Below are 288,358 nucleotides of genomic sequence, written 5' to 3'. Positions count from 1 at the left end.
CATACTTTTCCTTTTTCCTAAACAGCACACAGTGGGGGCATCTTGCCATACCAGTACACACGGATTTTATTTAGACTTTAATGGTTAAATGACATTAATTGACAGACTAGTACATCCCAACAGCTCTCCATCAATAGATGTGTACCACTGCACATGTTAGAAGACTACAGTCAGATCATTTCCAGATAAAGTACTGCAGAATAAAATATATTTTTATTTTAGCTACCATACAATTGGCCTCCAAAGAAGGCCCATTGTTTATACTGCAACTATAGTCTAGGCTCACTTAGGGTGCTCCATTTTAAATAAGAATTATTTGTAGAGGTGAATTCATGTGTAGTGAAGTTTGTAGTACAATACATTCTACAATAAGCAAAACAGGGCTCCACTCAGAATTAAGTTCAAGGTTACTCAGAAGATATGACTCCTCCTAAAGTAGTGGTTCTCAACCTTGCTAATGCTGTGAACTTTCAATACAGTTCTTCATGTTGTGGTGACCTGAACCATAAAATTAGTTTTGTTATTACTTCATAATTATAACTTTGCTACTGTTATAAATTATAATGTGAATATTTGTATTTTCTGGTGGTCTTTCACGATCCTTGTCAAAGAGTGGTTAGATCCCCAGAGGTTGAGAACCACCGTCCTACAGACTCAATGATGGCTGCAAATTAATAATTTCTAAATGAGATATAAATCAGCTTTCTTCTAGTAATACCCACTTAACAATGATAGCTTTAGTACATATGCAATGTACCAAAAAGAGCAGGCTCAAATCTAGCAATCAGGCAATGATAGAAAGGCATCTTCTAAGGAAACTTAAAAGACCTAGATGTCTAAGGAATTATAACTCATTTAGAGATTATGCTTTGGCATAGCTGGACTGGTTGGTCAACATACAAAGGAGGAGGGTAAGTCAGTAAAATTCCTATTATTCAAGGCCTTTGGTCAGGGGCAGAAGTTATTACAGCAAGAGGCTGTTGTTCTGCTTCATTAATATGAATTCTGCTATTAAGTGTGAAGAATGAAGCAAAGAATGAATGGATCCATAGAAATGAAAAGGTACAGAGACTTTTCCCATGAAATAAAGCTGTCTGGCTAAGACAAGAGAGTAAGCAGAAGAACAAATCAAAGGCACACAAAACTTAGGACTTACAGGAAAAGGTATGAGGCCTCAGAATGCAGATGGGACAAATCTTGGGAGGAATGAGCAGAACATTCACATTATATAAAAGAAAAGGCTCTGTCATTTATTCTTTAAACAACTATGGTCTGGCATTAGAAGAAAATGAGCAAAAGCCTCAAAACTATCCAGATATGTTACTTGAAGGATCTAGGTTTTCCTGAAGGAAAGACTGTCTGAGGCACAGCAGCAAAGGTGAGCCTCAATCTGCTGCTTCCTCACCCTCTCTGAGTCCATCTTATGGTTGTTTAAGAACATACCCTCATAGAATGAATTCATCTCACACTGTTATCAGAGATTGAAAACAAATTCAACATATTAGCACAGTTAGCTCTGTGCACAAAACATTAGCTCTCTCTCTCTCTTTTTTTTTAATAGTAGGATGTGAACCAGGTAGACAGGGCTTGTCATTATCCAAAGGGTTATTCATTTCTTACTCTCTTCACCCCCAAGACAGGATTTCTCTGTGTAGTCCTGCCTGGCTGCCCTGGAATTCACTGTGTAGATAGGCTGATTTCAAACTCAGAGATCCACCTGCCTCTGCCTTGGCCTCCTGAGTCAGGATTAAGTTTGTGCTATCACTGTCCAACATTTTTCTTACTGTAGATTTCTTTTAAATAGTCTGTCTTCTGAAGCACTACTGTGGTCCTCCCAAAGACTACTATATGATATTATATGATAAACTATCATATAATCTGTGAAGAAAGTTTTATTTTTAAACTTCTCCCCAAATAAAATAATTTAAAAAGCTTACCTGTATTTGGTTTTTAGTTAGTCTTTACACTTGTGGCTAACTGATGTTATGCTTTTATTTCTTAGATTTGTATTTGAATTTGTAAGAATGGGGCTGCAGAGGGCTCACTGATTAAGAGCACTTGCTGCTCTTGCAGATGACCTGGGTTCAGTTCTCAACACCCACATGGTGGCTTATAACTGTGATTAACTCCAGCTCCTGAGAATTAACCCTCTTCTTGCTTCTGCAGGCACCATGCCCATGTGGGGCACATACATAAACACAGTCAAAATACTGATACAGATAAAATAAAAATACTTTTTTAAATGTTCCAGGCAATGTATGACTCAGTTTACTTACTTTAGTATTCCAATCTTAAGCTGTAATCCATGCAGTACTTCAGTTACACCATAGACATCAGCAAGAAGATGATGTGTGGAAACTATTTTTTTGGCATTGAGATGAGAATAATTTTCTTTCAAGAAAGATAACCCATACATTTTTCCATTATTCAACCATTCCTTATCATAACGATATTTTGCACTCCATCTCTGACCTGCAGATGAAGTTGACATTGAAGTCATAAAGGATTCTACTTATCCAGATCCTTGTTCCTACTAATGCTCCTCAGTAAGTAAGACAAGTACTACCACTAAAAGTCGACTCCATACTCAGAGAGTGTGCTGAGGGATGGGAGGGATGACAAGTCCCTCAGCATTTCTGCTTTGCTTGCACATGAGAAGGAATGACACTGAGGGGTCAGTGGCAGGTGACACCTGTCAAGGGAACCCTGATATACTATTTTCAATTATTATTTACCAGCCACCTTTCCTTTAAGACGGCTGGCAGAAACCATAGTCTTTCTTTCACTTCCTGCTCCTATCCAGACAAAGTAAAACTATAGATGAACAACTAGGAGGGGATCCTGACTTCATAACAATGATCTCACAAAATTCTACAATATTCTAGAGCTTCATGCTGATACATACTGGATCCTCTCACAATCAGATGCTCCTGTGTCTGTTTAACTATGAAGAGGATCAATAATTTGAATCAGTCATTATTCCAGTGTTTACATATAGAATATACCCAATAAATGCAACTGAATGAAAAGTGAAAGTTTACATTTGTTACTAAAGCATACAATAAACAGCAAATGTCTACAATATAAGCAGAAACAATAAAGCATTTATATTCACATAGCTCTGAATAGTTCTTTCTTGTATATGTATGAAGCCAGAGGTTATGGTTGTTTACCACTTTTTCCTTAAGCTTTTGAAGAAGGATCTTTCATGGAATCTAGAACTCACTGATTTGGCTAGACCGGTGGCCCAGTAAAGCCAGGGATACCTTACATCTCTATTTCTACACTGGCGGGATTATAGGCATGCCCAGCTCTTTACATGGATACTAGAGATCAAAACACTAGTCCCCCTTCTTATGGAAAGCACGTTATGGACTAAACCATCTCCCTATTCCTCTCTTGCTTTAATTAATTAACTAATTAATTAATCAATTATATTTCATTACCTTTAAATGTCTGAGTGCTCTGTTTGCATGCACACCTAGATGCCAGAAGATGGCATCAGAACTACCATGTGGTTACTGGGAATTGAACTCAGGACCTCTGGAAGAGTAGCCAGTATTAACTGCTAATCAATCTCACCAGCCCTCTCTCTTGCTTCTTAAAGGTTTTTCCTTTATCCTTTCAGTAAGCATGAGACCAGTTCATCTGCCTAGTTAGTCTCTGCTTTGATAGCTGAAAATATATTCTGCTTTGATAGCTGAAAATATATTCTACATGCAGAATGTGTTATTTAACATAGAAGTAGGCATGACAAAGCAAGTACAATGGCTTGGGAGTCACAAAAGCTCACTTTTTCTTCTCAGTATACCAGTCAGTGGTACCTCAGTATACTGCTCAGTGGTACCTCTTCAGACACAAATACATGACTTCCCACAGCTAGCTGCTTCATCAGGGAAATAAAAGATATAAGTAAGGCTGTGGAATCCCATTTACTCTGCAATAAATTGGGTAAACTTTTCAAAACTAATCAGATGGTTAGCAGGCAATGACTATTGGTCCAGCATAAATAATCCTATCTAGAAGTCAATATCCAGAATAGGCAAAAGCTAGCATCAGGAGAAAGCCATGATCTCCCTTTTGGTAAGGTAGTCAGTAAGTAAATATATCTACATAAATGTGCTTGTGCAGGTGATTACTATGGAAGTCATGCTGTAACAAGCAAAAAGCATCTTCAACCCACGTTATGGCAGAGGAGTCTAGCTAACCAAGAAGTGCAGGTGCTCTACACAGTGGCCATACTCTGGAGTCCGCGTCACACAACCCACACGGGGCGGAGGGCCTCACCCGGAGGGTCCCGACAGATGTAGCAGATGTACTGCTCCGGAATGCTGTCCTCCAGGAGCCCCATGCACACACTGTGCTGCCAGCATAGGCACTCTTCACACTGCAGAGAACAGAAGAGACCCATAGTGCTGGCAGAAATGGCACCCACACACCAAACCAGGACAGGCAAGGCAAGGACTCACATTGTCACCTTTTAACTAGCTGGCCTGCCATCCTATCCTGCCAATTCAAATCCTATGTGCCACAAGAAAAAGCCATGTTTAAGATGAATTTCATCATTGAAATGTTCAACTATTTAAGAACTTCTTTATATCACATCTATTAAAATATGCTTTAATAAATCATAAAAACACTTACTGAAGCAAATCTGTAAAATGTCTGTGCAAAGACACTTAAAGAGTCATGTGGTAAAGCTCTAAATTCACAGCGCCTTTATTTGAGAACACCACTGACATAGAAAATAGGTGGCTACTTTTTAAATCTTGTAACCAATGTCTCCTAATTTTTCTACATATTGACACAACTGTGGACTATGCTTCCTTGAGATTTCTAAGAGACACCCTTCTTATAAGCAGAGGTTGCTAAGCCTTGAAACAAAGTTCTCTTTCTTCTTTTGGGAATTCTGGACATTTGGATTCAATTTCCACTCCCAAAAGGGTAAATATATATTGCTGATTATTAAGTGTCTGAGCTAACTCTACACTGTGGAGGAAGAACCACCTTTGGGGCCTTTAAACCTTTCAGCATGAAGGCCTCAATCTGTTAACAGACAACCGAAACTGAACAGTGATATTTGCAAGCCAAGTGTCTACTTGATCCAGTGTATAGCTCTCCTAAGCAGTACTGTTAGAACTGAAAGCTCTCTCGTCCACCTGCTTGGCACCACAGCGATCCTGAAGTACAGGGCAGAGGCTAGTCAAGTACCTGGATCATGAAGCCATTCTCCTCATCCAGTTCACAGATACACCGTACAATCTCATTAAGAGCATCGTCTTCATCCTGAGACTCCTCAAAATTAGTTGAATCAAAGTCTTGGTTGTACTCATCCCCACTCAGAAGCAGGCTCTCTGTGGAAGAGTCATCCAGGAATTCCACATCTGACAAGTCTGGAACACATAAAAGCACACACCATTTTGACTACGTAATTTTCAGAAAGCGTAGGGAGTATAAGCATTTAAGCAGAGCAAACACATGCAAACTGAATGCCTGCCTCTAGAACAAAACAAAACAAAACAAAAACAAACAAACAAAAACATTTAAATATTTTGTAGTTCACATACACTGCTGAAAGTACTACTGAGTAGCCACTGTTTTTCCTGCTAACAGGTTATGGCTAAGGCTAATACCAACAATGAAACTTATTAGTTTCTATACAGTTTGCAAATGTTTAATTGAATGTTCCCAAATTATTAGTCCTTTTTTATTGTGAAAGAATGAGTTTATGCTTTGTACTATATAGTAATACCCTATTAGTCAGTCACCATTGTAGTACATATAACAAGCATTATGCTAGGCATCTACACACAACATAGGACATGGTTGATTTGTGCAACCAGATAGTAATAACAGCAATTAAGCATCAACTGCTTAGCTGGTCATGGTAGTTCACACCTCTAAACCCAGCATTTGGGGGTTAACGCTGGATGATCAATTATTTGAGGTCACCGTTGGCTACACAGCAAGACAATAAATGAATGGCAATAATAATGTAAGAACAGATTTTAAACTAAAAGGAAGTAGCATACAATTAACATAAACATCCATGGTCTAAACAACTATCAGGTTTCATGGTATTGGCATACATATTTTAGTAAATCAACCGGAAATTGTTGTTTAAATAACTGACTCACAAGTATAAAACTTAAGTTTGGTTCAATTTGTCAGACAAACAGTTGGGTAACTGGGGTGGGAATTGTGTAAGATATACAAATCAGTCCCTCTTACACTAATACAGGGAAACCATAGCCTAATGACTCTGAGCAGCTTTATAATCTCTGCCCTCTTTACCGGCTACCCTCAGCTGTCACTGCTATTTCCTAGAACAGTGTTCCTAAAAGAGAGCTTCCAGATCACCAGTGTTGGCATCACCTGGAAATCTGTCAGTAGAAACTCTGAAGGCAAGGTTCTAAGAATGTTTGACAAGTTCTCCAGGTGTCAATGTTGTATGTTTAGGTTAGAGAACCTCTGCCTCTTTCATTTTCCAAGCATGGGATGGTAGACAAACACCAATAGGTTGCAAGCCTGTGAGATCTACTCTCTCAGGTATTATCACTCTAGCTCCATTCCTTGCTTATAGTAGCTTAAAAAAAAGTCACCTGCAGGCCCTGATGGCTCTGGAGATAGCCAAAATATAAGTTTCCCAGAGCCACCAAGCTGCTGCTCTTTCTCGAGAGTATACACCCATAAATGTTATATATCTCTTTGCTCTGTGGTTGGATTTAAGACTAATATTTTAAAGGCTTTGACCAAAGCAAGAATTATAAATCACTGGACCAAATGGGAAAACCAAAACAAACAAACCAAAACCCAAAACTGTACCTGCTGGTAAAGAGAATAAACAGATGGAAGAGAGGGACTTGTTCTTAATCCTCTCCCCTACCTCAAACTTTTGAAAATTAAGATATCAAAATCACATGTTGCCTATTTTTAACAGTAAGTGAAGAAAAATTTCTTTGCCCTTAGCAGACAAAGTAGGCCTAGAAAAAATTAGGTAGTAACAGGACAAAGAAATTATAACCTGGTACCTATAGCATCTATTGTACTCAGGCAGGCAGAAAGTTTCATACTGAGGAATCTGAAGTTTTATTTTAACTATTTACAGTCACACATACTTTCACCACTAAGATCAACAGACAGAATTGCCCTTGGGTACTGATATGTTGTAGTTTTCTCTGTAAATGTGCTTCTTGGAGCCAGAGAACTTCCAGAAGATCTAGTTAGTGGAGAAGAACACCTTTCCAAAAAGTCTAGGGAACTGTCTTCGTAGTCTGAATAGTCTGAAACATAAGAAACAGAAAGATACATTACTAAATTCTCAAGAAACCAAGAGTTATCACAACTCATGAAGACACACAAAACCATTACAGAACCACTTCATCTGTCTTCTATGACCAGTCAGCTGATAAATGTGTTGATGAGAACAAGCAAAATCAATAACCTCATATAGTGTAGACACATGGGATTTCCAGGAGCTAACTGGTACCAGTATACTCTTATGAAGAAATGGTAAAGGGTCATTTCTACATTCTCCTCCATCATATTCAGGGTTAAGGTCTTCAAGACAGAGAAGAGGAATTAATCTGTTTTTTTTTTTCAATTAAGATAAGAGGTTCTCCTACTTTTTATCTACTTATCTCTAGAATAACTATAGTGAAAATTTAATCAGTTAATCTTACACATGTACACATTAAGACAAACTTCTGAAGGATATAAACTGATGTGTCAAAGGCCTGCTGTTCTCAGCCAGGGGTAAGTCATACAGGCACATGCAAGGAAGGCCTGTACAGCTTCCCGAGGGAGAGACCTGGAAAGAGAGGAAAAAGAACATTGGTGGGAGGGAGGCTCCAAAGCCAAAAGCACAGAGCACACATGGCATGTTCATGCCTGCTGGGGCATAGTATGAGAAATAAGTAGACCAAGGAGGCCCTGAGAGTAGTGGCAAGAGGGTACAAGGGAATTTTCACATTCATTTTTAGGCTTTATTCTAATATAACCAATAGCCATTCACAAGTTTTAAAGGAAATCAAGTTGAGGCACAGGTCCACTTCATTTTTGCAAGTTCATTCCAGTAGTAGGACAGAACAGCATGTAGAAGATAGATGAGGAGAAGAGAGGCCATTGCTGTGGGATGCACACTTATACTGGTTACTTTAACTAGGAAGGCAACAGCTGAGAAGAAGCTGAGGAGAAACATGCAGTAACAGACTGGAAGCTGAGAGTAGTGGTAGAAGGATAGTTTTTCTATTTGATGGATCAAGTGCTGAAAAGTGATAGGGCTAGGAGAAGACATAAGAGAAGAAACAGATAGGAAAGGGATTTTATTTTAGATGGAGAAAACTACCTATACATCATCTATCTGCTTCTAGTGCTGAGAAAGTTCAGGATTTTAATAGGAAAGGACATTTCTTTGAATTTAGGAGGGACAGAGGAGAAGATGGACATGTTCAGCGAAGTACATACATGTGGACAGAAAGCAAGTACTCCCCTCCTATGTCTATTGTCTCCACTGAGCATGAGGTAAAGTACCCACCAAGGTAGGTCAGAGAGGGATACAACAGGTGAGAAAGGAAGTTTACAGGAGCAGAACCAGTATGACTGGTTTATTAAGTTCAGTCCTTCCTGTATGTTCATAACCTAGTCCCTGGTTCCTGGTTCCTGTAAATGCTTACCATGATACTTATGGTGAAGGATTATTCACACTATAGGTTAAATTAAACCAATAGGCTGGCTGTAAAGCAGGGAATGTGTGATAGGCTATCTCTGTGGGCTCAGTGGAATTCTAGGGGCCTACTTCAAATGAAAAAGGCAAAGGAATCAATCCAGGCAAGAATTGGCTGGCTCAGCCAAAACTACTATATCCAGCAAAACTCTCAATCACCGTAGATGGAGAAACTAAGATATTCCATGACAAAACCAAGTTTACCCAATATTTATCCACAAACCCAGCCCTACAAAGGATAATTGGAGGAAAACACCAATACAAGGAGGGAAACTTCACCCTGGTAAAAGCAAGATAGTAACCTTTCATCAAACCCAAAAGAAGTTAACCAATCAAATTTAAAAAATAAGGTCAAAAATGACAGGAAGTAACAATCACTATTCCTTAATATCTCTTAACATCAATGGACTCAATGCCCCAATGAAAAGACATAGACTAACTGACTGGATACGTAAACAAGACCCTACATTTTGCTGCTTACAGGAAACACACCTAAGGGTCAAAGACAAACACTACCATAGAGTAAAAGGCTGGAAGACAATTTTACAAGCAAATGGTCTCAGGAAACAAGCTGGAGTAGCCATTTTAATATCAGATAAAATTGACTTTCAACCCAAAGTCATCAAAAGAGACTCTGAGGGACACTTCTTGCTGGTCAAAGGAAAAATACAACAAGAAGAACTCTCAATCCTGAACATCTACGCTCCAAATGCAAGGGCACCCTCTTTCATAAAAGAAACTTTATTAAAGCTCAAAGCACACATTGCACCTAACACAATAATTGTGGGTGACTTCAACACTGCACTTTCCTCAATGGACCGATCAGGAAAACAGAAACTAAACAGGGACACAATGAAACTAATTGAAGCTTTGGACCAATTAGATTTAACAGATATATATAGAACATTCTATCCTAAAGCAAAAGAATATACCTTTTTCTCAGCACCTCATGGTACCTTCTCCAAAATCGACCATATAATTGGTCACAAGACAGACCTCAACAAATATAAGAAGATAGAACTAATCCCATGCCTCCTATCAGATCACCATGGAGTAAAAGTGGTCTTCAATAGCAACAAAAACAACAGAAAACCCACATACACGTGGAAACTGAACAATATTTTACTCAATGATACCTTGGTCAAGGAAGAAATAAAGAAAGAAATTAAAGACTTTTTAGAACACAATGAAAATGAAGACACAACATACCCAAATCTATGGGACACAATGAAAGCAGTGCTAAAAGGAAAACTCATAGCCCTGAGTGCCTCCAAAAAGAAAATGGAGAGAGCATACATTACCAGCTTAATGACACACCTGAAAGCCCTGGAACAAAAAGAAGCTATTTCACCCAGGAGGAGTAGAAGGCAGGAAATCATCAAACTCAGGGCCGAAATCAATCAAGTAGAAACAAAGAGAACCATACAAAGAATCAACAAAACCAGGAGCTGGTTCTTTGAGAAAATCAACAAGATAGATAAACCCTTAGCCAGACTGACCAAAGGGCACAGAGAAAGTACCCAAATTAACAAACTTAGAAATGAAAAGGGAGATATAACAACGGAAACTGAGGAAATCCAAAAAATCATCAGATCCTACTACAAGAGCCTGTACTCAACACAACTGGAGAATCTGGAGGAAATGGACAATTTCCTTGACAGATACCAAATACCAAAATTAAATCAGGACCAACTAGACCATCTAAACAGTCCCATAATGCCTAAAGAAATAGAAGGAGTCATAGAAAGTCTTCCAACCAAAAAAAAGCACAGGACCAGATGGTTTCAGTGCAGAATTCTATCAGACCTTCAAAGAAGAGTTAACACCAATACTCTTCAAACTATTCCACAAAATAGAAACAGAAGGAACACTACCCAATTCCTTCTACGAAGCCACAATTACGCTGATACCAAAACCACACAAAGATCCAACAAAGAAAGAGAACTCCAGACCAATTTCCCTTATGAACATCGATGCAAAAATACTCAATAAAATTCTTGCCAACCGAATCCAAGAACACATCAAAACCATCATCCACCATGATCAAATAGACTTTATTCCAGGGATTCAGGGTTGGTTCAATATATGGAAATCCATCAATGCAATCCACTACATAAACAAACTCAAAGGAAAAAACCACATGGTCATTTCATTGGATGCTGAAAAAGCATTTGACAAAATTCAGCATCCTTTCATGCTTAAAGTCTTGGAAAGAACAGGAATTCAAGGCCCATACCTAAACATAGTAAAAGCAATATACAGCAAACCGGTAGCCAGCATCAAACTAAATGGAGAGAAACTTGAAGCAATCCTACTAAAATCAGGGACTAGACAGGGCTGCCACCTTTCTCCTTATCTTTTCAATATTGTACTTGAGGTACTAGCTCGGGCAATTCGACAACATAAGGAGGTCAAAGGGATACAAACTGGAAAGGAAGAAGTCAAACTATCATTATTTGCAGATGACATGATAGTCTACCTAAGTGACCCAAAAAACTCCACTAGAGAGCTCCTACAGCTGATAAACAACTTCAGCAAAGTGGCAGGTTATAAAATCAACTCAAGCAAATCAGTGGCCTTCCTATACTCAAAGGATAAGCAGGCTGAGAAAGAAATTAGGGAAATGACCCCCTTCACAATAGCCACAAACAGTATAAAGTATCTTGGGGTGACTCTTACCAAACATGTGAAAGATCTGTATGACAAGAACTTCAAGACTCTGAAGAAGGAAATGGAAGAAGACCTCAAAAAATGAGAAAACCTCCCATGCTCATGGATCGGTAGAATCAATATAGTTAAAATGGCCATTTTGCCAAAAGCAATATACAGATTCAATGCAATACCCATCAAAATCCCAACTCAATTCTTCACAGAGTTAGAAAGAGCAATTATCAAATTCATCTGGAATAACAAAAAACCCAGGATAGCTAAAACTCTTCTCAGCAACAAAAGAAATTCTGGGGGAATCAGTATCCCTGACCTCAAGCAATACTACAGAGCAATAGTGTTAAAAACTGCATGGTATTGGTACAGTGACAGGCAGGAAGATCAATGGAACAGGACTGAAGATCCAGAAATGAACCCACACACCTATGGCCACTTGATCCTCGACAAAGAGGCTAAAAACATCCAATGGAAAAAAGATAGCCTTTTCAACAAATGGTGCTGGTTCAACTGGAGGTCAGCATGCAGAAGAATGCGAATTGATCCATCCTTGTCTCCTTGTACTAAGCTCAAATCCAAATGGATCAAGGACCTCCACATAAAGCCAGACACTCTGAAGCTAATAGAAAAGAAACTGGGGAAGACCCTTGAGGACATCGGTACAGGGAGAAAGTTTCTGAACAGAACACCAATTGCATATGCTCTAAGAGCAAGAATTGACAAATGGGACCTCATAAAATTACAAAGTTTCTGTAAGGCAAAGGCAAGAGGACAAATCGGCAACCAACAAATTGGGAAAAGATCTTCACCAATCCTACATCAGATAGAGGGCTAATATCCAATATATATAAAGAACTCAAGAAGTTAGACTCCAGAAAACCAAACAACCCTATTAAAAAATGGGGTACAGAGTTAAACAAAGAATTCTCACCTGAAGAACTTCAGATGGTGGAGAAGCATCTTAAAAAATGCTCAACTTCATTAGTCATTAGGGAAATGCAAATCAAAACAACCCTGAGATTTCACCTTACACAAGTCAGAATGGCTAAGATTAAAAATTCAGGAGACAGCAGGTGTTGGAGAGGGTGTGGAGAAAGAGGAACACTCCTCCACTGCTGGTGGGGTTGCAAATTGGTACAACCACTCTGGAAATCAGTCTGGCAGTTCCTCCGAAAACTGGGCACCTCACTTCCAGAAGATCCTGCTATACCACTCCTGAGCATATACCCAGAGGATTCCCCACCATGTAATAAGGATACATGCTCTACTATGTTCATAGCAGCCCTATTTATAATTGCCAGATGCTGGAAAGAACCCAGGTATCCCTCAACAGAAGAGTGGATGCAAAAAATGTGGTATATCTACACAATGGAGTACTATTCAGCCATTAGAAACAATGAATTCATGAAATTCTTAGGCAAATGGATGGAGCTAGAGAACATCATACTAAGTGAGGTAACCCTGACTCAAAAGATGAATCATGGTATGCACTCACTAATAAGTGGATATTAACCTAGAAAACTGGAATGCCCAAAACATAATCCACACATCAAATGAGGTACAAGAAGAAAGGAAGAGTGACCCCCTGTTCTGGAAAGACTCAGTGAAGCAGTATTTGGCAAAACCAGAACGGGGAAGTGGGAAGGGGTGGGTGGGAGGACAGGGGGAGAGAAGGGGGCTTGCGGGACTTTCGGGGAGTAGGGGGCTAGAAAAGGGGAAATCATTTGAAATGTAAATAAAAAATATATCGAATAAAAAGAAATGTAAAACAATAAAAAAAAGAAAAAAAGAACTAAAATAGAGTAATAATTAAATGCAAATCTACAAAAAAAAAAAAAAATTGGCTGGCTCAGGCTCCTCTGAAATGAGAAAACTGGAAACAAGACTCATGGCAGCCTCTGAAGTCAGCAAGAAAGAACCATAGACTATGGACTATTTGTTGAAGGCTCCAGAAAGAAATCATAGCTTTAGATTAGAGAACTATTTTGAACTCCTGACCACCAGAATTTGAAGTTGTTTTGTAAACAACTGGTATTTAGTAGGTGTCTGTGACAGCTTTCATAATGATCACCATATAAATTAGATTACAACTAACTTGAAATCAATTAAAGGCTGCCAAGAAGATAGTTTAATTAGGTTCTGTGTGCTAACTCTTAATATTCTCAGGACTACAGTGAACAGGGTTTGGCTGCTAATGACATTTTATGAACCAAGGACTCAGAGCAGAACACATTAAGTTCATAGTTCAAAAACAGCTCAATGTTACTGGCAAAAAAATATTCATACCCAGACATCCTGATAAGCTGAATCTAGGAACCTCACTCTTAACCAACAACCTGTCAAAGGACTAGAATTTGAAGTTTGTAGAAACTGGAATGTCTGGTAAAGCTCAGGTTTCTGTCCACCATTCCAGTATATAGGAAGTGGGTACGCTTGCTGCCAAGCCATCCTGCTGCTGCCACAGGATGGAGCAATCTCTATATAACACAGATTCACATCTGCATTACACTACATTATTGCGAAGGCAAGCATGGAAATGGTAATTATTACACTAGATACCTTGTTTAGCACTGAATAATGATAACCTTAGTTAATCTTGATGCTGCCTAGGAGCAACAGAAACTGCTGTAACCATTCTAGAGGAGAAGAGATTGAGACATAAAATATAAATGATCTGCCAAAGATTATTCAGCTGTAAATGTTATGCTGAGGAAATGAAACCTATAATCTATACTGACTTCTCTTTGAGAAAAAGGAAATGAAATAGATCAATTATATAGTAGTGAAAGAAATCACAGCTATGTTCAGAAAGTGAACATAGCTGACACTTAATTGGTCTATTCTATATTAGCAAATACATACAATGACCTGGCACTCTATATCTCACCTGCATTCCCACTTTAATCCCCTCTGGCTATTAGGAAGAAAGTCTGTTATATTGCAAGGGTCAAGTGAGGGTACCATTACTACCTTTCCTTGATCTGTCCAGCTTTGGGACAGATTTCCTAATACACCTACATAAATACCAGGCCTTCCAGGTAGACATTGATGTGTGTGCCCTATAACTTATATTAGATACACCAATGTTTGCATGCAAATGCACTGAAGAAAACTGTGTCCATTATAGTCTTGGGTTTTCTGCATCTGCAGCTCTATTTCTCTGGGGCCTTTGGTCTCACAGTAATAGGCACATGGAAGAGACCTCCATAAAGGAACAAAGCTAAAACCAGATAGAATGTCACCCATAAATTCCAAAATGGCAATTACCATCCACAAGATGAAGACAATGTCAGTTTTCTATCTGGAAAAGAAGCTCTGATAAACCAAGCCTATTTTTACCCATTACTGCATGGGGATTATAAAGAACTACTTAAACAAGTGACTACTTTCCTAATGGCATTTATACAAACAGGTAAACTAGACATTTCAGTATACCAACAGAGACAAAGGAAAATTACTCAAGGCAAGAATACAGTCTGAAGCAATCTTTAGGGTAAAGGAAGAAAAACACAAAACTGAATCCAAAGCCAACTGTGTAGGCTTGAATCTGATTTCCACTACCTGGTAGCTATGAGTTAAATAAATTTCCTTCTGCTATATTAGCTATAAAACACAGCTATCAGACTGTACTTTAAAGGATTAACAAAATAAATTCATATACATGAAATCCTCAGATTCTGTTTGGTATTCAAAAAATATAAGCAGGATATTCAAAACATCATTGAGTGATAAATAAAAATTAATTTCTTCTACTGTGTTAACACTAGGTACAAACAGTTTAGAACAAGAATTACACAGCAATAATGTGAACTGTTGAGCACTGTCTTTAAAATGTCAGCCATTTGAAATCTCTTATTACCTGTTTGAAGATCATTCTAATTAATTATCTGTGAGATCGTGTTTTCTAAGATGAGTTCAAACAACCCAGAATAGCTTTCCTCTAGTGTAATAATATTGAAGCTGCTGGAGATGGCCAGACTTAAGAACTCTTATTTATAAATAGCAAGGCTTCCATGCATCCTCAGTATTTGCCATAGCTATTTGGACAAAGGCCACTTATAGGCCGACTTTAAAATGTAAACAAAAGTAGACCTTTTTGTTAAAATATATAAATACATGAACCATAGAGATAGTTCAGTGAATAAATAAATATGCTCACAGCCAAACCTGATGACCTGAGTTTGATTACTGGAACCCAAAAGATGGATAGAGAACTGAATCCTGCAACTTGTCCTCTGACCTCCACACATATATTAACGTACATATAAATTAATTATCAAAAGAGTGAGAGATAGGGGCATATTTTTATTTCAGGAGATAGATTAATATATTAAGATAATATTTTAAATATGGCTCTTAATAAAACATTACTAAACTGACCTCCAATCTAGGAGATTTTCCTCTGCTAACCCTGAATATCCTTCCTCCTTCCAGGTGTCCCTTGCTCCTGCTCCCTCATCCTACCTGCTCCTGGCTTTGCTATAGTTGTCTCCTTTCTCTATGCTCTTGCATATTGTGTCTAGTACTGAATGGTGGAACGCATCAGTGCCCTGACAAGGCATCTGAGGCATACATAAGCAGCTGTTGTCATTGCCCGGAGTACTGAGGCAATTCGCCCATCTAGCAGCTGTGTTAGTAGGTTGATACTCATTTCTCACTCAGAGAACAGTGTTCAGCATTCATCAGCCATGGTTAAAGGCATTTATTTACATGGCTCTATTTTCTCCTAAGCTGAGGTTATCTCAGTTTTGTAGCCTACAGTGTTGTACATGAAAGAACCAGAACAGTATGGGATGGGGGTAAGGAACAAGGTATACACTGAAAGCTTAAGATGTTCAAGATTCCCCAGGAAGTGGTTTTAAGCTTGTCAACCCCACTTTGATTCTTAGTCATCAAATTTACTCTGGCAACTTTAGGGTTAGAGAATATAAAAATATTATAGTCTCTAGAAAAATAAGATTTGCAGAGAGAGCTGGAATCTAAAGAATTCTACTCTGACTATCCACTATGCCTACTAAATTTATATGTTATAATCAGCTTTATTAAACATTTAGTGAATATCAAAATAGATATGACAGAAAGTATATTGCTAATACAAAATACTCAGGTACTGTTGCATTTTAAGAAAATAATAGTCAAGGCTTTTGTCACTTTCTAACTTGAACTAGTAACAGTTCTGTCCCTTTCCCTATGAATTTTGTCTCATTTTTCTTTATGGTTTGGGGTTTGGCTAAATCACTAAAACATATACTGTTTAGCAATATAACTTTGTGGCTTCACATAAATAAAGTTATTCTCTTTGGTGACCTCATGTACTGCTAATCATTCTATAGATGTGACTCACTTTTATCCTGTGATGTGGACCCCACTGGAGGAACATGTGTCTTCTCTGGGAGATTTGGGCTCCTTGCAGAGGTCTGTGTCTTTTGGTAGATTTGCTTTGGGTCAACAGGTAAGATTCCTCAGCAGTGTCTAAGTTATATAGCACCCTCCCAGCTTCATGTGCTGACACTCTAACCACTTCCCATAGCCATGGCACAGCTGTTTCCATTTGCTTAGCAACTTCTGATACTATCTAGCTTGTCTTTTTTTCCCCCAACATCCCAGTGAGGAAAGGGAATGCTATACAGTCCATCCCACTATGAAGTAGAGGGATGGGATTGCCATCCCACAGTCAAATATTGTGACAAAATTGGAGAAGAGACTGAGGGAAAGGCAGTCCAATGACCAGTCCAACTTGGGATCCATCTCAGGGGAGGCTCCAAGGCCTGACACTATTACTGATGCTATGGTGTGCTTACAGACAGGAGCTAAGCATGGTTGTCCTCTAAGAGGCCTAACAAGCAGCTGACTAAAACAGATGCAGATACTTACATCCAAGCATTGGTGTGTGTTGTTCCCTGGGAGGTTCTGCCAGCACCTGCTCAATGCAGATACAAATGCTTGGAACTAACCATCAGATTGAGCTCAGAGACCCCAAGGGGGAACTTGCAGAAGGACTGGAAGAGTAGAGGGAGACTGCAACCCAATAGGAAGAACAATGTCGGCTGGATGAACCACCTAGGGCTCCTAAGAGCTAGACCACGAACCAAGGAGTGCACAGGAAGTAAGCCATGGCTCCAGATTCATATATAGCAGAGGATGGCCTTGCCTGACACCAATAGACGGGGAGGCTTTGGTCCTATGAAAGCTTGATGCCCCAGTGTAGCGAATGCTGGAGCAGTGGAGCAGGAATGAGTGGGTGGGTGGGGACCACCCTCATAGAGGCATAGTGGAGGGGGAGAGGGCAGATGTGGGAATGGGGGGTTGTGAAAGGATAACGGGGAAGGGGAATACCATTTAAGATGTAACCAAGTGGAATGATTAGTAAAAAACAAACAAATAAAACAACAAACAACAAACCCTATTTATCAGCCATTCATAAGCCTGAGCATCTTACTGTATATCTCAGTTAATGTTAATGCTGATATCTCTCTATATCTCCCTTTTCTCCCTTGCCCTCTGCCATCTCTTTCTTTGATGCAGTTTTACTATACAGCTAGAGGTAGACCAGGACTATGGTCCAGGCTGTCATTTAACAACAATCCCGTTTCACAGTTTGAGTGTTGAGATTACAGGAGTATATCACCTTGACTTGCTACACTTAACACTTTCTTTCATTTGTAGACATTAGATACTTTATAAATTTATTTTACATTATGTATATGGGTACCTGGTCCTTTAGAAGAGCAGTGCATGCTATCTGCTGAGTCATCCCTCTACCCTAGTTTGATATTTTAAATGCTAATTTTTCATAAGTTGTTCCTTGTACTTTGAAGGTTGTCTTTTCACCTCTTCCTGATTTTTTTAAGAACTAAAGTTTGAAATTTTAATATAAAGTTTGAAATTTTAATATAGCCTTTTAAAACAGTTCCTTCTAGGGTACACACTTCAAAAACCCTTTTCTATTATATAAACATACTTTCCTATACTATCTTTCATATATTTATTTTTTAATAAACCTGAATTTAATTTTTATGGATGGCATATCAATTCAATTACTGGACATGGAGAAGAAATTCCTCCAATACCACTTACTAAAAGCTTTCTCTTTTGCTTCTGTCCTTCAGCTCTATACAGAAGCATGTAGATCTGCTCTGGACTACTCATTTCATCCCTAGCACCATGCTTTAGTAACAACAGCAGACTAGTAATTCAGTCTTTTTCTTCCTGAATAACTAGTATTATTGGCTTTTTGCTCTTCCTTTTTTCAGTACTAAAATAAGCACTAGCTCTATAGATCTACTTAGCATCAACTAATATCTTTTTTATACTGAAAGATCCAACCCACGAATATAAGTTTTCTCCACTTACTTATTTAATATTTCCAAACAAGCTTACAATCAGCTCTTTATAGTTTTACAGAATCAGGGCATAAGGGTCACCAAAAGGTTTCTGTTGACTTATGGACATAGTTATGCTTTTCCTTTACCTTTACTGTGTTGAATTTTATGAACAGATTTTTCTGATACTGAACATTTGCCTTCCACCTATGTTCATATCCTTCCCATGAATTGCTAGAATAATTCTGTAATATTTATGACGCTTTGCAATTATGTGAGAAATGAGAACCTGTGATCATCCTTCTTCTTTTATTCACACAGTTATTTAAATCACATAAGGCACAGATGGAATTATATTAGTTTCCTATGGGTGCCACAAAAAGTACCATAAATCTGATGGCTTGAAACAAAGTAAGTTCATTCTATCAAAGTTCTTTAAGTCAAAAGTCCCAAGCCAGGTATTGACTGGCAGAGCCAGGCTCCCTCTGAGATTGCAGCAAAACTTCCTGGCCTCATGAGCATCTGACCTCATTCCTTGCATCCATCTCACATGGCCTCTCATATCTGAGTCTCAAAATCCTACATTTAGGGATCTACCCTAAATCCTGATGTCTCTTTCTGGGATATTTTTAAAATCATATCAGGGAATATCTTATTGCCAAATATAGTGGTATTCATGACTACAAGAAGTTAGTACTGAATATATATATTTGGGGAGGGTACTACTCACATCTACTATATAAAAGTACCTATCTTTTCAACAAATTTTGAAATTATTTACTTATTTTTTTAGAATAGTTTCAGTATGTTGTGGAGGCTGGTTTTGATCTTCTGCACTACAGTCATGTTCCTGTATCAACTTCCTAATACACTGGAACTATAGGAAAGGAAGAAGAAAACAATGAAAAAACCTAAAACAAAACAAAACACCAAGCCACCAACCAACCAAACAAACAAACACTTCTTCCTTCAATGTTTTGAAGAAATGAAAAGCAAAACTTTTTTTTTTTTTTTTTTTTTTTTTTGCAAAACTTCTTTTAGGGAGGTTTTAACATATTAGTCATAGGTCTTTTAAGCTTTGGGTACTATTTACCTTGAACTTAATTTCTAGTAACTACCTGTCTTTCTGTCTAACTTTTGGGGTTCAATTAAAATTCTAGCACAATTTAACTTATTAATTTTCATCATCTTTATTATTTCTTATTCATTAATGCTTATTCAATCTTAGATATGGGCATGTACATGCTTGAATGTGGGTAGCACATGTATGTTCAAATCCATGTGGAAAACAGAGTACCACATTGCATGCTGTTCTTCAGGCAGTGTCCACGTTTCCATTCTAACTTTCTGTAATAGGACTGCTCACTGGCTCATTGTCAAGCAGGCTAGGCTAACTAGGCTCACTAGAAGTGAGCCCCAAAGATCTACCTGTCTCTACCTTGCTAATACTTAAGATTCTAAGCTTGTACCACCAATCTGGATTTTTACATGGCTTCGAGGGATTAAACTCAGGCCCTCTACCAAGTGAGCCACTTCCCCAGCTCCTTTTCTAATTTCTTAAGCTGTAAGCCTGTGCTAATAAAAATATATTTTGCTCTTTTAAGTATCATTTTAAAGGTCTGGGTGTGGTAGTATATACTTGTAACCTTATGTATTCAGGAGGCTGAGGTACAGGAGAGTTTGAGACAGCCTAGGCTACAGAGTAAGACCCTATCACCCCAAAATAAAGCAAACAACAAAACTCCACTAGTGAGTTTATACGTTTAGTATTTCCATCATCTTTCACATGCTAAACATCTTTTTATTTTTGCTTTATGTTATGGAGTACTGTGAGTTATAATTTCTACACAATGGGGTAATTCTATTTATCTTCATGGAATTGCTTATAGTAGACAACTGTGATCAAATTATATCCATGTTTAATTTTTTGTTGATTTGTTTAAAGTTGTATCATATAGTTTCAGAACTGCTTGGGACAGTTCTGAAACAGTTACTTCATTCAGTAACTGCTGAGTTTGGTGCTCTTCAGGTCTATTATATCAGCTGCAATATAGTAAAAGGTTGTTTCTTATTCTTATAGGATATGGTTTTCTTCTGTCTTGCTTTCTTTCAGTGGGGCAGAGGCAGTGGTGATAGTGATAAGGTCTTGCTATATAGCTGTGGTTGGCCTGGAACTTTCCATGTAGATAAGGCTGGTCGGTATCTTGCAGAGAGTGATCCCACTGTTACTATCTCCAAAATGCTACAGATGTATGCCACAATAACTGACAGAATATACTTGCTTTTCTTAATTTATTATCAAAAAATATAGTAACATTATTCAGTAACAACATTCTGAAACTTATGTCTAAAGTCTATAACTCTAAAGAGGACCATACTGTTATCAATACATCAATATCAATATATCTCTAGCCTTATGAATATTTTGTTATTCATTTTTCTGGTATTTGTCTGTCAGCATTTTCTATGTTTTTATTTTCAACATTTCTCTATCCTACCTATCCTTATGTTTGTATATATAATTATACATACTAGATAACTCATTTTAAAAAATAAATTAGTTATAGTTGCATCTGAGATGTCCTTTACAAATGCACACACTAAAGGCTTGCTTTCCAATGTACCAGCACTCAGAATCTCAGAGGTGGGTCTTTGAGAGGTAATTGGATCATGAAGGCGCTAACTATACCAATGGATGAAGCCAGGGAGAACTTCATCACTTTAAATGCACTACCAGTGGCAGGTCTTTGAAGTATATTCTTGAAGGATCTATATTATCATCACCATCTTCTCTTCTTTTCTTCTTGGCTGCCTGACACAAGCTGAGCAATTGGCACTACATTCTCTTTGCCATAGGGTTCTATCTCAACACTAACTCAAAGCAATGTAGCTGTGCAACAAAACCTGTGAAACTGTGAGCTAAAACAAACCTCCTCCCCTTTAAGATGAAAGCACTTCCAGGTACTTTTAATAAAGGAAAGTTGGCCAACACACAGATGCTACCCGCTCATTTATAAATTAATGTGTGTAGCTATGTATCTGGGTGCAGACATGTGTACATGCATGGAGAGGCCAGTGGACTACCCTGGTTGGCATTTTCAGGAAGACTATTTACTTCCTTTGAGACAGGACTTTCCTGGAGCTCACCAATTTAGCTAGAATGGCTGACTAGTGAGAAAGCCCCAGAGATCCTCCTGTGTATTCCTCAGTGCTGGGATTACAAGCCTGTGCTACCATACCTGGACATTTTTGTGTGCTCTAGACTTTGCACTTACAAGAAGTACACAGACTGAGCTGTCACCTCAGTCCTGTCCTTCATTCTTTGAAGTATAAAGTATAACTAATGACATATTTATTTCTAAGACCTTATTTATACTTTATTATTTTCAAATTTTCAGTTCAATTGGATGTAGATGGTTCATTACATTTATATTCTTTCCACTCCTACTTAGGACATTATACACTATTCTACTATTCTTTGGTGTTTATATAACAAATATTTTTATTTCATTTTTTCACAGATAGGGCCTTACACCATATCCCTCATTGTTCTAGAACTTACTATTAACCCAGACTGACTTCAAACTTGTGTAAATCTTCCTCCCTCAGCTTCCTGAGTTCTGGGACTACAGGTGTAAGCCACCATTCCTGGCTTAGAAATCTAAACATGCAAACTAAATTTCTTAGGACCTACAAGTGATCATACAAGGAAGAAAAGTAATGAACTGTGTTTACCTCCCAATATAAAAGCTAGTATCATATATTGTAGTTTCTATTACTTTGCTTTCCCTACAGTACTTATCCCTACAGGCTGTTTTGTAAGATCAGTGTTTAGATTGATCACACATTTACAGTGTATTTATGCTGACTTCTGCATCTTACGCTTCCTTCTGTCACCATTTTTCTTATGCTTTTAAGTGCATGTAGGGTTTCCTTTATTCATCGGTGCCAAATTCTGCTGGTTTTTCTAAAAAACGTATTTTCTCTTATCCTGCAAAGTGAATTTAATGGACATTACAATTATGTGTTTAGAATTACTCCTTTATTTTGGCTTTGTAGAATTCTCAGTTGATATAGTGCTTGCACATCAAGCAAATAAAATCTAAACATTATAGAGTATATCCAGCAATGGGGAGGAGTGACAAGAAGATCCCAGAAGATACTTGGACAACTAGTTTAGGTAAAATAATAAGCTGTCTCAAAAAAATAACAGAACTATAGATGAAAACACCATGTTGACATCTGGGCTCTACACATGCATGGACAGGCCAGTGCATATATGTGTACATGACTATATATATGTACATACACACACATACCACAGAAAGAAAAGAAAAAAAGACCATGTGCATATATACGCATACACAGTAGCAGGGGAAAATCTCCTTCATCATGTTATATGGTTTGTTGTCATAGTTCTTACTTCACCATATGTTAGAGATAAAAGTCTCTAGTTGTTGCAACTTATTTTACAGCGCAGTATTTTTGAAATGACAAGACAAAGAAAAGCTACAAGAATGTCTCAGTTCTCAACAGCATGCTAATCTTATCATTTGGTGGGAAAAACAAGAGTTAAACAATTTCAAAATACTAGAAAACATATCTTAGCAAACTTACCATGCTGTTTAGATTTCTTTTTCTTCTTCTTCTTTTTCTTCTGCTTTGGTTTGTAGTGATCTTTGTCTCGCTTCTCTTTTCTCTCCTTATCCTTTTCTTTCCTTTTACCTAAAATAAATAAAAACACATCACTCAATAATTGTGAGTGATTCTTAGTTGCTCCTTTGTGGTTACCCTCAAAGCAGCATTTATGTTTTCATCAGTGATTCCAGTCACCTGCCCAGAGTGGACGGATTCAATTAAATTGTTCGTGTCATGAGTCTGGAACTCTTGCTTAGCTTATTGGACTATAAGAGGGGATCTTCATTAGCAGTGTTGAAAAATCCCAATTCCTGACACCTTAAAGTTAACACAGACAGTAGTTAAAATCTTTAAATGCGTAAGAGACTAAAATTCCTACTATGTGCCAAGAAGTTAAATTCTATAATTTAAAAAGACCTCACTATGGAGAATCAGCATTTCTATATATAATTTATTAATGTTTTAGAAAATTTAAATAAGATGGATGGCATTTTGTCTTCAGAAAAGAAAAACAAAATTAATCAAATTAATCTCTATATAACTCCTTCCATATTTAAATACCTCCCCTGTGCATACATGAACGAAAACAACACGAAAAAGATTTCATTCTATTCTTTCCAAATAGCATTCTTTTCTTTAATCATAAATATATGTTTGAACAGTATGTAAGAACAATGTACTATAAATTAAAACTGAACAGATATTCTACAAGCTATTTTTCTACCTTGGAATGAGTTAGCCCATAATTTTCCAATTATATATGTAGCCAATTTTCAGTGACTTCAATTAGCGAACCTAAATAATACTTATCATCCATTATTTCATTACTTTTAGTCTTTACTCAACATTAGGTAGAATGTTTATCCTTTTAATAAGGCATACTGAAGAATGTTATGAAAAGAATGACCATTTTAATATATAGTCCATTAGTCTAAGTCTCAAAAATATTAGAGGCTTATTAAAGAGCTTTCCATAGTTTTAACCAGAGATGTTCAGAAGCAAAGAACTCAGAGAAATCCAGAGAATCCCCATAGAATACACATAAGTACAAGCTATGCACCGGAGAACAGGTGTGTATGAAGCTAACTAACTGCTAAGCACAGAAGCATATGACCTCAGGCACCTTAAGGAGCCCTAGCAGGGAAGGGAAGACACAGATGCTGTCCTCTCTGTCAAGCTTTCTAGTCTTTTGCTTAAATATTACTTTCTGTCCATACCAAATGCAGTGGAGGTTTTTTCTTCCAATTTCATTTTTTTTTCTGTTCTCGATATTCCTGTGGGTTGGGGGATAAGAAGTAAGTTTAGGCAGAACAATAAAAATATGGCACAGTTTTTATTTTATTAGGTATATTCTTTATTTACACTTCAAATGCTGTCCCCTTTCCTGGTTCCTCCCTCACCCAAAAATTCAGTAAGCCATCTCCCCTTCCCCAATCAGCCCACCCCTGCTTCCCTGTCCTGGTATTCCTCTAAACTATGGTATCAAGTCTATCCAGGACCAAGAGCCTCTTCTCCATTTGGTGTCAAACAAGATCATCCTCTGCTGCTGATGTGTCTGGGGCCATCATCTTTGGTTGATGGTTTTGTCCCTGGGAGCTCTGGGAGTAGTTGGTGACTCATATTGTTGTCCCTCCTATGGCGATGCAAACCCCTTCAGCTCCTTTGGTCCTTTCTCTATCTCATCTATTGGGGACCCTGTGCTCAGTCCAATGGCTGGCTGAGAGATTCTAGCAGAGACTCCCAGGTGACAGCTATATCTGGCTCCTGTCAGCAAGCACTTGTGGGCATCTATTCAATATAGTACTGGAAGTTCTAGCTAGAGCAATTAGACAAAAAAAGGAGGTCAAACGGATACAAATAGGAAATAAGGAAGTCAAGTTATCACTATTTGCAGATGATATGATAGTATACTTAAGTGAACCAAAAACCTTCACTAGAGAACTCCTACAGCTGATAAACAACTTCAGCAAAGTAGCCAGATATAAAATTAACTCAAGCAAATCAGTAGCCTTCCTATACTCAAAGAATAAACAGGCCAAGGAAGAAATTGGGGAAATGACTCCCTTCAAAATATTCACAAACAATATAAAATATCTGGGGGTGACTCTAACCAAACAAGTGAAAGATCTGTATGACAAGAATTTCAAGTCTCTGAAGAAAGAAATCGAAGAAGACCTTAGAAAATGGAAAGATCTTACATGCTCGTGGATTGGCATGATTAATATAGCAAAAATGGCCATCTTGCCAAAAGATGCAAATTCAATGCAATCCCTATCAAAATACCAACTCAATTCTTCATAGAGCTAGAAAGAGTGATTCGTCAAGCAGAACAATAGTGTTAAAAACTGCATGGTATTGGTACAGTGACAGACAGGTAGATCAATGGAATAGAATTGAAGACCCAGAAATGAATCCATACACCTATGGTCACTTGATCTTTGACAAAGGAGCTAATTTCTTCCAGTGGAAAAAAGATAGCCTCTTCAACAAATGGTGCTGGCTCAACTGGACGTCAGCATGCAGATGAATGCAAATCGATCCATTCTTATCTCCTGGTACTAAGCTCAAGTCCAAGTGGATCAAGGACCTCCACATAAAACCAGACACACTGAAACTAATAGAAAAGAAAGTGGGGAAGAGCATTGAGCACATGGGCACAAGGGAAATTTTCCTGAACATAACACTAATAGCCTATGCCCTAAGATCAAGAACTGATAAATGGGACTTCATAAAATTACAAAGTTTTTGTAAAGCAAAGGATACTGTCAATAGGACAAAACAGCAACCATGAAATTGGAAAAAGATCTTTACCAATCCTACATCCGACAGAGGGCTAATATCCAGTATATACAAATAAATCAAGAAGTTAGACTCCAAAGAACCAAATAACCCTTTAAAAATGGGGTATAGAGGTAAACAAAGAATTTTCACCTGAGGAATATCGAATGGCTGAGAAGCACGTAAAGAAAAGTTCAACATCCTTATCAGGGAAATGCAAATCAAAACAACCCTGAGATTTCACCTCACACCAGTCAGAATGGCTAAGATAAAGAACTCAGGAGACAGCAGGTGCTGGAAAGGTTATGGAGAAAGAAGAACACTCCTCCACTGGTGGGATTGCAAGCTGATAAAACTACTCTGGAAATCAGTCCAGCGGTTCCTGAGAAAACTGGGCATAATACTGCTGGAGGACCTGGTACAGTTTTTAAATTAAATTTCCAAAACTCTAAATAGGAATCCTCCCCTAGTACAATTTTATTACATGAACTACAAATAAACACTTATTCAAGGAATATTGTTGCTTCTTCATACCACCTGGGTGGAATTCTTGACCTCCATGATTTGTTAGTTGTATGACTTGAATATGTAATTTAATGCCTCCATACTTTTACTTCTTTATTGTCAATGAGAATAAGAATACCTACCACTGTTCTATTAAAATTGTCTGAGACGGAGTATGTAAATGCTTTGGTCAATGCTTGGTTAGTGTGCTGTTTTACTTTGTATTTTGGGGTAGGTATTTTGAAGCTACATTATTTTATCATAAATGGGGCTCTAACCAGAAAAAGAAGTTATGTAAAGGTCCCTGGCCATCAATGAAGGCTAATGCAGCACCACAACCTTAAGCAACTCAAAAGGCATTGGCAGTCTTTTGAATGGCTGGCCTACACACCACTGCTGCTTCTGTGACAACCTGGTCACAACTATTCTTCAGAGCATCCAAGTGAAATATTCAAATTCATGGTAAGGTATATTAGTTTTCAATAACATATAACTGTTATTTTAATTACGTATATAAGCTGATATTTGACCTCTTATTTCCTAAAAGTTATACATGTGAATTCTAGGACATGTATATCATTGTATAAATCCCTTATTGCTAGGTAACAAAAAGAACCCAAACAATGATTTTGCTAATCATTTTTGGACTAAACAAATGTGAAATGCAAAGGTATACATACACATAAAATGCACCATATTAGTGACATGTATTACCTAGTAGTCCAAATTACATTTGTAAATATCATACTTCACTAACTATAACTAAAACAGATTCCCTTAACAAAGCTTTCAATTCTGCTCAACATTTCTCAATGTCTTGTTTGTAGCTCAGACTAATCTAGTAAAAGAATCAATTTATACCATGTTAAATATTTTATATTTTATTCAAATACTTTATATAGTTTAAACATAAAACTATAAAGAATATTCATCAACTAAGGAGCAACACAGCTCTAAGAAGTTTCAGCTTAATAAGAATGTTCGTATCACACTGTGACAGAAAGAACAAAAGAGACCTTACAGCAAAGATAAACACAGTAATATTTCAAACTTATTAAGACAATTGAATACATTTATTCCTTCCTTCTGCTGACTATTAGACCATGGAAATTGCAAATGTAATGTGGTTTTCTTAAAACTAAGAAATCAAACAAAGGGAAAGTGCTGCTTAGGCCTTACTGGCAGTACAGCATGCAAGAGAGAAGTTAATGATGTCTGTCTCTTATGTTCCTAATCTGCAGGGCTGGATCGCCAGATGAAAGCTATCCAGGACTAAGGACTGCTTACGGTAAAGGAGGGGTATCAAAAATCCCCATCAAATTGCCCATGTTCAGGGGGTTCTGGAAGGTGTCACACAGATAATAATGGCTGCAGGCCAGCACTACAGAGCAGATATTGCACAGCAGAACAAACATCCATTCTATGTGGTTCTAGGAAGGCAAGCTCTAGAGTGCACTGGCTTCCTGCCCAAGACTTCACAGATGGTCAACTTTCAAAGCAAAACTTTCAAAACCTGACAAGGGGTTGCCAACATTTTATACAATAAAGCACATTAAAATGAATATATAGATCTCTTAACACTGGTGAACTTTTTAGAAGTACATACAAATTAAAAAACAAAACAGACCTTTTATTAGAGTTCAACAAAAAATACAACTGGGTTGAAAAGGTATGATTGTTAATATTTCACCATGTGCTTCAATTTCCTAAAAATTAGGATATTAGTATAAAGGATAGTGATTTTTAAATTTTCTCAAGAGAACATTTTCTTCAGCTAAACTTTAAGAGCCACTGTAATAAAGAACAAAAGCGACTGGCTACCTGGACTTCTATAGGAAAAGGAGAATCCTGATTACTCTCCTACCCACAACTTTAGACTTAAGAGAATTGAGTAAGTTCTCCAGAGTACTACAAGACCCAATCCCTAAGACTATATAAAGCCCAGCTTCTCTCTCTCTCTCTCTCTCTCTCTCTCTCTCTCTCTCTCTCTCTCTCTCTGTGTGTGTGTGTGTATGTGTGTGTGTGTGTGTGTGTGTGTGTGAGAGAGAGAGAGAGAGAGAGAGAGAGAATGAATGAATGAATGAATGTATGTGTGTTAGTGGGGGGTTAAAGTGGATTATAGAAAACACAGTTACAGCTTGTTTTGAATAGCTATGTAAAGTGAATTCAGAAATAGCAGTGAATGTAGAGTCAACATCAAATACTGGGATTAAAAAGGAATGCCATCTAAAAGGTGGCCACAGTCAGAGTATAGGCCTACGGTTGTCTTCATTTAGAGTGGCCAAGGAATCTCTGGATTCCATGGTGATAATGCCATATTAAGCAGACAAAGTAACCCCTGGACTCATTACAGAGGATCCTCTGGAGTCCTAAGTCCTACGCACTTGCACGTTTACTATTTTTACATTTCATTAAAAATCGTCTTAAAAATCTAAGAAATCACATGTAATTTCATTAAAACATAAGCTAAATATAACAAAAAACTGAATGCCCTGCTAATGTATATTCTGGTATTATAAAGATAACTATTATCTTATATCATATATGATAATCTTATCAATCTAATACTTGCATCCACATTAACTAAAATAGTATACAGTAAAGCAAATATTACTTGATATTTTCATACTGATTTGCTTAAAAAATAGAAATATATTATGATGAGCTTTCCAACACTGGATTAACTAAAAATGTTGAGAATTATATTCATATGATATACTAATTCCAACTCATTCCAATCTTGTCTTAATGGAGGCTACTAAGAATAGTTACCATTTTAAAACCATTTGAAAATTGTAAAAACTAATGTGACCATATCACAATTTTGACTTCATAAAATACATGGTGAATAATACAATAAATAAATCAATAATTAACTCTTTAGAGCTAGAAATAGCTGGACATTACCTACTATAAAATTCCCATTATAAATGTGTAAAGGAAGTAGTTCATTTAAACTTTGCTGAAAAAAAATGAGAAGAGAGGGCAAGTGAAAGTTCCTGCTATCTTAGCTAAGAACACATCTCCTCCTCTGCCTGAGGCATCCATCCATCCATCCATCCATCCATCCATCCATCCATCCGTCCATCCGTCCATCTGTCTGTCTGCCGGTCCTTCCATCTATCTAGTGTGTGTGGCTGTTTGTGTTCTATAGTGCACTTGTGGAAGTCAAAGGACAACTCACTGGATGGAATCAGTTTTCTCCTTCCACCATATAGGACAGAAGCCTAGATCTTAGTATCCCAGGTGAAGGAAGCACCTCTATACACTAGGCCATCTCTCCTTTTCCTACTTTATACCGCCTAAGGATTTTATACCTTACAGTAAGTAAGTAACTTTCATTTATATGTCTAGTTCAGCTACTAGCCTGATTTCCTTTAGATGCTAAGCTTCCTGGGTATAGATTCTGTATCTCAGCACTCTAAGCACTTCACCTTAACAGCAGAATGTAAGACAGGGAAGACATCCTCAGGCTCAGGTCAGGAAAGGATTCTTTTTAAAAGGATTCTTTTTAAGAAACCCCATCTACTGAACTATCAACCAAGGGGCACACATGGTTCCAGCCAAAAATGTGGCAGAGGAAGGCCTTGTTGGGTATCAGTGGGAGGAATGGTCCTTGGTCAGGTAACGGCTCAACAGAGGCCCAAACAAAGGGAAACTGAGGGTGGGGGGAATGTGTTGGGTGGAGAGGCATATATGTGGAGGCAAGGGGAAGGAGGAAGGGGAAGGATTGAAGGGTCTTAGGGGAGGGGGGATATCGGGAAATGTTTTACCATTGGCAATGTAAATGAAGATGATATTCAATAAAATAAATAAATAAATAAATAAATAAATAAATAAATAAATAAATAAATAAGGAAGAAAGAAAGAAATGCCATCTACTTTGCCTCCCAGGGAGTAAGAGAAGACTTCTTAAGCTCTGTCTCTTCCTTTGATTCACTGGCTGTTAGAAAAAGCATTCTGACAATAACTCAAAAAACAAAAGATGTCTTTTAACTTTTAGAAATATATAATTTTTTTCTTTATTATTTTTACTTTTGGCTAAACTGGGCAGCCACAGTACACCTTAGAGTCAATCATGTTTGCAATCATTGTAGTGGAAGAATGTAGACCAATTAGTGTAAGCTCATAATCTCTGTTAGAAACACAATTAAAAGCAAAGTTTAATCTGGTAAGAGTCCTCAGTTTTGCTAAACTATTTCTCAGTTAACATTCTCACCAGTTTAAACTGCTGAGGAGTTCCAAGGTTAAAATGCTGCTAATACAGTCCTTGTAAATAATGCTTTGTAAAGAAATATTAAAATAGAAATGGAATTTACTTGGTAATCAGAATAAACACCAGCCATTTATACTCCTTTTTACTCATTTACATGGGTATAAAAAGAACACAAACAAAAAGTACACATCAACATAGGAAATAGGGAACACAAAATAACTTCAAAACAGGGAAGGACGGTTAGGAAAAATAGTAAGAAAGCCAGATATGATGGCACATGCCAGCAATCTCAGCACACAACACCAAGAAAACCAAGACTTCCAATCTGCCTGCGGTACATGATTTTGTTCCATACTCCCGGGGCTATGCACATAGTGAGATTCCATTTCAAAGAAACAAAACAGAACACCACAAAAGAAATATACTAAGAGAAAAAAGCATGCAGAGCACATAGAAGTTCAATGAAAGTGAAACAAATGGATACAGTTTTAAATAAAAGAATAGAACATGAATTCCACCACTTTCTTCAAAGAGAAAAATTCAAAAGTTATAGAAATGAATTAAAATCTTACTTCATCCCATTCAAATACCATGTGTGCACTATACATTATCACATACATACCAGCTTTCAGTAGCTAACTAAAAGGCATGTATTTTTTTGTTTGAAACAATTATCTAGACTGCACTAACTGAGGTAGGAAGTCACAGCCTAACTGTGGGTAGCACTGTTTCATGTAAAATCGAGTATAAATGGCTGGTGAGGATGTAGAGACTAGGTACTGGATTGAAGAAAAAGGAAAAGTGAGCAGAACAGAACATTAGGACTCATCTATCTCTGTTTTCTGACTTGCTCCTGCCATTTTGACTTTCCTGTGATGGTAGACTGCATCCCCAAAACTCTAAGCCAAAATGTATCTTTTCTCCTTAAAAGCAAAACCAAAAATATACAAAAATTGCTGAGCACTGTTCTTAATGCTAAGTTGACAATGGTTGTGCCATCTCTTTACCCTTGTATAATTCAACATCATGAAAAAAAAAAAAAAAACCAAGAACTACCTCCCCAAGGAAACTAGCTATATAGCTATAAAACTGCCAGGAATTTAGAGGGAAAATAAAGAGCCAAAACAAAACAAAACAATGCAACTTCATAAAACTACAAAGCTTCTGTAATTCAAAGGACACTGTCAATAGGACAAAACTGCAATCAACAAATTGGGAACAGATCTTTGCCAAACCTACATCTTATAGAGAGCTAATATTAAATATATACAAAGAACTCAAGAAGTTAAGACTCTAGAGAACCAAATAATCCTATTAAAAATGGGGTACAGAGCTAAACAAAGAATTCCCAACTGAGGAATACCAAATGGCTGAGAAGCACCTGAAGAAATGTTCAACATTCTTAGTCATCAGGGAAATACAAATCAAAACACACCTTGAGATTCCACATCACTTCAGTCAGAATGGCTAAAATCAAAAACTCAGGTGACAGCAGGTACTGGTGAGGATGTGGAGAAAGAGGAACACTCCTCCACTGCTGGTGGGGTTGCAAGCTAGTACAACCACTCTGGAAATCAGTTTGGATCCTCAGAAAATTGGACATAATACTACCAGAGGACCCTGCTATACCACTCCTGGGCATATACTCAGAAGATTCTCCAACATGTAATAAGGACACATATTCCACTATGTTCATAGTAGCCTTATTTATAATAGCCAGAAGCAAGAAAGAACCCAGATGTACCTCAACAGAGAAAGATACAGAAAATATGGTACATTTACACAATGGAATACTACTCAGCTATTAAAAACAGTGAATTTATGAAATTCTTAGGCAAATGGATGGAACTAGAAAATACCATCCTGAGTGAGGCAACCGAATCACAAAAGAACAAACATGGCATGCACTCACTGATAAGTGGATATTAGCCCAGAATACTCTGGTCCTTCTTTTTTTTTTTTTTTTTTTTTTTCAAGACAGGGTTTCTCTGTATAGCCCTGGCTGTCCTGGAACTCACTCTATAGACCAGGCGGGCCTCGATCTCAGAAATTTGCCTGCCTCTGCCTCCCAAGAGCTGGGATTAAAGGCGTGCGCCATCACTGCCCTGGCACTCTGGTCCTTCTTAAGGGGGAACATAATACCCACAGGAGAGATACAGAGACAAAGTGTGGAGCAGAGACTGAGGGAAAGACCATCCAGGGACTGCCCCACCTGGGGTTCCATCCCATATACAGTCACCAAACCCAGACACTATTGTGGATGCCAACGAGTGCTTGCTGACAGGAGTCTGATATACTTGTTTCCTGAGAGGCGGCACTGCCAGTACCTGACAAATACAGAGGTGGATGATCTCAGCCAACCATTGGACTGAGCACAAGGTCTCCAATGGAGATAGAGAATGGACCGAAGGAGCTGAAGGGGTTTGCAGCTCCATAGGAGGAACAACAATATAAACAAACACAGTATTCCCAGAGCTGCCAGGGACTAAACCACCAACCAAAGAGTACACATGGAGGGACCCATGGCTCCAGCTGCACATGTAGCAGAGGATAGCCTTGTCAGACATCAAAGGGAGGAGAGGCCCTTGGTCCTGAGAAACCTTGATGCCCTAGTGTAGGGGAATGCCAGGACATGGAAGAGGGAGGGGTGGGTTTGTGAGGAGGGGGAGAGGAGATAGGATAGGGTGTTTTTGGAGGGAAAAGCAGGAAAGGAGATAACATTTGAAATGTAAATACAGAAAATATCTAATAAAAACAAAACAAAGCAGAACCATGTTAATCCCTGGTGAGAAGAAAAAACAAAGGAGTTTAGTGTAGAGATACTGCTTTGATGTTTAGAATACACAATATGGCTGACATTACATTTTTTTAAAAAATGATTTTGTATGTGTGTGTTGCCTGCATATATGTATTACACCCATAAGAAGTTAGAAGTGGACACTGCATCTCCTTGGAGTAGGATTACAGATGGTTATGAGCTGCCATGTGGTTGCTGGGGATCAAATAAGCTTTCTCTCCAGCCCTACATAACAACACTATTTATGTCATGTACTTATACTGATCTGTATTTCAGTTTTATTACAAGCAATCCAAACATGTATTTTAAAGAAACATATAAATATCTTCACATACACACTGAAAAATCATTTTCCCAATATATACATTAATATGACTTCAAGATTATTCTCATATACTCAGTGCAGTAAGGATTTCCAAACTGCTAAAAAGTGAGACCTTTACTCAGAAAACTTTCTCAAAAGGTCAATGATAATTCAGGAATCTTGTGCAAAGAAGATAAAATAAACTGAATGACTCTAAAATCAGGTTTAGATGAATAACCAAATATAGTGGATCAGATCTAGGAAATCACTCTCTCAAAACCCACACATTATCAGTTGTTGGCATTTTTTTAACCCAATCACAAAAGAACACACATGGTATGCACTCACTAATAAGCTCAAAATAAACAAGTTACAATTCACCAAGCTCAAGAAGAAGGAGGACTTAAGTAAGGGTTTTTCGGTTCCTCTAAGAAAGGGAACAAAATAGTCACAGGAGCAATAAGGGAGACAATGTGTGGAGCAGAGATTGAAGTAAAGGCCACCCAAAGACTGCCCTACCTGGGGATTCATCCTATAAACAGTCAACAAACCCCGACACTACTATGGACAACAACAAGTTTACACCAAAAGGAGCATGTCATGGTTGTCTCCAGAGGAGCCCTGCCAGAGCCTTACAATTACAGAGGCAGAAAGTAGCAACCAACTATTGGACTGGGCATGGGGTCCCCAATGGAGGATCTGGAGGGTGGTCCAGAGGAGCTGAAGGGATTTATAGCCCCATGGGAAGAACAATGATTTCGGCCACTCAGATGCCCCAAGACTCCCAGGGACTGAACCATCAACCAAGGGGCACACATGGTTCCAGCCAAAAATGTGGCAGAGGAAGGCCTTGTTGGGCATCAGTGGGAGGAATGGTCCTTGGTCAGGTAAACCCTCAACAGAGACCAGAACATGGGGAAACCGAGGAAGGGGGGAGGAGGGAGTGTGTTGGGTGAAGAGGCATATATGTGGAGGCATGGGGAAGGAGGAAGGGGAGGGGTTGGGAGTTTTAGGGGAAGGGGGATATCGAAAAGGTTTTACCATCGGCAATGTAAATGAAGACGATAGTCAGTAAAAAAAAAAAATAATTAAAAAAAAGAAAGCACCATTTTATATATATATATATATATATATATATATATATATATATATATATATAAACTAAATCTTTACAGGTAAAATAGAATTACAGATAATTATATGTGAAATTACTGACACTGCTACTTTGAAAGAATGAACACATTAAAGACACAAATTAAGTTAAACTACTGCTGTCATTGTTTCAGTGGGTAGCATGGACAGAATACAGTAAGCTGCATTTTGCTTTCATCCAAGAAGCCAATGCCACATTCTTTGGGGAAGGTGTTCTTAAAGATGATTACCACCAAGACATCTGGCTACTTTACATTTGTCTCCTTATCTAACTTGACTTAAATCTCTCACTAGCCAATTCCAAATTAGTAATTTACTAGAAAGAAGATAATTGAAACATATTATTTGACTTCTAAAAAAATCATGTATTTTTTTGAAATTGTAATATTATAAAAGTATCATCTTGCTTCAAGAATATGATGTTCTAGAATTATATTCAACTGTAATAATTTACAGTAGAATAATTGGCATATATTTCCTATAATTTATTTCTTGTTTTAAAACAGGGTCTTGCTATTTAGCTCTAGTTGACCTAAAACTTGCTAGGTTAACCCAGCTAGGTAGCTAAGATTTACTAGCTCCAGGTACAGCAATACCATATTTTATACACACATTAAAAAAGCAAAAGAAGCCAGGCACTGGTAGCACACGTCTTTAATCCCAGCACTTGGAAGGCAGAGGCAGATGGATTTCTGAGTTCGAGGCCTGACTATAGAGTGAGTTCCAGGACAGCCAGGGCTATAAAGAGAAAGCCTGTCTCAAACAAACAAACAAAACAAAACAAAACAAAAAGTGAAAGAAGCCAGGCATGATAGTATGTGTCTTTAATCACATGACTTGATGAGTCATCCAGGAGTAAAGGGGGAACTTATATTGTCATATAAAATGAACAAATTAATAATTGTTTTTAGAAAGCAAAAGAAAGAGGGAGAAAAAAGAATGAAGGAAGGAAAAAAATGACAAGAACTGTGTGCAGGGAATGCTGCCAATGGTCACAGAAAAGAATTTTAAAACAGAGAAAGTACATCCAAACACAGTAACTATGTATGAGTTCTTAGAAGAGGGGATTTATATGAATTTAAGTAAAGTTGAATATGTTTATGCTAGACTTAACCAAGAGCTCCCTTACCTGTGGCTGCTGTAGTTCCTTTTATGTCACTCACTACTTTGGAGGCAGGATTTGCAAACAATGGTGTCTCCTCCTTTTCTTCCCTGGGACATTCGCCACCAGGATAGGAGGAATCTGGGTCTTGATTTCCTGTGACTTCTGAACCACAACTTAAATCAAGAGGGAGGCAGGGTCCCAGCTTCTGGAGTGGCACATATGCAATAGCAGGCACTACATAAAATTAAAAAGAAAAGAAAACCATAAATTAACAGAGAAACTGCATCAGTTCATATCAATGCAGATCACTGATATTTTTACTGTGCCTGGCAAAAAGAAGGCACCAGATAGGTTATCTGTAGCATATGCAAAATGCTTATAAGTCAAGAGACATAAAAAAACAATATTTGAATAATTGTTGTTATTTAGTTCTATAGGAAATCGATATACATTACCCTCTGGTACTGAAGACTGTTGCTGATTCTGAGAACTGATGGAGAATACTTTCCCATCAGTTGCTGAAGAGGAAGAAGAAAGCTTTTCTAGAGAATCATCAGGCATAGGTAAGGTGGCTAACCGCTGAGATCTTCTTCTTCTTTCACTATGTTTGCAAGGTCTAGGGGGATTCACAGGCTGTGGAGAACCTAGAAAAAGATCTTCAATGTTCACGAAGCAGATACATACCAGGATCATCTTATAATTTTTAAGGAGATAAGCAAGGAAAAAAATGAGCCATATTGTGCTCTCTGTTGCTGCTATTAGTTAACCACAAGAAATGGCATGTTCCAGAGGCATTCAAAGGCAAAAAAAAAAAAAAATCCCTCCTCACAAAAAGAGTTAAGCAAAATTTCTAAAATCTAAAAGCACTAGAACTCAAATAACATGGGACGTTAATTTCAAGTAGCTCTCCCCAAATGTAAGACTGGAATTAGCTCTCTAATAGTGGATTTTTGTGTCAACTGCCATTTGCCTCCAAGAAAGTCTTTCTATAAGCAAAAAATAGGGGAGAAAGGTGGAGGGAGAAGGGAAAAGAGGAAGCCAGGAGACAAACTTACTCCACAGCAAACATTGGCACTCTAAAGTGAAACAGCAGGGTCATGGGGCTCTTATATACATTATATAGCTGGTGCTTTGCTTTCCTTCCCCAGGGGAGCTATTATAAATAACTTATCCCATTCCATACTACCACATGGATTTTTTACAAATATAAATCTGGGGCCTGATTCATTCAAAAAATTGAACACAAACAAACCAATATGCTTATTATGGCAAAATTAGTTATTATTTAGTATGACACACTATTTTTGCCCTTAAATATTTTCATGTTTGTACAACTAATTGTAACATTTATTTGTCTTTTAGTGATGTTAACATGAATGTTTCGATAAGTCTTTACTGCTTGAGAGTTCCTGTTGGACTATGAACCTGCTGAATCTTATATTAGGTAGGAATGTACAAAATAAGATATTACTAATTTACAAAGAAGTAGTTTAAAAAAGTGGATGTTTTAAGTATTTAAGGATAATTGACAATGAAAAATAATGAAAAACAAAAAGACATAAGATAATGGGGAAAACCAAAGGATAACTGTAACTTTTATGATAATGTGATTATATCAATATATAAAAGAACTTCAAAATAAAATATTTATTGTGTCATATAATGACTACTATTGACATTCTTTCATAATAAAGTTTCAGAGAAAAAATTTTGATTCCCTTTGTCTCTACTTAATTATTCAAAACAATAAAGATTGATCAAAATTTGAGGTAAGTTCTTTAGAGATAAATGTGAGAACTGAATGAAAACTAGGAATGCTTGGTGAAGCCTTCCAAATGCCAATATGATTATTCTGAAAGACATAATACAGAATGCTTCACAAGGGAACCCGTCATCCTTAGATCCTGATTTACTTGCTGAATAAAGGAGGAAAATGCAAGTATCATCTAACTAGTGACTCTTCTGATAACTGCTTCAGTTATGTGAAACTTGGTTATGTAAACATAAACCTTATCTTTTAGCTAGCCAAATCCAGGTAGAAAAAAATATTTTTCAAAAGATTATCACTTGAAAAAGAAGTAATATAGCAGTCAAATGTTCTAACAAGGAGGCATTCTCCTTTCAATAATGGTGAGACTGGATTCAAGGCTGCCTTGTTAATAAGAATAAAAGTGCACTCAGAGGGCTACTAATTAAAGGAGATACCTCCTACATGGTCACAGGAGTGAGGAGTTATATGAAAACACGGACAAAGGGTATTTTTACAGTTCTTTTTGTTTCCAGGGGTATTTTGTTTGTTTGTTTTTTTGTAATGAATCAGGCCTTATCCTATTAGTTGAGAGTGAAACTACAGTGGGATTTGTGTCACTAGATGGCAGAACTGCTTAAGGAGCAGTACAGAACTGGAGCAGTAAAACAAAAGAATTGTCCATGATCTACTCTTGAAATAGTTTTAAGCTTTCTCTGTCATATCCACTTAACTTTTGAGTTTTTAAAAAGAAACTTCATAAAAAACAAGATAACTACAACAAAACTGTTTTGACTCTATCTTACAGGATAAGTAACTATTTGTAAAGTCTGTGCTCACTAGTTTTATTTATCACTGAAGAAAGCTGAGATACAAGCGTCAAATCCTTGGCTTGTATTAATTCTGGGGCAAGTGGTGACTTAGGGGTTTTTATACACCCAGAAGACTCTCCAGATTCATGTTTGCATTTCTTGCTGCGAGCCTTCCCTGAAGACAAAGTTGAGGATAACAGTGCAGGTTTCTGAGTGTTGGCAGAACTGCTAATGACAGCTTCATTTTTTTTCTGACTTTGAGGTTTAGGTGAAATCGCCTGAATAAATAATAAAAAATTGATATTTTTATTTTGGTTTCTTCATTTTTCTTCTTGTATTCTATTTTTGATTGTTAAGCAACTTTAGTATCCAAAAACATTGTTAACCAACACATAACATTTCTATTACAAATGAAAAACCAAAAAGAACCCCACAAATTATTAACTAAAAGTTGAATAGGCTGTCTTTAAAGGGATACTGTCAACTCTGAGTCCATGTTTTTAATGCCCATAACATTTGTCCAATATTAAATATCCTATTGGACAAACATTTCAGTATTAATTTGAAACATCTCTCTTCTGAAACTGTAATTGTCAATTGTATTAAAACATCTAGATAAATAAACAAAAGTATTTTATGTTTTAGAGTGCTGAAGAACACATTTAAACTCCTGCCTTTTAGAAGGGATTTTATAATCTGTAATCAAGTGTGTGGCTGTCTCAGCAGACAGTTTCCCTTTAAAGAACAATCTCAACAGGAAAACAATGACCAAATTAACAAAACATTATCTTTAACTCATTTTAGTGCTGAAAGCTAGAGTTTCATAAGCAAAATGCATCATGAAATCAGAGCCACCAGCAGTAGAGAGTTAAAAGACTAAAAAACAATACAGAACAAGCAACAACTACAACAACAGAAAATAGATAAAATGTAAGTTAAAACATTGGATTTAAAAACAAAATACGTCGCGGTCTTAGATAGGACTTTTTACCTTATTCCTGCCAACTGATACTTTTGAAAAAAAATTAGAACTTTGTCAGTTCTTTCATAAAGAACATTTAATCATGTGGCAGTAAAATTCCCTGTACATATAAAAATATGTATGAATGTATCTATTGTTAAAGACAACAGAAATTAGCCACATTGGATCCATGTTCTATGATACTGGCATACCTATTCTGGTTTTCTTGCTAGTATCTAACAGCAAAACAGGAATGAAATAGAGACTTTGAAAATTCTGGTTTTCTTGCTAGCATCTAACAGTGAAACATAAATGAAATACAGACTTTGAAAAAACTGTTATTATGGCAAGCCTCTATAGAAAGTTGCTAGTCCTCTGAATAGCATGCCTGTCCCCAAGAAATCATTTAGCTTCCACATATTTGGGGAAGGAGAATGTTCATCATATTTATAATCTTCAGTTTTCTAGAATATGACAGATCACTGTCTGGGGACCAAATAGATAATTCTATTCCCATTAAAATAAAACAGACTTTGGTTGTGGGATTTATATATTTAATATTAAATATGGCTTCACTGGTATTCTATAAATAGCATGCTAGGCATCTAATATAAAAGGCTGTGTGACAAGTGCCCCCTTCATTCAACTTTCATTTTCTACTCCTGAATTTTTTCACTATGTGTGCAAGTAGAACTACCATTTGAAAATGAACTCCAAGACTAGAAAGTATTCCTAAGCTTATCGTAAAAGGTATTGCCAGGAAAGTAATTAGAGCCATTACTTGTAAATAAACAATTTTATTGTTCATCTTCACATATGTGAGAGACATCACTACAGCATCCATTACTCTTGAGTTACAAAGTTATAAAACAAGATTTTAAAACTTAAATTAATAACTTGATAAGGTGCTTAACTTCTAAACAAGGACAAATTAACATATTTTAACCTTAGTGATTATTATGCATCAAATGCAAGTTTTATCCAAAAGTAAATATAACATGACATTTCCCTAATACAATTAAGTAGTCTATAACTAATAATCTGATAATGGGGTTCAAGACCTCAGTTTGAATCTTTCAGAAGTATAAATTCATTAGTACATCAAATTGTGGCTATAGGCCTGTTATCAGTCTGTCATAACTGGCATTGTAACTCCTTAGAACAACAGAAGTTAGAAACAATCAAAATTTCTCATTTAGGTCTCTTGCTGATACCAACTGAGATAGTTAAGAGCTTTATAACTCAGTTTTTTAGCTTAGAATCAAGGCTAACAATTACCATAAAAATTAAGAGTTTGGTTACAAAACATTTTCACATTGAAGTCAACCTGAATGACAAAATAAAAGAGGGAATAGCATGATGTTCCTTAAACTCTAGAACATTTACAAAGGTTCAATTAATGATTATTGGTCTCTGTTACAAAACTGGCAAGGACTTTGAAAAGTTTTGAATTATGTAAGTACAAACAGCCGAGTTGCTCGATTTTCCTTTCTTTTTAAAACTGTTTCTCTAAACTGGTTACTGAATTCTAAACTAACTTCCCACATATAAGTACTTTTCACAATCACATGTATCTCACAGATTATATGTAATAAAAGATTGACATTGTAATGAATTTTCCAGAAATATTTTATTACCCAAGCCCCTGATATATTGCATTCTGAGTATATTGTAACAGTTGTAGGAGTACAAAATATTGTTATATCTGGGACATTGAATATAGTTATACACAGTAAAAAAGTTATTTAAAATTTGGTTGATATACTGAAATAACGGTAAAGAGTTAACCGTTTGTTGCTCACAGAAAACCAAAAGGTATGAGTCACTGACATACTGATCTCAATTTAAAAGACCATTCATTTAATACAACATTAATGAAGGTACCAAAACAATGTACTGCTTTCAAATCAGGCCTGAATAAACACTGAAAAACTCAATACAATATCAATTAAATTTGGGCTATCCTTTAAAACACATATAGAGAAGAGCAAAGGTACTCGTTATAAAGTCTTATTAGTATACTAATAAAGAAAATTAAGATAATACAAAAAGGATATATTGAAACTACATTAAGGCTCAGATTTTAAAACAGAACCAAAGAAATCCAGTTATGGCTATTACTGTGCTCATACAGTGCCTAAGCAGTGTAAGCCCTTAGAGGGTGGAAAAGCATGCACGGCTCATTATGTACAGGTAGTGTGGGAACTTGGACATAGCCAAGGCCAGTTCTAGCAACTGCAACCTGCGGTTTAAATTTCTCTATTAGGTGGTTTAAGACAGACCCTTAAAAGTTTTTTTTTAAATTCTCTTTTTTTATTGTAGTTATTAAAATATACATCCTAGCAAAAATGTATGGCTCATTAATCAATTCATAAAACACAGTCTAAGAACACCAACTGTTACAATATAAAAGAAACTTCTTATAAAAGAAGTTTAATTGGATGTCAAAAACCCTGTTTAAACCCACAAATGAAAAGTATTTGTGTAAGGGTCTTTTTGAAAGCTAAAGGTGTCCATCTGGAAGCTCATACCCTGGGATGCCAGTCTCCAGGCCTTCTTAACTGTGGAGACAATGGCTTTCATGTCAGTCTATGGAGAACATAAGCTAATACAGTCCATAGCTTATGTGCATACTTGGGAGAAGGCAGAGTTAAAGTGTCTCATCAATGAGTCAGTGCTCTATCCCCATATCTGATCAGAGGGCAACTGCAATCCCGTAGTACTACAGCTCCGTGAGTGACCTTCCAGTGGTACCTTGAAACAATCAAATGCTACCATTTCATACCTGCTCCAGGACTGGAGCTGTTGCACTGCAGTCTTCTTTTTTTTCAGCACCATCCACCCCAACAGCTTTGGATGCCAACAAACCTTGAGAAAAATTGTACAAGAATGGCTTGTTAGGGAAAAAAATACTGATTTCATCATAATAAACTTCTATGAGGAGTATTTTCAAATGCTAACTTTTAATAAATGCAAATGTCCTTAAATTTAAGAGTTGTTCACATAGCTAAGATTTTTTTCTTTGTAATGATACTTTTTGAGATCCCTAAACACAAAATATTCTGGCTTCAAAGTCTAGATGTTTTATATTGCTAATACTTATAAAATAAAGCAGCAATCATTCTGCCGCATTAGTTTTCAAAAAGCATTTCTTAATTTTATTTCACTTATACTCTTTAACCTCAGCTTTGTGCATCTATGCTCACATATGTTGTATCTTCTTCCAAAAGTTTCAAAACTATTTCTTGGACTTATTTTATATGAAAGGAGAGGAATGTGTGGATCTTTAAAACATCTGGCCTGACTACATTCTACACATCATGAAAAAATGGAGAGGTCTAGCTGTTTTGTAATGTATATCCCTAACACTGGATTTTAAAAGACAATTCTTGATTTATAATACAGCCCCTGTCACAAAACATCAAAATTCTGCCCTAATTCATAAAAGCATTTACTTAGATACAATTCTTTACTCATTCTGTCAGTACTTTTTATGAGACTGGGTATATCAGACCTTCCAATGAACAACTATTCAATTTTATGGCTACTTTGTTCATAAGAGGAAACATGTATAAGAAGTGATAACAACTGTAAACTTGCTATAGGAATTTTTATCACCTTTATTAATAAAACTGTTAACATCATTTCACAGGTGAGAAAAGGTTCCCTGAAACACTAAAGGACAGAGTTATTCACAAGGCAACAAGACAAGGCAACATGGCGTAGTTCTTTACAACTACCCCACAGATGTTAAGTAACCAAGATGGGAACACATATTCACATGACCTCTTTAAAGTAGTAACTGGCTGTATTGAAAAACTGAATGTCTACACCTAGTATGAACAAAGAGGTGCAGTGGAAAGCAATGATTTTGATATATCAGTGACTGGTACTCTGCTTAGTTTGAGACCACAATATGTATAGTTCCTTCACATGCCACATCACAGAAAGAATATATCTAAAGTACCTAGCCCTCAAGAGACTGGAGACCCCAGGGAGTTTAGGGGTCAGGTGGTGTAGGGGGTGGGGACATCCAAGTGGAGACAGGGGAGGGGGAGGAGGTATGGGATGTGGAACAGTCGGAGGTTAGATGGAGTGGGGTGTGGGATAAAATACTGAGTGTAAAAAATTAATTTTTAAAAAGGCATGTATATTGTTTTATAAAATTTTGACAAATTCAATCCTAATTACACTGTAAACATATTTTATATAAACACAAAAGATGTAGCAAAGAATATTTCCTTAATAATTAAAACAACATAATACTGTTTTTGTTTCTTTTCCAGCTAACATTCTTGAGAATCAATGAGCTACCTACATTTTTGTTAATGATACAGAATCAAGTCTTTTTATGTCAAGGAAATGAGCAGAAGTTCTATTTCTTAAAGCTATTCAAGCCTAACAAATATGTGCCATTTAATATATTAATAATTATGTTATCTTTCCTAGGAGTGAATGTTTTTACATTTATCAACAGATGAGATGAATTATAACCTCAAATTTTAGCATATGGTACAAGTTATAAAAGAAAAAAACAACAACCCATCCATAACCTATTACAATAGTATAAACCAAACTGATTAAAAGCCATTTCTATATAATTGTTGTAAAGCAAAAGGAAACCCTTTAATTTGGCTAGACAGTAATGAGGAACTTATGACATACTAATTTCAAAATACACTTGGTATCTAAAGCATTCAAAAGCTCCGAATATACACAGAAAATTTTGTGTGCTTGACCACAAGAATATCAAGTTTTAAAAAAATGACTGGGCATAAACAAAAGTAGACACAGATAAAACAGGTGCTTGGAGAGCAGGTTCTCCCTCTGCCTGGTGGGGCAGTCCTTTATCTTTCCCTGAAAACATCTTAAGAAAAATTTAATATCCAGAGTAAATGAAAATTCAAAAGAAACTGACACAAATTAAGTTAACTTTAATCATTTTGAATACTTATTATGAGTACATTAGAAACAGGTTCTGCTCCAGGAGACTATTAAAGAATGCAATATACAGCAACAGGACATTAAACAGTGAGAAGAAGGCGAACATCAAATCATCATGAATCCTACCACCAAACAAAATCATTTCATAATGATCTACTTCACTGAGAAACACGAGGCCCATGCTCCCCGGAATACAAAAGGGAGTGTTCAAAGAACAAAGAAGTTGAAATCTTGGTCAAAGTTATGTTCATGATTAAATTTAAATCTTAGGATTTTTTTTCAAATTGTTCAAAAGTCCCTGACATAGCACAAACATTTCTAACTTCCAGCAATGTTCATAACAATTAGAGTATATCACATATTAAGTACTATTCTTTATTCTTTTATAGTGTGTACAGTTGCTATTTTTAAGTCCACTAACACTCAATTTGTTTGCAACTTGTTTCTAAAGTTATGGATTCTGGCTTTCAGTGCACAACTGTCTACTTTAAAATGAACGTTATGTATACCACATGATAGAACTATCACTAAAGCATATTACATGTTCAAAAACAATAACCAAAGAGAATATAATTTCATTTCTATCTAGTTGCAAACTTTGAAAACACCATCCCTTTAACATTCTTTCTACAGAAAATAGGTTAGAATCACCATAGGATACATACGAAGGGGAGAAGAAACAGTGTATCATCACAGAGTTAAACTTACCCAATGATTGATTCACTAATCTTTGGATACACTCTATATAAAAATAGAGTGGAAAAAGAAAAATAAACAAAAACAAACTGCTACAAATCTTGCCCATTCCTCTCTAGTAAAGGACAAAAAGGCACAGGTAGAGCTTGGTAAATTTGAAACAAAGCAGGATTCCAACATGAATCTGCCATTTTACACTATTTCTTATTTTTCTTCACAGACCTCAAATGAAATACACTGCATACAAGCACACCAGGGGTAGGATTGAAGACAATCCTGTATCTACTGTTCTTTGGCATGGCATACTTGCGATATAAAATCAAAAATACAAGCAGAGATTAAACTGCTAAAAGGAGTGCGATAAATTTAAATCTTCTGAGTAAATAAAGATGGGGAAGACCTTAATGGCTTCATATGGGTAAGATTTTGTGTTATTCTGTTACTAACCATTACATTTGACATTCCTAAGGAAAACTGAAGAGAAAGTCCCTTTACAGAGGACCCAAAGTGTTACTAAGCAACCTGGATTATAATCTGAGGAACAAGGTAAATGGTTCCTTAACCTTACAACTGCCTCTCCAAGGCCATGCAGAGATAAGGCATCATGTGGACTCAGTGGGCTTCTCTTTCAGTTTTGTTATTTCTTTAAATGTTGAGCTTAGCCCTCCCATCCTCCCATTAAGGAATTTAGAAGCAGACATATGTGAAAGCATTGGCTGAAACTAAAAGCAAGTTATGTGGCTGAAGGAGGAAACCCATCATTCTGGGAAGCTGGCAATTAGCCAGATCTTTTCAGTGGCATCTCCATCTTGCTTGGCCTTGAATCCTCCACCAGTGCAGTTTCAATCTTTTTATCACAGGGGTGAGAAGCAGCTTTCCATTCTGCCCTGCAAGCAGCACACTGAGTTCTGTATTTTAAACCACATCCAAAGACTCAAGCTGACAGCAGAACAATCAATTTAGAGAAGAGTCTGGCTTTTTCCAAGGCTAACAATTTCTAAAGAAAAGTTACTACAAACAAATGAATGAGCCCAATCCCTTGAGTGCAGAAAGAAATCATCACTCTGTCACTGAGAAGATCACAAGAGCCCTCTGCTCCAGACATCCTTCAGTAAGTCCCCTCTTAAAAGGGGACACAAGTATAATTAATATTTTTTGCTGGACCTAACTGGAAGTTCATCTTCTTCAAAGTACTTAAATGAATGGCAACAAAGTTCTATTCAGTTTTATTAGATCAAAGTCGCTTGAAAATATGTTGTTCTGAAAAATCAGGTGACCAAATTATTAAAATAGTTAAGTTTCCCTTTAAAGTATACTTTGAAATGAATCACAATCATTATTTCAGTTAAATACTAGAAACATATTAGGCTGATACCCTACACGTGTCAGGTGTAGCATGACTGGCACTAGATATATTTCAATTCCCTCTTCTTTGAGCACTAGCCTGGCTAGGACTATCTGTAATTTCATCATCCCTATACCAGTACACACTACCTTAGCAGAACATACTCTAGAGACCAGCCTCAAGAAAAAATCTGAATCTAACAAGTGAGTCAGAAATTTAATTTAGTCAGATATTCATATTTTTACCACAAAAGGTTCCATTCTTAAGTAAACTTTGACATCTGTGAAATTGTCTATATGTAAAAATATTTAAAGCCATGGAAATGAAGCCACCACAAGTTGGTAACTGCAGATAACCCATTTCTGACATTAACTATTCCCACAATGGAAGTGATTTTAAGACTATATTCTTGTAATATTTCAGCTTATTGATCCTCACAACATCCCTGTGAGGTAGGTGGGAAAATATGTGCTATTTTTCACATTTTATAATAGAAAGAACTGACAGTGTTGACAGATGTTTACTTTGAAGAACCAGAAAGTAATCAACTTATTACACTGAGCCGAAAGATCCATTTTCCTTTATTAAAAAGAAACTACCCTAACATGAAGCCCCTAGCACCCCTACTCCCCACCGCCAAAAGAATCATTGTAGTTTACCAGTAATCTTGTTAAGCCGGGCTCTCTTTGCCTGAAATGAGTTGCCTTGATTATTTTTCCTCTTGTTTGTTAATGTGCTCTCTGGCTGTGGAAAGACGATCTTTGGAACGCTGTCTATGTGAAGTCCTACTTTTAACAGAACACATATATGAGAGTTTGTCTGGAATCCAAAACTAAGACATATAATTAATAGATAGCAAGTTTGTAAAAGCATATGTATATATTTTTTTTAAATCTAGTGCTTGATTATGACTTAAACAAACACAAATCCCTCAGGACTGATACAACAGAAATAAAAGCATACTAAGTAGTTATTCTTGAAGTGAAGCTTGAAGAGATTAACTTCCTGCTTCTTCTATAGCACACTGAAATAGCCCAATTCCTTAAACACTAAAACAAAAAATTTCAAACAAAAACCTACTAATATCAAATGGATATACTCAAGAATACTAAAAGGAGATAATGCTAAGTACTGACATTAGACCTTCAATCTTCAGAATTACATATATTCAGATAATAAAGTCAGTCACCCTATTATACTAGTAGCAAATAATTTAATTCTAAGTTCAAAATTGTAGCTAAGCAAAGGATTTTGGCTGATTTGCTACCTCAGTTTACCTGTGTCATGAGAAAGGAAAATAAGAATGTATTTTGTACCAAATGGTTCGCTAGATGTGGGTAGCTCTTCCTTCTTCTCAGTCTCTGCTGTGACTATGCACGCTGACGTCTCTGCCTTCTTTGAAGGTACTTTAAACCATTTTCCCCCATCTCTCTCTTTCTCTTTATTGCTGTTAGCACTTGTTCGAGGTTTAGTCCCTGTTTTATTCTTCGCTGCAGCTGCAGCAGCTGCTTTGACTAAAGCAATCCAGTCCTCCAAAGGAAAAACAAAACATGAAGTATTAAAAATCCAACTTTAGCTTCACTAATAAATTAAAAATATATTGCATCTTAACAACTACTCATATATACATGTAAAAATTAGGCTAACTATATTTATATGACAGATTATCAGCATGGGTGAGATTTTATTTTAATAAACTAATTAACTGAACTGACAATGAAAAAATATTGAATGGGAAATAGGCCTTGGATAGGTTTTTATATATTTAATCAAAATCTTTAAAACCCTGTAGAAAATTTGGAATGCTATGTGACATGCTTCAGCATTTCAGAGTTAAAGTGGTATTACTTTTTATTCTCATAATACTGTGGATCACACAGAAGAGAATTACACTATACTTTTTAAGTATTTATTAAGAAGTATGTTTTACTACTGGACGAGCTACTATTTCTTTTTAAGATGTACATATCATTTGATTCATGGTTAATTTCTGAGAAATCAAACTATGATTTTACTTTTAAACATGTAAACTTTAAGATTAATTTATCCCAGCCTTTATACTACTAGTAAAGAAATTCTGTTAGTGGCTAAAATACTCTTTGTTAACGTTTGTTTGCTGTGGAGTACGATGGGGTGAGGGCAAATGCAATGGCATGCTTGTGGGAAACATTTGTAGAAGTCCTTCCACCATGTGGGTTCCTGGGATCAAACTCAGCTCACATTAGGTCATTAGACTTGGCAACAAGTGCCTTTATTTGCTGAGGCATCTTCCCCACCCTAAATAAATCTTGTTACTTTAAACTAAAAATTCATTATTGTGAAAGTATAAAACACTGTAAAGAAGCATCAAATGGTTCTATATAGTTTTAGTAAAAAAATGTGTTTTAAGTAAACATTTATGTTTCTACAGAGTTAATCTTTCACTCATGCCCCTAAAGCACTGTCTAAATGGACAAAAAAATCCATCCAGCTTGCACAGTTCTTATTCTACTTAATATCATTTTACAACATAAAATGAATTTTATTAGTAGACTGCACAAATGAACATAAACACTACTGTTAACAAATTTAAACAAAAATATAGGTGCTATTTATTCTTGAAAATACACCATCAGGATAAACAGGCCATTGCAAATAACAAATGTATCTATAGTTATCTCTCCTCTCTACCATTGAAATGATCTACAAATACCATGTGATTCACCTAACTTTTTTTTTGTCCTTTTTTCTATTGAATGTCTCACAAGACTAGCCAGGTATTAGCCTAACATTAAAACACAAAAGCTGATAAAAAAAAAAAAAGAGGCTAGTCAAGGAATTTACAAAGATATAAAATTAACCATAAGACGGTGTGATGGGAAGGTATAAGCAAGGAAGATTAGAAGTTCAAGGTTATTCTCAACTACATAAAAAGTTCAAAAAGAACCTGGGCTACATGATACCATCTTTAAAAGAAGATAAAAGACACTAGATGAAAGACATTAAAGAAGGCAAAGAAACCAGTGTGTATAGGAACAGGAGATATGTTGAGGATTTAGGTGAAGAGGAATTAGCTAGGGATTGCTACAGCTAAAGATTGATCTTAAAAGCTCACAATGAAGTAGCAAGGAGAGGAACTCCAACAAAGGCAAACCAAGAATAGGCCAACAAAGCAGATGAAGAGAAGTAAACATAACCACAGAAGTGCCTCAGGCAGCATGAGAATCACTGTGCCTTTCAAAACTTAAAAAAGCTTTTTAATCATAAACTGGTTAATCATGGCAAACATTACAGCCATGTGATTAAATAATTACCTCCAGTGTTCTTCCCCTGAACTGTTACATAGAAAAGCTTCACTGTCAAAAAGAACTGAGGATGCTTTTCCAAGAATCGGAATCAATGACATACTCAAAATGTTCTGTAGCCAATAGAACAGTGCATAACAATGAATAGTTTCAAAATCAGAAGGTCTGAGTCAGAAGTAGCTTGTAGTTAATAGCTGAATGAAACATCAGTCATTCAACTCACTATGCTCTGACCTCAACTGTAAGGAAAAACATATCAACCATGCATATATGAAAAGATCTGCAAATACTAATAAGCCAAAAGATGCAAAATATCAGGAATGTAAATCGTAAGGGATTTATAACCATTTATAAAACCATCTGCAGCGCACTGAAGCTGGGTTACATTAGCACACTTTCAGAAAGAATGGAGAAGGTTTAAGGCTGTGTTTACAGACTTCAAATTTAATATGCCTCAGTCTCTGACCCTGCAGTTACTGCTGCTATGCTTAAGGGTGGGGCACCAGGAAGAACAAGTGGCATCTTACTAAGTGTGAGAATGGTTTCTATCCTGGGAAATGTCAGCTTTATAACTAAACATCAACACTATCATTCCATTCAAAATTATATACAAGACAGGGATAAGAACAGGGCATCTTAGTTTGGAGAGTCACTATGTCTACCATAGCGTACTCCCCCGTGAAGAGCAATGTCTGCAAACATTGTTCAAGAAGGCCTACAGCTAACACTTCAACAGAAGCATTTCCAAAATCTCTTGAAAGGGTCAAGCTATCTTCAAAATTCAGAGGTGGGATAGCATCAACCAACTGCCCCAAAGTCAGGAACAATAACATGAGGACTTTTATTTGAGCTTAAGAAAACAAATCTGGAAGTTCATGTATATAAAACTACTATTAATGTTTCATCTTACATAGTTGGTAAAGAGAGCTTAGAGAAGAACATTTCCACTGTAAATTCATTCAGTGTATTATTCTTTGCTAAGTTAGTGTAAGATGCCTTTCTTTATATTTTCATAAAGGCTTCTCAAAGTATTCCAACTCTAAAAACAAAAAATCTTATTAGCCTTGTCTAATGTATAGTTGTGGGAAAAAACACATAAAATGACTTATAAAATACTTAGCAAATATTTAAAATCTGTATATAATTAAGAATTATAAAGGACAATAAAAATTAAAAGGAAATATGTCACCAATCAAATACTCTTTAAGGAGTTTTATATTTTGGCATTGATCATAATGTTAATGTACATCGCAACTGGACTAAACACTTCCAAGTATGACATCCAAATCTAATTTCTATAGCCTGTTATTCAACCACAAAGCACATTGCCTCAATTTGAAAGTTCAATGACAAATAAGAGTGTCATTTCATGGCCTCTGAATAACTACAGTTACAGAGTCACAGTACTAAAGCAAAAGAAGAAACGGATTTAAAGTTATGTAGCAAACTATGGTAAAAGGAACATAACTGGATGCTTAAAAATGTTTCATTATAGGATACAAAGTGATTTATTGATTGAAAGCATTTTTACTTTAAATTGCATTTACATTTATATAACTGATCATCTTAGAAGCAATCACACTTTCTAGAATACTCAAAAATAATTATTTAAAATATGGAATTAGACATTTGCAGACCATAAAATGCTCATGCCTACCAGAAATTTACCATGTGATTTTTAACATACTTCAGGATAAAGTTTTTAGTGACATGGTATGGAACAAATAGGGAATATATTTTTACATTAGACATTTTCATTGATTACTTTCAAGTTCTTAAATTAATTGTAGGTCCAGGTGCTGAAAATCCCAAATAACAGCAGAACATAAAAGAAAATACTTTTCATTTCTAATGGCACCTTTCTTTCCAATGTTTGAGGAACTATATTCAGCAAATGAAACATGGCTCCAACCCAGACTCTCCTTCAAATGCCTGCCATCTATTCCTGCTTTGACAGTAGCCAAGCATAGAATGCACTGCTTCCATTATGCTACTCAGAGAGCCCTACCTGAAACAGCCTACAGAGTGTCAGGTAAGCGCCTTTTAAGGAAGGTGAATAATATGATTTGTAGAAGGAAAGAAGAAGATAAGAAACTTATATAAAATTTCATATTAAAAATTAGCTTTCTAAGTAAGACTCTATACCAGATAAAACAAACAAATTTAAAAGCAAAAAGGCACTTACCTCACTTCCCATAGACTGGTTACACGATCCAGCTGGGTCGATAGGACAACACCAGCTTAGTGGATGCTGGGATTTCACCTGGAACAGAAACTAGTGACCTATAACTTTAGCAGGTCTAAAACCAAAGAAGCAAAAATCAAGTATATAATTTATTTTACATTCTATGCTTCTCTTTCTTGCTGCTATTTGGGGCTCTCAGCACATAACCCTACAATTAGTTCATTTAAAAAATGCATAAATATGTATGTTGATCAAATACCATTCAGGAAGACATCCCTTCAGTAGCCAGGAATACTGAACACTCTTACCTGCCCCTTAGCATCCTCAGGCATGGCTTTAATGTGCATTCTTTTCAAACATCGGATTACGCCATCATAAAACTGAACTGTGAATGTTCCTGAAATAGGAGCAATCAGATTAAAACGTATCATACAACCTTATAGCAGCATTTGAAATCTAACAATAGTGGTATAATGTAAAAAGATGCTCTGTGATTGCACTAACACAGGAACAGTCTCCTGAATGTACTCCACTGTATTATTAAAGATATTTTCTCTCTCTATGCTAAAACAGTTTTGAACTAGTTTTTCCCCTTAAAATATGCACAAAGTATGTAACTCTGATTTTTACTTAAGAATTTTGAAAGTTATTGTGAAAAACATAAATATTATGAGAATTATCTCATAAAAATAAAACCATTATTTACAGAAACAGTATTTCTACTGGAAGAATCATTGGCTCTCTTGAAAAGTTGCTTTTAAAGTAGGTAACAGCGAGAAAGATCTGATATGTGATAGAGATCATTATCTCAGTGGGAATTATATTATTACTAAAGTGGCAAAAATACTCTCACATGTCAAGTATAAGCTAGAAAGTAACTTAGAAAGAATCATATCATGTTTGCATATCAGTTGTTTGCATATCAACTGTGTGACACTCAGCTCAGCAGCAGCACAGCCATCTCTACCATGCTGTGTGTCGGGCTTTGTCTTTCCCTTCCTGCATCTGTCTGCTTATAGATACCGACTGAAGCACATCACTATCTGTGTCAGATCTCGTGCTAGCAAGTTTATATTAAACAGTGTTACTAGAAAAAGTCATGGCAATCTTATACTTATAGAAAAAGTATAAGTAGATACCAGGCTTTTACAACAGAAGTATAAGCAAGAAACATATTATCACATGCATGACTCCAAAGCCAATAATTTTATATATTTCTTTTTTGTAACCTGAAAAATCACATTTTTTTTACATTTTCGTATGATTAGAATAATTCAATAAATACTACAAAGTTCTAAACCCAAGCTAGAACTTAAGAAACAAGTGATCAAGTGAATACGCAGGGATGTAAGGACAATGGAAGAAATGGAAGAATCCCAAGTTATATACATACCTCACACTACCATCCTCCCTGCACCTGCCTCTTCCATTCCTTCCTCCGCACGGCACTTCGGGGCGGCCCATGCTGTTTCTAAGCCACTGGCAGGACCTTTGCTCCTCCAGCCCTTACTCAGGCTACTCCCTGTCTGGATGCTTCGCTGTGCCTCTTGACTGTACCCAACTCTAATCACTGTTTCAATGACCATCCTCAAGCTGAAAACTTCTCTGGCTACTCTAGTCCACATTTCCTGCCCTTCTTTTTTCATTTTATTCTTTGAAAAATTTATACATGGATATAATGTATCTTAGTCACATCCATCTCCCCACTAGTTTTTCCTTCAAACTCTACCCATAACCTTTCTCCTAACATTTTTTAATAACCCAAGTCTAATTACTGCTGTTTATGTGTGTGTGTGGCAGGGGGGTGTAGGATGCTGGGGGAGAAAAGTAATCAACCAACTTACCCTACAAGCTACAATACTAACCTAGCAAATGAAATATGTTCATTAGTACAATAGTGGCAAGATAACATGCCCCTATGTTGATCTCTTGATTAGACTTGAGGCCCTTCCACAGATTCAGGCCTGGTATGGTTATCGTGGTCGAGATTCACATCTAGGAAAATCAAGGGGGAACCTATTATTCTGGTAAACGTTCATGATGCTAAACTGCCTTCTAAATATTTATTTTTATAGTCATAGATTTGTACTTTTTTTTTCTTCACTTGTATAAGCTGTAAAACAAATATCTAAATGTCCACATTAGTTAGTTCCATTCTGCTTTTACAATGAACTGCAGGTTTCCCCAATTCCCATTTTTTCCCTTTGAAGGAAAGAGGCAGGCTTACCTACCATGTGGGACAGATAGAAACCCAAATTAATACTTCTCAAGGAGAGTTAAAAAAAAAAAGTATCAATATTCCCTAACGACTCTCTAGAACCACTCTAGAAATGGCAGTAACCACAGTAGCAGTAGCATCCCATTTCTACTAATATAAACTTAATTTTGTTTTGAAACCTGTGGATAAACAGAATAGAACAAACAGTGACAGTGGTTTGAGTATAGTGCATATGTGTGTATATACACAACTACATAAGCACATGCCTAGGAATAAGGCAAGTCTAACATACTCCATACTCAACACAGTTATCTTAGTTACAGAGCACTGTGTATGTTTACTTTGCCAGGTTTGGGATGGATCTTAGTACCCAAGAGAACAGATTCATTAGTTTGTTCTGCCCGTACCAGTAAAGACTAACCTACTCTGTGATAAAGACTGGACTGGACACTGAGGATGCTTAGGTATAAGACTTAAGAAATTCGACATGAAATCTACTCCACATAAGTTTAAGCACCCAAAGAAAAAGAGGAAACAGCTTGCATGCCCAGTGATAGTGTGGTCCCCCACCTCTTCCTGCAGTGAGTGGGGAACCACTAGAAATGGCACCACAGTCTCATCTGCAGCTCCAAATCACTGCAACCATAAATGGGACTGAAATTCTTGTAAAATGGTTCTTGGTTAGACTATTATAATTTATTTTTCATATTGAATTCCTTATACATCCTTTTAAATGTTTGTTTCTTCTATCTTACCTTCTATTTCTGTCAAGCTTATTTTTAACTTAAACCTAGTTTAACTTTAAACTTTCTCCATTGCTTTCATCACTTCCAAAAAAAATTCAAATCCTTTAGCAAGATTCTAAAGTTTCTCATGTACTGATCTTTGCTTCTGTCCAACCATGTCCCTACTATTCCATCTCAAACAAAGCCCTTCTGGCTCTTCTTCCACTAGCTATGTGTCTTTCACAACTTTACTAAAGTGTCTCCTCAGTAGATCAGATGTTCTTACAAAGAACTTGTCACTAAGTGTGTGCAGCATTTGTTTCTTTAAAAAAAGAAATTAAGTGGTGGTCAAGTTTATCACATAAACATGGTATTGGAAGATTAATATTCTGTCTGAAAGATTTCCTAGGTTCATGGGAAATCTTCCTAACACACCTGATATTTTGATTCAGGCTGGAAAGTCATGAGCCATGTCATTCTGCAATATTTAACAAATTCCTAAAGAGTACCAGCAGGAAATCCACATACAACAGTATAAAACAAGAAAAAAGTTATACAAGATAATTAGATACCTTATCTGAAATATAAATCTCAGTCCTTTTTAAGTCTCAGGTCATGTCAAATGCATACCTTCTTTGTTAATTGCTTCAATCTTGGCAGGGTAATAGCGACAGTCTGTCCAACGAGCCAGAACTTCTTCTCCAGCTTTAAAATCCTATTCAAACAACTTTTAAGATCAATTCCATATATAATAAGTATTTCATTAACACAAAAAGTTGTTAAATTTGATAGGATCCTTTTAAAATGCCATTATCTATCTATAAAAGGAACAAGGCTTCCTACTTACAAAGAGATCTTCCTCATCCTTTAGCCCTTCTTTTCTTAGTGCAGGTCTTTCAAGGGGTCGCAACCTGTTGCTGTCCCAGTAAATCCACTCATCATAACGATGACTCCAACGCTCAAAATGGACTAGCATCTTCCCTTCTTCATAATCAATTTTTTCAATTCGTGATGGATACCTCAAAAAAAATTAAAAAGCTTCATATCAAGAAAAGTCCTTATACTGTCAAGTATAAAGTATTAAGCAGGAAGATTTTAATGGGTGCAACTTACTATCAAAACTATGAGAAAAGTCAGTATACTCACAAACTGTTGAACACACAAAATACACATTACTATTTTTGTCATTTTAAGTGATTTCTCTCAGAAAGTGAGAAAATAAATCCTCTAATATACTCTGAATATAAAATATAAAGTGCTGTACTTATTAAGAAGCTACTGGCATGTTTCAAACAGTAAAGATATACCTACTTTCTTATTTATTAATACTCCTAGTTCTTAAGATATGTAAACAATGAATAATTTGTATTAAAATAGAAACTCTGTAAAAAATATGATTGGAAAAGCTGAAGACTTTCTATAGTTATATGAATAATGGTATATCTAACAGAACATTATATTAGTCTTCAAATACCATGTTTATATTATACAAAGTTAAATGAAGATTATATTTAAAAATATATAGATATTATGCTTTAAAATACTTCAACATATTCCCTTTTGTGTACATGTTCATTTCTGTGTGTGCATGCCTGTGTGTACCCATTAACACAGAGGCCAGAAGACAACCTCAGCTATCATTCCTCAAATACCATTCAGGTAGAACTTGCCAGATAAGGTAGGCTAGCTAGACAGTCAGTACTGAACATCTGCCTATAGCCACCTCTACAGCACTGGATACCACCTCCAGTTTTTGTTGCACAGGTTTTGAGAGTAGAACTCAAGACTTTATCATTTCAACCAAGCTATTTTCCCAGACTATAAGTTCATTTCTATATGGTGTAAGCACATTTTATTTTTCCATAGTAAGCATATGCTAAGAAATAAAGGGGGGAACCAGGAAAGGGGAAATCATTTGAAATGTAATAAAGAATATATCTAATAAAAAATAAAAATAAGTCCAAATTGTAAATTTTAAATTATTTGATTGCTTTTTCTTCACAAGTAAATTAATTATTCTTTGATTAATTTCAAAGTAAAAGTTAATTCACTTAAACTTTTAATTAGGAATGTACTATTCCATTATTCATACATTAAAATGTTCACAAGGGATAGAACTATTCATGAATAATATATGAACTCAATAGCCACATATGGGAGATAATTCAGCTGTAATTGTTTATCTCACATTTTTCTATTTTACAAATAAATTCAAAGTTTTGTCTTGTATTTTTAAAAGTTTTAAGCATAAAGCTATTATGCAACTTTAATGTTACCATCTATTTTATAGGTCAGTCACATTACTCAAAGTCATTTACACATCTAAATACACTGAATTTTCCTGAGATGATTTCTTAATTTAATAGCATGATACTGAGCTATTATATAGTTCTTCACATACATCGTGTTGTTCTCCCCATCCATGCTTCTGTCCTTCCTACCTTGCTTATCTGTCCTTCCTGTCCTGTTCATTCTCATTTCTTCATGCTTTGTCCAACCTGTAATGATCTCAGATGACTTCCTGGACTCACTGACCTTATGGATCTCTGATTGTTGAAATTCTCTCCAAATAGACTCCAAAACTAAGTGCTGATGAGTGATCACCAGAGGCATTTATGTGTCTCAAATGGTTTCCAACATCAAATAAGCTAGGGAAAATACTAGATCAAAATTAGGCTACCTACTTGAAGACTTCTTGCTGTTGTCAGCAAATGGAGATAAAGCACTTGACTTTATCAAACAGGAAATATATATCCTGTTTTATCTCAAACTGTTTAACATGTCTAGAGACAATGCATAGCTAAGGATCATGATACTAGAATACTGTTCAGGCCTATGAGCTCTGGGTGCACCTAAGCTGTGTTCCTTCCTTATCATAGCCCTCAGCATCTGGCGCAGCTCTAATACACAGAAGCTACTGGAGCAGTGTTCAGCAAAAAGTAAAGTGATGCTAAAGGTCTCCATGTTTCTTAAGAACTATGAAAGCTTTTGGCTTATTCTAATTTATCTCCCTAGTCTTAGGGGAGAAGTGGATTAGGAAATATTTTGTTACTGAAAAGCATCAAGTCAATAAAATATAGATTAATACACTTCTGTGCAGACATGCCTATCCAGCCACATAAAATCAAAACTGCTATGTTCATTATTTGTATTCTCCCCTTTGATTCATTTTGTTGCTCTAATTTTTAAAATAGAAAATTATCGTAGCATACAGGGAAACCTTCAACAAGGCTGCTCTATAGTTTCAATATTACTAGCCACTGAAGCACTATGAAGAGATATATCTATTAAGTTAAAAAAACTGACAAACCTCTTTCAAAACATAAGAGCTTTTAGTTTCCCTTATCACATCACTCAAATTTTAAGCAAAATCCAAAGCCTCTGGCTTTGCTCTCTAGGCTCTTTCGAATTCTAAATGTATGGAACTCTATATGTTTAAAACAATCTTCAAAGTAAAACAGGTCCACAGTAACAGATTCAAATATATATCTATTTTCATAATACAATTCAATTCAGTAAAAACTGTCAGAATCTGAATGAATTTAAATAATGTAAATCTAGATTGTTATTTTTAAGCAACTTATGGTTTTCCTAAAATACTTTAAATTCTGTTGGCTGAAAGTGTGCTTGAAGCAACAGCCAGAACAAATTACATCTTGAGGAACCTCTACATAAATGCCTAGAGAATGATATTCATACCTAGGCTACTGCCAAGAATAAATGCAAATGCACAAGATTATAATCTATTTTATTTTTTTACAAGTTTCACTAGTCAAATTGATAGTGAAAGGTGTCAGAAATATTATCAAGAATTCCCAACATATATATATATATATATATATATATATATACTTGAACATCTAATAAGTCAAAGGTAGGAATGGAGGGTAGCTTAGTGGCAGAGGGCTTGCCTAGCAAGAATGAAGGCTCAAGTTTGGTCCATGACACTTCAAAATGAAGGTGGGGGGGGGGGGGGGAAGAGGAAAGGAGAGAGAGGAGAGAACAAAGGAAGCACGCAGGCACTGTCGGTAGGTTTAAAAAGAAATAGAACCAAATTCTATCATTTCATCATTGAGCTCAGTTTGGAGATCTGAATGAGAAATACTGTTACGTATCAGCCTCTGTTTTGTTTGCTTACTAAACGCTGATTTTTCTTTACATACACTGTATCTTGTTCTCTGTTCATGCTATGGGTAACATAATCTGCTCTAACAGATGGAGATTAAAGAATTCACATGAAAGCAGAAACTGATACAAGTTTCCACTCCATGTCAATAAAAGTGGGGCTAAGGGCATATATATTTATATGAGAATGATTAAGATACACAGAAAAACTTCTAAGTGAATAGAAAACCTTATTTCACATTCTTACGTGATTCTGAGAACACCAGGAAGTTCTGAAGGTCCCTGGAGACACAGTCCATATTGGATTTGGTGGGATATTTCAAGAATTCAGAGTCTGAGTACAAATACAATGTACATACAAGGTACAGTTCATTAAATATTCAGTATTAAAAAATATTATGACTCTGGATAAAACCATAGTGAGGGAGGTGGTGAAGGAAAGAAAGATGTGCCATCTGTACCCAAGATGGACTTCTGAGACTTGAAGGCAAAAGCAATATTTCATTTGTCCTGACAACATGCTAAACTGTACAGCAGATAAAGGAGAACAGAGAGACATTAAGCTGGATGTGTTAGTTTGCTTCAAACTTAGAGCTCTGAAATAGCAAGCTAATGAAATGAACTTTTGTACTATGGAGCACAGGACTTGTATTTAATTGGGCCAGAGGTTACTACACCTTGGGAAGGAAAAGGCTTGCTAAGATCTTCTTAACACATGTATGATGCACATTACAATATGGCAATTCACATATAACTCTACACGGTAAAACAATTCCTCTGTTCCAGCAGATGGTTCAAACTAATGGTATATGTTTTGATACACAGTATAAAAAAATTGTTGAGCAAATATATTCACAAATGACTATCTTAAAGCATGTATTATTTTCATATGCTACTTATGCTTTACTATAATTGACTGCGCATTGAACATAAGATTTTTTTCTTCCTGAATTTGGAAGATGTGGTGTTAATGTTTTTGTTTTAAAGGCTGAATCACAGAAAGCTGTTAGAATAAAGAATAGTGATTAGGCTCAGCCTCAGACATTTATGAATGGTCCAGGAAAATATTTAAGTGGGAGATTAGGATTTCAGAGTTCATAGTGTCAGGTAAGATGCCAGAATGACTAGAAAGAATCACCATAGCTGCTCTATCTCAAGATTTAACTGGGGACCCCTACAGCTGAATGAGGGAAAAGCTGGAAGAAGCTGAGGAGGGCAACCACACTGGAAGACCAGCAGTCTCAACTAACCTGGACCTCTGAGATTTCTCAGATATTGAGCCACCAACTAGGCAGCATACAGGAGTGGGTCTGAGGCTCCCAGCACATACAGCAGAGGACTGTCTGGTCTGGCCTCAGTGAGAAAACATGCCTAACCCTTGAGAGACTGGAAAGTAGAGTAGGGAGGCCTGGCAGGGTGGGGACATGGGGACATCCTCTTGGAGACTGGGGGCGTGGGGGAGGAATGGGATGAGGAACTGTTGAAGGGCGGACCAGGACAGGGATAACAACACCACTGTAAAAAGATAATTTAAAAATAAAAAAGATTTAACTGAAAGAAATGAAGGGAACGTCAGATCACCAAGAAAATTGCTCCTCAAATCCAACATACTAAGGAAAGCTCTCTGTCCCCTTACCAACTGCTGCTGAAAAGTAACAAAGGTTGCTCTGTCTACCCTCCCTGTGATAATCCCACAGCAAAAGGCACACAATGTAAGTAGTATTCAGATTCTAATCTGGTGGGATTTACTGACTTAGAAAAATCATGAACTGCCTGCATTGCTCTAAGTTAACTTGTTTTTCCTAAGTCTTTTATTCTTAAGCCTGGAAATAGAGTCTACTTCCAAAAATGGAGGAATAACTGTTCACTCTAAAATAAATTATAGGCATTTAGACTAATAGGAAAGAAAAATATAAAAATATACCAATGATCTAACTTGAACATATTTTTGGCTAATCTAATTTTTTTTTTTTTTTTTTGCTAATACCACTTGGCCTTTAGGATTAGTACTTAAGCCTCTCCATGCCTAAGTACTCTAACATTTGAGTTAAATTACAAACACAGAAACACCATTGGCAAAAGTAAAAATTATCTTATCATCCCAAAACTCTTGAAATTTCACTGCCTTGAATAAATACTATAATTTTATAACTGAGGTTTTCCAACTTGTATATAACTGTTCAGAGAGTAACAGTACCTGTGGATTCTAGACTAAATGTGCAATTCAGTAAGGACCAGATACTGGCTAAAGACACTGGTCAAAGAAGTTAGCTACCCCTGTACAGTATCAATTCCCAACTGCATCAACTCCCAAATGCTAGTAAAACACAAGAACACAAGCAGTCTAAAAAAGAAATCACTGCTGGCAAATTCTTATCCTAGCTCACCTGGATCTTATTTTTGTCTTATACTTGCTATATAAGATATATATTTACTATGTGTTTATGTATGTGTATATATATATATATATATGTATACACATACATAGCAAATACATATCGCTGTATTTGCCACTTTATTATTGTCTTATTTAAGTCAAGAGAGTGGAGAATTTCTTTGATGAAAACTAATGTCTCTGGTGTAGATGATGATGACTTTTCTTCAGACGGGCACTCCTAAATTGAATTAGATTTTAAAGCGATGCCCATGGACAAATACCATCTGGAAGATGGTAGAGAATCTACTACCATCAGTGTTCTACTAACTGTTCCTGGGGAGCAGTGGTGTGAGAAAATAGGCATGCCAGAAATACTGTCTGATGAATTAATTTTTTAAATATCATTTTAGAATAGCAGTAAAACAAGCATTATCTGTATGTAAGGAATTCACTCTGATTTGTCATCTAGTTTGCTACGACTTGTGAATCTTTTGCACATCTTCCAAAGGACATAGTTCACAACCATTATTAAAGTTACAACTCACTAAATACAACTAGAATATGCTATCATTTTTTTTAAATAAATGTCATGTAAACAAAATGGCAAAGGTACTTTCAATGTACATACTAACACGTTTTCAAGTTATATATTTTAATGACATTATTTATGTTGGTAAAATAATTTATAATTTTGATAATTTAGGAATGGACAAGTTTTTATTCATTTGAGAAAATGAGAGAGAGAGAGAGGGAGAGAGAGAGGGAGGGAGGGAGGGAGGAAAGGAGGAAGGAAGGGAGGGAAATCAAAACCATGGCAAGAAGAGTAATGACAGTATTATACTAATACACACAGAGAGTATTTAAAGAGAAAAAATAGGGAAGTTTTAAAAGACAGCAGTAAAGAAACTTGAAACAAACATTAAGAATAATCTAAGTGTTTGGAAACTGTAGGAGGTACTGACTGGCAATCTAAAACAATTCTGTGAACAGAAATTTTCATTTGCAACGTATGTTCACTAAAAATATCTAAAACCTACTAGGACAGCCAGGAACAAAGGTAAGAACTGCCTTAGCTATGACAGTTAGGATACATGATTACTTGCCAAAAAACTAGGGGAAATAAAGCAAATGCTTGTAACTTAGTATGTTTTTTTTATATTGTTAGCTTCCTGGAAGTACTTTAAGTTTATATTATGTTTTGTAATTTTCAAAATTCCCTCACCTATTCACCCCAACTACACTGGCATGCTAATTTTTCACACTTTAAATGTAATGATAACAAAAATCTCAATTCAAAGTTCGTATTATAAAATGGAATAAAAACATGAAATAATAGTCTTGATTCTCAAGGTAATAGATTTTAGGTCAAAAGTACATCCTAACACTGAATCGTAAAAATTCTCACCAGTGATTTTTTTCAGATTTTTGCCTATCTACTTACCCCTATGATATTTGCAGTAGAAATTTTTCTTTCAACCTGCTTCATAGTTTTATCCCCACTACCTTCCCACATTATAAGTATTAAAGGAACCCCTTCCCACCTTCTCCAACCATGCTCTTTGATACTGGATTCAAAGTTCATGCACCTTGGACAATTTGATTGGATTTCTAGAACCAGAGTTTTTAAACTTGTGACACTAAAGTCAGGAATTCCAGGCGGCAGCTCTCTAATTCTCTTTAATATTCAATATTTAGAATGTGTTCCAATGTGAGGTTTATACACCTACTAATTAATTCTACAGACTTACACTGACTTATTTCACTTGGCTCTACCTTATTTAATGCTAATGCTTGTCACCTACCTATACCATGTAGAAGTAGCCATGCTCAGCTCCTAACCTCTTTCAGTATGCTCTGTGCGTTAATCCTACTTTCCCACAATTTGCTTTTGAGATTGGGTCTTACTATACAGACTAAGCCGGCCATATCTCAAGGGAATATCTTAGTCTCCTGGGTATTATGGTTATATATTCCATACCAAACTCTTCCTACTTTCTTAAAAAAGTGAAGTCACCAGTGCTTCCAAAGGTTCAATAACTTGTTCAAGTTAAAGATGTTATGAATGATGGATCTTTGAACTTGGATGTTTTAGTCCATAAAAATGATTTATCTAATCATTATAGATTCTGCATTATGGACTAGTTAACTCATCACTATGGTGGTTCAAACCCATCACTATAGTGGTTCAAACTCACAAATATTACCTGTGAAGACAATATAGAAATTAAAATAATTTATGTTTATTTTTCCTTGCAAATAGTCTGCTTCTTATTCAAACATGTCTGAAACTGCTGTTATCTCACACAAAGCAAATAGCCACTACACATAAAATATGTCAACAAGGACAACATTAATAAGAATGCTGAGAAGAATATGTAGGATGACTGCCATTAAACCACATATAAAATACATAACACACACATACACACACAAAATAAAGCACAGCAGCCTGATGATATTCACCTTCACACTTTTATAAATTTATGATAGAAGCTGTGAAACAAAATTGCCAATTTGAAAATTGGCTTCTACACCAAAATCAGGAGGAAGGTCGTCAGAGAGGAAGACCTCAAATTAACTTGTCTTAACCTAAATTATAATTCTGAGAACAAAGGCACCTGAGAGCTCTAAAATACCACACATATACACTACTAGGTAAATTAGGAACAGTGCTGGCCTAGGCACATTTAGCCAATAGGCTAAAATCTTGGAATTCTATATGAGGAAATGGATTGTACTGGTGATCAAACTATACCTGTAATGAAAACCTTCTATTATGGAAATGTTTTGGACCTTTATATTTTGGTTCCAAATTATACTGGCTTTCCTCTATAGTTCTGAACATCATTTTTTTTTTCCTTCTAAGTGACTAGCAATTTTGAAAAACTTCCCATAAATTATTCATACCTATTTTATTTCTCTCTCAGGTATGTGGAAGATACATTTATAAGTGAGGTAAAATTATCTGTCAACTTAGAATAGGTGAAAATAGATTAAAAAGAAACTGGGCTTTTAATTGCAAAAAACCTACCATGGAAGACTCCCACTAGAAGAACACCAAAGCAGAGACACAAAGCTCATAAGTAAAAAGCATTTACAACACCTATTTTCTTGCTTCTAATTAAACTTACTTTTTCCCAATAACTTCTCTTTTCAAAGAAAATAGGTTAAAAAAAAAACTTTGTAGATCAGAAAAAAATGAATTAAGAGCTGCATCAATACACTGAACACATGTGGTTAAGAACATGAACAGAAGGACCGGTGTGCTCTGAACTAATGAGCCCTCTATTTCTAAGTTTGCTTTTCCAACTCTTTTGTAGAGAAGGTCTATAAACTTCATCGTTAGCATTTTAAACACAATAGGCAGAGCTCTGATTTATGGAAAGTTTAAAGTGTTTGTATGCTGGCACAGGCCCACTTAATGATTAAACTAGATTAAATATCAAAATTTAAAACAAAGTTCTTATCATTTCAGTCTAGGGTTTAAACTGTAGTCCAGAGATATTTTTTTGGACTTAAGAACCTAATACATAATTCATTTATGTTGGTATTATATGTGCAATGATACTATTTTTCTTTTCCTTCTGCGTCTACAGCAGAAATCAGGCTTTCAATGGCAGTAAATGATTCAAAGTAATTATATTTCAAGTACTAAAAAGAAAATCTTTGGAAATTCCAAATTCAAAAGGACAAAAACTTTGATCATATCAGCTAACAAATCTCTATTTTGAAAGTATTCATCTAATGTTACTCATTACAATGACTAATTTTCAGGGGCACTCTCCGGCCTTCAACATAGAGACTTTACACACACATCTGTATATTCTTCTGAAGAGCCACCAATTTAAAGTTTTTATTTAAAAAAAAAACCACACATTTATTTTCAATTAGAAGGTATCTGTCACTACTATCACTGTCACTAAATTCAAGAATCTTAACTTCTTGAATTTTTTTCACACTTTTAAAATTCTGTTTAACAACTCAAGTACATTTGCAAATGTTTCATACAGTTCAAACCCTACAAATGTGTGCCAACTCAAATTTAAATTGTTCTAGCAAACTCTCATAAATGGAGACATTGCCACACTTTTTAATCTCTCAGTTTCCTCTTCTTTAGGTCTAGAACAGAATTAATAGGAATATTCCAAGTCAGAAAAGCAGAACTCTTCTGAATACTTTACTGTATTTCAAATACTGTCAGATTAACAGCATACCACTCCATCCGGTGTGTTCTCATAAATAAACCACTGACTGCAGAGTAACAACTTAATCAAAGCACCAGTTAAATTGTTCAAACCAGATTTTACTACTTATCAGCTATACTACACATGATTAAATGTCAATGTATATACCAGAGCTCTGCAATCTAGAAAAGTCTACAGGAGTAGATGGATATGATGAGTATCTCAGAGACTTTACACTCACAGCCAGCCACAATGACATGTCTGTCCTGTGAGTCTAGCTTACAGACTCTCAGACTCTCATGCCAACACTACAGTCTACTAAAAGCCAGGACACTGAAGTCCTCTGATTCCCAGAGGTTTATTTTTCAGCTCTCTTCTTGTATTTATGTCAGTGTTTTAAATTGGAAACTGTAGAATTCAAAATAAGTTCAGATATGTGTTTATTTGATCCTAAATGCCATATAAATAATAGCCAATTTTACTTCAAAACAAGCGAGGATTTGCCCATACTTACCAGATCCATAAATAATGCATAAATTAAAAACCATCCACGTAGTGTCTCCAATATAACTTTATTATGAACATTATTTCTCTAAATATATTCCTATACCAAAATACTTGTTTTGGAATTCTTATGTACTCTTATGATATTGTGTTCCAGAGATAAAACTCAATGTCAACGTGTGAATAGAAATAGGTAACAGTGGAAAATATAATAGAAAAATATGATTAAAAAACAGCTGATTACATTAGCTAATCTAGCATAGTACTCACTTAGATTGTTTAGAAAATAAAGTAAAAGAAAATGTTTAAAATAAAATGACAAAATAGTTAAAAATTAACTGTCCATGTTCAGCAGAGGCTTAATCTGTATAGAAGAGATCTACCTAGGTAATAAAAGCAAATACAAAGTAAAAATGGCAGACTGCAGAATGACTTCTCAGGGCCTGCATTCGCTAGTGCAGACAGATCAATCAAGCCATCAATGACTTCTATAGCTAGCTACATGCTTCCTTTGAAAACAGGAAACAGCTATCTCTATGTTGAATATGTGCATTCTCAAAGAGAAGCTATCTAATATGCAGTATTGCCTGTTCTGTGCTGATGGTACTCTTCCTAAGAAACAGATTTAAGTCTCCAAGCAAACTATATCTTCCTAAACCTAAAAGGAGGAACTTTAGTTTATTTCTTCCCACTAAATTAGCATGTCTTTTTATTACTAGGACAGTAATATAGTTTCCATTTTTATACATAAAATATCTGTTGTATACACAGACCAAATTAACTGGCATTTTGAGTGTTCCACTGTTACCTACTTTTGAGCTTTTGATTCTGTTTTCTGTTTGAGTGGGCAGTTTAGAAGACTGAACTCAAGGTTTTGCACATGCCAGGCAAGTGTTCCACCACAAAGCTAAATTCCCCAAACCTGGATACGTTATTCTGAAGTAGTCACACTAAGTTGCCATACTGACACTAAGTGCTGTATGCCTACTTCAGTCTCCCACTATGCTTGGCTTGTTCTGCCCCACCCCGAGCTCCCCTCTTTAATTCATGTGCATTAAGTGGGGGAATGGGCTAGAGAAATGCCTCAACAGTTAAGAGTGCTTGCTGGTCTAAGGACCTGATCATTTCCCAGCACCTACCACATGAATGGTTCACAGCCATCCCTAACTCCCTCTTATGACCTTCTCAGGCACCAAGCAGGTAAGACTCACATGTAATAAAAATAAAAATATTTTAAAAATATCTTTTAAATTGTGTATGTATATGTGTATGTGCATGTAAGAGATAGAGTACTCTCAAAAGCCAAAGGAAAGCATCATATACCCTGGAGCTGGAATTATAGGCAGTATAGGCAGTTGTGAGCCTTTCTACATGGGTACTGGAAACTAAACTTAGATCCTATGGGAAACCAGCAAGCTCCCTTAACTGCTTAACTTTACATTTAACTGGTTAACTGGTTAACTGAAGCTCCCTTAAGTGGTTAAACTGATTCATCTCTGCAGTCTCCCTAATACTTCTTTTTAAAAGGAAAGGTACCCGTATGTGATACCTTAATTCCACAGTATATGTTCAGTATATATGTCTTGAGACGAAAAAGTAAACACGGTCTACTGGCCAATGTATCTCAGTAGGGCCATGCATCATCACTGGAATTACTAGAAACACAGTAGACATTAAAACCTAGTTACCGTGACTCTTTTGTTGAGAAGCTACAACTCTGACTTGCTTTTAGCAATTATACTCTGAAGCATAAGACACTAAAGTATACTCAAATAAGGTCTAAACAAGCATTTCTATAAAAATATTTTTTAAATTCAGTTACTGAATCAAAATATAAGAGCCACTGAATTAGAGGACACTTCACCACCAAAAGTAAACCCCTTATACATTAAGGTCAAAATTACATTAGTATGAAATGGGAACTTAAGGGTTCTTTGGAAAGTCAGTTGGAACAGGAGTTGTTCCAAAGAACCTTTCTAAACAGGTCTACTTCCCTCTTATCTTTTTGTTGTTGTTGTTGTTATTGTTGTTGTTTTACTACCTAGTGGGTGATGAGCAATAAGGGAGGCTAAAGTATTTAAGATCATTAAAAGTAGGTTTTGAATAATTAAAAGTAGGTTTTGAATAAATCATTAAAAGTAGGTTTTGAATAAAATTAAAGCAACATTAGTGTCCCTAAAAGCTATATTATGAATAAACTTTTTACTTCTTCAAAGCTTGATGCTAGCTCAGTAGCACTTTGTTGGCTGAGAAGCCTACAAGAATATATGAATATGAAATAACTTGTTATTCACAAAAGCAGTAACTTTTAAAAAACAGTAAAGATTCACATTAAAACAAGGTTCTTTATATTCATATCTCACAAATCTTAATAGTATGCCTTCATAGTAAAACAATCTTGGCTAAATCAAAACCAAGAAAGCCAAGACCTGTACAAACTAGCATCTTTTGCTGCACAGTGTAAATACATTATTTTGTAGTTGGGAGTGTTTCACCACTGTCACCAACACATCCTTGCTGACATTTGGTAAAATCTAGACACTGTTTTTTCATCTCCCTTGATGAAACCTATTTTTCAGGTGCTTCCCAACTTCAAGAAAACACTATATATACTTTCCACCTGGCTTCTTAAAAGAACCACCCACTGAGTAGCTGGGGAAAAGAAGCTAAATACCTGTGGTACTCAACCTCTTATCAGTTTCAAAAATCCTACAGAAGAGCCCCAAAGTGAGGCCATTAGCTAGTGATATAGACGTTCTGAGGTCTAAGGCTAGATGCTAATAAAAGCCCAGAACTAGTCTCAAGTCAATAATATCATTAACAAGGTTTTTGCCTGCCTATTCAGTAAGTAGACTGAATACAAACAGATTAGAAGCAAATCTATTAGTTCTAATTACAGCTTTAATAAAGCTATGGTGAGAGAAACAGTCAGTGTGTGGAGAATAAAGTCCAGGAGTAGCTATGCGAGGCCCTTCTCCAAAACAAATGAGTGTCAGAAGGGAGCAAAGGGAGCACTGGTCCCAGGCAAAAACTACCAAATGCTCCTCTCAGTGGCCCAAGGATGGCAAGGAGAGGACATCAGCCCAGAAAGCAGAGTGATGAGCCACTAATCAGAAGAAGCAGCTCATCCCCTTATCCTTAGTGCTGTGAGCCAGTGACCCCTGAATGCTGTTCCTCCTCTCTTAGCCCCATGGAGAGGACACCAGCATATCACCCTTTCTTTCCTACACCACTATGTCAGTGATATACATGGGTGTTTATACTGACCACCTGCCACAGATGGCCAGAACAAGAGGAGAAAGTGCCCTTCTGAGAGGGCTGCCTTTCTAGTACAATAGTCAGCTACAATATGACTTGAGTTCTCCTCTTTAAGGAACGAGGTTAGGTTGTGATTTTGGTTTTCAGTAGAATAGTAAAGGATGGACATGTAACTAATCACTGATATTTATCTGGTAAACATCAAGAAAACAAACACATCACAGTTTTTATATAAATTGTTAGGAAGCTGAAGGTGTAAATTAGCCTTCCTTGACCTCTACCAACATAACTGTTAGTTATTCAATGGTAACATCTTCTCTATTTGCCTTTTTACTCTAGACAAAGACTTTCAAATCTCAATCAGCTAAAGCACTGTACAATGTCTGAAGTATTTAAATGCTAAACCTAAACTCAATGTGTATGTGCATTCAAAGGATGACTATACTCATGGGACTGACAAGTGATTAGAATAGCTACTGACTTATTAAAGCTACAAATGTTATGCTTTGGGTCAATTTTCTATTATTTTCCATACCATTTCTGTAAGTAGTCCAGTGCCTCCAAACGAGCACCAATCTCAAAAGTGATTCCAGGACGATTTGGGGGCTTTTTACTCATCTTGAGATCCTATTCTTCAGTATTTTCTTTCCACTACCTCAAGAGGAAAAAAGAAAGTTAGATACTAATGCATAAGATGCACATGGAATATGATTTAATGGAACAGACAGAATTTAACTAATGTTCAAAATAATACACGGGATATTACAATATTTGCCAGACTTTTAATTGAACAATCACCAGTACTTATAGGTAGGATGCAACATGAAGGCAATCTTCGTAGGTCATTTATAAAAGGCATACAGAAAGGAAAAACAGCGAAAGATAAGAGACAAGCTCTTAGGACTCAATAATAGCTAAGATGCCTCAAACCTTAACTGAAAAAAAAAAAATGCTCAGGAAAGATCCACCCAGGGAAGGCTGAAAATGCTGTGAGTTTTAAAAATTGAAACAATTCTGTTTACTGAAATCCTTGAAGGGAACAACTTAATCATCTTCTGCTTAATTTTCAGAAATCACTTAGTATGTCAAAATGTACAACCCTATGGAAACCATCAAAACCATGAAGAAAGCATCGGACAAGCACTGTGTCAGGGAGGAGTCTAACCAATATTCCTAGAAGATCAGGAAAGTTAGTTCATACTAACTCAGCAGCACACCACAGGACAATTTTAACATAAAGAGTTGCAAAGGATTTTTCTTAAATTTCACATTTAATAATCAAAGCATGCCAGATTCTGGGTACAGTTTCTACATAGTTTCCACAATGACAATTAAAAAATAAAATAGTTACTCATAAAAAAAAAAAAAGGTGCAAAGGAGTCATTACTTCTCTATAGCCCATTCCCATGTGAAGCACTTAATGTTCTTTTGGCCACACTGGTTGCCTAGCATACTGAGGCCTTTTTTTACCACTGAGCATTTGGAGAAATGCATACATTCTTAAGGAATCAATAGTGGAATGAAAATAATAATTGGTAAGCATAATCTCATGAAAATACAACTGGTTGATTACCAAGAATCTAAAGCTACTCTTGTTGGAGGGAGATGCTTAAAACACGTTTTACATTACTATTCACTAGGATCTCTCCAGCTTCAAAAATAAAATAAAATAAACCACACACAAATGAAAATTTTTATAATGTTTTAGCCACTGTTTAAAATACATAAAACATAACAGCAAACAGAATTCCAAATGTCCCTTCCTGGGTTTTGGGAGGGGGTTTGTTTTGGGGGGGGGATTGTTGTTGTTTTTTAATCTGAAAAGGGAATAAAGAAATACCATCAATGCTTGTTACAAAAATATGGGGGATCAAGTTTACAAGGTCGTGGCTAAAGGGCTATAGAATATCCTGGCATGGTTATCAGTGAGGTTAAGATTCATAGATTAAACACTAGGTGTAATGGGAACAAACATAAATATTTCAAATAGAAATCTTGTAAGTGTGCAACATACAAGGCTGTTAATGCAGTGTACAGAAAAAGAATCAGAAAAGGCAGTTTGCCAGTTATGCGAACATTTCCTAAGATCATACTTCCAGCCTGTAAATCTAATCCCCCAATGACTCTCAGGAATGAGGCACCTCAAAAGGCAGGAATGATTTCCATTCTCTTGTGAGATGGCAGAATGAGGGAGGCAGACGAATTTGGAACTTTTACGAAAGACAATCTACTGGACAGACCCTTAAAGTGAAACTGTAACAGGGAAAGAGACAGGGGAGAAGGAAACAAAAAGGAATGAAAAGAGAAGGGAAAACAGTAAAAAAAAAAAAAAAAAAAAAAAAAAAAAAAGAACTGTGATGTAAGGATGGTGGAAGTTAGCAGAGATGACAGTGAGCGGAAAGAGACAGACTCGGAGCTAGTGAGCGGTGAGGGAAAGACCGCAAAGCTAAGCAGAGGTGGGGGGACGAGGCGGGGCCGCAGGGGTGTCAAGGGGAGCCAGGAAAGGCCGCGGCTGCCGCTGCGGCTGGCCTGGAGCCCGGGAGCTGCAGGTTGACAGCCGCCGGCCCGGCAAGGGAAGGAAGGCGGGGGTAGCTCGGCGGCGCGCAGACAATAGGGTCAGCGGATGGCAGGCAGCGGGACGCCGGCCGAGAGCAACGCGGGCGCGGGCGCGGCCCGGGAACCCGGCAGCCTCCAGGCGCCTCAGCCGCCTCTTACCGACTCGGCCTCGTCTCCGCACAGCAGCCGGGCCGTCCGGGGCCGAGCCGGGGAGCGTCAGGGCGGCCAGCGCGGGCCTCGTCCGAGTCTGCCCGGGCAGCAGCAAGGGAGGGAGCGAGAGCCGAGCGAGCCGGGCCCGCGGCGCCGCGTCGGCCCGAGGAAGCGCGGGAGGAAGCGAGGTCCGAGCCCTCAAGCCCACTCCGGGGCCGCTACCATCGCAGCCGCCGTCGCCGCCACCGCCGCCGCCACCGCAGCTGCCCGCCGCCGCCGGCCAGCCCTGACGCGACGCCGGCCGGGGACGTCAGCTGCCCGCGACGCGCCGGAAGCGGGCTGGGTTGCATCACGTGATGCGAGAGGGCCGGGCTGGTGCGGCGCAGCCGATTGGAGGATTATTCTGGGGGTGGGGCTTCGGCTCCGCTGGGCTCCTTGCCCTTAGAAGGGACCTAGGCTCTAGATTTCCCTTGGTGGGGTCAAGAGGATGGTGGCCTTTTGCGATTGTTGTTGGTTTCTAACAAATCCTTGTTAAGTCAAAAACTTGACACATTGGGCAAACGTATCAATGCACCACACACTTTTCACGGTGTCTGTTTTAGCCCACATTAAGGGCAGACACATGATCTGTATTACAAAATTAGAATTGTCTCTTTTGAATGCACACTTTCTCTCCGACACTCTGATATAAATATATCACATGGCAATCACAACTGCACACTTATACTACTATCCAAAATCAGAAATCTTTATAAAACAATTAAGGATTCTTAAGAATCTTTTAAAATTCTTAAGAAGTTTAGGGTAGTAATAGAAGAAGTCTTCACAATGAATGGTATATCTCTATTGAACACCTACCATGCACAGAAGTCTATCTATATTAAGCATGAGAATCCCTGCCCCAGCTTTGAGAAAATCTACAAGTTATCATTCAAAGTAGTACTGAGAGGAAACATCTATTTTTTTTCTTTACAATCCATCACTCTGCCTACCACGTTTTAAAAGTGCATCATTGCATACAAATGACACTTATATTTATCTAGCTTTATCGTATAGAGTGAAAATAGAAATGTTTTCTCTAAATTTCAAGAGATTTGTTAATCTAGAAAATGTTCATAATCATCCTTTTATTCAAAAGACATATATATATATATATATATATATATATATATATATATATATATATATATATAAAATAGTTGAAGAGTTATACTGAGCTTAGTGATGCTACAAACAATGTGAATAAGGCAGTTCTTAGATGATGTTTGTCTTCATGTTCTTTTTTTCAATATCTGAGAAATGTCTTCTGTGGTTTTCATTAGTCCAATACAATTAATATTTCTAGAACCTTTCTTTTGTCACAGGCATAATTGTACTTTCTACATTTTTAATATTATGTGTGGTTATTTAGTCTGCTGTAAAATTAAAATACAAGTACGATTTATCACAAAAAAAAATGCCAATGCGAGAAACCATTTCTACAGATTTTCTTGCCACTGTGCTTTGCAATGTTCCCAATAATTACTGTTTTAGCAGTACATGTCCTTGAAACATTAGGATGACTGCTGGAATTACATGTCACTTAAAACAAACATGCAATTAAAACAACACTTAATTTAAACAATAAAATGTATAATGTTGACAAATAAAAGATATGTATTTATAAATCAGGATCATTTGTTTCAGAGTCTAAGATAAATGTAAGGAATCTTAGAGGAAGTGTCAACTCTTCACTAAATGGGATGAAAATAATAGAATTTAATTAATTTAGTCTCCCTTGTGGCTATAGGTCTCATTTTACGTGCTATTTAAGCCATATTGTTTCTAAAATTTATATTTAAAGATGTTAGCAATGTGCAAAATAAGGAAAAAAAGTTTATAAATATGCTACAAACAATGTGATAATACCACTATGTAATGGTATGATAATACCACTAAGTCCGATTTCTGACATTCAATATATATATAATTTATATATAATTTTGCATATATAATTTGTGTGCATTCATAAAAATATATGCATATGTTTAAATATAAGTACATGAATGTTTATGTATATATACATATATACTTTTCCTGAATATATATATATGCGCCCACATGTGTGTGTGTGTGTGTGTGTGTGTATTCTTTACTATGTTGAGTGGCTACCAACATGATGATTCTTCTGTTTCAAATAAAAATAAACAGTCCCTTAAAGGAACACTATAGAATAAAAGTGAGAGGGACCACCCATGTACACTCAGGCAAGTGACCCTTAGCAAATTCTGTGAGCAACATTCAAAATGGAGACATGAAAGCAAAGCTGAGTCTAAAAAATAAAAAATTCACCTAAGTCTAGACATATAGCTCAGTGGTTAAAGCGCTTTCTATGCAAGTATAAGAACTAGGATTCAGATACCTTGAACCCATGAAATTCTGAGTGGGCATGAAGATATGGTGGCACTCAAAAGGCAGAGACACGGTATCCCTCGAACAAGCTAGGTTAGCTATATTGTCAAACTCTGAGTCTACTTGAGAGAATGAGCCTCACTGAATAAGATGGAAAGTTACTAAGGAAAACTCTTAGCATCAACATTAAGGCTCTATAAGCACACACATACATATTCACCCACACATTAGCAAACATTACAACCCATGCACACACACACACTACATACATTCAAGAAAAAGGGAAAATTACACACAATTTGCATTGCCTCAGTGGCATATAGAGTCTGGATTTCAGATCAGAACACTAATACAGGACTCTAGGGTAGAGAAGACTCTAAGGGTGTCTCCCCAGCCACAGATCCCTGTCTCTTCCGTCCCACTCAGTACTTCTCTCTTCCAGATGGTGGATATAACCCATCAGTCACTCTGACTCCAAATATAGAAAGAAAGACCTTACAGCTGTGTTTGGACAGATTCAAACAAGCAGTTGGAAAATTATCTTGAAGCAACACTTGTTAGGCAGAAATCATTGATCTAAACTCCTCCAACACTACAAATGTAAGTTTGGAACCATTATACTTGCTGGAATATTTACCAACTGTGCATGTAACTTGAAGCAGGGAAATACAAATCATCCATAGAAACACAAGACAGGTATTTTTTTCCTCTTTACTTAATTGTAATTAGCTTCAGCAAAGTCAAAATAATCAAAACAATCCAAGAATTTTTGTTAATGGACTAGTTAAATGGAGCACTGTGGCTGCAATAGTCAGCACTGGTAAATCTCCCTAGTCTGAGATATTTGAAAATGGCTTTAATGTAACTTACTTGAGCTCAATAGTTATCAATTGATCAGAATGTATCACTTACAGCAGACCTCCAAGGTAGCAGCAAACTGACAGACCTCATCTTTTCAGATGTTACTACAGATTTCTGTTCACATAGCTAATAATAATGGATTCCTTATTAACAATAACACTATAAAAGTGGTGTGTCAGATGATATCATTTTAAGCACATATATGTGCGTGTTGTTGTAAGTATGCAATTACTGAATGTTCTTGTGATATTCAGAAGCCACTTGCATTTCTGCAATTCTAAAAACTTTCTGAGTTGGCAGCAATAGCTTCCTGCTACTAAATGCCATGTATATATATGTGTGAATGAGCATGTATGTGCATGTATGCCACAAGAGAGACAAAGTGTCTTTGTATGCCAATAGCTCTGAAGCAAAGAATGGCCATAGCATTTATCATCCAATCCTGGACAGCTTTTAGAGTGGAAAGACGTGCTATTTATTAATGAACAACAGGTGGAGCCCTGGGCAGTCTCAAATAAAGATAGATACAAGATCATGTCATACACAATGAGAAAGTGCTATAAAAATGCCCAGGTTCCTTATTCAGAACAGCTTTGACTTGAGAATCCCTCCTGATGCTTCAAAACATATTCCCATTTGCCATGCCAAGAAGATGGGCTCTTCTCTTTTGGCTCCTATGGTGATAGATGTTGTCTTCTCAGATTTTTCTTAATTGCTGATATCACTTTTACTCACCAGATCAATGTCTCTCAAGTTTTACTACCCTACTCATCTCTATTAGTCTTTCCTGGATTGTTTGCTGACATGCAAATTCTCAGGTTCTAATTTTTCTTTTGGGTTTGGAGGCAACACCTTAATAAGCCACACTAAATGGGCCTTATCTACACAAAAAGCATTAGTCCTGAAGCGTGTGATATTTGTTGCTTCCTTGTGATTGTTGGAGACATTGGAGAGCTAGTTCATGATGAAGTGCTGAGCAAACATTCGGATCAAATTCAAATCTCAATCACCTCTGTACAAAACAACAAAAAAACCACTCTGTATGGGCCTATAAAACTTTTCTGGTGTGTGGCAGAGACTGGAGGGTAGCTGCAAGTCTGGCTGTCAGCTTCACTCTATATTTGGTGAAAGATTCTACACCAATGGAATAAGGTAGAAACTGATAAAAACAGAACATTCAACATCTTCCTATGGCCTCCAAAGATAACAAACAAGCGCACAAACACACAAGCACACAAACACACACATATGTATGTATATACCATACATATAACACATATGAACATATATACGTGTGTACACACACGTACATGTGAGAGAATTTTAAGAAAGAGTCTTAAGCATAAAGAGAAAGTATTAAACTCAATAATTAATATGAGATAAGAATATTTCTTCCCTTTAGGTCAGTTTGATTTAAGGATCAAATCACAATATCTTTCATTCTGCTTCTTTGAGGCTGACTTCAGTCATCTATATTTTGGTCCTTAACAGCTTCAGCCTTATCATTAAAATACTGTGGCACAAAAAAATCTTTTGAGTCTTTCTTTCACTGACCTAAATTAAGTTCAACTCTGAATTAGGAGTGTTAGCCAGGAGCCTGATCTGAAAGAAACTAAAATCTCTATCATGAAGGTAAAGTAGAAACTGCAAAACCCTCTGAACTGAGGGTGGAAGGCAGTGGGTTCTTTAAAGCAAAACTAAGATGTTTCCTCTGAAAGGAAAATGAAAGCTGGTGACAAAAGTAACTAATATTCAGCTCAAATGGTGCAGACTGAATGTTACTCCAAATTACAGTTTGCCACCATCCTCCGCAGCTGAACATATGCTTCTGGTCAGCGAAATTAGAAAAGCAAGCCCAGTGAAGTACAACTCCACTAAGAGGCAGAGTCCTGGTCTGTTTGCTTTTCCAGCCAATCTCTGCAACTTAGAGATACATTGTTGTGGATTGTTGCCATTTTGGGGAGGAGACCTGAACACAGCAGCCACACAAATTAACAGCCATCAATACAGTCCCTTTCAACAAATGTATTCCTTGATCCAAAGTTACTGAATTTTTAACTGGGATTTAAAAAAAAAATCAACCAGACTATTGTTTGGATCAGAAGTAGGTGTAAGAGTCCCTCCAATCATCTGAGGCACAAATGATTGGTTTTAGACATTTGATTAAGATAATTTAAATATCATCCTAAGTGAGGTAATCCAATCACAAAAGAACACACATGGAATACAGTCACTGATAAGTGGATATTAGCTCAGAAACTCTGAATACCCAAGACACAATTCACATATCAAATGACTCCCAAGAAGAAGGAAAGAGAGGTCCCTGGTCCTAAAAAGGCTTGTTCCAGCATTGTAGGGGAGCACCAGGACAGAGAAGTAGGAGGGGGTTGATAGGTGAATGGGTGGAGGGAACTTATGGGGTGGGGGGAACTGGGAAAGGGAAAATCAGTTTGAATGTAAACAAAGAATATTGAAAATAAAAAATTATAAAAAAGATAATTTTTAATATCCAAAAAAATACAAAGTATCAGGTGGCAGAAGTATGGAAATGGTAAAAGAGCACTTGCTTAATCAGAGTTCTATACCTCAGTACCAAATGAATAAATAAATAAATAAATAAATAAATAAATAAATAAATAAATAAAGGCAGGAAAGTGATAAGGCAAGTTCTGTTTGGTGACCACTGCTGTCCTTGAAAGAAAAAGGAGCTCAATCTGGTGGCATCTTCAAATGCAATAGACAGCCTGGATACGTGCATTTCTGCCTTCATTATTCATTTATTAATTATTGAAATGTTTCCACTCATTTAGGTTGTTGTTGCAAAAGTACCTAAAGGAGGAGGATTAAACACCCAAAGTGTGTGTTTTCTAGAGATCCAGAAGTTTCAGATAAAGATGCTGACCAATTTGGTTCTCAGATCTGTCTTCTGCCTGCACTTGGCCATCTCCTCCTTGTTTCAGGCTGAAAAGAGATCATCATCTCTGCTGCCTCTTCTAAAAGCATCAATCTTATCGTAGAGGCCCCAATTTCAGGACCCAAGAAATTACCAATGGTCCCACCTCTAGACGCCATCACACTGAGGATTGACACTTCAATGTGGGAATTTATGGAGTAAACATTTAGCCCATAGCTATCTACAGTGTTTCTGGTTTGGTTGGTTGGTTGGTTGTTGCTGTTGTTGTGTTTATTTGCTTGTTTATTTATTTGCTTGTTTGTTTTATAAAATTTCCCCCTACCCACTGCTAAACTGTGAGTGACAGAAAGTAAAGCCAAAGGAGATTCCTATACTAAAGTGACTTTATGTAATGGAAGCTGGCTACAGAAACATACACAGTGTGAAGCTATATACCAAACAGCAGGCAGCTGCTGGAGAGATGGCTCAGGGGTTAAGACCATTGGCTGCTCTTCTGACATTCTGAGTTCAATCCCCAGTAACCCTGTGTGGTGACTCAACCATCTATAATGAGATCTGATGCCTTCTTCTGTCATGCAAACATGCATGTAAATAGAGCACTCATATGCATAAATAAATCAATCTTAAAAAAATAGCATGAAATAGAGGTGTTAGAGAAATCTATGCATTCTTCCTATGTAGACCAGGAAAAACTGCATGGAGAGAAGGAACCAGATTTCTAGTATTTGAAGGATAAGTAAATTTCACATAATGACACTATGTAAACTGCAACTCTGTTTAAAATTATTTTAAATTAATTTTTTTGTGTATGAGTGTTTTGCCTGTATGCATGTCTGTTTACCCTCAGAAGAAGACAAAGGATACCTTGGAACTGTTGTTACAGACGGTTGTGAGCTGCTGTGTGGGCGCTGGGACTAAAAGCCAGGTCTAAAAGAGCAGCAAATGCTCTTAACTGCTGGGCCATCTCTCACTTCCCATAAACTGCAACTACTAATACTATATAGCTCCTTATAGGTCTGAGCCAGTAGCAACAAAAATTGACTATGCTGCCATTTTCTTTCTCCCATGCATTTATTGAATATCTGAAATGTTCCAAGAACAGTGCTAGGCATAAGTGTGTGTAGAGGTGAGTTCACACAAGTTTGTCAGTACATGGACCTAAGCACCCTAGTGTAGAGGCCAAAGTCAGAAATATTTCTCACTACCTTTAAAAGCCTTGAGAAAGGGCATTACACTGCCCTGGAGGCTCACTGGTTTGCTAGGCAAGCGGGGCAGTGAGCTTTGGGGATTCACTTGTACTCATCCTCCAACTGTAGCACTCACGCCAAAAGCCAGGTTTTTGATGAAGGTCCTGGACTGGAATGCACTGAGTCATATTTCCATCCATCAGTTCCTGGTCTTCAGGCTCTCAGGAGTATATTTAAGTGGACCAGCAAACAGGTCATCGCATTGAATACAAGTATTAGCGTGGAAGAATATATGGGGTCACATAGACCTGGCCACTTGCAGTTTGCCTCACTGTTTGTCCTTCTTCAGTATAAGATAACAGTATCTACACCCAAGGTAACTGATGGACTTCGAGATAGATGAGCTTCCTCTCTGTGGGAAGTGGTTGGGGGAGGTGAACCCTTGGAGTCTATCAGCATTGCTACCCTCCTGGTCTGTTAGCTTCCCCTTGTAAGACCCTGAGGGATTCTGAGGCAATATCCCCTGTGGTCAGCTATTGGAACTTCCTCTCTGGTGACTCTGCAAAACAATCTACAGAAACAACTTTACTCTAATAAGGACAAGCATCTTTTGTTTTTCTTTTCTTTCTTTCTGTTGTTGTTTTAGGACTAGCCACATCTTAAGATCTTAGAAAACCGTAAAGTTACGGGAAATAAGCCTGTTCACTTGCTTCTTGATATTGCTTGACTCAGTAGTAACCTCGACTGATACATTGTATAAGAAGCGGGCATTTGGAATAAAAATCAGAAATTATATTAGACTTGACATGCTGCCAGTACTTTGGGAAATAGATATTTCTCTGGTTGACTTTTCTTCATTGAAACAGTGATTGCAAACCTACTCCATGGAGCTGTAATGAGGATTTAATTGGAGAGAACAAGACTTCCATGTTTCATAAACTATAAGCAGTATTCATATGCCAGATGCTTCCCATTGGTCCTCTCAACTTTTGAAGGCCCATTTTCCTGAGGGTAGCCTTACCTGCACTAATTATGTGTCTATGAAAACACACATTTTTCTGAGAATATTTAGATATTTTATGTACACTCTAGTGCTTTCTGCTGGGGATTAAAAAGAAAAATAAAAAACTATTCCTGCCTCCTGGATCTAATTGTTTTCAAGGACTTACACAAGGACTACAAGGAGTTTTACAGCTAGCTGGTATTTCTCTTAGATATTTCTCATCTATTCTCTTCTATTTATCTATCATCAATCTACCTATCATCTATCTATCCTATCTATTTATTTAACTATCTACCTACCCACCTACCTACCTACCATCAATCCACCATTGATCATCTATCATCTGTTTATCTATCTACCCATCTATCTATCTATCTATCTATTAATCAATCTATCATCTATCCATCTCTCTATCTGCCCCTCTATCCATCTTTCTTTTTTCAAAACAAGGATGCTATCCAAATACATCTGGAAAAACGTTCAAGTTACAGGAAATAGGTAAATTCTGAGATTCATTAGGGGCAAAGGATATTTGAGAATATCAAATACAGACAAAATCTAGTTCAAAAGCAAATCCTAAAGATACTAAAATGAGTTTAACCACATAGAAATAGTTGGCCAAACTAAAAAGATTCCATTAGAAATTCATATTGTGTCACTATTTGGATGAGATTGGATGAGAAAGTTTGTTACTTTTATACAGATGTTAAAGTTTAAATACAGTTTAAACCTAGCAACATAGTAATCTACCCAGGTTCAATATTCCCTAATTTGCTTTTTCTTTCTATGTAACTCACAACTGTATTGCTATCACATCTTCCCTATACCAATGTGAATGTGGATAATCCCCATCCCAACAAGGCTAGATGACCCTAGATGGTATTTAGGTCCTACAATATGGTCACAGTTTAGTTATTATAATCTAGCTCTCATAAAACTGCAAACTTTGAAAGAAACAGTGTGATGGTTTAAATAAGAATGCCCCTCTACCCATGACTCACATATCTGAATGCTTAGTTACCAAGAAGAAGCACTATTTGAAGGGATTTAAAGGATTGGGGATTGTGCTTTTGTTGAAGGAAGTCTGTCACTGAACGTAGGCTTTGCAATTTCAAAGCCCAAGCCAGGGCCAGTGTAATTTTCTCAGCCTGAAGATGAGGATGTAGCTCTCAACTACTGCTCTAGCACCCCAAGACAATAAAGGACTAAGCCTCTGAAACTGTAACCATGCTCCCAATTAAATGCTCCTTTCATGAAAGTTGCCTTGGTCATGCCTTGGTCACTTTACAGCAAATAAAATAAAATAAAATAAAATAAAATAAAATAAAATAAAATAAAAGGCGGAGACAGGAGGTATGTATGAATAAGTCCTGTGACCGTGTGACACTTGGACATCTAAGAAGCAGTGATCCAGTGAGCTCAATGTACCAGCAATTAAAACCAAAGACAGAAGCATGTCTAAAATGATGTGTAGGTAGTGACACAAGTTTAGGGAACTTGATGGAGTAAAACAGAAGAAAAATACCAACTGTATTTTTTGATGTAATGCATAACCAAAGCAGTAATAAGGTACAAGAGGAGTTTGAGAAGCCAAGGACTCGGAAGCTCTTTTATTTTCCAACTTCTGCAAGTAGCAAGTTTGTTGGGGAACTTTCCAGCCCCCACGGGCTGGAAAAAGTTAAACTCATTCTCTTAACTTTTGGGTGTAGGTAGTGAGTACAATGGAAAATGAAAGGTTTTAATTTTCAGAGCCTGAAGTCAAAACCAGCTCCCTGAGTTACTGATTGCAGGGGGGAAACCAGTAGTGTATTGGACACATCGTGCAGGTGCGGATTTGAAGTTTTGCAACATCTGAGCATTGGACCTCCAATCTCAGAGTTCCCATGGTCTCACCCAGGTCATCCTATAACTTCCCTACCTAGACTTTTGGAGAAATAACTCTGTCTGTTTCTTCTTGGGCAGAGAAGACAAGATGGTTCCAAAGCCTCCGTACCAAGACAATTCACATCAGGGAAGATGTTACTATGAGATTCTGGACTTGAATTCTTCTCCCATGACTGACATAAGTCTTGAGTATCCTCTGGGGAGAAGTGAATGCACAATATTTGAAAATCATAGGTGGGTGTATCTCTGACCCAAATAAAGAACTGTAATAAATTAGATGTTATTGCGTTATGTCCTCCTCCTCCAGATACCTATTACTTGTCTATTTCTCTGATCTGTGATGCTTTTCACTGGTAAAAAGAATTTCTATACTGTGGATACATTGGGCTTGGATACTTAGACTGCTTCAACTTATGTATGACAATGAGTGGAAATTTCAAGTGCCAATTAGACAAAGGAGCATTATAAGCCATTATGAGTTTCTGTAATCTCTGTCCCCCTCCCTCTCCCTCTCACTCTCCCTCTCCCCTTTTCTCTCCCTCCCACCTCCTTTTCCCTCTCTTTCTCCTTCTTCTCCTCTCTCTCCCTCTCCCCTCACCTCTCCCTCTCCCTCTCCTCCCTTTCCTTCTCCTTCTCCTACTCACTCTCCCCTTCCCCTCCCCTCCCCTTCCTCTCCTGCTCCTCCTCTCCCTCTGTCTCCCATTCCCTCTCCCTCTTCTCCCTCTCCTTCTCCCCTTCCCTCTCCCTCTCCCCCTCCCTCTCCCTCTCCCTCTCTTTCTCTGATCAGCATTAAAATGTAGGTGTCTGAGCTAGAGAGATGGATCATCTTTTAAGAATTCTTGCTGCTCTTTTAGAGTTCCCCTGTTAGGTTCCCAGAACCTACATCATAGCTCATAACCATCAATAACTCCAATTCCAGGAGATCCATCATTCTCTTTTGCCATACTCAGTTACTGTATGCACATAAAATGCATAAAATAAAAATTTTAAAATGCCTAGATTTTTTTTAAATCAAAGGGATATGCCCATCATGAGACTGATTCTCTAGCCTCGATACTAAAGCAATGGCAGCCTAGGGCTTATACTTTAGCTATAGGTAGGGTGCTTGCCTAGTGTGGATACATTCTTAAGTTCAATACCCAGTAGCATAAAAATAAAATACAATGATGATCCAAAGCACACTGGACTATGGCCAGTGTGCAGCCAACACAGGACACGGAATTTTAGTCCACTTGAAGCAGAGAAGGAGAATAACTAGGAATGAGGTAGGACAAGAAATTGTAAAGGAGAGCTTAAACCTCACACAAATATACACACTGGTTAGAGTCAGGTTTGGTGTTCTTATCAGTGGCACAGAATGGGAGCTAAAAGGACAGTTGGTTAGGTTCAGAAGACAGCCACAAAAGAGAGAAGAGCAGCAAAGGCTGGAATGCGTAAGAACAACTCCCATCAGATTAGTCAGTGACTGCCATGTTTGACCAGTTCCCAGCTGAGAGTCTCAATCCTTATTACCTATGATGCTTTGAAGAGAATCTGATGGTTTTCTTCACAGCCATACTCCTGGACTAGGTTTTGTGAAGCTAGTGAAGAAGACTCAGTAGGGAAAGGAGCCATTGAGTTCAGTCCACAGAGAGATCCAAATGTCCCATGCAGGTATGCATGAATGAGATACGAACCGAGTCTGACCAGCACAGATTGTCGTGATTGTTGCGATGCATACCCCGACAAAAAAGCAACATGGAGAGGGAAGAGTTAGCATGGATCATGATTCCAGGCTTCAGTGCATCACTCTGGGGAAGTCAAGGCAGAAACAGAAGCAGCTATGTAAAGCAGTCTCATCACATTGACAGTTAAAGAATATACACAACCGTGTTTGCTTGCTCTCAGTTAGCTCTTTCTACTTTTATATAGCCCACGAAATGATGCTGCTATCAATAGTAGGTATCTCCCTACATGAACTAACCATTAAGATATACCCGGACCCCCAGATGTGTCCCCAGGCCAACCAGATCTAGGCAATTTCTCACTTAAGACTCCCGGTCTCAGTTGACTCTGGGCTGTGCCAAACTGAGAGTCCAACTAGGCCTCTAACATGGATCTAATAGCAGCCAAGGCTCGGCTCCATTTCCACATTCTGCACAGGTTGCTGGTGAGAAAATGAAGTGGAAAGAGTTCTGGGGAAAAAGCTCAGCTTAGCCGTGGTAACCAATTACAAAGTCACCACTTGAGAAAATAAAAGCATATCACTACAAACAACTAAGGTTTGGATACTTGGTTTTACTGTGGAGTAATATCTGCGATAAAATGGCAGCCGTGCAACTCTTTCCAGATTATTAGCTTTCTGAGACTCTGGCTAGAAGAACAATGTCACGACCTGATAAAAGTCTGTACTATGTGTGGCAAAAAGCCCAGTGTGAGGTAGATGGTAGCCATGCAATTCATTTATTTTTAAGTTCCTAATGTATACTAGACCTCAGGCTAAACCTATGATAGACAAGAAGAAAAGCATAGGCCTTAAACTCCAACACTAACCCTAAAGCAGGAGATGGAACATAAAGAGACTCTTGGTTCATAACTGTAGTTATGATGCACACTCCAAATGAAAAGTGTAGAGAGTTGTGGACTTCATAAGTTGATCTAGGAGGGTCAGAGAGTTATAGAACAAATCACTTAGGAACAAGATGTAGAAGCAATGGTGGTATGCTCAAAGGCTCCAAGGTGAAAGCAAAACTGAACAAGATGAAAGACTAAAGATCAGCATGGTCGAATTTTAGAAGACAGAATGCGTGCAGTATAAGGCTAAAACTAAGGCAACAGTGGACCTCATGTGGCCTCTTAGACTGCAGGGATGATTTTGAACTTATTATGAGAGAGTAGCAAAGATGCCTCATTGCAGGTTTTAATTTAAGGAATGACATGATCAGATTTCCATATTGAGATATGTGTGTGTATAATGTGTTGGATAGAGGCCAAGTAGACAGTTGGAATGTTAGCATAAAATACAGGCAGAATGAGGTAGTAAGTGGAGTCCCAGGGAGAGATAACGGAGGTGGAGAGAATGTGGGATTCTGTGTAGGAAATAATACTGATGTCTCCCGACATCAACAAAATCTCGGTGCTGCAACAATTCCCAAGAATTGATAACACCAACTTTTCCACCAGCCTGACCAATCAAACTCTCCGAAGAGAAATCAATTAACAAAATCCAATAAGGAATACATCTTGCACATTTTCTCAGGTTCCCAGCTATTTCTTTCTTCTCTCTTCTCATTTGATTTTCTAGCCCAACCTTGGGGCTGTAGATTATTACATTTAAATTTGAGAAAATTGCAACTCAAAGATGCTAAGCCACAAGTCTGAGGTCCCAAAGCTATTGAGAAAGATCATTTTAGTCTTAGCCTGTGAGCCTGTGAAACCCATCTTCCTTCTACTTCCTGGTGTTACCTCAGTGTTTCTGGAGTGAGGACTTCTTTTGCTGCTTCGAGAGCATAGATGTGTACAGAAGCACAAAGAGATTTGAGCTGTATTAAAATATAAATGCAGAATGCCACCCACTGAGCATCTTGAAAATTCAAATTTTTTTGATTCAACATATCCATACTGTGAAAATTCTCATTAAAATCACATTATTATGCTCTTTTATAGCATCCTGAACTTGATAGCACTGATACTCTATCTTTGATATATTTAGGTTAATTGGACCAAGAGCATAATAACTGTATGCTACTCATAATCGAATATAATCAGAAAATGGCAAACAGGAAGCATCGCTTAATTTTTCTGATGTTCGTACAGATTGGGGTGTCACAGAGGCTCTGAGAAGCATCCCTCATTGATCACAGTGTATCGAGCTGACCTGACTCTGAGTTGCCTGTTCCCTTCAGATGGTCAAGGAGATCTGCTCTATTCACTATGTGAACACCACTGATACGATCGTAACAGGAAGTATGACCTCATCCTGCTACCCTGACTCTAGTTCAGAAAGGCCGATATTGAAAGTAAACAAGTGCAGTGAGACTAGCTCCCAAGAATGACAAGCTATTCTATTCTGGGAAACAGCTGAAAGATCCAGAGGCCCCTGAAGACCAAACGGCCCCGTGGATGCCCTCACGGCAGAGTCATGGTCAGCTTCCACCAGAAGGGAAGACAGGATTCCCTTTAGGAAGTAACGTCTGCACCTGTTGACATTCTGATGGGATTTTTCAGCTGAAGAACGGCTTGGTCCAGCTTTCTGCACTACCACCCACAGGGAAGCTTCGTGTTTCAGTAATCCTCCTGTCATTTATCAGTTGGAAGAAGAGCCTGGGGACTCCCTGTGGAGGAATATGTATGAGCAAGTTATATTTCAGAACAGATGCATTGCTTTGATGAGCTGGTAGACAGAGTCTGTTTCTTGAAAAGTTCTCGAGTTGTTAATGCAAGTTGTTTTCACAGTTACTAATTCTTGACTAACTGGCGTTATGCTCCCTGTACACAGCTACTCACTTTTGTAAGATCAAACAGGGAAACCTTGATTTCTGCTGCAGAATGTTTTGCCTTAAAACTAAGCTTACTGCCTGAGGAAAACTAACATACAGTCATTTGGATTGGACAAGTTCTTATTGTATTGGTCAATGCTGAAGTCACAAGGGACATGCTAGTATGTTTGCTTGTATACAATATCATCTTTTTCAAACCAGTAATTTTCTTTTTTAAAAAAAACTGTGTGTTTTTATTGAGAAATCTTCCAAAAAATGCTAGAAACTTTTCTTGTATTCTTTAAAGGGATCTTACAAGCTGGAGTATATGGTTCCTTGAAAAGTTCATAATACATTATTAAAATAATCTAGTTTGAGTCTTAGAGTTGATGTGATTGATTTAATGAATTATGCTACAACAATTATTAGTTGATATGTTTATAAAATGTAGGGACAGAACTACTGTATCATAAAAGGCTCTCATGTCACCTTATGAAACTACTAGGGTAGTGTTATACATATATACTTATATACATACAAACACACACACATATATATATATATATATATATATATATATATATATATATACACACATACATAATTTATGTAATTCAGTAGCCATATGAGAGATAGGACCATGTGATAAGAGGTACCTGATCAATATTTAAACAAATTGCACACTTTGAAGCATGCTTACTTTGAAACTGAAAAGTAAATTCTAAGCTTTCAGGAATGTGGCTTTGTAATCTGGGCTGTGGTGGGCTATTTGTAGCTCAGTTTAGCTTATGCTGTTTAGGAATGTTCAGACTGATAGCCACCACAGAAAGCACTGGCCTTCTCCATAGCCACTCGTCAATGGTTCATGTTGTTGAGGAAAAAAAAATCTAGGCAACAGTCTCCAGGCACTTTCTGCAACTCAATAATGAAACTACATTCTGCTGGCTGCTTTAAATACCCATTTGTTTCCAGGACTCTAGACCCAGTCTCTTTTTCAGATTTCTTAATTAAGTAACAAAAACTATTTAATCTGGATGACAAATAAACCTTTGCAAGTATTGCTTTGTCTCTCAAAATGGTGTTGTTATTTACAGAATATTCAGACTTAAGGAATGAGACAATGAAAAATAGAATTTAAAAGTCTTTAAAGTAGGCAGCACCTCACTGAAGTCCCACAATCTGGTCTGCTTCTCCAATCCTACATCTCCATATTATTTCAGCAAACAAATCTGACTAGTGCAATTAGTAGGCGCCATCTGTTTTGGCATCATTTGTCTATTTTTAATATATAGTCCATCTTTTTTTTTAAACGTCTTTTGCAGAAAAAAAAAATCTGTGAAGTTTGAACATCGGCCTTCTCAAGATGTACCGAATCTCTCAAATGATGTCGACACCAATAGCAAGTAAATGTGAAACTGCTCTGTGCAATTATCTTTGAACGATTAGAGTCCTCTTAGCAATTTCCTTGCTTTGATTTTGCTGATACTCAGACCATTAGCCATCTGTCAGTAGCTTGTGTTTTTTAAATGCCAGTGTGCGCTTTGGCAATGATTTCGACTTCATTTCTTTCCTTGAGAGAAATGTGGCATATTTTTTTCCTTTTAGGATAAAAAAAAATTACTATTTTTTTAGATGCCTATGCATAAATGTGAAAGGAGACCATTTATTGGCTACTATTAAGATGCAAAACTGTCTACAAAAAATGCTCAAAGCTTGATCACAACTTGCAGAAAATAAGGGCGTTGTTCAAAACGGTAGTGGTTTTGAGTTTCTTCCTTCCTCTTATTTTTCTCTCCCAACCCTCTTTGTAATCCTCTCACACCCACTTTTTTTTAACTAATAAAATAGGAGCCCAAGCTGACAGTTTAAATTACCTTATTTGTTTTCAGTAGTGATTGTCAGCAAGGAAATCAAGTTTCTCTGAGCCAAGCTGTTAGATGTCTTGATACTATCACTGCCTTTTATGACATTCTATGATTCTATGAGTTTAGACTACTAATCACCTGCAGCTCTCCTCCAAGTGAAGCCCATTGTCATGCCTATGACTTAAATCTTCTTTAGTGAAGACTTTACAGACTTCGTAGTTCTAAGAGTCGGGTCTATTTTAAAACAATAAAATCAATCCTAGGCCTGGGGAGGGGCACTGCCATGTAAAATGTAAGCTTGAGAATCTGAATTGACATTCACACAGCCCACATACAGGACGGGGTATGATGGCATGAACCCGTAATCCCAGACAAGCCAAAGAACCATAGAGGAACACACACACACACACACACACACACACACACACACACTCACAATCTGAAAACTTCATACTCCGGCCCCCACAATGCCTTCTGTTTGCTATCATATAAACACCTTAAAAAGCAGTAACTAATAACAAAACTCTTTGCCAGTGACTAGATTCCCTCACCTTATGGAGTTAGCTACAATAGCCAACACACTGAGTGACTGATTTTGATTGGTTTTTTGTTTTTGTTTTTTTTAAACTTCACACAAAACGCTTTCTCCCATTCGTAAGCTCTGTGTGGTGGTCATGATTTATCACCCTGCACTAAAGAAAGCCATCAAGGACTGAGGAGTGTGAGAATGAGAGAAGATGGACACTTCTAGATTACTTTATGCTTCCCACAGGGGACAGGAGACAAGTTGGTAGATTCTCTAAAACTAGCTGTTCACACCCGTCTTCCACGTTGCTGTCTTCCTTCTAAGGTTGGAACTTAAGTGAGGCATGACTGCCTGTGTGTCACCCTTGCAGCTAATCATGGACATACATGTTGGTGAGATTTTGACAATTCTCTCATTCCCTTACACAGATTCCTCCAAATCAGACAGAGGACCTTCTGGAAAGCTGTCCCCCACAAATCTTTTCCCAAGGTATGTTGGGGACTTTCTCTGTCAAACTCCCTTCCTGCCCATCTTACTATGTCTTTCTTTAAAAGAACTATCATACATATATCATCCAGGCTTGCCATGGCTATATATTTTCAGTCCCCTACATTAACTACTGAAAACTTGTCTACTTAAAGAATGGGGTATTCTTTTTTTTTCTTTTAATGTGAGTACGTAACAAATATATATTGGGATGGCATAATAGATATGGTTGGGATGATCTATTTTCTTAACTTGGTATCTTTGTTGCTTTCTATTGCTGTGACAAAACACAGTTACCAAGACAACTTATAAAAAACATTATGGAAGCTTACAATTCTAGGGTATTGCTATAGTAGAAGCATCTTTCACATGACCATCATGGAGGGAAACATGTCAACAAGCAAGCAGGCATAGTACTGGAAAGCTTATATATAACACAGAGCACAAGGCAGATAAAGAACTAACTGGGACAGGGGCAAATTTTTAAATCACAAAGCCCATTGACACTCTTCCTCCAATTAGGCTACACCTTCCAATCCTTCCCAAACTGTTTCATCAACTGTGGACCATCCTTCAATGGGATCTTTGTTTTCCTTCCTGTGATTTTTCCTATTGAGCTTCGGTCTACCCCTTATTCCTTCTAGAGTTATTAGCTGAGGTTTCCCCCAACCATTTTCTGAAATGCACTTGCAAGATGCACTACTACATGCGTCAGACAAGGACATGCAAGCAGAAATATGAATTTGTGTTGCATCCATTTAACTAGGGTTGCAGCCTAGCTCCCCTGGATACTGGATGTGTAAAATAGCTGAGTAATTTGTCCTTCTGAATATTCAGTTTCTTCTACATAAACAGAATCATAACAGAAGTATCCTTAACTTTTAGAGAGATTTGCAAAGGGCAGAAAAAAACCTTTGGTGCTAGAACCATGGTGTAAATTTAATAAGTGGCATCTATTAGTATTTTATTAACAAGTACATATTTCAATTGTTAATAGGTTTTGAAATTATAAAAAGCAGTAATACCTGCAGGAAATACAGAGAGAGAATGAGACATGGTTTATAACCTAGCAGCATATGAGTAGCTACACAAATTTTTGAAAGGATGTAAGGTTGTACTGGGGTTTGTCTCATCACCAATACTGGAAGCAACACACTTCCAGGACTTGGTTAATCATCACTCAAGACAAGAAAAAACTGGTATTTGGACAGTTGAGCAAGTTGCTGGTTATATGTGTGGTTAGGTTTCTGAAATCCATTGAAAAGGGCCTTTTGAAAGATAGCCAGCCACTGGAATTCCTCCAGTATAACTCAAGTGAGAGTCAAGTGCCAGAAGTAGTTTTGTTAATGACTAAAAACATTTGATAGCACTGTAAACTCTCTCTGTTTTACTAGCCTATTGATATTGCAAGAATATTTCCATTTTATGTTCAGTCAAGAAATGAAAAAGAAAATATTAAGGACATTTGAGATGAGAGATGCCCAGGGATAGAGAAACTGGGGTTGATAATAATTGTTAAAAACGGAACCTTAGAGAGCAGCTAGAAATACAGGTCTAGTGCTCTATAGTTTCCAAGTGCCTAGTACATTATGGATGATTCTTGAGAAGGCAAATAGTATGAGAGAAAAGCATAGGGTAGGAGGCCCACCCCACCCAAAAAATAGAAATGTGTAACTCACTCATTTGAGGCATCAAGATCATGGGCAATTATTATCTTAGTGGTGTTTTCCTTTACTTATCTATAAAGAGAGGAAATGATGAGCAATGCAGTGCTGAAATGCAGCAGTCCAGGTCACTCTGGAGAGAATTCATTCGTGGATTTTTAAAGTCTCTAGTCTCTGTACCTGTACTATTCAGTATGGTACCATTTCATCAATGATTTAAAGTAAGCCTGATATAACTGACTCCTGATAGGCCCTGCCAGAGCCTTACAAATACAGAAGTGGATGCTTGCAGCCAATCATTGCACTGAGTACAGGGTCCGCAATGGAGGAATTAAAGAAAGGATTGAAGGAACTAAAGGGGTTTGTAACCCCATAGGAAGAACAATATTATCAACCAACCAGACCCCCATCCCCACCCCACAGAGCTTCCAGGGACTAAACCACCAAACATGGCTCTGCCTACATATGTAGCAGAAGATGGCCTTGTCAGGCATCAATGGAAGGAGAGGTCATTGGTCCTATGAAGGTTCGATAGATGCCCCAGTATAGGGCAATCGAGGGTGGGGAGGTGGGATTGGGTGTGTGGGTATGTGGGTGGAGGAACACCCTCATAGAATGGGGGGCTGAGGGGATAGGAGAGAGGGTTTCTGGGAGAGGGAGAAATTAGGTAAGATGATAACACTTGAAATGTAAATAAATTAAAATAAAAAAGAAGAGTCTATAAATATTTTAAATTAGCATAAAAGTATTAGAAGCGATTGTTCCATTTTTTGAACTAAGTATATTTTAGTCACTCTCTTCCCTCTCCTCTCCCCCACCCTCTTATTTCTTTAGACTTTCCTCCCCTTCCTTAACATCTTTCACCATTCCCTATCCTTCTGTCTTCTACCTTTTTATCCTTCTATCTTTCCTCATCACTCATTCATTGCCTTGATTTCATTAGCCTATGGGCATTCATGAGAGCTATTTTCTTAATCATTACTTGATGCAAGAGGGTCCCAACATCTGTGAATTGTGCCATCTCTAGTTGGGTGGACCTGAGCTGTGTAAGAAAATTAGCTTAGCAAGCTAAAGTAAATGAGCCAGTAAGCAATATTCCTTCAAATTTCTGCTTCAAGCTCTTGCCTTGAGTCACTGTCTTGTCTGTATGGATATATCGGATGGAAGATAACTTCTAAGGTGAAACAAATCATTCCCTCCTCAAGTTGGCTTTAGTCAGAAGGTTTTATTACAGCAACAAGAAAGCAAACCAGGATAGTTAGAATCCCCCCCCCCCAAAGTTCAAAACATGAGTATATATAAATAGTAGTCAATGGGTTCAGTTTAGAGTCTTTAGAATATGAGAGACATCAGTGTTAAGAGTTGTCCATAATTGGGTGGTGGTGATGCATGCCTTTAATCCCAGCACTTGGGAGGCAGAAGAAGGTGGATTTCTGAGTTCGAGGCCAGCCTGGTCTACAGAATGAGTTCCAGGACAGCCAGAACCACACAGAGAAACCCTGTCTTGAACAAAATTATGACATCTTTATGGAAATTCTATAAGGCTTAAATAACCTTCAGTGTGTAGAATTTTGATTATAGGACACTAGTTTTGGGGAAGAATAACAGTTTTTTCAAAATTATGATTAAAACTGAAAGTTAAAAACCTAGCTTTTGTTAGATGCAAACCCTCCTCTTCTTGATCTACTTCATACTGATAGTCTCATGTGAACTTAAGATAGACATTTGCACAGATGACATGATTAACACTAGAGGGGAAATACAAGAAATTGAGAATTGGTTTAGTGCTAAGATAATATGTTGGTGATGGAGGTAGATGACCAAAAAGGCTTTGAAACCCAGAAAAGGAATTTTGTAATGGTGGAGGTGATTATTACAGTCTCCTCTGGATGGATACACCTAAGTACCCCTTTCCTGTCACAAGAAAGAAAAGGTTGCATTCACTAGAAAACAGAGAAAAAGCAGTCAGAGTAAAACAGAGAATGGTTCAAAGTCACCTTCTGCCATAGAGAGATGAGTTATATGAACAGGGAAAGTACAGGAAAAGACATTTGGGTTAGATATGGAAGCTGCCAGCAGGCAGGTGAATGCTTCCCGAAGGTGAGATTGAAAAAAAGGGAAATGATAATTTCTCTATTACAATGGCAAAGGCAGTGATGTAACACACTGTATTGAATGAAGGGTATAATGAATATCAACATCCCAGAAAAGAAGTTTAGTGATATTTCCATTTTTTTTTTAGCATGGACTAATATCACATAGGTCTATCCTAAGGTGAAGAGGTTTATTGTCTAGAATGTTGTCACCAAAGTTCAAAATAGAATACACCTAAATGCTGTGTGGTTCAGTGCCTAAGCCCTGACAATTAAGAGCACCATTGATAAGGACTGTGGAAGTAGCTGGCATCATGAATGTGAAGAATGGAATTTCTTTCACAATGACTACATGGTCATATGGGTCCTGTCTGATAGTCCATACATGGTAGAGACTTAAAGGACTTTCCTTCTTTTTTCTTTAGCTTTACTTGTGACTTCCTGGATGGAGACAGTTCTTTTGAATGCTGCTCCATAGACCCCCTGACAGGCTCCCACTATATCTGTCGCAGAAGCCCCCGACTCCTCACCAATGGCTACTACATTTGGACAGAGGACAGTTTCCTCTGTGATCCAGATGGCCACATCACACTGAACCCCTCCCATACCAGTGTGATGTACAAGGAGAACTTAGTTAGGTAAGTAGAGGATGCTGCATAAGGCATCTCAAGACCATTCTGCCCACCACTCATTCATCTGCGCATTCACAAGGAGCTCACTGCTGCTCAAGAGTATGGTAATAAAAGAGGAACTGAAATCAAGTAAAATTAATGTAAAAATAAATAAAAGTAAAACAAAGTGATACACATACTGGGGTGGAAATTGGTGTCAAGGACTGTGCTAACAGTTTCATAAAGTTTATATAGTAATAGAAAAGGAGAAAATAATAAATGGCCTAGTTACTATTGCTGTGAACAAACACCATGACTAAAAGCAACTAGAGGAGGAAAGGGTTTATTTCACTCACATTTCTATATACCAAGTCATCATTAAACATAGTAAGTGCAGGAATGCGGAAGCAGGACTTAATGGAGAAGCCATGGAGGGGTGCTGACAATTAGCTTGATCCTCCTGGCTTTCTCGGCTTGCTTTCTTATAGAACCCAGTACCACAAGCCCAGTTATGGCATCACCCACAATGGCTTGGCCCTTCCATATCAATCACTAAGAAAATGCCCTACCCGTTTGCTTATAATCCAGTCTTTTTTTTTATTAGATCTTTTCCTTATTTACATTTCAAATGTTATCCCCAAAAAACTCCATCCCATACCATCCCCTTCCCCTGCTCACTAGCCCACCCACTCCTACTTCCCTGTCCTGGCATTCCCCTTCAATGGGGCATCGAGCCTTCACAGGACCAAGGGCCTCTCCTCTCACTGATGTCTGAGAAGGCTGTCCTCTGCTACATCTGCAGCTGGAGCCATGGGTGCCTCCATGTGTACTCTTTGGTTGGTGGTTTAGACACTGGGAGCTCTGGGTGTATTGGTTGGTTCATATTGTTGTTCCTCCTATCGAGCTGCAAACCCCTTCAGATCCTTGGGTCCTTTGTCTGGCTCCTCCATTGGAGACCCTGAGCTCAGTCCATTGGTTGGCTTTCAGCCCAGTCTTACGGCCATTTTCTCAATTGACTTTCCTTCCTCTTTGTTGACTCTAGTTTATGTCAAGTTGACACAAAACTATTCAGCACAATAAATAAACTTAGTTTTCAAATGCATTGGCAGGAAAATCACAATTATTTGAATATACAAATTTGGGCGGTACATACTGTGTGTGTGACGTCACTACCACTAGATTGCTTCTAACCCAGAGTGACTGCTGCTTGCTGTTCATCATGCTGCTTTCACTTATTCCCAGAATATTTAGAAAGAAAAAGAGAGCCCACCGTTCTCTTTCTTCTCTCTTGGACCCCCGAGCCTCTAAGTCTTGGCTGCATGGAAGTATCTTTGAAGATGTTGACTCACTCCCAAGTGAGGATCTCTGGCTGGATGGAATCAGGAGCCTTGGTAAGTACCACTATGATGAAAATCATGATCTTTGCTTTTTCATTCCATGATGAGATGGCATTTCTGAATGGCAGTCATAGAATCCTGGCCCAAGACACAGTTCAGAGATGACTAATATTGTAATAAAGAGTATGAATTTGGAAATTAAAATTTCATTGATATGTTTCTATCATGTTTTTTATCACTTGCTATGACTAAAATACAAATGTCTACATGTTGTGAAAAATGAGAGTTTGAATATGTATCAGACTGTTAATAATACACAGATAACACTTGGCCCATTTCCAATATGGTTTTGATGTATGAAATAGAAGTGGGGAAGTAATAATGGAGGCAAACTTACGAAACATGTATCAGAAACTGTGTTTTGGAATCAGGATTCAAATCTCAGTTTGAGCATACTGGATAGTAACTTCATTAAGTTTCAATTGCCTTAGTTTAACAACAAGGTATATGCATACATATGCATATGCATATGTGTGTACTGTTGAAATAGATGATACATACATATAGAAATGACATAGCTAATATAGATATGGGCTTATGCATTCCTCCATTAAAATGTATGTATATAAATGCAGTGATAGAAACTCCAAGCCCAGTCTCTTGTTACTCATTCATCAAATCCTTGACTACATGCTGTATGGAAACAACTTGACTAAGCACTTGTTCTAAACTGAAGAACACACATCCCTAATAGGAAACTCCTTTCACAGTTAGGGAGGGAAATGTGTTTCCAGTAGCTACAGTATCATGCCTTAAGTGCAATAGCAGGGTTAGGAACATGGAGAGAAGGGAGGAGAGAAAGCTAATACTTAAGCCAGAAAGGTGGTATGAGTTTATCCTAGATAAGGCCAGAAAGGTTTCAGGTATAATAACATCCAAGAGGGCCTTAAGAAATGAGTAGTTTATTAGGCAGAACTTAAATGACATTTTTGCATTTTCAATTACTAGGATTCTCAACTTTCATATATAGTAGCTAGTTGTTCCTAGTCATTCCTTCCTATTACATATACATTTGTTTGACTTTCTTATGCTACTTAGTCAGAACTGACTTAAATTTTTAGCATCCAGTACAAAATGAGATTGGAGAATCCAGAATGTTAAATGTGACAGCAGAAAGCTAAACTCAAAATGAGCCCCATCTGAGCATGGCTCCCTGTGTAATTGTTCTTGTCTCTATCCCATGTCTCTGGTCCTGCCTTTAATTTTACCTTCTTTCCTTTTCCTTATATGCTTTTGACTCTGACAATTCAGATGTATCTTTGATCTTTGTTTGTGAAAATGGACCATTCCAATGAGTGGTCTCTGGTTGAGAACTCTACAAGGACTCACTCCATTAATTTTATATATGTCTGTGTGTGTGTGTGTGTGTGTGTGTGTGTGTATGTATGTATGTGTGTGTATGTATGTATGTATGTATCCATAATGCAATATGTAAGTATGTATAGTAAGTATATTTACCTACTAAGGCTAAAACTTTATATTCTGAATATAGTGTTGAACAAAGCCAATAAACCAGCTTATTCCTATAGAAATTGTATTTTGTGGGGGAAATAGGCAAAACATATTCTTTTTTTTTTATTCGATATAATTTATTTACATTTCAAATGATTTCCCCTTTTCTAGCCCCCCCCACTCCCCGAAAGTCCCGTAAGCCCCCTTCTCTTCCCCTGTCCTCCCTCCCACCCCTTCCCAGTTCCCCGTTCTGGTTTTGCCAAATACTGTTTCACTGAGTCTTTCCAGAACCAGGGACCACTCCTGCTTTCTTCTTGTATCTCATTTGATGTGTGGATTATGTTTTGGGTATTCCAGTTTTCTAGGTTAATAACCACTTATTAGTGAGTGCATACCATGATTCACCTTTTGAGTCTGGGTTACCTCACTTAGTATGATGTTCTCTAGCTCCATCCATTTGCCTAAGAATTTCATGAATTCATTGTTTCTAATGGCTGAATAGTACTCCATTGTGTAGATATACCACATTTTTTTGCATCCACTCTTCTGTTGAGGGATACTTGGGTTCTTTCCAGCATCTGGCAATTATAAATAGGGCTGCTATGAACATAGTAGAGCATGTATCCTTATTACATGGTGGGGAATCCTCTGGGTATATGCCCAGGAGTGGTATAGCAGGATCTTCTGGAAGTGAGGTGCCCAGTTTTCGGAGGAACCGCCAGACTGCTTTCCAGAGTGGTTGTACCAATTTGCAACCCCACCAGCAGTGGAGGAGTGTTCCTCTTTCTCCGCACCCTCTCCAACACCTGCTGTCTCCTGAATTTTTAATCTTAGCCATTCTGACTGGTGTAAGATGAAATCTTAGGGTTGTTTTGATTTGCATTTCCCTAATGACTAATGAAGTTGAGCATTTTTTAAGATGCTTCTCCGCCATCCGAAGTTCTTCAGGTGAGAATTCTTTAACTCTGTACCCCATTTTTTAATAGGGTTGTTCGGTTTTCTGGAGTCTAACTTCTTGAGTTCTTTATATATATTGGATATTAGCCCGCTATCTGATGTAGGATTGGTGAAGATCTTTTCCCAATTTGTTGGTTGCCGATCTGTCCTCTTGATGGTGTCCTTTGCCTTACAGAAACTCTGTAACCTTATGAGGTCCCATTTGTCAATTCTTGCTCTTAGAGCATACGCTATTGGTGTTCTGTTCAGAAACTTTCTCCCTGTACCGATGTCCTCAAGGGTCTTCCCCAGTTTCTTTTCTATTAGCTTCAGAGTGTCTGGCTTTATGTGGAGGTCCTTGATCCATTTGGATTTGAGCTTAGTACAAGGAGACAAGGATGGATCAATTCGCATTCTTCTGCATGCTGACCTCCAGTTGAACCAGCACCATTTGTTGAAAAGGCTATCTTTTTTCCATTGGATGTTTTCAGCCTCTTTGTCGAGGATCAAGTGGCCATAGGTGTGTGGGTTCATTTCTGGATCTTCAATCCTGTTCCATTGATCCTCCTGCCTGTCACTGTACCAATACCATGCAGTTTTTAACACTATTGCTCTGTAGTATTGCTTGAGGTCAGGGATACTGATTCCCCCAGATTTTCTTTTGTTGCTGAGAATAGTTTTAGCTATCCTGGGTTTTTTGTTGTTCCAGATGAATTTGATAATTGCTCTTTCTAACTCTGTGAAGAATTGAGTTGGGATTTTGATGGGTATTGCATTGAATCTGTATAGTGCTTTAGGCAAAATGGCCATTTTAACTATATTGATTCTACCGATCCATGAGCATGGGAGGTTTTCCCATTTTTTGAGGTCTTCTTCCATTTCCTTCTTCAGAGTCTTGAAGTTCTTGTCATACAGATCTTTCGCATGTTTGGTAAGAGTCACCCCAAGATACTTTATACTGTTTGTGGCTATTGTGAAAGGGGTCATTTCCCTAATTTCTTTCTCAGCCTGCTTATCCTTTGAGTATAGGAAGGGCACTGATTTGCTTGAGTTGATTTTATAACCTGCCACTTTGCTGAAGTTGTTTATCAGCTGTAGGAGCTCTCTAGTGGAGTTTTTTGGGTCACTTAGGTAGACTATCATGTCGTCTGCAAATAATGATAGTTTGACTTCCTCCTTTCTAATTTGTATCCCTTTGACCTCCTTATGTTGTCGAATTGCCCGAGCTAGTACTTCAAGTACAATATTGAAAAGATAAGGAGAAAGGGGGCAGCCTTGTCTGGTCCCTGATTTCAGTGGGATTGCTTCAAGTTTCTCTCCATTTAGTTTGATGCTGGCTACCGGTTTGCTGTATATTGCTTTTACTATGTTTAGGTATGGGCCTTGAATTCCTGTTCTCTCCAAGACTTTAAGCATGAAAGGATGCTGAATTTTGTCAAATGCTGGCAAAACATATTCTTGATCATGTTAAAAACTGTGGCTTGCACAGAGAAAATTAAGGGGAAAGTGGTGAGATTAAAAATTTGTACCATCCATTCAGTTTTTCCATTGATAGCAATTTACTGTGTTTCAAAATATTAACAAAACCAGGAGTCAACATTGGCATGATATAAAGATTGTGTGTGTGTGTGTGTGCATGTGTGTGTGTATGTGTGTGTGTGTGTGTGTGTGTGTGAAAGGTGTATATAACACTAGACTCATTTTAAAAGAACATATCAAATGAAGCATCCTTTTCATAAGATGAACAAATGATTAATGAAACCAAGTACATTCTAGTTCCTGCCAAAAACAAGGAAATCTAAGCAGGACGTAGACAGGAGGCTGACATAGGGGTTCAACCAGAAACGACAGATGGTAGAGGGCTGAAGAACCTTCTGTGCCTTATTGAGGAGATAGAGTTTATCTAATGATTCATGGGCATTTTGAAGCATCTTAAGCAAGATAAGGACACATCAGATTTGGGTTTTCAATGTTAGCTTTCCAGTAGTATACAAGGGAAGATTACACAGAGAGTAGCTGCTGTGAGCTCAGAAGCAAAGAAAACCATCAAACATACCAAGAAAGTATAGAGCAAATAGAAGGAAGATAATTTTTTATAAGATGTATAATTAATAGGTTTGTGATAGATTGAGTGAGGTTGTAAGGAGGTGGGAGAAGTTTATCAAATGTGTTTTGTTTGGTAGAGTGTGTGAAAAATTTTGCCCAGGCCAGATCTGGAAGATAGGAAATCAGAGTGCTTAGAAGACCTGTATTTTGAGTTAAGTGCCCCTGAATTCATGTTCAGAGGAGCTGCCTCTTTGTACTTGAGTGTTCTTGATCACATCAATTGACTTTTCTAATCTTCTACTTCTTTATTAATATAAGGACAAAGAAAAATAGCATGTAGGATTGCTGCGAAGATGAAATGTAGTAGTTCATTAAATGTATCAATGTTGAATCAATGGGTTGATGGTCTACCCATTGATGTCATTATTTTGAATTATGTGTAGATGTACTCTCCAAGGCTTGAAGGCTATGGTACTGTGGAGCTGGTATTAAAACATGGTTGTGAGATGCCCTGTGGGTGCTGGGAACCAAACTGGAGTCAAATGCTTTTACCTGCTGAGCCTCCAGCCTCTAGTTTGCCAATGAACATGCTCAGTATTTAGCAATCTTACATTTTTTACTTTTTGCAGTTATGTTCGCATTGTGACTAAAAATAATTGAGGCTAAGTTTTCTTTGCAATAAAGGTCTTAAAAGGGGCAGTTTGAAAAAAAAATTGTAAGTGACAAGAGGAAGCCGATTTCCATAAGATGGGAATAACATGAAAATGGTTTCTGGTAACTACAACTAGTGTCTTACTTTTCTTGTTCTGTGGCAAAATTCTAGACAAAAAGCAACTTAGAGGAGGAAGGGCTTATTTGGCTCACAGTTTTAAGGTATACAGTCCAGCACTTCAGGGAAGATCTGATGGCAAGAGGGTGGAGCAGCTGGTCACATTATGTTTGAGTCTGGAAGCAGAGAGAAAATGGGAGGTTGAGCTGTGATATAAACCCCCAAGACCTACTTGAATGAATGCTATTTCCTCCAGCAAAGGTCCACCTCCTAAGGACTCCAATGGCCTTTTCAAACCAACTGGACACCAACACGTGAGCTCATAGAAGACATTTCACACTTAAACTACATCACTAAGGAATGGCATTTACAAAGACCATTTTCCCACAGTTGAAAATTGGCATCTGCCTTCCAAAGTTGTTTCTTCCAAATATGCCCAAACAACTTGAAAGCAGTTGGACCACAGTTATGCTGCACATTCATGAGGTGTCTTATTAAAATTCTCATGGTTGTCAAATATCTTCTAAATATAACAAATTAAACCACCCCTTCCAAAAAAATCAGTAATTAGTCAACCTGGGTGCATCCAAGAGTTGGGAAGCTTTCATTTCTGCTGTCAGCTGTAATCACATTTTCTCAGACATCTAGTTTTCCGGTTTTACCCAAGGCCTCTTCATTTATCAGCAATTTGTTTTTCTCTGGAAATATGGCCTAGTTAGAAGACTCCAGAAGAATTCAGAATTAAATTGTTTTGCTATTTTCTCTCTGTGCAGTGGCTGTAATCAACCACTATTTCCCCCGATTTTCTCGCGCTTCATTTTTCAGACTAAAGGATATTTTGCCGACTTGGTTTGTCCTCATCTAACCCCTTCTCCAGCTGCAGGAGACACCTTTCCTCATTAGCTGCAATTCATTCTTCAGTTGTTGGCATTTTTTGCAGTTCCTGCGGACTACCTCCTCCCCCACTGCCAAAAACTGCAATTTGGCAATGTGTTTCTGGAGCTGTGAGTCACCCTGAAAGAGAATAGAGAATTCTCACAAGGATAATTAAATGGAACAGGATCTTCCCTTAGCCCTTAATGCGTTCAAGTATAATACAACTAATGATATTTGCTGAAATGTTTGGCACAGTAAGAGTCATTCATTTAATATTAAACTCATCCAAAGATGAACATCAGTCATAGAAAAGTATGAGTTGAACAAAACTTGTATTTTTAGAAAGATGTGTCACCTTTGTCATTTGGAGTATTAAGCATTTTTATGGTTTCTCTGTGGTTTAACACCATCATTTAAAAGTTTTGTGTAGGATTTCCAGGATACCAGACAAGAGCCCTTTGTTTTGTTTCATTCAATCTTTAAGTTAGATCAGGTAGTCCTGGGAAACTGCACATGGTTATTTTTTCTGTTGCCACAGAGCCTGCCTCATGTCCTGGTATCATAGAATAGCCTTTTAGGAATGTGTGATTAGACTGGAATATCCTGGAACCTTTCTTACTTCTATATTAATATGGCCATCAGGCTTTCTCTGTGTTTTTAACAGCTTTACTGAGGCATAATTGATATACAAAAAATATACACATTTAATGTGCATAACTAAATGAGTTAGATATTTGTAAACACCTGTTACTTATCACATAATTAGCATAAAGGACATAACACACAGCTCTCCAAGGCATCTTATATCCTTCTGTGTGTTTGTGTGTAGGTGTGTTTTAAGAACATGTAACATAATCTATCTTTTAAGAAACAAATATCATAATGTTAACTATATGCACCAGACTACTACACATTCTCTTAAAACATATCCATTCACTGTAATGGAAAGGCTATACTCTCAATCTTGTCTACCTACTAACTGTTGAAGTCCTGGAAATCACTACTGCATTTTCTGCTTCTGTAAATTTATCTATTTAGATCTTTATAGAAGTGGACAAACATATTTATATTAGAAAACGGTCGTGCAGGTCCTTCCATGTTGTTGCAAAAGGCAGGATCATCTTCCTTATCTAAGGCTGAATGCATCCCATTGCGTACACTTGCCACATTTTATTTATGCATTCACCCATGCACTCATCTTGAATCTGTATTCTAACTATTGTGAGCAGTGTTACAGTGAGTTCAGGATAAGTTCCACTGCATGGTCCTTACTGGTCACCTGTGACTTTTGATGCTTCCTTAGACTTCTTTGGAAGGTGTTCATAAGCTACAGGGGAATGAAAAAAAGAAATATGTGTGTATGGCAGGGAGTCCCCATTGGCTTAGTATCTAAGCTATGTCACAGACAGAGTGATGTTACCCAATTTAAATACCACCTAATTTAAAACACTTGTTATAAGAGGACTCCCAAAGATCTATTGGCATTCCTGAATCACTTTTCCTCCTTCAGTAAGGACTTAAGAGCTTCCAGGGCTAATTTCTTAGAGTGCTTTAGACACAAGGATCATCTTACATTCATCCTGGATATTCATTAATGACTCCAAACTCCTCACAGAATAATCTTAGATCCTGAGTGTGATAGGAAGCTCTGAATCAGGACTCAGTCCCATCAGAATCATCTTGTGGTATTTCTCCGGGCTCATTCTTCCATCCAGCTGTGTAGAACGTGCTCCCTGGGAACCTACCATATCATCTCTATCATCTCTCAGATGGATGTCTGGCCTTTGCCCTCCTTTTCTTCTTATCTTGCATCTCTGCACCCTTTCCATTATCTTCCCACTGTCTCCTGGTAGAGTTTGTATTCAGCCTCCAGGTTTCTGGTCCAGCCTTGCCTCATCTGTGAAGTCTTCCTGTGTTCTTCAAGGCATAATCAAAAGTCCTTTTCTAGACTGTAATATGACCTGGCTCCTCTAATTCCTTGAACAGAACAATTCATGCAGAATATATAAGGGCACTAAACAGAAAAACAGACCTCCTTGTTCTGTGTCCGTGAAGCACCTGTCTTTTCTACTTTTGCTGCAGTTTCTGAGATCCTTTGGCTTGAGGGGCTGCCCTGGGGTGTCACTGTAGCCTGCCTTGCTTCAGTCCTTCTGCCCACCTGGAATCTTTCTTCAGACATCTTATGTGTTGGGCATCCCCTGACACCACTGGAAACAGAGAAAGTAGCCTTTCTTAATGTTAACTAGGACAGACCAGCTTCAGATTGACGTACCCGCTAGGTGGAAACAATGGCCTTCCCGACTGCTTTCTCTTCTCTGCTTCTTTAGTTCTTGTTTCTCTAAAACAGTTTTAGGGTCATAGCTATTCAACACCACACTTCAGTTGTGCCCATTCTGGAGATCCTGCACTATACTTGTTCAGTTTTATAAGAAACAAGTGCCAGAAGTTATACATTTTCCCACAGTGAATTCAGAGGATTTAGAGTATGTGATAACTATTGAGCCTAGAAAAATCTAGGAAATATTTAAAAAGTTCTTTCATTGAACAGTAATTCCCTAGATGCCCAATCCAAAGGGGGAAACTGTCCTAGCTTACTTTGTGTGAAATGATGGAAAGAGATAAATAATTTTTTTCTCATTCTCAATATCACCTTTAAATTTTTTTTTCTAATTAGATAATAATTTTCCCAAATGTCAGGCCAGCTTGTCAAAACTAAAATCCAAGCATCAATCATTCAGAGCATCTTTTATCTAGGGTTCTCCATCTTTCATAGCCATATTTATTTTCCTTTCCCATGTGAGATGATATCTCTGTGCACTTTGTGATGAAGTGTTGTGAACATCTCTCTTGGGCATGCTCTGAAGGAAACCATGTACTTTGCATTGAATGATGTTGCACATAGCCTTTATACCAGCTCCTGGCAGCATCAAGGGTCAGTACTAATGGAATAAATATTAATTCTTTGGATTAGTAAAACTTACAACTTGAAATCCACCTTTAAAACATGAAGGAGATAGTTTCCTCCCATTCACTGACTGGACATGGGCTACTGAATGTTCTCTCTCTCTCTCTCTCTCTGTCTCTCTCTCTCTCTCTCTCTCTCTCTCTCTCTCTCTCTCTCTCTCTCTCTCTCTCTCTCTCTCTCCCCTCTCCTCTCTCCATCCTATTGCATCCCTGCAAGGAACTGCTTCTAATTTTCTGTTCCCTTTAATAAAGGGGCATTCTCCATGCCCTATAGAACCCTCTAAACTGCAGCCCTTTAATTATGACTTTTAAGTCCCACCTTTCCACTCCCCCATCCCTGTCAGTCAGTCACAGCTATTGTTCAGGGTTATAAGTGGCCTCAGCTTGCCTAGTGGGAATGACCTTTTCTTTTGAACTTAAGCATGCAGCTTTAAAAGAATATGTGTTGGCTATGTGCCATCTTTTAAGTCAGCCCAGGAAACACCTGCATTCCATGCAGGACTTCCACCTGATCTCTGTGAAAGTCTTTGTTTCCAAGCCAGTGTGTTCTACATTGTTTCAAATTCTCACCTAAGGACAAGGTAGGGAAATGCAGGTGAATGCAGCTGAAGGTGAATGCAGATTATCAAAGGCAGAGACTTGAGAATTCCTCAGACATTCAAGCCAGATGAACTAAATCAGTGGGCCTGTTTAGTCAGGGTATAGCACTTCCTATGTAATTGAAAGTCACACTTATTTATTGCATTCATCCTTTTCAGCAAAATTCTAGCTTAGGATGTTTAGGGTCCTTTAAACTTATATTCAGCTCAAAAGTCAACAACCTAGAATCATCCCATGGTGACTTCATGTTGAAGACTCCTGAAGATTCATAGAAGTTGTCATAGCATGTTTCAAACTTTGTGTTGCATGGATTTGAGATTTAACTGGATGTTATTTTAGAAGCATTGGTAGGCTAATTTCTGGGTAAGTAAGATGTATTTGTGAATGAACCATTCTAAGAGAATGCATTAGAAACTGTTTGCACCAAGTATTCTGCTTGACTGTTAAAACAAAGCATGTATTTGCTATTCAAGATTTCATTCAGTGTTTCAATGTGGTTTATAGAGAGCAAGTTTCTATAGTGACACCTATCATAATATATTCTGCTACTCTGCTCTTGCCTGAATAAAAACTTCAGAAAACAAATGGTGACACCTGTCTAATCTGTGATTGCTTCTCAACAGCGTGGTCTGATATACAGTAACATTCAATAGATGCCAAATGAATGAATGGGCAAATTAGAAGTAGGAGTTACCTCTGCTATCAAGTTTAATGGTTTTAAAATGTGAGGCTCATATGCTCACACATAATCTTCAAATAAACTAGTTCATCACCTAACATCGCTTGGAGATTGAAGATGAGATAACCCATGTCCTTGCCTACATGGTGTTAGGGCACCATTTCATGATTTTTTGAGGGGCCATCTGGATTTTACTACATATCAAACTGCACATTGTTTTATCCAGATGAAATACCACAGGAATGTGTACACTGTGACATTCTTACTAAGGAAAAGTCTATTGACTATAAATGGGGCCCTTATTCTTCCAATGGAAAGTCATTGTTTTCTGTGGTCTGTTCTAGCTCTTGTTGTGAAATATATTTTCCCTGAATTCTGTTTGGTCACTTTATTGTAATTACTATAGTTGAATTCCTTTACCAAACTCCCATTCCTCTCATCTTTGCTTACTTTTGTTCTGAAGATATGTCTTTTATAGCTCAAAGGATGGGGACAGATTAAAATATCACCAGGCAGGCTCCTTCTACCCACATCCACTAGGGCAGTAGACAATGTCTCTATTTTTCTGATTATTGGGAACTGTACACAGGGCCTCTCTGATGGTTAGGTTCTATTGTCAACTTGACACAACCGAGAGTCATTCAGTAGAGAGGATCTCAGTGAGGCGTTGCTTAGATCAGGTGGGGCATGTCTATGTGCAATTGTCTTGCTTGCCAATTGATCCAGCCCACTGTGCAATGCATCAATGCTTCGGGGCCCCTGAACAGCGTCCTAATGAAAGAAGCTGACTAAGCAGAAGCAAGCCATCACAACTGGTGCACTTGTTTCTCTCTAGTCTTGACTGGGAGTGTACTAAGATTAGCTGCTTGAGTTAGTGTCTTGGCTTACCCAAAATGATAGACTGTAACCTGGAATTTTAAGCCAAATAAACATTTCTTCTGTCAAGTTGCCTTTGGTCAGGGTGTTTCAGCATAGAAACAGAAATAAAAAGTAAAACAGCATCATCGGATATATGTATATACACACACAGATATAGATGATAGATAGATAGATAGATAGATAGATAGATAGATAGATAGATAGACTGATAAGGACAGAACCCCACATACAGACCCCCATACATACATGCACACACAGAGAGAGAGAGAGGAGGGAGAGAGAGAGAGAGAGAGAGAGAGAGAGGGAGGAGGGAGGGAGGGAGAGGGAGAGGGAGGGAGAGAGAGAGAATTAAATTCTTTTGGTTTTCTAGGAAGTGATCTAGACCGTTCTTCTCTGAGTGATGGCTGGAAGTCTCAGAAGCCAGTCACAGACACAGAATGCTCCTCTTCTGGCCACATCCTTCCTCAGCCTCTCAGAGAAAGCTCCCAGAGTTCCTCTCTTCAGCTTCAGATGAAAGCATCAGGATATTTGGAAGAAGAGAACACTCCGGTGCAGTCCAGTGAGTCCTTTTAAATCTTTGCCATGCCCAAACAATTATTCCTTCTTGCCACCTAAGAATGATGTAGCAATGACTAATGTACACTTAGGAACTGTTATGATCATGAGTGAGGAAGGGAGGATCTGGGCTCCTGCTAGTGTCCAGGTGATACAGAGGGAGTGACTGCCTTTGAGTATAGTCTGAAATCTTCAGCAGCCCTCAGAGTTTATATAGTGTTCTATTTTTCAAGAACCTTGATGCCTGATAACCATTAAGCTTTGATAAAGCTGAGGGGAAGGATGACAGGTCTCTATTATTTACTTATTGATCATTAGCATGTGTTTGACATACTCTAAAAGGAGAAAAAAAAACTAATAAAAAACAAGACAAAAACAAGAACAAGACCAAAAATGAACAAACAAAACAACAACAACAAAACAACAACAACAACAACAACAACAAAAAGCCCACATCTTTTAGTGCTATGACTCAGGAAGGCAGCTCTTGGTATTTCCTAGCATGAGTAATAAAAGAAGCTTACCAGTGTGCTCATGACTCTAGTTTGTCAGCAGCAGCTTAATGACATTTTCATGATGCCTCACGCCCAGGGGAGGAGAGCTAAGCTTGCTCTGCTAAGCCTGCAGAGATTTCCTGTTTCAGAGCCTCTCAAGGAAGCCACCACAGGGAAAAAATGTCCTAGACTCTACAAGCAGGTGCCAAACTCTAAAACTTAACCTTGAATCTGTGCAGAGAGATGATCCTACATTTTGCTTTGCAATGAAAACAGCCTACAGTATTGTACACTGTGTCCTGTCCACATGAATACTCAAGAGATTTGAGTTATCACTGGAGGAGGTGGAGACTGCGTGAAATGATCCTGTTTTTACTTGATTCTATAAACCATGAATGGGTAGTGTTCCACTGAGCATTTCTCTAAAGACTTACTCATATGTCTTGCACAATATATTCCTACTGCAGCTATTCAGCAAGTGCTAAAGGGTATTTAAGTTCCCTGTACAAAAGTGTTTCACTAGCGGAAAAGCTAGCTTTGACTGAGTTGATAACCACCAGGCTACCAATATCTACTGACTCTCAGCATCCACCTCCTCTAGGGAACCTAGCCTTCAATGTTCTGTTTCCCAGAACTCTCTCATGCTCATGAGCTGCTCCACTATTGCATGCTTGCCTGCATTTCTCATCATTCTCTGAACCCAAGGTCATGGTTATCCTTGGATCCCAAATTGACCATACAGTGACTAGGCAGACAAATTCACCTTGACTGTGGTGAATGAATTCATAAGTTTGTGAGTTTATTTTACATATAAGAACACTAACATTCTACAGATGAAGTAAGCCTTGAACACTCATTGTAGAGAATGTGACCACGACAAGTGTGTGCTCTAGTTGCAACTGGGCTGTCTGTCCTATCTGCTGTACCTGAATGACTTCTGCTTTTCTTCAAGGCCCACTTGAAATGAGATTACTTCTGATGGGCCTTCTTTGTTCCCTCCTGCTTGGTGGATGAAGTAAATTGTTCTCCCATTATTCCAGGGTACTCTGCATATACAGCTTCACTGAGAGTATTTGTTTTCCTTATTGCTGAGATCTGACATCTCCATCATTTATTTTTCTCCCTGCATAGAACCTGAGTGAGAAATTTGTTCCCAGTGACACAGCAGATTCGTATAACACTGGCCTGCATGCCATTATTTGTATGAATTAGGGTTTTTGAGTTCCAGGCCTGAGTAACAGTGATAGAATTCACTGACTTATGTAAATGATAATTCCAAACAGAGAGTTTAGCATTTTTCCAGTCTTTGCTTTCTTGCCATCTCTTCTGTGTTGGTGCTGTTCCTCGGTGTCTTTCTTCCCATGGTGGCTCCTGGAGACTCTTTCAACACACACCCTTCAGAACTCCAGTCCATTAGAAGAGATTTTGTTCATTTAAAGTTATGATATGAGACCTAGAATTGTTACATCCGTTCTGGGAGGATTCCATTTTCATGGGAAAAAAACAATCATTTTGTTGATAAATATGTGAGTTTCCAAAAGGCTTTGAAAAGGTTAAGTGCTGGGAAAAAATAGAAGAAGCCTGCTGCTTCACCCTCTAGCAGGAAAAGAGATTCCCCACCATAAATACAGCATCACCTTCAAAACCAGCAAAGAGATGCCCACTGTACTCAGTGGTGTGGAGGTGCAGATTTTTCTTGGAAGTGTGGATGGATGGGGAAGAGAGAAAGAAAAAGAAAACTTAAATGTTAAAAATGTTAAAGAAAATAGAGTCAGCTAAAAGGGGAGGGAGGGAGGGAGAGAGAGAGAGAGAGAGAGAGAGAGAGAGAGAGAGAGAGAGAGAGAGAGAGAGAGAGAGAGCATATAAAGGAGGGAGGAGTTGGAGGAATCAAAACCTGATTGGAATTAAGTTCCTGATGAGCTAAGTCAAAATAAGTGCCAAGACAATGGCCACTGAAGAAGCAATGAACAACAGGTTCAAAGTCACAGAACTCATCTCTTGGTTGTATCCAAAGGTGCAAACACTCGCCCTTCAGTGTGCATAGCCAGTGATCTCTGTTGTGCCTCCACCTAGGGCTATTTTCCTTAATTGCACATGAAATCAGAAGAGATGGAGAATGGAAATACACTTTAGATGAATGGCTAACATTCCACTGAACCCACAATCATTTGTTTAATTCACAGCATATATAAATTCTCCACACTCTGAGTGACATAATTTCCTATTGCTCCAGTTTGTCTCGCCAGACTTCAGGATTCCACCCACACTAGGGGCTCAGTGAGAATTATAGCTAACTCTGTGTTCATTTCCAGCATAAATCACAAAAACAAAAACATTCTCAGTATAAAGTCTTCATGAGTTTTAAACTACTGTTGCAAAATTAAGCTTCTGTAGTGTTTGGGAGTGAAATTAAGTTAAGATCTATTCATAAGTATATTTTTAAGTCCTCATGTGTTCATCTTTAAGTCAGCTCTGATCTCTTAGGGGTGATTAGTCTGAGACTCAAGGTCATGATTCTCTAGAGTCTCCTAATTATAACTGCTGGGAGTTTCGTACTTCTTTCTTTCATGATTTGACACCATTGGAATAGTTCACTGATTACAGAATTTTGAAAGGATAAATACTTCATAATACATATATTTTTTTTCTTCTTGATCTTTAAAGATTTCCAGTATGCAAAGTTGCCATTGTATTTCTATGCCTCATTTCAGACAAAACATTATGTCCTGTCTAGATGTGGTTTTAAAATCTTGGCTCTGGCACCTCATAGCTGTTTGATCTTGCACTATTTCATCACGTCTCTTAGTCTTGGTCTACTCATTTGCACAACTGAGATTATGCTCCCTACCTTGCGTGGTTTTGGGCTAATTAAATAAGCTAATGTATCAACAGTATTTGTGATTTATAAAGCATTCTGCAAATGATAGGCATTCTTATTATTGTGGTTGACATAATCCTAATTGTCATTATATTTTTAGTGTTCTGACTTTAGCATAAAGTCTACAAGGGCTTCTTCCAAATATCAAAGCAAACAGCAAGTCAGAGCATTTTGAGTTGCATAATCTCTTGTTTTGCTGTGATAGGGGAAATTTAATTCATTGACTGTAGAGTTTTCTAATCATTAGACCCATATAATGTAACATGATTTTTTAAAAAAATATATATATAATTAAAATTTATGCATAGGTGGATATGTCTGCATGGGTTTATAAGTAGCATGTGTGTGCAGAAACCCATGGAGGCCAGAAGAGGTCGTCAGATCCCCCTGAAACTAAAGGTGGAACTACCATGTAGGAACTGGGCATGCACTTAGCCATTGAGCCATTGTTCCAGCCACACTTGACATTATTTCTATCTTGTTATTGATGACTGATTGTTTAAAATGGCATACATCTAAAAACTACAAAACAGGTTTAGCAGAAATTTGTTTCCCGGAGTGATTTAATTAGCAATGATCTATGATTGATTTTTTTCTTCCTTCAGGAGCTGGTTTGATGCATAAGGTCTCCTTGCAGGCAATCCTCCTAGCAGTATGCTTAATCATTTCTACATGTGCAAGGTAATCCTAGTTTTGCTTTCTTACAATAATGTTTCATAATAAATGGAGAGCTGTGATTGATGGATCATGTTCTTGCCTCCTTTCCCAAAACACTTTAGATAGCTCTATAGCTCAGATTTGTTCACTTATATGGTATGATTCTGCCTTTTATTCTTCATGTACCTTCTCTCTCCTCTCCAGTACATACAGAAGTTAGCATCTGTTGCTTAGAGATTGACTTGACCTTGTGCTATATTCTGTTTAAACTGTGATGGCAAGGAGAGCTACAATCCAAGTTTCCATTTCAGTTCATTCCAAAACAATTAAAGTCCCCATTGAGTCTCCATGTCTCCTATTGTAGCTTGTACCCTAAAATGCAGAAGAATCAAAAGGATATTAACTAAACTTTAGAGTCTAAAGGATATCAATATTTATCTGGAACTAACAGAGTGATGTATGGGAACGCATGAATTACTTCAGCCATGAGTAGATTAACAGGTTGAGAGAAGGTAAGATTATAAAGTGAAAAAATGGATTATAGCAAGCATTTTGAAACAGCAATCTTTGGTCACAGTAATTGACACCAAGAATGATGTTATATTGAGGATGAAAGGCAGTTGTGGGAAAATGTCCATGAAGAAGTGTTTTGTATACAAGCTTGTAGTAAGCTTGTGGAACTTTGTGTTCCTGGGCAAGGTCTTTCTGAATAGTTACTAGCAGGTAATCATATATAAAGATCCTTTGTTCATACCATTCTGATTTTATTTATTGCCTTACTCTATCAACTTTCACATAATAACTGGCATTCCAGAGGAGCCAGCTTAGCATGGATACATAGTATTCATCCCTGACTATAGGTGTATTAACATCTATCCTATACCTCTCCTTTACTTCCTGTTCTATACCTATCCTATACCTCCTATCTTACATGTTCTTGGCATGTCTTCTTGGTCCATCTTTTCTCAAAATTATAGAAAAATGTTCAAGTCCTATCAGTACTAACACTGTTCATGTCTCAGAGTCTTTGTTCCCTCTTCCTTGCACAATAATATTTCCCTAAACGAATAACATGTGACCTTATTTCTTTCTGGAATCTTTTCAAATTCTATGCTAGAGAAAACTTTCCTGGCAAGTATGCACAGACACTACAGTACCATTCATCACACACATGCCTGCTTTTCTTTACTTCACAACACTTTCTACTACGGACCCTTCATAACTGTATGTTCAGTTATCCAAATATTAATCATCTAGCTCTGGTTATCAGAATGTGAGTAATCTTCTAATGGCATGCCTTAGCAAGTAAAAGTGTTTTCAGTGCAAGCTTGATGTCTTGAGTTCAATACCTAGAACCCACATTGTGAAGAGAGAACCTACTCCTGAAAGTTGTCCTGTCACATTCATGAGTTTATACAAACATCTGTACACACACACACACAGACATAGATACACACACACACACACACACACAGAGAAAGAAAGAGAGAGAGAGAGACAGACAGACAGACAGACAGACAGAATTTAATGTAATTCTTAAAGAACATGAGCAACCCAAAGCTGACATCAATGCATTGCCCTCACTTCTGCATCCTCAATGTCGAGTTCATTGATATTTATGAATAAATGGGTGAAATGAAAATGAACAGTGAAGTCCTATAAGCTTCACAGTCTTTGACTCTGGTGGCAAAATGCTATTTACTCTCAATCCCCGCATGCTGGGGGTTGAACACGCCTCCACATTGCTTGGGAAGGTTGATTTTTCTAGATTCTTCTAGAATTCTCACTTAAGTATGAATTTAGGTCTAGTGAGAGTTGGTATTTTAAAACAAGCCTCCCACTTAATTATGAGGTTTGGGGAACACTTTAGATCACAATAGAAAGAAAAGAACAAAAGGGGGGGGGAGGCTCTATGGCTAGAAATAGATTGTAACATTCTTCATTTATACACCAAATTGGAAACTGATAATGTGCATTAGTACAATAATGGCTGGAAGAAATTATGCAGAGCAATCATAGTCAGCACTCTTTTTTCTTAGTGTGTTCCAAACTTCCAAGTTGGTCAGGAAACCCTGTCTCATATTTGATAGGGCTTTCAGTGAAGCATTCCTCTTGGGCTAACATATGCAGATACATTCAACCTTGAGAAGCAGAGCTAAACTCCATATCATTTTTAGGGCAGTGTGTTTAAAAACTAGTTTCCAAATAGCAGATTGAAGCAGTGGAAAGAAATGCTCTCTGTACAATAGAGTGGCAAGAACTGGTTGGCGCCCCCTCTGGTGAGCATGCTCACTGTCAAAGATATGAGAGTGATTACTGCCTGTGCCCTTGACAAGATACAGCAAAAATGGCACTTTACCTGTACACTCTTGAAAACCCTAGTCTAGCCATGAGAAAAATAAAGAGAAAACCCAAATGAAGGACATTCAGTACGTTAGAATCCATTCACAAAAGCAATAAGGCCATTGAGGATCTTGTCATATTCCAGAGGAGTTTAAGGTGATATGATGAATAACTAAGTAGAAGGTGTTTTCTAGAGGGGATCCTGAAACAGAAAAGAGCATTTTTAAATTGTCTCCTGATTTGAAAGAATGCACGTGTCCCATTGAATAGAAAAATAAAGTCTGTTTGCAGGGTAAACGTTCTCTTGGCCAGCTCAACCATAAACCTTTAAGTCTTTTTAGTTTCTGTTCTTCCCATGCTATTATCGTATTTCCCTGATCAGCAAATCTTATTTCTTCAAAATATATTCTAAATCATCATTTCTTACTATTTCCAGTGTCCCTTATTAGACAGTTAAAGAGCAAATAACTCAGACTCATCTTGTGTTTTTCCTGCCCTAGGTTTAGTCATTACTCTGAAGTTTCAAAAGTTCTCTTATTGTAGAACATTATGAGATCTGGGTGCCAAGTGTACCCATTAGTATTGGGATGCCATTCCTTCTAGTCTGTCTGTAGAGAGAAATGAGGAATGTTTGTGCATATGTAATAACATTGGCACAAACATGTGGAAATTATGTTTCTATACACACATAAAGTAACCCAAATGTGTTAACATTGGTATTAACCCAATGCCACATGATTCATTCCCAGTTTCCCTGTCACCTTGATTATCCACAGGCTTCTGCTCTGGCAGCTGTGGGATTCATTTTCACTAATTTCCCCTGAATTGATTTCTGTCCTGATATATATGTGTAGAAGTTCTAGAATTCAACTCAATGCTTTCTCCTGATTCTATTGTTGATAATTTGTATTAATCTGTGGTGATCAGATAAAATTCTGGGTGTTTTATTTCCATTTTTAAAATAAGTTTTAGATTTTTAAAAATATTATTTTAAATTTTTAAAAATATCTTTTTTAAAGATTGATTTTTAAAAAAAATACCTTTTGAGACTTGCTTTGTGTACTAATATGTTGTCGCTTTCAGAGAAAGTCCCATGAGCTGATGAGAAGACATGTTCTTTAGGGTTTGGGTGGAATGTTCTGTAAATGTTAGTTCAGTAGGAGGTCTGTCTTGGGGAAAAGAATGCTAGGGAAGTTTCTTCTGTGTCTCCTCATGAATGAAAATAACATAACTAAGGAAAGATTTATCTGTCAGAGAGAGATTGGGGAAAAATAAAGAGAGAGAGAGAGACAGAGACAGAGACAGACAGAGACAGAGACAGACAGGGACAGAGAAATCGAGAGAATTAGTTAGGATTCATGAAAGCCAATAGGAGATCTTAGCAGCACTGAGTTAAATAACACCATAAATTATCATCCTAACGCCCACAGAACATTCCACCCAAGCCCTAAAGAAGATATCTTCTTTTCAGCAGCTCATTAGACTTTCTCTAAAACTGACAATATATTAGTACACAACACAAGTCTCAAATGATATTTTAAAAAATTAAAATAGCATCCTGTATTCTATCTGACCAACACCAAGTAAAGCTAGTTATCAACAACCACAGAATTTGAACAAATCGGTTTTTGAATGAAAACTGGGTCAAGACAGACATTTAGAGTGAAATTAAAAACCTTGCTGGCCAAAAAACATTTTGTTGGCTTCAATTTTTGACAGTTTTTAATAAACTTTATACAAAGACAAAAGGCTTGTAGTGAGTAGTCCATCCACCAATGAAAGGAACTGGAGAATGAGGTAATAAGCCTGCCTTTAATTGGGAAGAAAGTGCCACACTATGTTCCAGAACATTTTCACTGTCTCCCTTCCCATTAGCAATGATGGCCCTGTATCTTCTCTGTTGTTTGTTATGACCATTCAGAGGCTCAACATTTCTGATAATTATACAGCCATTGCCAGCAGAGTACATGGATAGCCAGTGCTCACCATGTTAGCTTGCACTATTGAATGACGAATGATGTTCTACATTGATTTAATTACCTATCTTCACAGCATCCTTTATTGGCTGAGATGTGGCATGTGTTCACATTTTTCACCCATTTTGAAGGTTACTTCTTTTATGGTTGTTGGGTTTTATTTTTAAATTATTAATACGAAGTAACAGGTTTCATTGTGGCATTTGCATACATATATGCCGTCATACTTTGTTCTTTTTCAGTAGATTTGTGATTTGCAGATATTTTCTTCTGACTTTGCATTGTCTTTCATCCTCCTAACAGTATCCTCCCCAGAGAAAACTTCTTTTCTTTAACCTTCAGAAAGTTCGATTATTGATCTTTTTTCTCTCAGAGACTCTACACTTTATACTGCACTTAGCAGTTCATGGCCAAACACGAGGTCATACAGTTTACATGTAGGATTTCTTCTGGAAGTTTTATACTTCATGGTTTATAATGTAGCCGCTGACTCATTTTAACTTCAATGTTGTATAAGATACAATGTGAGAATTCATTCTTCTGCTTTCAAATAGTCAGTTGTTTCAGGACCATTTGTCAAAAGGACTATCTTTCCATTTAGTGGCTTTTACATTCCTGTTAGTTCCTCCGAAAACTGGGCACCTCACTTCCAGAAGATCCTGCTATACCGCTCCTGGGCATATACCCAGAGGATTCCCCACCATGTAATAAGGATACATGCTCTACTATGTTCATAGCAGCCCTATTTATAATTGCCAGATGCTGGAAAGAACCCAGGTATACCTCAACAGAAGAGTGGATGCAAAAAATGTGGTATATCTACACAATGGAATACTATTCAGCCATTAGAAACAATGAATTCATGAAATTCTTAGGCAAATGGATGGAGCTAGAGAACATCATACTAAGTGAGGTAACCCAGACTCAAAAGGTGAATCATGGTATGCACTCACTAATAAGTGGTTATTAACCTAGAAAACTGGAATACCCAAAACATAATCCATACATCAAATGAGGTACAAGAAGAAAGGAGGAGTGGCCTCTTGTTCTGGAAAGACTCAGTGAAGCAGAATTCAGCAAAACCAGAACGGGGAAGTGGGAAGGGGTGGGTGGGAGGACAGGGGAAGAGAAGGGGGCTTACGAGACTTTCGGGGAGTGGGGGGCTAGAAAAGGGGAAATCATGTGAAATGTAAGTAAAAAATTATATCGAATAAAAAAAAAGAAATCAGTTTACAGAGCTGGAGAGATGGCTCAGCAGTTAAGAATGAATGTTCTTACAGACATCCCAAGTTCAAATCCTAGAACCCACCTCAGGTGGCTAATAACAGCCTTTAAGTTCAGTTACAGAGTCATCTAATACCTCTGGCCTCCATCTCTATGAGCACTGCAGTCACATTAATATACTGTCTTTCCTACACAAGACATATACATAATTTAAAGTAAAAATAAATCATTTAAAAAAATCTGTTTAGCATATACATGTGTTTCTGGTTCAAGGTTCTCTAGTCTCTTTTGTTGCCCTATCTGCCTAGCCTTTTGCTCATAGAAGCTATTTTTATTTTGGAGCTATATAGTAAATCTTGACACCCAGAGTCTATTCTTAGTCTAAAAGAATGCTGTATGCATTGGAAATGCAGGGTTAATATGCTCAAACGATATGATCTTGTTTCAGATGGTTTGTGGGAGGAGAATTAGCCAGCATCTTTACATGTGCATTGCTGTTCACAATAGCTTGTGAGTAACTTTTTCCATATTTCTGCTCTAATTCTTGGAATTTACTCAAATTATGGTACTTAAAATAAAATATATGTATATATTTCTCTTTTCTACACAAGATGTTGTGAAATCACTGTTTCTCAACCTTGCCAGCTATTTCAAAGCCACCACCTGTGCTAGGTAAGTGCTACCTCTGGTGTTATGACTGTCTGATCAATGACAGAATGTGGTATTTTGTAGGTTTCTGCTAAGTAAGAGAAGTTACTTCTGCTAAGTATGGAGCAACAGTTCCCGTCAGCATATGAAGACTATTTTCCGTTAATGCTAAAACCTAGTAGTAGTCACAGAATTAGGCTTTATTCTCAAAATATGTGGAATTATATTTTAGGGTCCCAAGACATTTGAAACAACAGGAGAATTAGTGTCTTTCTCAATTCTTTTTAGAAGTGTCATTATTGGTTTTAGATTCATAGTATTACGCTTTTAAAATATATTATATTATGATTCCTTTGTAGTACAGCTTCCCAAATGCCTGGCAAATGATCTCTTGCAAACCACAATTTCTCTTCCCTCCCTAATGAGGATTCCAGAGGGCTCTCGGGGTCTGGGAGACGCTCACAGAATTTAAAGCAGGCCTCTCAATGCCATCTCACTGCAAGACAGTCTGGGTTGATGACCTTAACTTCACCGTGGTTGTTGAAACCAGCTCCAGTGGGCTTGGAGATAGAGCATGGTCTGCGAGTCGGTTCAGTTGTCTGGCCTTTGCTCTTGACTTTCTGTATCCTTGTTTATCGGACCTGATTCTGAAATCACAGTAGAATGAGTGAAGATTTGTTTTGTTTACAACTCTAGGAAATATGAATTTACTGACATTTTGGGTGACATTTTCCATAATTTCTAGCCATTCGGGTTTCCAGGGACAGCCCTTGATACAACTGAGATTTGTAGAATTGAATAGATAATTTTGTGTCGGGATCACCACCCAAATCCTTGTTCTTAAACCCTTGTTGGCTACATTTGTTTACAACTCTTCTAAAATAACTAATGACCTCTTTGCCACATTCTAAATCATTTTAGAACTAAGTGGAGGCTCACAGGCTTGCCTTTTATAGCCCTATCTACAGTTTTTCGGAAATGATTAAGTATTTTGAATTAATCTTTATTTTAAGTTTCACATATTTGATTTTTTGGGTCACTTTTACCCCATGTCACCTCCTTTTCTTCTCCTGCTAAGCCTCCCTTCTTACCAAATTGTTTTTGTTTGTTGGTTTATTGTAGAGATCAAATGCAGGCTTTGTGAATGTGTAAGCAAGCTTTACACAACTGGGATACACTCCAAGCCACCTTCGCACTCCCTTGTATTTTGGTGGCTCTGATATTCAAACCTAGGCTCTTGACCATGTTAGAATACTGGGATCATGTCTGTTAGCCTAGAACTGCCTGATGTCGTGTGTGTGTGTGTGTGTGTGTGTACATATATACATGTATGTATGTCTATATATCTGTATGAATATATGTTTGTATCTGAGACCAACTGAGTTTAAATGAGCATAGGTGGGAGATTATTTACTGAAGCACGAGTAACTTATCATGTCTACACTACTGAAGAAAGTGACACCTTCCCCTAACCAACATTCATTGTCAATAATCCCCTCAGGGAAGAGTGTGGCCTTAGGAGTCCTTCTCCCTCTCCTGATGGAATGTTGATGAACCCAGTCTCATACAGATCTTGTGCAGGCAACCATATCTGCAATGAGCTCACAAACACACCAACTGGGGTGTGTTATGTCTATAAGGCCTTGATTCTCAGTGCTGTTCCTTACCTCTAACTCTTACATTCTATCCACACTGTCATCCTGTGATGTTTCCTGGTGCCTCAACTTTGTATGCCAAGGTGACACCAAAATACAGACAGAAACAAACAAAAACAATTTTTACCCAAAAGCTTCCATTTTAAAACCCAAATTTGAGAAGTAATAATACTGTTAAGGCTTGTCAGAGAGTGACACATATATAACTCACCTCTGTTTAAAAATTAAATGCACAATTAAGTGGAAAAATAAGTTGTCATTATGTGTAAAACTTCTGTGTTGAAGGCAAATGTTTTTAAAGTGGAGTTAAGGATAGGTCCTCTAGGCACAAAAGTCAAGGAGGAGCAATCTTCTATCTTCAGCTCTAGGCCTTCTGAATTCTATTTCCTGGGGTCTTGAGTTGTTATGAACACTCTCTGTAGTACTTTGCACATTTACTATGATAATCTTGGAAAGATAATCCCTGTAACTATTACTTCTTGATTTGTAACATCAGTTAACCTACCAAAACTTGACTGCTAACTATACTCTGTACCAGTACAGTTTATCTGAAAAGTTATTAAATTAAGTTTCTTCCATAGCTCCCAAGGTCACAAAACCAAGGCATATGGCCAGTCTTAATATTTCAGAGTATAATGATACCTATATGCATGCAATAGGCAGATAAAAAATTATATGGTAAATACAAGTATGAATCTAGGAATTTGGCCAAAGGAACATCGGAAAGGAAGATTTCCCAAATTGGAAGAGTATGGGGTGTGGTCAGCCAGGTCTTCCTGAAGGAAGCACGATGAGGTTTGTTCTGTCATGGTTACTTTCCTAAGTTAGTTTTCAGGTATCTCCCCACTCCTCTTCCTTTGTTCTTTCATAAAAGCAAATATATCAAGACTTTATATACATCCTCCATTGACTTCTCATTAATTGGAAAAGAGCTCTCCTTTGATGGTGTATGTACATCATCATTTAACCTCTCTCCTTCCTTCCCCTCTTCTTCTCGCATTGCCTCTCCATTTTTCCTGTTTCCTGCTTACCAATTTTCATGTACACATTCTCATATATGAAGATCTGTGAAAACAAGAATCATAACCACCTCAATGCCTTCAAAAGAGCAGATGATGCATACATATTCATCAGCCCACAAATGTTTTGATCATCATTGCTTGAAGGACTTTTCAAAGCAGAGTTCTGTACCTGTGTATTAGAGACATTGTAACTCTCTCCTTTTTATATAAGTATATCTAAAACATAATGAGACTTGTATGCAGTTATTAAGATCAAGAGTCAAGAGTCACTCATGTTCATTTACTTTCCCTTGACACACTATCTCTGTGAACTTTGAGAACGTCAATAATAAATAGAATTTTAATTGGCAAAAAAAGGAATGACTCATTAGTTTCCTCTCACAATCAATAATGAAGGTCTAAGGAACTGGGGCGAAAACACTGAGTTCAGTTCAACAGACATCCACACTGAGCACTCCCACATGCAACTTGTACTATGCAAGGATAGATTTGATTAGGTGCCCCTCCCCCTTGGCACATTTCAATCTCCTCAAGTCGTACCACTTTTTTACACCATAAATCAATTTCTTTTCACCTGCCTTCCTCCTTGAATTTAAAGTGTGTGGTTGTGGGGGCTGTTCATCTACTAGACATTGCCGGAGAAGCCCTTGTTCATGAAGATCACCACAGGTATCCTGTGCCTCTAGTGATTCGTTTGTAGCCCCAGTGTGAATGTTCTGCATACCTATGACATCCTAGTGCCAAAGCAGGTAGCAAGTTGTTATAGTTTGATTTATGTTGCTATAGTAAAATCTCCCAGGAAAACTGGAACTGAAAGCAATATGGGAGAGAAAGAGCTTATTTAGCCTAAAGTTCTATGTTACAGTCTATTACTGAGAGGAAATCAAGACAGAAACTCAAGCAACTAGTTACACTGCATCCACAGTGTAGTGCAGAAAGAACAAATGCATATTTTTCCCTTTTAGCTGGCTTTTCTTGCCCTTTGCTTAGCCAGGGCTCCCCTGCCTAGGGAATGTTCTTGCCCACAGTGGACTGGTCCTCTCACCTCAATTAACATGACAATTTTCTATTGTCATACTCAGTTCCTCAACTGAGGCTCTTTTCTCAACTCAAGTAGTTGTGTTAAGTTAATATGTGTGTGTGTTCTCTACTGCTAGATGGAAACTTTTCATTCATGCTAATGATACATGAATTAATTGACTTTAGAGAGTTAAGACATGAAAACTACAACCATGTTTCCCACTAGGCCATCGGTTTCCAACCTATGGGTCACGACCCATTTAGGGGCCCAAAAGACCATTTCACAAGGTTTGCATACCAGATATTTACATTACTATTCATAACAGTAGCAAAATTATAGTTATGAAGTAGCAACAGAAATAATTTTATGTATGTCTGGAGTCACCACAACAGAAAAGAGCTGTATTAAAGGGTTGCAGCATTAGGAAGTTTGAGAACCACTACTCTAGTCTATATTCCTGCCATGACGTTGATTAAAAGAATTATGAAATGGTAATTTGCCAATTTCCATGATAAACTTTTAAGGTTAAAACCTGCCTGTGAGGGGAGGGGAAGTAGGGGGTGTTGATGTAGAATAAACCTGACTTGAATCTCTACTCTTGCTACTGAGATTGTTCAGTCTAGTTTGTATATGATTAGATAATGCAATCGTGTGTGTGTGTGTGTGTGTGTGTTTGTGTGTGTGTGAATTATTCATTTATTTTCTCCTTTCTCTAATCTAGATTTGACAGCACTTGAGGAATACATGTGATGAATGTCTTTGCTCTGAATACCTGGGAACAGTAATTTGGAGTCTTCTTGGAATCAACCACTTTTTTGGAAGAGAATGAGCAAATGGATAACAGAAAAATTAATTTGACAATGTTTTTTTTCTAAAATCTTTATTTCCACATTTAATAGTAATTGGTTCATGACAATAATATTAATTTTCCTTTCTTTCAAAAACAGTGTCAATTGAAAGAGAAGGGACAGGAGAAAGTGACAAAGGACAGACCATCTGGAGTAATGTTCCCTTGTTGTCCCTAATACAGTGAACCTCAAACATTTATTTTGATTAGAGAATTCTGTGAGAGGCTTGGATCATGAATATCACATGTCTGCAACCATGTAACTAGCTATGACTTGCTAACCTACTTTAACTGAACAATGCAAACAAGTTTATGTTATTCATTAAAGCTGCATAGGAATAGACACAGTTTGTACATACAATATAATAAATGAGTACTTTTCAAAATATGCATTGATTTTAGAAGGTGAAAATTGGTGCTATGGTTTGTCTCCAGATGCCCATGTGTTGAAACTTTGACTGACAGTGTGGCAATGTAAACAGGGCCAGTGTAGTGGGATATCCTACATCAGAGGGATCTTCACTCATGATGTATAAATGGTCAGTCCCTCAGTCAGTCTCTGGCTTTCTATCTTGGTACATGATAATTTCCTCCCATGTCCACCATGTGACGTGATGCTATCCACCTTGAAACTATCACTAGAACGAAGCATAAGTTAGCACTATGTATCTGAACCTGCAGAACTGTGAGCCAATGGAATCCCTTTTTTTAACACTCAGTATTCTGCCTTGAGTATTTCATTATAGTAATGAGAAATAGAGTAAGAGAGGTAGATCATTGAGCAAGGGAGAGCTATTCCTTGGATTATGAATTCTTCCCTTGAATGATTTTCCTCTCTAGGTTTTTGTTTTTAATTTCTTGGGAATAGTGATCATCTTTCCTCATGTTGTGACGAAAATATGATATATAAAAACTCTTTAAGTACAAAACAAAGGAAAAATTAGTGTTTTAAAGCACATGAAAATGGTAAAGCTGTATAATCGCTGAAAGGTTGAAGAAGACATTCAGTATTCTTACCTCTCACTAGGAACGTTCAGGTATAGCCTGCTGAGGGCGCTCCACAGTGAGAAACATCTGTGTATAGAAACGACACACTTTTAAAATTAACACCAAATTAATCCCTTTTATATCTATGTTGGTTAATATTCACTGTCATCTTGACTGGATTTAGCATCACTCATGAGACTCACCTTTAGGTATGTCTAACACAGTTGTTCCTACAGAGGTTGAAGAGAGAAGACATACCCTGAACTTGGATACCAATGTTCCATGGGTAGAATAAAAAACAAATAAAAATGTTCTGGACAGAATAAAAAAGAGGGAGAAAAAAGAGAGCTGAGCCCAGAATTCATCTCTCAATTCATCTCTCTCTCTCTCTCTCTCTCTCTCTCTCTCTCTCTCTCTCTCTCTCTCTCTCTCTCTATCTCTGTCTCTCTCCTGTGCACACACTGTGATGGTTTACTCAGGTTCCTGCTCCTTGTCTTCCTATCACGGGCTGTATCCCCTTAAACTTTGAGTCAAATAAACCTTACTTTCTCCTTAAGTTAGTTTTTGTCAGGTGTTTTGTCAGAGCAGTAAGAAAAGTAACTAATATAATGCCATTTGCCCTGTACCTTTTTGATTGAATAAACTTATACTAATGCATCAGCAGACTTACCATCAAATTGGCATGTGTATCATATATTGTATGTATATTATATTTATATTTACCTATATCCATATACCTTCTCACACATCTATTAACCACGATTACTTAAGTTTCTTATTCATTTCTTTTTATGAATAAAAAGTTTGCCTTCAAGTTTATGTGCACTTTGCCTATTTGTTTGTTTGTTTGTTTGTTTGTTTATTATTTGATTTCACAAATAGGATCTCTCATTCTACAGCCCAAAGATAGCTTAGAATTCACTGTGTAACTCTGGCTGACTTTGAGCTCATGACAACCCTCTTGATCCTGGCTTCTGAGTTTAGTGAGGATAATCCCAAGTCTCCAAGACAGGCTGTGTATTTTCACTTTAAATTATATGAGTATCCTATGTATTTTATGAGATACATGGCATGCAGATATTTTTCTAAGCCCCTGCTTGTATTTTTCACTTTGTTGATTATTATTATTGCTGTGCATACACTTTTATTTTAATATGCTCCCACGTTTTTATTTCTATTCTTGTTGCCTGAGATTTGGTGTGGTAGTAAAATAAACAAAAACATTAATAACAATAACGAAACAAAAAACAACCACCACCAATCCCCAAATCATTGCTGAAGTCAGTATCAACACACTCTCTTCTCTTGCTTTCCATGACCTCAGAGCTGTCATTTAGGACTTTAACAGATCTCAGTTATTGCATGTGGTATGTTGTAGTTTGATGTGGAATGCCGCCACAGACTCACATGTTGAAGGCTCGGTCCACAGGTGGTGACATATTTGAGAAGTGGTAGGAACTTTAGAAAGTGGCCCTAGGTATGGGATTGAAAACATACCCTTAAAAGACATGGTGGGACTTGGCCCTTTCCTCTCCACGCCGCCATAAGGAAAGCTCCCTTGTTTCAGCATTTCCTCTCTGTCATGATGTTTGCCTTCAAAGAGCCACAGGCCAAAACCTTTAAAAGCTCAAGTAATCCTTTCAACCTGCAATTACTTATGAAAGGTATTTTATCACATGGTATCAGATAAAAACTTGATTTCATTCTCTCGAATGTGGATATCCAACTTCCTCAATAGTGTTTCTTTACAGGACTATTCTGTCCTCAGACGGCTCCCAAAGCAGTTATGAATGAGATTTTTTTATTATTAATTTGTTTATTTGTTGTATGTCTCAATCACAGCTTCTCCCTTCTCTCCTCCTAATCTTTCCTTCTCACCTATCCTCCCTCTAATACCCTCTCCGTTTCTCCTCAGAAAAGAGGAGGCTTCCCATAGTTATCAACTTACCTTGGCATATCAGATTGCAGTATGACTAGGCACATCTCCAATTCAGACTAGACAAAGCAGCCCCATTAGGGGAAAGAGATCCAAAGGCAAGCAGCAGCAGCAGAGACAGCCCCTGCTCCTTCTGTTAGGAGTCTTGAGTCGTACATGAAGACAAAGACGCGTATGTGCAGAAAGCCTAGGTCTGTCCCATGTGTGTTCTTTGGTTGGCTAGTCAGTCTCTGTTGGGCCCCTATGGGCCCAGATTAGTTGATTTTATAGAGCTTTTTGTGATGCTCTTGACCTCTTTTGCTCCTTGAATCCTTTCTCTGCCTCTTACACAAGAGCCCTCAAGGTCCACTTATTGTTTGCCTGGATGTCACTGCATTTGCTTCAGTCATTTTCTGGGTGAAGCTTTTCTGGTGACATTTATGTTAGGCAGCTGCTTGTAAGTATATCAGAACACCATAAATAGTGTCAGAGGTGGGCTCTGACTTATTACGTGGGTCTCAAGCTGGGTCAGACACTGGTTAGCCATTCTCTTAATTTCTATTCCATTTATACCACTGCACATCTTGTAGGTAGGATAAATTGTGGGTTGGTGGTGTTGTGGCTGGGTTGGTGTTTCTATTCCTCTATTAGAAATCTTTTCTGAGTACAGGAGATGGCTATATTAATGAGGTTTTAAGATAATGTAATCATTGATGCTTTAGGCAGTTCTGTCTCCATGGTTTCTTTTCTTCCAATATTATCAAGGACCTAGAACCTCCCTAAGCACATGCTCTCTAGAAAACAGGCACTGAACTTTAGAGTAAGGTTTCACATCACTTACCAATGACTTCTGCTTCACAATCTAACTCTTTTTTCTCTGTTGAAGGTGTTGGAGTATGATCTTGTGTTGAGTTTTCCAACTTTCTCAATGAAATCATTGTCTCAAATTTTACTGGGGAAGAGCCACAAGATAACTTGTGCTTTGGAGTTTCCACAAGACATTCATAATTGCTAAATAAACTAAAAAAACATCTGTTGCTTGTCAAGATTTCCTGGGCTTCCTAAAATTGATATATTTGTCCCCAAAGCAATAATTAAAATTTATCAGGGAAAAAAAGTTGGGCACATGCAACCAGGGAAGCTTCCTTGGAGCAAGATTGAGACATGTCCAAACCCCAATCTCATCCTGAGACCGCCAATGATAGGACAGCTCTTTACCCATTCTTAACCTTCTTGTCCAGTCATGAACTGTACTGCTCCACACACACACACACACACACACACACACACACACACACACACACACACCTCATGTAGTCTTTAGCCAAGTAACAGGTTCAACCCCACCCAAATGAACCTACCCAGCAGGAGTTCCTCTTAAGAGAAGATAAAATAGTCAACCATTTCCAACCCTGTTATTTAAAGTTTTTTATAAAATTTGAAACTGTAACACAGCATTTATAGTTTTGTAACAGAATAGGAAATATGCACCTGGTCCTTGGTCCTGCCCCACAACACAGAGTAACTAAGATCCTGGTAATATCCTGGGTGGGTAATAGTGTTGATGGGAGAATCTTTTACAGAACTGCTGAACCCACCGGGAATTTTCAGGAAGACAAGTATATCTTCTAATCTAAGGAAGCACTCACGATGAATTCCTAGACAGCTTCAGGAAGAAACTGGCCACTAGAAAGAGCAGAATATGATTAGAAGACCTGGAATTTTATATCCCTTCATGTACTGGGGAAGAAAATAAAGACAGAAACTGAGCTAACTGCTGACCACAACCATATGGAGCCTCCAAAAATCTGTCCAATGAGGCATTTGGATACCTTCTTGGCTATTATCTACATGCAGGGAATGTGGAAGATGCACCCAAACTCCACAGCAAGAGTCCATCCAGCTCTTCATTTGACTCTGGGTGTTGATTCATCTGTCCATGTATTATATTCTTATGATATGTTATATGGTAAACTACTAAGTGCAAGCACAGTGAATCTCTGAGTTCTGCCTTCAGTTACTAAAAATTTTAAGATGACCAGGTAGCAATGGCAAATCCCTATGTAGTCATCTAGAAACATGAAAATCTACAAATCACTTCCTGTGATTGACACCTTAAGTGGAGGAGTAGAAACAATGATTTTTCCTTAATAGTTGATCCACATATAACTCTTTATAAACAGGAATAATCTTTTTATTGTAATTTTATTCGATATATTCTTTATTTACATTTCAAGTGAGTTTCCCTTTCCTGGGTCCTCCCTCCCTGAAAGTCCCATAAGCCCTCTTCCCTCCCCCTGTTCCCCAATCCACCCCTTCCCACTTCCCTGTCCTGATATTCCCTGATACTGCTGCACTGAGCTTTTCCAGTACCTGGGGCCACTCCTTCCTTCTTCTTGGGCATCATTTGATATGTGCATTGTGCCTTGGGTATTCCAAGCTTCTAGGTTAATATCCATTTATCAGTGAGTGTTATTTTGAGACTGGGTTACCTCACTTAGTATGATACTCTCCAGTTCCATCCATTTGTCTCAGAATTTCATGAATTCATTGTTTCTAATGGTTGAATAGTATTCCATTGTGTATATATACCACATTTTCTGTATCCATTCCTCCATTGAGGGACATCTGGATTCTTTCCACCTTCTGGTTATTATAAATAGGACTGCTATGAACATAGTGAAGCATGTACCCTTATTACATGCTGGGGAATCCTCTGGCTATATGCCCAGGAGTGGTATAGTGGGGTCCTCTGGAAGTATCATTCCCAGTTTTCTGAGGAACCGCCAGACTGACTTCCAGAGTGGTAGCACAGGCTTACAACCCCACCAGCAGGAGGAGTGTTCCTCTTTCCCCACATCCTCGTCAGCACCTGTTTTCTCCCGAGTTTTTGATCTTAGCCATTCTGATTGGTGTGAAGTGAAATCTCAGGATAGTTTTGATTTGCATTTCTTTGATGACTAAGGATGTTGAACATTTCTTTATATGCTTCTCAGCCATTCTATATAAGAAAAAAATGATATGGGTTCTGGAGAGACTTGGAGGTAGCACTGAGCTATCCTCCTCTGCTGTTTATTTGGTGATATTAATCTTAGTAGCGCCAATGTGGTACTGAAGTCATGAAAGGTTCTTAGTAATATACTGGGATTTAGCCCATGTAGGATCCAGAAGATGCTAGAGTATAGTGGCAGCAAAAATGGCAGCAGCCTCTACAACAATGAGATAGATACAATTGCTAGGAAGAAATAAAAACTGGCAGGTAACTATGCTTTTTCCTCCAACCAGACCTCAATATCTGGGCTACCACCAGAAGTGCTATCCCCTCTGGAGGAGGTTTTATGCTATCAGTTACTTCTCCCTGGTATTCGTCTCACAGATATGACCAGAGGCAAGCCTCTTAGTTGATTATCAATCAGAACAATTTGACAATCAAGATTATCTAGCAGATGCCCAATAATATGGGGTCTGTTTGCTGAGCATTTATAACTTTGGGTGAGTATTTACATGTTTGTCTCAAAGGATGACTTTTGTGGGTACTGATTCTAGAGACTCACTTATTTAGTGAGTATCTGCATAACCCAACCATAGGTCAAGAGCCAAGCTCCTGGCAGTGTACACCAAAGCAGACAGCTTCATCTCAATAACTGAAATCATAGTCAGAATGCCATTATTTAAAAAAATATCTTGTTCTTAAAGTACTAAAAATATGGAAAATGAGCTATAACACATTTATACTTTTTCACTATTATAACTAGATCACATTCTTTATTGATAAAAAATATTTTTGCAAACAACTTGGCACAGTCTTCTCCTGCTGGGGCACATGTGAAATCCAGAGTCCTGTGATTCTGAACTATCATCATGAGGCAGGACAGTGCATAGGCGAAGGGGCAAAGATTGTAATCATTTAGTGAAGCAGAGAGGAGGGAGGCCAAATGAGGAATTCAGGGATGTTCATCACAGGGGCCTTTCTACACATCCATACATTGTCAGACTTTATCCTGGGACAGCAGGGAGCCACTAAGAGTTATGGAGAGTCATATCTCCATAGTGGCAGTGTAAGAAAATAGACTACTGGTCAACCTTTAAGTACTAGTCATTTCTGTTGCTGAGGCTTGAGCTATCACTCTTCTTTAAACTGTCCATCATAGGGAAATAGGGAATGTCTGTCTAAAGATGGGTCTCACAGAAAGAAGTAGTCCCTGCTTCCTATTGTCTCCACCTCACCAGCCCCAGGCTCAACATAATTGTCCTCAATGAAGCTGTCGTCATCCCCATTTTCACCCACCAGGTCTGACTCCCATCCCCTGTAGGGTGGGATGACACCCACCCCATGGGATACCACAGTGGATGATGCCAATAACTGGCATGGTATTGGTGGTAGACGTGATATTTGGCAGCAAGCATGGCAAGTATGGAGAGAACCATTACTTCTCTTGTGCCTGGCTTCAGAATATGAATTTGTATATTATCAAGACAATCAGATATAATGCTCACTGTGATTAGCTTTAATTGTCAACACAACCTAAAATTACCAGAGAAAAGAGTCTTAGGGAAGAGTTGTTGTTTTTTCTTTTCATTGTGTTGGCCCATGGGCATATCTGTATGAGATGATCATAATTAAATTATTGGATGTGGAAAGACCCAGACCACTGTGGATGATACCATTTCCTCAAAAGTGGTTCCTGAACTGTTTTAGAGAAATCAGTGTGGGCTTAAGCAAGTGAGCATGTGAACATGCTTGCATTCATTCCTTTTTGCTCTTGACCAGACACCTGTGACCAGTTTGTGTCAAGCCTTGATTCCCAAACACTGATGAAGTATAACCTAGGATTTTAAGTTGAAATACACTCATTTCTCTCCTAAGTTTCTTTTAGACAGGGCATTTCATCAGAGTAATACAAATAAAACTAGAACACCCTCTTTCAGAAAATGTATGCCAGCCATAATAGATATTCAAATTTTGCTATAAAAAATAGAATACATTTGGCTTATATGTGTCTTCTAAAGAACGTTACTATCGACATTATTTTGTTGCTCTGGAAGCTACATATAATTTATAGCCACTTATCTCATTACTCTATAAACAAATTTTATCAATCATTGCAATGTTTGGTCACCAGATAATCACCCTATGCTTTCCAGAAACCCTGAAGTTCCTTAATGAGGGAGAAATTGTCTCTCAAGGAACATGTGTCTGAAAACTAATCAAATGTGCAATCTCAAGTGTCAAAAATGCTTCAGAGACAAGACAATGCAAACATAAATAAAAGTATTGTTTTTAAGTATTTATAAATCCAAAAATTTCAGTGTTTTATGTTAATACTTTCTCGAGGATATTGAGAAAAGGAAGAAACATTGGGGAACGTATTTTTAGCCTGAACCTGCCCTTGGCAAGGGATGCATTACCTAATCTATCAAATACCCCGACAACCCCTCTGGCAGGTTAATGCTGTGTGTCAACTTGATTAATCTATGATGCTCCATAGTTTGATCAATACGGGTCTCAACATTGCTGAGAAAATATTTTTTAAAATGTAAATAATGTAACCAAATCACTAAAGAACATATGTGGTAAACACTCATTGATAAGTGGATATTAGCCCAGAAGCTCAGAATACCCAAGATAAAATTCACAGACCACATGAAGCTCAAGAAGAAGAAAGACCAAAGTGTGGATACTTTAGTCCTTCTTAAAAGGGGGAACAAAATTCCCCTGGGAGGAGATCCAGAGACAAAGTATGGAGCAGAGATTGAAGGAAAGGTCATCCAGAGACTTCCCCACCTGGGGGTTCATCCCATATGCAGTTACCAAACCCAGACACTATTGCAGATGCCAAGAGCTTTCTGATAGGAGCCTGATATAGCTGTCTCCTGAGAGGCTCTGCCAGTGCCTGACAAATACAGAGGGGGATACTCTCAGCCAACCATTGGACTGAGCACAGGGCCCCCAAAGGAGGAGCTAAAGAAAGGACCCAAGGAGCTGAAAGGGTTTGCAGACCTATAGGAGGAACAATATGAAACAACCAAGGTTCCTGATCCCATCCAGCCAGAGATGCTCACTTGGGAGTGAGTCAACATCTTCAAAGACACTTCCATGCAACCAAGACTTAGAGGCTCGGGGGTCCAAGAGAGAAGAAAGAGAACGGTGGGTTCTCTTTTTCTTTCTAAATATTCTGGGAATAAGTGAAAGCAGCATGATGAACAGCAAGCAGCAGTCACTCTGGGTTAGAAGCAATCTAGTGGTAGTGACGTCACACACACAGTATGTACCGCCCAAATTTGTATATTCAAATAATTGTGATTTTCCTGCCAATGCATTTGAAAACTAAGTTGACTTATTGTGCTGAATAGTTTTGTGTCAACTTGACATAAGCTAGAGTCAACAAAGAGGAAGGAAAGTCAATTGAGAAAATGGCCACAAGACTGGGCTGAAAGCCAACCAATGGACTGAACTCAGGGTCTCCAGTGGAGGAGCTAGACAAAGGACCAAAGGAGCTGAACGAGCTTGCAGCCCCACAGGAGGAACAACAATATGAACCAACCAATACCCTAGAGGTCCCAGGGACTAAACCACCAACCAAAGAGTACACATGGAGGGGCCTATGGCTCCAGCTACATATGTAGCAGAGGATGTCCTTGTCGGATATCAGTGAGAGTAGAGGCCCTTGGTCCTGTGAAGGCTTGATGCCCAGGGTAGGGGAATGCCAGGATAGGGAAGCAGGCATGGGTGGGATGGTGATCAGGGGTAGGGGGGATGAGATAGTATAGGGAATTTTTGGAGGGGAAACAAGGAATGGGGATAACATTTGAAATATAAAGAAAATATCTAATAAAAAAGAAAGAAAAAATGTAAATAATGTTTACAATGGTGGCCACTGTACAAAGCACAGTGTTGAGAGTGTCCACAGTGTGAGAGTGCCATACCCACTTATTTAAATGTCTTTGTGAGTGAAGAGTGAGGCTTTTCCAAAAGGAAGGGATTCAGTCTGCAATGTGTAATGCCAGCATTCTGCCTGATTCTCTAGCTTGTAGACCAAAGTCAGCTACATAGTGTCTCACTTGAATCACTAAGCTGTACTACTCTAAATGATTTTGTACTAGCCAACGGTAACAATCCTATAAATATTATAATCATTGCTTTTGGTAGAGCTGAAGATATAGCTCATTAGTTAAGAGAACTTGATGCTCTTCCAGAGACATGAGTATGTATGTATGTATGTATGTATGTATGTATGTGTATATGTATGTATGTATGTATAAAGGTACACATTGACTACATTGTCAAAGTCCTCCAGAGACTAGAACCAAAACATTTATTAATGAATGCTTATAATATAGCTATATATGACATGTATGATACAGAGAATGCAATTTTGTAGTCTAGTACATTAATATAGTATATAATATAGTATATGATATAGTATTCAATCATATATATACATATATATATGTATATATGTATATATGTATATATATATATATATATAAGCATAGTTAATATACATCACATACCTGGTTGATTATATTTCTATGGGATAATTGTTAATGCAGCAGGCATGACAATTTTCATTCTATACATCAAATAGCTAACATAAAGGTGCCTTGTCTTTCCCAAGAAAGTAAAGTAAGAGCTCTAAATTTCAAGTGGGTCAGACTTGTCCAACCTACTGTATCCGACCTACTGTAGTGCTCTCCCTCTATAGATTGCTACTGAGAAAGGGGTCTAAGAAGAACTGTTGCTCAAAGATCAAATAGTTCAAGAGCCATCCCCATCAAAAATGCAAACTCAGGGAAATTTTGCCTTGAGCTGAAAGACTAAACAAAAGCATCCAAAAGAACGATGACCCATTTCCATTTCTATGTCATAGGTATCAAGAGTAGTATCCCAGAGTTTCCATGAATGATCTGCCGAGCAGGGAGAAATCCCTTGTTTGGTCCATTTCAGGATGTCTGCTACAGGCAGAGGCCCTTGTGGCTTTAATGACTCATAAGCCAGTGTGTCCTTAATGGAGAGCATCTGTAGGAGCCTAAATGCTTCCCCCACTTCACCTGCAGACTTCACTACAGTCTTGTGTTGCTGCCATGAAATGCAAATCCAGGCACCACCCTAGGCAGTTCCCCTTCATCCTACAAGTATGCTACCCACACGGAGCCTGCCAGCTTGTCTGGTGTGTCCTCTCTTATTCCCTCAGACTGAGAAGTGCTTGCCTGGTAGTGGGGGAAGATCATGGAAACATCTGGGTCCGGTATAGCTCTACTGCACTAAAGGAGAAGAGGTCACCTTGTTGGGGTTTTGTCTGAGCTCCACCCCACACCTACCTGGCAATAGCCAGGTATGCCCCACCCCAGAGATCTGGCCCACTATAAGAGGGGCTACTTGCTCCTCCTCTCCCTCTTTGCTCTCCGCTCTCCCATACTCTCTCACCTCTCTGCCCCTGGGGCTCTCCACCCCCTCCAAGTGGTCATGGCCGGCCTCCACTCTCTCTTTCTTTCTCTTTCCCCTTTCCTTCCCGCCCACTACCTCTTCCCCTTCTTAAATAAAGCCCACGTGGAGCTATCTGGTCTACCGTGTCTTATTGAGGTTCACGGTTCCACCGCGTCCCGTGGCGTGGTGCCTGGGGTGCGCACATGTGGGCACGGTGAGCAGAGGCAGCTGCAATGCAGGGAGCAGACAGGACATTCGAGGGAGCACAGAAATCAACGCAGGAACCAACACACCTGTCAGAGTAGATGCTTGGCTTGATCTAAGCCACATGACTCAATGAAGGCAGAACCTGTCTCCACTGCCCCAAGTCTCTAAGGCTCATTGGCCATCATCCCCATCCTATCCCGAGAGCAAATCTGCTCCAAGACCTACTTACGATGGTTACAGCAAGCAACTGAGATGCAGAATGATCTGCCTGCACTGCCAAGGATGCCAGCCTCCATCCCAACAGGAATCCCACTACTACTCGCACGACGACAGCAGACGCGGGCACCTGCCAACTTGGCACACATTCCCTCGCTGCCACATTTCCCTAGCAGGCCTTGATGAAGGCCTGATTATATTCTCCCCCCCCCCTTCAAAATCTATCCCTCAGTGTGAGCTGCGCCCCATCCATCTGCCCATGCTGGGTGAAGTCTGCTACAGTTGCTAGCTACACCTGCTAGAGAACCAGACAGGGTACCTTGGGATGAGAGCAAAAAAGCAGGTGGATGGGAAAGACTGGCAACTGCTTTGCAAAAAAAAAAAAAAAAAAACCGCTCAAGCTTTTGTAGCTTTGCAGGAAATCAAAACAAAGAAAATGAGCTGCTGGTGTGGGGGTGGAAACAAAGAAGGTGTACTAAGACTCCAGTCAAATGCAAAATCATTTTACATTTGAGTTTGCATTTAGAAAAAAGAGGGCAGCCCTGTTTCTCTAGCCCATCCCAACCAAAGTAGCTACTTTTATATAGATGCAGTTCAAATTCAGGTTGTATTGATGGGCTTGTGGGAGTGCACTGAAACCCAGTGGTAGCTGGTCTGTTGATCTCTTTTACTATTGTTCCATTGTCTGTAGAAAGTGAAATAAAATCAAACACAGCATTCCAGAGTCTTCCCTGTTTCTTTTATCTCCTCTTCCTTCTCTTTTTCTATTTTTTCCTCGTCATCCCTCCCTTTTCCCCTCTGTATGATCCATTGATGTATGTGTGATGTGGGTGTGCATTCATGAGTATGTGTGCGCAGGTAGATGCAGGCCAAGCTGGACACCTTAATGTTTATCAAAGGAAACTGGTTTGCAAGGCTGATGGCCTATGGAAACAGGCCTCCTAGAGCGACTTTGGATTGTAAAGCAGTTACCATCTGTGGTTAGTCATATGCCATTGCCCTGTTGGAAGCAAAGGAATCTACCAGATGACAGGCCCAGACCCTGCTGTGATGATTCTGGAGACAGTGTCATCAATTGCTACATGGCACTGCTGGTCAACCCAGTCCCCTCTTCAACCTGGGGCAAGGTGGACCCATGGAAAATTAGCTTTAGGCACTTCATCAGAAGGATAAAGGGTCATAATAAAACCTAGTTCACGCAATGTTATCAGTGGTGTTTGGAGCAGATAGATTTTGTCTTGTGCTGATCCTGGTGCTGTGGTTGGAATATTTGTCTCTTACAAAACTCATGTGTCATGGGTATAGCACCGAGGAGTGGGATTACTTAAGAGGAGATGAGGCCATGTGGGCGGCAGTGGTGCTGTTATAAAAGGGCACACTCCACCCACTCTCACTCTCTCTTGCCTTGCGTTTCCACTTTCCTCCCTGGGATTATGCAGTAAGAAACTTCTGGCCCGAAGTCAACACCTACATCTTAAACTTCTCAGCTTCTGGAACCAGAACCAACAATCTGCTCCTCACCCAATGGGAAGCAGGCTGTTAAAGTACAGCACAGAATAAGACACCCAGTGTCTCTTCCTTCTCTATTCTAGTTACTTATACAAGCACACATACATACATACATACACGCACACATGTGCATACATGCATATTAAACAATTTTACTTGTCATTTGAGAGCTTCTTTCATTTTTTTTTCATATACATCCCCACTCCAATGTTGACTCTGACAGATTCCCTAATTGTAATATGGCTTTGGAAATCCTCTCATGTGGCCTTACATATAACTAAAGGAGCTCAAATATGAATATTGACTCAAGTCTAGTTTGTGGCCAGTGTCAGCATGGAAAACCCACAATAGAGTTGTCCCTGAGAGGAGGCGTTGCAAGAGGGATGCAACACAGGAAGTGGTAGATGTCAGATCTGTGTTTTCTTTAAGAGCTTTGCAACTTCAGGGAAATTACTCAAACTCTCTGAAGTTCAAATGTCTCATTAACAAAACCAGGGAAGTTGGGGAGATGGATCAGTCAAGAAACAACTTCCAGAGCAAGCATCAAGATCTAAGTTCAGACCTCCTAGTTCCCATATGAAACAAACAAACAAACCAACCAGCAAACTGCCTGGTGTAGAGGTACATGCCAGCAATCCTGGCACTATGGCTACAGAGACAAGGGCCTCACTAACCAGCTAGTCTGTAGGAATCAATGAATTCCTATGACAATGAATGTTCAATGACAGAGCCTGTCTCAAAAATAAGATGGAAGACAAGTGAGAAAGACATCTGAGGTTGATCCCTGGACTGCACACTTGTACACATGTGTATTCAAAATGAGGATGGACTAGAGTTGGCTCAGTGGATAGGTACACTTGCTGTTTTTTCAAAGGACTGGCGGGTTCCCAGCACCTGTATTGCTGTATTGGAGTTAACAACTCCATCTTCAATGTAATGGCACAGGGAGATTCTGAAGGCAAAGCTACAATGTGTGCACCTAGGAATCCAGCTGTATTTTACTATAGACTATGGGAAGCTTTCATCTTCTTGATGAATTTATTCCCTGTAGGGCAGGGTGTGCTTTTGTCATTAAGCTGCTGATGTGTATCTTTTATATCTAGCTTCAAACACTCAGGGGAGAGGAGATAACCAGGTAGTCCCTGGAGGGCCACCTCCCAATTAGTGTTTTATGGCTTTGATGGTAACCTAGCATACAGTTAATGAAGATATGCACGGGAAGCAAAATTCGTATGATTTGGTGATAGAAAACCTTTTAAGTTTGGAGTCAGGCACATGTAAGCTGAGGTCATGAACTCTTTACCCATGGAAAATCACTTATTGCCTGTGGTGGTTTGAATAAGAATAGCTCCATAAGCCCATAGATTCAAATGCTTATTCATCAGGGAGTGACACTATTTAGGAAGAGGAGGTGTGGCCTTGTTTGGGGTAGCTGTGGCCTTGTAGGAGGAATTGTGTCACTGAAGGTGGGCTTTGAGGTTTTCAGAAACCCGAGGCAGAGTCAGTGACTCTGTTTCTTCCTGTTTCTGGCAGATCCAGATGTAGAACTTTCAGCTCCTCCAGCACCATGCCTGCCTGCATTCTGCCATGCTTCCTGCCATGCTGATAACACTCTGCTATTGTAAGCAAGTTCCTGTTAAATACTTTCCTTTATGAGAGTTGTCATGGCTATGGTGTCTCTTCACAGCACCAGAACAGTGACTAACACATCCCCTGCGTTCCTAGTTCATCATCATCTGCAAGTCAGCAAAGTCAACTTCGTTATACAGGTGAAGCTTCCAGATTATAAATCAATGCAGGTGGGACCTACCTACTGATGGCAAGACTGGTGACAACTGCTTAATTTCAACAGTGAAATGAATTTGCTTTGGGAAATCACAGTTACCCTGCACCTCATTGTTATACCTTGGGGCTAAGCAGGGTGACAGTGGCACCACCATTGTGTTGAACACAAGCTTCTGTAGGGAGTTCTTTTCCTCAGCATTGCTTGTGACAGCATCTAAGTGCTGAGAATGATGGCTTGTATGTAAGAGCTGCTCCCCGGATGCTCATTGGGTAATAAGTTAAATCATTTCTATTATACTATCTGGTCACCAATATGGCACAAGAACTCACCTAGCTGTAAGAATATAAAGCCAATGTCTAGACAATATTCCCTATTTGATTTCTGCTTTGCATTTGTATTGAGCATGGACTCCCAAACATTCTTTTATTGCATAATTCATTCAGCAAACATTTCTTGGTTAGTGAGTGTCTTTGATGAATAACAATTTATGGTAGGTCCTATGGAAACAAAAATAGAAAATGAATGCTTTCTGTCCACATGAATTTCACAGCTCGGGAGATATACAGGCTGGAAACATTTAAATCAAATTTGACTAGTACTGAGTCCAGAAATAGGCAGGGGGGGGGGTTGATAGGAGGACAGAAATGGATATCGCAATCTTAATGGATCCAAGATCTTGAATTCACACTTAAGTCCATTCTTTCTCTATTTTCCCTCCATTCATTGTTCTTTATCTCAGCCAACAAGGCACACAGAAAAGTTTAAAGCTCACAGATTCCACTCTTTTCCTCCTCAGTAGGTCCCAGGGTCTCTTCTTCCAAACCATCTTAGCCACACTTGCTTTTCTCCACAACTACTCTTCTTCCTCCAGATCAGCTGACACACCACTTGCCTTGTCATCCTGTCCCTTTTATCTGTCTCGCACCTGCTGTTCCTGCCTCCCTCCTTAGACCTCCCAGTATTCACTGCTACACTGCAGCCACAACTGTCCTAAAACTGTGATAAAGCACACTCCCTTCACTGTACTTGGAGTCATATCCTGTGTCCTCCCCTCTGATTGTCTGCCTCCTCCTAGCATCTTATACTCACTTACCAGTCAGTCCAGATCAGCCTCCCACTCCTTTCAGTCTAGAAGGCTAAGTCCTTTCTATATCGAGAGCTTTCTATCTTGCTCTTTTCAGAGTTCTCCATACTGCTGGTTCCTTCTTACTTCCTTGTCTTGCCCATGGATTATGGTGACCTACCCTAACTACTCAAAGAATCCCTTCTCTATTCTTCTTCCTTACTTTTCTTTCTTACCCTATTCATAGTCTTCAATCTTCTATAGCATCCATTTGTCTGTGATTTTAAAATCCTACCCAGGAGAATAGAGGTTCTCAGGTGGATGAAATGCTTTCAGTATTGCTATCTCTCTTTGATCCCAGGGCCTTAATACTGACTTCTAAAATTAGTTAATGAAGTCATGGGTCCCTCTTATCAATCCAAATTAGAGAAATTTACTTCAAAGACATGTTAATCTAAGACTGATTTTTAAAAATTGTTCGTATGCAAGTGTGTGCATGTGTGTATGAGTGTATCTGATTGCAGGCAAACATGTGCTATGGTGTGCATGAGATAATTAAAAGACAATTTTCATGACTCAAATGTTCTCTTCTACCTTGTTTAAGCAGGGTCTCTTTTGTTTCTGCTATGCCTCATATTCCAGGCTAGCTTGCCTGTGAGACTCTCAGTGACTCTCTGGTCTCTCCAACTCCCACTCACCATAGAGGAGTGCTAGGATTATGAACGTATACCATGTTTTATGTTGGTTTGGAAGAACAACTCGGGTAGTCAGGCTTATACCATAAACACATCTACCTGATAATTTCTTCATAGTCCAAAATATGATATTTTTCAAACAACAATTTATATGCATTCATGTACACATGACATAAGAAGGATGTACCTATGTATAGTCTGTGTACATAGGAAGTAGGTAAAATGCAGAATATGTTTAAAATTGGAGTATAAGCCCAGGCCATTATTGGATATCATTGGTTATTATTCAATATCGTGTATTAAATAATCGTTTTCTCTTGCCTAAATAAGTGCAAATATCATATGATAGCTTGCAAAATGCAGATGCTGGATCAGTGTTTTAGAAACACAGAAATATCAAAACAGTTTCCAGTGTTTCTTGCTGTAACTGAAGCTTTGAAAAACAATTTTTTCCCTCTCCAAGTTGGAATGGAGGCTGTGAATTCTGCAAGTATCTATGGTCCATACCTCCCTTTAGATAAATGATGCCCAGCAGGGCTGTGTGACAGAGAAGGCAAGATCAGGTTTGGCTGCTGCCACCAAACTTGAAAAGGGTTGATTGATATGATGAAGGCTTTTTTTTACAAAGAATATAAATCAATGGCAATGACTGACAGAAAAATAAACATTCCAGAACCAAAGTAATTAGGAATATATTAGCAAGTAAAATAAACTTATTATCATTAGCAAAATTGGCAGCTACTTGCAATTTCCCCAGGGGCTGCATTTCATTTTTTTTTCCTGTGGATTAAATTAGGAAGGATTAATAGTTTTGGAGACAGTGTTTTAATTTAGACTCTAGTAACTTCTGTCCCTATCTGCAGTTAGCTAAGTTCTGTGGTCCACTGTAGCTATCATGTCTTTTTTTTGTTTTTGTTTTTGTTTTTGTTTTCTGTTTTTGTGAACTGGCCCTGGGTGTTGTAACACTGGGTCTGAACAAAACTGTTGTTTACTCAATTCTTAGAGGAAATTAAATTAGTAGATAAGGGTTTTTTTTTTTAATTTTTTTATTCGATATAATTTATTTACATTTCAAATGATTTCCCCTTTTCTAGCCCCCCCCACTCCCCGAAAGTCCCGTAAGCCCCCTTCTCTTCCCCTGTCCTCCCATCCACCCCTTCCCACTTCCCCGTTCTGGTTTTGCTGAATACTGTTTCACTGAGTCTTTCCAGAACCAGGGGCCACTCCTCCTTTCTTCTTGTACCTCATTTGATGTGTGGATTATGTTTTGGGTATTCCAGATTTCTAGGTTAATATCCACTTATTAGTGAGTGCATACCATGATTCACCTTTTGAGTCTGGGTTACCTCACTGAGTATGATATTCTCTAGCTCCATCCATTTGCCTAAGAATTTCATGAATTCGTTGTTTCTAATGGCTGAATAGTACTCCATTGTGTAGATATACCACATTTTTTGCATCCACTCTTCTGTTGAGGGATACCTGGGTTCTTTCCAGCATCTGGCAATTATAAATAGGGCTGCTATGAACATAGTAGAACATGTATCCTTATTACATGGTGGGGAGTCTTCTGGGTATATGCCCAGGAGTGGTATAGCAGGATCTTCTGGAAGTGAGGTGCCCAGTTTTCGGAGGAACCGCCAGACTGATTTCCAGAGTGGTTGTACCAATTTGCAACCCCACCAGCAGTGGAGGAGTGTTCCTCTTTCTCCACACCCTCTCCAACACCTGCTGTCTCCTGAATTTTTAATCTTAGCCATTCTGACTGGTGTAAGATGAAATCTTAGGGTTGTTTTGATTTGCATTTCCCTAATGACTAATGAAGTTGAGCATTTTTTTAAGATGCTTCTCCGCCATCCGAAGTTCTTCAGGTGAGAATTCTTTGTTTAACTCTGTACCCCATTTTTTAATAGGGATGTTTGGTTTTCTGGAGTCTAACTTCTTGAGTTCTTTATATATATTGGATATTAGCCCTCTATCTGATGTAGGATTGGTGAAGATCTTTTCCCAATGTGTTGGTTGCCGATTTGTCCTCTTGATGGTGTCCTTTGCCTAGCAGAAACTTTGTAATTTTATGAGGTCCCATTTGTCAATTCTTGCTCTTAGAGCATACACTATTGATGTTCTGTTCAGAAACTTTCTCCCTGTACCGATGTCCTCAAGGGTCTTCCCCAGTTTCTTTTCTATTAGCTTCAGAGTGTCTGGCTTTATGTGGAGGTCCTTGATCCATTTGGATTTGAGCTTAGTACAAGGAGACAAGGATGGATCAATTCGCATTTTTCTGCATGCTGACCTCCAGTTGAACCAGCACCATTTGTTGAAAAGGCTATCTTTTTTCCATTGGATGTTTTCAGCCTCTTTGTCGAGGATCAAGTGGCCATAGGTGTGTGGGTTCATTTCTGGATCTTCAATCCTGTTCCATTGATCCTCCTGCCTGTCACTGTACCAATACCATGCAGTTTTTAACACTATTGCTCTGTAGTATTGCTTGAGGTCAGGGATACTGATTCCCCCAGATTTTCTTTTGTTGCTGAGAACAGTTTTAGCTATCCTGGGTTTTTTGTTGTTCCAGATGAATTTGATAATTGCTCTTTCTAACTCAGTGAAGAATTGAGTTGGGATTTTGATGGGTATTGCATTGAATCTGTATAGTGCTTTAGGCAAAATGGCCATTTTAACTATATTGATTCTACCGATCCATGAGCATGGGAGGTTTTCCCATTTTTTGAGGTCTTCTTCCATTTCCTTCTTCAGAGTCTTGAAGTTCTTGTCATACAGATCTTTCACATGTTTAGTAAGAGTCACCCCAAGATACTTTATACTGTTTGAGGCTATTTTGAAGGGGGTCATTTCCCTAATTTCTTTCTCAGCCTGCTTATCCTTTGAGTATAGGAAGGCCACTGATTTGCTTGAGTTGATTTTATAACCTGCCACTTTGCTGAAGTTGTTTATCAGCTGTAGGAGCTCTCTAGTGGAGTTCTTTGGGTCACTTAGGTAGACGATCATGTCGTCTGCAAATAATGATAGTTTGACTTCTTCCTTTCCAATTTGTATCCCTTTGACCTCCTTATGTTGTCGAATTGCCCGAGCTAGTACCTCAAGTACAATATTGAAAAGATAAGGAGAAAGGGGGCAGCCTTGTCTGGTCCCTGATTTCAGTGGGATTGCTTCAAGTTTCTCTCCATTTAGTTTGATGCTGGCTACCGGTTTGCTGTATATTGCTTTTACTATGTTTAGGTATGGGCCTTGAATTCCTGTTCTCTCCAAGACTTTAAGCATGAAGGGATGCTGAATTTTGTCAAATGCTTTTTCAGCATCCAATGAAATGACCATGTGGTTTTGTTCTTTGAGTTTGTTTATGTAGTGGATTGTATTGATGGATTTCCGTATATTGAACCAACCCTGCATTCCCGGGATAAAGCCTACTTGATCATGGTGGATGATCGTTTTGATGTGTTCTTGGATTCAGTTGGCAAGAATTTTATTGAGTATTTTTGCATCGATGTTCATAAGGGAAATTGGTCTGAAGTTCTCTTTCTTTGTTGGATCTTTGTGTGGCTTTGGTATCAGCGTAATTGTGGCTTCGTAGAAGGAATTGGGTAGTGTTCCTTCTGTTTCTATTTTGTGGAATAGTTTGAAGAGTATTGGTGTTAACTCTTCTTTGAAGGTCTGGTAGAATTCTGCACTGAAGCCATCTGGTCCTGTGCTTTTTTTGGTTGGAAGACTTTCTATGACTCCTTCTATTTCTTTAGGCATTATGGGACTGTTTAGATGGTCTAGTTGGTCCTGATTTAATTTTGGTATTTGGTATCTGTCAAGGAAATTGTCCATTTCCTCCAGATTCTCCAGTTTTGTTGAGTACAGGCTCTTGTAGTAGGATCTGATGATTTTTTGGATTTCCTCAGTTTCCGTTGTTATATCTCCCTTTTCATTTCTAAGTTTGTTAATTTGGATACTTTCTCTGTGCCCTTTGGTCAGTCTGGCTAAGGGTTTATCTATCTTGTTGATTTTCTCAAAGAACCAGCTCCTGGTTTTGTTGATTTTTTGTATGGTTCTCTTTGTTTCTATTTGTTTGATTTCGGCCCTGAGTTTGATGATTTCCTGCCTTCTACTCCTCCTGGGCGAAATAGCTTCTTTTTGTTCTAGGGCTTTCAGGTGTGTCATTAAGCTGGTAATGTATGCTCTCTCCATTTTCTTTTTGGAGGCACTCAGGGCTATGAGTTTTCCTCTTAGCACTGCTTTCATTGTGTCCCATAGATTTGGGTATGTTGTGTTTTCATTTTCATTGTGTTCTAAAAAGTCTTTAATTTCTTTCTTTATTTCTTCCTTGACCAAGGTATCATTGAGTAGAATATTGTTCAGTTTCCACGTGTATGTGGATTTTCTGTTGTTTCTGTTGCTATTGAAGACCACTTTTACTCCATAGTGATCAGATAGGAGGCATGGGATTAGTTTTAGCTTCTTATATTCGTTGAGGTCTGTCTTGTGACCAATTATATGGTCGATTTTGGAGAAGGTACCATGAGGTGCTGAGAAAAAGGTATATTCTTTTGTTTTAGGATAGAATGTTCTATATATATCTGTTAAATCTAATTGGTCCAAAGCTTCAATTAGTTTCATTGTGTCCCTGTTTAGTTTCTGTTTTCCTGATCGGTCCATTGAGGAAAGTGCAGTGTTGAAGTCACCCACAATTATTGTGTTAGGTGCAATGTGTGCTTTTAGTTTTAATAAAGTTTCTTTTACGAAAGAGGGTGCCCTTGCATTTGGGGCATAGATGTTCAGGATTGACAGTTCTTCTTGTTGTATTTTTCCTTTGACCAGCAAGAAGTGTCCCTCAGGGTCTCTTTTGATGACTTTGGGTTGAAAGTCAATTTTATCTGATATTAAAATGGCTACTCCAGCTTGTTTCCTGAGACCATTTGCTTGTAAAATTGTCTTCCAGCCTTTTACTCTAAGGTAGTGTTTGTCTTTGACCCTGAGGTGTGTTTCCTGTAAGCAGCAAAATGTAGGGTCCTGTTTACGTATCCATTCAGTTAGTCTGTGTCTTTTTATTGGGGCATTAAGTCCATTGATGTTAAGAGATATTAAGGAATAGTGATTGTTACTTCCTGTCATTTTTGACGTTATTTTTTAAATTTGAATGCTTAACTTCTTTTGGGTTTGATGAAAGGTTACTATCTTGCTTTTTCCAGGGTGATGTTTCCCTCCTTGTATTGGTTTTGCCCTCCTATTATCCTTTTTAGGGCCGGGTTTGTGGATAGATATTGGGTAAACTTGGTTTTGTCATGAAATATCTTAGTTTCTCCATCTATGGTGATTGAGAGTTTTGCTGGATATAGTAGTTTTGGTTGGCATTTGTGTTCTCTTAGAGTCTGCATGAGATCTGCCCAGGACCTTCTAGCCTTCATAGTCTCAGGTGAAAAGTCTGCTGTGATTCTGATAGGTCTTCCTTTATATGTTACTTGGCCTTTTTCTCTTACTGCCTTTAGTATTCTTTCTTTGTTTAGAACATTTGGTGTTTTGATTATTATGTGACGGGAAGTATTTCTGTTCTGGTCCAGTCTGTTTGGAGTTCTGTAGGCTTCTTGTATATTCATGGGCATCTCTCTCTTTAGGTTAGGGAAGTTTTCTTCCATAATTTTATTGAAGATATTTGCTGGCCCTTTAAGTTGTAAATCTTCACTCTCATCTATGCCTATAATCCTTAGGTTTGGTCTTCTCATTGTGTCCTGGATTTCCTGGATATTTTGGGTTACAAGCTTTTTGCATTTTGCATTTTCTTTAACTGTTGAGTCCATGGTTTCTATGGAATCTTCAGCATCTGAGATTCTTTCTTCTATCTCTTGTATTCTGTTGTTGATATTTGCATCTCTGTCCCCTGATTTCTTCCCAAGGCTTTCTATCTCCAAAGTTGTCTCCCTTTGAGTTTTCTTAGTTGTTTCTACTTCTGATTTTAGATCCTGGATGGTTTTGCTTAGCTCCTTCACTTGCATGTTTGTGTTTTCCTGTAATTCTTTAAGAGATTTTTGTGTTTCCTCTTTCATGACCTCAGCCTGTTGACCAAAGTTCTCCTGTATTTCTTTAAGAGATTTTTGTGTTTCGTCTTTCATGACCTCAGCCTGTTGACCAAAGTTCTCCTGTATTTCTTTAAGTGTTTTTTGCATTTCCTCCTTGTTGACTTTTGTATTCTCCTGGATTTCTTTCAATGATTTTTGTGTTTCCCTTGCAAGGGCTTCTAACTTTTGATCCATTTTCTCCTGAATTTCTTTAAGTATGTCCTTCATGTGTTCTTGTACCAGCATCATGACCAGTGATTTTAAATCCAAATCTTGTTTTACTGGTGTGATGGGGTATCCAGGACATGTTGGTAGAGGAGAATTGGGTTCAGATGTTGCCATATTGCCTTGATTTCTGTTATTGACGTTCCTGCGTTTGCCTTTTGCCATCTAGTTCTCACTGGTGTTAGTTTTTCTTGTCAGTGCTGGACTCACCAGTGCAAGCTGCCCCTTCCCCGTTGGCCTCTGGTGCACAGCTTACCTCCTGCGCTGCTTGTAGACAGGGTGCTGCTGCCCAGGCTATTCAGATCCCAAAGCAGGCACCCGAAGGCTCCCACTGGGGCCCGCTGGATTCACTGGAGCACACTGACTTCTCCCAGCTGGCCGCCCGGAAACCCAGCTAGCCACTTGCAGGACTTGGAGATGTGGTGCTGCCACCCAGGCTGATCTGGGCAGCAGAACTCCCAACCGGGTTGGTGCACACAAGGCTAGCCTAGCTGCTCAGGCCCTGAGTGTAGGCAAAAGCCTGGCAGGCCAATGTCGGTGCAAAGTTCCCCTCAGCTGTGGGTGTTAATTGGGTGTGTCAGGTGGCTAGGATGGTGGTGTGCGCAAGTTCCCGAGAGTGCTGGGAGAGTCTGCTGAGCTAACAACCTCCTGGCTGGGTCAGCACACAGATGGCCCAACGAGCAGCCCAGGGCCTGGGGGCAGTCCAGGGCCTGACCGTCTGAGACCCCTGCTATGTCCTCCTTGGGCTATGCCTGTTAGCTGGTTTGGTTTTGCCTGCTAGGTCTCTCTGGCTTCCCGTAGGCAAAATGGCGGTGGTGCGCAAACGGCCCAGATAAACAACCTCCTGGCCGGGTTGGCACACAGATGGCCCACCGAGCAGCCCAGGGCCTGGGGGCAGTCCAGGGCCTGACCATCTGAGACCCCTGCTATGTCCGCCTCGGGCTATGCCTGTTAGCTGGTTTGGTTTTGTCTGCTAGTCTCTCTGGCTTCCCGTAGGCAAAATGGCAGCGGTGCGCGCTGGCCCGGGCAAACAAGCTCCTGGCTGGGTCGGCACACAGATGGCCCACCGAGTGGCCCAGGACCTGGGGGCAGTCCAGGGCCTGACCGTCTGAGACCCCTGCTATGTCCGCTTCGGGCTATGCCTGTTAGCTGGTTTGGTTTTTCCTGCTAGGTCTCTCTGGCTTCCTGTAGGCAAAATGGCGGTGGTAAGCAAACGGCCTGATAAACAACCTCCTGGCCGGGTCGGCACACAGATGGCCCACCGAGCAGTCCTGGGCCTGGGGGCAGTCCAGGGCCTGACCGTCTGAGACCCCTGCTATGTCCGCCTTGGGCTATGCCTGTTAGCTGGTTTGGTTTTGCCTGCTAGGTCTCTCTGGCTTCCCGTAGGCAAAATGGCGGCGGTGCGCGCCAGCCCAGGCAAACAAGCTCCTGGCTGGGTCGGCACACAGATGGCCCGCCAAGCAGCCCAGGACCTGGGGGCAGTACAGGGCCTGACCGTCTGAGACCCCTGCTATGTCCGCCTCGGGCTATGCCTGTTAGCCGGTTTGGTTTTGCCTGCTAGGTCTCCCTGGCTTCCAATAAGGGTTTTTTTTAAATAAAAGAGTCTTTTTATAATTTTTCCCTTTTATATATTTTTTTCAAGTTTTTGGCACCTGCTGCCACTTGTCTCTAGGAAATGCCAAGAAGTGACAAGACTACTTAATTTGAAGCACTGCCTTGCTTCAGATCAGTGGTGTCTGTATTCTGGGTGACTGTATGCTGTGAGTAGACTTTTGCTGGCACTCAGAGAAGAGCTCAACATGTTATTTCTCATATCCTCTGATATTAGTATTCCTCTCCAAAAGGAAGAGCATCTTTGAGTTTCATAAGACATGGATTTGGAATCAGTGAGAGGGGCTTCTTTGTTACCATCAGTGAAAGTTACCCTGACAACAGAATTGAGAGAACTGGAAAACTATTGGCAAGATCCTGTATCAAGGGAGAGATGCACTAAAGTATTTGGCTTTGATCAAAGAGAGGTCTGACATTTGTCCTCAATGTTAGAAGTAATTTCTTCCTGTCTTCATTTAGGGACCTTGAATCAAATGATTACTCTAACGAAATGATTTATGGAGGGAGCTGATTGCACCCACATAGTTTGGAGTGAAGAATTTCCACATCAAATATACTAACCTTATACTTCGGGTTAGAGGCAACCTCTGAGTCACATGATATCAGTTGATCTGAAGGCTGAGATTAACCACATGGTCAATGAATCACCCCCATGTGGTGGAACACAGATAAAAATATCCTGACACCAAATCTCTGATCAACCTTCTACCCTGGAATGCATTACTCTAAATACAGATACAGGAGAGTGGCATGTCCCTTACCACAAGGAAGAAAAACAGAAAATCCCACCCTCTGTCCCAAGAACTCCTTCTTCAGTAAATCTCTATCTACACTCTTCCTATGTGAAACAGTATCTGAGAATCTAACAGCTTTCCGTAAAAATCTATGAGTCCTTCCAGAAAAGTTCTGAATTTGAGGGTGGTTTTGGAAACCCCCACCCCAGCCCAAACTTGCTTAAAGTGTCATAATTAAAGTTATGGGGAATTTTGTACTTGATCTTGTATGATGTACAATAGAGGCAAGGGATTTGCAGTTTCAGGAACCAGATATTCAGTGGATATTGCAAAGCTAGAGATAGGATAGACAGCTTGACATGACAGCAGCCATTTTCTATGAAGAAACAGTCTGCCCAAGACATCAAGTCCACAGGTTTCTCCAGTGTCTCCATCTGTGAGTGCTCCTTTCAGTAAAGGCTCACATGACTCTCCTACATTGGCTGCCTTTCCAGGATTGAAAGAAAAACAAGGATTATTTTAGCTTTTACAGCAAAATTCTATGGCATAAGATTGTCTTGTTATAGGACTTGGGGGAAATGACTCAGATATCAAAACATGACAAATGTGTACTACAACTATGAAGACATGATTATTTACATGGTATAAATGATTATTTGCTCAGAAGAATATGAAGAATCTACCCACTGAGGATGGGAGGAGCCAGACACACCAAGTATCTATCTTTACCCAGAGGCACTGGAAGGATGGAACTGAGAGGAGAGAAGCCAGCACAGGAGTACATGCCATCAAAGACAAGAGACCTTGAAGGTAACATGACATGCTAGGTGCCTGAGCAAGGAATAATGATGGGCTGGTAATGTAGGTCTAGAGGTGTAACTCATCTTGTGGAGTGCTTGCCTAGTATGCTTGAGTTCAGGGTTCAATCCTCTTGCGCTGTACCATTAGGGCGTGGTGGTACATAATGTATTCTTAGCCCTCAGCTGGTAGAATCAGGGAAATTAGAAGTTTAAGCTCATCCTCAACTACACAAAGCATTTAAGGCCAGTCTAGATTTCATGATACTCTTTCAAAAAGGAAAAGAAGTGGAATTATAAACATTTTCTGATACAGTTAAAGATCTACATGGAAAATATTTCTGATAAAATTGAAGAAATATATAGAAAAACATACTAAAATTGAAGATTATCATGGAAAATTATACAGATAAAATGGTAGGCATAAAAGTAATTCTAAGTTGATTGAAAGTGGAATTATAAACATTTTCAGGTAAAATTGAAGAATTACATGGAAATATTTCTGATAAAATTTAATAAGTATATAGAAAAACACATTAAAAGTGACTATTTCATGGAAAGTTATACAGATAAAATGGTAGACATAAAAAACCTTTCTAAATTAATTGAAGGTTGAATTAAAAACATTTTGTTATAAAATCAGAGATTTACACGGAAAACATTTCTGATAAAATAGAAGAAATATGAAGAAAAACATGTTAAAAATTGAGGATTATCATGAAAAATAATGCAGATAAAATGGTAGACATACAAAAACCTTACTAAATTAATTGAAAGAGGAATTACGAACATTTTCTGATAAAATTGAACATTTACATGAAAAAATATTTTTGTTAGTCTATGTATTTTTATTGGAGAATTGAATCCATTGATGTTAAAAAATATTAAGGAATAGTGATTGTTGCTTTCTGCTATTTTTATGTTTGTGTGATTATCTTCTTTTGGGTTTGTTGGAAGAAGATTAATTTCTTGCTTTTTCTAGGGTATCATTTCCCCTCTTGTGTTGGTGTTTTCCATCTATTATCCTTTGTAGGACTGGGTTTGTGGGGAGATAGTGTGTAAATTTGGTTTCATCATGGATTGTCTTGGTTTTTCCATCTGTGGTGACTGAGAGTTTTGCTGGGTATAGTTGCAATCAACTCAGCAATATTTTTATGCCAGCCATTATTATATCTGCATAAAATTTTCCTTGATAATCTTCAAATTTAACTGATTTTTCTACATCTTTCTACAATTTTATCAGAAATATTTTCCATGTAAATCTTTAATTCTATCATAACATGTTTCTACTTCCTTTTTCAATTTAGTGATGTTTTTTATGTCTACCACTTTACTCTTTAATTTTCCATGAAAATTGTCAATTTTAACATGTTTTTCTGTATACCTCTTCTATTCTATTTTATCAGAAATATTTTCCATGTAAATCTTCAATTTTTTACTTCCTTTTTTCAATAAAAGAACATGCTTTTCAAAAAAAGGAAAAGGGGGCAAATAAAGGAAAGAAAGAAAATGAGAACAATGAGGAGGAGGAGGAGAGGAAGAAGTAATTCGAGTGTATCAGGTCTTATCTATCAGATTAGGATAAAGTAGACCAAATTTCCTTATCAAAAAAGTAGGGAAATATTAATATCCATGTTATAGGGTTACCAAATATGGTGGCAATTACTTTGTGAACAAGGGACATAATGCATTTCAATAATTCAGTCACTCAGCAAATATTTATTGGACATTTTACTCTCTACCCTTATACAGAGATCTAAAAGCCAGAGATGGAAACTCACTGGTAAAGAATAATTTAAAAACAAAACAAAACAAAACAAAACAAAACAAAACAAAAAGCTCTCTTCTTGTCCTTCAGTAGATTCAGTCTAGAGTATGATGCAGCACAGATTTCAGGTTATAAGAGTTTTTCATGAATCACGTCCATCACCTCTCATAAAGACTCATATATGGAAGAATGAGGGGAATAAAGAAGGGAATTAGAGACGAAGGGAAGAAAGGGGAAGAGATGAAGGGAGGAGGGGAGACGGAGAGGAAGAAATGTGTGTAACCTCAGGAACTCACAGTGAAGAAATTGATGTTGCAATAAAGAAATCCTCTTGAAGGACAATTCATACCAAATACAATGGCCACCGTACTGACTACACACTATGAAAACACTAAATTATGTGTAACAATGGAAAATAAGAGCCACATATCTTTTTAGGCCAGGGTCCTTGAAATTGACTCAGTCCTAAAAGGAAAAGTGAAGAAGTAGGAGGTCTATTTTGCTGTTCCTGGAATCTTCAAACAAACCACTCCTCAAGAGTTATTTCATTTACTTTATAGGCACAAAATGTTGCAGTGGTTTGCATGGAAAGTGTGGCTCATCTGGCTATGTTTACAGGAGTCAGGGAAAGGAGGCTATATAAATCAGGATTTGCATAAGCAGACGCTCATCCCGACTGCTAAAACTACTTCATTCACTCTGAGGAAAATGACTTCAGGCAGAGTTGCCACACCATTTCCCAATTCCCCCATTGTCAGTGAATTTTGTAACAACCACAGTACATTGTACAATGTCCTCACACCTCTAGGGTCCTCTGTTTCTGAAAAATGCAGTTCTGGGATGTCAGTTAAGGCAAGGCAAGGCAAATGTAGCCTAGCCTAACCTATAACAAAGAACAAAAATATCCCTGGTTTCATAGCTGTGCTACAAGGGGCAGGGGGCATCCGGTCAGGACCCTGCCCATGGACTAGCTCTCATTATAAATTTGATTTTGCATGTCCCAAGATGAGAAATCTGATGATCTTCCTGGTCTGTCTGCTCTACCCCTCTGACAAGGACACCTTAGTGGTGATTCTACCAAATCCACACACATGGTCATTACACAGGATACAACAGAAATTTTGGATAGATTTCCCCATGAATTCATTTACTCACTTAGAAAATATTTATTAGGCACCCAAGTATCAGAGCCTAGGCAGAGAGTTAGGACTCAAAGGTAGAAACAAAGCATCAGTAAAAGAACTCTCTCAAGTAGGCTTCGGTTTAGAATGTGATGAGATATGGGATTCAGGTTTGCACGCAAAATTCTGGTTCACTATGTTCTAGTAGTATGATTTCACTGGGGCTTTTCATCCTTGCCTGTTATGTGCTATTAATAGCATGACCTGCATCTGGAGCCCTCTGTGAGAATGAATAAGTTAGCAATCTCAAAGCACGTAGGCAAGGTTGAGCACACTTAAACATCTTAGGTGTGCTTAAAACATCTAAAGGATTTTTAACGAGGGTAGACACTCAAGCTGTTGATTGCTTATGAGTGAAGGAATGAAAAAATTCAGTCCCATAGACATCAGAGTTCACAGGATAATTCCAAGGACCTATTGTCACTGTGTCCTCTTGCAGGGGACACCATGTGTTCTTGGGCAGTAGAATAATAGATGGAAGGGATGGGAGGGGTAACTGCTTCTGTCAAATTGTCAAATCGCACCTTGTCCACTTTCATGATGCAGTCACCTAAAGGACACACCTCTTAATATTGTTTATATTGGAGATTAAGTTCCGACATAGCTCCCAAGAGAATCAAAATATATCACCCTCTGTGGAAGGTAGAGAACTTCAGAGTAAGGTGGAACGATCACAGTCAGTGGGTGTAAGTAAGGGTGGGAATAGGAGCTCAGAGCTAACATATCAGGCACCTAAATTACAGAAGCTCTTGAGAAACTTCTAGCGCAGCAGTTCATGACCTGTGGGTCTCGACCCCTACAGGGGTGGCATATGAGATACCCTGCATATCAGAGATATTTGCATTTTGATTCATAACAGCAGCAAAATGACAGTTGTTAAGTAGCAGTAAAATATGTTTATAGTTGGGGGTCACCACAACAAAAGGAGCTGGACTAAGGTGCAGTAGCATTGGGATGGTTGAGAACTGTTGCTCTAGAGTTCTGAAATCCTTTATCCTTAGCCTGGTCTCATGCTTTCATTATCTTAGAAACTCACCATGCTTCCTGAAATTACGTGGGTACCAGCTTCTTCTGAAAAAACTGGATCCCTTTAGCTTCTAAAAACCCCTGCTGTCAAAACTCCCAAGTTCAAGCAAGGGGTAAATTTTCAGGCTCTTGCTGCTCTTGGCATTTGATTTCCAAGAGCAATCTGATTTCAGTACTCACAGGCACAGCCTGAGATATTGCCAGTGATGTCGTCAGGTAGAAATGGGGAAGGTGTAACTCTCAGAGACAGAGTCAGCTGACTGGTGCCAAGCAGAGATAAGCATGTAGGTTTGAGCCAGATGTCTAATGACAGCTGTGCTACATTGTTCTGCTTAAAACAAACAAAAGTAAAACAAAAACAAAACAACAACAACAAAAACCCAACAACAAGAAACCCCAGGGAATGGAGAATGGGGCATATTTGTAGAGAGAGTAGATGTCACCTAAGTTTATTCTGAGCACCACTGGGCATCTCCTGGAATTCCAAAGAACTTCTCCCACTATGGGAACATGGTGCTTAAAATCCTACCATTCCAGTTCAGTTCTTTAGGCTTGGCCAGTGACGTGCACTATTTCTTACCTACTCTCTCAGGATTACTGTTCAAAACTTCTCTGTGCAATTTGACCCAGCCAGACAATCATCACCTGCTCTCCTCCATGCCACACCTGTTGAGTTTCTTGTCTCTGTCACATCCATGCTCTTATCTATACCTGGCATAGCCTGATGATGGCCAACAGCCAATGCCGAACAGGCACTTCTTGAAATCATAAATTTCTTTGCACTTAGCAAGGCTTAATAAATCTTTTAAAATGCATACAGAATACACAAATCAACAATACACAAACCAACACACTGCATTGGGTTACTGTGATTAGAATTGTTTTCCAAACCTTTTTACGAATTGCATTTTTGTAAAGCAAATGGAGAGTTATAGTTATGTTTGCAACTATGGCATACCTACATTCCTTTACTAAATTGTGACTCATTAAATATTATCTGAACATTTGAGGAGAAATGATTAATCTTATTCAATTTGGGACCGTCTAACACTTGTGAAAAAGGTCCAGGAGAAATACCAGGCATGCATTGTGAGCTTAGAAAGAACACTCCTATATCTTAGAATTAAAAGGATGGTGTGTAGGGGGACTGGAACAGAATAGTGGATAGTGTGTTTAAAAAATATAATTATTGGAAGTGAGTGAATGTAGAGCTATGATTTAGAAGGTTTAATGGTAACAACTAATCTTTAGTGAGCCTGCTTTTTTAAAAGTGCTGTAAAATCTTAAGCAATAGTTAAAAATGAAAAAAACAAAATTAAAAATTCTTTCAGTTCAGACATTATTTAAGCTCCACAAAATTTTGTTTGTGTATTTGTGTTCTGCTTATTTGTCTTATAGACACGGGGACGGATGCTAAAGATATTTAAGGTCACAACTCTAAATAGAATGAGAGCCAAGTCAAATCTTCTGGCTTTTCACAAGTCAAATAAAATTGAGAGTAAATACAAACCAGGCAGAAAACTCGCCCGGGGAAAGATTCCATTAGTAAATAAGAACTCCCTGAGATTCTTTGATCTGGGTGGGCAAATGACTTAGTGACCGAAAAGCTCTCTAAGGAAAGCCACAGGTGGGGAGGGGGGGACTGGGAACAGGATTAAGTCGGGGACAGTGCAGCTGCTATTCTTATTGCTTCCCTTCCGGAAGTCAGGAAACCCAGCACCACCTGACCTCCTGCGGCTGCCATAGAATCCCCGTTGCCATGACTCCCGGATTGCGTCCCACACTCTCAGAGGCACAGCTGTGAGGGCTGAAGGAAATCCTGCCGGTCTCCTCCTTTCCCTGACCAGAGATTCAGAAAAGCTCCATGGGCCGAAGTAAGCGACCCTCACCCTCACCCTTGGTGGGCTCAGCACCGGCTCCCCACTGCCAGCCAGTTGCCCTTCCTCCCACATCAGGGCCAGCCCTCAGGTGCCTCAGCTGCACAGGGCTCTCTGATGAGTCTGCCCAGAACTCCTCAGATCCCCTCGAGATCCCTTAGGTCCTTTTGGGTCTTCTCAAGACCCCTGAAATCTCACCACGACTTCTCATTATCCTGTAGGTCCTCCTAATTCCTTTCAGGAGTTCTTGGGTCTCTTCAGGTCCCCTCTGGTTCCTTATGCCCTCTCCAGTGCCTGCCATGTTCTCCACTAGCCAGCAGCTAGCCAGTCTATGAAGTGGGCTCCAGGGAGAAAGGGGGTTCAGGAAGACCTGGTAACTCAGCCTTAGCACATGACTGGTTAGGCTGTGAAGTCTGGGGTCACGCCTTCTGTGTGCCATCGTCTCACGGAATAAGATAGTGCTGCCTAATGGAGGAGGGTACTAATTTCAGAGCCATGGTTTAATACACACCTTTCTCTATGGCCATCCTAAGAGCTCTGGAACTCTTTGAACCTCAGCTTCCTCATTTCCACAGCAAGGTTTTATTCTAAAGACTTAGTAAATGTAAATGTGTTTATCTAAAACTATTATAAGTGTCTTCAAAGTAATGGGGTGAGCAGGTCTTTTTAGATTAGATTATTCCTGCTATCAAGAAATTGTTAATGCCAACAAATTGCATTTGCATATAGTTATCATTGTTAAAGTGTTGTATGTATGTATGTATGTATGTGTGTGCAGATTCACATTTGTGTGCATATGGAGTCTGGAGTTTAGCATCTGATGTCTCCATTGTTTTCTACCGTACTTTCTTTAAAGCAGGATCTCTCCTTTGAAATAGAGCTCATCTATTCAGGAAATCCAGTAAATTGGCTGATCCATGAGGTAGAGGGTCCTCACTGTCTATGCCTCTCCGGTGCTAGGATTGCAGACACACCACCTCCATGGGTGCTGGTGATCTGGACTCTTGCCCTTAGGCATTACCATTTGAGTCATCTCCTCATCCTCCATAATTAATAGTTTGAGTCAAGGGACAGTGCTTGGGGCTGGGGCACAGTTCAGCAGTAGAGCATTTGGAAGTCTCACAGACAGAAGAGGAGGAGGAAAGAGGATGGGAGGGAGAGAGGGAAAGAGGGAGGAAGGGAGGGGTGATGGAGAGTTGACTGAATAGGTGTAAGATAATGAGTGAGAGTAAGGTGGTGGGCTTTCTTTCTGCCCTGGAAATCCGCAAGGAATCACCTTTCCAAACATTCCGTTGAGAAGCTAGAGAGCCAGGCAGGACTGGCAGAAGAGAATGGCCTGAAATGAAGTCCAGACAGTGGGAGAAATGGTGCTTTCCCAAGTGCTTGCATGTTCCATGCCAGGTTCAGATGTTTCACATGCATTTTTTTTCTATCTCAACAATGTTTCAAGTCAGGGAACAATGATCAACCGATCCATTTTTATGGGAGGTGACATAGAGCCACCAGACAAAATGGAGAGATTTAAGAGTCCTTCTTCGAGATATTCGCTTCTCTGTGATGATTAGTTTTTGTCAATTTAATGCAACCTAAAGTCGTCTGAGAAGACAGAGTCTCAGTTGAGGAATTATGTTTATCTGTTGGTCTATAGGCGAGTCTGTGAGGGCATTTCCTTGATTAATGTTTGATGTGGGAAGGCCTAGTCCACTGTGGACGATACCGCCTGTAGTCAGGGAGTCTTGAGTTGTACAAGAACACAAACTGAGCAGGCAGGCCATGGAGAGCAAGACGTAAGCATCATTCCTCCATGGCCTCTGTTTCAGTTCCTTCCTCCAGACGCCTGTGCCAAGCTCCTGATCTGACTTCTCCCAGTGACAGATCATGATCTGGGAGTTATAAGATGAAATAAACCCTTTCCTCTTCAGGTAAGTTTTGGGCATGGTGCTTGGTCACAGCAACAAAACCAAATTTGGACACCCCTGCTCCTCCTTGAATAGCTTTCTGCTTGCTAACATGTTTTCAGCTTTCTAGAAGAGTTTATGGGGAGTCTATTTTTCCTTAAATAGTTGGTATGGTTTATATGTGGAAACATGTATGCTTAAATTCTCTTTGCTAGAAAGCTTGTTACTTCAGATCTAGCTACTTGAGATGACTGACAGCTCCTTAATCTACCCTTGTATTTTTAATAGGCTTGGTAGTGTTCATCTTATCAAACAATTTAACATATGTTTATTAATTTTAAGCAGAGGTGAATAATATTTATAATATTCTCTGTATCCTTTAATATCCACATACATTATATATATATATATATATATATATATATATATATATATATATATATATATATATATATATATATATAAAGTATGTGTGTGTGTGTGTGTATCCTTTAATGTGTTTACAGTAATAATGTCTCCCATTACAAAAACTGGCAATTTATTCCATCCATTTTTCTGCTAAGTCAGAATAAAGTTTACAAATTTCATTTTCTTAACTCACCAGCTTTGATTTTTTTCTGATTTTCCTCTGGTTTCATTGTCATTTGATTTCTGTTAGAATCTTTATTACTTACTTTATTTTATTTTGAATTTGATTTGTCCTTTCCACATACCTTAAAGTGGAAGCTGATGTCATGTCTTTGTTCTATATCTGTCTGACTATGGACACTAAATGCTATAAACTGTCCTTCCAGACATGTCTTAGCAGTGTCTCCAATGAGGCCATTCTGCTCAAAATCCAAATTTGCTTCTTTTTGTTTCTGATGTTTTATAAATAACATATATAATGCAAATTATATATGTATACATATAAAATAAATCACATATCTATAGTCTTGAGTTCAGTTGGTATAGTTTGGCAATGTGAACCCTAACCAGGACCCCATCATTTCTGAAATCTAGGCTTTGTTGCTTTTATGTTTTAGCCTGGTTCTGGCACTTGGCTTTCCCTGACCTATTGTTTCAATATAAAAAAAAAAAAAAACCTCTTTAATATACTTCCAATTCCTTCTCCTGGTCTTCACATTTAGCTTTTTTATTGCCCATTAGGGTCTCTTATCCTTTCTATGGCAGCTGTGTTTAGTCAGAACCTCTACATAGAACTGTCCTTTAAATGACATGCCTGAGAGGTCACACTCACTATTGCATTCCTTTCCACTGACATTCCCCTTTGCTCAACACCACACAGAGCTTCACAGATGCACAGCATCTGTGGGCCCAACACAGCCTATGTCCCACTGAACACCAGTACCAGCGTCCATGCTGCCATTCTGATACCAGACTTGGACTCAAACCCACATCGTAGCTAGCATATGGTTTCATGGGCCTCTATAGCTATCACTACCTCCAGGTTGGGCTTCCCAAGAAACAAACTTCTCATGCTTAGCATGCTAGAGGTTTACTCTGGGGGATTCTTGGTGTAAATTGGTCAGAAAGCAAGACTGGGTAAGGCAGACAAAAGACATCTCAGATAGTCAACCTCAGGGGACCTTCTGAATTTCTCACACTGAGATAAAAGAGGATGCCTCAACATCCCATTACCCACCAGCCATCCACTTACAGAATTGTGTGAACAGATATTAGATGGGTTAAGGGGTGAGGCAACTCAAAGGAGAGTGAATATGAGGACCAGCAGAGCTCCCTGAAGCTGATAGAATCAATCTTTTAATTTTGAAGAGGATGAAGGGGGAATCAGGCAACACATTATATTATCCAAGATGGCCTGGGTTCCCTCTACTAATTTGCTTGTCTGGCAAACATCTACACACACACTTCAAGGTTCAGGTCTCTCCTCCACGGATCCTCTTCTGACATCCCTTCTTTGACTCAGCAGCCCGAACCACATTTTTCTGAGTTCTTCTGCCATGGTTTTTCATGCTTTTTAAATACGACAGTTACATCAACAGCCGTTAAAGGTATCACTGGATTAGGGGTCAGCATGCATCCTGATGCCCATTAAGTTTGTAAGAAAAAAACACATGTGTTGTCTTGAAAATTCTAATATGAGAATATGTCGATACTATGAGAGGTAAACTACTTACTTGTAATTCCATGTTTCTGTTAAATGTCTTTTATTTCATGTATATATGTGTATATACATATATGCACATGTGTGTATTTGCAACGTTTTTCAAGATGTTTGAAAAATCTGTGAAGTGTGTTGTGACCATATTGGTTGATTTTCTTCTAGCCCAAGCAAGAAAGACAGAGCTGTTTTCAAAACATGATAGAAAACAGAAAGAAATGGCCAGGATGTGATGGTTCATGCTAAGAATCCTGGACTTGGGAAGTTGAGGCTTGTGGTAGGATTGCCTTGAGAGCTAGGCTAGCCAGTACTATGTAATGAATGTCAGGCAGCCTCAGCTGCACTGTGAGGCCCTAAGTCAGGCAAGCAAACAAATCCTAAAAGAACAAGTACCAAATTGATTTGGCTTTGGAATTTTGTCAAACTTTACTGAGTATCTTGAAAATACTTTCATATCTCAGAAACTTTATTCTGCTTCACACTGTACCCCAACTCAGGTTGTGTGTGTGTGTGTGTGTGTATCTGTGTGATGTGTTCATATGTAAATGTTTGCATACGTGTATCCCCTAGCATGTGCACGAGGTCAGAGGCAAGCCTCAGAGTTTGCTCCTCATTTTCCACTTTGTTGAAGACAAGGGTGTCTTTGTTGTTTGTCAAGTCAGCTGACCTGAGAGTTTCAAGTTCTCCTCTTGTCTATGTGCCCCATCTTGCTATAGGAACACTGATTACAGACATGTGGTATTTCATTTGAGTTCTAGGGATTCCTGTTCACATCCTCATGTTTCCATATCATGTGCTGCACAAGGGTCAGTTTTGCAGAATTCCAGTCTGGCTAATCAGTATTAGTTCAAGAGATGTCAATATCCTTCACTGCCCTTCTTTTCTGGGGACAAGATAAGTAATGGCTCATCAAGCTATACACCAAACTGATAAAGTGAAAGTTCCTCCCCTAAAAAGTATACTTAAATATAACGCAAAGGGTACATTTAATATAACTTTTCAGTCTCCTTGGGCGTCTTTGCTCGAGTGTAGATGCTCAGGGAAAACTGGTCCTCAGGTTTACTTCTCACTTCTCTTTCATCCCTGTTTACATCCCTGATTATTATTCTGTGCTATGCTCACTCCAGCCTATGCATCCAAGTTGTTGTCCATGTTTCTAGCAAGCAGGCGTTCCTTGAAAACTGTGGGTATCAGGGCCCGCAAACCCTATGGCATAGTCTGTTTTGTAAATGATCCCAGGAAGTGGCTAGTGAGGAGCAGATATGGGACTACTTGGGTAACAAATATTATTGTTCCCTCTCTAGGCATGAGCTAACGAAATGGCATAACTTCTGGATGTGGACAGTTTCTTGGTTCATGAACTCCAATAACCCATCCCCTCCAGTTTGTTTCTAGGTCACAAATACACCATTAGGCACTTGATAATCTAGTCATGGTGAATCATTCCCATATCTCCTTAAAAAAGCTCTGGTAATATTGGTTATGCTTCCCAAACTGGAATATAAGTGGCACTGCATATTTTCTAAGAGAAGTTTTGTAGATTTCAGATAGAGGTGACAGTTTTAGTTTATACAGCTGATTTGTCACGTTCTAAGGTTGCTCATCACCACTTATGCATTGGCAGTTGATTTCAGCTATTGAATACACATGGTGAACTAAGTGTGGAGTTCCATAGGTCACATAACTAGCTGTAGATGCCCCAGGTTTAATCATACCAGGAAAGACAAAAGATAAAAAACAAAATACACAGAAACAAACAAAATAACCCAACTTGGTGTGTGTGTGTGTGTGTGTGTGTATGTGGGTGGGTGGGTGTGGGTGTGGCTGGCAGGAGGGTAATTTTAATATCCTTTTTTAATGTTTGCTTACTGAGGGAGGTTTTTTTAATTGCTGTTGTTTGTTTTCTGGTTCGATTTCCTTAAATAGTTTGTGGAAGCTGGCTTATAAAGAGTGGAGGCGTTCCAGGCACAGCGAAGGGATCCCAGCAAGCCGGAGCTGGTCAGGATGCCACTTTAGGCTCCTTCGCAATCCCTTTGACCTGGATTTCCCAGGACTGGATTTGCAGCTGCCTCTGTGGTCCTTAGAGCAGCAGGGACATTCATCATGCATAGTGCTGTAACCTCTCTACCTGCATTCCCCATGGTCTGCTAAGGAAGTGTAATCCCCGGCCACCCTGCTTCTGCCCACTGGAAGGCAAAGAGAGTTCGGCACACTGCAAACAAGAAGTTGAGTCCATACATGCTCTTATCTTTTAAAAAAGACAAAAAAAAATCCGTCTTTTAGAATATACCCTAGAGAAGTGCCAACTGTGCGTGCCATGGGGAACTTCTCTTAGCTGGTCAAGACCGCATATTTAGGAGCCTGTTGAATGCCCAGGGACTCCTACTTGTTCATGTAGGAGGTAGTGTCACAGTCATTAATGATAAGTGCTCTGATAAATCCAATTTCTTCTTTTCGATAACTTGGTAAAATTTCTTTCAGATTCCAGTAGTACATACAAAACCTCAGTATACTATGGAATATCACACAAAGAATGACATTTTAATGTCATGTATATAACCAAGTTACTCTCAGTCCAAACATTTTTTTCCCCCACAAATGCAAAGGTATCTAGGAACTTGGGAAGAATGGACTTCATTGTCCCATTCCAGAAACAAGGACAAGCCAACAGGTGTTTCAGTGTTGTAAGAGATCCTGTTTGCCTGGGTCTGTTGAAGTTACATCCAGGTTCTGCCTCCCAGCCCCATGCTCCCAGCAATAAGACTCAGACTCAAATTATGCTTACAAATTCCTTGGTCATATAGCTAGGCTCTATGCTGACTAGATCATAGCTAAAGATACTCATTTATGTTAACTTACATTTTGCCACGTTGTCTAGTTACTTTTGCTCAGGTACCCTGTTTTCATGCATCTGTCTCCTCACCTCCTTCTTGGATCACTTCCCTGCCTCCTCTCCCAGAATTCTTTCTCCTATCAGCCCAGATGATGCATAGTAAGTAATCACTCAGTTATCAATAGAAAAATAGATTTTAATAGCATAGATGGTAGATATCTGCCAGGCTCTTATGCTGTGTAAGGCTTATTGCAAATAATAAAAAAAAAAAAGCTGTGTCTTTTATCCAGGACAGGGTATCTCCTATTATCAAAAAGTTCCATACACTTCACAAACTTCAACTTGGTTTCTTGGGCAGCAAAGCTAGTACTTGTTGAAGCTGTAGATCTTAGCATGTGGCAGAAGTATTAATCCCTGAAGCAGACCCCTACTGAATGCTTGCAAGGATACACATTATGTCCCTGTGACATAATGAAGGTGTTATCTTTTCTAGTTCTCTCAGATGCTATCATGGGATGGCTAGAGTGAGGAACTTATCTTTTGCTATGTTTTACTATGTTTGACATGGCAGTCACTTCTCCTAAAGCATTCCCATCATTTCAGAGAAATTTAATCTCAGCTGGTTTTGCTCATTTGTGCCTCTGTAGTTCATAGCTGCACTTACATCTTTACCACAGAAAGTCCTGCATGAGCTATACTCTACCCAGATGCAACAACCCTTCCTGTCTGAGTGTGTAAATGAGAAACTGCTGGTATTTCTCTATGATAAGACTAAAACGTTGGTGGATGGATACAACCATATTACAATTGAAGAATTTGTAATTTTCCATGTGTACCTGGCAGATCACACTTCCAAGACAACATTAGGCTTCTTTTAGCTTATTCACTTGTCACTTCAAAGCAAATCAACTTAATTAGGTCACTATATGCTTTATTATAAGCAACGATCTTGTAAGATTTTAAGAAGTACATTTTAGCATGGTCTGCCATTGGGCAGTTGGTTTCAAAACTGGCTTTAGCTTTCACAGCCAAGACCTGAACTCGTTAGATAAACTCTGGGCCTCAGTTCCTTTCCAGATGAGGGTAAACAATACTTCTACTTATCACTACTCTAAACCATTTAAACTAGTGGCTGGCACCTGATAGATGACAACATGCAAGTATTCATTATATACCGGGATTGACAGGAATCATTGAACACACTGAAAATGAGAGGTAGGTTCAAATCAAAGGCATTTTTAGTAACACTGGCAAATGCAGGATGTCTCCATGATTGTTGCCTTTTTGCTTCCAGTCCACCTTGTAAAGATGATTCGTGATATCATTCCTGGCTCCTGGCTCCAACAGTGGACCACAGCATTGTTTTCTGTCCCTTGGTGCCATCGCTATTATAGTCCCCTGACCTGGGTCCTGGCAGTTGCTAAGCATTGTTGTTAGAGAGTGAGAGCTCTCCCTCTCATAGTTGCTTTACTTATGAGTGGTTATTCTGGATCTTGGTTATTCTTTCCTTTCTCTGAAGTTCTAAATGAGCAATTATTGGTTAAGTGATGGATGACCTTCCTTACTAGATGGTGGAAGAAGTTTTTATGTCCTGTCCTTTATCAGTGAGATTGTGATCCAGTTGCTCTCTGTATTTTAACATCCATTAGTGGATCTTATGTAGTTTGGTCTGGTGCTACCAGGAATGCCTATATTCATGTTTTTACAGTTGTCAACTCTTTTTTTTTATTCGATATATTCTTTATTTACATTTCAAGTGATGTTTTCCCTTTCGTGGATCCCCCTTCCCAGAAAGTCCCATAAGCCCTCTTCCCTCCCCCTGTTCCCCAATCCACCCCTTCCTGCTTCCCTGTCCTGGTATTTCCTCTACACTGCTGCACTGAGCCTTTCCAGGACCAGGGGCCACTCCTTCCTTCTTCTTGGGCATCATTTGCTATGTGAATTTTGTCTTGGGTATTCCAAGCTTCTAGGCTAATATCCATTTATCAGTGAGTGCAAATGAGTATTCTTTTGAGACTGGGTTACCTCACTTAGGATGATGTTCTCCATTCCCATTCTATATTCCTCAGGTGAAAATTCTTTGTTAAGAATTTCATGAATTCATTGTTTCTAATGGCTGAATAGTACTCCGTTGTGTATATTTACCATAATTTCTGTATCCATTCCTCCACTGAGAGACATCTGGGTTCTTTCTAGCTTCTGGCAATTATAAATAGGGCTGCTATAAACATAGTGGAGCATGTATCCTTAGTACATGCTGGGGAATCCTCTGGGTATATGCTCAGGAGTGGTATAGCGGGGTCCTCCAGAAGTATCATTCCCAGTTTTCTGAGGAACAGCCAGACTGATTTCCAGAGTGGTTTTACCAACTTGCATTCCCACCAGCAGTGGAGGAGTGTTCCTCTTTCTCCACATCCTCGCCAGCACCTGTTTTCTCCTGAGTTTTTGATCTTAGACATTCTGACTGATGTGAGGTGAAATCTCAGGATTGTTTTGATTTGCATTTCCTTGATGACTAAGGATGTTGAACATTTCTTTAGGTGTTTTTCAGCCATTCGATATTCCTTGGGTGAAAATTCTTTGTTTAGCTCTGTACTCCATTTTTTAAGGGGGATATTTGGCTCTCTGGAGTCTACCTTCTTGAGTGCATTGTATATCTTGGATATTAGCCCTCTGTTAGATGTAGTATTGGTAAAGATATTTTCCCAATTTGTTGGTTACTGTTTTGTCCTTTTGACAATGCCCTTTGCCTTACAGAAACTTTGTAATTTTATGAGGTCCCATTTCTCAATTCTTGATCTTAGAGCATAGGCTATTGGTGTTATGTTGAGGAAATTTTCTCCTGTGCCAATGACCTCAAGGGTCTTCCTCAGTTTCTTTTCTATTAGTTTCAGTGTGTCTGGTTTTATGTGGAGGTTCTTGATCCACTTGGACTTGAGCTTAGTACAAGGAGATAAGAATGGATCATTTTGCATTCCTTTGCATCCTGACCTCCAGTTGAACCAGCACCATTTGTTGAAAAGGCTATCTTTCTTGTCATACAGATCTTTCACTTGTTTGGTTAGAGTCACACCAAGATACTTTATATTGTTTATGGCTATTGGGAAGTGTGCCATTTCCCTAATTTCTTTCTCAGCCTGTTTATCCTTTGAGTATAGGAAGGCTACTGATTTGCTTGAATTAATTTTATATCCAGCCACTTTGCTGAAGTTGTTTATCAGCTGTAGGAGTTCTCTGGTAGTTTTTTGGTCCCTTAAGTATACTATCTTATCATCTGCAAATAGTGATAGTTTGAGTTCTTCCTTTCCAGTTTCAATCCCTTTGACCTCCTTTTGTTGTCTAATTGCTCTGGCTAGAACTTCAAGTACTATATTGAATAAATATGGAGAGAGAGGGCAGCCTTGTCTAGTCTCTGACTTTAGTGGGATTGCTTCAAATTTCTTTCCATTTAGTTTGATGTTGACTACTGGTTTGCTGTATATTGCTTTTATTATGTTTAGGTGTGTGCCTGTTCTTTCCAAGACCTTTAATATGAAAGGATCTGAATTTTGTCAAATGCTTTTTCAGCATCTAATGAAATGACCATGTGGTATTTTTCTTTGAGTTTGTTTATGTAGTAGATTACATTGATGGATTTCTGTATATTGAACCATCCCTGCATCCCTGGGATGAAGCCTACTTGATCATGGTGAATGATCGTTTTGATGTGTTCTTGGATTCATTTGGCAAGAATTTTATTGAGTATTTTTGCATTGATATTCATAAGGGAAATTGGTCTAAGGTTCTCTTTCTTAGTTGGATCTTTGTGTGGTTTTGGTATCAGCGAAATTGTGGCTTCATAGAACAAGTTGGGTAATGTTTCTTTTTGTTTCTATTTTGTGGAATAGTTTGCAGAGTATTGGCATTAGGTCTCCTTTGAATGTCTGATAGAATTCTGCACTAAAGCCATCTGGTCCTGTGCTTTTTTGTGTTGGAAACTGTCAATGACCACTTTTATTTCTTTAGGGTTTATGGTCTATCTGATCCTGATTAAATTTTGGTAGTTGGTATCTGTCTAGGAAATTGTCCATTTCATCCAGATTTTCCAGTTTTGTTGAGTATAGGCTTTGTAGTAGGATATCATAATTTTTTGGATTTCCTCAGTTTCTGTTGTTATTTCACTCTTTTCATTTCTGATTTTGTTAATTTGGGTATTGTCTCTGTGCCCTCTGGTTAGTCTGGCTAAAGGTTTATCTATCTTGTTGATTTTCTCAAAGAACCAGCTCCTGCTTTTGTTGACTCTTTGTATAGTTCTTTTTGTTTCAACTTGGTTGATTTCAGCACTGAGCTTCATTATTTCCTGCCTTTTACTCCTCTTGGGTGTATTAGGTTCTTTTTGTTCTAAAGCTTTCGGGTGTTCTGTTAAACTGCTAGTGTATGCTCTCTCCAGCTTTTTTTGTAGGTACTCAGAGCTATGCATTTTCCTCTTAGCACTGCTTTCATTGTGTCCCATAAATTTGGGTATGTTGTGCCTTCATTTTAATTAAATTCTAAAAAGTCTTTGATTTCTTTCCTTATTTCTTCCTTGACCACGGTATCATTGAGTAGAGAACTGTTCAGTGTTCCATGTGTATGTGGGCTTTTTGTTGTTTTTGTTGCTATTGAAGACCACCCTCATTCCATGGTGATCTGATAGGAGGCATGGAATTAGTTCCATTGTTTTATATCTGTTGAGCTGTGATTTGTGACCAATTATATGGTCAGTTTTGGAGAAGGTACCATGAGGTGCTGAGAAGAAGGTATATTCTTTTGATTTATGATGAAATGTTCTATAGATATCTATTAAGTCCATTTGGTCCAAAACTTCTGTTAGTTTCACTGTGATTCCATTTAGTTTGTGTTTCCCTGATCTGTCCATTGAAGAGAGTGGGGTATTTAGGTCCCCCACAATTATTGTGTGAGATGAGATGTGTGCTTTAAGCTTTAGTAAGGTTTCTTTTACAAATGCAGGTGTCCTTGTATTTGGGGCATAGATGTTCAAAATTGAGAGTTCTTCCTGGTTCCTGTTAGATTTTTCCTTTGATGAGTATAAAGTGGCCTTCTGTATCGTTTTTGATGACTTTTGGTTGAAAGTCTATCTTATCTGATATTAGAATGGCTACTCCAGCTTGTTTCCTGGGACTGTTTGCTTGAAGAACTGTTTTCCACCCTTTTACTCTTAAGTAGTGTTTTCCTTTGACACTGAGATGCGTTTCTTGTATGCAGCAAAATGTTGGGTCTTGTTTACAAATCCAGTCTGTTAGACATTGTCTTCTTATTGGGGAATTGAGTCCATTGATATTAAGAGATATAAAGGAATAGTGATTGTTGCTTCCTACTGTTTTTGATGTAATCTTTATGTTTGTGTGGTAATCTTCTTTTGGGTTTGCTGAAAGAAGATTACTTTCTTGCTTTTTCTTGTGTGTAGTTTCCCTCCCTTTGTTGGTGTTTTCCATTCATTATCCTTTGAAGGGCTGGGTTTGTGGAAAGATACTATGTAAATTTGTTTTTGTCATGAAAAACCTTGGTTTCTCCATTTATGGTAATTGACATATTTGCTGTATATAGCAGTTTGGGTTGGCATTTGTGTTCCCTTATTGTCTGCATGATGTCTGCCCAGGCTTTCATAGTCTTTGGTGAGAAATCCCGTGTAATTCTGATAGGTCTACCTTTGTATGTTACTTGACCTTTTCCCCCTTACTGCTTTTAATATTCTTTCTTTGTTTAGTACATTTGGTGTTTTAATTATTATGTGACAGGATGAATTTTTTTTCTGGTCAAATCTATTTGGAGTTCTGTATGCTTCTTGTATGTTCACGGGCATCTCTTTCTTTAGGTTAGGGAAGTTTTCTTCTATAATTTTGTTGAAGACATTTACTGGCTCTTTAAGTGGAAATCATCACTCTCCTCTATGCCTATAATCTTAGGTTTGGTCTTCTCATTTTGTCCTGGATTTCCTGGATATTTTGGGTCAGGAGCTTTTTGCATTTTTCATTTTCTTTGACTATTGTATCAATGCTTTCTATGGTATCTTCTGCATCTGAGATTCTCTCTTCTGTTTCTTGTATTCTGTTGTTGATGCTTGGATCCATGACTCCTGACTTCTCTCCTAGGCTCTCTACATCCCAACTTGTCTCCCTTTGTGATTTTATTATTGTTTCTACCTCCTTCTTTAGATCCTTGATGGTTTTGTTTAATTCCTTCGTCGTTTTGTTGTTTTTTCCCTTAGTTCTTCAAGTTTGTTATGTTTTCCCTTAGCTCTTCATGTTTACTTATGTTCTCCTGTATTTCTTTAAGGTAGTTATTTATGTCCTTCTTGAAGTCCTCCATGATGCCTTCCATAAGCATCATGACCTGTGATTTTAAATCCAAATCTTGCTTTCCTAGTGTGTTGGGTTATCCAGGACTTGCTGTTGTGGAAGAACTGGGTTCAAATGGTGCCATATTGCCTTGATTTCTGTTAGCAATGTTCCCACATTTGCCTTTGCCATCAGGTTTTCTCTGATGTTAGTTGGGCCTGCTGTCACTGACTGGAGCTTGCTCCTTCTGTGTGTGTGCCTGTAGGCCTATCTCAGCAACCTTGGGTGAGCTGCTTTCCCCTGGTACAAATTGCTGTGGTGCTGCCAAGTTCCTGGTGCAGGTGAAGTCCTGGTGCAGTGTGTCCCAAATGATCCTCTACTCTGGTGAAACCTGCCTACCAATCTGTTGCACAGTCACAGAAGCAAAGATGGCGGCCAAGACCCACTCTCTTGTAGTTATATTTGGATATGTACCTCTGTGGCCCCGATCAGCTCTGGCTGCAGGCTGTGCTGGCTGTCTCCTCCTCACTGGCTGCTGGGTGTATAGCTGGCTTCCTACACAGCTTCCAGTTGTCAACTCTTAAGTCCTCCTCCATCTATGCATCAACACTTACACAGATATTAAACACGCAAAGACAAATGAGACTGAAGGCTTTATTGTGTCTCTTTTCTTTGCCTCATATCATGGCTCTGCCCAGACCCCTGAGGTGAGCAGCAAGCAAGGTTTGTTTGATCTCTCTCTGAGAAGTCCTTGGGCCTGAAGAATTAACGCTTGGCTGCAAAGAAACTCCAGCATGTTAATAACATAATAACCTGATGCAGAACAATGGGAATGGGAATATAATATGCTGCAAATTTTGTTTCAGTTACAGAAGATCTTATTAGACGGAATGCTGAGCACAACGACTGTGTAATTTTTTCCCTGGAGGAACTCTCCTTGCATCAGCAAGAAATAGAAAGGCTAGAACATATTGACAAATGGTGCCGGGACTTAAAAATTCTCTATCTTCAAAATAACCTCATTGGGAAAATTGGTAAGTCTCATTCATTCTTTTCCTTGTGGCTTTTATTTGTAGGCTTTGAGGAGGAGAACTTTGAAAAAAAAAACCCAAACTGAATAAAAAGGCCATGGGGAGAGAGACACAACCTCCTCTCAGTAGCTGTTTGCAGAATATCTCCTAGGCCTGCCTGTGTGTACTTGGCCCTGGTATCCAAAGGGGTGCTGTTATGGAATTGGAAGCAGAGTTAAATGTGAGGTGCACATAATCTCCTACCAGTGTTCGAGGTGAGAGGATATGAGTCATGCATTTCCCATAGCTATATCTCTCTCTGCAAAACCGGAAAGATCATGTTGCGGTTTAAAATCCTTATCATATGAGTATACCAATAATTTTTTTTTTGTTTGTTTAAAAAGTCACAAATGCCCAAACTTGTAAGCAACCAAGATATCCTTCAGACACCTATGCTACATCCATGAGATGGAGTGTTATTCACAGCTTAAAACAAATGGCTACGGAGGCGTGCAAACACAGAGAGGAATCCTCAATGCACATAGCTGAGAGCAACCAATATGCAAAAGCTAAGCCTACATGAGTCTAACTGACATTCTGGAAAAAGCAGAAGTATAAAAACCGCAAAAGATCCGTGCTTTTCAGGAGCTCTACTAGTAATGAACAATGAATAGTCAGAGCATATAGGATAATGGGGATACATTTGTTTGACAAGATGCACAGAATGTCTGAAGTACCACAAGCAGCAAATTTCAACCTTGCAAATTGTGACCCCCTTCGGCAAACTTCTCATCACCAAAAATATTAACATTATGATTCATAACAGTGGCAAAATTACTGTTATAAAGTAGCGGCAAAAATAATTTTATGGATGGGGGTCACAATATGAGGAACTGTATTAAAGGATCACAGCATTAGGAAGGTTGAGCAACACTGACTAAGAATAAGTGTGTGGGTGATGATACGCCAAAAGGCTTACTAGTTTTGATGAGTTACCACTTTGGGATATTAATAGCATTGGGGACCAGCAATTTGGGTTATACCAGGAGAGAATGGAGTATTTAAGAGTCATAAGTTCTGCTTAGTTTTTCCATGGAGATAAATCTGCTTTGAAAAGTAAGCATATAGTTTTAAATGTCTATCAAATTACCATAGACTATGTTAGCCAGTTATGCTGCAGTGTTGAGTACAAGGTATCATGATCAGTTTGGTGCATTAACATGTTTTTACTATGGAATGGAATTGACAGATAAGGTGCAGAAGTCATGGGAAAAAAGATCAAACTGGTAGTATTGTAACTGGTGATCTTAGTTCCTTTTCTATTGCCGTGAAGAGATACCATGACCAGGGCAACTTATAGAAGGAAAGGCTCGTTGGGAGCTGGATTACAGTTTCAGAGAGTTTATTACCATCACAGTGAGCTCATAGCAACAGACATGCACAGTAGGAGAGAGCGTACATGTTGAGACACTAACTACAAGGCTGAGAGAGACACACTGGCAAAGGCATGTACTTTTGACATCTTGAAGTCCATTCCCAATGACACACTCCTCCAGCAAGGCCACACCTCCTCCAAGTAGGCCATCCCTCCACCAAGGCCACACATCTTTATCCTTCTACTCTTCCCAAACTGTTCCGCCGACTGGGAACCAATCATTCAAATATATGAGCTAATGGGAACCATTCCTATTCAATCCATTACACTGATAAAGCTTAGCAGAATGTAATACACACTATTAAGCAGATAGACTTGCTAATTCTACCCTCAGGGTAAATCTCTCAGTACAGGGCAAGCTGAGCAGCCACAGGTTTCCCCTGTCCAAGTAGGTTCATGTTTTATGGCAGGAGGGAGCTACATCATATGTTCTCTGGCAGGGACATCCTAGAAGGGAAGGAAAGAAGGAAGCAAGAAGGAAAGAAGGACAGAAGGAAGGAAGGGAGGGAGGAAGGATGGAAGGAAGGAAGGGAGGAAGGGAGGAAGGAAGGAAGGAAGGAAGGAAGGAAGGAAGGAAGGAAGGAAGGAAGGAAGGAAGGAAGGAAGGAAGGAAGGAAGGAAAGACTGTGCATGCCCAGTTTCTTCTCCCAATTTACCCATTGGATGAATTGATCTTTTTCTGTCCCCTGCATTCCTCCTTGTCCTAATAATGAGTCAAGAGGCACATCATGGGTTATCTATAGAATCATTTCATGGGGTTATATAACCATAAGGGAATCATAAGGTGAGTCACTTTTTAAAGCAACTGCATTAATGGTTAAAGCACACAGGGGCTTTGGCATCAGGTAGAATTTTCTATGAACCCTTTCTCTGTCCCTCATTTGTGATCTGTGTGAAAATAAGCAAGTTAGTGAAGCTGACCAAGACTGAGTTGGCTTATTTCTAGAACAGCACTAACAGCACTTGCTGGAAGGAGGGGTGCAGGATGCCGGTAAGATGGTGTGAGGATCATTGTGCTTACAATGAGTTTAGTGTTTAGTGATGAAAGTTGCCAAGCTGTGTATGCCATTACTCAGCCCAGGCTGTCCTGGTTAGCCAACTGAAGCCAGAGGCAGAGGAGAAAAGTGAATAGTATTGGAGGAATAGAAGGAATGAGTTGAGATAGAGAGAATGCCAACTCTGGAGTCTAGGAGTCAGTGTTGAGGTAATAGTTAACTTTTCAGGGATGTGCAGAGGTTCTCAACAGGGGGCACTTAGCCATGGCTAGAAACTTTTTGGTTGTAATGTGTGTGTGTGTGTGTGTGTGTGTGTGTGTTGGCGATGTATGCTACCAGTCCTACCTCAGCAGAATCCAGGAATACTACTTTAGGACAAGAATTATCCAGCTCAAAAATGCTAACATTACGGAGGCCGAGAAAGCCTGGTAACATGCTGTGGATAATTGAAAATTTGCTAGATTATAAAAAGCCCAGATTTGCATCATTTTGGGGAAGATTTAGTAAAACTATATATTTCTGCAGATAAGTATTCTTGGTGTCTTTTGCTTTACCAGGAACTGGAAACTCTGGCACACTGTTCAATTAAAAAGGCGGTTAGATAAAACCACCAGCTTTTGTTCATGGGCGCTTTGCAGAACGGTGCTAATTGTACAGATCTCAAAAGAGTTCCCGAAATTTTAATCTCCACAGCTGGGTCCATCACAATTACTAATTAGCTGCATAGTATTTCAGGCCTTTTCAGGGCTGTGAGAAAGCTTAAATTTTGGCTTCTGAAGTATTCTTAAATTAAACACTCTTCTAAATTCTAATAATGGGATTTTTTTCAGTGCTGTTCCACCCATGGGCATTTAGGCATGTGTTTAGCAAGTGAAAGTACTTCTCTAGGATCCACACATGCTGTCCTACCACTGAGGTGGAGTTTGCAAAGCAACTGCCTTTCCTAGAGCTCCCTGGCTCACTCAGTGGGACAGATGGGCTGTGGGAGGAAGGCTCTGCTCAGCTATGAAGCAAGTGTGAGCTACGGACCATCTGGGGTCCCACCAGAGTGCAGAGCCTGGGGGTGGGGCAGCCACCAGGGTTCTGCTCTCCCAACATCTCTCCTGTGGGCAGATGTAAAGATGGGGGAGGGCATTGGAAAGATGGGGGAGGGGTGGACGTTCATGCACAAGCCTCTTTCACCTGAATAGAGATTTGGTCACCCAGAAGTCTGTGGGGTCTGCTTGTGGCATTTGGGGACACTGGCTGCCACAGTGGTTTGGGCTTGAGCTCTCAAAGTTCGTACAGGCTGCTAGAGAGGGCATTTATAGAACCTTTGCCCATCTTCTAACCAGTTTGCTCCCTTTCTCTGGGGGACTTAACTGAGGAAATTCCACTTGTACAACTCTTGTACTGATTTCCACTGGGTGACTCCAGCCTTTGAGGGTCATGCAGATAACTAAAGTGGGGAGAAGAGTTCTTTGCAAGCCAGGTATCCCACCATGGGATGGAAATTCTAAGAGGAATGGCTACTTCTGTTCAGGATGTAGATGAGACATTCTGCCTTTCCCAATGGCTGACACACAGAAACCTCCAAGTATGCCGGTGACTGAGTACTCAGCTGTCCTTAGAGACCCTTTTGTAAACATTAGTACCACTTGAGTAATTTAATCACTAAGAGAAGCTTAATTCTTCCTCAGATTCTCATTTTTAAAATGAGTGGAAGCACTGAGAACTAAGTATTGTTCTCATATATTCGAGGCTATATATATATATATATATATCATTTTAGATGAACTCTGAGCACTGCTTAGCACAATGATAGTACGTCATGCTTGCTATTCATCATATCTCAGAGGACCTGGGCAAGCAGCACTGTTGAGGTGAGATGGGGATGCCATCTTTCGTTTTTGTCTCAAATAATTCTTCTTTTAAGAGAAAGTGTAATGATTCAGTGCACAGCTCTGGAATCAAGTTCTTTTGGCTCTACCATTTAATCTTGAACATGTGCATCGACACACTCTGTATTGGCATATGAATGCACACACACACACACACACACACACACACACACACAGAGAGAGAGAGAGAGAGAGAGAGAGAGAGAGAGAGAGAGAGAGAGAGAGAGAGAGAGAGAGAGGCTATGAGATGGCTCAGTGGGTGAGACGCTTGCCTCCAAGCCTTATGACTTGGCTTCAGCTTGCAGGATATGCGTGGGGAAGGAGAGACCCAGCTCCCACAAGTTGTCTTCTGATGCCCACACACATCCTGGGACACATTCATCCATACCCATACATTTGCACACATTACATAAATGTAATTAAATGGCTTTTAAAATGTAATATAGATGAAATACCCAGCATATGGCATGGCAAGTACAAAATAGTTAGCTGTGTCTTATTATCAATTATTTTGGAAACACTTCATTCAATAGCGATTCTTTATCTAGCTCATACTTGCTTTTTCTGAATGGCCTTTCAGATTTATTTTAAAAAATACATAATCTCATGACAGGTTAATTTTAGCTTTAAGTAAAGGAATGCCCATTTCTCATGGCTGTTCAACTATAGGATGAGAGAAAGAGGACTCCAGGGGCAGTGGCTCCCTTTTCTCTGTTCCATCACCACAGAGCGAACTTTATTTATAGCTGGTCCCTGTATGGCCAAACAGGGTGACTAAGGGGATAACAGTTATATCCTTGTTATCTTCTTGTAGTATAAAGAGATACATAGCCCCAAAGCAGAGAGCATGGAGATTTTGCCCAACTGACTTTGAATACTTGCAGTGTGTGTCCCCTTCTTTAGCACATAACAGCCAGGAAATGCTGCTGGCTGGTTGGCTTAACCCTAAATTCTGCTGCCTTCAAAACTGAGCAGGAGTTACTGAGTACTGCACACTGGCCAACTTGCCTAAACCTAGCCCAGTGGTGTTGGAGATGGATAGGGACATGCGCAAACATTGGTACTCTGAGGAAGAAGGGAGGAAGCGAGGAAAGCTTTGCAGGTGACCTAGCGTCTGTTGGATAGGTGTTCTGTCTAGTTTTATGTCAACTTGACACAAGCTAAAGACATTCGGGAAGACGGAACCTCGACTGAGAACATTTCCCCACCAGACAGGCCTGTGGGCAAAACTGTGGTGCATTTTCTTAATTGATGACTGACGTGGGAGGGTGTAGATCACTGTGTGTGGTACCTCCCTTGGGCTGGGAGTCCCAGATGGCGTAAGATACCAAGCTAGGCAAGACATGAGGAACAGGGCAATAAGCAGCACTCCATCTACGCTCCCTTCACTCCCGCTTACAGTTTTATGCATTGAGAGTTCCTTCTGCCCTGATTTTCTTTAGTGCTGGATTGTTACCAGGTAGCATTAGAAGAAACAAACCCTTTCCTCCCCAAGCTGCTGTTCATCAAGGTCATTTATCACAACAGTGGAAGCCGCAGCTAAGACAATAAAAATGTGAAAAGCCATTAGGCACACATAGTCCGTTGCTTCTCTATCATTTTCATGACAAGTTATAAAACAATATTCTCTCTGGAAGACCAATTAATTATATTATTTGTATTTCAGAAAATGTTAGCAAACTGAAGAAACTTGAATATTTGAACTTAGCCTTGAACAACATTGAAAGAATTGAAAACTTGGAAGGTAAGAATTTCCCTTTTTTTTTTTTCTTGGAGTGAGTAAAGACATGAAAGTGTAGATACAGAAGGTAGACATTATAGTTTACATACATCTTGGTCATTTTAGTTCTTACAAAACTTCAGACAGTAAAGTGATAACGTACATTCAAAGCAAGAAATACATTTCATCCCTTCCTAGGTTGGACTCATTACCAGCTGACATCTTGAATATGTTACGTGTTTCCCTTTAGTTTTGCTTCCTATCAATCAGATCATATTGTACATATCATCCTTAACATTTTGACATGTGTGTGTGTGTTTGTGTGTGTGTGTGTGTGTGAGAGAGAGAGACAGACAGACAGACAGACAGGCAGGCAGGCAGGCAGACAGTGTCTGGGGGCAGAAGTTAGTTCTCTCTCACATTATGGTTATGGCTTCCGGGGACTCTAATTCATGTTTGGCAGTAGCTGCCGAGTCCTCACTCTGGTCCTTATGAATAATATTTTGAAAGTTAATTTCTTCCTGGAAATCACCTCTATATCTTGTAATGTAAGAACAGGAACTGGAGGCTGCATCATGTCGTCAGTACAGAGGGATGATCCCAGCGTCTGTCCGTAGATGGACAAGTGAGGATTCCGGTGCTTGGCTAAAATGGACTTGGTTAACAGCGCGCTCTGTGCATTTTCCATCTGCCTCGGCGCCTGGGGTTTTATTTAGATTTGAAGTTCCTCCGCTTCAATATGCAGATCTCGGAATATCCTGCCAATTTCTTTTTCTTCAGAAAGATTGTATCAGCTTCTCTTTGCACCTGCTGGGCCACGTGAGTGTCATTTCTGTGTGGCTTCGACAGTGCCTCCCGCACGCTGAAATGCACTCGGGAACGCTGAGTGCCTTGGCAATGTTTGCTTTCGGCGCCTGTATTCATGCTGATCTTGGCTATGCTTAGGGGCTGTTGATATTTCTTCTTAGGTGAATTCTAAGATGTTTCCTATCTTTTAGCCAGTTTTTCAATTGATTTGCCATTTTGGAAAGTATACTCTTATACATTCTGGATATGAAGCCATCATCGCATGGTACAGGCATTTTCCTTTGGTGTATTTCAGTTACGGGGCTAGTATGCAGACATTTTATACTCAAATGCACTAAACTACCATCAATCTCTTCTCTTGTAGTTTCTAACTAGGGCTTATTTTGTGTTAAGTTCTATTTTCAACATCTTAATTTTTCACACATATTTTTTCCAATCCATCTCAAATTTACCATGTAAACGGAACCAAAAGACACTGTTTTCTCAAAATGTATCATGGTTGAAACACTTAGCCCATTCTTTAACATTGAAATACACATTACATACCATAAAATTCACCACTGTGAATGCACAGTCCAGAAGGTTGGGTACACTTATATGTTCTAGAACATCTTCATCATGAAAAAAAGAAACTTTGTGTTGCTTAGTACGTACTGTACGTGTGCCCCTCCTTACCCACTAATGACACCTCAAGATCACATTCTCTCTCCATAATTCTAAACATAATGCAAACGGAGCAGCAGCGAGTGTGGTCTCTTGTGTCTGACTTCTTCCTTTAAGGCGTGCTGCTTCCCAGTCTGTTTCCTACACTGCAGCATGGTTCAGCACATCATTACTTTCATGGGTAAATAATACTCCCCACCATAGAGACACCACATCTCGTGATCCTTGGTCAGTAGGCACACAGAATGAATGCTTCACTCTTTTAGCTATTAAGGATTTTTTGCTGATGACTCAGTGGGTAAAGTATTTGCCCTGAAACAGAAGGACCCGTGTTTGGGTTTCTAACACCCACTATATATTTTTTTAATCATTTTTTCTATTTCTTAATTACGTTATTTATTTACATTCCATTCGATGCCCCGTCCTGTCCCCCCCCCCCCCCAGTTCCTCATCACGTTCCTCCTCCACCTGGCCTCCAAGAGGCTGCTTCCCCAAACAGGCCTCCCCCCTCTCTTTTGCCTCAAGTCTCTTGAGGATTAAGTACAGCTTCTCCAATGAGGCCAGATCAGGTGGACTTCTTTTACATATGTGCCGGGGGCCTCAGGCTGCCTGTGTATGCTCCTGATTGGTGACTCAGTCTCTGAGAGCTCCCTGGGGTCTGGGTTAGTTGAGACTGTTGGTCTTCCTATGGGGTTGCCCCCCCTTCAGCTTCTTCAGTCCTTTCCATAATTTGACCCTAAGGGTCCCGGATTTCAGTCCAATGGTTAGGTCTAAGTATCTACATCTGTCTCAGTCAGCTGCTGGTAGGGCCTTTCAGAAGACAGCTCCTGTCTGTAAGCACATCATCACATTGGTAATAGTGTCAAGCCTTGGTGTCTCCTGCCATGAGATGGATCCCAAGTTAGACCAGTCACTGGACTGACTGCTTTTCCTTCAGTCTTTTCTCCATTTGTGTTCCTGCAGTTCTTCTAGACAGGAACAATTCTGGGTCAGAAATTTTGACTGTGGGTTGATAACCCAGTCCCTACACTTGAGGACCTGTCTCTGTACTGGAGATGGAGTCTGGGCATTTTGGCTAAGGTCACCCCATTGAGTGCTGGGAGTTTCTCTCCTCTCAGGTCTCACATTTCCCATCTCCCCCACCCCTGAAGGGTGCATATTTCCATTCATTCTGGCCCTCTGGGCTTCTCTTCTGCTCTCCCCATCCCTGATCTTGTCCCCCACTTCCCTTCCAACTCTTAGTCACATTCTGGGAATTAAAATTCGTATCTGATTTTAGGACAGTCTAGATCCAATTAATGCTAAGTCAATTTCAATAGTAGACAAGACCTTGCTATTGCATTTCTGTTATTGTCTTCCCCTTTTGTCGTTGTCACCACACACCACATCTTTACATAGTACTTGCCCATCAGTACAGATTTATAATGACTGGTTTTATAGTTGTTTAAAAGTAAGTAGGAGGGGAAAAGTACAAACAAAAATGAGTCTATATGCCTTTTGCACTTACTTATGTAGTTACTTCTATTGAGGATCCTTATCTTTTTAATATTTGAATTTGAAGATGGTACAGAGTAGGTTTGTAAGGATCAGATTACTATTGTGAACACAAGTGTTTTAAAGAATTTGACTTCATTAAATTTGAATTTGCTGCATCACCTTCCGCTGGGCTGGCAGCATCACCACAGAGACATTCTCTACCTCCGAACATCTATCTCTTCAGAGTGTCACTGACTTTGACCTCGCAAGTTTTAAACATGGACATTTGGGTCCTTGCTTCTTTGGTAGGTGTGTGTGTGTGTGTGTGTGTGTGTGTGTGTGTGTGTGTGTAGGGGGCAATTATTTGGTGTGACTCTTTCTATAACATTACTGCTGGTCTACACTGCTGCTCTGCACTCCCAGTCCACACTGCCTGGCTTGCCCTATCCGTGCTTCCCCAGTCCTGTGTGCTAACAGTCTCTGTGTTAGGACTGAGTATCTTGAATGACATTTGAGTAACCACCTAGTGGCCTATAGCCCTGGAGTTGACCACTGTGACTGCAAATGCCGTACCCACATCGGCTGACAGGCTGATTCTGATATCTTCAAATGAATTTGAGCTACTCTCCAGTGTCTTCATTTCAACCTTGAAGATGCCATTTAATGTATTTTTGTATGGTAGATCTTCTGTTGACAAAAATCTCAGTGTTTGCTTACTTTTAAGAAGCTATTTTGAAGGGTAGTTTCCCAGATAAAGAATTGTTGACATTTTTCCTTTCTCCTGTCTTCCTTTATGTTTCCTCTTATCTTATTTTCAGATATCCTTTCTTTTTTTAATGTCTTTCTTTCTCCAGTCATTTCCATCTCTTTCTCATAACCCCATGTCTATTAATGGCATTGATGTGGTTATACTCATTGGACCTCCCATGCCTCCTAAGCAGCCTATCTATTTAAACTAGTCTGTCTTTGTATTCTGCAGTCTGAGACATCTCACCAGATTTAAATCCCAGAATAATTATGCTAATTCTTTCTCATTCTAGAATTCATTTCATTTTCAATTAACTCTTTGATTTGGCCACATTTCTACCTTCTCACTCACCCCTGTATTGATCGCTGCTCTTCCGTTGTGCGATTGTTGTTGGATGGATGAAATATCATCCAACATTTTTTTTTATGTAGTTAGAACTCTGATTTTAATCTCTTCCATTCTCTGAATGTCTTCTCTTGATCGTCACTCTCTATTCGATGCTATTTTATTTAAGTAGTAGTTGCATGCCCCACAGTAAACACAGACACTCTGCTGTGTCCAGCAGCTGGTGTGGGCTTGCAGTTGTGCGGTTCAGTTTCCCTAGCCAACCTCTCCTGTGTGTGGCAGGGCTGTGTGCCCTGTGAGTGGGTGGAGCTCGTTGACTGGCAGCCCTGCTGCAGAGTGAGGGGCGTGGGGCAGAGGCAGGCAAGCTGCTCACCCACCCAGCTCCCATCTGCCAATTGCTAAAAGTGGGCGGAGTTCACTTGGGACACAGGGGTTTTAGTCTCTTTGCCTCCCAGTGCAAAAAGAGTAATCTCAGTGACGTATCAACATCCACAAATACACATTGTTCCTTTTGTGACTCTATCCTTGAAGCCTGGAAATTGCCAGCATCAAAGCCCCAAATTCAGGATCAGTACTGAGAATCAGCTCTGTCACTGTCTTCCTGTTTAAGAAGAGTAGTCAGCCACTACTGTTGTACAAAGCAGCTCTGTCGCTGTTAGCTTGTGGTCAAATAGAATGGAAACATTTACCCAGCATGGTAATAAATCTTAATGTAATTGTCAGAAAGCTAATGACAACCCTCACTGTTTTGGGCTATCGTGGGGCTTGTTTTTGTTGAGAAACTGTTGCTAGACAGGGGACGTCCCTTTTAACCGACGTTCTGATCATTCACCACTAGAGGGCAACGTCGTTGCTATTGTGTTTGGAACTTTGCAAAACTACAGTCACAGCTGTGTGCCTCCAACCTTTCCCGGTCTAGGCGGGTGCTCGCTTATGTACTGTGCCTCCCACCCCTAATAGGGAGGAACTGGGTACAGGCTGGTTTGAGGACATGCATAGCAAGATTAGAAATATGTAGGAGAATGGTAAAGAGAAAAGGGACTTTTTTTTTTCTGCCACGCATGTACTTTTGGTTTGATTTGAAGGGCTAGATGTGAGAGAAGAGGAAGATGGATGATTCAGTCCATCTGCCACAGTAAATCTCAGTCTGATATTAAAAAGGGAATGGTGGCCTTCCCCGGCCCCCTCTCCTTTTCCTAGATGGCAAAGAGGAGGAGGAGGAGGAGAAGGGGGGGAGAGAAGAGGAGGAAGTGGAAAGCAAAACAAATTTGTCACTATATTTCTTCCCCCTCTTCTCTGTTCTCCATTTAAGATTCACCAGGGTAGAACGAGGTGCCTGCTGTTCCTCTCCTAGAACCACCTTGCCCTAACCTGGAGGGAAGGAAAGGGCACCAAGTGTTTATGAGGCCTGGCTCAGTAGATGGTCCTTTTTAGGATAGAAGGCAAAGGGTGGAGAGAATGCTCGCCTTGGCAGAGATGGCTTTGTCAGGTTTGGCCACCTAGGGACAAGCTCATCTATAACATGGAAAACATGCTTTAATTCTTTGTGTTTAGGCCAAGTCTAAGTAAAGCAAAACCTTTTGTTTTAACTATTAAGAACATATGGAGAATCCCGAGACCTTCATCCATAAAACTATAGCAAAACCCCAAACCACGAAATTTTCATCTTGCTGGTATCTTGGAAATCAAGCTTTTCTTGCATGAAAGAAAAGCAGCATTAAATGTTTTGCAGAAATCAAAACAACCCTGAGATTTCACCTTACACCAGTCAGAATGGCTAAGATTAAAAACTCAGGAAACAGCAGGGGTTGGGGAGGATGTGGAGAAAGAGGAACACTCCTCCACTGCTGGTGGGGTTACAAGTTAGTACAACCACTCTGGAAATCAGTCTGGAGGTTCCTCAGAAAACTGGGCAAGTCACTTCCGAAAGATCCTGCTATACCACTACTGGGCATATACCCAGAGGATTCCCCAACATGTAAAAAGGATATATGCTCCACTATGTTCATAGCAGCCCTATTTATAATAGCCAGAAGCTGGAAAGAACCCAGGTATCCCTCAACAGAAGAGTGGATGCAAAAAATGTGGTATATACACACAATGGAGTACTATTCAGCCATTAGAAACAATGAATTCACGAAATTCTTAGGCAAATGGATGGAGCTGGAGAACAGCATACTAAGTGAGGTAACTCAGTCTCAAAAGATCAATCATGGTATGCACTCACTAATAAGTGATATTAGCCTGGAAAACTGGAATACCCAAAACATAATCCACACATCAAATGAGGTACAAGAAGAACAGAGGAGTGGCCCCTGGTTCTGGAAAGACTCAGTGTAGCAGTATAAGGCAAAACCAGAACAGGGAAGTGTAACATCAGCGTCAGCACAATACATGCTTCTCACCTCATAGGTAGCAAGAGATTGTTTACTCTGAGCCAAGCAAGAGGACTGCGGCCTAGAAATAACCTAGAATGCTTTCCCCAGATGATGTGTTCATAGTGGAAGTGTACATTATCTCCTATGTCACTGAATAAAGTCATGTATCAGATGTGTTTTGGGGGAAATCGGGTCAGTGGGTTACAGCAAAGCAGGGAGAATCATGCTGCAGGTTCTGATGCTGTCTGGTAGCCCCGAGTTGCTGGAAGCTCGTGATGTGCTAATTTCACATATTCTGAAGCTTTTGCCTGCTAGTGGAAAGGACACTGGATCAGACACAGAAGGTGAGTGCTAAATGGCTCTGAAGGGACTAAAGACGGCCGAGACAATTGGGCTTTGTGTCTACAGAATCCCGGCTCTCCACAGTCACGAGGTTTTAATCAGTCAAGTACCTGCAATCAATACAAGTGCACCCTTTCCCTGGGGAGCTCGGTTTACAGTCATCCTGCTGGACACGCATCACATCCTGTGCATTCAGAAGCCACATGTGTTATGTCCCATGCCCTGGGAATGCTTGTCCTTAGGATGGGATAGCGTTGAGTCTGAGTGGGCAGGACAGCAGTCTTTAGGAAAGAGCTTGTCCCCCTGGGTGAGCAGGACTTCTTAAGACAACCTTCCAGAATAGAACTCTTAACATGATCAGCATGTGTTCCAGATGACCGTGACTACTTATAGTGTCCTCTGGTCCTTTGTCCCATTTGTTTTCTGTTAAAATTTAAAGCTCTGTCAGTACCCCAACATTGGCTTTGGAGTTGCTGATTCTTTCCATTTGTCGCTTCCAGCAGAGTCATATTGATGAAACCCTCTCTGCCCCTTTATTACCCATCTCTATTGTTTGGGGATCAGGAGCTGATGAGAAACTGTTGGTGCTGTTGGAGCTGGGACTCTTGGCCTTAAACTCATATTAGTTTATGAAGTAGAGTCTAGTTTAATTTTAAATGACAACTCACTTATTCTTTGATCCAGTTTTTTTCATTCCACAAGATTTTATTTTTTATATTTTCTATATTTTTATTCTTTTTATTTTCTATATTCTTTGTTTACATTCCAAATGATTTTCCCTTTCCCAGTTCCCCCCTCCCATTAAGTCCCATAAGCCTTTTTTCTACCCATTCTCCAATCACCTCCCTCATTTTTCCCTGTCCTGGTACTCCCCTACAATGCTGGATCAAGCCTTTCCAGGATCAGGTCCCTCTCCTTACTTCTTCATGGGAGTCATTTGATATGCTACTTGTGTCTTAGGTATTCAGAACTTCTGGGCTAATTAATACCCACTAGCCCTCCACTATCTCCATCATTCTCTTCTTCTATCTTCTTTCTTCTGCCATTGCCTTCTTTCTTCCACAAACATGTCTTAACCTTTTGCATTATGCTAAAGACTTTCATGTATGTAATAGACAAATCAGTTTTAAACACAATTTCCCAGTGTCCAGGGAGCTCAGAAAATAACAGAAGAGAAGTTACAAGTATTCACTTCACATTACAAGAACATATCAGAAAGGACAAAAGTCATACAGAGAATTTCGACATTACAAAATGTCTAAATGTCACCAAAAGAAGCAAAGGACGGTCAGGATCTAATTTGTCACCGTACTTTATAGCTCCTGCATTTTATATTTGAGTTAATAAGTAACTGATGGGTCTATATTAAGAAATTATGTGAACATCCTGTCCCTTATCATACTTTTATATTGGTTTTAATATAGTCAGTAATGATCCTGCAGTTCCATTAGTGCACAATCGTTGGATGATATTCAGCTTTAATCAAGAACCTCATCTTCTGCATTTATCTCCTCATTATTCCTTATATCCACTTTTTAGTTTGATGCTCACATTGCTCCAAGTGTGGCCAGAGCAGCTCTTCCAAACAGACACCCTTGTCCCCATGTGCTCTTCACAGTTTCTGAACACTTCCCTGCTTTGTGGCCTGTCAAGGCATTGAGATCTCTCTGTCATTGATCCACTTTTCCTCCTTTCTCCCTTTCACACATTCTTGTTTTGGGTGGGTTTAGAAGATTTCTTTCATATATCATGTAAAGGTCAGTAAGAACCAAAATTACAGTGCTCACAGTAGGTTTCATAGATAGAAATCTATAAGAAGATTTGGGAGAATGGGTGTCATGCTTATCAGTGATGTAGCCACTGAGAAGCTGCCCTTGTACATTACCTCCTACCCAGGACAAGGTGGAATCAAGAGCTGAGACCAAGGAAAGGTGAAGGGGGAAGGAAAACCATCATGTAATAATTAAGTTCCACTATGCAATTTTGAGAAATGGGATAAAATTCACCAAATGGAACAACGTTGCAGAGCTATGAACCTATCTGAGTCAAGTTCATTTTTCTGAAGTGGCCATCAAAAACCAATAGAAAAATAGTGTAATCGAAAGCATGGGGTATGGTGGAACTATAAAAGTTTGGAGATCTAAAGTTAGGGCCAGGACATACTAGCCACCTGCATTTAATGTTCAGATATTGAAGGCTGTTGAATTTGCCATGCCATCCACACAAGCATGATTAAATCACAAGGAAAGACAGCCTTTACTGAACCACACCTACAGGGGCTGCCATGTAAATCAGATTAGCCTTCCCTTAGTTGAGCAACAACTACAGAGAATTCAGAAGGAGGCACATCTAAGGAATGCCTATTGTGTTCTGGTACCAGAGTGTCTATTGAAGCTCTCAGGTACTGTACAAATTTATTACAAATTTATTACCTTTTCTTCTTCTTCTTCTCCTTTTTTCTCCTTAACAGGATGTGAGTGGCTGACAAAACTTGACTTGACTGTAAATTTCATTGGAGAGCTGAGCAGCGTTAAAACCCTGACACACAATATTCATCTGAAGGAGCTGTTCCTCATGGGTAACCCATGTGCTGACTTCGATGGCTACAGGCAGTTTGTGGTGGTGACCTTACAACAGTTAAAGGTATGCTCAGAGTAAAGGTGCAAAAGGTGGGGGACGGTAGAAGGAAATACACAGAAAGATGAGAAGAAGCAACCACAGGAATTCTTGGTTTCATCATGGAATTGGTGGGCAAAAGTTGCTGCTTCAGCAACTGGAATAGTCTAGAGAGTAAAGTTGCATGACTTGATTTCTAACCCTTTGATGTTTTTGAAACTTTGATGAATCTTGGAAAGGTAAGTCATTGAATTCTATACTGTCTCATCAAAATGCTGAGTGTAACCATCTTCTGATCAGTTGAGTCATTTCTTGAAGTACAACCTTCATTATTACTGACACTCACCATTGCTATCCCAGAACTTAAGAAGTGGAAAACAGACAGAGGGACTGCAACAAGGCTAGTCTGGTCTACACAGTGAGTTCCAAGCCACATTAGCCTATACAATGAGACCTGCCTCAAAACAGCAAAACCAAGCAGACAGCCAAACCAAAGTAAACAGGTTGTCATACCCCATCCTCAAGATTTCCAAGCTGGGTCTGAATGACATGGAGCATAAATTTTACATATTTAAGAAGCTCCTGGGTGATACTTTAGGACACTCACCTAAGGACCACTGTTCTGTTCTGTGTGTCTAGCAAAAGCAGTTGCTTTCATGTTCCCCTTCTGTTCTCATATCAGAACAATAGATTTCTGACAGGGTATGTACCAGGGTTTCCTGTGCACATAAAATAATGGGTCATTTCTTCAACAGTTGGGTATCTTTAATTTAGTTTACTACAAGGAGATAGTGTTTAGATTTCATCCCAAGCCTGCAAGTTCTCCTTCCAGGGCTAGGTGCCAGTCTTGAACCTTGGTAGTTTTTAATCTGTACTTTTGACTTGTATTCAGGGTTTTCATGATCCCTTCTTCAGTGTTAATTCATTTGAACATCTCACAAAAATCAGAGAAATACTTTCTTATATTTATTTGTTTACTATGGAGGATATTTCAGAGGACCCAGTTACAGAGATGCATGGGTGTGATTTGGGAGAGGGAACTGGGAGCTCTCATGCTCCATCTGCTGTCCAGAGACCTCCATATGGCCAGCTGCAAGGAAGTCCTTTGAATGCTACCTTTTCGGTTTAATGGTACCATTGTGGCAGACAGTCTGTTGGCATTCTTCTCCTTTCCTTCTTCTAAGGGTATGGAGCAGGAAGCTTCTGGAATAAGGAGAGTCTTATGACAGACTAAAAAGTCAGATTTGTGTGTGTGTGTGTGTGTGTGTGTGTGTGTGTGTGTATAAAAGCCAGGGAACAATTTCAGTGTCAACCTCGGGGACACTGTCCACCACTTTTGAGGCCAAGTGTCTTATTGGTCTGGAGCTTACCAAATAGGCTAGACAAGTTGGTCAATAAAACCCAGGAAGTTTCCTGAGTCTGCTTCCCTAAATGCTGGGAGTAAGCATGCCTGGTACTTTTATGTGAGCTCTAGGGATCAGATCCATGTCTCTATGCTTGTGAGACAAGTACTATACCAACTGAGCCAGCTACCCAGCTCTAGAGAATTTTGCTATGATCCACTAAATTCAGGAGACATAGATTTTTCTAAGACTCACTTTGCAGAAGGAATTATAAGTCAAGGACAATGGTTAAAACCAAATTGTATATCATAATATGTTCATATTTGCCACCATATCCTCCAAATCTAGTAATTTTTAGAGCTAATATTATTTGGAATAATTTTAAACTTACTATTTAGTAAAAGTATGATTCCAGAGAAAGTATAAAACTGAGAATAGTAAAGGGAAGAATATTAGTTTTCACACAAGCCCAAAGTTCTTGGCCCATGCATAGTTCTAGGCTTCTGTAACAAGAATACAGGAATACAGTGGGTTTGTGCCATCCATTGGCTTAGTTCTCAGAGTTGTCTTCAGTGTTTTCTGTGGTTGAGAAATCGCTAGCTGCTAGATTGTAGAACAGATTCCTTGTCATGTAAATTTTCCTAGACTATGAAAATGAGTTGGATAATTGAACCAGAATAAGAGGTAAATTGTTTTAACACATAAGCTAGATGGTCATCATTGCACAAAGTCTTCCTAGAAAATGCGGGGTGTGAATGCTTGGTAGACATGGGTCCTAGAGACTGACACTGTGAGTCATTAGCCTGAAGGAATCAGGGTTAGACTGGAACCACATGGCCACCACAGCTGGTCTTGCCCATGCTGCTGTGCCCAGGGCAGAGGTGTGACGTGTCACTATGTACTGAAAATGGCCATGAGTAGCGCAAGGTACTCTGGGAATGGTACCTTTGATGTCCCAGACCCACACAGGTGACAGTGAAGCACATTAGAGGCAGGACATTGGGGCTTATAGAGTTGTCAGCCCTTCCTTGATCATTTGGCCTGACACACCTGGCAATTGGAACACTAGGACCCTGCATTCCCTGTGACTGACTCTGAGCCTCCACTGTCTAACACACACACACACATACACACACACCCCACACATGCATGATCACACACACATACATACACACACCCACACACACCCCACACACACCCCACCCCCACACACACACCCCACACCACACACACACACACACACACCACACCACACACACACACACACACACACACATGCTCACACACACACATACACACACACCCCACACACACACCCCACACACCCCACATACACACACCCCACACCCCCCCACACCCCACACCACACACACACACACACACACACACACACACACACACAGCTGCTGTTGCTGCTATGACTTCAAGTCTTTCAGGAGACAGCCTTCTCTCAGGTTTTACAGAAGGCCATCAGTACCTGTGAAAAGTAGTACTGGTAACTGTATTTACTGATACTGAAAAATGAAGCAAACTACTTTTGAAATCTTAGGTACCGTTCCACCGAGAGTCTGTAAGGTTTGTCTGTAAAGAACTGTGGTGGTAGAGGTGTTGATTTTCTAGGACTACTGTGTGAAATGCACAGTCTACCTGTGACTGAAATGACAGATTTATCCAATAGCTTACCCCATAGCTCTGGAGAACAAATGGTCCCGGTTAAGTTGCAGGAAAATAGGCTGAGGTGGGTCTCTCTCAGGACCACGAAGGAGCGTCTAGGCCTATCTCCTTACTAATAGGTTCAGCAGGCACTGCCTGGCGTTCTCTGACTCACTCTCATTTCTCTGACCTCTGCCCACAGTGTTCTTAGGCCTCTGTTCCTTCCCAAGGCACTCTTCTTGTAATGACCCCAGTTATATGGTATGCCCACACCACTCCAATATGGTTTTTTCCCCAAATAAATTATACCTACAATGTCCCTATGTCCACCAAATAGTCAGATTTTGAGGTCCTGGCATTAAAACTTCAACTCAGAGTCTCAAAACAGAGGCAGTACAAAGAGAGAAAATCTTTTGCAAGAGATCTCCCCTTGCAGCACTGTTGTTAGTGAGTGGGCACTGACCTTGGTAGCACACAGCACAGTGTCACTCACAGTCCCATCAGTGAGCTGCAGGCCTTTGGGGTTATTTTACCCATGTCTAGGTGGGTGTTGATAGCTCCTATAGAGGATCTCAATGAAGCCCTGAAGCAAAACTCAGTTGCTTTCCTCCACAATGACCCATGCACAGTTATCCTCAGTAAGCACAGGCACACACAGTTATCACCAGTTAGTATGGATACGTGCATAGTTACCAAGAGTAAGTGTGGAGCCATGTATATTTATCAAGAAGCATGGACCCCTGCACAGGCGTCACCGCTAAGCATGAACACACTGCTATCCCAGCTTCAGGGACCCTGTCTGGAGGAAGGTAAGGAAATGCTAAAGCTTTTGTTGCCTTCGCTGCTCTGAGTTTAGAAGGGGTTATTTGAACTTGGAAGAAATGAAAGCCAGTTTTAAGCAATGCCTACCAGGAATCTTCAAATAAATGAGGCCCAGTATGAGGTCTCTAGTCTGGAAGGTAATAGAGGGGTCTTTTGTAATGCACTTAGAAATAGTATGTCCAAGTAAATAAAACTTTAAAACATTTACAAAGACTTTATAAATCAAATAGGCAAATGTGCTCCAGATATAACCAAGAACAGCACATTACTTCCCAAAGTTCATCAGAATCCTAGGTTAAGGAATTCTACTTAACCAGAATCTCCCAGTCTAATCCAATAATGGCTAGTTCATATTTATTTATATTTTATGATCTCCTTTACATAAATGTACTAATATTTATTTGAAATTTTTCATAATTTGCGTGTTACAGGGATTTATGTTATTGATGCCGGGATTTTATTCAATTTTCCAATTTCATTAAACCTTAACTCTAGCATAAACTAAGTCACTTTTGGAAAGTGTACCACAACTGCTTCTTACCTTAAGTGATAGCTACAGCTGGAGGTGAACTTATTAATACAGCCTTAGTCTTCAGGAAAGAATGCTAGAAAAAAAAGAGTCTCTGAACAGCCTGGTAACTTCTAATATATCTTAGTCCAAATAGCATGTAATGTTTCTCAAGATATCTATTATGATACTCACTTTCAAGATGTTTCCAAGCTAAAGTTTAGATGAAAGCCAGAACTTAATACATCTTAAAATTACAGACAGTGAAAATCAAATATCTAACTAATAATTTTCTTTTTTACTTTGGCTGCCAGGAAGCTCAAAACTAAACCTACAGATGCCCAGCAGCTGCCATGAAAACATGTTTCCTAATCTCTTTATTTGCATTTTGTTGTGTAATATGACTTATCCTGGTAGTTAGAGATTTTATACTTTACTAAATTTGTAGCTCATTTAATCACTTTGCAATATCCTGTTTCAGTAGATTAATACAAATTTAGTGCCTTAAAAAGAAGGCAAATTCACTTTAATGTTTTGAAAGTCAGAGATCAGAAATGGTTTCCTGGGCAGAAATCTTGGCGTTGGCTGGGCTGTTCATCATGGGAGTGGAAGGGAGGAGGCCTAAACCAATGTGTGCCTTGCTGTTTGCCACCTCTAGAGGGCACCCGTCCCTTTGTGTTTATGGCCAGTTCCTGGGTTTTCAGCATCCTCAGTCTTCACCTCCTTCCCCAACTCTGAAGCTTGTGCCTGAGCTTTCTTACTTATACGCTCTTTGTAAGTGGATGAGGAGCCATCTGTTTATTGAATATTCTTAACTGTATCACACCTAAGTCCCTTAGACCCGATGAGGTGACATTCACAATGCCTGGATCACAGGCACCAAACACTGTCTTAGACAAGAGCATCCATCTAAACTCCCAACCTCTTTCTGTGGAATGGGACCAGCCTGATAAATTTCTTTGTACTGGAAACTTTGACATTTTTGTCTTTTAGTTGGAGTTTTTGTTTCCCCCCTTTTGCTTATGTGTATTTTGGGAGCATGTATGTATGTACTTGTGTTTTCATGGAGGTGTGTGCGCATGCAGACACAGGTCAGAAGACTAATCCAAGCGTTATTCCTCCTCAGGCCCACCTTGTATGTTTTTATTGTTTATTTTTATACAGGCTTTGTCACTGGGACCTGGGTCTCACCAATTAGGGCAGGCTGACTGGCCAAAGAGCTCCAGACTCTGCCTGTCTTTAGCTCCACTGTGCTGAAACAACACGTGTGTACCACCACACCAGGCTTTTTACATGGATACAAAGGGTAGAACATGTTCTTCATACTTATACAGGAAGAACTTTATTGACTGAGACATCTCACTTCTATTTACATTTCAATTTGGAAAAATTATATAACTGTCATGTAAATACTGTCTGTAACAAGGAACACTTGGTTAACATAGCCGAGGGTGTTGCAGGAGCTGACTTGGGTTGGAGCTCCTTGTGTAAAACTCTTCCCATCAAGAGGCTCAGAGACTACTATTGTTTCAGAAGCTGTGATTTCATTTAAGCACCAACAACATAATATAGTGAGCAGTTATAAAATTAATAGAAATATTTTGAGAGCTTGTCAATAATTATTTTGACAGAAGACCCACTTATTTCCAGTAAGGGTGCTTTGTAGACTATATGACTTGTGTGAAATAAGCATTGATTTAGATAAATATTTCTCATTTCCCATTAATTACTTTGATTCTTTGTTGCTATGGCATTATTATTTCTAATTAAAAAATCAATCAATATTAACATGGGGCTGATTCTTCTTTCTTTCTTTCTTTCTTTCTTTCTTTCTTTCTTTCTTTCTTTCTTTCTTTCTTTCTTTCCTTTCTTTCTTCCCCTTCTGTTTTCCTTCTTTGCCAGTTGACATAGTGTGGCCTTGTAGTCCCAGAAATCCTCCTGCCTCAGCCACCCAAGTGCTGGTGTTACAGGCATGAATTACCTTGTTTGGCTGAAGTGAGTAATTGTACTGTCTGCTGCTTTTTGTTTAAGTGGTTGGATGGCAAAGAAATAGAGCGTTCCGAAAGGATCCAGGCACTGCAGAACTACGCAGCAGTTGAACAGCAAATCAGAGAGCAGGAGAAAGCTTACTGCCTTAGACGAGCCAAAGAGAAAGAGGAAGCTCAGAGGAAACTCAATGAAGAAAAGGAAACTGAAGACAAGAAGAACAGCCCAGGCTTTGACGGGCGTTGGTACACAGATATTCACACTGCTTGGTGCGTCCTTCAGTGGTTTGCATTCTTGTTCACTCCCATTACAACTCCAGCAGTATTTCCTCCCTGAGGTGTTCACAGCATTAGTTATGTTCTAGAATGTAATGCTATGTTTGGCTGGAACAGATATGAATAACCCATGATGATGATTCTAGAAGGATTTCTTCCCTTAGAAACATTGCTTTTTCCTAACAAGCAACTGGCATTTGCATCTGAAATTATCCCTAGAGAAATCTCTCTGAACATGTACAGAAAAGATGAATTAACAGGTGTATCTTGATTTCAAAGGCAGGAATAGTTTAGAAAAGTTAAATGCAAATCACACAATAATAAAATGAATAATTCTGATTGCATTCTGAAACATTCTATTTTGTGAGTTACATAGTGAATACATTTTTAAATGTGATTAATAACCCTCTAATTGATCTTTTATGAATCTGAATTTTTCATGGTATTTATTTTAAGTGAATCACAACTATAGTCATTTGATTTGATTCTACATAAAGTTTTAAATATTTACATAATATATTTCTTATTGAGAAAACAATAATTATAAAATATTTCAGATGTATACAAGTGCTTATGAACAATTAAGCAAGAAGCTATTGTTCCACCACCATGACAGAATAAGTGACAGTCATTTGTATGCTTGCAGTACATCTTTTAGAAATAATGAACTGTCAGGGAAATGCCAGAAGCCTTCAGAGTACCCTTGTGTTGTGTTCCCTCATTACCCTCAGTGGTGTCTGCTGCCCTGATGCCTGCATATATAGTCAACATATATTTTACTGTGGCCAAGAATGGTGGCTCACTCTTTTTACACCAGCATTTGGGAAGCAGAGACAACAAGTCTCCGAGTTCAGGCCATCTAGGGCTATCTAAGGACATCTGCCTATAAATATCTTAATGTAGTAAAACTTATTGTTATATTTCTTGTCTTGCTTGTGAAATCCCTCATGACTGTGGATCTAGACTCAAGCTCCGTCAGTGATAGGCTAGGGTATCCCTGATCTATTACTGAGTCATAGGCTTAGTTGGGAAGGAAAAGGAAGCAGCCCCATGGCCCAAGGTTTCAGGAAAAAAAATCATTGAGATTCATAGGATACAGGAAGCATGGAGATGAACCTCCTTCCTCTCAGCTTCATGAAGAGTGGGAAAGATGGGTTAGTGAGTTGTAGCAGCTAGAGGACAGGGATCATGAGAGGGGTACTGCTAGCATTCCACAGGGTGACAATCTGTGGTTATCTCACAGATTATCTCAAAGAAGACCTAACACCAATACTCTTCAAACTATTCCATAAAATAGAAACAGATGGAACACTACCCAACTCACTCTATGAAGCCACAATTATGCTGATACCAAAACCACACAAAGATCCAACAAAGAAAGAGAACTTCAGGCTAATTTCCCTTATGAACATCGACGCAAAAATACTAAATAAAATTCTTGGCCTGATTATCTCACAGGCCAAGTGCTGATGTTAGGAGGAACCAGGTTTGAAGTGTTGTAAAGCGATCCTACCCAAGAGAGTGGCCTCAAAAGAGACTGTGGCCTAAATTGGCAGTGTCAGAAGCTTAGGAGTTGTCCCAGAAGGATCAACCGAGCATGTTGACCACCCCAGTAGGGAGCAATGAAGTTAGAGAACTCATTGTCTGGACAGAAAGGCGGCAGCAGCGAGGTTACAGGAGGAGTGGTCATGAGGCTGATACTCACCCACTTCTACCCATCCTCCCAGGCCAAACATAAAGCCGGATAATCCAAGCAGACATATGATGGGCACAGAGGTAAAAAGCAGACAAGGCAGTGAGAGTAGACTGTGCATGTCGTCCAGATACAACCAAACTGTGAGGTGGACCAGGACAGATTTGAACTTGGGCAGGGAATAAGGGAATAAGTTTAAATGTAAGTCTTGAGTTTTGTTTAAACTTTAGACTTTTTCAGGCCTGGACTTGAGTCTTAGATGAAATGAAGTTATTCTTGAGCAGTGTCTATGGGTTCTGCTGATGAGTGGGAGAGAGGAGAAAGAGAATGAACTTAAAGAAGTGATTGAGACAGATCCTACTACAGAAGCCTATATTCAACACAACTGGAGAATCTGGAGGAAATGGACAGTTTCCTAGACAGATACCAAACACCAAAATTAAATCAGGATCAAATAGATTATCTAAACAGTCCCATAACCCCTAAAGAAATAAAAGGGGTCATAGAAAGCCTCCCAACCAAAAAAAGCACGGGATCAGATGGCTTTAGTGCAGAATTCTATCAGACCTTCAAAGAAGACCTAACACCAATACTCTTCAAACTATTCCATAAAATAGAAACAGATGGAACACTACCCAACTCACTCTATGAAGCCACAATTATGCTGATACCAAAACCACACAAAGATCCAACAAAGAAAGAGAACTTCAGGCTAATTTCCCTTATGAACATCGATGCAAAAATACTAAATAAAATTCTTGCCAGCCAAATCCAAGAACACATCAAAACGATCATCCACCATGATCAAGTAGGCTTCATCCCAGGGATGCAGGGATGGTTCAATATAAGGAAACCCATCAATGCAATCCACTACATAAACAAACTCAAAGGAAAAAAACCACATGATCATTTCATTAGATGCTGAAAAAGCATTTGACAAAATTCAGCATCCTTTCATGCTAAAAGTCTGGGAAAGAACAGGAATTCAAGGCCCATACCTAAACATAGTTAAAGCAATATATATCAAACCGGTAGCCAACATCAAATTAAATAGAGAGAAACTTGAAGCAATCCCACTAAAATAAGGGACTAGACAAGGCTGCCCTCTCTCTCCATATGTTTTCAATATAGTACTTGAAGTTCTAGCTAGAGCAATTAGACAACATAAGGGGGTCAAGGGGATACAAATTGGAAAGGAAGAAGTCAAATTATCACTATTTGCAGAAGATATGATAGTCTACTTAAGTGACCCAAAAAGCTCCACCAGAGAACGCCTACAGATGATAAACAACTTCAGCAAAGTGGCTGGTTATGAAATCAACTCAAGCAAATCAGTTGCCTTCCTATACTCAAAGGATAAGCAGGCTGAGAAAGAAGTTAGGGAAATGACATCCTTCATAATAGCCACAAACGATATAAACTATCTTGGTGTGACTCTAACCAAACAAATAAAACATCTATATGAGAAGAACTTCAGGTCTCTGAAGAAGGAAATCAAAGAAGACCTCAGAAAGTGGAAGAATCTTCCATGCTCGTGGATTGGCAGGATTAATATAGTTAAAATGGCCATCTTGCCAAAAGCAATATACAGATTCAACACAATACCCATCAAAATCCCAACTCAGTTCTGCGTAGAATTAAAAAAAGCAATTCTCAAATTCTTCTGGAATAACCAAAAACCCAGGATAGCTAAAACTATTCTCAACAGTAAAAGAACTTCTGGGGGAATCAGTATCCCAGACCTCAAGCAATACTACAGAGCAATAGTGTTAAAAACTGCATGGTATTGGCACAGTGACAGGCAAGTAAACCAATGGAATAGAATTGAAGACCCAGAAATGAATCTGCACACCTATGGTCACTTGATCTTCGACAAAGGAGCTGAAAACATCCAGTGGAAAAAAGATAGCCTTTTCAATAAATGTTGATGGTTCAACTGGAGGTCAGGACATCATACTAAGTGAGGTAACCCAGACTCAAAAGGTGAATCATGGTATGCACTCACTAATAAGTGGATATTAACCTAGAAACCTGGAATACCCAAAACATAATCCACACATCAAATGAAGTACAAGAAGAAAGGAGGAGTGGCCCCTTGTTCTGGAAAGACTCAGTGAAGCAGTATTCGGCAAAACCAGAATGGGGAAGTGGGAAGGGGTGGGTGGGAGGACAGGGGAAGAGAAGGGGGCTTACGGGACTTTCGGGGAGTGGGGGGCTAGAAAAGGGGAAATCATTTGAAATATAAATAAAAAATTATATCGAATAAAAAAAAAAGAAAGCAAATTAATCCATTCTTATCTCCTTGTACTAAGCTCAACTCCAAGTGGATCAAGGACCTCCACATAAAACCAGACACACTGAAACTAATAGAAAAGAAACTGGGAAAGACCCTTGAGGACATTGGTACAGGGGGAAGGTTCCTGAACAGAATACCAATAGCTTATGCTCTAAGATCAAGAATTGACAAATGGGACCTCATAAAATTACAAAGTTTCTGTAAGGCAAAGGACACTGTCAAAAGGACAAAACAGCAACCAACAAATTGGGAAAAGATCTTCACCAACCCTACATCCAATTATAGAGGGCTAATATCCAATATATACAAAGAACTCAAGAAGTTAGACCCCAGGGAACCAAATAACCCTATTAAAAATGGGGTACAGATCTAAACAAAAAATTTTCACCCGAAGAAATTCAGATGGCCAAGAAGCACCTTAAGAAATGCTCAACATCATTAATCATTGGGGAAATACAAATCAAAACAGCCCTGAGATTTTACCTCACACCAGTCAGAATGGCTAAGGTTAAAAACTCAGGAGAGTTGTACTAAGCTCAAATCCAAATGGATCAAGGACCTCCACATAAAGCCAGACACTCTGAAGCTAATAGAAAAGAAGCTGGGGAAGACCCTTGAGGACATCGGTACAGGGAGAAAGTTTCTGAACAGAACACCAATAGCGTATGCTCTAAGAGCAAGAATTGACAAATGGGACCTCATAAAATTACAAAGTTTCTGTAAGGCAAAGGACACCATCAAGAGGACAAATTGGCAACCAACAAATTGGGAAAAGATCTTCACCAATCCTACATCAGATAGAGGGCTAATATCCAATATATATATAAAGAACTCAAGAAGTTAGACTCCAGAAAACCAAACAACCCTATTAAAAAATGGGGTACAGAGTTAAACAAAGAATTCTCACCTGAAGAACTTCGGATGGTGGAGAAGCATCTTAAAAAATGCTCAACTTCATTAGTCATTAGGGAAATGCAAATCAAAATAACCCTGAGATTTCATCTTACACCAGTCAGAATGGCTAAGATTAAAAATTCAGGAGACAGCAGGTGTTGGAGAGGGTATGGAGAAAGAGGAACACTCCTCCACTGCTGGTGGGGTTGCAAATTGGTACAACCACTCTGGAAATCAGTCTGGCAGTTCCCCCGAAAACTGGGCACCTCACTTCCAGAAGATCCTGCTATACCACTCCTGGGCATATACCCAGAGGATTCCCCACCATGTAATAAGGATACATGCTCTACTATGTTCATAGCAGCCCTATTTATAATTGCCAGATGCTGGAAAGAACCCAGGCATCCCTCAACAGAAGAGTGGATGCAAAAAATGTGGTATATCTACACAATGGAGTACTATTCAGCCATTAGAAACAATGAATTCATGAAATTCTTAGGCAAATGGATGGAGCTAGACAACATCATACTAAGTGAGGTAACCCAGACTCAAAAGGTGAATCATGGTATGCACTCACTAATAGGTGGATATTAACCTAGAAAACTGGAATACCCAAAACATAATCCACACATCAAATGAGGTACAAGAAGAAAGGAGGAGTGGCCCCTGGTTCTGGAAAGACTCAGTGAAGCAGTATTCGGCAAAACCAGAACAGGGAAGTGGGAAGGGGTGGGTGGGAGGACAGGGGAAGAGAAGGGGGCTTACGGGACTTTCGGGGAGTGGGGGGCTAGAAAAGGGGAAATCATTTGAAATGTAAATAAATTATATCGAATAAAAAAATTAAAAAAAAGAAAAAAAAAACTCAGGAGAGATCAAGTGTTGGCGAAGATGTTGAGAAAGAGGAACACTCCTCCACTGCTGGTGGGATTGCAAGATGGTACAATCACTTTGGAAATTCGTCTGGTGGTTTCTCAGAAAACTGGACTTGATACTTCTGGAGGACCATGCTATACCACTCCTGGGCATATACCCAGAGGATTTCCCAGCATGCAATAAGGACACATGCTCCGCTATGTTCATAGCAGCCTTATTTATAATAGCCAGAAGTTGGAAAGAACCCAGATGTCCCTCAATGGAGGAATGGATACAGAAAATATGGTATATTTATACAATGGAAAACTACTCAGCAATTAAAAAACAATGAATTCATGAAATTTTTAGGGAAATGGTTGGAACTGGAAAATATCATTCTAAGTGAGGTAACCCAATCACAAAAGAATACACATGAAATGCAATCACTGATAAGTGGATATTAATTTTCCCAGAAGTTTTGAATACCCAAGACACAAGTAGCATATCAAATGACTCCCATGAAGAAGTAAGGAGAGGGACCTGATCCTGGAAAGACTTGATCCAGCTTTGTAGGGGAGTACCAGGACAGAGAAAAAGGAGGGAGGTGATTGGAGAATGGGTGGAGAGAAGAAGGCTTATGGGACTTAGGGGGAGGGGGGGACCAGGAAAGGGGAAAGCATTTGGAATGTAAACAAAGGATCTAGAAAGAAAAAAAAAAAGAGAGGAGATTCTGTTCATTCCCCAGAGAGCACAGACATTTCATCACCAGCTATGTACACTTAGGTTCAAACTGCTTTTGAAGACTTAAGTTACTTTGCTAGTGCTTCTGCTGGCTTTTATTTTCTAAAATCTCTTTCTATATTTTTATTTATTGAAACTTTCATTTAATGTATTTTGATGATAGACCTTCCTCTTTGCCAACTCCTCCCATATCTTCCCCTCTCCCTACCCATCCACTTCATAATCTCTCTCTCTTAAAAAACTAGAGCAAAACCAATTCTCTCTTTCTCACTCACTCTCTAACACACACACACACACACACACACACACACACACACACACACACACACACACCATACTATACTCCATTATACCATGGAATCTATTTGTGTTGACCAACTACTTCTAGACGTGGGGCCAAACCTGGAGTTTGGTTGATATACTTTAGCTCTTCAGCAAATAACTCCTGTCAGTGATTTACATTGTTTTATTCATTGACACTCTATTGGGAAAAAAAAACTGGCATTTCCTTTCTAGCAGCTACCAGTTGTAAATAGTTTATTAGTCAGGGGTGGAACTTTGTGCCCACCAAGTTTTAGTGTTGGAATTTGTCTGGCTTGAACCTATGCAAGTGTTGTACTTGTGGTCATAGTTGCAATGAATTGTTTATCAGTTTTCTTTTGAATGAAAGACACCATTTCCTTGGGTTCATTCATCCCTCTGGCCTTGTAAAGCTTTCTGTCTCCCTGTCCTCCATATAGCTCCCTTAGCCTTTAGGGGAGGAACCTGATAACACATCCATTTACAACTGAGTGCTCCAAAGTCCCTCGCTCTCTGTATAGTGTCCAGTATTAATTACTATCTGCTGCAATAAAAAGCATCTCTGAAGTTGGGTGAGGAATGCACTCATCCATGAATATAGCTATATTCCACTAAAAGTCATTTATTGTTACGTTCATTTAGCAGAATAGTTGTATTGGTTTTTCATAGGTAGAGATTTTGAACCATTTTTAAATTTTAGATTGTAAAAGGTAAAAATATGCCAACTTTATAGGGAAAATTTACGTAAGGCTGGAGCTAATTATTCCAGTGGCAATCTAGCAGAATATTGTAGACTGTTACTGATCCCTAATATGCTGTTGTTTCTGTACCATAAAGAGCTTTATGTGTAGGGCAAAGTCCCTCTTTTCAGTTATTTTCATTATTTTATTCATTGAAATATACAGTTTATAACACGTTAAAAAACCAAGCAGAACTTTTTCCCATACTATCTGAATTTCTGTATTTTTGTCCAATCGATGCCTTTACAAAAATAGCATTCTTCCTGAAGACTAACTAAATAAGTATTTTTTGGTAACAATCTCCAGATGTACAATGATCTGATGCATCCTGAGTTATTATTTAACATACCTGGCTTCAGACACATTCACACTGAATGTGTATTCCAGGGAGTGATTCGGGGAGAGAGATGTCCCTAGTGCTTATTGTCCACTGCTGTCATCTCCTCTCTACTAGGACAGAACCATGGCCTGAAAGTGACCTCATGATCTGTCTTGCCCAGGAATCTGGCTCCGTAAGTTTCTTAAATTCACGCTGAACAAATGCTGGATAGTTCATAAAACACTAATTCAATTACACAGAGAGATCATTTCATTCCCAGGCAATACACAAAACTGGGTCAAAGAGAGAACAGAGAGCTGCTTCCATACAAAGTAACATAATCAGAAGTTAGCCACGAGAAATGAATTGCAGGCCATACTGCAGAAAGGCTCGCGTCCCTGAAGAGCATTTAGAGGGAGAAATTATTGACGAACCTCGAAGTAAAATGATCAACTTGTCTGTTAGAGCCAGAACTTGATTGGAGCAGTGCGGAGAGGGAATCTGATAGGAGAGGACTGGATATGGGGGAAATTGCAAAGGTCCAGTGATCTCCATGCTCAGCTGAGCACCAGTACCTCCTGCAAGGTACCCTATGGACCCATGGACCCCTCTCTATATATATCTGCAAATAGATTCTGATGAGAAATGAGAAATCAAAGCTTCCCAAGTAACCCATATCAGCTAGGCATATGAACACTCAAACTGGGTACTGTGATAGTTTAAAGATAGACATTGAGGGTCCGACTTGGTTCTGGGGCAATAATTTCCTTCATCTTTGACATTTGTCATTCACAAGTACGAAGCTAACCTAGGAAAGCATAAGGCCCTTAAGAGGAAGCATTAATGATGAAACTCCTATGTTCATTCTTGGGCTTACATGCTCTGGGTCTGTTTGCTCTGCCTAGCCCATCTGCCTTAGAGAACAAAGACCATCTCCAGGTACCAGAAATGCATGAAGAACAACACAGCACAAACAAATCAGATGAAATTGAAGATGATCTGGCATTCTGGAACAAACCATCTTTGTTCACCCCTGAATCTAGACTGGAAACTCTCAGACACATGGAAAAACAACGTCAAGCCCAAGATAAGTTAAGGTATTCATTTTTCCTGTGACTCAGTCTCCTGTGGACTGTATTTCCAAAAGTAGGCTTTATTTCTTTCCATTCCATGTCAAGACTGAAATCTAGTATGTAAAATGTATCAGTGACAGGAATACTTGGAATTTGTGAGCTTGAGAATGGTATCAGTTAGTTCTGAAATGGTTGTCTACATGACAATGAGTTGAATAAAAAACAATATGTTTTTCTATGATTATCAATAGAAACTGAGTAGAAAAACTTCTAAAAGTCTCTACCACTTTCATTAAATGTTCTTCACTAATTAGAATGAGAGAAATGCAAAATGTAGTGACTTGTTCCAGGCCACATAGTTCCTTGAGAAGAGAGGGAAAGCAGCATTAGAAAATGAGTGTTTGGTCAGGCAGTGGTGGCGCATGCCTTTAATCCCAGCACTTGGGAGGCAGAGGCAGGTGGATTTCTGAGTTTGAGGCCAGCCTGGTCTACAGAGTGAGTTCAGGATAGCCAGGGCTACGCAGAGAAACCCTGTCTCGAAAAACCACACACACACACACACACACACACACACACACACACACACACAAAAGAGTGTTCATGTCCTGACACCCACCACTCTCTGTGATCCTAGAAAGTTGGACCTAACTGGTCCTACTCTGTTAAGCAAAACACATCACCCATTTTAACACGCCACTGTGGGTATTTTTGTTTGTTTGTTTGATAAAAGCAGATGCACCAATAAACATGAAGGTTCTATACAGATTTAAGAGCCCTTTGAAATATAAATTCTATGTATTTGTAGACTTACAGTATTCCTAACATATGTGTTCATGTTCCTCAATATGTATTGTTTGTGTTTATATATGTGTATAATATAATATGTTTATATAGTATAAATAATTTATATCATACTAAGCCTAGAACCAGGGGGAAAATTTTTCCCCTAACACCTTACATGTCCAGCTGCGTTGCATGGAGTCTCAGTCACGCTCTTTTGCCTACTTCTTTCTTTGCATAGTTATTTTATTAGCTGGGAGAAAGCAGTAACAAAGGCCAGGCTTTTGCCCTATGTGAACTCTTATTCACACTGAGAATGGTATAAGAATGTTGGAGCTCTGTTTCCAGATCCCTTCACTGTCCTGTTACTAAAATAGCTTGATCAGATCAAGTGGCTCAGTTAATGCGCGAAAGAATGTAAGACTAAAACAATAAAGTTAGCTAACCCAAATTCCCTATTTAAAAGACAGTAGAAATCCAAGGCACATGACTACCTAGGGTTACGTCATCCTTCCTTGTGTCCACATCTGCCTATTCACATGTTCAAATGTTATCTGCAGTAAAGAAGACCACGTGCTGACTTTTTGCTTTACACAGTCTGCTTTCCTCAGTTTCCCCCTATGCCACCATTGAGCATAGTGAGAATGAACAAACTTGGTTTGCTAGCTCCATGCTTTCTCTCCGCTCCCTGTAACTGTGTAAATCACTTCTAACCTCTGAGTAAATCAACCTCTAACACAGTTTGAGTTTGATGAAAAGTGGTCTGGGACCAGCCTCAGTGTTCCAGCACTTTCCTGGCATGTATACACCCTTGATTTAATCTCCAGAACTACACACACACACACACACACATACACACACACACACACACACAGGCAAAAAAAAAAAATTCCTAAACTTCAGTGGTCTATATTTGCTCTCTAGATACACCAACAACAGTTTTCTCCATCAGTGTGTAAAGAGAAAACACATTTTTAACAGCTGTGAGGTGCTTTCCAATGTTACATCCCACAGTAGAAGCCGATCAATTCTCCACTGAGAGAGAGTCTGAGCAGTTCTGGACTTGCCACTGGAAAGGAGGCTTTGAGAAGTGTCAGTTTACACATTCCTTATGCACCAGTATTTTTATTCCCACAGGATAGATTTCACTTGTATTCCAAAAATGGTAATTTCAGCCAAAGCAGAAGCTCCACGCACACACGTGGGGAATTGACAGTTATCTGAGTAAACCATGCATAAAATAGACTCATTTAAATATTCATGCGTATTTCATGAAAAGGAATTTACTCCCCAATTCAAATTCCCTGGCAAATTGTTTTGGTCTTTGGAGATACAAATATAACCATGTAAAACTTGGTTTGGTTTTTAGCGAGGAGTGAAGAATTCAGGGGACAGACTCTCCATGAACTGTGAATATGGTAGCAAATGGCTGATTAAATTATTCAAATTTGCCGGGCAGTGGTGGCACACGCCTTTAATCCCAGCACTTGGGAGGCAGAGGCAGGCAGATTTCTGAGTTCGAGGCCAGCCTGGTCTACAGAGTGAGTTCCAGGACAGCTTTCTGTAAATTCCATACAGAAAAACCCTGTCTAGAAAAACCAAACCAAAAAAAAATATATTATTTATAAGTAATCTAAAAGTAATACAAAGATGCATTAGTAATGTTTATACTTTTTTAAATTCCCTTGTCTGTCTCTGGCGTCTCCCATCACCCTCACTAAACCTTAAGTGAAAAGAAAAAGAAAGTGAAACCACCCCGGACATTGATTACAGAAGATGGGAAGGCCCTGAATGTCAACGAAGCCAAGTAAGTGATGCCAAGTGGAGACCCTGCCTATGGGGTGGCGCTAGTGAGCACACCCTGCAGTGGCCTCAGCCACAGGCTTGGTCTGACTAAGATCACTTTGATGCCAGTGAAGGAGTTTGAGGAGTATACCATCATGCTTTGTGCATGATTGAAAGCTAGACACACCTCTATTTCTAGTGTACAATTCTCCTGGTTCCTAGAAAACAATCCTGGCACATGGAAATCTTAGTTATCTATGCCTCGCTTGAAATTTTGAACCATATACAGTTTAAAGACTGAAGATTGTCACTGCGTCATTGTCCTCTTTATGATTTTTTTTTAAACTCTGCCACAAGCAAGCAGTCTGTCTAAAAACACTGAGATATCTCCTTCACGGCTACATTTTCCCTGGTACACATCTAGAAAGCATTAAAAAGCTAGGACAAGGCATTGCTATAAAGCCCTTAGGGGGGAAGGGGTGGGAAGGGGAAGGGGAGGGGAGGGGAAGGGGGAGAAAGAGAAGAAGAGAGAGAGAGGAAGAGAGGGAGGGAGGGAGGGAGGAAGGGAGAGAGAGAGAGAGAGAGAGAGAGAGAGAGAGAGAGAGAGAGAGAGAGAGAGAGAGAGAGAGAGAGAGAAAGTTGAAAATTCACAAGTCTTAATGATCCCTGAGCTACCTTGACTGTCTGTCTGTCTGAAGCTGAGAATTAGCGAGCATATTCACAGTGCCTTTTAAATCTCAATACAAATAACAAGCCTATAGGCTAAATCTCATTAGCTTCATTTCATTACTCAAAGCCCATTTATTGCCATCATTTCATTTGCGATGTCATTACCACGACAAAGACCATCTAGAGGCATCCCAGGCATATCTCATCATCTTAGAAAGCGTATTTGGAAGGCAGAATATCCACTCCTTAGGTCAGCAATTTGGTCACACAGTTAAGCTGATGCATCTGACATGTCCACACAGGCCCAGTTGTAATGACTTCCATGATCGAGGCTCCAGCCTCCCACCTGACATACCCTGTTTTCATCCAGCAGACAGGAATGCAGCTCCAGACAGTAGGCCAGGTACAGCATATGTGGCAGTACATGTGGAAGGAGCCACCTTCACCACATCTGAAGACCTAACGGGAAGACAATCTGCAGCTTCAACAGGGAAGGGAGACTCCCAGGGCCATATGTATTCTCAGAGAGAGCACCATTCTTCCTGCCACACTAACTATCCTCCCTTCCATGAATCCAGTTCTCTTAAGAAGTCTTTACAAGAAATTACTCTTCATTGCCATCTAGTCCCTGTAGGTCTTGGACATCCCGCCTCCTTCATGAGCCAGGCCATCTGTCCTCGTTCCCTTATATCTGCCCCAGTTTCTCTTCCTCCTGTCCTTTTCTGCCATCCACATGTGTCTTTGGAGCTTAAAGATCTACCACCAGCATCAGCCCCTTCATAGGTGCTTTGCATCTATATTTTGTGACCAGAGAATCTGCTTCCACCATTGGCCACACTCTTCTTCCCCACTAACCTCTAGTAAAATTACAGTTTGCAGCAACACGCTGCCCATCTGGCTCCCCTTCCCTAAAGTCCTCTAGTGTCTGAGGAATGTTCACCCCTTTCTTAATCTGCTTAGGCCCACCCAGTTCCCAACCACCTGCCCTCTCAGCTCTTGTAAAGCCCTAGCACCTAGACCACACCTTCCCTACCTCATCAACCCCATCCTCTATCCTGGTGACCTTTGGCATATTTTCTCCCTTCAGCTCAGCCATAAGATCCTCATTTCATCCCTCTATTTGCTGCCTTGTCCTAAGCCTTAACCTTGTCAACTCACAGAATGTCATCCCCAGTGTCTCAAGACTCCTTCCAGTCCAGCAGTCAGGAATCCACTCACTCTATAGCTTTGCCTATTGTCCTCACACTGTGTTCTCTTGCTGCTTTGAACTTTATATCCCTCACAGAAACTCATCCGCAGCAGAATCCTCAGCTCCCATCTTTCCCTCTGTCCACCATCACCAAGCCACAGATCCCGGCCTGGTTTAGTCTTGAGCATCTCTCTGCTTAGCATGCATGGAGTGCAGCAGTCACCCTTCCCTACTGCTCCTGGTGCAGGTGCGGGGACCACAGCTCTCAAGTCACCTGTGGTTCTCTTGCACTGTTCCTGTAAATATTCACTCAGCCCCTTTGCAGGCAAAGGTCATACCTTTTGCTCTTCCTCATCTACAGCACTGCCTTAGACTAAAGACCTTGTGTCTTACTTCACTGGAACAACAAAATCAACCAGCATCTTGTGTTTGCTGTGGTAGACAGCACTCTCCTGCTGTGATGGCTATGCTGTCAAAATTCAACCCCAGTCCCCTTGCTACCTCACTATCCAGCTTCTCTTATTACCCAAGACTTAGCTTCCCATGGTTCCCTGCTCTCCACAACACTCCTTGCCACTTCATTGGACCAACAGCACCAGCACACAGGCATATTTTAGTAACTTTAATCTTAAGAACCAAACTAAGACACTTCCCCCTTACACTTCTCCAGTTTCTGTCAATTTCTGCTTCTCTGTCTTTAGCTTCAGCCAAATTTCTTAGCAGATTTGTCAGTACTCAGTCTTTGACATTTTACTCCATATTTCATCTTGAAGCCACTTCTGAATATTGCATTATCCAAAAACTTCCTTACTCCCATCATTTGTACAGTGATCATTCAGAGCCAGGCCCCAACTTATTCTACCTTGGGGAGACTTGGATAGAACAGAGAGTCCCATCCTTGTTATAGCAGGCTCTTGTTCTTGCTATTATACTTGGCTGGATACTCTGCCTTGTCGCCTATGAGCTTTAGTTTCTCAGCTGTCCTTGTTTTGCTGTGTTTTCTGGGCCAGAACTTCATCAAATCCTATAGCTTTTCTAAGCACAGAGAAGGACAGTGGGTACAAAGTTTTCCACCCCTAACCAAGCAGCTATTTGCAGTTGATACCTGCCAGCAGAGGGAAAATCAGTCTTCTCCAATGGAGTGGTACTGAGAGTGTCAACCACACCCAAGGACACGCCCTGTGGTCAAAAATAGTTAACCAACACAAATAGACTCCCTGCTTTTGTTGATATTATTATGACTTTTTTTTCTGTTTTGCTGTGTGTGTGTGTGTGTGTGTGTGTGTAAGAGAGAGAGGGAGAGAGAGAGAAAGAGAGAGAGACAGAGAGACAGAGAGACAGAGGAGAGAGAGAGAACATTAAATTGGTTAGACAATGAGGGGAGTAGTTTCAGGGAAGACTTAGGGGGAGAAAAATAGATGAAAATTTTAAATGTGGCAAAAATAAATACCAAAACCAAACCGTCTAGCTTAGACTTCAGTGTTCACATTACTCAGAACAAGATTCTGCATCTTCCCTGAGTTTAAGGCTTCTATATTGAATTAGCTAGGTGGCATTAGTTTGTTGATATACATGATTGTAAAAGAACAACTGCTTTCTAGCTCCCTACTTGCTCCTCTCCATCCCACCCCAACATCTCCATCTCAGTAACAATTACCCATCCATTAGTACTAAAATCCAAATTCCTTGATCCCTGATTTCTCCTCTCCCTGCCTTTTATCAGTGATCTCCATATACTTTTATTTCAATATTACCAGAGTCCAATTCTTCCACTTCTATCTAAGGGTGAGTTAATGCTACCTTTTACCTAGACAGTTCAGTGCCTTGATAAGAGTCTCTGTGATTCCTCTTTTGGCATGCTCTGTTATTCTCAGATGAATAAAGAAGTCAGCTGGGAAAAAACACAAATGTTTTTTAAGAGAGACTCCTGGAAAGTGCCCACAACACATTCCTTTATATCTTCCAATCTTTGTACAAGGGAGGATGGAAAATGGTGTTTTTATTCAGTATAACCATGCACTTTGTGGTATTCTATTACTAGAGATAAAGGGAAAACAGTAGGGACCTAACTGGTGATCTTTGACTCAGAACAAACCTCTAAAACTAGTTTTAAGTTACACAGAGAGTTCAAATTGGCAGACTCTAGAATTATGGGATAAACAATCAAGGCAGAGAGGACAGCATATAGAAGGCTCCCAAGAGATAAGGCATGCATGGCTTGTCTGAGACCCTGTAGAAGCCCTAAATGGTTAGATTGTTGGGAACAACAGGAGTCCTGCCTCAGTAAACCTGTAGGGAATAGCCAAATATATGGGTTAATTTGTATTTTCCAAACAATTTAGTATCAATTGTTTAATGTTGGATTATACAGACTATAGTTGAGTAGGTTACCTTCTCAAAATGAAACTGGCCAAATAAGTCTGTGGAATATGCTTTCAGCAAGGCAGTTACAGTTAGGGCTCAGCCAGGGGATATAGCTGAAGAGTCAGGGGCCTTGGCTCTAGCCTTTCTGGGTTCCTGTGTCTTTTCTCCGAGATCATCCTTTTTTGCAAACCTTTGTTTCTTTATAAAATAAACATCATAAATTACAGGCTACATCTTAGCCTTTCCCAGGTGGGGAGGGTTGGCAATAAGAAAGGAGATGAGAAAAATGTGGCAAGGAGAGAAGGAAGGAAGGATGCTGGGTGTTGAGGAATGGGACTTTGGAAGCACAGCACACAGAGGCAGCATTTGTGTCCACATGGGGGAAATTCTGGGTTCTCCAAACACAAATGAAATGGAAGCGAGCACTTCAGCCACCAGGTGTCTCCATCTCTGCACCAAAGCGAGTGCTTTGGCTCTTCCTTGAAACTCTTACATGGCAACAAAGTCAGTAAGAGTAATTTATCGATAGGCTTCCTGGGCTTCTTTTTAAAAAAAATTAAATCAGCATAGATGTCTTATTGTCTGATTAGTAAAAATAAGCTTGTCATTGAGGAATTTTATATACCCATTGTCTTTTACTTTGATTATATGATGAGGTTATCTTCACAGTGTACTAAAGCCACACTTCTCCCCTCTTCCCCCCCAATGCATCCTTTTTAGACTTGATTTCTCTTTGAAAGATGATGAGAAACACAACCAGATCATCCTGGACCTGGCTGTCTATAGGTAAGGCATTTTTAGTATACATTCATCCCATGGCCCTCCCATCAGATCTCTTTCTAAGTAGCAAAACCCTGAGTTCTGCAACACAGAAATGGAACTTGATTTGTTGTTTTGAAGAGATAGAATGTGCTCACTGTCATTTTTAAAACAGTTTTTTTTTTACTTTATATGTATGAATGCTTGCCTATTTCAATGTATGTATACCATGTGCATGCCTGGTGCCCACAGAGGCCAAAAAAGGCATTGGAATCTTTGGAGCTGGTGTCACAGGGTGTCATGAGCCATTGTGCTTGAAACCTAAACCCAGGTTCTCCTGCAAGAGCAACAAGCACTCTTAGCCACTGAGCCATCTCTACATCCCTCACTATAATGTTAAACACACAAAGAAGAAAGGGGAAGGGAACCAATAACCCCAGACCCTATGGCTATGAATTCTCAAACCATACAGACAGGGTTGAAATGATTCTCAGCTGCACTCTTTCAGATATGCATACCCCAGGCTCCCTTTGCTCTGAGACTGTTGCTCTGACAGCCCTCTTTGTTTTACAAAACTCTCTGACATAAGAATGAGCCTTGGTTGGTGAACCTTCTCTGCCTCATTCCTCCTTAGAGCCCTTGATCACAAGATGTCCTCTGTTCTAAGGTCCCTACATTATGATTGGTGGTTCTTAGTTGTATTTTATTCTAGTAGGTACTCATGACCACAGTGGCAAGGTGACATGTTTGCCTCTCATGGCCACGGCAGAGCATTATTACTCTCTTCTGAAGGTCCTGGGTTTTGACCCTCAACACTCTGCCTGTATTATTACCTACCCTTCCTATAACACAAATCTGAAGGTGTCTAGGTCACTCCATCTCATTGCTTGATAGTGTTAGATTTGGCCCAATGCCCTGATGACTTCTGATCATGTGTGCCCCATTCCATTTGTACCCACTTCCCTGTGCCCATGTCATTGTCATCGTTAAAGTCTCTGTTCCCCCAGCCTCTGATCAGATATCATCTTATGAGAGAGGACCCTGCCCACTGTCTGAGAAGGATAGAGCCTACCTTTCCCCAGAACTTCCATCACTTCTTGTCCTTCACTTGCTTTCTGATAAAGTCTAGATTTCCTTGTGTTTCAAAATTCTGATGTCAACGTTTGTTGGGCTATACCTCTCCAGTACCTTGAATAGTAGCCCATGCCTATTAGGAAGACCACATATGCAGTGAATGAATGAGTGAATGCATAGCAAATAATGGAGTTCGTGAACATGCCCATGCATGCTCTGGTAAAGGCCAGTGTGTTGTTAAAGACTTCTTAAATGCTCTTTGTTACATTTCATTTTGCAGTAGCCATGGAAGGTGAGTGAGACAGTTTTTCTATAATTATCTAAGAGAAGGCATATTTTCAGAGAGTGACTTCTGTCAACATAAACAATAATTGAAGAAGCCAGAACACAATTGCTCAGGTCTTCTTCCAACTTTGCTTTTATAACTGGCGAAAATACACATAACAGAAAATATACTGTACCAAGACATTTTGGAGCATACAATCCAGTAGCACTTGGTAAATTCATAATGTGGTTTAGCCATTTGACAGTGTCACCTCAACCTCATATCCACCAAGCAGTCTTCATTTCTTCCTCTTCTTGGTCATCACTAATGTAAGATCTGTGTCCTTAAATGAGTACACAATAGAAATTTTAAACAGATGGGGTCGTAAAATGCATGGCCTCTGTCTGACTGTTTTCACTTAACATCATGACTTCATGGCTTAGCCACTTTCCCACATTAGAATTCCCTTCCTTTTGATGGCTACATAAGTCCATGATGTGGGTATTCTACATACTGCTTATTTTTTAAGTCACGGGTGTTTGTGCTCCTTCCTCTTTGACTGTGCTGAGTGGTAGTTAATCTTAGATGCACTCCCCTTTTTCACATCATGTTCTTGCCCACTACCTATTCCATTTTCTGCCTACGCGATGCCTGCCCCACCCTGCCTTTGAGGAAAATGCCATCCTTCCCTCACTGGTTTCATCTCCTCTGTTCTTTCAGCCTTCCAGCCTCCATTTCTGTTTTATTTTTGTTTTGTTTTTCAATGGGTAGGGGGGTTAAGTATTCACAGTTCCACCCTTTTCAGTCTATCTCATAATGTTGAGATTATTTCTGCACTATTTAATTGCATTAAAATCCCTTGCTATCTGTGTCAGCACGTGAGACTATAGATGAAATTCAATCTATGCATCATGGGTTATTCTGTCTTTATTCAAAAAACACTTACAGAATGCCTCCTCTGCAAAAGGCATGGGGAGATTGTCACCCACATATTCCAGATATCCATGGCCCTCACTTATCTATACCCCTGGCAATGGACACAGGCACTAAGCAGTTAGACTCCTCATGAGTAACCACAGAGAGAAAAAGGCTATGTACAGGACATCAGCCCAGAAAGTGAGCTCAGGGATCCAGAATTCCAGTGTGTGGGGCTGGTGGTTGACAGTGTGGGGTGGCCAATGAAACTCGTTGACCTGAGCAATGGAAACAGTGAGAAGAGAAGTAGTTTGTTCTATAAAGAATTGGTAGGAAAAAAAGACAGAGGAAGACCTTGAAGGCAGAAACAGGTAAATACATGAGAAGTCTGAGCAGGGTGGAGGACTATCTTCTTGTTAATATTATAACTTAAAAGCTGATGATGTAATAATTAACATGGACAGCCTAAGAGACACAACTCATGTACCTAGAGAGCACTTTAGAGGGCAAGGTGTTCTTTATTGTACAGAGGAAGAAACAGGCTGAGAGGGATTCAGAAATGTGGTCTAATGACCTGAAGCAGGAATCTGTGGAGTGAATTTCTCAGAAGCCTTTCAAACCCTAAAGCCCACCAGCCCCCTGGATGACCTTCCCTTTCTTAAAATTTGTGAGTTTTGAATCATTGCTCCATCTTGTAATATTCAAAATCCATTTTTAAAATATAACTACTTGGCAAAATGTATTTTAATGTGTGGTGTGAAATCTGGAGGGCCTTGGGTGGCTGCCATCCCTGTTCAGGAGCTTGTCCCTTCTGGGGAAAGGAATTGTCCTTCTAGCAGCATTGGTCCAGTGCAGCTGTGTAACAGCTGCAGGGCATCAGCGGCATCCAAAAAGCAGAGCCAGTGGCTGTTGGCCCAGAGTGTGGTGGATTCACTATTCCCTGCTGCTGAAATCCTGGGGGCTTAAAATAAAATATTCATGGAAGAACATGACAAGCCATTTTTCCTTTTGCACCCTCTGGCATTTCAGACCTAATATATTTTTGGGCTAGGGGCAATCAATGCCAAGTGTACTTGTATGTCTAAAAATGAAGTTGCTGATATATTGAATTTCCTCTTGACTAGGAATAATTTAAGGCTAGTATTTTAGGGACAGTTTAGTGTGGACTTTTAAAACTTTCTTCATCTTAAGTGCTCTTGTAAGCACACCTTCATGTTTTTACTTCTTTGAATGTTTTTTTTGGACAATTACAAGATGTGGTATGCTTTATTTTGAAGGTACATGGATACCTCTTTAATTGAGGTTGATGTTCAGCCAACTTATGTTCGAGTTATGGTCAAAGGAAAGGTAGGCATAACTGTGGGATATTGCCATTTTTAAAGATAAGTCTTGACCTAAACAATGTGATCCTAGTTTAAAAAAATTCTAATTGGAAAAACTAGAAAGCCAGGCAGTGCCCTGTTGGTTTGGCATGTCCTTTCATACCACAAGGATGGTATGCAGTAGACATGGCTGTGACCTCCAGTATCTCAGGAACATGAGGGCCTTAAGCCTATACCTGTTGTGTTGTAATTTTTTAAAAGTTCATAACATGGGTGCAAAGTTCAATTGAATGTCTCTTCTAAATGGTCACTGAGTTCATTCATGGAAACTATATTTTTATCATTTTGAAAGAGGATTTTTTTTCAGATACTGAACATGCACTTGGATTATCCCAGCAAGACATTAAAATGGAAATATATTGATGCTTTATCTATAAATGATTTCTCTGCTCTAGGTGGACTCATGAACACTTGATAGATTGTAGCTTGTCAATACTCTTTAGATTGCACATAAAACCAGCTAACATGGTTCATGCATACCAAGAGTAGCTTTTAGAATATATTTTAAAGCTTCTAAACAGTTTTCTTAATTTAACATGTGTGTGATGAATTTGTAATGAAAATACCCCTTGAGGCTTTTGTAATATACTCCCGTTCTCTATACTTCCTTCTCATTTCTAGCCATTTCAACTTGCCCTTTCTACAGAGGTCCAGCCTGACAGCAGCTCTGCTAAGAGGTCTCAGACAACAGGACATTTGCTGATCTGTATGCCCAAGGTAGGAAATGGCATATGGACAAACTTCACGTCTGAATGTGTTGGTTTCTGAAAGAGTGTGACTTCTTGTGGCTAACCATGACTTCTGACCAGGTTGACATTACTTGACAGAAGCAGAAATACTCCCACATCTGCTCACATACAAGGACAAAGGCCCCTAATAAGAAACTGCTGAGAAGAAACACTGGGGTGTGTCTGGGGCCCAAGATGACTCATCCTTCTAAACTTGACCAGCTCTGCAGACCAGAGTCTAGGTAGCACTTGGAGAGATAGATCACATGGTTCTTCTAAGTGAGACTGGTCTTGGTCATCCTGTCTGCTGCCTGGAAGTCTAGGTGGCCTTGGCGCTCTAAAGATACTGATTCTAAGCATTCAGCTTAATAGTTTTCTAACTTTTGGAAATTTACCAACACCTTCAGGCTTCTAGTTTTTATGATTTTTAAGAATCATAAATGTAGACAGAACTCACAATATAGATAGCATTCCTGATAGTAATAATATAATTTTTTTTATTATTCGATATAATTTATTTACATTTCAAATGATTTCCCCTTTTCTAGCCCCCCCACTCCCCGAAAGTCCCGCAAGCCCCCTTCTCTTCCCCTGTCCTCCCACCCACCCCTTCCCACTTCCCCGTTCTGGTTTTGCTGAATACTGTTTCACTGAGTCTTTCCAGAACCAGGGGCCACTCCTCCTTTCTTCTTGTACCTCATTTGATGTGTGGATTATGTTTTGGGTATTCCAGTTTTCTAGGTTAATATCCACTTATTAGTGAGTGCATACCATGATTCACCTTTTGAGTCTGGGTTACCTCACTTAGTATGATATTCTCTAGCTCCATCCATTTGCCTAAGAATTTCATGAATTCATTGTTTCTAATGGCTGAATAGTACTCCATTGTGTAGATATACCACATTTTTTGCATCCACTCTTCTGTTGAGGGATACCTGGGTTCTTTCCAGCATCTGGCAATTACAAATAGGGCTGCTATGAACATAGTAGAACATGTATCCTTATTACATGGTGGGGAGTCTTCTGGGTATATGCCCAGGAGTGGTATAGCAGGATCTTCTGGAAGTAAGGTGCCCAGTTTTCGGAGGAACCGCCAGACTGATTTCCAGAGTGGTTGTACCAATTTGCAACCCCACCAGCAGTGGAGGAGTGTTCCTCTTTCTCCACACCCTCTCCAACACCTGCTGTCTCCTGAATTTTTAATCTTAGCCATTCTGACTGGTGTAAGATGAAATCTTAGGGTTGTTTTGATTTGCATTTCCCTAATGACTAATGAAGTTGAGCATTTTTTAAGATGCTTCTCCGCCATCCGAAGTTCTTCAGGTGAGAATTCTTTGTTTAACTCTGTACCCCATTTTTTAATAGGGTTGTTTGGTTTTCTGGAGTCTAACTTCTTGAGTTCTTTATATATATTGGATATTAGCCCTCTATCTGATGTAGGATTGGTGAAGATCTTTTCCCAATTTGTTGGTTGCCGATTTGTCCTCTTGATGGTGTCCTTTGCCTTACAGAAACTTTGTAATTTTATGAGGTCCCATTTGTCAATTCTTGCTCTTAGAGCATACGCTATTGGTGTTCTGTTCATAAACTTTCTCCCTGTACCGATGTCCTCAAGGGTCTTCCCCAGTTTTTTTTCTATTAGCTTCAGAGTGTCTGGCTTTATGTGGAGGTCCTTGATCCATTTGGATTTGAGCTTAGTACAAGGAGACAAGGATGGATCAATTCGCATTCTTCTGCATGCTGACCTCCAGTTGAACCAGCACCATTTGTTGAAAAGGCTATCTTTTTTCCATTGGATGTTTTCAGCCTCTTTGTCGAGGATCAAGTGGCCATAGGTGTGTGGGTTCATTTCTGGATCTTCAATCCTGTTCCATTGATCCTCCTGCCTGTCACTGTACCAATACCATGCAGTTTTTAACACTATTGCTCTGTAGTATTGCTTGAGGTCAGGGATACTGATTCCCCCAGATTTCCTTTTGTTGCTGAGAATAGTTTTAGCTATCCTGGGTTTTTTGTTGTTCCAGATGAATTTGATAATTGCTCTTTCTAACTCTGTGAAGAATTGAGTTGGGATTTTGATGGGTATTGCATTGAATCTGTATAGTGCTTTAGGCAAAATGGCCATTTTAACTATATTGATTCTACCGATCCATGAGCATGGGAGGTTTTCCCATTTTTTGAGGTCTTCTTCCATTTCCTTCTTCAGAGTCTTGAAGTTCTTGTCATACAGATCTTTCACATGTTTGGTAAGAGTCACCCCAAGATACTTTATACTGTTTGTGGCTATTGTGAAGGGGGTCATTTCCCTAATTTCTTTCTCAGCCTGCTTATCCTTTGAGTATAGGAAGGCCACTGATTTGCTTGAGTTGACTTTATAACCTGCCACTTTGCTGAAGTTGTTTATCAGCTGTAGGAGCTCTCTAGTGGAGTTCTTTGGGTCACTTAGGTAGACGATCATGTCGTCTGCAAATAATGATAGTTTGACTTCTTCCTTTCCAATTTGTATCCCTTTGACCTCCTTATGTTGTCGAATTGCCCGAGCTAGTACCTCAAGTACAATATTGAAAAGATAAGGAGAAAGGGGGCAGCCTTGTCTGGTCCCTGATTTCAGTGGGATTGCTTCAAGTTTCTCTCCATTTAGTTTGATGCTGGCTACCGGTTTGCTGTATATTGCTTTTACTATGTTTAGGTATGGGCCTTGAATTCCTGTTCTCTCCAAGACTTTAAGCATGAAGGGATGCTGAATTTTGTCAAATGCTTTTTCAGCATCCAATGAAATGACCATGTGGTTTTGTTCTTTGAGTTTGTTTATGTAGTGGATTGTATTGATGGATTTCCGTATATTGAAGTGGCCTCCGTGCAGGAAAGGCGCCGCACAACTGCAGCTGCTTGCTGTCCGGCTGGTCAGCGAAGGTCAGTGGTCGTGGGCGCAGGGCCTAGCTGGTCCCTGTGACGCCTTGGTTCCACTGCTGATGGCCCTTCAGCTGGAGCAGCCACCAGAAATTTATTTCTATTTGTTTGTAATAATATAATTTTTATAATACAATATACATACTATTTTTTCATTAAGCATTATTCATTTGGGGGAAAGCAGTTGATATACTCTTTGTATTTTCATATAGTATTGGGTCACATTGATTCAGTTTAGTATGTTTATTGAAACCGCCTAGTATCAGCTGCTGGCTTAAAGATGAATATGAAACTTTAGATCTTTACTGATTCTAATGGGAACACATGGTTATAAGTATACAACTTTACCACAGTCTGAGACGAATTCTTGGAAACATGTGGTAGAATAGTGGGGTTACCAAATAGTTTGATAGAGAAGAGGTGTGTGACCAATTTTGAAAGGGCAATTGACTGTGATTCATGGAAAACGGAGCAACTAAATATCAAGAAGACAAGAAAGGTAAAGACAGTATGGGACTGAAAAGTGAGTCTGTGTGGCTGCAGCAGAGGACAAATGTCAGATAAGAGAAGACCAGAAGGTATACAGGAAGGAATCATCAGGGACCTCAGACTGAAGCATCACTCTTGATATAATTCCTTGTTGTGGATACATTAGAAAAAAACAGAGGTAGCTCCTTGGTAAATCCAGGTTGAATGACAATTCCACTTTGATTTTATTCTTCAACATGATGACATCCACTCAACACGTTCAACATACTAGCATCCAGCCAGACACTGTTCCAGCTACTGAACAAACTAAGAGACCCCAAACAGTTAAACAAATAAGATTATTTTAGATTGAGTTCAGCCCTCTGCTGAAGATATATGAGAGAATAAGAGTAAGAAGTTTTACTGAAGGCATGTGACTAGTCCTTTTACATTGAAGGATCAGGAAAGGTTCCTATAGAAACATTTATGGTAGTTTGGATAAAAACAGCCACCATAGGCACATTTATTTAGATGCTTGGTCACCAGAGAGTGTAATTGTTGGAAAGGATTAAAAGGATTAGGGGGAGTGGTCTTGTTGGAGTAGAGGTGGCTTTGTGTAACTGTAGAGTGGGCTTTGAAGTTTCAAAAAACCTATATCAGGGTCTCTCCCTCTCCCTCTCTCCTTCTTTCTCTCTCTCTCTCTCTCTCTCTCTCTCTCTCTCTCTCTCTCTCTCTCTCATTCAGAAAGTAGGTCTCATTCAGAAAGTAGGTCTCAGCTACTTCTTCAGTGCCATGCCTGTCAGTGTGATTCCATGCCCTCTGTCATGATGATAATGGTCTAAGCCTCTGAAACAGTAAGCGAACTCCCAATCAAATGCCTTCTTTCACTAGTTGCCTTGGTCATGCCTCTTCACAGTGATAGAACAGAAACAAAGACACCATTTAAACTGAGACTTGGTATCCATGATCCATGTATGTAGAGGGAATGACAATAAGTAGAAAGAACAACAAGTAGAATGAACTATAATGGGAGTGGGGCTACTGAGCTATAACAAGGAATATTGATTCTAGTTCAAGAACCAAGCCATCAATAGCTCTTTGCCAGGTCTTAAAAACTGTTTTTCAAAAAATACTTAATTTTTAAAGTGTGTGTGTGTGTGTGTGTGTGTGTGTGTGTGCAGAGCCCAAAGTGGCCAGAAGAGGGAGTCATATGTCCTAAAGTTGGAGTTGCAGGTGATGTGAACCTCTATACATGGATTCTGGGAACTGAAATCAAGTCCTTTGCAAGAGCAGTACACTCTCTTTAGTGCTGAGCCATCTTTTCAGTCCCCTGACCTGATTTAAAGAGGAAATTCTTCCTTCTGTGTGGATTAAGAACAAAAAGGTAGAAAAATGACTCAAAAAATAACGAAGTGAGAAATCTCTGCAGTGAGGGAACACTTTTGGGAGCTGCCAGATAGGTGATGAGTCACCAAATTGAGATTATATTTTGAGGGGAATGGCAAAAGGATGCAGGAAAGTCATGGATACTTTAACTAACAGGCATATTCTGGTGTCATCTCATTTGGCAAGGCCTCCAGAATGATTTGAGGAAAGTGGATTGTAGGCTCATGTAATGATTTTAAATCACAAATTCCACGGGGCATCTAGCTGATATCTCAGATAGGCATTCACATACATCAGTCTTGAGTTCAGTGGAAAGAACTGGTCAGAAGTTGGAAATTATGAAGATAGAGTCAGCAGGTAGGAAATGGGAGTGCTGAAAAGGATTCTGTCAGGGTAGAGTACAGATGGAGCATTGGACATTTTAAAGAGATTAAACTTTTAATATGTAAAGACTGTGGGACTTTTAAAGTTATTTAGATCTTGGGATGAATAAGAAGGTAAGGGTTGAGGCTTAATAGTGATGTGTTTGTGGGTCAAGTTGACAAGGGGTCAATTGTACTGGCTGATTTTGTGTGTCAACTTGACACAGGCTGGAGTTATCACAGAGAAAGGAGCTTCATTTGGGGAAGTGCCTCCATGAGATACAGCTGTGTGGCATTTTCTCAATTAGTGATCAAAGGGGGAGGGCCCCTTGTGGGTGGTGCCATCTCTGGGCTGGTAGTCTTGGGTTCTATAAGAACGCAAGCTGAGTAAACCAGGGGAAGCAAGCCAGCAAGTAACATCCCTCCATGACCTCTGCATCAGCTCCTGCTTCTTGACCTGCTTGAGTTCCAGTCCTGATTTCCTTTGGTGATGAATAGTTTTGTGGAAGTGTAAGCAGAATAAACCCTTTACTCCTCACCCCCCATCCCCCCAAAAGGAAAGAGTTCAGGCTGGAGCAGTAACATGACTGCATTCTGAGGTTGAGGAAAGAGCCAGCAGGCAGCATTATGATAAGTAATCAAAGAATTGGGATGATGGACAAATCAAAGTACCAGGGAAGTCTACAGAATAAACATTTTCAAGAAGGAAGCTGAGTCTGAGAAGAACACATCCGTGTTCACTTGACTGTCAAAATGGAGGCCACCACAGCAACAGTCATCTCAGCAGGACAGAGGCAACCATCAGAATCAGAAACATGGCAGAACCTGCAGAAAACTGGTTTTGAAAACATTGCTCAAAATGGGAACCATGTAACAAGCTAGGGACCACCCAGGGGTGAGGAGTTGAGGGCAGGCTTTGCTGATATAGATGGTTTATAATGACTCCTTGAATGTTGAGTGGAAATTGAAGATAAAAATACAGTCTGTGCTTCCCTCGTAGATTAGAGTCCTGGCATTTACAACTTCTAAAGACTCAAGAAGGATTGTCTCTGTTTGCTTTCAGATTGTTGTATAATTTTCCTTTGATCTCAAAGTTGAGCTTCTGGGTCCAAGCTTGATACTGTGATAGGCTTGACATGGATAAGAACTCTGAAAAATAATTTAAAGGAGTCTGACTTTAAGCATTTTACTTGTGCCTGTGAAGTATCCAGATTCTTTATTATAATTTGAGTGAGCTAAAATATTTTCTGCTGTCTTTTTCTTTTAGAAATTCATTTCAAAACTGACTTTAACTATGAAGAAATAATTTTGTCTTTTAGAGGAGTGTAGGAGAGAAAAGATGCTGAGCCCAGGTCTTTCGCAAATGTCGGATTACTTTCAGACAAACTTCTCTTATCAGAGGAGCACAGGAAGTAGCAAGTATCACATTTCTTGCTTATCCCACCCCATCCTTGCATGAAATAGAAATGAGCAGAAATCAAAGACACAGGGAGAGAATCTATTATCACCTTGGAACAAACTTCTTCAGAATAAGTGGTCCAATTAAATGAAGAGCCCATCTAGTTTTGATTAGCTTCAACCTGAAAGATGAAACCAGTGTGGTCAAAGGGATGATGCCATTTTATTGACCTCTCCCATTAGACCTCATCCTTTGAGCTAGGGTAGAGTTAGCTCTTCAGTACCCCTTAGGTTTCCAGAAGAATAATAGATAAACCAGCAACAGGTTTCCTTTACCAGGGAAAGAAAGGATAATGAGGAGTGGTTGTCTGCAAGGAATTATATAAATTTGATTAACCAAGAAGGCTTCCACAGTGATTGAATAGTCCTTCATTTTTCATAGCCAATTTCCCCCACAGATTGACCAAAGGTAATCAATTATGTATTTTTATTCTGAGGGAAAAATAAGAAGGAAAATTTGTTGTCAGGGAAGAGAATCACAAACAGTGCCATTAGGATCATGTTGTCCTTGGTGGCTGTAGCAAATTAAAGGAGTGTGCCTAGATTAACTAGAATATATCTACAGGGAAATCTGAAAGAACACATAATTACCTCCACACTCATTACAGATATTTGTATGACACCATGAGCATCAATCCCCCTAACCCCCACCTGCTTATTTGGAAACTTCCAGTGTAACTGACAAGATGAAGGTGAAATTATAACTGCTATAATTATAATTATTCTTAAAGAAAAAGCTAGAGACATGACTAGGTACCTTGTTCAGGGTGGCAGGCAATGGAACCAAAAAGTCTTTGTTGTCGCTGTTTATGAGTGTTTTGAATAAACACTTCCTCATGTTTACATTGTCTTCTGTGGTGGTAGTGGTTGCTATCATTGTTGGTTTTGGGGTAGGTCTTACTTCTATTACCCAATGAGACTTAAACTCAGGATTTTTTTACCCTTGCCTCCTGAGGACTAGGATTTCTTCTTGTTTTCAAAGTTGCATAAATGTTTCATGTTAAAACATAAAAATCACAACAAATGGCTTATTAAGTGATGACTAGAGGTGAGATGATGCAGGTAAGGCATGCAGAGCTAGTTCTGGTTTTTCTTCAGTAATAAACTTAATGTTTTTTTTGAAGGATTATCTTTTTTTTCATTTTGTTTTGTTTTGTTTAACCTCTACACACAAACCATCCAAAGAATACGAGAATTAATATTTTGGATTTCTACTTCTAAAGAATGGGCCTGCTGTGAGGGTCAACACCAACAACTGGCAGGTTCCAAAGGGATTCAGAATCCCCCCTCCACCCGCCAATTAGCCATCCTAAATACAGATAAACACCGCAAGGCAAGACACTAGGCAAAGAGGAGATCACTGGGTTCCTCTACTTAAAAGACATGCCAAACAAAATAACCTAAAAAGTTATAATCTTGGGCTGATGCAGAGTTTCCTCTTAGTCAAGCAGAAATCCAGAACCAGTAAAAATTAGACTTGGTCTGGAAACATTTCTAAATGACTCACAGAGGGCCTCAACATCTAAACAGATTACAGAAGTTTCTAACACTATCATGACAAGAGGCCCAGCAGGAGTCAACGGAGCACCTTAGGGACACTGTAAATACTGCACAAGGTTCCTTGGGGCCAGGAATAAATTACCCAGTGAAAACAAATTGACTCAGTGAAAAGAATCACCAGGAACTAGTGACCAGTACAGAAAAGGAACTCGATGGAAGAGCCGGCTGCCAGGACAGCTCAGGCTCATATGAAGGATTATCTCTTAAAAATAATGTGAAAGGCATCCATGTATAGATAAGCCATCTTCTATCATTGCTAAAAGAAGGCACTGACATCAGACTTCTGAGAATAAACAACTCTTGCCTAAAATTAGTAGTTTTTCATTCTTAAGAATATAAACTTGACAACAACAATTATCTTTTCCTAAAAATCATCAAATGCTAATAAATAGAACTAACTTCATTCATGTCATTATTAAAGTGAATACTACTGAAAGCTACCACCTTCAAAATGTTCCTTCTCACCGAAACATTTAAAGTAGTGACCTTGAATCCAGAGAGATAAATTCTGTGTCTGAATTTGCTTGCTTATCCAGTAGTTGTAGGAGTCTGGCCTGCATTATAATTGCTAAGGAAAAATATGGTAAGAATGAGCCTCAGTACATATCTATGAACAACTTGAATCAATTCTATCGATCTATATATCATCTATTGTATATTTATACACAAGTATATGCACATTTCTTTTTTTTAATTTTTTTTATTCGATATAAATTATTTACATTTCAAATGATTTCCCCTTTTCTAGCCCCCCCCCACTCCCCGAAAGTCCCGTAAGCCCCCTTCTCTTCCCCTGTCCTCCCTCCCACCCCTTCCCACTTCCCCGTTCTGGTTTTGCCGAATACTGTTTCACTGAGTCTTTCCAGAACCAGGGGCGACTCCTCCTTTCTTCTTGTATCTCATTTGATGTGTGGATTATGTTTTGGGTATTCCAGTTTTCTAGGTTAATAACCACTTATTAGTGAGTGCATACCATGATTCACCTTTTGAGTCTGGGTTACCTCACTTAGTATGATGTTCTCTAGCTCCATCCATTTGCCTAAGAATTTCATGAATTCATTGTTTCTAATGGCTGAATAGTACTCCATTGTGTAGATATACCACATTTTTTGCATCCACTCTTCTGTTGAGGGATGCCTGGGTTCTTTCCAGCATCTGGCAATTATAAATAGGGCTGCTATGAACATAGTAGAGCATGTATCCTTATTACATGGTGGGGAATCCTCTGGATATATACCCAGGAGTGGTATAGCAGGATCTTCTGGAAGTGAGGTGCCCAGTTTTCAGAGGAACCGCCAGACTGATTTCCAGAGTGGTTGTACCAATTTGCAACCCCACCAGCAGTGGAGGAGTGTTCCTCTTTCTCCACAACCTCTCCAACACCTGCTGTCTCCTGAATTTTTAATCTTAGCCATTCTGACTGGTGTAAGATGAAATCTTAGGGTTGTTTTGATTTGCATTTCCCTAATGAATAATGAAGTTGAGCATTTTTTAAGATGCTTCTCGGCCATCCGAAGTTCTTCAGGTGAGAATTCTTTGTTTAACTCTGTACCCCATTTTTTAATAGGGTTGTTCGGTTTTCTGGAGTCTAACTTCTTGAGTTCTTTATATATATTGGATATTAGCCCTCTATCTCATGTAGCATTGGTGAAGATCTTTTCCCAATTTGTTGGTGGCTGATCTGTCCTCTTGATGGTGTCCTTTGCCTTACAGAAACTCTGTAACCTTATGAGGTCCCATTTGTCAATTTTTGATCTTAGAGCATACGCTATTGGTGTTCTGTTCAGAAACTTTCTCCCTGTACCGATGTCCTCAAGGGTCTTCCCCAGTTTCTTTTCTATTAACTTCAGAGTGTCTGGCTTTATGTGGAGGTCCTTGATCCATTTGGGTTTGAGCTTAGTACAAGGAGACAAGGATGGATCAATTCGAATTCTTCTGCATGCTGACCTTCAGTTGAACCAGCACCATTTGTTGAAAAGGCTATCTTTTTTCCATTGGATGTTTTCAGCCCCTTTGTCAAGGATCAAGTGGCCATAGGTGTGTGGGTTCATTTCTGGATCTTCAATCCTGTTCCATTGATCCTCCTGCCTGTCACTGGACCAATACCATGCAGTTTTTAACACTATTGCTCTGTAGTATTGCTTGAGGTCAGGGATACTGATTCCCCCAGATTTTTTTTTTGTTGCTGAGAATAGTTTTAGCTATCCTGGGTTTTTTGTTGTTCCAGATGAATTTAATAATTGCTCTTTCTAACTCTGTGAAGAATTGAGTTGGGATTTTGATGGGTATTGCATTGAATCTGTATATTGCTTTTGGCAAAATGGCCATTTTAACTATATTGATTCTACCGATCCATGAGCATGGGAGGTTTTCCCATTTTTTGAGGTCTTCTTCCATTTCCTTCTTCAGAGTCTTGAAGTTCTTGTCATACAGATCTTTCACATGTTTTGTAAGAGTCACCCCAAGATACTTTATACAGTTTGTGGCTATTGTGAAGGGGGTCATTTCCCTAATTTCTTTCTCAGCCTGCTTATTCTTTGAGTATAGGAAGGCCACTGATTTGCTTGAGTTGATTTTATAACCTGCCACTTTGCTGAAGTTGTTTATCAGCTGTAGGAGCTCTCTAGTGGAGTTTTTTGGGTCACTTAGGTAGACTATCATGTGGTCTGCAAATAATGATAGTTTGACTTCTTCCTTTCCAATTTGTATCCCTTTGACCTCCTTATGTTGTCGAATTGCCCGAGCTAGTACTTCAAGTACAATATTGAAAAGATAAGGAGAAAGGGGGCAGCCTTGTCTGGTCCCTGATTTCAGTGGGATTGCTTCAAGTTTCTCTCCATTTAGTTTGATGCTGGCTACCGGTTTGCTGTATATTGCTTTTATTATGTTTAGGTATGGGCCTTGAATTCCTGTTCTCTCCAAGACTTTAAGCATGAAAGGATGCTGAATTTTGTCAAATGCTTTTTCAGCATCCAATGAAATGACCATGTGGTTTTGTTCTTTAAGTTTGTTTATGTAGTGGATTGTATTGATGGATTTCCGTATACTGAACCAACCCTGCATTCCCAGGATAAAGCCTACTTGATCATGGTGGATGATCGTTTTGATGTGTTCTTGGATTCGGTTGGCAAGAATTTTATTGAGTATTTTTGCATCCATGTTCATAAGGGAAATTGGTCTGAAGTTCTCTTTCTTTGTTGGATCTTTGTGTGGCTTTGGTATCAGCGTAATTGTGGCTTTGTAGAATGAATTGGGTAGTGTTCCTTCTGTTTCTATTTTGTGGAATAGTTTGAAGAGTATTGGTGTTAACTCTTCTTTGAAGGTCTGGTAGAATTCTGCACTGAAGCCATCTGGTCCTGTGCTTTTTTTGGTTGGAAGACTTTCTATGACTCCTTCTATTTCTTTAGGCATTATGGGACTGTTTAGATGGTCTAGTTGGTCCTGATTTAATTTTGGTATTTGGTATCTGTCAAGGAAATTGTCCATTTCCTCCAGATTCTCCAGTTGTGTTGAGTACAGGCTCTTGTAGTAGGATCTGATGATTTTTTGGATTTCCTCAGTTTCCGTTGTTATATCTCCCTTTTCATTTCTAAGTTTGTTAATTTGGATACTTTCTCTGTGCCCTTTGGTCAGTCTGGCTAAGGGTTTATCTATCTTGTTGATTTTCTCAAGGAACCAGCTCCTGGTTTTGTTGATTTTTTTGTATGGTTCTCTTTGTTTCTACTTGATTGATTTCGGCCCTGAGTTTGATGATTTCCTGCCTTCTACTCCTCCTGGGCGAAATAGCTTCTTTTTGTTCTAGGGCTTTCAGGTGTGTCATTAAGCTGGTAATGTATGCTATCTCCATTTTCTTTTTGGAGGCACTCAGGGCTATGAGTTTTCCTCTTAGCACTGCTTTCATTGTGTCCCATAGATTTGGGTATGTTGTGTTTTCATTTTCATTGTGTTCTAAAAAGTCTTTAATTTCTTTCTTTATTTCTTCCTTGACCAAGGTATCATTGAGTAGAGTATTGTTCAGTTTCCACGTGTATGTGGGTTTTCTGTTGTTTCTGTTGCTATTGAAGACCACTTTTACTCCATAGTGATCAGATAGGAGGCATGGGATTAGTTCTATCTTCTTATATTTGTTGAGGTCTGTCTTGTGACCAATTATATGGTCGATTTTGGAGAAGGTACCATGAGGTGCTGAGAAAAAGGTATATTCTTTTGTTTTAGGATAGAATGTTCTATATATATCTGTTAAATCTAATTGGTCCAAAGCTTCAATTAGTTTCATTGTGTCCCTGTTTAGTTTCTGTTTTCCTGATCAGTCCATTGAGGAAAGTGCAGTGTTGAAGTCACCCACAATTATTGTGTTAGGTGCAATGTGTGCTTTTAGTTTTAATAAAGTTTCTTTTACGAAAGAGGGTGCCCTTGCATTTGGGGCATAGATGTTCAGGATTGACAGTTCTTCTTTTTGTATTTTTCCTTTGACCAGCAAGAAGTGTCCCTCAGAGTCTCTTTTGATGACTTTGGGTTGAAAGTCAATTTTATCTGATATTAAAATGGCTACTCCAGCTTGTTTCCTGAGACCATTTGCTTGTAAAATTGTCTTCCAGCCTTTTACTCTAAGGTAGTGTTTGTCTTTGACCCTGAGGTGTGTTTCCTGTAAGCAGCAAAATGTAGGGTCCTGTTTACGTATCCATTCAGTTAGTCTGTGTCTTTTTATTGGGGCATTAAGTCCATTGATGTTAAGAGATATTAAGGAATAGTGATTGTTACTTCCTATCATTTTTGACGTTATTTTTTAAATTTGAATGCTTAACTTCTTTTGGGTTTGATGAAAGGTTACTATCTTGCTTTTTCCAGGGTGAAGTTTCCCTCCTTGTATTGGTGTTGTCCTCCTATTATCCTTTTTAGGGCCGGGTTTGTGGATAGATATTGGGTAAACTTGGTTTTGTCATGAAATATCTTAGTTTCTCCATCTATGGTGATTGAGAGTTTTGCTGGATATAGTAGTTTTGGTTGGCATTTGTGTTCTCTTAGAGTCTGCATGAGATCTGCCCAGGATCTTCTAGCCTTCATAGTCTCAGGTGAAAAGTCTGCTGTGATTCTGATAGGTCTTCCTTTATATGTTACTTGGCCTTTTTCTCTTACTGCCTTTAGTATTCTTTCTTTGTTTAGAACATTTGGTGTTTTGATTATTATGTGATGGGAAGTATTTCTGTTCTGGTCCAGTCTGTTTGGAGTTCTGTAGGCTTCTTCTATATTCATGGGCATCTCTCTCTTTAGGTTAGGGAAGTTTTCTTCCATAATTTTATTGAAGATATTTGCTGGCCCTTTAAGTTGTAAATCTTCACTCTCATCTATGCCTATAATCCTTAGGTTTGGTCTTCTCATTGTGTCCTGGATTTCCTGGATATTTTGGGTTACAAGCTTTTTGCATTTTGCATTTTCTTTAACTGTTGAGTCCATGGTTTCTATGGAATCTTCAGCATCTGAAATTCTTTCTTCTATCTCTTGTATTCTGTTGTTGATATTTGCATCTCTGTCCCCTGATTTCTTCCCAAGGCTTTCTATCTCCAAAGTTGTCTCCCTTTGAGTTTTCTTAGTTGTTTCTACTTCTGATTTTAGATCCTGGATGGTTTTGCTTAGTTCCTTCACTTGCATGTTTGTGTTTTCCTGTAATTCTTTAAGAGATTTTTGTGTTTCCTCTTTCATGACCTCAGCCTGTTGACCAAAGTTCTCCTGTATTTCTTTAAGAGATTTTTGTGTTTCGTCTTTCATGACCTCAGCCTGTTGACCTTAGTTCTCCTATATTTCTTTAAGTGTTTTTTGCATTTCCTCCTTGTTGGCTTTTGTATTCTCCTGGATTTCTTTCAATGATTTTTGTGTTTCCCTTGCAAGGGCTTCTAACTTTTGATCCATTTTCTCCTGAATTTCTTTAAGTATGTCCTTCATGTGTTCCTGTACCAGCATCATGACCAGTGATTTTAAATCCAAATCTTCTTTTACTGGTGTGATGGGGTATCCAGGACATGTTGGTAGAGGAGAATTGGGTTCAGATGTTGCCATATTGCCTTGATTTCTGTTAGTGACGTTCCTGCGTTTGCCTTTTGCCATCTAGTTCTCACTGGTGTTAGTCTTGTCAGTGCTGGACTCACCAGTGCAAGCTGCCCCTTCCCAGTTGGCCTCTGGTGCACAGCTTACCTCCTGCACTGCTTGTAGACAGGGTGCTGCTGCCCAGGCTGTTCAGATCCCAAAGCAGGCACCCGAAGGCTCCCGCTGGGGCCCGCTGGATTCACTGGAGCACACTGACTTCTCCCAGCTGGCCGCCCGGAAACCCAGCTAGCCACTTGCAGGACTTGGAGATGTGGTGCTGCCGCCCAGGCTGATCTGGATCCGGAAGCGGAGAGAGTAGAGCTGAGGGCTTCCGCCTGAGGCCTTGCCCCAGATTGTGTCTGTGGACCAGATGGAGCCCGTGTGCACCCCTAGGGAGTGCCAACGGTGTATGCTGCTGTGACCTCCCCTGTGTTCTGCTCACTCCGCTGGGCAGCCGATCCGCCAATCGGGCTGTCGCACACAAGGTTAGCCTGGCCGCCCAGTCCCTGAGTCCAGGCAAAAGCCTGGGATGCCAAGGTCCGAGCAAAGTTCCCCTAGGGCTATGACTGTTAATTGGGTCCACCAGGTGACTAGGATGGCGGGAGTGCGCGCCCGTGCTCCCTGAAAGCCCCGGGAGAGTCTCCTGTGCTAACAATCACCTGGGCGGGTTGACTCACAGATGGCCCACCAAGCCGCCCAGTTCTTGGGGTCAGTCCTGTGCCTTTTGGGGCCTAGACCCCCGCTTTGTTAGCCTCAGGCTATGCCTGTTACAGGTCTGCCCGCCAGAGCTCTCTGTCGTCCTGCAGGCAAAATGGCGGCGGCACGCACACAGGCCTGGGCAAAAAACCTCCTGGCTGGGTTGGCACCCCGATGGCCCCCCGACCAGCCCAGGGCCTGGGTGCAGGTCAACGCCCGTCGGGCTCAGACCACCGCGGTGTTGGCCTCAGATTATGTTTGTGTACCTCAGTCTGTCTGATCCCTGGAGTACGGAACCAAGATGGATGCACCTCTCCTGACTGGTGGGAGGCCGAGTTCTGAAGTGGCCTCCATGCAGGAAAGGTGCAGCACAACTGCAGCTGCTTGCCGCCCGGCTGGTCAGCGAAGGTCAGTGGTCGTGGGCGCAGGGCCTAACTGGTCCCTGTGTCGCCTTGGTTCCACTGCAGATGGCCCTTCAGCTGGAACAGCCACTGCTGCACTGCCGCCGCCGCCGCTGCCGCTGCTGCCGCCGCCGCCGGAAGTGACCATATGCACATTTCATAAGGGGTAAATGAATGTAGAGGGCATTATGCTAAGTGAGACAAGCCAGGCTCAGAAAGAACACACACACAAGTTGACTTCTATGTAGAATGTTTCTAAAAATCATATATACAGAGATAGAAAACAAAATGGGAAGATCTGAGAACAGAGTAAGGGTAGGATGATAAAGTCTAGAGAGTCAATGTATGATTCAGGATGCATTAAGAAACTCGCATGTGAGATCTGCACTACATGATCAAGCTGTAGTTCCTCTTGCCACAAAGGGTAACCCCAAGATGATGGGTATGCTCATTTTCCTGTGCTGGCCTTCTCACTGTCTACTGTGTACTAAAGGTCATATAAGCCTTCAATATGCACAGTACATGCAGTTCATTGATCAAAGGAAACCAAAGAATTAAGACAGTCTTGGCCTCAAGTAACAGGAAATTCTGACTCAAAGAGGTCTACATAGTAAATAAAAATACATCTCACCTAAAAACTAAACTAAAAAAAAATTAATTCAGTCAGAGGCAACATCTCAAATTATTTGTAGAACAGTATTGTCCACATGTTAAGCAAAACTAGGATTCCAAGGAATACCTAACAAAGTCATTAATGTCTTATATTACTTAGTCTGAGTGAAATTGTGAGTTTATTGTGAGTTGATATTCAGTAGGTCTGTCTGTGGTATAATTGTAAAGAACACTTTGAGAGGCTGATCCTGCTTGATTGGGCCTGGATGGGCACTGATCATAGCATGTGGATTTGTAGGAATTTGGTGATAAAATTTGTGTCCATTTTTCCGAGGACACAAATTTTTCATTGAGTCCACAACACCATGATATCTTTTTTTTCAGGATGTAGGACTTGAATGTAGGGCTTGGTACACACGTGATTGGCAATTGCTCCCCCACTGAACCACAATCCTGACTCCTTTTTCTACCTTTTTTTTTTTTTACACTGAGGCAGAGTTTCACCAGGTTTCCTTGTCTGTCCTTGAACTCTCTGTGTAGCTCCAAAAAGCTTGGAATGTGCAGTCCTTCTGCCTCAGCCTCCTGAGTTGCTGCAGTATGGAACTGTACTACCAGTCTTGGCCAGCTAAGTATTACACCCTTCATTTCAGCATTTTTTCATGATGTCAAAATGATTTTTTCTCTTTTCTTATTCAAAGATTCCCAGATCTGTATAGAGTACTGACCAGAAGGTACATTGTACCAGGTTAAGTCTGGTCCAGTCACATAACTCAAGGTTAATTTTTCTGTTGCTCAAAAAGAAGCCAATTCACCCAGGAGGAGTAGAAGACAGGAAATCATCAAACTCAGGGCTAAAATCTGTCAAGTGGAAACAAAGAGAACCATACAAAGAATCCAGGAGCTGGTTTTTTGAGAAAACTAACAAGATAGACAAACCCTTAGCTAGACTGACCAAAGGGCAGAGAGAAAGTATCCAAATTAACAAAATTAGAAATGAAAAGGGGTATATAACAACAGCACCAAATAACCCTATTAAAAAATGGGGTACAGAGCTAAACAAAGAATTTTCACCTGAAGAAATTCGGATGGCAGAGAGGCACCTTAAGAAGTGCTCAACATCATTAGTCATTAGGGAAATGCAAATCAAAACAACCCTGAGATTTCACCTTACACCAGTCAGAATGGCTAAGGTCAAAAACTCAGGAGACAGCAGGTGTTGGCAAGGATGTGGAGAAAGAGGAACACTCCTCCACTGCTGGTGGGGCTGTAAGATGGAACAATCACTTTGGAAATCAGTCTGGCGGTTCCTCAGAAAACTGGTCATGACACTTCCGGAGGACCCTGCTATACCTCTCCTGGGCATATACCTAAAGGATTCCCCGGCATGCAATAAAGACACATGCTCCATTATGTTCACAGCAGCCTTATTTATAATAGCCAGAAGCTGGAAAGAACCCAGATGTTCCTCAAAGGAGGAATGGATACAGAAAATGTGGTATATTTATACAATGGAATACTACTCAGCAATTAAGAAACAATGAATTCACAAAATTTTTAGGCAAATGGTTTGATCTGGAAAATATCATCCTAAGTGAGGTAACCCAATCACACATGGAATGCAATCTCTGATAAGTGGATATTAATTAGCCCAGAAGCCCTGAATACCCAAGGCACAAATCACATAACAAATGACTCCCATGAAGAAGTATGGAGAGGGTCCTGATCCTGGAAAGGATTGATCTAGCATTGGAGGGGAATATAAGGACAGAGAAAAAGGAGGGACGTGATTGGAGAAGGGATGGAGAGAAGAAGGTTTATGAGACATATGGGGAGGGGGATCTGGGAAAGCGGAAATCATTTGGAATGTAAACAAAGAATATAGAAAATAAAAATATAAAAAAAATAAAAAATAAATGAAAAGGGGGATATAACAACAGAAACTGAGGAAATTTAAAAAATCATCAGATCCTACTACAAAAGCCTATACTCAACACAACTGGAGAATCTGGAGGAAATGGACAATTTCCTAGACAGATACCAAATACCAAAATTAAATCAGGACCAAATAGATCATCTAAACAGTCCCATAACCCCTAAAGAAATAGAAGGGGTCATATAAAGCCTTCTAACCAAAAAAAAGCACAAGACCAGATGGCTTCAGTGCAGAATTCTATCAGACCTTCAAAGAAGACTTAACACCAATGTTCTTCAAACTATTCCACAAAATAGAAACATAAGGAACACTACCCAATTCCTTCTATGAAGCCACAATTACGCTGATACCCAAACCACACAACGATCCAACAAAGAAAGAGAACCTCAGACCAATTTCCCCTATGAACATCTATGCAAAAATACTCAATAAAATTCTTGCCAACCACCTCACTTCCAGAAGATCCTGCTATACCACTCCTGGGCATATACCCAGAGGATTCCCCACCATGTAATAAGGATACATGCTCTACTATGTTCATAGTAGCCCTATTTATAATTGCCAGATGCTGGAAAGAACCCAGGTATCCCTCAACAGAAGAGTGGATGCAAAAAATGTGGTATATCTACACAATGGAGTACTATTCAGCCATTAGAAACAATGAATTCATGAAATTCCTAGGCAAATGGATGGAGCTAGAGAACATCATACTAAGTGAGGTAACCCAGACTCAAAAGGTGAATCATGGTATGCACTCACTAATAAGTGGATATTAACCTAGAAAACTGGAATACCCAAAACATAATCCACACATCAAATGAGGTACAAGAAGAAAGGAGGAGTGGCCCCTTGTTCTGAAAAGACTCAGTGAAGCAGTATAGAGCAAAATGAGAACAGGGAAGTGGGAAAGGTTGGGTGGGAAAACAGGGGGAGGGAAGGGGACTGATGGGACTTTTGGGGAGTGGGGGTCCAGAAAAGGGGAAATCATTTGAAATGTAAATAAATATATCAATAAATTAAAAAAAATTCTTGCCAACCGAATCCAAGAAAACATAAAAACGATCATCCACCTTGATCAAATAGACTTTATTCCAGGGATTCAGGGTTGGTCCAATATATGGAAATCCATCAATGCAATCCACTACATAAACAAACTCAAAGAAAAAAACCACACGGTCATTTCATTGAATGCTGAAAACGTATTTGACAAAATTCAGCATTCTTTCATGTTTAAAGTCTTGGAAAGAACAGGAATTCAAAGCCCATACCTAAACATAGTAAAAGCAATATACAGCAAAACGGTAGCCAGCATCAAACTAAATGGAGAGAAACTTGAAGCAATCCCACTAAAATCAGGGACTAGACAGGGCTGCCCACTTTCTCCTTATCTTTTCAGTATTGTTCTTGAGGTACTAACTCAGGCAATTAGACAACATAAGGGGGTCAAAGGGATACAAATTGGAAAGGAAGAAGTCAAACTATCATTATTTGCAGATGATATGATAGTCTACCTAAGTGACCCAAAAAACTCCACTAGAGAACTCCTACAACTGATAAACAACTTCAGCAAAGTGGCTGGTTATAAAATCAACTCAAGCAAATCAGTAGCCTTCCTATACTCAAAGGATAAGCAGGCTGAGAAAGAAATTAGGGAAATGACACCCTTCACAATAGCCACAAACAGTATAAAGTACCTTGGGGTGACCCTTACCAAACATGTGAAAGATCTATATGACAAGAACTTCAAGACTCTGAAGACGGAAATAGAGTAAGACCTCAAAAAATGGAAAAACCTCCCATGCTCATGGATCGGCAGGATTAATATAGTTAAAATGGCCATTTTGCCAAAAGCAATATACAGATTCAATGTAATACCCATCAAAATCCCAACTTAATTCTTCATAGAGTTAGAAAGAGCAATTATCAAATTCATCTGGAATAACAAAAAACCCAGGATAGCAAAAACTATTCTCAACAGCAAAAGAAATTCTGGGGGAATCAGTATCCCTGACCTCAAGCAATACTACCGAGCAATAGTGTTAAAAACTGCATGGTATTGGTCCAGTGACAGGCAGGAGGATCAATGGAACAGGATTGAAGATCCAGAAATGAACCCATACACCTATGGCCACTTGATCCTCAACAAAGGGGCTGAAAACATCCAATGGAAAAAAGATAGCCTTTTCAACAAATGGTGCTGGTTCAACTGGAGGTCAGCATGCAGAAGAATGCGAATTGATCCATCCTTGTCTCCTTTTACTAAGCTCAACTACAAATGGATCAAGGACCTCCACATACTGCCATACACTCTGAAGCTAATAGAAAAGAAACTGGGGAAGACCCTTGAGGACATAGGTATAGGGGGAAATTCCTGAACAGCACACCAATAGCATATGCTCTAAGATCAAGAATTGACAAATGGGACCTCATAAAATTACAAAGTTTCTGTAAAGCAAAGGACACCATCAAAAGGACAAATTGGCAACCAACAAATTGGGAAAAGATCTTCACCAACCCTATATCAGATAGAGGGCTAATATCCAAGAAGATATGAACTCTCAAGAAGTTAGACCCCAGAAAACCAAATAACCCTATTAAAAAAATGGGGTAGAGAGTTAAACAAAGAATTCTCACCTGAAGAACTTCGGAGGGTGGAGAAACATCTTAAGAAATGCTCAACTTCATTAGTCATCAGGGAAATGCAAATCAAAACAACCCTGAGATTTCACCTTACACCAGTCAGAATGGCTAAGATTAAAAATTCAGGAGACAGCAGGTATTGGCAAGGATGTGGAGAAAGAGGAACACTCCTCCACTGCTGGTGGGGTTGCAAATTGGTACAACCACTCTGGAAATCATTCTGGTGGTTCCTCAGAAAACTAGGCAAAACTTCCGAAAGATCCTGCTATACCACTCCTGGTCATATACCCAGAGGATTCCCCAGCATGTAATAAGGATATATGTCCCACTATATTCATAGCAGCCCTATTTATAATAGCCAGAAGCTGGAAAGAACCCAAGTATCCCTCAACAGAAGAATGGATGCGAAAAATGTGGTATATATACACAATGGAGTACTATTCAGCCATTAGAAACAATGAATTCATGAAATTCTTAGGCAAATGGATGGAGCTGGAGAACATCATACTAAGTGAGGTAACCCAGTCTCAAAAGATCAATCATGGTATGCACTCACTAATAAGTGGATATTAGCCTGGAAAACTGGAATACCCAAAACATAATCCACATATCAAATGAGGTACAAGAAGAACAGAGGAATGGCCCCTGGTTCTGGAAAGCCTCAGTGTATCAGTATAATACAAAACCAGAGCAGGGAAGTGGGAAGGGGTGTGTGGGAGAACAGGGCAAGGGAAGGGGGTTATGTGACTTTTGGGGAGTGGGGGACCACAAAAGGGGAAATCATTTGAATGTAAATAAAGAATATATCGAATAAAAAAAATTTTCTGTTGCTACGATCAATGGAAGCTCGTAGCTCCCAGCTCGCAGCTCAGCTTTTTCATCCTGCCTTGGCTGTCAAAGCCATCTGGAAATGTCCAACACCAGCTACACAGTCTGTGCTACTTATGTAAGCTACTCTGTATTGCAGATGTTCGGGTTACAACCCTGTGCACACTGCCTGACTCCTGTCTCTGTTCTCCATGTTTGTATCTCACGGTATGAGCACCATATCCTCAGCATGCTGTGATCTACCATACCTCCTGCGTAATCAAGGGCTGTCATTTGGTTAAAAGTGGCTCATAGGGTTGTAGGTGATGAGACCCCCTGGCTGCTCACAAAAGCAGCACCAGGAAGTAGACAATAGAGTGGGAAGCTCCTTTCTCAGGCTTCTCTTGCATGAGCACTACTCGATGAGACTTCTCCCTGGCTTCCAGAGCTCTTTGTTCATCAGCCTTTGCCTTGTGAGTGATGGCAACAGAATCTCAGTCATCGGGGCTCATGACTTTATTACATTGGATATAACCAGTCAAGACTGATGTTGTCATCTGTCTAGAAGAGTTAACTTTTCTTCCATGGAAGACTTGGAGATTTGTTTACAGCATGACAGTCAGAATGACAGCTTTATACTAAATGTACCTAGACCATGTCACTTAGAGTCAAAGGCTAAGTTCCCTGATATCACTACCCTCCCATCGCCCTTCCTGCACCTCGTTTATTTCTACCACGCTCCTGCACATCTGCTGACATCCTTGGCTTCCTTGCTTTTGCACAAGTATAACAAATATCCTTTTGGAAGTGGGTCAGGGTTTTGCTGCCCCAGCCAGTCTCAAAAGTTGCCCTGTCCTTCAGGTTTCTTCTCAAATATCCTCCTGATCCCCTTCACCTGCATTCCTTGTATTTTATTTTGCTGTCTTTTCCCTCATAGCTTTTATGGCCCAGAAGTTGATTTCTCTTTTCTTCAGCAAGAATATAAGCCTCTAAAGAACAAAGGATTTCATCTTTTCCATACTGCCTTGCCACTGTGACCTAGAATAAAGCCTGGTCAGGAACATACATATATGTGTGTGTGTGTGTGTGTGTGTGTGTGTGTGTGTGTGTGTGTGTATAAAACATATATCTCCCCTAATTATCAATAATCTCCATCAATTTCACATTTTTTCATTTGTATTATTCATATTATGTTTAGAGTAAGTCTATCAGATTCTTCCTCCAAAGCAAGTGTAATTTCTGTTGCCATCCATGTAGACACAATGGAATGCAATGGTCAAAGCCATAGGCTCTGGAGCTAGAGAACTTTAGTCAACTCTTGTAACTTTTACTTAGCATCTATGTTACCTCTAGAAAATCACCTCATCTATGCTACTAATGCATCATTTATAAAATGAGCATAATAGTTAAGATCTCAAAAAATTGTAAGCATGACATATGATGTCCATTGATTAAAAAACAAAGTGATTGAACAGTGTCTAGGATATAATGCACATTTGTATTGAGACATACAAAATTTGAATTAGCATTGTCACTATCAATATTGAACTGAAATATTGGTTCATATTGTTTTGTAATCATCTGTTTTAGTTAGGGCCTTCCTCCTGTGAAGAGACCCAATGATTATAGCAACTCCTATAAAGGCAGTCATTTCATTGGAACTGGCTTGCATTTTCATAGGCTTAATCCGTTACTCATCACGGTGGAAGCATGACAGCTTGCAGGCAGACATGATGCTGATGGAGCCAAAAGTCCTGCATCTTGATCTGAGGGCAGCAGGAGACTCTGTGCTACACTAGATATAGATTGAGCATAGGAGACCTCAAAGCACACCCTCACAGTGAGACACTTCCCCTAACAAGGCCACACCTACTCCAAGTAGAGCACACCTCCTAACAGAGCCACTCTCTATGGCCAAGCATTCAACTACATGAATATCTGGGAACCATACCCTATTCAATCTCCTACATTGTCTTAGCTCCTTCCCAGAGGCTCCAAACGAATGCCTAGTGGTGCGTAAGTTTGACTCATAACTCTAATTCTAGTCGAACAAACAGTATAAATGAAAAAATCTGATAAGGATCCCCTGGCTAGATCCCAACATCATTCATGAAGTGGTGTGGAGGGTTCATGGGATTGGAGACAGAGAGACATGTGCAGACTACTATGTGTAAAGAGAGTCATCAATAAAGGGAATAAGTTTATGGCTTGCCCATTTATAAGGGACTGCCCTTAGGAGCAAGTCTACTTCATAAGACTTGCATGATCCCTTCACGGGGCCTTCCCCAGTCTCCTTCCAGAAAGCCCCATGTCTTAAAGGCCTTACCACCTTCCATATCATTGCACTGGACAATAAGCTTTGATTGGGACAACCACATCTATGCCATGGCAACATTTTAGATTGAGTTGAGTTTGTAGATTGTATGGGGGTCAAATAGGTGTATTTACATTATTAAAACCTGAAATAACATGCTCCTCTGTTGTAACACTTATGCCCCTCAGATGGTTTTATCTTGTACTCATTTTCTCTGCACAGTCATTGTACATTGCCAGTTTGTTCACAGATATATAATTTTAATTGCTGTTTTGAATGAGGCTATTCTCCACATTTCCTAAGACCTATTGCTTGCCCTTCAGCCTGTTCTTTGGATTTGTCACTAAACCCAGTAATATGCATATGATAGTTTCTTTAATATTTTTCCTGAGACATTGGGTATGTGATCTCACCATGGTCTAGCTTGACACGATTTAACTGAAGTTTTGCATGCACTGAGAGGGCTTGCTCATGTGAATCAGCTTGAACTGATTCATTAGCTAAACTCCCATCTAGACTCTCAATTGACAAGTTACAGGAAACTCCATGCTTCATGATTTCCTTTGGGATTTCCTTCAGAATAATTAACTGCGATTAAGGAAGTTGATGTTGGAACTGAACAGCAGACTGCCTTTACATTTTGTTTGGAGAACATGTTGTTGGACTCTGCTTACACCAGACACAGGAGATGAAGGTCACATATTAAAGCCAACAGAACCGAGCATAATTGTGTAAAACCCAGACAACCTTCCTCCATATTAGTCAGGCACATGATTTCTACTCAAATAAACAAGTTATGAAGCCCATATAGGCTCACTTTGACTGTTATGTGAGCATGGAGTGCCCCTTATCATCTCCCCACGTTTGTCTTTTACATCCATAGTGCTGCTTTTATATTTCTCATTTTGAACTCGTCCCAGAAGCTTCCATCCCTGAAAAACCAAAATCATGGAAAGGTTATCTCCATCTACTTAAGCCCTTCTAGTTCCTCTTTGTGGTTGTACAAACTCTTTTCCTCCAATGGCTACGACTCAAGTTTCAAAGAGTGATTTTTTTTCTCCCCTCTTTGGCAATTCTATTTCTCTGTACTGTCTCATTGAAGTTTGTTTATCTGGATCTTATACTAAAAAACTGGAAATACCTCCTTTCTACAAACAAAAAGAAAGGACAATGAAAAACACCCTCCCCTGTGTTTATTGCCCAGATCTACTTTATTATAAGACTCTTAAAACGAACATCTTTTCTTTATATACTATATTTTCATTAGTTAAATGTGTTTTCCTTGCTGCTTAATTCTAATTGTCAACGTTACACAACTGATAATCATCTGGAAAGAGAGCCTTATTGAGGAATTATGTAAATCAGGTTGGCCTATGGGCGTGTCTGTCAGGGGCTATCTTGATTGTTAATTGATAAAGGCTAATCCAGCCTACTGTGGGCAGCATCGTTCCATAGGCAGGGGTACTAAACAATATAAGAAAGAAGACAGCTAGTTGAGAGTAATCAAGCAAGCAAAGATAGATTCTGTCTTAGCTCTTGACTGGAATGTGAGGTGACTGGCTTATTGTTTTCTTGCCTTGACATCCTTGAAATTATGGAAAATAAATCAAAATTGCAAGCCAAATAAACATCTTCCTCATTTATGTTGCTTTTTATCATAGCATTTTATCACAGCAGCAGAAATGAAATTGGATTACTTTACAATTCTATGTATGTATATAATGAATTCTAATTACTCTCATATTATATCCTCTCTTAACTACCCAACCTTGTCAGTAATCCTCCTTTTATAATTTTTATTTCTCTTTTTTTTTGTGACCCAATAGACATAATTAACTAGATCCTTCTTATCTTGTGACCACAGGTATGGAACTATCCTCTGGAGCCTATAGGCTTATCAATATGGACAAATCTAAAGTTAATAACCTCAGAATCCCTTAGTAGCCAAATAGTACAAAAGAGAGAGGTATTGCTTCATATGCCCTTTCCCTATCCAACATTAGCTATTGGTAGGTGCAGTATTGTGATTTACCACTGCATGAAAGTTCAGCTGCTGTAACTTCATGATGTCTGTGTCATGCCTAGAAAATAGCACCTTACTGCCCTACTCCCTTTCTTCTGTCTGAGTTCTTTTGCCCATCTTCTGTGATAGTACTGAGCCTAGACTGGATGACATAAATGTTTAGGGCTGAAAATTCAATTGTACTTTATTCTCAGCACACTGAGCATCTGTATTAAGACTATCCACTGTAAAGAGAATTTTCTGATTATGCCAAGAATAGCCATTATAGTTTGATACAATGTCCATTTAGTTAAATGATGATATTTGGTTCCCCTCTAGGGTCTATGGCCTTCACAAGCATAGGTTTTTTTTTTTTTTTTTTTTTTTTTAACCAGGGTTACAAACCTGACATGAATTCCTTTCAGCAAAGTGTTCTTGAATTCCAGTTAGAGAACTATTGTTTGCTGCCTCGATGCTTGAGCCACTAATTTAATGGTGGGCACATCTTGCCTGGCTTAGAACTATAGTTCATTGCACCACTGGTTAAGACCACTGATAGCTTGTTCTCCTTCAGTATCAGCATTATGAAAGCTATTGAGAAAGGAGGAAGTTTTTAGCTCAGTTCTGGCTTGGCTTCTCCATATTTTGATCAAGATGTGTGGTGTCTTCAGCACTACTGTCTTACCTCATTTTGGTAGGCAACCAAGAGGAATGGCAAGAGCTAATATTTTTAAGGACCTCTAGGATCTCCATGACAAATAAAAAACAACTAAAAAATACCCATATCTGATGATGGAAATCCTGCTTAATAATCCATGGCTTCTAGGGGTAGTGCAATGCAATCAAGCAATATAATTCTTCTTTTTTGTTTTAATTTATGTTTTTAATTGGCCTACAAATAATAGGTTTTCCTGTAGCTTTTTGCATATAACCTTTATTTTAGTTAACCACCTCCTTCTCCCCTTATCACCTGAACTCCCCCCATACCTGTTTAATCCCTTCTACCTCCAATACCCTTGCTCCATCTACCTAACTCCACTGTCTTAAGGTATTCACCACCCAATATCCCATTTCTTTTTTCCTGGCTTCTACAAGAGCTCCAGGTTTAACATACAGATTTAAAGAGTTGAAGTGTAGATTCACATTTGATAAAGAACGTGTGGCATTTGGTTTTCTGGGTCTAGGTAACCTCACTTGGTGTGTGTTTTTTTTAATAGTTCCCTCCTTTTGCCTTCAAATTTCACCTTTGCTTATAGCTGAATAGAATTCCATTGTGTATACACAGCACAATTTTATTATTCATTCATCTATTTATGGACATCTAGACTGAATACATTTCTTAGCTGTTATTCATAGAACTGTGATGAATGTGAATAAGCAAGTATTTTTGTAGTAGGGTATGGAGTCCTTTGGGTATATGCCCAGAAGTGATATAGATGGGTCACATGATGGTTCTATTTTTATCTTTTGAAAAACCACCATAACAAGTCCTATAATCAGCAGATCAGTGAACAAAGGTTCTTTTTCCACATTCATGCCATCATTGCTGTAACTTGATTTCTTTGTGTCTTTTTTCACATTTTTTCAGACCAACTCCTATAAGACATCATCTCCCCAACTCCTCTTCCCTGAAATCTCTGAGGTTTGCAATCATCTCCACTATTATCTCCTATGATCATCTCTCATTCTCTTCCCATTTGACATTTGTGCAATTTTGTTTTTGTCACCAAACTTCCCTCTCCTTCATTTTTATTATGTCACTCTCGTGGTATGTCTCTCCATGTCACAAGGTGATTCTGGTCCCTGGATGTATTTGGACAGTATAAATTAAATCCTTCTTTCTCATATCAAGGCCTGAAAGTGGGAATGTTTAATTTAGTTCTGGGGCACTTTTTTCTCTATATTCAATGTATGTATAAATCTCATGACTTTAAATATCATCAGAGGTCCATCATCTGATACTTTCCAGTGATTAGGAAGGAGGAACAGCAATCATTGTGAGAGAGCAATCATTTTATACAGAGTTAAAAGCTTAATAGACTTATTACCTATGGATATAATAAACAATTTATGTCCTCTGATACAGTCAGAAAGCTAAACTTTGCTTTTATTAATTACACAGAAAACAGCTGAAAGTCATTTATAGTCAGTGAAGGGACTTTCATAAATGACTTCCCAGCTCGAGCTGTTATTCTGAATGATTTCAAATCTAAAGAAGAAATAAACTATTCCTCAGGAAGCCTTGTGAACTGTCATTATAATATCTTAAAATGGTCCGCAGATGGGCCTTGAATAAGAAGAAAAGGGAATCTAATATAAATGCTACCTACAAATGGAGATCTACTCTTAGAAAGATTATGTATCAACAGATACCCCTACCCCCAATATACACATGGTCTGTTATGATGACTCAGCTTACATTTTTCTACTTCAAAGTGATGGGAAATGTAATATATATATGTATATATATATATATGTATATGTATATATAATATATGTATTAAATCTACTCAGCGATTTCAGGGAAGAGGAGTTGGGGAGATGATGTCTTATAGGAGTTGGTCTGAAAAAATGTGAAAAAAGACACAAAGAAATCAAGTTACAGCAAAATATATATATATATATATCTTCTCTTGCAATGTCATGATAATACCATAATAATTACATAGTCATAACGGCAAACCACTGAGATTCTATACTATATTCAGAAACTGTGATGTTTAGTAGGTCACATTTACTAAGTGTGTTTTTTACTGGGTACACTGTTAATTTCCAATGGGTTTATCAGAACATAGATTCATGGGAAGCTGAAGAATATTAATCTACTTTAAATGAGTATCCATCACACAGAGGTAACCCAGACAATCACAGGTACACTAGAAATCTAATGAGTGTTTTGAGTCTGGTCACACCAGGTTATTTTTCCTCCTTGAGATGAGTCTCATAGTCTTATGATTACTGTAGTTATTAAATTGTAGGCCATTGACTGTTTTATACTTTTAAACATATTTTAAATTTTTACTCTCTTAGGAGCAGAATATTAGGTACTTAAATATAGCAGTGTATTTGAAGAGTAAAGAGGGATGTTGGTCAGGAATTAGAGAAAGGAAATAACCTACAGACAGTTCCACATTAGGCCAACAACTCTTGAAGAAACTTATAGGATGTTGTACAAAACATATGTATCAGGATGGTTCTGAGAAGCAATGGAACTAGTGTATCTGTACAATGGCTCTTTAAATCTACCAGCTCTTGATGACTATTACCTGGAATAAGGTGGGAGTTGTGTGATAAGCTCCCAGGACTTCAGACATACTGTTATCATATTTCATGCAGTCCTGACTTGTTTTAGGAGAGAAACTCCAGCCACAGAGGTGAAGGCAAGAGTCATGAGAGCCTGCTAGAGAACAGTGAAAGTTTAAAGGGTGTGGTTAGGACATTGACAATGTCTTCTTCAGGCACTGATGCTAATTAAAGCAGGATAAAAAAGTGAAACTATGTTTAGGTATGGGCCTTGAATTCCTGTTCTCTCCAAGACTTTAAGCATGAAAGGATGCTGAATTTTGTCAAATGCTTTTTCAGCATCCAATGAAATAACCATGTGGTTTTGTTCTTTGAGTTTGTTTATGTAGTGGATTGTATTGATGGATTTCCGTATATTGAACCAACCCTGCATTCCCGGGATAAAGCCTACTTGATCATGGTGGATGATCATTTTGATGTGTTCTTGGATTCGGTTGGCAAGAATTTTATTGAGTATTTTTGCATCGATGTTCATAAGGGAAATTGGTCTGAAGTTCTCTTTCTTTGTTGGATCTTTGTGTGGCTTTGGTATCAGCGTAATTGTGGCTTCGTAGAAGGAATTGGGTAGTGTTCCTTCTGTTTCTATTTTGTGGAATAGTTTGAAGAGTATTGGTGTTAACTCTTCTTTGAAGGTCTGGTAGAATTCTGCACTGAAACCATCTGGTCCTGTGCTTTTTTTGGTTGGAAGACTTTCTATGACTCCTTCTATTTCTTTAGGCTTTATGGGACTGTTCAGATGGTCTAGTTGGTCCTGATTTAATTTTGGTATTTGGTATCTGTCAAGGAAATTGTCCATTTCCTCCAGATTCTCCAGTTGTGTTGAGTACAGGCTCTTGTAGTAGGATCTGGTGATTTTTTGGATTTCCTCAGTTTCCGTTGTTATGTCTCCCTTTTCATTTCTAAGTTTGTTAATTTGGATACTTTCTCTGTGCCCTTTGGTCAGTCTGGCTAAGGGTTTATCTATCTTGTTGATTTTCTCAAAGAACCAGCTCCTGGTTTTGTTGATTTTTTGTATGGTTCTCTTTGTTTCTACTTGATTGATTTCGGCCCTGAGTTTGATGATTGCCTGCCTTCTACTCCTCCTGGGTGAAATAGCTTCTTTTTGTTCTAGGGCTTTCAGGTGTGTCATTAAGTTGGTAATGTATGCTCTCTCCATTTTCTTTTTGGAGGCACTCAGGGCTATGAGTTTTCCTCTTAGCACTGCTTTCATTGTGTCCCATAGATTTGGGTATGTTGTGTTTTCATTTTCATTGTGTTCTAAAAAGTCTTTAATTTCTTTCTTTATTTCTTCCTTGACCAAGGTATCATTGAGTAGAGTATTGTTCAATTTCCACGTGTATGTGGGTTTTCTGTTGTTTCTGTTGCTATTGAAGACCACTTTTATTCCATAGTGATCAGATAGGAGGCATGGGATTAGTTCTATCTTCTTATATTTGTTGAGGTCTGTCTTGTGACCAATTATATGGTAGATTTTGGAGAAGGTACCATGAGGTGCTGAAAAAAAGGTATATTCTTTTGTTTTAGGATAGAATGTTCTATATATATCAGTTAAATCTAATTGGTCCAAAGCTTCAATTAGTTTCATTGTGTCCTAACCGGTAGCCAGCATCAAACTAAACGGAGAGAAACTTGAAGCAATCCCACTGAAATCAGGGACCAGACAAGGCTGCCCCCTTTCTCCTTATCTTTTCAATATTGTACTTGAGGTACTAGCTCGGGCAATTCGACAACATAAGGAGGTCAAAGGGATACAAATTGGAAAGGAGGAAGTCAAACTATCATTATTTGCAGACGACATGATCGTCTACCTAAGTGACCCAAAGAACTCCACTAGAGAGCTCCTACAGCTGATAAACAACTTCAGCAAAGTGGCAGGTTACAAAATCAACTCAAGCAAATCAGTGGCCTTCCTATACTCAAAGGATAAGCAGGCTGAGAAAGAAATTAGGGAAATGACCCCCTTCACAATAGCCACAAACAGTATAAAGTATCTTGGGGTGACTCTTACCAAACATGCGAAAGATCTGTATGACAAGAACTTCAAGACTCTGAAGAAGGAAATGGAAGAAGACCTCAAAAAATGGGAAAACCTCCCATGCTCATGGATCGGTAGAATCAATATAGTTAAAATGGCCATTTTGCCTAAAGCACTATACAGATTCAATGCAATACCCATCAAAATCCCAACTCAATTCTTCACAGAGTTAGAAAGAGCAATTATCAAATTCATCTGGAACAACAAAAACCCAGGATAGCTAAAACTATTCTCAGCAACAAAAGAAAATCTGGGGGAATCAGTATCCCTGACCTCAAGCAATACTACAGAGCAATAGTGTTAAAAACTGCATGGTATTGGTACAGTGACAGGCAGGAGGATCAATGGAACAGGATTGAAGATCCAGAAATGAACCCACACACCTATGGCCACTTGATCCTCGACAAAGAGGCTGAAAACATCCAATGGAAAAAAGATAGCCTTTTCAACAAATGGTGCTGGTTCAACTGGAGGTCAGCATGCAGAAGAATGTGAATTGATCCATCCTTGTCTCCTTGTACTAAGCTCAAATCCAAATGGATCAAGGACCTCCACATAAAGCCAGACACTCTGAAGCTAATAGAAAAGAAACTGGGGAAGACCCTTGAGGACATCGGTACAGGGAGAAAGTTTCTGAACAGAACACCAATAGCGTATGCTCTAAGAGCAAGAATTGACAAATGGGACCTCATAAGGTTACAGAGTTTCTGTAAGGCAAAGGACACCATCAAGAGGACAGATCGGCAACCAACAAATTGGGAAAAGATCTTCACCAATCCTACATCAGATAGAGGGCTAATATCCAATATATATAAAGAACTCAAGAAGTTAGACTCCAGAAAACCGAACAACCCTATTAAAAAATGGGGTACAGAATTAAACAAAGAATTCTCACCTGAAGAACTTCGGATGGCGGAGAAGCATCTTAAAAAATGCTCAACTTCATTAGTCATTAGGGAAATGCAAATCAAAACAACCCTAAGATTTCATCTTACACCAGTCAGAATGGCTAAGATTAAAAATTCAGGAGACAGCAGGTGTTGGAGAGGGTGCGGAGAAAGAGGAACACTCCTCCACTGCTGGTGGGGTTGCAAATTGGTACAACCACTCTGGAAAGCAGTCTGGCGGTTCCTCCGAAAACTGGGCACCTCACTTCCAGAAGATCCTGCTATACCACTCCTGGGCATATACCCAGAGGATTCCCCACCATGTAATAAGGATACATGCTCTACTATGTTCATGGCAGCCCTATTTATAATTGCCAGATGCTGGAAAGAACCCAGGTATCCCTCAACAGAAGAGTGGATACAAAAAATGTGGTATATCTACACAATGGAGTACTATTCAGCCATTAGAAACAATGAATTCATGAAATTCTTAGGCAAATGGATGGAGCTAGAGAACATCATACTAAGTGAGGTAACCCAGACTCAAAAGGTGAATCATGGTATGCACTCACTAATAAGTGGTTATTAACCTAGAAAACTGGAATACCCAAAACATAATCCACACATCAAATGAGATACAAGAAGAAAGCAGGAGTGATCCCTGGTTCTGGAAAGACTCAGTGAAACAGTATTTGGCAAAACCAGAACGGGGAACTGGGAAGGGGTGGGAGGGAGGACAGGGGAAGAGAAGGGGGCTTACGGGACTTTCTGGGAGTGGGGAGGGGCTAGAAAAGGGGAAATCATTTGAAATGTAAATAAATTATATCGAATAAAATAAAAGAATGAAAAAAAAAGTGAAACTATAAAAATGAAGAAAATGGTACCTGATGTTTACTACCCCGAGACCCCGATTCTTAGGGTATTCTCTGGCTAAGACTGGAGTATGCTTGAACTCCGGGATGGTTATTTGCTAAACAATGGAGTACTATTCAGCCATTAGAAACAATGAATTCATGAAATTCTTAGACAAATGGATGGAGCTGGAGAACATCATCCTAAGTGAGGTAACCCAGTCTCAAAAGATCACTCATAGTATGCACTCACTAATAAGTGGATATTAGCCTAGAAACTCAGAATACCCAAGACATAATCTACATATCAAATGATGTCCAAGAAGAAGGAAGGAGTGGCCCCCTGGTTTTGAAAAGGCTCAGTGCAGCAGTATAGGGCAATACCAGAACAGGGAAGTGGGAAGGGGTGGATGGGGGAACAGGGGGAGGAAAGAGGGCTTATGGGACTTTCGTGGAGTGGGGAGCCAGGAAAGGGGAAATCATTTGAAATGTAAATGAAGAATATATCAAATAAAAAAACATTAATGGCAACATTGTCAATAGGAGCCATTGTTGCAATGGTGCAATGCTGTGCATAGGTACACAGCAACCCATGTGTGCTTAGATGCCAATTGAATGGACAAAGGACTACTCTCAGGACATTGTTCTTGTCTGTGGCTTAAAGTTGCCTCAAACACTTTGAGATACTTTTCCAAGGTAATGCTAACAAAACAACTCAGTGTTTATCCTTACTTGTTAGTTGTGCATGTCTCTTTATCATTATAAGGTCCAGTTTCCTGGGCCACCAGAAATGGCATCTGAGTCCTGTGGCTCTGACGTGCATCATTCTTCCCCAGTTTATGAGCTCCTGGAAAATGTTCTATTGCTCTGCCTATTCCTTGTCCTCTGCTTCCCTCCTGTTTTCTTATTCTCGGGTTTCACAGTTTCTCAATGCTGGTCTCTCAAATTCAGTCATTTAGTTGCCTCAGTTCAATATCCTGACCTTGATCTTTTCTCTGTAAGCCTTTTCTGGCCAGCCCTCTCACCATTTGGAAGAACATTTTGTCCATTTCTCAACTTTCTACATCAAATTGTCATCAGAAGTTTGCTGGAGATGGTTTTACTCTATTCAGATAGAAATTATACACAGGTAAGCCACAGCTCCCTTACTGTTGATACCCTGAGTTCTTTATCTCCAAAATATGTCAGTTTAGACTTACAAACCTAGAAATATGCAACACTAGGTTCTGAGAAATTGAGGTTCATGGCGAAGGGCTTTAGAAGCCTGGTGTCTATTTAGGATAGAACAAAGCTCTATATTTTCAAAATCATTGTCTTATGGTTCTAAGATGCCAAGAATGCAAAGCTCATTGCTCCAAGTTTTTAATGTCAGAGACATATAGTTGTAGGTACTTTAGTCAAAAGCTATTGTTTTGAGTTTTGAATGATAATAGATGAGCACACAACAGCTTAAGTTAAAGCATCCAAAGTTTGGATTTCCCTATCTCCTAATTTTTGATAGTTGTCAGGGACCCTTTGTGATGCTGCTAGAGCAGTCTAGGACTAAAATCTCTGAAAGTTCTGAGTTTTGAACAACCATTTTACCTGACACTAACCATGAGGACGATAAGTATGCAGTAAAAGATGATTTAGGACAACCTCCATTGTACTTCCATTGAACCTCCTTTGCAACATGAAAGGTGGGGTATACTGAAGAGGCATCTTGCAGACTGAGAAAGAAATTAGGGAAATGACACCCTTCACAATAGCTACAAACAGCATAAAGTATCTTAGTGTGACTCTAACCAAACAAGTGAAAAACCTATATGACAAAAACTTCAGATCTCTGAAGAAGGAAATTGAAGATCTCAGAAAATAGAAAAATCTTCCATGCTCGTGGATTGACAGGATTAATATAGTTAAAATGGCCATCTTGCCAAAGGCAATCTACAGATTCAATGCAGTCCCCATCAAAATCCCAACTCAGTTCTTCATAGAGCTAGAAAGAGAAATTCTCAAATTCATCTGGAATAACAAAAAAACCCAGGATAGCTAAAACTATTCTCAACAGTAAAAGGACTTCTGGGGGATTCAGTATTCCAGACCTCAAACTTTACTACAGAGCAATAGTGAGAAAAACTGCATGGTATTGGTACAATGTCAGGCAAGTTGATCAATGGAATAGGAGTGAAGACCCAGAAATGAACCCACACACCTATGGTCACTTGATCTTTGATAAAGGAGCTGAAAACATACAGTGGAAAAAAGATAGCCTTTTCAACAAATGGTGCTGGTTCAATTGGAGGTCAGCATGCAGAAGAATGCGAATCAGTCCATTCTTATCTCCTTGTACTAAGCTCAACTCCAAATGGATCAAGGGCCTCCACATAAAACCTGACACACTAAAACTAATGGAAAATAAACTGGGGAAAACCCTTGAGAACATGGTCACAGGGGAAAGTTCCTGAACAGAACACCAATAGTTTCTGCTCTAAGATCAAGAATAGACAAATGGGACCTCATAAAACTACAAAGTTTCTGTAAGGCAAAGGACACTGTCAAAAGGACAAAACATCAACCAACAGATTGGGAAAGGATCTTCACCAACCCTAAATCCGACAGAGGGCTAATATCTAATATATATACAAAGAACTCAAGAAGGTAGAACCAAGAGAATCAAATAACCCTATTAAAAAGTGGGGTACCGAGCTAAACAAAGAATTTTCACATGAAGAACTTCAGAGGGTTGAGAAGCACCTTAAGAAATGTTCAACATCATTAATCATTAGGGAAATGCAAATCAAAACAACCCTGAGATTTCACCTTATACCAGTCAGAATGGCTAAGGTCAAAAACTCAGGAGACAGCAGGTGTTGGTGAGAATGTGGAGAAAGAGGAACACTCCTCCACTGCTGGTGGGATTGTAAGATGGTGCAACCACTTTGGAAATCAGTCTGGCGCTTCCTCAGATATCTGGGCATGACACTTCTGGAAGACCCTGCTATACCACTCCTGGGATATACCCAGAGGATTCCCTGGCATGCAATAAGGACACATGCTCCACTATGTTCATAGAAACCCTATTTGTAGTAGCCAGAAGCTGGAAAGAACCCAGGCGTCCCTCAACGGAGTAATGGATACACGATGGAGTACTATTCAGCCATTAGAAACAATGAAGTCATGAAATTCTTAGACAAATGGATGGAGCTGGAGAACATCATGCTAAGTGAGGTAACTCAGTCTCAAAAGATCAATCATGGTATACACTCACTGATAAGTGGATATTAGCCTAGAAACTTTGAATACCCAAGACATAATCCACATATTAAATGATGTCCAAGAAGAATGGAGGAGTGGCCCCTGGTTCTGGAAAGACTCAGTGCAGCAGTATAGGGGAATACCAGAACAGGGAAGTGGGAAGGAGTAGATGGGGGAACAGGAGGAAGGAAGAGGGCTTATGGGACTTTCGTGGAGTGGAGAGCCAGAAAAGCGGAAATCATTTGAAATATAAATAAAGAATATACCGAATTAAAAAAATAAAAGAGGCTTCTTGGACTCTTGCATGTGAAAGGATTTCAGTGTCATGCATCTCATTAAATATTTACAGTGCATCACACCAATCACAAGCTTTTTTCTATGTCACCAAGTATGTCCTAGTCCTCCATTCCCAAGTGAGAGCAATTGGAAGACGGGCAATGTCATCTTGGACTCTTCCAAATTAGTCCTAGTATACTGAAGTGATTGTGGCAGAAGGAAGGCCTGCTGAAGCAGGGGTTGCATTTTGGGTAGCAATGGTGGTTGAGAGGCCCTTCAAGCTAGAATGAAGTTTCCTGAGAGTGATCATGAATGTGCAAAACAGCCAGACTTCCTGAGGGGAAAAAAGGGAGGGCTGTTTAGCTTGACAGCTTCCCATTTAAGGCAGTCAAGCACAAGGGAAGGACCTGTCAGCTGCCATTTAAGGGAAGGATTGACCTACTCTTGATTGGTGGTTTACTCATCACTAAGCAGGAAAAATTAGAGGGCACTTACAGTAAAAGCCTTAGAAATTACCACTCTTTAGTATTTAACAGTGCCAACTCTGTAAGCATGTGCCTTTGAGGAGGACTGAGTTCCTCTGATCTGTCTCTAGATGAACTGTTTTGAATACATGTCTTATAACTTCACTTTCAAAACTTCAGTTCTTTAATGTGGATATGTTAGAGGGTGGTATTTAGGGAGGTGTATCCTGGAGGGAGATGTTTAGGTCATAGGGGTGGAGCACTCATGAGTGGCTTGTTGCCTTTATCCAAGAATGGATTAGCTACTGCAGAGTGCAGTCCTCCTTTCTCTCACATGGTCAAGCTCCATCTCTCCTCCCAACCTCCACCATGTACAGAGCAGTATAAAACCCTAATGGATGCATCCCATAAGCTTATCCTTCCTTGCCTGTAGATTACAAGACAAAAGAAGCCTCTTTCCTCTACAAATTACTGAGGCTCCAATATTGTTATAATAACAGAAAAGGGACAAAATAAAGGTGCTTATTAAGGTGGTCCTGCCCTGTTGTATCCAGCCCCCTCCTTCCCACACAGCTCCTCTGCCCATAATGTCATGCTGACTAATTAGAAACTCCATCCCAGGTGTTCTCTGCCTCAGAAAAGATGCCGGTTGCTATGTTGTGTTTATTCCTTGGGCACACTGACCAATGTGGAATCTTGTCCTAATTAGCTCATCAGCCTCCTTTGACTTGAGGGGATAGTGAGAGTAACTCCTATTATGAAGAAACTATTTTTTTGTAGTTATTCGATGTTTCATTATGCATAATTAAACCAATATTTTTAGGAAAGCATAAATGATGATCTCTCTTTTTTGCTCTCTATGTCATTGTATTGATCCCAAAGATAAATTTAATAAATCTTGTATGTTTATTAAAAAAGGAACAGAGTAATTAGCTATAAGCATAGTCTGATAGAGATTTCAAGCACTGGTCTTTCATATAAAGAAGAGACATCCAACGTAAAGGAAACTGTAGGTGGAGGAGACACCTGGAAACAAGGTACACCGGAGTTCAGGAAGAAGATAAACAACCATTGTAGAGGACATGCTCCGGGTAATACATCAGAGGTTCTCAGGTGTGAGAGATGGTCAAGAGAGAAACTATAAGACCAGAGCACTTAGTGATGGTGACGGTCATGGGTGGCTCTGGAATTGGAACTGGCTAACCATCATTGCTCAAAACAACTGGAAACGCTCAGCCATCAAAAAGAAGTCCAAGGAGAGTTAAAGATACATATTACTCACTGTGTTGGAACCACAGAGGATCCAGAAAAAAGCCACAACCATCCAGATAAGGCTTAAAGACAGCATAGACTTCTTCACTCCTACATCTCTATAGCCCCTTACTGGTGCTGTCTCAAAAATAAATGCAGAATTTGGCAATCTCTTGCCATCATTCTCTTTCCTGGTTGTCTGTGGTGGCCTTTAGATAACCTCTCACTTCCTCTTTGACCCAGAAGACCAGGAGACCCTCATGTGGAAATAAGATCATGACCTTGTCCCTTTTCTCTTCAGGAGTCTCTAAGACTGCCCTAGATAACCCTGATGACCACCTGGAGTCCTTTAACAGAACCTTCATTGTACTTAACATTGCAACCTGAAAGGAAAGTTATACAGGAGTGGCTTCTTGGACTAACTCCATAAGTTCAAGAAATAGATTCTATATTGCTAGAACTCATGGCCTTGCATGTGGGAGGCTTTCTGTGCCACCTATCAGAAGCCTTATGTTGTTCAGGTCATAAACCTCTTGTTGTACCAATCACAAGCTTTGTGCTGAGTCAGTGGCACAGGTCTCTTCCCTCAGCTGCACCTCCAAAACTCCTTAGAGACACTGTTCCCGGATGCCCACCACTGCCCCATTCTGGCACCATGTGGTTATTCCTCAAGGCAGGCTTTTCTCAGATGCTAACAGAGTATCCTTGCTGTGTGAAGACCCACCAGAAAGCACGGACTGGAGCCACTTATACAGCCATACTTTCTTTCCCCATCACAACTACCCAACTCCCTCTGAAGCTATCTGCCAGGATAATCTCTTCTTTTAGGTTGTTTCTGTCACGTTCCATCACAGCAGCAAGAAGAATACCTAGTACTTGGCCTTTCTACTTGTTGATCTCCATTCCTCCAAGGTCCCTGATGAGTTTGTTTACATCTTAAAGCCTTAATCTCAATATTTCCTTAAAACATCATTTTCTAATGTTACTTTCCATACCTCCTGGCCCACCACGGCTTTTTCTGTTGCTTTTCTGGTCACCACAATGCTCATGTGCTCCATAGGTTAAGTATTTGTTTCCTAACGGCTCCCCTCCTACTATAATATAAAATCATGAGGGCAAAGCATTTTGTGAGTTGTATTCAATGTTTAATTCCCAAGACCTAGAAAGTTAGCTGGATCATAGCAGACATCTTCACAAATGTTTATTGAATGAATAAGTGAATGGATGAGTGAATGAATGAATGAATGAATGACAATAATCATCATGAAGTTTTAGAATTGAAGAATGACTGCTTCCATTAAGACTGTCTCTGTCAAGGGTTTTCTTTTTAAACATCATCACTCTTGGTGCTGGCCCTAACTTCTTAACATCCTCTTTGATTCTGAGCCTGCAGTACATGGATGGCTTAGGTAACAGATAGGTTACACATGCCTAAAAGAAAGGATTTCAAGGAACCTAGAGATGATAATATTTCATCTGCATTTTAAAAATCACATCACTGTTTTATATAAATAAGAATATTTTTTATGAGTTACCCATAACTTCACTTTTAACATTTTTCATGGACAGCTGGGGTGTGTGAGCTTTGCTCTGAGCTGTATGTCCGCATCCCACTTGCCTGTCTGATCACTCTTTCAAAATTGAGTTTTTCCTTGCTGCAGTTACACACTGACCTGAGATAGAATATACTTAAAATATGTTTGATTGGTGCAAGTACATTTTATTCTGTTTACAGATGTTAATATGCCAGTGGTAATTTACATATTTTTCTAATATTGTGAGTTCATAACTTTCTTTAAATAGAAAAAGAGTTCTCCTTGAAGAATGGTAAATTATTTGCTTCTCTTATCAGTCAAGATACAGTTAAGGAAGTCAGAATATTAAATGGTTTGCTTAGAAGGCAGTCCTACTGGTCTGTCCCAATCATAGAAGCTTCTTCCTTATGTGAATGACCAAGCAGAGACCCACAACTGGACAATGCAGTGAGAATTTGAAGTACTGATTCCTAAATGGGATGCCTTACCAAACCTTTCCCTTCAGTTCTCAGGGATCTATGATGGAAAGGGGGCAGAAGGATGATACGACCCCTTGGGGTTGGTGGGTAATTCCAAAGAAACAGTTGACTTCCAGACACAACAGTTTGTGACCTCACAGAGACTGTGACAGCTTTCATAGGTTTTACCCAGACAAAATCCCAGCCCTGAGAAGACACAAAGTTTCTTCCCTAACCAGGAAGCTATTTAGAATTGATACCTTACCTGCTGGAAAAGTAAAAATCAGTTTTCTCCAATGGAATGTCACTGGGTGTATCAGCAATACTGTAGAGCAAGGCACCAGGCTCAGGAATAGTTGGCCAAGACCAAATAGATTCCATGTTTTTTGTTTGTTTTGTTTTCAGGAGTTGTTTGTTTTGTGTAGGGGGCTTTTTGTTTCATTTTATTTGGTTTATTCTTTTCTCTCTTACTATTTTTGTTTGTATGATTAGTTGGTTGGTTTGATTTTTATTTTTTGATTTGTTTTTATTGAGAGAGAAAATAAAGTCAGGTGGGTAGTGAGGTGGGAAGAATATGGCAGTAGTTGGGAAAGGGGAGTATGATCAAAATGTAGGATAGGAAAAATCCAAATCAACTCTTTAATATATAAGTTTTTGATTGAATAAATATATATATTTCCTATGATATTAATATATTTGCTAATAAATAAAAGTGATAAATACTGTACAGTATAGGGAAATAGACTTTGATCTAAAACTCAGGCTAGACATCATGGTTTGTGACTATAATTTCTTATTCTCATGGAAATTATTTCTACTTTTTTGAACTTTTAAAAAATAAAATATCATTACATCAGTCACACCTCTTTCTTCCAACTCCTCCTCAATCCCTCTCATGGCCTCTTTTTCATTAATAATCATGTTACATTTATAAATTAATGCATAAATATATAAATGCAAAAAAAAAGAGTGCGATGTAGGTAAATACAATGAAAGCTCATTTTACCATGTACAGAAATGTCACAATAAGTTCATTACTTTGTACAAATAGTATATACTAATTATAACTTTGAAACTCTTCTCACTATTTTTGGTCTCTGCTTAACAAATGAATTATCTAGAAAAAAACAGAAAGGGAAAGATAAAGCTAAATTCCAGAGATTCTTTTAAAAATCTGAAATTAAAAAGATCAAATATATAGAAATATGTATACATATAAATATTATATCTGTCTAGGGGAAATTTATATATAAACATAAACACTTAATGCTAATTAGTAAACAGGAAATATTGTTTCCATATTTTAATGTGAATTATCCTTCTTTCCAGAAGTCAGAGCTTACATGCTATACAAGAGAATCATACATATATATAATTAGCTAATTATTATAAATGCCAGAAATTATGTAATAAGATGAAATGTTTACAAGAGAAAAATTCCTCTGCAGTTGACATAAGGATTGTTAGAAAATAGTCGTCTATTTTAATTGCATAGCTGGGCCTCATTACTAAGAACTATTAATAAAATGTGATTCAACTCACCCAGATTCCCAAGTAATAAATATAATTGGCTTATGTCAAGGCAGGTTCATATCTAAAGGATGTAGACAGTTTGGAAGTTTCATGCAGAAAAAAAGTGAAATTATTTACCAGGCAAGCGTGAGGATGTTAAATGTGTGTACTTAAGCAAAATGATGATGGAGGGAAGATAAGCAGAACCTATAAATATCTAATAGCGAAGTTATTAATATCAGATGATGGAATAATTTAGCACGCTTGTCATTCCAGATGTAGAAGGTAAGGTAGTAGAACTCAGCAATAGAGAGCTTTCTGCAAAATTCTGAAAAAAGTTTACATAATTGAATTATTAATTAGTCAAGTAAAATATTTATTAAACTTAGCTGACATTTGTTAAGCTTGTGGCATAGATGAAGCACTATGTGATGAGAGACCCCTGTCTCTCAGGGATTCCTTCTTGTCTGTCCCCTCCATGTTCAGTCCATAGCCATCATCCTTGTAGACTCAGATATGTCAAGGGGCAAGTCTGTTTCAGGCAGTCTCAGACTCTTGGGGAGGCTCTTGCCTTCCGCTTAGATTTAAAGTCAAAGTGCTGGCTCATAGATTACAGTGATGAGTTGTGAGGACGGACACTAATGGCTTCCCAAATCGTTGCCTTTTCTCGTTGCATCTAACCCCAGCAGTACCTTCTTCCCCCTATTTATATACATACCAGCAAGGAACAGGTGATTATAGAGGTCTTTATTGACAGTGCTAGCCGGCAGTCATTGTTTATTCTGTAGTTCAGCCCAGACATTTTCATTATCACCTGCTATGTGCTGGGCACCCATATTGGATTGTTAGAAAAGCAGAGAAAATGGTTCTCTCACACAGATTTCGATTCCACTAGGCTGTCCTTACAGAGCGCCTGCATGGAGACTACACTACATCCTTTTTCCCACTCCTACTATACTTTGAGAAAGTGATCCTGTTTTCTAGTTGCTCTTGGTCCACCCTCAGTCATTCACTCTCTGCTGCTGAAGAACTGCCGTCTCTCTAGTGCACTCAGCGGTTTCATAGGTAGTAGCAATTGCTCTGAATAAACTACTTCACGAAACACCCCAAAGTGATTAACTTCCCTTATGAAAGTGGTAAAGATGGTATTATAAGAAGCACATATGATCTAGGGGACTTAGGTTAAAACATGAAATAGAAAAATTATGGTGATGAAGTACAAATGTAAATACTTTCTTTTTTGTTGCCCCAAATATTTTTATTGCTCTTATCCATGCTGACTATAAATAGGTAAGAGAAAGTAAGCAGATTTTAATTAAAACATGTAAATTACAATGCCCTATAGAAATTAACTGCAAAGACGAGTACAGTAAAATGGTATGCGCCTGCATGGAGCTGAGACAGGTACAAGAAAACATTAATCCATTAACAAACACTGGTAAGTATGTGACTGAGGCAGCCAGCTGCCATGAAGCTTACACTCTGGAGTCTGAAGGACACAGGAAGCTCTACAGTGTGAATCTAAACAAAGTCAGGGTCATTTCAGCTAAATTCGTATCCACTGACAGAACTTAAAGCAAAGTAGCACTGAATGCAGGCAGAGTATTTCTCTTCATCCACTTGATCTTCATTATCCTCTTGACTGGGCTTAGGATCACCTGGGAGACTGGGCTTAGGATCACCTGGAAGCATCTGTGCGGAAGTTTCCAAAGAGTTCCAACCAAAGAGAGGAGGCCCATTGTCAATGCAGATGGCTCTAGCCCTGGGACCAGGGTTCTGGACTGCATAAAAAAGACAAAAGAGATTGGAAACCAGATGTGAAAAAGCATTCATCTCTGTCTACCTCCTGACTGTGGACAAAGTCCTTGGCTGCCTCATGCTCTCACCACTGTTGGGGCAGATGTTCTCCATGCTGTGGCTACCATTTAATGGTGGACTGTACCCTCAGGCTGTGAGTTAACATAAAACCCTTTCTTCATGAAGTTGCTTTTGTAGGTTATTTTATCACAGCATAAGGAAAGCAGCTACAACACTATAGTTTCCATATTAGAAAGGTAATATAAAGAGGACTTCCAAATGCCCCGTCTACATTAGGCTGCTCATTAATAGCATATAAACAATAATATTTAGAAATATCAATTGAACCACTTGTATTAGAAAACTTACACAGTTGTTTCTTTCATGGATACAATCAACAAAACCTGAGAAATATTTCAATAATATAACATACACATCCCTTGCCAGAAGGCTAAATGTCTTCTTATAAAATATTAATGGATTTTTAGACTATAGCCTCAGAGTAAACAAAACCTTGAAAAAATTTTGATTCTCATTCCCAAAGGAAAAAATTATAGACATTACATTTAATAGTCGACACAAATAAAACTAAATATGAAATGTAGAGGACACAAATAAAACTAAATATGAAATGTAGAGGAAACCAACAAATAAACTTGAAGAAACAGAGAAACTGTTCCAATATGTTATTGAGGCACAAAGGAGATTCCATGTGTAGTCTCATACTACTTGGGTAATAGAAGGCATAAATATCATTAAAGATTGCAGGCATCAGAACCAAAGACACCATATGTACCTTCCAAGGGACAAGGACCATTAAGTCCAAGGTCAGTGCAGATTGCACATTCCATCTTCCATCTGTGAAGATTCTAGCATGAGGAACCATTTCCTTTTCTAAACCTTCTGTCAGAGTCATACTCCCCCCTCAGAAGATGGCACCTCTGTTTAAAGCAATGTGAGCACTCAACTACACCATCCCATGCCTTCTCACATTTCTTCCCCATATTCAGTTCCTTCTCCATAGAAATGCCAGAGTGCCCTTTAAAATCACGGGTCCCTTTTATTCCCTTGCTGGAGCCCTCTGCCTCCAAATGTCTTCCATACTACTTGGAGTGATGTTCACATTCCCTGCTGTGGTCCAGCTATGACCAGCATTGGCATAAGCTTTTGAAACCTTCCTATTTTTCCCTTTCAATATATATTCTGGACACTCCCCCCCCCCCATTCTGGAAACACATAATCAGGACTTAATTCAAATTCTGCCTTTTCACAAGCACTTTTCCTAATACATGTTATCTCAGTCTTTGGTATGACCAAAGTCTTGAATGACCTTCCAAGGCTCTGGTGTTTAAGGAATGGTTTCAAGCTTGAAGTGCTATTGCAGGAGTAGAGGGAACTCAGGTCATAGGGGTGCTCTTGAGAATACTGGGGTCATAAAACCACTTCTCTTCCATTTTCCTTCCCTCCTCTCCTTTCCCATCTCTGTTCCTTATCCTCCCCCCCCCCCTTCTTGGCTCCCTTCAGAACAAACTCTTCTACCACATGTTACTGTCAAAACCTGCTATGCCATCTCAGTCCCAAGAGAACAGGGACAAATGACAATGGATTGAAACATCTGAAGGAAAAATAATAAATCTTTGTTACTTATAAGTTGTTCTATAGGGGCATTTTGTCATCATATGGGTAAGTTGATAAATACAATCATCTTTCTCACTCATAATCATAGCTTTACCTTCAGCAAGGTAATTATGATGGTATGAAAGAGACTTCATTTCTATGCAGAGATAAGCACTGTGCACTTTAAAACACTGGATGGAAAGAGGCCCCATGACTTCTGGCAAATTCATCCTATTAAGAGCTCAGGCTAACCTATAGATTCATTACATTCCCAGCATCGTCCCAACAAGGCTCTGGTATGGAAACTGATGTATTGGTTCTCCAGTTTATAGAAAAACCCAAAGAATGACCAGAATAATTCAGTTTCAGGGTAGAGTCAGGCTGTCTTAGTGTGGCACAAGGATAAATGGATCAGTGTCCAAATTAAAAAAGCTAAATGAAGGCCTTTACTTGCAAGGCCTTAGTTTCTTTTCCAGTTCTGTGATGAAATGAAATACTCTGATAAAAGCAACTTGGATAAATTGCTGCAAGCATATAGTTTCTATGTTTTGCTTCAATTTGGGCGATTGCTCCCCCTTTCTTTCTTTCTTTCTTTTTTTATTTGATATATTCTTTATTTGCATTTCAAATGATTTCCCCTTTTCTGGCCCCCCACTCCCTGAAAGTCCCATAAGCCCTCTTCCCTCCCCCTGTTCCCCCATCTACTCCTTCTCACTTCCCTGTTCTGGTATTCCCCTATACTGCTGCACTGAGTCTTTCCGGAACCAGCAGTCACTCCTTGGTTCTTCTTGGACATCATTTAATATGTGGATTAAGTCTTGGGTATTCAAAGTTTCTAGGCTAATATCCACTTATCAGTGAGTTCATACCATGATTAACCTTTTGAGACTGGGTTACCTCACTTAGTATAATGTTCTCCAGCTCCATCCATTTGTCTAAGAATTTCATGAAATCATTGTTTCTAATGGCTGAATAGTACTCCATTGTGTAAATATACCACATTTTCTGTATCCATTCCTCCATTGAGGAACACCTGGGTTCTCTCCAGCTTCTGGCTATTACAAAGAGGGCTTCTATGAACATAGTGGAGCATGTGTCCTTATTGCATGCCAGGGAATCCTCTGGGTATATGCCCAGGAGTGGTATAGCAGGCTCTTCAGGAAGTATCATGCCCAGATTTCTGAGGAACCGCCAGACTGATTTCCAAAGTGGTTGTACCATCTTGCAATCCTACCAGCAGTGGAGGAGTGTTCCTCTTTCTCCACATCCTTGCCAACACATGCTGTCTCCTGAATTTTTGACCTTAGCCATTCTGACTGGTGTGGGGTGAAATCTCAGGGTTGTATTGTACAAATACAAATTTGATTTGTATTTCCCTAATGATTAATGATGTTGAACATTTCTTAAGGTGCTTCTCAGCCCTCTGAAGTTCTTCGTGTGAAAATTCTTTGTTTAGCTCTGTACCCCACTTTTTAATAGGGTTATTTGGTTCTCTGGGGTCTACTTTCTTGAGCTCTTTGTATATAGTAGATATTAGCCCTCTGTCGGATTTAGGGTTGTTGAAGATCCTTTCCCAATCTGTTGGTTGATGTTTTGTCCTTTTGACATTGTCCTTTGCCTTATAGAAACTTTGTAGTTTTATGAGGTCCCATTTGTCTATTCTTGATCTTAGAGCATAAGCTATTGGTGTTCTATTCAGGAACTTTTCCCCTGTGACAATGTCCTCAAGGGTTTTCCCCAGTTTCTTTTCTATTAGTTTCAGTGTGTCTGCTTTTATGTGGAAGTGCTTGATCCATTTGGAGTTGAGCTTAGTACTAGGAGATAAGAATGGATAGTTTCACATTCTTCTGCATGCTGACCTCCAATTGAACCAGCACCATTTGTTGAAAAGGCCATCTTTTTTCCACTGTATGCTTTCAGCTCCTTTGTCGAAGATCAAGTGATCATAGGTGTGTGGGTTCATTTCTGGGTCTTCAATCCTATTCCATTGATCCGCTTGCCTGACATTGTATCAATACCATGCAGTTTTTATTACCATTGCTCTGTAGTAAAGTTTGAGGTCTGGGATACTGAATCCCCCTGAAGTTCTTTTGCTGTTGAGAATAGTTTTAGCTATCCTGGTTTTTTTGTTATTCCAGATGAATTTGAGAATTGCTCTTTCTAGCTCTATGAAGAACTGAGTTGGGATTTTGATGGGGATTGCATTGAGCTCCCCCTTTCTTGTTCATGACATTTTTAGCTGTTCTAGACTCTTTTAGCATTTTAGACTTTACCTTCAGATATATGTCCCATTTCAAATAGACTTGCTGTGTGATACAAAGCAGTTCCTGTGTGCATATGTAGGTCTAGAACCATAGGCTTTGCTTTCCTCTTTGAGATTCCTTGAGCCCTCTGCAGAAGCAGTTGGTCACTGCCATGCTCGGTGATAAATTTCAGTGCAGCAAAAGTTAGAATCACCTGGGAGATGGGCCTCTTGAGCATGCCTGTTGGGATTATTTTGATTAAGTTAAAGCATCTTAAGGGGGATTAATTATCTCACATTTGCAGGTTACAGTTCATCACAGTAGAGAAGACTCATTGGCAGGGGCATGGGGAAGTGGTCACGGGGCATCTGTAGTCAGGATCAGAAAGCAAGGATACATGCATGCTTCTGCTGAGTTCACTCTCTCCATCCAGACATCATCCCTAATCTGGATCCCCTGCCAGGAAATGGTGCTACTTCACTATAACATAACCAAGATTGCACACTACCATATAGAGAAATAAAAGTGATTTTAGATAAAATGGGTGGTCCCTAACAAAGGTCCTTAGTTACTAGACACAATCATCATTTTTAATTACTAAAGGTTCCCTTGTTATTTCTAAATTTTGTCTAGGATTTCTTATCTGAGAAAACCAATGTTTCTTTCATTTTACATGTTATTTCTTAAGCATTTAGAAGTTTTATTTTCTATTTTTAACATGGAGCCAGAGAACCTGTTCAATAAGGCTCAGTTATTTTATCTCCTTACTCTTGTAGATTACAGTCCTTTCCTGTTAGACACTATACCACAATAGCTGTTTCCTTTATCTTTGCTACGTTTTCCAGGTGTTTCTTGCAGTAGATCAAATCCAGAATTAGTACTTCCAGCATGGCCACATATGGCGCTTGCCTTTGAAGGATATTTGTTTTGGAATGGGTTGTTAATAGTCTTTGCTTTTAAATATCATTGTATTCGCTCTTTTTTCTTAAAAAAAAAAACTGTTTTCCTTTTCTTTTTGAAATGATATTGACACCATTTCTCCCCCTTCCTCCCTGCAAACCCTCCCACATCCCTTCCTTGCATACATACAAAGTACTTTGATCACACTCACTTCTCTCTTTACCTAGATCCACAGCCCACAGCCCATCCCCATACCAACCTCATACTCCCATACCTAGTCCAATTCTCAGGTCTGCATATGGTCAACCTACCAGGGACCTTAAAAAAAATGCTTAAAGAAAATAGAGTCCCTCCTTCCCTAGAAGCCATCAATTGTCAATTGTTCCTCATGGAGTGGGAGCTTGTGAGCTGTCCCCACTTCATTTCCTGCAGTGTTGAGTGAGTTGATTTATGCAGGCAAGCACAGCTGTTTGGAGTTCACAGCTGTAGTGGTCCTGTCATATCCAGAATATACCATTTTGTAATAGTTCTCTCTTAAATTCTGGCACATAGATCTTTGCACCCACTCTTCTACAATGTTCCCTGAGCCTTGAATGCCTGTGATGCACATGTCACACTTGACCTTTTTGTTGGCAATTTATTAGACTATATACACCACATCTGAGCTTGGTTCTAGCCAGAGTCTCTTCATCATTTTGCTCTGGTCCTTGCATTTGGGTGCTTTTAAGATCACCAATCCTACATCAGATAGAGGGCTAATATCCAATATATATATAAAGAACTCAAGAAGTTAGATTCCAGAAAACTGAACAACCCTATTAAAAATGGGGTACAGAGTTAAACAAAGAATTCTCACCTGAAGAACTTCGGATGGCAGAGAAGCATCTTAAAAAATGCTCAACTTCATTAGTCATTAGGGAAATGCAAATCAAAACAACCCTGAGATTTCACCTTACACCAGTCAGAATGGCTAAGATTAAAAATTCAGAAGACAGCAGGTGTTGGAGAGGGTGTGGAGAAAGAGGAACACTCCTCCACTGCTGGTGGGGTTGCAAATTGGTACAACCACTCTGGAAATCAGTCTGGCGCTTCCTCCGAAAACTGGGCACCTCACTTCCAGAAGATCCTGCTATACCACTCCTGGGCATATACCCAGAGGATTCCCCACCAGTAATAAGGATACATGCTCTACTATGTTCATAGCAGCCCTATTTATAATTGCCAGATGCTGGAAAGAACCCAGGTATCCCTCAACAGAAGAGTGGATGCAAAAAATGTGGCATAGCTACGCAATGGAGTACTATTCAGCCATTAGAAACAATGAATTCATGAAATTCTTAGGCAAATGGATGGAGCTAGAGAACATCATACTAAGTGAGGTAACCCAGACTCAAAAGGTGAATCATGGTATGCACTCACTAATAAGTGGATATTAACCTAGAAAACTAGAATACCCAAAATATAATCCACACATCAAATGAGGTACAAGAAGAAAGGAGGAGTGGCCCCTTGTTCTGGAAAGACTCAGTGAAGCAGTATTCGGCAAAACCAGAACGGGGAAGTGGGAAGGGGTGGGTGGGAGGACAGGGGGAGAGAAGGGGGCTTAGGGGACTTTCGGGGAGTGGGGGGCCAGAAAAAGGGAAATCATTTGAAATGTAAATAAAAAATATATCGAATAAAAAATATGAAAATAACAACAAACAAACAAACAAACAAACCAAAAAGATCACTACCTCGAGTGTAGACCAGATGAGGATTTCAATAGCATTTACATGCTTAGCTTGAGGTCTCTTTCTGTGAAATCTTTACTTGTAACACTCTGGTAGGCTCACATTCCAGCTTTTGACTCCCCAGGCCAGGTGGGACACACATTTCTTTATGCCTTGCAACTCAGGAAGAGCCTTGTAGGAAAAATTCATATAAACTTGCCTCTTGTTTATTGCTACCTCTTCTACCATGGTTCACCCTCTAGTGTCTGCTTCCTGTTGTTCCTCTTTAACACCTTTAGTGTATATATGTATGTCTGTATGCATTTATATTTGTCTGTCTCCATGTTATACTATACAAGATTGTGTTTATAAGCTCAGTAGATTCTGCATAATCTGTTTGATCTTTCCACTGTGTTTCTCTGAAGTACTCCTCTTACCCATGCTTTTTCTATAGCTCTGTGAAGTCATGTGCTACTGTTTTCCCCATTGTTTCCCTGACCATTCTTGTGCACACACCACTCTATTTGCCTGTTGCTTTCATTTTATCTTACTTCTCTTACCTCCTCTGTCCTGTATCCCAACCCCTTACCATCTCCTCCCTGATCCTACCTCATAAATTGGCTTACGATACTCTTTAACTGCTAACTTGAATGGGTACGCCAGGATTTCTAGTTAAAGGATGAGCTTATATCCCTTCTGTTCTTCCTATACCTTCCCCATATCTTTTCTTTGTGACTCTCTTTGTCATCATCTCCTCCTGCCCTTCCTCTTCACGGTTCAGCCTGCTGGATTCTGCCTCTTTTATAGCTCACCTACTGTCACCACTGCCATCATATCTGAAGTTTTCCTATGAATGCCATTATTCTTTTCAGGCGTTCTTTCCTTGAAAACACACTGTGCTGCTCATCAGTCCTTTCAAACTGCCAGCTTCAGGATGCCACTTTTCAGTCCTGAAGCCCATCCTTTTCATCCATAGAATAAAATTCCAGCTGTACTGGTGGATTATAAACTTGGGATTTCAGTCTGGAAGCTCAGCTCTCACCTCCACCCTTTCTGGTATTCATGCTTCTGACTTAATGCAGCCTGGCGCTGTCTATAGCTCTGGACCTCTCAATTCTCTCCCACTTTCAATCATTTCACCCAGGATTTCCCTTTCTTTGGAAGACATTTCCCTTTTTTTCAACCTATAATCTTTTTCTAGCTCAAATAATGCTGTCCTGGGAATTGAACCTGGGCCAATAGACATTGACATATAGTATTCCTGGGGTGCCTTGTACCTATATTCCATGGTCCTATTTCTGCCATGGTCTTTTCTCCCCTTCATCAGACCATAAGGTTCCTAAAACAAGGCAATGTGCCTACTCCAGTGGCAAGGTGAAACAAAAACCTCTATTGACTCCTTGATTGAAACTGGTTGGATAAATATATTTAGCAAACACTGGAAATGTATAAATGATTATGCAATAAGTATTTGGAATAGTTTCTATTTGAGATAATTTGTTTGTCATCTTCTAAAAGATTTCTAAAAAATATATCTACATGTATGTGTGCTGTCTGTGTCTTCCACGTGTGTATAGGACCTTTTGGGGTCAGAAGATAAAATTGAATCCCCTGGTGGTAGAGTTACAAGCAGTTGTGCTGAACCAATCGCCCATTCTCTAGGAGAACGGCAAGAACTCTTAACCACTGAGCAGTCTCTGTCCTCACCATTTTTATTTAACATATTCTTATTTAACACCATTTAACATCAAAATAAACTTCATATAGACAATAGGTAATATTGTTTTAAAGTGGAACTAAAGTTAAATACCCACTTTCATTCGTTGTAGAGACATATTCCAGACGCGAAATGGTGGCCACTTCCTCTGGCTTTAATTAAGGTTTAACAGTTAATTTAAAGCCACAGGATTTGTTGTTTGTTTAACTTTTATCTGTTAGTTAATAAAAGCTATTGAGGCCCTAGTGTATGCACAGCACAGATATTTCTGCCTGTGTGGTATTTGCATTTTAGTGAGGGTAAAATATACATTAAGTAAATAAACAGCTCAGTATTCAGGGTTTTTTTTCTTTCTTTCTTAATGCTGCTGCACCACTGGCAGGGAAGACATACCAAAAAGATCAGGTGGGCGATAATACTCATACATCACAAAAATGTTTCAGAAAAATCTTAAAATCATTCAGCTATGCTGGGAATAGTCCTTGCAAGAGAAATTCAAAGGCAAGGTAAATATGCACTATATCTCATAATAAAAATACTATGCCTATTCATCTGATCACGAACTTTTACACCTTATGCTTATTTGCATATATATGTTTTATGAGAAATATTCCACGAGTATTGAGAAGTTTGTAGGGCATAGCAAACCATCTTTTCATTCCCCTTCCTCAGCAATTTTGCCCTTTCAGAAGCAAACAACACTGCCAATTTTCTATCAGAAACATTTTAAAAATTCAATGCCAGTGAGACTACAATGGAAGAGTCCTCTCATAAATTGTTGGGGGAAATAGGAAGTGATGTAATCCTTTCAGAAATAAAACCTGACATCATATATCAAACCTTAAAATGTATGATATGACTTCATAATTCTAAGTTTTACTCCATAGAAAAATAAATCAATGGTCCAAATGCATGTAATGGGTAGTTAACATGGTATAATTATTAGAAAATTGTAAAATATCTTATTTCTATAAATAGTCCATTGCAGAACAGTATATACATACAAGATATAATGAAACATTAGACAGTTGCTATTGCCCATCCACAGCTTCATGTTATCCTAGATCCTACATCAATTCCTGGAATGTTGTCAACCTTCCTTAAATATGGATTCTCTAAATGAATTACATATAGAGAAGTATACAGAGATGAGTCACAGTTCAGTATTAGAGCATCTGCTCTGCATGTACAAAGCTGGGGTTCACCCTCATACCATACATGTAAACACACACACACACACACACACCACACATACATACCACCACCACCATCAACAACAACAACCCAAAAAACCTTAATGCTCTGTAATCAGTCAGTACAAAGTCAAAACTTGTCAGAATCCAAGAATCAGCTAGAAAACATCTGCTGAAAGACTGGATTCCCAGGCTACTATCTGTAGACTCGTGTGAAAGTATTGAACTTTGTTCTAATAGTACCTAAAGGTCTGAGAAGCACAGGGCAGGCCAGTTAGCATCTCATACAGAACCAGCAAGGGCAGTAGTTATAACAGCATAGAGCATATGCACTGGTCTAGTGTATGGGGCTGCCTGTAGGAGAAAACAAATTAAAAGATGGAGACCAGCAAGCACTTGGAAGCATATTGAAAGGCTTCAAGTAAACTTTTCATTTAAAAAATATGTTTAATTAATTAATTAATTAATTAATTAATTTTCTTTATTTCTCAACCGAAGCTTCCTCTCCCTCCTCTCCTCCAGTCCCCCCTCTCACCCCACCTCCTTCCTTGCTCCTAAGAAAAGGAGAGTCCTCTCATGGAGAACCATGCACCTTGACATATCAATTTGCAGTAGGACTAGCCCTGTCTTCTACTGAGCCCAGTAGACAAGGCAGTCCAGTTAAGGAAAGAGATTCAAAAGCAGGCAGCAGGGTCAAAGACAGTGTGCTGCTCCTGCTGTTAGGGGGTCCTAAATGGCGACAAAGATGCACAACTATTACCCATCTGCAGAGGGCCTGGATGAGTCTCATGCTCACTGTCTGTTTGTTTGTCTCTTTAGTCTCTGTGGGGCTCTATGGACCCAGGTTAGTTAGTTAGTTAGTTAGTTAGTTAGTTAGTTAGTTAGTTGATTCTGTAGGGTTTTCTTATAGTGTCCTTGACCTCTCTGGCTCCTTCAATCTTTCCTCCCACTCTCTAACAGGATTTCCCAAGCTCAGCCTAATGTTTTGTTGTGCGTCTTTACATCTGTTTCCATCTGTTGTTGGGTGACGTCTCTCAGATAACAGGTATGCTAGGCACCTCTCTGCAGGTATAGCATAATATCATTAATTGTGTCAGGGATGGGCTCTCTCCCATGGGATTGGTCTCAAGCTGGGCTAGCCATTGGTCAGCCATTTCCTCTATTTCTGATACATTTTTATGCCTGCATATCTTGTAGGCAGGACAATTGTGGGTCAAAGATTCTTTGGCTGTGTTAGTGTCCCCATCCCTACATTGGAAATTTTTCTGGTTACTGGAGATGTCAGTTCAAGTTCCATATGCTTCATTGCTAGGAGTCTTAGCTAAGGTCACCCTCATAGATTCTTGGGAGTGTCCATTGTCCTAGGTTTCTAGCTCTTCCCTGAGATGCTGCCCATAGATTCTAGTACTCTCTCATAGTACTTTCTCCCTCCATCCTCCCGCCACAAGATCTATCCTACTCCTTCTTATCGCCTCCCCAATGCAGTTCGCTCCATCCATCCATCCCAGTGTCTATTCTATTTCCCCTACTCATAGAGATTCAGGTGTCCTCACAGGCCCTTCCTGTTACTTAGCTCTTTTGGGTCTGTGGATTGTAGCATGGTTATCTTGTACTTTATAGCTAATATCAACTTATAAGTGGGTACACCCCATGATTGTCTTTCTGGAATTAACTTACTCAGGATGACCTTTCCTAGTTCAATCCATTTGCCTACAAATTTCATGATGTCATTGTTTTTAAAGGCCTAGTAATATTCCATTGTGTAAATGTACCACATTTTCTTTATCCATTCTTTCTGTTGAGGGACATCTAAGTTGTTTCCAGTTTTTGGCAATTACAAATAAAATTGCTATGAACACAGTTGAGCAGGTGTTCTTGTGGTTCTGTGGAGCATGGTGTGGTAGAGCTGGGTCTTGAGGTAGAATTATTCTCATTTTTCTGAGAAACCACCAAATTGCTTTTCAAAGTGGTTGTACAAGTTTGCAATCCCACCATCAATGGAGGAATGTTTCCTTCCCATAGGCATGTGTGTGCTGTCCCTTGAGATTTTGATCTCAGCCATTCTGATAGGTGTAAGATGGAATCTCAGAGTCATTTTGATTTACCAAGTTTTAAGAGAGATAAAAGTTAAAACTGAGAGACAGTGAACTCTGTGAGGAAATGTAATATTCACATACACTGTTATCTTACAAAGCAGGCTAAATTGATGAGGATTTACAGGTGTTCTTCTTGCTATCACACACTTTGCCTAAGTGAATGAGTAAGTTTAAATATTCCTCATGAGCTGACATGAACAAGCATGTACATTTCCTCAAAGCTTCTGTCACCTCAAGTGAGAAGTCTGAACACCTCACTGGGATACAGCAAGTGTGCTGCCAGGTCTCCAGCCTCGTCCACAGGAGTGACCAGCCTGGCCCCATGTGACTAATGTGCTTACTGCCTTTGCCCTGCTTTTTTCTTTCCCAGAACATTCTCTATTTCTGTTCTGGAAAATATATGTGTTCTTTCCAGTATGAAATACCATGTCCTTTAATAGGCTTCCTTAGAGCCCTGGCCATACGGCTGTCTTTCAGTTACACCCACCCAGGTATTCCAGTTGCTTGTCTCCTTTTCCCTTGTGAAATGACAAGATGGTATTTCTAATCTTCCGGTTTCTATCTCTCCCTTAATGCTTAACCCATAGTAGGTGCTCACCACACGTTTTATTAAGCAAACCTAATGGAAGTAACCTTTAGAACTGTGGGAAAAAGGGAAGTTTCCAAGAGAAATTTATTGTCATTTTTGTGCGCATCCTATGTAAGAAGCAGAGTCAAATTTGTAAGAAACAGCAAATAATTAATTACTGTGGCAATGTGTTATGATAAACCAATCTCTTACTATCTAAGAGACTGGCATTTTTCAGGACTTGATAGCTGAATTAATAATAGACCTTAAGGTCACCTAAGACTTAAGACTGCCATCCTACTGTGTACTTAGCCTATTTGTTTAACCTGCCCTTTAGAGAACCATGTAGCAACCTACCATGTTTACCTTGGATTTCCCAAGTAATCAACTTTTATAGCCTAAGCCCAGGCATAACTATAATCCTGAGTTATGAACTCTCCTATGCTCCTGACCCAGAATAATACAAGCATGCTGTGATAATCATTTGCTGGAAGCAGCAAAAGCAGACGTTGAAAGCAATCTTATCACATGGATATCCACCATAAGTGTTAAGGATGATCTTTGGATATTGCTTAACAGTGATGTTTGCAATGCTTTTTGTCTTCTGGGTCAATTTGAGGTCAGTTAGCATCAGTGGTTTGTTCACTGGTAAAACTGGTTAAAGATTTCTGGGAAGTATCCCTCTTCCCCTCCCCAGTGTGGTGCTTTTTGTGAGGCTCAATAAATGAAGAAAGTAGCTCTTTGTGAGGGAGGATGGAAGACATGATGGGAGAATGAAGCAGAGAATTCAAATCTGGGCTTGCGTGTGCTTAGTGCTATGATAGCACTCCAAGTGCTATGATTTTTTTTCCCTTAAAGCGGCACTGATGCACTCTGGGTGACTCAGAGTTTATGATTAATGTGTTTAACCACAGATTGTTGTGGACTTTCCTCAGTAAATAGTCTTCTGTTTTCATTTCTTCCCAGCGGTATTATTTTAATTTACAAGCAAGTTTTCAACTAAAGCAATAATTGTCCATGCTTATTTATCTAGATTCATCTAAGTTACTATTGATTTGAATCATATTAAATTACTCTCCTAAGCAGGCAGTTCCTATGTTTCTGGGGGTAAAAAAAAAAAAAAAAAAAAGGTGGGGCAGGGAGGGGAATCAAGAGCTTAGTTTCTCTTTTGCAGCTGCTTTGCAGCCAGAGTCTCAGAATGAGTATCGTTTACTATTAGTAAAGCATAAATGTGCACTTTATTAGCATCCATATAGAAGATCTGATTTCAGGCTATTGCTCGAGGAGGTAAGGAGACCCCAACTCAGGCTGCTAACCAAGCGAAGGTAGGAGAAGCAGTGCTCAGAAAAGCCTGCTGTGGGGTTTGAGTATTCTGTGGAAACGGAGCCATGTCTCTGCATCCGTGTTCTGTCCCAGCTCCCCAGAGCAAGCCTGCAACAGTTAAAGCAACGTATCAGCATTAAGATGTTAATTTGGACCTCTGCGCCTGTCCTAGAGTGGAATTTTCAGGGAGTTGATTGCATTTCTTTCAGTGGGCTCAGGAAACTGGTAGTCTCACATTATCTAATTTATTGAACATATTTCGGACCTTACAACTTTTCCATTAGTCATTCCTGAACATACATGGGACAAAAGAATGAGACACTGCTCAATGCGCGTTGCCAACCAGAGGAAGCACGGCCCCAAGCTATAGGACCATGGGAAAATGAATGACAGTACCCTGGTCCTTTGAGTCTATACCCTACCAGACAGGGTCTCCCTGTGCTTAATGTGAGTATTGGGGATGAGAGACCCCCAGTTAACAGATGTTAACACTCCCAGTGTCCGTATTGTTTTACTCATGGCTGATGCCTTGATTCCCTCTAACTTTTAAACTTAAAATTGCCTCTGAAACAAACTGTGCCAAAAATATCTTTTAAAAATAAGATTTAGATTCTGGTGCACAGCAAATTCTCTGTGAAGAAAAGTTCCAAATCTGTGACTCTATTTGCATTTCCACAAAAACAGAGAATCTGTGTGCCTAATATGTGACAAATAACAGTGTTAGAAGCCAGCATTTTAAGACTCTAATTATGCATAGGTTCTCGTTCTTGCTAGTGTGTTTACAACGGGAAGGCATATAAAATTTGCACACACACCCCACAACAAAGCTGATATTTTATTTTTAAGTCTGATGTTTTAATGCATGTAAACTCACAGTAATGCCACCTCAAATGATTGAAGTATTTTAAAAATAAAAGGTGCTAAGGTGCCACTGTACTCCAAAAAGCAGGTTTCAAGATGTAGATGATTATGCAGAATATCAAGACACATCCACTGATCGGCTCCTGAAGAGGGAGAGAAGGCACCAGGAGTGAGAGAGATGTGGGAGATGAGAAAAGCTTGGCAACGCCACAGGCTTCACTAAGGCCTGGCCCACCACTGTTCCTGAGCTCAGTGGAGAGTGCAAACCAAATCCTTAGGCAAATGGCAAAAAAGTGTTTTCCTATGTATGAATATGGTTATGCATCCAGGTGGACAAACTTAGGATTGTGGCTGAACAGGGCCACCAACTCCTTTCCCAAATGCAAATGTGAGTCCAGCGTGCTTGGTTGAGCCAGCAGGTGACCCAGGTGGTGACAAAACCTCTGAGTCCAAGTCTAAGAATTTTAGGACCGTGGGTGTCACACTGTATGACACACCAAATCTAGACAGCAGAGCAAGGGGAGGCAGGTAGATGTCAGCTTTCAAAATGATGACTTCCTCCCGGGCCTCCTGGGTGGGTGTGTCCCAGAATGAGTCTTCTTTCTGTCAAAAAGGAGATGATGAGAGTGAGTGAAAGGAGATAGGCCTGCATGACACTTGGATGAAAAGGGCAAATGACCCTGAATTGTTTACCAGACTGAAGTAATACAACAAGGGAGATGTAAAGGCCTCGATCCACCTGCAAATAATCCATCTCAGGAATGCTGCTCAGGGATGAAGGAAATCATAAGTAAAGCATACAGCAAAGATAGTAAGAGTAAGTTTAGGCTTTTTGCACAGCTGGGATCTGATACAGAGCAGTGGGTCCGCTTCCTCCTCCACTGAGATAGCTTAGGCACTTATTGAGGACACAGATTAGATGACCTCTCTTTGCCTTCAAACAGTCTTTGTTGGATGGATTTGTTTATTGAGATCTGAACATGCCTAACACTGAACTTACCTAGTGTAAAAGAAATAATAGAATTATAGAATTTTCAGACCCAGAAATGACCTATGAGCACAGTTTGTTGCCTTCCTAATTCCAAAGCAAAAGCAAGAGGTCTAACTGGAATTAGGGTGATGACACTCCATCCTAGGGTGTTTTCTGTACAGCATGTTGGAACAACACCCAGACAAGAGTCTGCTCAAATCAGCATCCTGGCCTCAACACTTCCCTTAATCGGTTGGCATGTTGTTGGCTCTCACATAAAATAATTTGGGAATAAACTGATTCACCAAATCTGCTTGCTTGGGTTTGGCAATCTTTCATTAGCTTGAGGTTTTGCAAAACTGTTGTGTTTAAGAGGCTTAAATTCAGACTTTCATGGAATACGTAGAGAGAAAAATTTAGGTGCTTTATAGCTTAAAAAATTACACATAGACCCTTGATGCTTGTTTTTTTAAGAACATATCCTGAAAGAACATAGCACTCTACACGTGTCATATTTTTATTTTAGGTAGGAGAAATGATCACAGGAGGTCAGCGCACACCCATGTCTGTGAAAACCACCTCGGATAGAAGCAGGGAGCAAACCCCATCAAACCCCAGGTATGATGTTCCCAACTGTCTTTATCTATATAACATTGTTCTCTTCATTATGACATGCTTGTGAAGATGCAGATTTCTGGGTGGCGTAAAAGTTTAATGCTTGAAAATGCTTCAGACCATTCATGTTCCTGTTTGTTTCAAGTCCCTAGACTTTCAAGACTGTTGATCTCAAAACCTCAGTCTGTGTTCATGTGGGTGCAACTGCTTTTGTAAACAGTAATAAGGCCAACAATATATTCCATGACTGCTGACATTGCTGAAAATTGCTATGAACCCTCATTAATCTATTCAAGCCCCTCTTCCAATAGTGATTTGAGCATAGCCTGTTGACACAGTTTAGTTCATAACATGGTTCTTGCTACATCCATGTATGATTCTCTTGTCACCCAAGCTTCTGGGGTCTCTAGATAGAATCCTCTATGACTACTGTCCTCTCTGCAGTGTCTTGAGGCACTGAGGTCATCTTTAGGCCTCTGTCTAAATTCATTTTCCAGCAGAACCTACCTTCTCTCAAAGGAAAACTCACCCATTCCCAGTATTCCACAGTGTTAGAATCCTCTCTTCCAATGTCCTGGAAAGCTTCAGGACATCATTTAATATGTGAATCGTGTCTTAGAAGCTTGGAATACCCAAGACACAATTCACGTATCAAATGATGCCCAAGAAGAAGGAAAGAGAGACCCCTGTTCCTGGAAATGCTCAGTGCAACAGTGTAGGGGAATACCAGGACAGGGAAGCTACAGGGGGTTGATTGGGGAACAGGGGGAGGGGAGAGGGCTTATGGGACTTTCAGGGAGGGGGAACCAGGAAAGGGGAAATCATTTGAGATGTAAATAAAGAATATATCTAATAAAAAAAATAAAATAAAGTGTAAAAAAAAAAGCTTCAGGACAAAGCTCATCTCCCCTCAACACTCCAGCATGAAAGGCACTTTGTCCAAAGCGTTCCTGGTTCCCGGGCTCTGGAGTTAAACTTCAGTTCCTTGAGCTATCCTACTTCTCTTGAGTTCCAGACTCTTAACATCCAGATGGTAAAATCTATTTTGGACTGAGGCAAACTTATCTCTGTGCTCCAAATGTATCTGCTGAATTACATCATAAAAAAATACCTCCACAAGAACTGTGTTTGTGCTTTGCATCATAAAGCCTCAGCTATTTGTTCTAACCAAAGACAACTATGGAGGTTGTGTAGTGATTTTTAAATATTGGATTTGCTTGAGCAACATATATGGAATTTAGTTTCTACTCAAAACTGGTTCTGTGTTTTAAACCTTGGACAGCCATTCATAATTCTCAAGCTGGCTGTTTTTACTAAATATAACAGCTCTAGGGTACCATGACTTATATGAATATTAATTATAATCAACGCCAACACTCTCAAGCCATGTAAACAATCTGAACTAATTGGGAAGCTATGGTGGGATAGGAAGGCAAAGCACTGCGAGGTGTTTATGAGAGCCCAGGAAGACTATCATTACCATGATTTGTTGGCAGTTGGAGATGTCTTAGCAAAGTACTTCTACAAGGTGTTTCTTACTTTCATTGTGGAGTAAGCTCATCTCACAACCCCACATCCAGAGCTCATGTAGAAATTGTTTGTAGATCTTTCCTCACTGACAAACTTCAATATACACTTTAGCTCTTCTTTGTGTGCATTGCCTCTGACTGGACTTCCATAACCACAGTGGACAGAATCTCTATGAGCAAATGGCGTTGACCAATCCCAGCTGAGATGCTGAAGTGTAAGACTGCTGAAATAAAGACTGCAGGTATATGCTGAGAAGAAACTAAGTCCTCAAAGACCTCCAATCTGCCTTCCCCAGGATTCGACCCCTGCCCATGGACACCAGTGCATATTACTTTACAGCTTTTGAGAGGGTCCCAGCTGTGGAGTTCTTCTGATGCCTCTGTTAAGTAAACAGCAGTCAATTACAGGTGCACATGGGAATTGAGGTTGACCAGGTTGTTGGCCTTTAGAGAAGACGGTCACCAATGCAGCAGAAACCTGGGAGGGCAGGAGGAGACTTCCACTTTCTCCTAACTGGAGCAGTCTGCTACTCAAGCTGTGTAGATAGAGCAGGTCGGGGAGAAGAGGTGTTGGATTTGTCCATCATGGCTGGAGGGGAACACCTGGTGAGCACACATGGCTCTTAACACTGTGATGCAGAGGAAATTGCACAGGTTCCTCCAAGGTGGAGGTCTTTATGAGTGCAGGTGCTAAGACCCTGAACAAAACAATCTTTCATAATCAAAATAGCACTGCACAAAAAAAGCTTCTCTCACTGAGACGCAAAGTTGAATTCACCCTAGATCACAAAACAAGTTCAAGTCAATCAATCCAGACCCATTACCTTTAGTGATTAGCCTTCCAGCTCTGTTTACTAGTGAACATAAGATCTTGAGTTGAAATTTATAATGGCTTTATGGTTGATGCTTTCTTTGCCTTATTCTAGGAATCTTATCCTGCCCTCATGTTCTAGAGCTTTGCAATCTTGCCTTTTGTGTACAGGTGTGCTCTATCAGTAATTGAGTTTTGTTTAAAGTATGTTTTCCAGTCTCAATGTCTCAAAAAGTTGGAGATCAAGGCCCCTATGTCACACACAAAACATGCATCTGAATATGCAGATCTTGATTCTGTTTCTGGATTGTACCTGCTCCCCTCCTTAACTTGCATAGCAGTATAAAAAGGTTTTGTAACATTTAGGCAGTCTTCTTACATTCTTGAAGAGCAGTTTGGCTCTTCTTGTGTCTTTGTATGCCTACACTCATTTTAGAATCAACATTTCTGATTCCACATGCAAACCATATCAGCCCATTTATCATCACTACATTGAAAAGCCAGACACAGGCTAACTATAAACAGATGAGCTTTGTGCAGCTCACGGCTTTGGAAGTTCAAAGTCTTGCCAAGGCATTCCAGGTGTGTGACTTTGCATCTGGGGTACATGTGTAAGGAAAAATCACACCACCAAATCAGGAGGCTAGACAAGTTTAGACTCTACTTATTTGATCTCAGAAGGATTAAATTCAAAGATGAGTCCAGCATTCCTGCATTCCTTTTTAAAGTCAGAATGCTGCATGACCTCAGAAACTGTCAGCAGCTCCCAGCACAGGACATTAAGGGTTGAAACTATGGCACATGCTTATTCTCTCTGTATCTCTATCTCTATCTTTCTCTATTTCTGGCTCTTCTCCTCTATCCCTCCCCACCCCCACACTTTAGAGGTTATATTTAGAATTGTACATACAAATCAATTAAGGAGTTTAATTAGCCTTGAATTAGCATTTTTGCAGTCTCATTTGATGTCTCCAATTTTTTATAATTTTTCAAGAAGCATATTTGTGCTTTATTAATTTTAGGGTTATAATTTTCATATACTATCATAAATATATCCTATTATCTATTTCTGCTTGGCAGCACTGAAAATTTCTCTTTTGTGGAAAAATATTCTCAATCTTAAACTAACCTTTTGAAACTGTGGAGCTCAGTGACATTTACTATGGTCATGCTATTGTACTGTTAGTATCACTCAACAATGTTACTAATACTTCTCAGTATCTCAGTCTTTCACTATCTGTGTGTTCCTTTTAGATTTCCCATATCTTCAAAGAGTGTTTATTTCTTCACAAATTTCATCTCATGATGTCTCTTTTCATGCTTTGCTATGTAGTACACTACAGTATTAAATAAGGAGAGTTAATGATCTTTATCTAAAATGTCTCTTGAGATTCAGTGTGATCTGTAGCTGTTGGTACTTTGGAGGGGTGTTAGAGGCTGTGGAACTTTCAGGAGGTAGGGCCTCATTGGCAGAGGTAAGTCTCTAGGGGTAATGCCTGTCACCAGCTTCTTTCATCCTCTGATTTCTGCTCTGCGATATAAGCATCCTCTGTCACATATCCTGTGACCATGACCTAATCTTCATCACCATGTATTCTTAATCATGGTAGAGTGAAACTATGAACAAATACAAACCCTTGTCCCTTTATGTTGTTTCTATTAGGTACCTAGTTCATAGCATTCATACAGAAATTTGTACCAGGAAGGGGTTTGTTATGACAAAACCTGGCTATGTGGATCCATGGCCTTTGAACCAATCTGTGGGAGACATTTGGAGGAGTTTGGAAACATGGACTTGAAAAGCCCTGGATTATGGAAAAGCAGGCATTAGTAGGTGATTATGTTTGGATTTAGAAATGCCAGAACACACTAGAAATGAGCACAATGAAGAATATGTTTATGATGCTTTAGGTGGAACAAGAATTATATTAGAAACTAAACTAGAGGCCTGTATATGTTCATTAACTTTTCTAATTGATGTGGCAAAATGTTCGACAAAAGCAACTTAAGGAGCAACAGGTTTACTTTTATTCAGCATCCTTTCATGCTGAAAGTCTTGGAAATGGCAGGAATTCAAGGCCCATACCTAAACATAGTTAAAGCAAGAGACATCTCACTCTAATGGGGGAACAAAGTCTATCTGCATGTCTACGGGGTGAGTTGGGGAAATTGGGATTTATGCATATTATTGACTGGGGCCAGAGTGCTAAGGATACCTTATTTGCAAAAGGAGGAATTCCAGGTGGTCTTGGGCATGACCTTATAAGAGAAAAGGCTACCAGGCAATGTGACTTCCTTCAGTAAGGCAAAGGTGGCGACACAGAACTATGTGCAGCAGGAAACACAAGCCTGGCAATTTCAGGTCAAGATTTCCAGAGTTTGAACATGCCTCAACTTATTCTTGCTCCAGGCCTGCTCCCTATACCATCCCCTGATTCTCTGGTTCTACATAATCCAGAGGAATGTCATTACAGATGAGGCTGTAATGTGGCTAAATGTGGTATTGTTGTGTTGTTCTGGTTCTGGTCACATGTAGGAGGAGAGATTTGGGGAGTTGTGAAAGCTTCCACCAAGTTTACAGAGAAAAGTCTGTGATGGCTGTGCAGTGTGTTAGCAGCATCAGATTTCATGCAGGAAGTCCTTAAAGGATCTAGGTATAAAGCTATGAGAGTAAAATCTGAATTGCCATGACCATGGGAACCATCAAGAGAGGCCAAGTGTTAAGAGCTGTGCAGTCCCTTGGCAGTCACATGATGAATGCCAATCGTGGAACTCTAAGATTTAATTCTTGCTCTTCTGTTGGGTTTCAGTCTTGCTTTGGTCCCATTTCCATAGATGAATTCTTCCCTTTGGGGATGGAACTTTTGCTCTATGCTACTGTATAGTCAAAGACTCTAATGCTATTTTTGATTTTATAGGGACTCACAACTAAGATATCTCCTTGAGTATCAGTGGAGTGTAAGCTCCATGAACTTAGGTTTGTGGGTATTACTGAAACTGTTAAGATTTCTGTGATTGAATCCAGGGCCTTTCACATTCTAGACTATCACTGAGCTACATCACAGCTCTACTTTTTACTTTTAGTGTGTTTCTCACTAATTTGTCCTGCTAATCCTTGAATACATGCTTTATTCTACGCAGACCTTGTTGAGGTTACAGGCACAAATCACTACACTGGGCAACTGGAGACTCTTGATGTTTGACTAAGTGCATTTTGCTTTTTGAGATGAAGCTTGTATCTTATGGGCTTTTGGGGTACCAGGTGTGAAATATGTTTAGAATTTGTCATGTCTTTTACAGGTTCATACTGGTTAAAGATTTACTTTTATTTATTTGTGTGAGTGCTTTTCCTGAACGACTTTAAGTACATTGTTTGCATATCAGTTGTCAACAGAAGCCAGATGGGGATTCCTCTAGAATTGTAAGTCAGGACAGTTATAAGCTACCACATGATTTCTGGAAACTGAACAAAAGTCCTCTGGAAAAGGATCAAGTGCTATAACTGGTGAGCCACCATGTCTCAAGTCCCTAGGCTCATATTGTCAACTCTTGTTCCTCAGTGGGTGGCACTATTTTATGAGGCTGTACGACTTTAGACAGTGGTGGGTTGAGCTGAAAGAAGCAGGTCACTAGGGGAGACCTTTGGAGGTTCTGCCTAGCTCCTAGTTTGTATTTCATTCACTCTGCTTTCTGGTCCCTCCTGATACTGCCGTGCCTCTGCCATGTGTTCTTACCACCAGTAACTGAGCTTTTCTGACAGCTTTTCTTTTTTTCTTTTTCCTTTTTCTCTTTTTAAAATGGGTCATAGCTACACAAAGTAATTAATACAGTAAGTGAAGTCAAGCATCTTTATCTTACTTCCTACCTCAAAGGGAAGCCTGTGTCTTATTATGCAGTTCAAGGCAGTTTAAATATAGTAGTGGGTATATAATGCACACCTTTATATTCTAATAGCTGATTGCTTCTTGTTTTGTTTCTGTTTTAATTTCTGCTTACTAGTCCTGTTTTAGTGCAAACTACTCTCTTTACTAGAGTGCTTCTCTCTCTCTTTCTCTCTCTCTCTTCTCTCTCTCTCTCTCTCTCTCTCTCTCTCTCTCTCTCTCTCTCTGTGTGTGTGTGTGTGTGTCTGTGCATGAATGTATGTGGTGTGGATGTATATGTGCATTTGGCAGATGGAGGTTTGTGTCTGGTGTGTTCATCATTTTTACTCCATTTGATTTGTTTGTTTACTTGTTTTAACTTGAGATAGTCTTTCATGGAACCTAGAACTTGGCAATTTGGGTTGATTGACTGTCCAGCAAGACCTAGGGATCATCCCATCTCTGCCTCCAGAGTTCTAGGATCACAAACACATCATGCCATGACAGGCTAGTTTTTATGGATTCTGGTTGATAGAATCCTCAAGTCCTCATGCTTGTGACGAAGGCACTCTAGTGACTGAGCCGTCATCTTCCCTGTCCCAAATTCCTATCTTGTATTGTGAGCTGCTCCATGCAAGACACTGCATGGTGTCTTCAACCAATTCCATTCTCCCTCTTTTTTTGCTGGCAATTGTCAAGAATAACTGAGAAAACATTGAAGATACGATAAATACATTGTGATAAGAGGAAGCTGAGTGTACTATAACAGGGTCTGTTTCACTCTTCACAAATACTGTGTTATTCAATGCTTAGGCTGATTAGGTTGTATTCCCTGGGTTATAAAATCGAAGAAAGCAGATTTCTGGGGTACTTTACAAGCTACAAGATGAACTGACACATAGGTGAGTTTATATAATCTTGGGCAGCTTCATAAACTCTGTAGGACTACCTCCCAGGGAATTCTAGACTTCTCTTGTTACTTTTTTAACTCTATAGTAAATATGATTCTCTCTCTCTCTCTCTCTCTCTCTCTCTCTCTCTCTCTCTCTCTCTCTGTGTGTGTGTGTGTGTGTGTGTGTGTGTGTGTGTGTCTGTGCTCAGTCTCACTAGACTTAGGTAAGATGTTAAGCCAGTCTGCCTTATATTCCACTGCCTTCTCAGAGGCCAAAGATGTACTTGTCCATCGTACATTCTTCAGGACAGGTGGCTCAGAACATGCCAGTATGTGCTGTCTATCACCTAAATTCCAGACTTAGGTTTTAAAAACACAAGGTGTTGTCAATTTGACAGCTCATGATAAACATTTCAGCCCTCCTGGGCCACACTGAAACAGTTTCCCTTAGTGTGAATAATTTCCCTCAGTGAAGAGAATAATTGTCTGCATATGATGGTAAAGTTTTGCTCAAAAACACTAAAGGTTTCCTTTGTGATTCACCTTTAGGGCCTTCCAAAGACTCCAAGCAGTATCCTTATCTGACACCTCACATACTGAGTACCACTGGGTGTGCTCAATCATATGGCCCAAGTGGTAGAGCAGCTTGCACAGCAGCCTGGACTAGTTGAAGAGACTTCTATTCCAGGTCCCACACAAAGTCACTTTCTGAGTTACTTGGTATATGGGATGGAGTAACAAGCCCAAATGAGGAATGTATTTTCCCAAGAATCCAATAGGTCCACATTGTTCTTCTTTCTTGGTAGTGAGATTGCTAGGAGCAATAACTTATCCTTCACCTTAGAAGAATATATCTGTCCTGTGAAGGCTTGATGCCCCAGGGTAAGGGAATGCCAGGTCAGGAAAGTAGGAGGGAGGTTGTTAAGCAGGGGGAGGGGGGATGGGATAGGGGATTTTTGGAGGGATAACAAGGAAAGGGGATGCCATTTGAAATGTAAATAAAGCAAATATCTAATAAAATAAAATAAAAACTCAGTCAAAATATTTCATATCTAAAAGAAGAAGAAGAAGAAGAAGAAGAAGAAGAAGAAGAAGAAGAAGAAGAAGAAGAAGAAGAAGAAGAAGAAGAAAGAAGAAGAAGAAATCTGTATGCACTACACCAATGGACTCCTAAGACTTTCACTAAGGTAGAAAGCCCTTAAAATTTGGTTGGATTAACTATCCTCCGATGTGCAAATCTGCCACCAACAAGTCCAGAGTGGTTTTGACCTGCTGATTACTTGGTACAATGAGCATGTCATCAATATAGTGGACAATTGTACGATTTTGTGGGATAGATGATCAAGATCCCCTTCACCGTAGCAATGAGAGAATGAGAGGATCTAGCCTAGAGGTCAGTAGAAGAATGAATAAAAATGGTGTGTGTGTACATTCAATTTTACCTGTATGAAGCCATGAAATTATAACATGTGTAGGAAAATACATAAAATGGAGATCATAATGTTAAGAGAAATAATTCAGGCTAAGATAAATATTACATGCACTGTGTGTGTACTACCTGAAAGTAGGAAAAAGTAATGTTATGTGACATGATGCAGAATGAAAGACTATTTGGAGATTGGACAAGAATCAATCCAATATATATATAATTTGAAAATGTCACAATGAAACACATTACTTTGTTTGCTAAAACTTAATTTCACAAAGCATCAATTATACCCTTTCCTCCGTAACTCTCACTGTCTATCCATTTGCTATTTATTCCTAGGTGCTTTGACAAAAGTTCTTGCCAAGTAGCCTGTCTGGGGCACAAGAGTTGAGTGTTCATTATCTGTGCCTTCTTCCTTAGATTCGGGGCACAATAATATTTTACCTTTAAGTTTAAGAGTACTGACCACAGCACAAGGCACCTGAAAGAAATGTTATGACAATCACACTGAACTAAATGACATACCCTCACCTTTGGCCTAATGTCCTTGACCACTGCCCTCTTTCCTGCAAGGTTCCCCAGCCTTACTAAATGTCTGCTGAGTTTCTGGTAGTGCTTTATCTCCTTCACATCTATGAGCTAATTTGGTCTTGACAGTATTCAGTATATGTTGTCATCAATCCAGCTTTAAAGATGAGTCATGGGTATAACCAGAGATGACTAAAAAACCAAGGAGATGACTAACACTGATCTAGAGGCCTTTTTTTTATTTGATATATTTTTTATTTATATTTCAAATGATTTCCCCTTTTCTGGCCCCCTATTCCCCGAAAGTCCCATAAGCCCTCTTCCCTCCCCCCCCTTTTCTCCCATCTACCCCTTCCCACTTCCCTGTTCTGGTTTTGCCCTATACTGCTACACTGAGTCTTTCCAGAACGAGGGGCCACTCCTCCATTCTTCTTGGACATCATTTGATGTGTGGATTATGTTTTGGGTATTCCAGTTTTCCAGGCTAATATCACTTATTAGCAAGTGCATACTATGATTGATCTTTTGAGACTGGGTTACCTCACTTAGTATGGAGGCCTTTTAATGGAGTCTTTACAAGCAAAGTCTGAGATTAGATGCTGTGCTGTCTGTGCCTTCTTTCCTCTGAGTGACAAGATATGCATTGCTAATGTTATACACCAGGACTTGCTCCCCAGCCTTGATTGTTTATCTCTGAGACTTTCTCTGATATCCTCCTGTCTTGCTGCATCAGAAGGAGGTAGCAGTGGCAGTCATTTGAGGACTCAATGGGAGTAACAAAGACTGCATCAGAAGGCAGTGTCTGGAATCTCCATGAGGATCCCAGGCTCATGGTTTTTAAGGGTACAAGACTCAAAACATTTATACTCATGGCTAATATTTATTACAGAAAAAAAAAACTCACAAAGCAGCATCAGCCAAAGGCAAGTCTGAAGATAGCTAGGGGCAAGCTTTTAAGAGTCCTCTCCTGTGCGGTGACACGGCATACTTAATTTCTGCAGCAGTGAGTGAAACATTCACGTGACATGGTGCATTATGGGTGCTCATTAGAGCCACTGTGCTTGAACTTTTCACTAGGGGTCTAGAACATGCTAAAATTCTCCTCCCAGGAGGAAAGCACACAGTGTGCTGCTTGTACATGCTGCTGGCACAGTATATATCCTGCCTTTCAAGGAAGCTTCATGTTGTTAAAAAGATGGAGGGAAGCCAGCCCAGTCTTGCAGGTCTTCTTACCTATAGTTAGTTCTAAGGGGAAGGTGTGGCCAGGTCTCCTCCTTCTACAATCCCTGCTTATCTGAGCACTGTTTCCCCTTATTCAGACACTACCCAGGCCACTTCTTCAGCAAAGGCACAGTCCATTCTTGCCTTGTTTCCCCTCTCTAGCATACAGTGTTTATTTACAGTCCACAGGCTGGACTACAGAATGTATATTTTGTAGATTTTATGCACTTGGTATTCTCCCTCAACAAGTCCAGGGGTATTGCTCAAAACACTGAGAGGAATTAATTCAAATGTCCTGAAGGGCTGAGCAGAGTCCAGGAATGAGTAGGGGATTTTAAGCACTATTTTCCCAAGAGAACAGATTTTTCACATCCCAACATACAGTATCTGCAGGACACATTTCACCTAAGGATGTCACTTTGTAACACCTACAAAAACCAGAGACAATTTCTTCCATACAATCCAGTATTTCTCTAAAGAAGGATAATACTTTTTCACTTTCAGAATAATCATTTATTCACATATAACTGTATGCTAAAGAGCAAAATTTAAAAATGCAAAATCTCAGTCTTGAGGATGCCAGCATTCTATGAAAACAGAGCAGTATGATAGAATTCCACGATGCTTTACTAAATTCCATGTTCTTGCATTATACTGTACTATGACCAACAATGTGTCATTTTACAGAGCAAGGTGTCCTCGGTTTCTACTGTAGTTCCAGAATTATAGAGGCATTTGACATATGTCTGTTAAGTGAATAAATGAATGGTGCATATGTTGGGGTACTAGGAGAATCACTGGGGAAGGTTAGAAATGTGTAGGTCACTGGTTTGTATTCCAGGTGCAATGAATAAAAACTGCTGTTAAAACAGAGCACAGCAATATATGTCCTGCACACAGTTCCTCTGAACACTGGGAGCTTTTGGCCATGAAGTTTCTTGCTAGTCATCTGCAGTCATACCACCTCTAGGAGTACTGGGCATGGGCAGTAGGAGCAAGGACTTGGGCTAGCAGAAGCTCTGGGACCTGAACTTGTCTAAATATCCCCATTGTAACAAAGCCTAGGGCTTCAGCTAGGCTAGAGTTCTGTCGATCCTGGCATGTGACTCAGCTTGTTAACTTCCTAGGTTAAGAGAGCGTCTCAAGTTCCTCATCTCCTTCTGTCTGTATAGTAGCACAGCCCTGTTTGCTACTTCTTTTCTCTATCGGTAAAAATCTTATTTCTAGAATTCACTATAGTTATTGAATCCAAGGACTGTGTTTCTTAACACTCCCTAGACCATATAGGCAGCCCATGCTAAGCATTCACTGAGTAAGTGAATACATGAGTTTAATTTCTTTGAAGCTTAATTTTAAACACCATAAAACTAATTCCTTTTTTTTTTGTCTTTTTCTGTTGTAGAAGAAAGAGGATAGAAAGATTAGAAGTGGATCCCACTAAGCATTCCTGCCCCGATGTGTCTACCATAGTACAAGAGAAAAAACACAAACCCAAAAGAATGGAATCTCAACCCGGAGCTGAACCCAGTGAAGAAGATCCCGATTTTGAGGATAACCCAGAAGTGCCTCCACTAATTTGAAACATGAGGTTGTGTTGTCATTGACTGTGACCCACTGACCCATTTTGCTTGGTGTTGACAGTGGATATGTGTCATTCATGGGGTAAACATAGTTCATTATTGTGGGAGACCAAACTGTGGGAAACCAGACATTCAACAGCTCTCACCTTGAGAATCCACTGACCTTTCGGTTAACAGCTGAACCACCCTCTCCTTCACACAAGGCTGGTCGTGAGGATCTACTGATCCTTATCTTAGCTGAACACCTGGGGTTGTCTAGGCAGAACCAGCATTCCAGAAAAACTGCTAGATGTTTCAAGCCGCAGTTAGCATCCGCCCCAGATGACCTTCCCTCTTTCTGTGCCTTTAGCATTCCCCCTTAGCCCCTCCCTACTTCCTCTCATGGTGTATTCAAACCTTCAGCCTTTCATTAAAGAGGCCTTGACAAGACACCCTTTTTGCTTGGTCTCGCTCTCTTTTCCCGCCCATTTCTCTTTCAGGCTTGGTCCTCCTTCAACTCCCCAAATAACTAGGTCCCACATGATGGGATACATTATTGTTTTATCTGTTGTCGTAATTCTTACTTTACATAGTAATATTCTTAGGAGTGAGTTTACAAATACATTGCATACCTTAAATTTGGTGTAACTTATCACTCAGCTATAATTGAGCGCCACCGTTGAAAATGTACAGTAATTTAATAGACCTATGATATTCAACATTAAGAATAAGTCATTTAGTCTTTGCTTATGCCATAGATTGTGTTATATGGAGCTCAGAAGTTAAAATTATGCTCTCAGGTCTAATGAAAATGTCCTGACATGAGTTTAAACAGTCTTTTTTTTCATTTTTCTTCTCATGTTTCTGCTTTCTCTAGTGGCATGATGTAATGGCAAGAATGACATGAGATTCCCTATTTTTGGATTTCTGCTGAGTCACTGAATAAAGACTTTCAGCTGGTCATTGATTTCCTCAGGGCGGAGTGACTTCATCTGCACTATGCTTACTATTGTAAGGATTGCCTCATAGGTTGTTCTCAAGCCCAGCCATGTAACTCACCCTAAACAATGCCACTCCAACATTCCCTTGCTTGCTCATGTCATTCTTTCTCTTCATTCTTTATAAGATGCGTCCCAAAGATTTGGGTATGTTATGCCTTCATTTTCATTAAATTCTAAAAAGTCTGTGCTTTGAGGTTTCAAAATTCATGTGCTTTCTTCAGTTGTTCTATCTCTACTTTCTGATTGCATTTTGAGATTTGAGGTCTTGGCTGCTGCTCCAGCTTTCTGCCACCCTGTGCTATTATCCTTCTGGAACTGTAAGACAGATAAACCCTTTCTTCTATAAGTTGCTTTGGCCATGCTGTTTTATGACCAGACCAGAGATCAGCAAGTGCTTTTAACAACAGAGCCAACTCTCTAGCCCCTGCCAGAGGTATGTTTTAATCTAAACCTTGTGACAGACCATCAATTTTACAGTCACAACTCTGCAGCAAAAATTAGCTAAGATCTCATAGCTCCAAACACATATCTCAGCCCAGGTGGATCAGAAGCCACAACTACAAGTCAGCAAACCTATGACAACAAATTAGCTATGCTAGCAATATAGCACCATAATTCCTTCAGTCCTTGAGTCAAGTAGCTGTTATAATCATCATAATCAAAAACTTGTGAAGCAAGGAAGGAACTAGGAAGCAAGAACAATGGAGGTATGGTTTTTTCCACTTCTAGTCTATGGGTCTATGCTTAGCAAGCTTTCTTTTATAGTCCAGGACCACCTGACTAGAGGTGGTAACTCACACAGTTGGTTGAATCCTCCTAAATTTCCTTGATTCATAATCAAGAAAATACCTCACAGAAATGTTTGAGGTCCAATGTGATCTAGGAACTTCTTGAGTCAAGTTTTCTTCTCAATGGTTCTAGGCTTGTGTCAAGTTGACAATCAAAGATAATTAGGATGCTCCGTTTATGTCAACTTGACACAAAAACACATCACTTTAGGATCTAACTGTTCATTCTCTGTATGTTATATCTCACATTTATATTCTAATATAAATCACAGTCTAACTTCATCAATCCCAGTCTTAAATCCAAATTCTCTCACCCGTGGATTCCTGTAAAATATAAACTTTCCCTTTTTCAGTTCATAATAGAAAATAATTGAGGCATAATAAGTCTGATTAAAGCAAAAGCAAAATTAAACAGTGAAAAAATCCTAATTCTGGAGCTCAGTGTCTGACATCTTAGACTCACTTATGACCTTCTGTGCTACAAAATATTTGGGCGGGTTCCTTCTCCACCTCTGTATCCACAGCACACACCACATGCACTGCAGCTTTACACTGGCTCCATCACTTCACACTTGACTCTGCCATTGACGGTTATCCAATGTCCTGGGATCCTCCATTGCACTAAGGCTGCACCTTTGCCATGGGCATCTGCTGGCCTCTCCACATGGACTCTAATCCTGCCACACAGAACAAGTCTCATCTTCTCTCCTTGACCTCCTTCAACTTTTATGATTTTTAAACTGATACTATGTGGGAGACACTTCTATTCTCCCAAATTGAGCTGTCATAATGACTTGTAGTTTTGTCCATCTTGGCCCACAGCTTCGGTGCGCTCAGCCTGAGGAAAAGAGTTCATATATATATACATATATATATATACATATATATATATATATATTCTATATTCTATGTTTACCTTCCAAATATTTTCCCTTTCCCAGTTTCCCCCTCCCCATGTGTCCCATAAACGTTCTTCTCTCCACCCATTCTCCAATCACCTCTCTCCTTTTTCTCTGTCCTGATACTCCCCTCCAATGCTAGATCAAGCCTTTCCAGGATCAGGACCCTATCCTTACTTTTTCATGGGCGTCATTTGTTATACTAATTGTGCCTTGGGTATTCAGAGCTAATTAATATCCACTTATCAGGGATCACATTCCATGTGTATTCTTTTGTAATTGGGTTACCTCACTTAGGATGGATATTTTCCACTTCCAATCATTTGCCTAAAAATTTTCATGAATTCATTGTTTTAAATTGCTGAGTAGTATTCCATTGTGTAAATATCCCACATTTTCTGTATCCATTCCTCCATTGAGGGACATCTGTGTTCTTTCCAGCTTCTGGCTATTATAAATAAGGCTGCTATGAACATAATGGAGCATGTGTCTTTATTGCATGCTGGGGAATCCTTTGGGTATATGCCCAGGAGAGGTATAGCAGGGTCCTCTGGAAGTGTCATGTCCAGTTTTCTGAGGAACCGCCAGACTAATTTCCAAAGTGGTTGTACCATCTTACAACCCCACCAACAGTGGAGGAGTGTTCCTCTTTTTCCACATCCTCACCAATACCTGCTGTCTCCTGAGTTTTTGACCTTAGCCATTCTGACTGGTGTGAGGTGAAATCTCAGGGTTGTTTTGATTTGCATTTCCCTAATGACTAATGATGTTGAGCATTTCTTAAGGTGCTTCTCAGCCAACTGAATTTCTTCAGGTGAAAATTCTTTGTTTAGATCTGTACCCCATTTTTAATAGGGTTATTTGGTTCTCTGGGGTCTAACTTCTTGAGTTCTTTGTAGATATTGGATATTAGCCTCTATCAGATGTAGGGTTGGTGAAAATCTTTTCCCAATCTGTTGGTTGCTGTTTTGTCCTTTTGACAGTGTCCTTTGCCTTACAGAAACTTTGTAATTTTATGAGGTCCTATTTGTCAACTCTTGATCTTAGAGCATAAGCTATTGGAGTTCTGTTCAGGAACTTTTCCCCTGTGCCCATGTCCTCAAGAGTTTTCTCCAGTTTCTTTTCTATTAGTTTCAGTGTGTATGGTTTTATGTGCAGGTCCTTGATCCACTTGGAGTTGAGTTTAGTACAAGGAGATAAGAATGGATCAATTCGCATTCTTCTGCATGCTGACCTCCAGTTGAACCAGCACCATTTGTTGAAAAGGCTATCTTTTTTCCACTGGATGTTAGGAAATAGTTTCTTATTGTTGAAGTAAAACAGAGACAAGTTTACTCAAGGGAGCTGATCTCCTGGTAAACACAACTTCTGTATTATCTGACCATGAATCAGAGACTTAAATACCACACAAATAGTCCTGGTAGTGTCTTTGCTTCCCCCTATATTCTCAAAAGCCAGGCCTCCATTGTCTGTATTCTCTCAGAATTCTTCTCTTGTAAACTCCTAAAATAATAGTTCACTAAACTGTAAGAACTCAGTTTTTCTTCCACAAAGTTCTAAACACTTTCAAAACCCTCTGACAAAACAATATAGCAAGGTCCGCTGTAGCACTACCCTACCCTAGTACCAATTTCTGTTCTATTTTATTTTTTATTGTTGTAACAAACAACAAGGCAACTTGGGAAAGAAAGGACTTGTTGGTCTTATACTTCCAGGTTAGAATCTATCATAGAAAAGTCAAGGTAAGAACTTGAGCCAGGAAGTTAGAGGCAGGGACCATGAAAAATGCTACTTCTTTAGATATACACTCACTGTTTAGCTAGCTTTCTTATGCAGTCAGGGCCATCTGCCTGGGATAATTCTACCACACGGAACAGGGTCCTTTTCCATTAATTCACAAAGACAGTTCATCGTAGACTTGCCCATAGTCCAATCTGATCTAGGCAATTTCTTAACCATGGCTTTCCTCTCATATGACCCTAGGCTGTGACTAATTGTTAAGTAAAGATAACTAGGGGAGATGGTGACTCATTCTTCACATCAGGTCAGAATTGGAAGAGAAATTCACATTGTCATCCCCCATATTTTAGAGTGTTGTACACAGGTGGTATCTTAAGAGGGTACCAACTCTTTTAGATACAGATGCGTTGGAGACTTAAAAATAAGGAATAAACACAACTTGGAGCAGCTATGCATGTTTGGTCATGGTGTCTCAGGGCATCTGGGAAGATCCTGGCTTAGCTTTTTGTTGCAGATGCATGTGAGTAGCATTGGTACAAAGAACCCACAGACAAGTACAGATAAGAGAGGTCTTGGTTCATGAAGGGAACATTGGTTTGCTGCCTTGTTTTCTGTGGCAAACTGTGAACATGCCACATAGAACACAGCCTGCTGATCACTCTGGAGCTCTGAGATTTGGCCAATGATGTTCAGCCTCCAGGACTGACTCCCTGTCACAGTTGCTGTGCTATTAGCCAAGGAGGAGAACTCTGAACCCCAGGATTATGATTTGCTTAGTGTGATGGCTATTCTTTGTCTACATTCCAAATAATTTCCCCTTTCCCAGTTGCTCCCTCCTGAAAAGTTCCATAAGTCCTCTTTCTCTGCCCATTCCCCAATAACCCCCTCCCATTTCTCTGTCCTGGTACTCCCCTACAATGCTGCATCAAGCCTTTCCAAGACCAGGGCCCTCTCTTTCTTTCATTCTTGGGAATCATTTGATATGTTAATTGTGTCTTGAGTATTCAGAGCTTCTGGGCTAATTAATATCCACTTATCAGTGACTGCATTCCATGTGTATTCTTTTGTGATTGGGTTACCTCACTTAGGTATTTTTCTAGTTCCAACCATTTGCCTAAAATTTTCATGAATTCATTGTTTTTAATTGCTGAGTAGTATCCACTGTGTAAATATCCCACATTTTCTGTATCCATTCCTCCACTGAGGGACATCTGGGTTCTTTCCAGCTTCTGGCTATTATAAATAAGGCTGCTATGAACAAAGTGGAGCATGTGTCCTTATTGCATGCTGGGGAATCCTCTGGGTATATGCCCAGGAGTGGTATAACAGGGTCCTCCAGAAGTGTCATGCCCAGTTTTCTGAGGAACTGCCAGACTGATTTCCAGAGTGGTGGTACCAGCTTTCAATCCCATCAGCAGTGCAGGAGTGTTCCTCTTTCTCTACAACCTCACCAATACCTGCTGTATCCTGAGTTTTTAATCTTAGCCATTCTGACTGGTGTGAGGTGAAATCTCAGAGTTGCTTTAATTTGCATTTCCCTAATGATTAATGATGTTGAACATTTCTTAAGGTGCTTCTCAGCCATTCAAAATACTTCAGGTGAAAATTCTTTGTTAGATCTGTACCCCATATTTTAAAAGGTCTATTTGGCTTTCTGGAGTCTACCTTCTTGAGTTCTTTGTGTATATTGGATATTATCCCTCTATTGGATGTAGGGTTGGTGAAGATCTTTTCCCAATTTGTTGGTTGCCATTTTGTCCACTTGACAGTGTCCTTTGCCTTACAGAAACTTTGTCATTTTATGAGGTCCCATTCATCAATTCTTGATCTTAGAGCATAAGCT

At 39.3% G+C, this 288,358-nt stretch overlaps 3 protein-coding genes across 14 annotated transcripts in view; 2 read left to right on the top strand and 1 right to left on the bottom strand.

The window, feature by feature from the left end:
• Phf20l1 (PHD finger protein 20 like 1) overlaps positions 1-72,588 on the bottom strand; it is a 79,974-nt gene extending 7,386 nt beyond the window's left edge. For 2 of the 11 annotated variants that reach the window (XM_052161761.1, XM_052161765.1), the window contains exons 1-18: positions 72,286-72,588; positions 70,106-70,225; positions 55,970-56,141; positions 55,753-55,837; positions 52,488-52,576; positions 52,180-52,269; positions 48,027-48,240; positions 47,370-47,498; positions 42,511-42,593; positions 38,793-39,042; positions 36,661-36,849; positions 36,230-36,439; positions 24,567-24,623; positions 23,329-23,436; positions 7,119-7,283; positions 5,212-5,393; positions 4,288-4,387; positions 2,277-2,472 (exon numbers count right to left, since the gene is read on the bottom strand). In XM_052161761.1, coding sequence (XP_052017721.1) covers positions 2,277-2,472; positions 4,288-4,387; positions 5,212-5,393; positions 7,119-7,283; positions 23,329-23,436; positions 24,567-24,623; positions 36,230-36,439; positions 36,661-36,849; positions 38,793-39,042; positions 42,511-42,593; positions 47,370-47,498; positions 48,027-48,240; positions 52,180-52,269; positions 52,488-52,576; positions 55,753-55,837; positions 55,970-56,141; positions 70,106-70,188 — 2,402 coding nt within the window. In that variant the 5' untranslated portion in view covers positions 70,189-70,225; positions 72,286-72,588. Of the gene's footprint in view, positions 1-2,276; positions 2,473-4,287; positions 4,388-5,211; positions 5,394-7,118; positions 7,284-23,328; positions 23,437-24,566; positions 24,624-36,229; positions 36,440-36,660; positions 36,850-38,792; positions 39,043-42,510; positions 42,594-47,369; positions 47,499-48,026; positions 48,241-52,179; positions 52,270-52,487; positions 52,577-54,044; positions 54,182-55,752; positions 55,838-55,969; positions 56,142-70,105; positions 70,226-72,285 lie in introns of those variants that run through there. The other 9 variants (XM_052161766.1, XM_052161767.1, XM_052161768.1 and 6 more) reach the window with 9 other exon arrangements.
• A 13,891-nt stretch (positions 72,589-86,479) lies between these two features.
• Tmem71 (transmembrane protein 71) lies at positions 86,480-122,524 on the top strand. Of its 2 annotated transcripts, none has more exons than XM_052161121.1 (10): positions 86,480-86,843; positions 88,296-88,376; positions 89,793-89,853; positions 94,033-94,245; positions 95,461-95,609; positions 107,187-107,375; positions 111,349-111,424; positions 117,392-117,453; positions 117,555-117,615; positions 122,020-122,524. In XM_052161121.1, exons 2-10 carry the CDS (start codon positions 88,337-88,339, stop codon positions 122,024-122,026), a joined length of 858 nt encoding a protein of 285 aa, XP_052017081.1. In that variant the 5' UTR covers positions 86,480-86,843; positions 88,296-88,336; the 3' UTR covers positions 122,027-122,524. The 2 variants fall into 2 exon arrangements, with proteins under 2 accessions (XP_052017081.1, XP_052017080.1); XM_052161120.1 differs by having other exon boundaries at positions 86,482-86,843; positions 122,011-122,524.
• Positions 122,525-148,314: 25,790 nt separating this feature from the next.
• Positions 148,315-282,108, top strand: Dnaaf11 (dynein axonemal assembly factor 11). Its single transcript, XM_052161563.1, has 12 exons — positions 148,315-148,378; positions 168,257-168,424; positions 174,377-174,454; positions 183,660-183,832; positions 190,163-190,386; positions 199,133-199,324; positions 201,810-201,887; positions 206,808-206,873; positions 210,378-210,447; positions 211,104-211,199; positions 270,170-270,261; positions 281,931-282,108. The coding sequence occupies exons 1-12, from the start codon at positions 148,315-148,317 to the stop codon at positions 282,106-282,108; spliced, it is 1,479 nt and encodes a 492-aa protein (XP_052017523.1).
• The last annotated feature ends 6,250 nt before the right edge of the window (positions 282,109-288,358 follow it).

This window comes from Apodemus sylvaticus, chromosome 17 (assembly GCF_947179515.1).
Source record: "Apodemus sylvaticus chromosome 17, mApoSyl1.1, whole genome shotgun sequence".
Lineage (NCBI taxonomy): Eukaryota > Metazoa > Chordata > Mammalia > Rodentia > Muridae > Apodemus > Apodemus sylvaticus.
The sequence above is the reverse complement of the archived record's forward strand: the minus strand, read 5'-3'. Positions and strand labels throughout refer to the sequence as shown.

What these genes read in the sequence shown, in the direction of transcription:
- Dnaaf11 (XM_052161563.1), top strand. Translation starts at nt 148,315, where the DNA reads ATGGAACTGAGAGGAGAGAAGCCAGCACAGGAGTACATGCCATCAAAG. An exon ending in TAACCTCATTGGGAAAATTG is followed by an intron (nt 168,425 to 174,376) that starts GTAAGTCTCATT and finishes TTTGTATTTCAG; the next exon opens with AAAATGTTAGCAAACTGAAG. An exon ending in CTGGACCTGGCTGTCTATAG is followed by an intron (nt 206,874 to 210,377) that starts GTAAGGCATTTT and finishes TTTATTTTGAAG; the next exon opens with GTACATGGATACCTCTTTAA.
- Tmem71 (XM_052161120.1), top strand. Translation starts at nt 88,337, where the DNA reads ATGTACCGAATCTCTCAAATGATGTCGACACCAATAGCAA. An exon ending in GATGTCGACACCAATAGCAA is followed by an intron (nt 88,377 to 89,792) that starts GTAAATGTGAAA and finishes TCCCTTACACAG; the next exon opens with ATTCCTCCAAATCAGACAGA. An exon ending in GAACACTCCGGTGCAGTCCA is followed by an intron (nt 107,376 to 111,348) that starts GTGAGTCCTTTT and finishes TTCTTCCTTCAG; the next exon opens with GAGCTGGTTTGATGCATAAG.